The sequence below is a fragment of the Lissotriton helveticus genome, chromosome 6, assembly GCF_964261635.1.
Source record: "Lissotriton helveticus chromosome 6, aLisHel1.1, whole genome shotgun sequence".
Classification (NCBI taxonomy): domain Eukaryota; kingdom Metazoa; phylum Chordata; class Amphibia; order Caudata; family Salamandridae; genus Lissotriton; species Lissotriton helveticus.
The window spans coordinates 318,994,991-319,283,348 of record NC_136067.1 but is presented as its reverse complement, the minus strand read 5'-3'; positions in this window follow the sequence as shown (position 1 = coordinate 319,283,348).

The following is a 288,358-nucleotide window of genomic DNA, read 5'->3' as shown; positions in this document are numbered from 1 at the left end:
TCTCGGGCAGGTGGCAAAACCTTTGAGGTTTGTGCTTCCCAGTGCTGGAACAAACTCCCTTTAGCCATACGCACCTGTCAGACAGAATCAGTCTTCCGTAGATCCCTGAAAACACACCTATTCCCATCTTAAACCTGGATATCTGCCCCTCTGACCTGCCCTCTTGTTTTCAGAGTTTCAGCGCCGGGACGCCCCGTTGGGGCCGCTGCGCACTCTATAAAATTCTCAAATAAATAAATAAGATTTAGTGGATGTTAGGAAAGTCAAAAAGGCAATGTTGTATTTGGTCAAAAACAATGAGTACTACAAACATGTATGTGTTGGAGCAGAGGAAACAGTTGCAGAAGAAGACAGTGATTGTTCAGCCGGCCAAATTGAAAAAGTTGCTGTGTCTAGAAGTGAAGAAATATATGAACATTATACTGTTCATCCTTTGCATTCCAAAGAAGTAATGGGGAATGCAATTGACTTGTTTCAAATGAAAGCAGCAAAAGGAAGTCCCATTAGTGTATGGGAAGAAAGTTTGGAAGCTCGTTGTTTTCCACAGTTATTTCCAACAGGTCAAGGTGGACGATATGACGATCGACCACTTCAAATTCCTGCATCTGAATAAAGGACTTTAAGATTATATGCTGAAGATCCAAGGTTTCGTCAATGCATTCCGTATTTGTTTCATCTACTGTATGAAAGTGACTTGTCTGGGCTTTCTTATGCAGTGAACCATATACTGAAAAGTGGACCACATCTGCAAAATGTTTCGGCGAGTGACTTTATGGAGAATGTCAATCTGCAAGATAGTATTTTGGAATCTCAGCTAATCAATCTCATGGCATGTCAACGTGGTACAAACGAGTATTGGTTCCGTCGTCATGGGGAATTGAAATGTATGCTAAGACACTTAGGAACTCCTACATGGTTCAACACTCTTAGCTGTGCTGAGTATGCATGGGACGACTTACTTCAATTTCTACAAGAGGCAAACGCAACCATACAAAATATAGAATTCAAAACACCTGGAGAACTGTGTTCTTTGGATCCAGTGAATGTATGCAGATATTTCAATGATAGATTTTAAGCTATGATGTCTTTTATTACCAACAAAAAAAATCCTCCCCTTGCAGAGGTTTTTGGATTTCTTTTGGAGAAAGGAGTATCAAGCGAGAGGTGCTCCTCACATACATATGTTGTTGTGGATTAAAGATGCAGCCAAATTTGGAACAAATTCGGATGAGACAGTGATGAGCTTCATTGAAGAGTATTCAACATGTGCTGTTCGAAAACTACCAGAGAAAACAGTTTAAGGCAACAAAATTTACGCTTTCAATCCCATCGTTGTGGAAAGTACTGTCGTCGAAAATTCAGAAACAAGGACAAGTTCTACACAAAATGTCGTTTTGGGTTTCCACGACCAGTGATTTCTAAAGGAAGAGTAAATAATTTGATGTCTTCTCTGCGACATACTGTGACAAGGAAATCACCAAAAAATACATACAATTTAAAAAGAAAGGAAGAGTCCAAGTACATCAACGACTACAACCCAGTGATTTTGTCCATGTGGAATGCTAACATGGATATTCAGTTCGTTGCTGACAACTCTATTGCTGTGGCTCGATATGTGACGTCTTACATCACAAAAAAAGAAAAGACAGAACTGAAGGAAATGTGGGAGGACATTTCACATGAAAAGAGTATAAGTAAAAAATTATACAGTTTCAGTCTGAAGATGTTGTCGCATCGAGAAATTGGAGCATATGAATGTTCTGATCGGTTATCATCAGCAAGTCTCTATGCCAAATCTCGAACAATCATTTGGGCGAGTCTAGGTCTTGCTGCAACATGAAACCGAGTTTTGAAATCTGTACAAGAAATTGAGTATTTGGCGGAGAAAGTACCAGACAGTACAGATATTTTGAAGACAAACATGTTGGATACATACTATCCAAATAGAAGTAGTCATCTTGAGAACAGTTGTTTGTATGAAGTGCTGCAAAACTATAGTTATAAGAGGAACATCACAGAAGATATCAATAATGGAATATATGCTGTCATTGGGTGTGAAGGATGTCTAGTGAAGCAGAGAAAAGGCCATTTGATTATTCATCGAAAATTGAGTTGCGAATCTCCAGACAAAAGGGAATTTTACTATTTAGCTCTTTTGCAACTCTTTAAGCCATGGCGTACAGAAGAGGAACTACTTGGAGATTTTCTCTGTTACGAAGATTCTTTTAATGCAACCAAGGATACCATAGAATGTCCTGTTTTTCCAAATTATCTGCAAATGTTGAACGAAGAAATAGAGCAAGAAGCCACAATTGCTGTAGAGATTGCTAGAGACAGTTCTCAAGACAGTCAGAGTTCTACTTCATTGAGTCAGGATCCACTAGGAGGACCAATTATCCAAAATGAAGCTGCCACTGCCATGGATGAGGTGGAAAGAGCTATGGAACAAGCTCAAATGGATGTAGTTAATTTAGAAGATTTGGTGAAACAACTAAACGTTGAGCAGAAACAGATATATGACGAAGTCACAGAACAGGTTGAACATGGATTCAGTCATGAGAAAAAAGAGTGCTCATGTACATCATTTAAGCCTGTCCGACTGTACGTGAGTGGAGAAGCGGGAACTGGAAAAAGTTTTCTGATTAAAGCAATTGCAACTTATCTGCAGAAAAGGACTGAATCACCGCTGTCTTGTGTTGTTACCGCTCCAACTGTGCTGGCAGCACATAACATTAAAGGGATTACTTTACATCGTTTACTGATGCTACCAGTTGAGCATGATAATAAATTGCAATACCACAAGCTATCTGGAGATGCTTGTTCTGAAGTTTCCAGAGTCCTGAAGAAAATGAAACTTCTTATCATTGATGAAGTAAGCATGGTCTCAAATCTAATGCTTGCTTTTGTGCATTTGAGAATGCAAGAAATCCTTAGAACAGAGTATGATGTGTTATTTGGAGGGAAACACATTATTGTTTTTGGAGATCTACTGCAGTTGACTCCAGTGAAAGGACAACCAGTGTTTAAAATGCTCACGCATGAAGATACCAGGAAGTGCCTAGGAAGCATTGGAAACATTAATATATGGTTAAATTTCAAATATGCAGAACTACTTCAAAATATGCGACAGGCAAAGGATGAAGATTATTAAAATATTCTACAAGGTGTAGGAATCGGAAAAGTAAGTGAGCATGGGAAAGAAGCATTACATGCACGATTAATTTCAAATTTGTATCCAAATGAAAACATTCTTCCAGAGAATATTTTTAAGAAAATTACTGAGAACAAATCTGGGATATGTTTGATGCCAATTCTGCAAGAATGTTCTATCTTCAACAACAAAATGTTAAAGTTAGAAAATGAAGAGATTGTGAAACTGGAAGCTATAGATAAAATAGAGCATATGGGAGCAACAATTATTTTGTCAGAAAATTTGAAATCAAAATTGGATTCATTAGAGAAGAGTATATCTAAAACTGCTGGTTTTGAAAAGACTCTGAATGTGTGTTTAAATTGTCGTATCATTTTGAGAAGGAATTTAAATGTTGATAGAGGTCTGGTAAATGGATCAATGGGTCATGTTGTTGAATTTCTGAATTACAGAAATAGAGATGGAATTGAATTTTTAAAAATTAAATTTGATGGCATCGAGGATGTACAACAAATCAGTCGTTGTTCTGCTAGATTTTTGCTTGTAAAAGACTTATATGTTTGCCGAAAACAGTTTCCTGTTTGTTTGGCATATGCGGTGACAATTCATAAATCTCAAGGTTTAAGTGTAGATAGTGCTTTGGTGAACATTGGAAGTTCTGTGTTTAAAGAGGGTATGGCATATGTGGCATTATCACGAGTCAGAACTTTATCAGGATTGTACTTGGTTGAGTGTGATGAGACAAAGATTTGTGCAGATCTAGATTGTGTTAAAGAATACAATAGGTTAAGGAGAGAGTATGCTCCACATTTGCCTCAATATCCTCTGTTTGAAAAACGTGTGGTAGGCCGAAAAAGAAGAAATGAGAATAATTGCAGTGAGGTAGTAGCAAAAAGACAAAAAGTAGATGAAACTGTAATTGTAAGCAGAAAGAAAAAGGATTCTGTTGAAGACGTTGTTGGATTTCAGTTTGAAAAAAGTTCTGGTGTCAACTGCTATGCTAATGTAGTGGTTAATGTTGTTTTTTTTCTTCAAAATGTACAAGAACAGATTGTTGAAAATCGGGATCAAACATTCTGCTGTTTATTGAATTCTGTGTTTGAGAAATGTAGCAGTGATAGAGCAAAAATAGAAAGTGTTTCAGAAATTCGAAATCTTTTAGACATATGTTCTGATCAAAATAAATGTTCACAGAATATTCAGCAGGATTGTCAGGAATTTTTAATGTATATGTTTGGTGTATTGGAAGATGAAGGTGTAGATGTAGAAAATCTTTTTGGCCTTTCTTGTCAATGGCAGCATGACTGTGACAATTGTAGTTTATCAAGTAGTACTAGAATAGACACTGAAAGATTTATATATTTGACTTTACCAGACTGCAAATCAGTGTCTTTTAATAATCCAGTTAAAGCAGCTGATCACAATATGGTGTGTACCCAATGTAAGTGTGCAATGCTGTCCACATTATTTATACAAACTTATGGTCAGTATGTCATTTTAATGTTCCAACGATGTAGACCTGATGAAACTAAATTGACAACTTCTATTAAAAAATGTGTGGCTTCTCAGTTATCAATTTCAGGAAGAACCTTTGCAACTATAGCTATTATTTATCATGATGGTCCTTCAACAACATCAGGGCATTACACATGCTATTTAAAATGTCAAAAAGGGTGGCAGCTGTGTAATGATACTCGTTTGACTTTCAAACAACGTTTGCCTTTTGACTTAAAAAATTCATACCTAGTGTTTTTAGAACCAACATTTAAGTAAAGGTAATTGGCCTATGAAGACGGGAGCAGTTAATAAAAGTTAGTTTACTGTTTAAAATTATATTCAGAGTTAAAGTGATCAAGATAATATAAAAAATTGAGTTGTCATATAGGTACTGTAAGTGGATCTCATAGTAAGTGACATCAGTCTTATAGGAAATGTTGAATATGAGTGAGCCAGAGATGGAAATATGAATATTTAAACATTGTGAAAATGTTCTATGAGCTTTTCTTTCAGAACGTCGGGAAAACGGTAATTTCAGAGTTTGTTTTGAGTAATTTGAAAACATACTGATACATCTGACACTATTTGGCCTTAAGGAAAATTGAAGGATTGAGCAAAGAGTCATGACTGAACACAAGGAGGAAATGAAAACATTGAAAAATATTTCAGATGTTCTTGGAGCTTTTCTTATAGAAAGTCGATGAAATGGAAGTTTTAGAGTACAGCAGAGTACTTTCCAACGAAAAGGACCTTCATGAGGTACTATTTGGCCTAAAGGAAAAGTAAGTAAATCAAAGATTAGTGTACATATGTGATTTGTAAGTTTATATGTTTTTTTTAAACACAATCTTTTAGGTTATGTGTTTTTTCCTGCTGTTATATGATGAATAGTTTGAACTCACTGTTTTAGTGAAATTCAATATGTTCTGAGAACAGCAAAAATAAACTATCTAACATGTTGTACAAATTATTCTATAGTTTGTATTGTGTAATTTATATTGTATTCCCATTGTCTTACACTCACTTTCCTTTTTCCACTCTCTTTTAGCTCTCTTTACTTACTCACACTGCCTTTCTCTCACTCTGTTTCACCCCCATTCGTTTACTCCACTTCTTTCACAAACCCTCATTTCCATTTCAACTATCTGCATCCCCTCTCTCCCTTGCACCACTTTTCAGCTTTCAGTCTCTCTGCTTTACTTCCCTTTTCCGTCTTTTCCTCCTTTGCTCTTTTAGTAATTCCTCTTTACTCACTCACCTCTTTTGTCGCACTCTGTCACTATAACTCTCCCTCACTTATCTTTCTTTGCTCCTTTCTTTTGACCTCTTCTCTCTATTTTCCATTCACTACCTCTATGTCCTCAGTCCCTCACTCTCCTTGTGTTATGCTCACTTGTGTTGATCTACCTTCTATCATTTCTCTTACAACAACTTCACTGCTCCTCTCTCATCGTTCTTCACCCCATTTCTTTTAGTCCGGTTCCATTACTACCCCTCATTTCCTATCTTTCAGTGTCCTTTTCTTTACTTTCATCACCGAATCACATTCTCTCAGTACCACTGCCTTAGTCCTCTACCCCTATCTTTCCTTCTTTTGCTCCCTTACTCATTTTCCTTTCCTCACTCATTGTACTCCACTTCACTCAGTCCTTCCCTTAGTCCCTCTGTCTACTAACTTCCTCACTCATTTTCCCTCAATCCTTCTATATTATCCTCTCTCCCTTCATCCCTTCACTCTGTGACTCCCCTTCACTCACTCTCAGTCATCTTCCAATCCTCATTCTTGTAAATGCATCGTCAATCAGACTCCTTTCCCTCTCAGTCATTCCTTTTTTACTTACTCCTCTTTCCTGATTTAGTTTTGCTAACTCACATTCTTTCAGTATCTTTCTTACCTTCAGTTCATTTCTCTCTTCTTCTCTTCCTCTCTGTCACTGAATGTATCTGCCTTACTCTTAGTATTTTGCTCTCCTTCTATTTCTTTTTCCCTCTTTTTGCCCTTCTACATTAGTTTATTTCCCTTTCTGTGTCCTTCACGCTTACTTTATTTCTTAGTACACTTTTATTTATTTATTTATTTATTTATTTCGGCCAATTTTGGCCATAAAAGACACATATACACATTTAAAAAGTAATAGATCATAACAACATACATACAATAACATTTCAAGTCAGTAAATTTAAAATGTATCAAGTCAGTAAATTTTAAGATATATTACAAAAATAAATTTTACCACCTCAGTTTAAGACATATTTCATTTTGGCTACAAACTTTTATAAACATATGCAGAAGTCCTACTCAGAGTACCTGACCATGTTTCCAGCGAGTAATGTAAACAGAGTAGAGGAACCTGCTTATGCTAAATACAATGAACTGGGTTGTATTGCTTTTTATGATCCTATAAGCTATAGAACAGGATCTGGTTCCTAGAAGGGTGCACATGGGTTTTAACCATTTCTTTCGAGCCTTCATGTAGGCACTACATATAAACAACATATGAACATCATTCTCCATACAGGGGTTTAAACACATGGGGCAACACCCGCTTTGGACATTCAAATCTCCCAGTCTTTTCTGTGACCATCGTTCTGTATTATAGTTCAGCATAAGGATCCCATATCTGAACTTCAGAAAAAGGGATTTTGCAATAGGTGGCTCTATTTCATCCAAAAATGGTTCGAAGCGAAATTCATCCTTAAAGGATAGAAAATCTTGAATTGCGGACCCAACTCTACTTCCATGTACGAGCTTGTCGCTCATGTGAGACCAAAAGGCCCGCTTAACTATTAATTTAGAAGAGGCCGGTAAATTATCAGGAGTCTCCCACATTGAGTACAGGCCCAAGAGCGTAAACCATTTTTTGATATGTACAAGCCACTGGATGGAATTAAAAGAATCAAGGTTCATTAGTTCCTGTAGACCATTTCTGTACTCTACCAATTCTGGAGTGGTCCATAGCCTAACCCAAAACATTAATGGTCTTAAAATAGCGTAATAATCTGTACGTTTAAAGTTCAAGTCAAGCTGGAGGGGTATTAAAGGTGTACTATTTGGGACCCTTACAATGGCTCGCATGAATTTGTTATCCAAGCCCTGGAAGCTCTCTCTAGCCCAAGGTCCCCATATCTCGGCTCCATACAACACAGCAGATTGGATTTTAAATTTAAAAAGTTCCAAAACAGGTGTTACACTCTTGCTTGTGCTAGCGTTCAGTCTGCATATGATTGGCTTTAAGTTGTGGGCATATGATATCTTACTCTTCTCAATTTGGGCTTTCCAACTTAGCTTTGAATCAAGTGCAACACCCAAATAAGAAAAGTTTTCCACAATTCCTAGTTTCTGGCTATTCAAGGTCAAAAACCCTCTGTCTGGTTTGCTGGGATTTAATGCCATGCATTTCGTTTTATCTGCATTAATTTCCAGACCCTTAGTGATGCAGTATCGGCTAAAGGAGTTTAGGAGTGCCTGGAGTCCCTTCTTGGTCTGAGATATGAGAATGGTATCATCCGCGAAGAGCAACGCGGGCACCCTTTCTCCATTGAGCTGCGGGGAATCATTAATACAACCATTTAAATAATCTGGAGCATCATTAACAAACAGAGAAAACAAGGTGGGGGCCAAAACGCACCCTTGGCGAACCCCACATTCAATAGGAATATTACGCGTCAGCTCACCATTTGGACCCCACCTAATGTTTGCAAAGTTTCCAGCATGCAGCTCAACTATTTGTGATAAAAGGCACCCTGGCAAGCCTACTTCGCTTAAGGTTTTCCAGAGCAAGCTGCGAGGGACAAGATCGAATGCAGCTCTCAGGTCAACAAAGGCTACATACAAATGGCCTTTCCTAATATGCACATACTTCCAAATCAAACAACATAATCTAAATATTTGATCTATGGTGCTGGTCTTACTCCTAAACCCAGCTTGAAATTTAGAGATTATTTTGGAGTCCTCCAGCCAGTCATTGATCCGAAGTAATAAGTGTTTGGCATATAGTTTTTGCAGGGTGTCCATAAGACTAGTTGGTCTATAATTAGAAGGTATCAGTCTGTTCCCCTTTTTGAAGATCAACACAACTTCCGCAGCACGCCAACTATCCGGAAAATGACAATTTGTGGACAGAATATTAAACAGACGGTTCACATAAGGAGCCCATACCCCAATGTCATGTTTATATAGGTCCCCAGGTATTTTATCAGGGCCTGGTGCTTTAGTGTTTTTTAATTCATTAATCGCCCTTACTGTTTCCTCCAGTGTAAAATCAAGGGGTTCAATAGGAGGAGGAGACCATGGAATCATGTTGATATCACCATCATATTGTTTGTAAAGGGATGTAAAATGGGTCACCCATGTCATTTCGTCCAGAAACATGTCTTTCACAGCTCTGCCTGCGTGTCCCTCGTTTGCCACCAGCCTCCAAAAGCCAACATTGTCATTAATTTTTGCAGCAGCTAGCATTTCAGCCCAAATCGACTCCTCCCATAATTTTTTTGCTGTTTTTTGGGCACGTTTATATACCTCCCTTGCAAGTTTAACTTCATCTTTTGATTTATTTTTTATAGCAAGCAGTAGGTTTCTCTTAGCCGTCCTGCATGAGTGGTCGTACCATAATTTTCCGTGACTTCCCACTCTTATGTTTTGTTGTTTTTTCTTTGGCATTTTTGACAAATAGGTTTTTAGTTCACTAAAAAATGCATTGTGGAGTTTGACAAAGTGTTTAAAGTGTACAGGTAAAAAGGGTTGTCCAACTATATGTTCAAATGTTTTCTCAAAAAGAGAATACACCGACGCCAGAGCCTTGCCATCCGCCAAAATATAGGACCATTTTACTGCACGTCTATTGTTAGTTATGTGTACATCCTCACACATTTTTCCGTTGGTGTTCTCAGTTGGTGAGGTAGCTGAGTTGGCGAGAGTGTCACTAAACATTTGCACATCAATGTAAAGTTCCAAAGGATAGTGATCACTTTCCCCCCTACTTGCCACTTTTAAGTCAATCAAGTAATGCCAAATACTAAGTGAAACAAGTATGAAGTCTAGATTGCTATTGGCTTTCACAAAGGTTGGTTGTTTTTTCAGATCCGAGGGAAGTCGGCCGTTACATGCTCTAAGGCCATGATCTGCAGTGAGCCGTAGCAATTGGCTGGCCAAGGTCGAATACTTAACAAATTTTGAGGTTTCAAGCTGGGGAATTTGGTACACTTGGTCCTCATCCTCAAAAACATCATTGATGCCAGAAACAGGTTCAAAATTGCAGTTCAAATCACCTCCCAAAATAACCGGGGTATCTCCAACAACATTTTTCAAAAACAGATCCAGTGTTTCCAAAGTAGGTGAGACCTTGGAATGACCAATTGGTCTATTGTAGACATTGATGATGTAACATTCGTTTCCATTTGGGGGTACAACCTTTAAAGCCAGAATGTCAGGAGTACCTGTGTCAATTGATTCAACCCTCATGGCCAAAGTGATTTTAAGCCATATGATCAGACCCCCTGATGGTCTCCCTCTGTCAGACTGGACTGCCTCATTCCCATAGGTTTTATATCCGACCCTGTGTGGTACTTCAATCGCCCAAGTTTCTTGCAGCAAACAAAAGTCACTGGTGTCAACATAGTCAGCCCATTCAGGATCTTTTACATTTTTGCTAACACCGGCGATATTCCATGACAGAACAAGCATACGTGGTGTTAAGCTCTGTTCATCAAGGGCTGGCATGGATACCGGCTGGTGAGGTGCACTACGTAGCTGTGAATCAGCATTTTCTTTCTCTGACTCTTTAGCCATATCTCTAGCTACAGTATTGGTTCCCCCATCCAAACAACCCATATCCAGGCTATGACATACTTTATCAGCTGATAGGGACAGTTCTTTATTCTGATGGTTCCCCATACTACTACACTTCCTATCTACAACACCCTTACTATCTGCGATCATACGTTTGTCTGTTCTGGGATAAAAATTATCATTACCAAGGGTGCAGTAGGTATCATACAGCTTGGGTATACATTCTGGCATAGTTCCAAGTCAGTCGACGGCATCTAAACAACTGTACCTATTGAAGGTGGGAATACCAGACCACATATCTCGATCAACCAGTCTAGCCAAATTGGGTGCATAACCGTGATACTGGTTAACAGTATTCCAGTTAGGCCCATATTGTATAGGCCTGTGTGGAGGGTAAAAAAACGATAGGGGCCTAGCTTCAATTGGTGATGTATCACCATATGATTTCCATTTGGAAATCTGTTCGGCACTATGGGGTTCCTCAAAAGAAATGACTATGCAGTCACCCATAATTGATTTGGCCAAGGGTCCCACCCACGGCACCCTACGAACCATGAGTATTTTGCTTTTCATGTGGTTCGGAATGGGTTTGTTTGAGTTTAACCAATATATCACTTTGTTCTTCAGAGATTGAAAATTCTCTTCATATTGGCTTTCTAATTCAGGCACCCCTGTAAGAACGGCTACAAATGGGCTGGCATCAGGTGGCAGATCTATATACCCTCCTTTAAAGTTATTATACGCATAACCAGATTGATAATTTGACTTGCTAACAGTATTGGCAAAGGTTTTGTCAGACAGGGGTTTGCTACTTGCGGGGATAATATGAGAGTGGGTTGGAGGATTAGGTAGGGGTTTCTGTGGAGCCAGTGCATTTGGAATAAGAGAGTGAGTGATGGCAGTATTTGGCATTTGAGACGTTTTATTTTTGACATAACCTTTCTGCAGGGGTTTACTAGTGGTATTTACAGATGATGAAGTTGAGGGTACTGGGTTTGATTTATCAGTGGTGTTAGTTAATGATTTAGTATTTATGTTTTTAACTGTTCCCTCTTTTTGCTGCTGTACGCTAGTTGAGTTTTTATTCGAAGGTAACACAGGAGCAGTGGCTGGAGCTTGCTTAGGGACTATGGATACATCGGTACAGTTAAGGCTTAGGCTAGTTAATGTGATGACACTTTTCTCTACCTCAAGCAACTGGTTCTCGATGCCCGTTAACCGGATTTCTAGCGGCCTAAGTAATCTCTTAAGCGTCTCCCACACCAGTTTAAGAAACTCTTCCCCTCCCCCTTCTTGTTCTGTCATATTCAAAGAGTCTCTCTGGCCCTCATGAACAGAATGGTCAGCCATTACAATCGAATTTTGCTCATCTGTGCTGTCATTAACACTTACTGCAACTAAAGGTGCTTGGTCAGATATGTTGTTATCAATAGTTACACTAGGTGTGTGTGGGGCACCCCCTATAATCTTTTGGCTAAGGGCTACTTTTGCCTTTTTCCTAGCATATGCAGTTAAATGTTTGCGTTTTCTCTTGTGTTTTAGTGATATCTTAGCAGGCACCTGGCTTTTGTTCGACTCTATTTCCACCAGTGCCTTTTTCTTCTCTCCATTTTTGGTGCCCTCGGTATTCCCTATCAGAGGATCCGAGGGTGGAAGACTTTCGGATTCAACACTGACAGAAGGCCCAGTGGGCGCGAGGTCATGATTGGTAAAGGGGGTTGTTTCCTCGACAATAGAGTGAACCTCGGCCAGGCTGATAATTGGAGTGGGACCAGTCGTGCGCTCAGGAGTTTTTGAGGTAGCAATACTACCTAAAGAGGATTTTTTCTTTAGCGCTAACTCGATAGAGAGCCTCCTAGCAGACTCTAACTCTAGGGATACTCTGTGCTGGAATTTGGTTATCTCATTGTCAATTGAAAGATTAGTCCTAGTGATGAAATCATCTAGGGTGCCTGTAGCCTTTTTCGAGGTCTTAATAGACTTACTCCTAGTTTCACGGACAGACATTATGTGGACAGTAAGTGAATTAAAACAAAGCAAGGAACCCAACTAAATAACACAATTAAAACCAAAAGAGATGGCCCGGTCCAGTCTATAACGGCCTAAAACGGCCCTGTCTTTGCCCAGTCTTCGCCCGGGCTGCGTCCCGCGCTGCGGGAGTATGATGTTGTTATGTAGGGGGCGGAAAGGGCGGGGGGCGGGCCAGCAGGGAGAGCGGACCGGAAGCTATCCGTCGGTCTTGCAGGGACTTCTGGGAAATGAAGTCCCCGCACGCTCGCAGCCCCGCTGGTTCCACGCGCCCCTTACCGCCTTGCCGCCTAAGTCCTGAGATGCTCCTCCAAAATGCTGCCTCCACCAGCGCCCACCGACGAAGCGGCACCCGCTGGTGTACCGGTGCGCTGCTGGGATGATGGGCTGGTGCGTCAGTGAAGCCAGGAACCTCCGTTTGTGAAAGTAAGTGTCCCACTTTTACGTTTTTTAAACTCTTGACCTGTCTCTTCTTTTTTAAAATATATATTTTACTAATTATAACTTATTTTTTCTTCTCTCTTTCACAGATACAAAGTGTAGTAAAAACATGTAATTAAATTTACATTAATTATATGGTAAGTGTGACTAAAAAAATGTAGTTTGTCATCACCCTTTGCTTTAACCTCACTACTATTCTCTCACCCTACCTCACTCCTGTTTCCTTACTCTGCTTCCCTCACTTATTCTTATCCTACATGTTTACTCCTCTTTCCTTCACTCTCCTACCACATTCAACTTCTTTCAGTCCCCCTGCTTTACTTCCCTTACCCTCTGTTCCCTTCCTTCGCTCCCTCACTCATTCCCTTTCCCTTACTCACTTACTCCACTCCTCTCACTCCTTCTCTCAGTCCGTCTCTCCTCACAGTTCCTCACTCCCGTTCCCTCACTCTGTCTCTCTTACCCTCACTGTCTCTGTCCCCTCACTCTGTCACTACTCTTTCGTCATTCTCACTCCCTACAACTCACCCACACTCCCTCACTTACCTTTTTTTGCTGCTTCACTCAGTCCCTTTAGGTCACTCCTTCCTTTACTCTCTCTGTCCTTTCTCTCTGTCACTCCCCATGTCTTACCCTTAATCACTTTTATCCACCCTCTTTCACCCCGCTTTACTTACACTCACTGCTCTTTTCTCACCCTCCCTCACCGCTGTTCCTTTACTCCAGTTCCATCACTACCCCTCATTCCCCATCCTTTACTGTCCTTCCCTTTAGTTTCAACAGCCACTCACATTCTCCCAGTACCTCTACTTTAGTCTTCTTCCTCTCTCTTGCCTTATTTCGCTCCCTTGTTCATTTTCCTTTTCTCACTTACACCCTATTACACCTTCTCTCTGTCTTACTATGTAATACACAGTCCCTCTGTGTTGCTCCCTCTAGCTCTCTTTCTCTTAACATCACTCTCTCTGTGTCCTTCCCTCATGCTCACTCCTTCTTTATTTTTTATAATTTATTTTTTTGGGTACGCGCCCCGGTACGCGTACCGGTGCGCGTACCCTGGAGAAAAAAGAATGACAGAGTTTTTTAAAAATTTTGGTTTTTTTTATAAATTGGAGGTAGTTCTAAAAAGAACTGTTTTTTTATTCTTTTTGTTGTTTTATTTTTTTTATTGTTTTTTTGAACATTTTGTACTTTTTTTGGCTTTTATGAACAATTTTATATTTTTTTTGTATTTTTTATGGGGAGAAACAAAAAACAGGGAATTGTAAACGGCTCAACTGGAGCAAAAAAAAATTAAGAAAAATGTAAGGTTTCTTTGGGCACTTGTGGTTATCACCAGCATGGTTGATGAGTGTAATACTTTGCTCACCATAGGTAATTGTTTTTCCACAAAATATACAAACGATTTTGTATCCACCAAACTTGGTTTGGATGTTTGGGACCATCTCCCTTGTCTCTGGACCCGATGGAGTGGGTTCTTTGCTTGTTGAGGTTCCGGAAGAAGATTGGGGAAGGTTTCTGGACAGTTCTCTCACCTCTGCCGCAGAATAGTTGTTAGGATGCCTGCGTTGCATGTGGCGAATCATGGTGTAATTACCAAAAGAATATTTTTTGGTAGGGTTCCCCCTGGAAAGTTCAGTGCCACAGATCAGACAAGTCACTTTTGCTGCATTGACTTTCTTCTGGCTTCTTGGGAATTTAAAAAACTCCCACACAACGTGCTCTCTCGGTTTGTAAGGGGTATTGTCTTCAGGCAGGAAAGTCCTCCTCTCCTCCTCCTCCTCCTCCTCCTCTTCTTCACCACCAATGTGGTGTTGTGGTGGTCCTTATGGTGGTGGTGGTGCAGATGCACCTGCTGCTGCTGCTACTGTAGCCATTTCTTAATGAATGAAAATAGGTCTTCCTCACTCAAAGAACAAAGTGAGAATGAGGAAAAAAGGTAGGGGCTTTCATCATTTGGAAAACAAAACTGTTCTGAGCCAATGAAAAGTGTTATTTTCAGGTCACATGACCCGGTCTTTCATCATTTGGAAACCAAAAGTGTTCTGAACCAATGAAAAGTGTTATTTTCAGGTCACATGACCCGACGCGCTTACGCTATGCGCCCCGGTGCACACCCGGGGGCCCGCCCGGCGGCGCTTACGTTGCACGATCGTATGCACTCGGGCGCTTCCGGGTGCGCTTACGCCGTGCGTCATAAGACGCATCACGCGGCTATGCGATACGTCACGATGATGTTTTCGTTCGCGGCAATAGCGCTAACGGGACGCTCACCAGTACGCGCACCGGGGCGCGCCATAACACTGCGCTTACCTGTGCGCTCACCGGTACGTGCACCGGGAGTGCACCAAGGCAAAAAAAATTTTTGAAAAAGGGAAAAATATACATAAAAAAAATAGTATTACATAAATATACAACATAAAATTTGTTAGAAAAAATATTACATTTCATACCTATAGAGATTTGCTATTAAAAAACCTTTGAAATTCACTGAAAAAAACATAGGTTTGAGGCCCTATATATAGTTAGGAATTAGCATTTACAAAACCTATGAAATTCACTGAAAAAACCATAGGTTTCACACCAGTTATAGTTAGGAATTAGCATTTAAAAAACCTATGAAATTCACTGAAAAAACCATAGGTTTCACACCAGTTATAGTTAGGAATTAGCATTTAAAAAACCTATGAAATTCACTGAAAAAACCATAGGTTTCACACCAGTTATAGTTAGGAATTAGCATTTAAAAAACCTATTAAATTCACAGAAAAAAACATAGGTTTCACACCAGTTATAGTTAGCTGGAAATTTTACTCGCATAAAACCATTGAAATTCCCATGTTATAGTTAGTTGGACTCACTATAACTTGCGCGTGCAATGCACTGCTGATGACGTTACATATTACATCACTCATGACATGGTCAGTGACATCACTCATGACATCACTGATGACACCATCCTTGTGACAGAGTGACAGACGTCCTTTCACTGTAATGTAACCCTTGAAACACATATTGAAAAATAGAAACTAAAATTTTCAAAAAAATGGAGATACCCATACCAGTTACAACAACCAATTCAATAATTCCACCATCTATATACACATCCACTCATTCACCAACAGTTCTATATAGTCACTCATACATATACTCACTCATCATATGTAGTGATACACCTATACATCCTGTTACACACCGACAGTCATCCAAAAGATACTCTCACACATACTCACACATGCAAATAAACTATTAAACATCCATTTATTTGCATATACAGCTATACACACACTATCACTTTACTTCGAAGGAAACTTACACATACTTACTCTCTTAAACAATCACTTATAGAAACACATACTAATTTAAACAGGAACTCTTACAATCTCTTACTCTCACATATACTCACTTATATACATCAATATTCACATATATTAGATTAAAACATATGTAGTTACTGATAAAGACACTCGTGAGACAGTCATTCAGTCACTAACACACACATATATACACTCATCCACCCATACAGTCCTGCACATATGCTGTCTTCAAAACACATACAAAAAGAGAGTCAGTCACTCATGCGTCTATGTGCTAAGTAATACCCCCACCAAACCATACAAACACTCATACTGATACTAAGAAAAACATCTAATAACCCATATACCTACACATGTAGCTACTCACCAACCCATGCAGCCACTTATACACAAAGTGAAACACTAATCCATATATTTAAATATTTAAACATTACTCACTAATATATGTATTCACTAAGATACACTTAATAAGCGAGTTAACCAATCAAATTTTTTTTTTAAAACATCCATGTAAACACTTATTTAAACATTTATTCTTCCATCAACTTTTACATATACATATATAACACATAATTATTTTTAAAAAATACACACATTCACTGGATGGTGTCATCAGTGATATCATGAGTGATGTCACTGACCATGTCATGAGTGATGTGATATGTGACGTCATCAGCAGTGCATTGCACGCGCAAATTATAGTGAGTCCAACTAACTATAACGTGGGAATTTCAATGGTTTTATGCGAGTAAAATTTCCAGCTAACTATAACTGGTGTCAAACCTATGGTTTTTTCAGTGAATATATATATATGTGTGTTCTGAGCAAAGCGTCCTTGTATAATGTATGATATATATATAAAAACATATCTACATATATATATATCTATATATATATATATATATATATATAGATATATATATCTATATCTATATTACCTACTGGCGGTCGCCAGTAGGTATATATAGTTAGGATTTTTTCTCTATGGGATTTTTGAAAATTCTATGTCTAATAACTTTGGCGTTTGTGGACGGAATTGGCTGAAATTTGCAGGAAAATGGAACATTTTGTTTCTGAGCAGCCACTGAAAATTTGGGGGGGGGGGTTTGTCAAGGGGGGGCTGAGAAAAAAGGGGGTCCCAAAACGTGTTTTTAACATTGAGTTTTCCATAGGGCGGTTGGCCTCACTTTTAGCCCGAACGGCTGAATGGATTTGCACGAAACTTGGCAAAATTGTAGGGACTGGTAGCCCGATGTGCCTTTGCTAGGTCTCAATATATGTGCTGCAGTGGATTTTGAGAAATTAACGTTCAAAAAAAGATATATATCTGTAACAGCGGACCGGGCAGCGCTCCAGTTCGCGTACTTTTTGCGTTACGGAGCTTTGTGAAGCGAAGCTGATTGGTTCTCCGGCGTCTGTAAACATTCCAAACAGTCCGTAGCGGCCGCCATCTTGTCTCTCGGTAGGATCTAGAGACAAGAGGAGGCCAAAGCGAAGGGGCAAATGACCATAAGGGGGCATAGTAGATCCTCCCTGACCCCCTAGGTTTGATGTGGAGGTTTTAAAAGGGCCCCGCGGGGGAAAAAAATAAAAAAAATAATAATAATCGAACGGCTGAATGGATTTGCACGAAACTTGGCAAAATATTAGGGACTGGTAGCCCGATGTGCCTTTGCTAGGTCTCAATATATGTGCTCCAGTGGATTTTGAGAAATTAACGTTAAAAAAAAGATATATATCTGTAACAGCGCTCCGCTTCGCGTACTTTTCGCGTTACGGAGCTTTGCGAAGCTGATTGGTTCTCCGGCGTCTGTAAACATTCCAAACAGTCCGTAGCGGCCGCCATCTTGTCTCTCGGTAGGATCGAGAGACAAGAGGAGGCCAAAGCGAAGGGGCAAATGACCATAAGGGGGCATAGTAGATTCTCCCTGACCTCTTAGGTTTGATGTACCATTTTGCCAAGTTTGGTGTAATTCCGTTCAGCCATTCAGGCTGTAGACGTATCTAAATGTCCTATGGAAAATTGCATGGGGAAAACACATTTGAAAGTGTTGAAATTTAGAACCAATTAAAATGTTACTTTGGTTTTGTATTTGTGTGTGATGAAAGTTAATTGGTTATGTATATATCTAAAATGAGAGGAAACCACAGCCATTTTGTGATACTACTGTCTGAGGTACATTTGTGAGGAATTTTTGGTGCTCAATTTCTGGTGTTTGATTTACACAGTACTAACACTTCTCCTACTTTTAAAAAGGTGAGTTGTTAATTTGTAAGGGGAACTGTGTTGTACACTTTAAGATAATTTGAAAAATGTTTTCTGTTATTTATTTACAGTCCTTCTGTTATACTAAATACTTAATAAAGTTAGTTTTATATTATGTATTACTAAAAACGATAAATGAAAGTGATTATTTTTTTCTGCAATTTACAGCAAGCAATTTCAAAATAAAATGGCTCACAATGAAGAGACCGTGGCAATTTCTTTTGAATTATCCACTACATTTATTGAAATTGACAGCACCAATAATGAAATATTCTCACAAGGAGGAGATGACTTGAATGATTTTTTTGATCAATCTCTTGATGGCGAATTTATCGAATGTTTGGAGACCATAGAGTTACAAGAATCATCATTGCAGAATTTTCATGAGGAGATTCCTGATGAGTTGATTGACGAGGAAATTCCTGATGAGGACATGTTACTAGTTCTTTCAAATTTTGAAAATTCAGAAGAATAAATTTATATTTAGAAATCAAAAATTGTTTGAGACATTATTCATTTTTATTTTTAATTTATGAGGTTGTAGCGAAGTGATTGTAGTATAAAATGAGACTCATAGTATAGAGTGCAACATTTTTATGTTACATGGTAAGTTTACTCATATTTACTTTCCTTCTCCCACTATATTATCTCCAATGTGTATTTGACATCTCTTCTTCATCTCCGGCCTCCTTTCTCTCACCGTCTGTGTCTGATGCATCTTATCGCTGCCATTTTGTGTAATTACAGAAGAGAGTAAAATAAAATAGTTCGGAACGTGAAAAGGGGGCAAAGTAGAGTACCCCTCACCCCCTAGGCCTTCTCAGGCGGTCCCAAAAGGATCAGTTTCTGTTTTCCTGAGAGATTATGGTATGAGTTCCATATACCACAATAACTTGCATTACAACATGCAAGATATCTATCTCCTATTACCAACTTTTGGAGATATTCGCGCTAAGCGCGAATATCTCCAAAAACTAACACCTGCCCTGAGCAGTTCTTAGCCATGTTATCCAATGGGAGGTGGATAACATGGCTAAGAGCATTAGCTCGGTAATGCATGAATATCGATGACTTTTTAGCGATATTCATGCATTGCGGCCGTTTTTTATCGCATTTGCGATAAACCTTGATAATATCAAGGTTTATCTGCGATAATTTCTGACGATGCTTAGCGGTAAAAAATTCGTTGCTAAGCATCGTTAGCGATAAATATCGCTTAACTTTGGTAATATGCACCAACGTCTGTTAACGTTCGATTCAAAGGAAATGAGGAAGTGTTGAAAAACATTGTCTGCGCCATCTTGCCTTTTTTGAAATGCCACACTTTTGTCGTGCACGGCAGCCATTTTAGATGCCTTGACCAGACCCACTCTCTGCACGCTGTTGATCCGTAGCATGGCTGCCCACACTCACAAGCATCTTCCCCAGGCACTGGTCACCCCCGCTCTCTGTCTTATGCATCGGCAATAAACCTCCCCCCATCTGCGCTGCTCTTCCCTGAGAATCACACTCTGTGCCCGCCCGACACCTCCCTTTCGCCCTATTCACTACCGCACCCTCTGACACTCCTCTTCCTCTGTGTCCGATTGTCCAGGCTATCAGCTAGCCCTGCAGATGTAGTTTATGGCCCCAGCTGTAAAGAATCACCCCTCTTCAAAGGAGTTATAGTAGATCAAGGCCCACACCCGATGAGATCCGTCAAACCACTCGCGTTCCTACTATCTGAAAACCATCCTGTATTGTGATTGGGGAGGGGACCGAGCCTGAAGCGGAAGATTCCAGGGATGACTCTTTGTACATCAAAGTTTTTACAATTATGTGTCACATTAAAAATATATAGCACTCCAACAAAGTAGTAGGAATATAAAACTTTAATAACTTATAAATATATACAACAAAACAAAAACAGTAAAAACATTTAAACAATGAAGAGACCGTGGCAATTTCTTTTGAATTATCCACTACATTTAATGAAATTGACAGCACCAATAATGAAATATTCTCACAAGGAGGAGATGACTTGAATGATTTTTTTGATCAATCTCTTGATGGCGAATTTATCGAATGTTTGGAGACCATAGAGTTACAAGAATCATCATTGCAGACTTTTCATGAGGAGATTCCTGATGAGATGATTGAAGAGGAAATTCCTGATGAGGACATGTTACTAGTTCTTTCAAATTATGAAAATTCAGAAGATGTTGCCTGGGTGCCGCACTGATTTGGGTATCCGGCGTGGGGCGTCCCGGGGAGTGGGTTGTCAGTAGCGGTCTGTTGTGCGAATAGTTCCAAGGCAGCAGAACACGCTGAAATCTGGATGGCACGAAGGTGATGTCTAGTAAGTTGCCGCCCAGCAAATAACGGCGTGGGGTGCCGCGGGGGGGGGGGGGAGGCAGTCCAAAGTTCCGTTAAAAGGGCAAAGGAAAGGATCGGTGGTTTGAACCATCAGTCAAAAAGGGGAGGGGGTGCAACAATTTTTCCTACCGGGTCACACTGTGCTTTCACCGGAACTGAGGTCTGCAGGATTCTAGTCATTCAAACTGAGGCTGGCGCCAGCATGGGAGCGCCGATGTCCCGCGGCTACAGTTTCGTCACTCCACGGGCGATCATGGCAGTCATTCCCCATCGGGGGTGTCTGCGGGGGTCGGGGACTCCCGCGGCTCCTCTAGAATCTTCAAGGTCGTGGAGGCCTACGGTGGTGGAGTCAACCAGTGACCGGGCCATTTCTTTATGCTGGGCCCGCTCTTGCCAGGTCGACCGCCATTTTGAGAGTTCGGTAGCTACGGGCGATCGCGGGGTCAAATGAGCGGATGGGCTCCACCCTGCCGGGCGAGACGTTGCAGCATCGCCACAGTGGAAGAACCCTTTTCCGGGCGCCTGGAGCGCTGAGGGTGCAGCTGGGAAGCCTCCACCTGGGGAGGCGGGAGAGGCCTGTTCGCACCGTCTCTCCCACCCAGTGCACCCCACGGCGTCTCGCTTGACATTTGTTATGGCCGGACCAGGCGATGAGGACGAGGGGGGGGGGTCGGAGGCATTTGCAAGACATCCCCCTCCAGTGTTGTCGCAGCCATTATAAAAGAAAGAAGAAATGTCCCGTCCGTCTTTGGGCCGGACCTCCGGTGGATGGCGGCCGGACGTCCTTTGCTCTGGCCCCATGAACGGGTTCCTTGGCTCATCCGGTGGGGCAGGCCTTGGCGTGTGGTGCCTCTCCTGGGCCTTTCGTGCAGTGGCCTCTCCACTCCCAGGCCCTCCATGGATGCTGGCCCAGACTGGGAGAGAGAGGGTCTAACCTGCAATTCTCCAGGGTTACCGCCACAGCGGCCGGATCCCGTCGGCCTCGGCCTCTGGTTGATGGTGGCCGGACTGGGAGAGAGAGGGGAGGGTCGAGGACACGGACATTCCCCCCCCTGCAACTCTCCAGTGTTGTCAATCCCCCTGGCCGGGTCCCGCTGGCCTCGGCCTCTCCTCCGGCTACACCCTACGTGATGATCTCCTGGCCGACGGTTGGCAGCAGGACCCGCCTTATATGTGTTGCTTCCGGTTGGGCGTAGCCGCAAACCTGTTGCACTTTGGAAGTTTCCAGAATGGGGCGGATGTCTGCTGACTTGTATCTTTCCCAGTTTGCCGTTATTTGGGCGTGGCAGGCGGTGGGACAGACACGTTTTGGGGCAGTGAGGGGCGATGAAGCCTCGTTGCCTTGTGGCCGTTGCAATGTCACACTTGGTTTCTCTTACTGTTTTCAGGTTTCTTATTACGGGCTTACTTCTAACGTTTCTTGTTTCTAGGACAATAATAGGTTTTATCATTACGTATTGTTATCGTTTCTTTGTTTGTTATTTAATAAAAAGTTCATCGGTGGCCTACTGATTTTCGTTTTCCTATTCCTTTCTTTACAGGTTGTTTCATGCTAAAGTTTCTGTTAACAGGATACAGTGATCACTTTGTTATTATTGCATATGTCCTTTTCACTAGGGGTGCTCTCTGGTCGGGCCAGATGACCTATCTCTAGTAAATGGTCCGGGTGAAACAGGTGCATCAATCAGTGGGGAGTAGATAGGCATGACAGATTACAACGGGGGACAAAGGTCCGCATTACCTACCCTTTCACTACTTGCAAAGATTTTCCTACGTTTATTTGCAAACAGGGAATACCTCCAAAAAGAACCAATTCCCAAACAGTCAATGTTCGGGCAAACAATCAATCAATGAGGAACGAAATAGGCATGACGTGTTAAAGGTTTGCGTTACCTACCCTTCACTATCTGCAAAGGGAGAAAGAATATTCCTATTCTTCCTCGTTTGCAGGCAGAGAAGATCCTTAAGAGAACTAACTTCGAACAATTCAATGCTCGATTCAAACAATCAACAAGGGGTACTGTGAACACAAATGAACGCCGCTTATGTACATACACATTGCTATTTTCAACAGGTTGTTCCTAATGTTTCTATTTTAGCCAGGTCAAAAAGAGATCCCATTAGTGGCCTACTGATTTTGCTCGATTCCTTTTGTTTTTTTACACGATTTTTCGCTATCTGCAAAGACTAAACAGAGTATTGCGAGTCTGTGCTTGTTTGTAAATAGAGAATGAACCAAAGAGAACAATCAATCAAATGGAGAGAGAAGCAGGCACGACGGATTACAACGGGGGCAAAGGCCTGCGTTAACTACCCTTCACTATCTGCAAAGAGAGAGTACTCCTAATAGAAATGAGGGGGGGGGCAGCATTCAAAGCAGATCAGTGTGCATAAACACGAAAATGTTTTTACTTACCACGTACTTGACATTCGACAGCTTATGATATTTGCTATTAAAAAACCATTGAAATTCACTGAAAAAACCATAGGTTATAGACCATATATAGTTAGGAATTAGCATTTACAAAACCTTGAAAATTCACTGAAAAAACCATAGGTTATAGACCATATATAGTTAGGAATTAGCATTTAAAAAACCTTATTTTACTAACACAAAGCCATTGAAATTCCATATATAGTTAGTTGTACTAACTATATATCGCGCACCCGCAATCCACTGCTGATCATGTCACATATTACATCATTCATGACATGGTCAGTGACATCACTGATGACATCACTGATGACATCTCAAATGACATCACTGATGACATCACTGATGACATCTCAAATGACATCACTGATGACATCACTGATGACATCTCAAATGACATCACTGATGACATCTCATTTGACATTACTGATCACATCACTGATGACATCATTCATGTGATAATACGATGAACCTCTTCAGACTCTAATATAACCTTAGATACACTCAGTGTAAACACAGACTCACAGATTGTCATTCATCCACGAAGTTACACACACACCTAGTCAGTCATGCAAACAATCAATCACACCTCCATTTTCCCAACTATACAGTTATACACACCTTACTTATTCAAACATATACTAAAACATATTTATTCTCTTATACAATCCTGGATACAAGTTCACAATGATGCATACAGCCACTCACACATTCACTGGCTCTTATGCACAGTTATTTATATATGTCAAGTCTCACATGTACTGTGTTTTACATATGTACTTACTTTGACATGTAGCACTGAGATATCCATTCACTCACCAATACACTGATGCACACAGTCAACCGCCCATACAGCTGTTTCCACATGCACTTTTGAACCCATACATCTAGTGCATCAACTGCTTACACATCTATGCACAGAGTCATACACCTCCCAGCCACCCACACACACACTCAGTCTCCCATACAAATACTTGGGCAACCAATCAATAACCCATATAGTTACTCATATAGCTACTGAACAACACATGCAGCAGTTTTCAGAACAACAGACATAATGATGCACAAATTAAGACAGTTTAGTCACTAACCCATGCGCTCAGTGAGACACATTTAATCACTCACTCATACAGTCAGTCATGCACCTACTAAATCCTTCATCCAGACACTTATACATCCACTCAAGACATATTTTAACTTTACAGAAAAATACAGTCACTGGATGTTGTCATCAGTGATGTCATCAGTGATGTCATCAGTGATGTCATTTGAGATGTCATCAGTGATGTCACTGACCATGTCATGAATGATGTAATATGTGACATGATCAGCAGTGGATTGCGGGTGCGCGATATATAGTTAGTACAACTAACTATATATGGAATTTCAATGGTTTTGTGTGAGTAAAATAAGGTTTTTTAAATGCTAATTCCTAACTATATATGGTCTATAACCTATGGTTTTTTCAGTGAATTTTCAAGGTTTTGTAAATGCTAATTCCTAACTATATATGGTCTATAACCTATGGTTTTTTCAGTGAATATATATATAGATATATATATATATATATATATATCTATATATATATATATAGATATTACCTACTGGCGGTCGCCAGTAGGTATATATAGTTAGGATTTTTTCCCTATGGGATTTTTGAAAATTCTATGTCTAATAACTTTGGCGTTTGTGGACGGAATTGGCTGAAATTTTCTGGAAAATGGAACATTTTGTTTCTGAGCAGCCCTTGGAAATTTGGGGGGGGTTTGTCAAGGGGGGGCCGAGAAAAAAGGGGGGTCCCAAAACGTGTTTTTAACATTGAGTTTTCCATAGGGCGGTTGGCCTCACTTTTAGCCCGAACGGCTGAATGGATTTGCATGAAACTTGGCAAAATTGTAGGGACTGGTAGCCCGATGTGCCTTTTCTAGGTCTCAATATATGTGCTCCAGTGGATTTTGAGAAATTAACGTTTAAAAAAAGATATATATCTGTAAGCGCGCTCTGGGCAGCGCTCCGGTCCGCGGACCTTAAGCGTACCGGAACTTCGCGTAGCTAAGCTGATTGGCTCTCCGGTGTCTGTCAACATTCTAAACAGTCCGGAGCGGCCGCCATCTTGTCTCTCGGTAGGATTGAGAGACAAGAGGAGGCCAAAACAAAGGCGAAAATGACCATAAGGGGGCATACTAGATCCTCCCTGACCCCCTAGGTTTAATGTGGAGGTTTTAAAAGGGCCCCGCGGGGCAAAAAAACCCCAAAAAATTTTTGGGTTTTTTTGCGTGGGGAGCGCCCGGTCCGCGAACCGGGAAGCGTTCTGGGCAGCGTACTGCAATGAAAAATGAATGATAGACTTTTCAAATGCTGTATGTTAATTGATTGTTGTTTTTGTTGATTATTTTTTATTTTCTTTATTTTTTAAGCATTTTTTTTTATTGTGATTGTGTTTCATAATTTATTAAACTTTCTAACATTTCATTGTCAGAAATTTCATAATTATCATGGAATATACATTGTAGTCTCTGAGGGTGTAAAATGTCCTCATTTTCAAGGAGGTTATCTACTGCTTGTACACATTGCAGTAGTTCATTGTCCCAAGTTTCATCGAAAAATTCAATATCATTTTCATCATTGATTTCTTGGCTGCTCTCTTGCAGGACAATTTGAAATTCAACTTTCTGTTCGCCTTCCATTTTGCCTGAAATTTAGATTAAAAAAATATATATTAGTAGAGATAGGGCACTGTTGGGATTAATTTTGGGCAGTGTATAGTATCAGAGTGGAAGTAGGAATATAAAAAAGTGTATGTGATTTAACGTAAGTAAATTCATAATTATACAAGAGAAGCCTAACTCCATCCATAACTATAACAGAGAAGTCTATCTAAATCTATAACTACTACAGAGGGATAGTATATAACTATCAGAAAAAGTTTACCATATTAACTTATAGTGCACAATATACTTCAGTTTTAAAAATAAAAACTTACCTTTAGATAGAAGTTGAAGGAATTAGTGAAAATCCTATTGAAATGTACACCAAGAAGTAGTAGTCAAAATGGCTGTGTTTTCTTCTCTTCCTTTATATATATTCAGGTATATAACCAATCAAATGTCAGGTAAAAAAAGTAGAAAATGAAAGTAACATTTTAATTGGTTGTCAATTCCAACACTTCAGATGTGTTTTGTGAAGTAATTTACCTCACGGTATTTAGAGAGGTCTACAGGCTAAATGGCTAAATGGAATTCCAATCAAATTTGTGAAAATGGTAGGGATTGGTATGTAGTATGAGCTAGTCTATATTTGGTGAAATTGTCTCCAGTGGCTTTTCTGTGAACTACTTTCCCACCTTTTTTGATGGTGCGCTTCCCAGGGAGCGACCCGGTACGCGAACCGTTGAGCGCCCCGGTTCGCGAACCTTAAGCGTAACGGGAGTCCACCATTTTGTGTTTCGGTCGAATTAAGATACAAGATGGAGGGCAAATAATGTTCAGAATGGGTAGAAGGGGGCACGGTAGACTTATCTTGACCCCCTAGGTTTTGTGAGGGTGGCTGAGGAGGCCCATATGTGCGAAAAAAAAAACATTTTTTTTTTAAATTTCGCGAGGTTAGCTCCCGGTTCGCGTACCGGGTAGCGCCCCAGGGAGCGTACTTTGTTGAAAATTAGTGAAAAATGTTAGAGTAAAATAATAATTGTGAGTGATCAGATGTAGGGTAGCTCTGAGAAGAGCTTTTGGGTTTATGGTACATTTAGGTACTTATAAGTAGGTACCAATGCACATTCTTAAATTCAGAGTGAAAATTCTGTTGCCCTCATCTGAGAAGTGAACTCCATCTCCTCTGTAGATATCTTGCATGTAGTAACGCAAGTTATTGTTGTACAGGGAGCCCATTCCATGGTCTCTCATGTAAGCTGAAACAGATTTGTTTACATGCTTCCTCGACTTCTCAATTTGTGGATAAAATTGGTTTGACCACCTCCATTTCTGTCTTTGGCATATATTTGAATATACCAAGGCAGTCTGAGGAAAAAGTGCCATTAATTGCTCAAAGGTGTCCTTTAAAAGCATTTCCAGACCTACACCAGTCAAAGTGCCCAAGTCATTACCTCCACAGTGCACAATTAACAGGTCAGGTTTGGGCAAATGCATAAAGGTTTTCACCAATGGTATCAATTGGTGACATTTTAATCCTCTGTGGCCAAACCACTTAATTTCCACATCTTGTAAATTGAGGTTAGGTAAATTCCTGTTTTCAGTGTACCTTTGAGCCCAGTGAATATAACTATGTCCAACAATCCAGACAGAAAACATGGTGAGAGAAGGTTCTCCTGCAGTCAGATGAAGTGTGGCAATGAAATGGCAGTTGAAAAAATGAGAGTTTAAAATGAAAAAAACTGTGGAGTTTCTGTGTTCATGAAGCAGTAACAGTGATTGGTGGATTTTGATTGCTGAAAACAGAAAGTTAGGGTGCACGGATGAGTTATTTGAAAGATGTATTTTGAATGGTCAATAAAAAATCATTAAATGAAAGAATGCACTGGATATGCAGGTGCACTGAGAGTTCAGAGTTCAATTGCAACATTGTTGTGTGAACTTGCAAACACCAGAAGTCTTCCAAGAGGTGGTTGCTATGCAGAAAAGGCATGAAATGGCAGAGGGGGGAAGGGTTTTCATTTGAAAAAAAGTGAGGGAAGAGTTTTGATTGGGTGACATGAGAGATATGTGTGAAGAATTACAGCATTTCTGTGCTTTTGATAGCTGCAGACTCTGGAGTGCATACCTTTTGCTCTGCTGAAGACAAATTGGTGTGTTTCTGAGACTGTTTTCAAACTCAAAGTATTTGCTAAGGTGAGAAAATATTTCTTTAATTTAGATAGAGAATAGTGTGCTTTAAGGAGAAAATTATGAATTATGTGGCGCAAATTGCTTGTAAATATGCTCCCACCTGTGCAAGGAAAATTTAGATTTTTAATATTTGTGTTACATAGCCATGTTAAAAGTGATACAAACATGCTGCAAAGGCAATTAAAAAACGCTTTTATGTGTCTTAAGGACATTTTAAGTAATTTTCCCATGTGCAGTGTTTTGAAATTATGATTTGAAAATCGTTTTTGGGGAAAAGGAATTGTTTTTAAATTTATGACAAGGACATAATGGTGTATGCTTCTTTATAAGGCAATTGACTGTCCCTGATGTTATTTTTCCCATTTTAATGTAAGACCTTTCTCTGTGGCGCAAATTGCTTGTAAATATGCTCCCACCTGTGCATGGCAAATTTAGATTTTAAATGTTTGTGTTACATAGCCATGTTAAAAGTGACCCAACCATGCTGGAAAGGCAATAAAAAAACACTTTCATGTGTCTTAAGGACATTTTAAGTAATTTCCCTGTGGGCAGTGTTTTCAAATTATGAATTGAAAATCGTTTTTGAGGTAAAGGAATGTTGTTAAAATTTATGTGCGCCATATGCCCCCAAATTTCTTTTTCAGGGGTGCGGCAGGGTGTTATTGAGACACCCCTACACCTTTGGAAAAATTCCTAATTTGCGATGAGCTAATTGCTAATTGCAAATTGCACCTTCTTTCATATGGGCATCCTGGCGCATGGAAATGAATGGGTAATTTGCAATTAGCAATTTGCTCATCGCAAATTTGGAATGGTAAAGAATCGCTATTTATTCCTTAAAATTCGCTATTTTGGAAATGCAAAATAGTTATATGATACATATGGCGGTTGATGTCTAACAAGATAAGAAGCTTAGGGATAGATTTATGATGACTGGCGCAATGAAGTGGACATCACTTACTTCATTGGTAGAGCTTTACATGTATTATGTCCTCTGTATTCTTCATCAAGCGTAACTTTAATCTGCAATCCTGAGTAGGCCTCACCTTAAACAAACCTCTGGATAGGCCACATCTTATCGTCATCCTGAATTAATCATTTAAAATGCTAGGGACATATTTATGATAGGTGTATGCCTCTTTTGCGCCACTTACAAAACACTGTCCATGGGGAAATGACTTAAAATGTCCTTAAGACACATGAATGTGTTTTTTTAAAGCGTTTGCAATTTTTTTGGGTCACTTTTAACATGGCTATATGACTCAAACAGTCAAAATCTAAATTCACCATGCACAGGTGGGAGCATATTTACAAGGAATGTGCTCCATGGGGAAAGGTCTTATAATGTAATATGGGAAAAATGACATCAGAGACACTGAAATGCCTTATAGAGAAGCATACACCATTATGTCCTTGTCATAAATTTGCAAACCATTACTTTTCCCCAAAAACGATTTTCAAATCATAATTTGAAAACACTGCACATGTGGAAATGACTTAAAATGTCCTTAATTCAAAATTTGCTATTCCTTATTTTGCGATTGCACTGAAGGATTTGCAAATTTTGCGATTCCTTAAATGCAATGTATCAAACAAAAAATATGTAAAAAATTACATTAAGGATTTGGAAACTACCACCAACTTCTAGTTGGTGGTAATTTGCGAATTCTTTTCAAAAAGCATTTTTTTCCAAAAAACAAAAGGTGCCATATGACGCCCATACATGCCCTTAGGGCATGTATGTGCGCCATATGCCCCCAAATTTCTTTTTCAGGGGTGCAGCAGGGTGTTCTTGAGATACCCCTGCACCCTTGAAAAAATTCCTATTTTGTGATGAGCTAATTGCTAATCGCAAATTGCACCTTCATTCCTATGAGCCTCCTAGCCCATGGAAATGAATGGGTAATTTGCAATTAGCAAATTGCTCATTGCAAATTAGGAATGGTAAAGAATTGCTATTTATTCCTTAAAATTCGCTATTTAGGAAATGCAAAATAGTTTGATGGTACATATGGTGGTTCATCTGTAACAAGATAAGAAGCTTAGGGATACATTTATGATGACTGGCGAAATAAAGTGCAAATCACTTACTTCATTGGTAGGCCTTTACATGTATTATCTCTTCTGTATTCTTCATCAAGCGTAACTTTAATCTGCAATCCTGAGTAGGGCTCACCTTAAACAAACCTTTGGATAGGCCACACCTTATTGTCATCCTGGATTAATCATTTAAAATGCTAGGGACAGATTTATGATAGGTGTATGCCTCTTTTGTGCCACTGTGCGTCACTTTTATGATGCAGCGGCGGTGCTAATTTGCAATTAGCAATTTGCTCATTGCAAATTAGGAATGGTAAAGAATTGCTATTTATTCCTTAAAATTTGCTATTTAGGAAATGCAAAATAGTTTGATGGTACATATGGTGGTTCATCTGTAACAAGATAAGAAGCTTAGGGATACATTTATGATGACTGGCGCAATAAAGTGCACATTACTTACTTCATTGGTAGGCCTTTACATGTATTATCTCCTCTGTATTCTTCATCAAGCGTAACTTTAATCTGCAATCCTGAGTAGGCCTCACCTTAAACAAACCTCTGGATAGGCCACACCTTATCGTCATCCTGGATTAATCATTTAAAATGCTAGGGACAGATTTATGATAGGTGTATGCTTCTTTTGTGCCACTGTGCGTCACTTTTATGATGCAGCAGCGGTGCAAAAGATTTGCTATGAGGCGACAAAATTACAAATTGATGCATTTAGGCAGATATGTCATGGTGTAAAAAAAACGTACCACATGAAACTGATGCAGCAGTGATGCAAAAGATGCACCATGTCGCAAGACAGGCCTCACTTGGGGCCATATGTATCAAGCTAATTAGTATTCGCAAAGATCAAAATTCTACGAATTTCGGCCTTTGCGAATGTTAATTAGACAAATGGTATGTATCAAACAAGTTTGATGCAAAATAAGGAGTAGCAAAATTTGCTATTCCTTATTTTGCAATTGCACTGAAGGATTTGCAAAATTTGTGATTACTTAAATGCAATGTATCAAACAAAAAATATGTAAAAAAATGACATTAAGGATTTGGAAACTACCACCAACTTCTAGTTGGTGGTAATTTGTGAATTCTTTTCAAAAAGCTTTTTTTCCAAAAAACAAAAGGTCCCATATGACGCCCATACATGCCCTTAGGGCATGTATGTGCGCCATATGCCCCCAAATTTCTTTTTCAGGGGGTGCAGCAGGGTGTTCTTGAGACACCCCTGCACCCTTGGAAAAATTCCTAATTTGCGATGAGCAAATTGCTAATCGCAAATTGCAGCTTCATTCCTATGGGCCTCCTGCTGCATGGAAATGAATGGGTAATTTGTAATTAGCAAATAGGTCATCGCAAACTAGGAATGGTAATGAATCGCTATTTATTCCTTAAAGTTCGCTATTTAGGAAATGGAAAAAACTTTGATGATACATATGGCGGTTCATCTCCAACAAGATAAGAAGCTTAGGGATAGATTTATGATGACTGGTGCATCACCAGGGATGTGTCAGTCATCCTGCGCCGCTGTTCCGCCATCCATGGTGTGCTGCATTTACAATGCGGGGCATCATGGGGCAAAAATGGCACAGATGCGTGACGTATCTGTGCTGTAAAGGTAGTGATTGCTGGAGTTGTATCGCAAGTGCGATGCAGCTCAAGCAAGGCTCAGGGGTGCCCCATCTCCACAATGTTGCGTCAAGACCTATGCCTGCTTAAAGCAGGCGCAGGGTTTTGACGAAGCTTTCTCCTATCTAATTGTAAATACGGCACAACATGGGTGGCAGAGTAGTGGTGCACGTTAACTGGTGCATGCCTGGGGATGTGCCATTTAACATAAATCTGCCCCTTTACATTTAAGTATGTGCAGGACACACAGAGTCGGTGAGGCTTATCCAAGGTTAAGAAGAGATGAGTCCTGTTCACTGAAAATTTAGACATAGTCTTCACCTGCTCAGCATTGCTGGACATGGCTAAATAATAGCTGCAAAATATTACTCTTGTTAAACAATTTTACTATTATAATCTCTGAGATTTGTCTCTTACTCTGCAACATCTCATTGTTGTTATCTTTCTTTAAAGATAAAGACAACATCAACATGAGCGACAATCTGCAATCAGTTGATTTTGACCTCATCATTGAACTTGTAATTGAAACATCAGTGGATGTTGATCCTTTGGATGATTTAAATCCTGAGGATGAAGAAGAGCGTGATGAGGATGCAGATTTGTCCGAATTATATGACATAGGGTGGGAAGCTGACCTGCTTGAGCCTATGGAAATATAAACATTTATTTTTAAAATGTATAATTAATAAAAAGTAAAAATGTAAACCGTTTAATTTAAAAATAAAGACACCTTCAAAAACAGGTTATGTGTAGTGTCTTCAATAAAATATTAAAATATGCTCATAAAATTAGATCAGATTCACATATAAAATAGCACAGGTAACATAAATATAAATGTCATTTCTTTTCTGCTATTTCTGTATTGTAAATTTGCCAACGACTAAAAAATCTTCTAATTAAAATGTCAAGTAGTGTGTTAAGTTTTTGATCACTGTTATTGATTTACTGTTTGGTAATAATGGTTAATAACATTTTTTATTATATTTTACCACAGATTCAACTGCAGATCATTTCAAGATTTCACCATGCCAACAATAGAAAGACAGAGAAAGGCTGCAAAACGTCAAAGACAGCAGGTGAAAGAAAATAAGCAGCAGTCATCTAACAAAAAGATTTGTCAAGTCACGAAGAAAGCACCGGGTAAGAGCACAAAATATTTCATAAGAAATATGTGTAGTAAAAAAAATATTACTACAGAAAATGTTTCAGTCCATAAAACGAGAAGGAATTCAAATGGAAAGGAAAGGCCAATCAAAAATGTTACTGCTAGAGCAAGAGATAACTCTGTGCATGATAGTAGAAGGAAACAACAGTTTAGGGAGATTCGTAAACGAATGTTCCGCAACAGGATAATTGGCAATTTGTTAAAAAATATTAAGAAAGGTCAACAGAAACTGGTTTTTTATAAGAGAAAAAAAAAAGTTGAGAAAGTTATTGATCAGGCATTTGAAATTAAACGTAAGTTATTTATTTTGATAATCAATAGAATTAGGAAGCTAAACAAGGCAATTTATGATTTCAAAAGAAATAGTAGATGGAAGAGAATAGTTAATCGTAGTAATTTTTGTGAAGTTTTTTCTGGAGAATGGATGCATAGTTCAAGCTGTGAGGCATTTTTTAATGAGGAGAGTTATTTCCAGGATAATGATTTGGTGCATGCAGTTGACACCAGTGGTCGTGCTTATGAAGTGAAAGATGGTTGTCCAGTTGAAAAAGAAAAACTTGTGACAACAGAGACAGAAGAGGTGTTAGGTAATGAGGTTTTAGGAAGACGTGCTAAGGGTCCTGTCTACACCTGGAAGTGTAGTAGTATTTGTAGTGTGCGACAGGATTCCATCAATTTGCTTTGTGATTTTGTACGGTCATTTAATAAGAAAAGTTTGAAGCAGAAAATAAGGTTGTTGCAAGAATTAGATCCTTGCAGAGTGAGAGAAGTGACAGGTTTGCATGGTCATTCACTGGCTTGTCTTTCCAGGAGAGTATGCCAGAGTGTTTTTCATCATTTCAGGATGCTAGCAGTGCATCATAATAAAGTGAGGAAATTAGTTAGAATGTTGTATTATGCTAAGAGTCCAGCAATTATGCTTAAACAATTATGCGCTGCTCTTTTACATGGTTCTGAAGTAGATGTGATTAATATTTGTGAAGAAATTGAGTTTTGTTACTTTGGAAGTAAAGAGGAGAATGTTGAAATTGACCAAGAAGAAGAGGGTAATGTGGAAGATAGTGTACAGGTTTCCAGTACAGATAATTTCCAGAGGGAAATTGCCACGTTTGAGGTGAAATCAAGTGAGAGGCCAAATTTCACTTGTGTGTGTTGTCGACGCACTTATTATAAGAATCAGACTAAGTTAGTGGATTTATATGCAAAAAGTGAAAGGGAAAATAATAGTGAATGGAAGGATTTCGCAACATACTTGATGGTAGAAAATTGTTTTGATTTGGGATTGGATCAACGTGTGTGTACTTATTGTTGTTGCAAATTAAATCAAAACCAGATGCCTGCTAGAGCAGTTCATAATAATCTGGAATTGGTTGAGATTCCTTCTGAATTGAAGGATTTAAATACTTATGAATCTATTTTGATTCAAAGTATCCATCCCTTTCAGGCTATTGTAAGAATGGAGCCAAAGACAGGGAAATTGCCTCCATCAGATTTACAGAGAGGATTAAAGGGAAGAGTTGTTTATTTGCCTCTAGATTTGAAGAAAAACATTAACACAATTGGAGTAGAAAAAGTGGAAGAGGAACCTCTGGTTATCTTAGTTAATGGGGTTCCGACAAAGAATAAGAAAATATGGCAAGATTTAGTAGATGTTAGGAAAGTTAAAAAGGCAACATTGTATTTGAAAAAAAATAATAAATACAATAAGAATGTATATGTTGCAGAAGAGGAAGTAAGTGAGGAAGAGGATAGCGATTTGTGTGCTGGTCAAATTGAGAAAGTAGAACCCTCTACTAGTGAAGAAATATATGAACATTATAGTGTTCATCCTTTGCATTCCAAGGAAGTCATGGGGAATGCTATTGAGTTGTTTCAAATGAAACAAGCCAAAGGGAGTCCCATTAGTGTTTGGGAGGAAAGTTTGGAAGCTCGGTGTTTCCCACAGCTTTTTCCAACAGGTCAGGGAGGAAGATATGATGAGCGACCTCATCAAATTCCTGCTTCTGAATACCGGACTTTGCGATTGTATGCAGGAGATGCTAGGTTTCGACAATGCATTCCTTATTTGTTTCATCTCCTGTTTGAAAGCGATCTGTCTGGACTGTCATATGCAGTGAACCACATCTTGAAAAGTGGTATACACATGCAAAACATCTCGGCAAGTGACTTTATGGATAAAGTCAATGTCCAAGACAGTATTTTGGATTCTCACCTGATTAATCTCATGGCGTGTCAGCGTGGTACTAATGAGTACTGGTACCGTCGTCATGGTGATTTAAAATGTATGCTGGGGAACTTAGGTACTCCCACATGGTTCCTCACTCTGAGCTGTGCCGAGTATGGCTGGGAAGACTTACTTGAATTTCTACGAGAGGCAAATGCTAACGTAGATAACATCGAAATCAAGACACCCGGAGAACTGTGCTCTTTGGATCCAGTCAATGTATGTAGGTACTTCAATCATAGATTTGAAGCTATGATGTCTTTCATCATGAATAAGAAGAATCCACCTCTTGGAGAGGTGTTGGATTTCTTCTGGAGAAAGGAGTACCAAGCAAGAGGTGCTCCTCATATACATATGTTGCTGTGGATCAAGGATGCACCTAAATTTGGAACGGATCCAGAAGACTCAGTGATGAGTTTCATCCAACAGTATTCTACGTGTGCTGTTCCAAACGCAAAGGAGAAGAAAAGCCTAAGAGAAAAAGTTCTGCGTTTCCAAAGCCATCGATGTGGAAAGTACTGCCGTCGTAAATTCCGAAACAAGGACAAGTCCTACACCAAATGTCGTTTCGGCTTTCCACGACCGGTGATTTCTAAAGGAAGAGTAAACAGTTTGATGTCTTCGCTGCGACACAATGTCATGAAGAAATCACCTAAAAACACATACAATTTGAAGAGGAACGAAGAGTCCAAGTACATCAATGACTACAACCCGGTGATTTTGTCCATGTGGAATGCTAACATGGATATACAGTTTGTGGCTGATAATTGTATGGCTGTGGCTCGGTATGTGACGTCTTACATCACCAAAAAAGAGAAGACAGAATTGAAGGATATGTGGGAGGACATTTCCCATGAAAAGAGCCTCAGCAAGAAGTTGTACAGTTTCAGTCTGAAGATGTTGTCGCATCGAGAAATCGGAGCGTACGAATGTTCTGACCGGTTGTCTTCAGCAAGTCTCTATGCCAAGTCCAGGAGTATCGTTTGGGCGAGTCTTGGTCTTGCTGCAACGCGTAATCGAGTTCTCAAACCTGTCCGGGAAATTGAGTATTTGGCGGAAAAGGAGCCAAACAGTACCGACATTTTGAAGACCAACATGTTGGATACATATTATCCAAATCGAAGCATTCACCTTGAGAATGTTTGTCTGTATGAGGTTCTTCAAAATTACATATTCAAGAGGAACATCAAAGAAGATACTGAGAAAGGAGTGTATGCTGTAATAGGAAGTGAGGGATGTCTGGTCAAGCAAAGAAAATGCCACTTGGTAAACCATCGAAAATTGAGTGGCGAATCTCCTGAAAAAAAGGAGTTTTTCTATTTAGCACTTTTGCAACTTTTCAAGCCTTGGCGTGCAGAAGAGGAACTGCTTGGAGATTTTCTCTGTTACGAAGACTCTTTCAATGCCGCCAAGGAGACCATAGAATGTCCTGCTTTTCCCAAATATGTAGAAATGTTGAATGCGGAAATTGAGCAGGAAGCAACGATTGCAGCCGAGATTGCCAGAGACAGTTCTCAGGACAGTCAGAGTTCTGCTTCATTGAGTCAGGATCCACTAGGAGGACCTGTTATCGAAAATGAAGCTGCCACTGCTATGAATGAAGTGGAAAGAGCCATGGCACATGCTCAGGAGGATGCGGTTAACTTAGAAGAGTTGGAAAGACAACTCAACGTTGAGCAGAGGAAAATATATGACGAAGTTACCATGCAAATTGATCATGGATTAAGTCATGATAAGAAAGAGTGCTCATGTACGTCGTTGAAGCCTGTCCGACTGTACGTGAGTGGAGAAGCGGGAACTGGAAAAAGTTTCCTCATTAAAGCAATTTCATGCTATTTGCAGGAAAGGACAGAGTCATCGCTGTCTTGTGTTGTCACTGCTCCAACTGGACTGGCAGCACATAATATTAAAGGGATTACTTTACATCGTTTACAGATGCTGCCAGTGGAGCATGAAAACAAATTACAATATCACAAGCTATCTGGAGATGCTTGTTTTGAAGTTTCAAGAATCTTGAGAAAAATGAAACTTTTTATCATTGACGAAGTAAGCATGGTTTCCAATGTCATGCTTGCCTTTGTGCATTTGAGAATGCAAGAAGTTCTCAAAACAGAGTATGATGTGTTATTTGGTGGCAAACACATCATTGTTTTTGGAGATCTTCTGCAGCTGACACCAGTGAAAGGGCAACCTGTGTTCAAAATGCTCACGCATGAAGATACCAGGAAGTGCCTAGGCAGCATTGGCAACGTCAATATATGGTTAAACTTCAATTATGCTGAACTGCATGAAAATATGCGTCAGGCGAAGGATGAAGTTTACAAGACTATTCTACAAGATGTTAGAATTGGAAAAGTGACCGAGCATGGGAAAGAAGCTTTACATGCACGATTACTGTCAAATTTATATCCAGAACAAGATGTTGTGCCTGAGAATATTTTTCAGAAAATTACTGAGAAGAAATCTGGAATATGTTTGATGCCAACTCTTGCAGAATGTGCCAAATTTAACAACAAAATGTTGCATTTAGAAAAGCAAGAGATTGTGAAACTGGAAGCTATTGACAGAGTAGAGCATATGGGATCAACAATTATTTTGTCTGAGAATCTGAAAACAAAATTGGATTCATTAGAGAAGAGTATATCTAAAACTGCAGGTTTTGAAAAGACTCTGAATGTGTGCTTGAACTGCCGTATAATTTTAAGAAGGAATTTACATGTTGAAAGAGGTCTGGTAAATGGATCAATGGGTAATGTTGTTGATTTTGTGAAATACAGAAATAGAGATGGAATTGAATTTTTAAAAATTAAATTTGATGGCATTGAGGAAGTACAGCTAATTGCTCGTTGTTCTGCTAGATTTTTGCTTGTAAAAGACTTATATGTTCGCCGTAAGCAGTTTCCTGTTTGCTTGGCATATGCGGTGACAATCCATAAATCGCAAGGTTTAAGTGTAGACAGTGCATTGGTGAATATTGGCAGTTCTGTGTTCAAGGAGGGTATGGCATATGTGGCATTGTCACGAGTTAGAACTTTATCGGGATTGTACTTGATTGAGTGTGATGTCACAAACATTTGTGCTGATCTAGATTGTGTTAAGGAATACAATAGGTTAAGAAGAGAGTATGCGCCACATTTGCCTCAGTATCCTTTGTTTGAGAAACGTGTGGTAGGCCGGAAACAAAGAAATGTGACCAATACTGGGGAGGTTGTAGCAAAAAGACGAAAAGTCGATGAACCTAAAATTACAAGCAGAAACAAAAAGGATTCTGTTGAAGATGTTGTTGGTTTTCAATTTGAAAACAGTTCTGGTGTCAACTGCTATGCTAATGTAGTGGTTAATGTTTTGTTTTCTCTAGAAAATGCAAAAGAAGAGATTGTGGTCAATTCTGATCAAAGATTTTGCAGTTTGTTAAATTCTGTGTTAGAGAAATGTAGCACTGATAGAAGAAACATAGAAAGTGTGTCTGAAATTCGAAATCTGTTAGACAGATGTTCAGGCCAAACACAATTCTCTCAAAATATTCAGCAAGATTGTCAGGAGTTTTTAATGTATATGCTTGATGTATTACATGCTGAAGGTGTAGATGTAGATCAGCTGTTTGGGCTTTCTTATCAATGGCAGCATGACTGCGAGAACTGTATGGTATCAAGTACTACTAGTGTAGACTCAGAAAGATTTATATATTTAACTTTGCCAGACAGTAAATCAGTCTCCTTTAATAAGCTAGTAAAAGCAGCTGATCACAACATGGAGTGTAGCCAATGTAAATCTGAAATGATGTCCACATTATTTATACGAACATATGGCCAGTATGTCATTTTAATGTTCCAACGATGTAGGCCTGATGGAACAAAATTGACAACTTTAATTAAAAATTTTGTAGCTTCGCAGTTGTCAATATCAGGAAGGACTTTTGTAACTGCAGCAATTATATATCATGACGGCCCTTCAATAACATCAGGACATTACACAGCTTATTTAAAGTCTAGAAATGGCTGGTCATTCTGCAATGATTCTGTTTTAATTTTCAAAAAAAAATTGCCGTATGACCTTAAAAACTCTTACCTGGTGTTTTTAAAACCAAAATTTTAGGGAAATATTCTCGGGATGTGCTCTGTGGAATTTCAAGAAGTTCTAATGGCTCCTACACAATTTGGCCTTGAGGATAAGTGTAGTTCAGAGACATAACTTCTAACCATAGGACTGGACGTCATGGAGAAATACGTGCACTTTGAATGAGTTCAGAAAAACTGTTTCTTTTTATAAGCTAATTGAAGCAGCCAATCAAAACATGGAGTAGAGGGAATGTAAGTCTGCAATGCTGTCTACTGTTTTACATTGCTTTGTGATTAAAAGTGATGTAGAGAATTAAATAATTGTAGTAGTCATAGAGGTAGTGTAAGTCTGCTTCATAGTAAGCAGTATCAGTGTCATAGGAAATGTAGAACATGACTGAGCAGGAAGGGGAAGATATTACTATTCCAGGATTGTGAAAATGATCTTCAACATTTTAATTCTGAAAGTTGCGGAAATGCCAAATGACGGGATTGGCTTACAAGAAATCCAAGAGTTATAAATGGCTCTGACCAGATTTGGCCTTGTGGAAACTTGTGGTAGAGAGCAAGAAGTCATTTATTGCATGTAACGTGTTTTTAAAAACGATGGAGATTTTCTTTCAGAAAGTGGCGGGCTGAAAGTAATAACAGCACAAAAGAGTGTAAGCTGTTCATAGGACATCCTTGGACGTCATGGAAAGTAAGTTAACTTTAAGGAGTTCTGAATTTTGATTTCTTATGTTGTATGGGTTTTTTAAACACAATCATTTTGATTGTGTTTTTTTTTCCCCGCTGTTATATGATGAATACCTTCAAGTCACTGTTTTTAGTGAATTTTGATACATTCTGAGAACAGCAAAAATAAACCATTTAACATGTATAATTAATTCTGTACTGTTTGCATTTATGATGTATATGTAGAACTGTGTAGGAGGCATGGAGAAGGTGAGGCTTCTGTAAGTGTCAAAGTTGTTGCATGCAGTGCTGCACTTCTGCGTATTCTTTCATATGCTAGACTACATCTGCACAATGAGATACCTAAGCAAAGGAAACACAAGTGATGTGATTGTGAAATGAGCAAAATAAATTGCACCTATTTCAATTACATCACCTGTGTTTCCTATCATTACGAATCACATTGTGCAGATCAAGTTTAGGTCTGTCCAGGGAAACATAGGAGGTTTGGACTTTGTTGAAGAGTGCAGTGGACATGACTCACTTCATTGGTAGACCTTCACATGTATTATCTCCTCTGTACTCTTCAACAAGTGTAAATCTCATCTGCAACCCTGAGTAGGCCTCACCTCAAACAAACCTCTGGATAGTAGACATCTTATTGGCATCCTGAAGCAATTATTTAAAATTTTAGTGTCTTGCGACACTTTTCTGAAACAACAGCAATGCAAAAGATGCACCATGTTTTAAGATAGGCCTCACTTCATCTGCATCAAGATACTGTTAGTTTAAAATGTATATCTTTAGGACTGTGTAGGGGGCCTGGAGAAGCAGAAGCTTCTGTAAGTGTCAACGTTGTTGAAAAACTGTTTGTCCTTCAATCTTTTCCCTTGTCTTTTCTAATTTTTAAATACATGTTTTAATATTTTTCAAATGTTTGTTCTCTCTTTCACAGATTGAAAGTATAAAAACAAAAAGTGAGTAATTTAACGACAATTATAAGGTAAATATTTTGTACTCTTTTCGTTACATTTCTATCACATTTAACTACTATTAGTTCCACTGCTTCATTTCTTTAACCCTCAGTTTCCTGCCTTTGCTACTTCCCTCATTCCTTTCTCTATTACCTACTTACTCAACTCCTTCCACTCTTTTTCTCAGTCCCTCTCTTCTCATAGTTCCTCACTCTTGTTCACTCACTCCGTCTCTATTACTCTTAGTGTCTTTGACTGATCACTCTATCACTACTTGTTCATAATGCTTTCTCTGTGTAGTTGAAGCACACTAAGGGGAATATTATGAACACAGCCAATAAAATTATTGCTCTTTTTATTGGCAGAAAACTGGTGCAAAAGTGGTTTTAGCGGCAGTTTTCTGCCACAAAAGCAGCTTTAGCGACACATTTCTGCCAATAAAAGCTGCAAAACTTTTATTGCCTATGTTGATGATATGGCTCTATGTTACTTACATTTCTTTGCTGTTTCAATTAATCTTTTTCTGTTATTTTTTGTTTTCTGTTTTCTATTTTTTCTCTCTGTTATTACTCATGTTTTAATCTTATTTTGAACATTCACTCACATTCTCCAAGAAACTCTTCTTTGTTAATGTTATACTCTCTTTTTTTTTCTTTCACTTCGTTATCTATTTTGTTTTTCACAATTATACCCTCTTCTGTCTTTTCTTCGGTAAATAGATCTATTAAACAGTATCTCTTCTTTACTCCCTATAGCTGTCTTTCTTTTAACATCACTCTCTGTTTACTTTCCTTATACCGCGTACCGGGAAGCTAACCCGGGAGCGAACAAAAAGAAATAGAGCTTGCCAGAGTGCTAAACATTCTAGCAATTTTTTTGAAAGGGAAGGTAGTTCTGAAAAGAACTTTTTTTTTATATTTTTGTTGTTTTATATATTTTTTTTTTTTTTTGAACATTTTTTGTTTTTTTTTTATTTTTTGAACGATTTTATATTTTTTTTGTTTTTTTTGGGGGGGGAAACAACAAAAAACAGGCGTTGAAAAGGGCTCAACAGGAGCAAAAAAAAATTACTGGGGGCGGTTAGGGCAATCATGGTGTTCATACGCCAGGTTGAGTGCATTGATGCTCATGTTGCCACAAGCTAATAATGCACGACAGTGCATACATAAGTGAATCATGTGCCCAAAATTTTCTTGAATATTTGGCACAGTTTCCCGTGCCTCTTCTGGTGTTAGAGAAATCGGTATTGTTGGTCTGGCCACAGGAGTTGGTCTTGGATTGTCCTGCATATCCCTTATTTCCGCCCGGCTGTAATTTAGTGGATGCTTCCTTGTCATGTGCCTGTGCATTGTGTGATTTCCATAGCTATATTTTTTGTCCGTCCCTCTGGACAATTGTTCTTTGCATATGCGGCAGGTGACATACCTCGCATTGACTTTTTTTTGGCCAGGAGGGATCGAATAAAACTGCCAGATGAAACTGGCTTTCTTTCTGGAAACCCGGGGCAACTCTTCTAAGAACTGTGGTTCTTCTCCCTCCTCATCCATTTCTTCATCTTCCTCCTCAGTGTTGGTAATGACCTGGGGAGGTGGTCCTCTCTTCCCATGAGGAGGTGGAGGTGGTGGTGGGGGTGCACCAGCTGAAGCAACCAATGAAGCCATTTTCCAACAAGCAAAATAGGTCTTCCTCTCACAATGATGAAAGTCAGAGTGAGGAAAGAAGTAGGGGTTTTCATCATTTGGGAAAAACAATACTTCTCAACCAATGAAAAGTGTTATTTTTAGGTCACCTGACCTAGCCTTACATCATTATGAAACCAAAAGTGAAATGAACCAATGAAAAGTTTTATTAACAAGTCACATGACCTCTCACGCTCATGTTACGCGCTGCGGAACGCGCCCCGGTTAGCTTCCGGGTCGCTGAGCTTCGCGCCTCGGTCCGCGCCCCGGGACACTTCCGGGTGCGCTAACGCGGTACGTCACAAGACGCATTACGCGGCAACGCGATACGTCGCGCTTTCGCGACGCGCCCCGGTTAGCTTCCGGGTCGCTGAGCTTCGCGCCTCGGTCCGCGCCCCGGGGCACTTCCGGGTGCGCTAACGCAGTACGTCATAAGACGCATTACGCGGCAACGCGATACCGTCACTAAGTTGATTTTTTACCGGTTCGCGGACCGGGTCGCGGCATCAAATTGAGCTAACGGGAAGCTTCCCGGTTCGCGGACCGGGAGCGAAACAAAAAAAATATTAAAAAAAAATTATTAATAAACATATAAAATATATTTTTGGATTTAAATAAGAATACATTTTACAGCTATAGATATTTGCTATTAAAAAACCATTGAAATTCACTGAAAAAACCATAGGTTATAAACCATATATAGTTAGGAATTAGCATTTACAAAACCTTGAAAATTCACTGAAAAAACCATAGGTTATAGACCATATATAGTTAGGAATTAGCATTTAAAAAACCTTATTTTACTCACACAAAACCAATGAAATTCCATATATAGTTAGTTGTACTAACTATATATCACGCACCCGCAATCCACTGCTGATAATGTCACATATTACATCATTCATGACATGGTCAGTGACATCACTGATGACATCACTGATGACATCTCAAATGACATCACTGATGACATCACTGATGACATCTCAAATGACATCACTGATGACATCATTGATGACATCATACAGTGACTGTATTTTTCTGTAAAGTTAAAATATGTCTTACATATTTAAGAATGAGTGGATGTATAAGTGTCTGGATGAAGGATTTAGTAGGTGCATGACTGACTGTATGAGTGAGTGGTTAAATGTGTCTCACTGAGTGCATGGGTTAGTGACTAAACTGTCTTAATTTGTGCATCATTATGTCTGTTGTTCTGTAAACTGCTGCATGTGTTGATCAGTAGCTATATGAGTAACTATATGGGTTATTGATTGGTTGCCCAAGCATTTGTATGGGAGACTGAGTGTGTGTGTGGGTGGCTGGGAGGTGTATGACTCTGTGCATAGATGTATGGGTTCAAAAGTGCATGTGGAAACAGCTGTATGGGCGGTTGACTGTGTGCATGACTGTATTGGTGAGTGAATGGATATCTCAGTGCTACATGTCAAAGTAAGTACATATGTAAAATACAGTACATGTGAGAGTTGACATATATAAATAACTGTGCATAAGAGCCAGTGAATGTGTGAGTGTCTGTATGGATCATTGTGCTCTTGTATCCAGGATTGTATAAGTGAGTAAATATGTTTTAGTATATGTTTGAATAAGTAAGATGTGTATAACTGTATAGTTGTGAAAATGGAGGTGTGATTGATTCTTTGCATGACTGACTAGGTGTGTAAGTAACTCCATGGATGAGTGACAGTCTGTGAGTGTCTGTTTACACTGAGTGTATCTAAGGTTATATTAGAGTCTGAAGAGGTTCATCGTATTATCACATGAATGATGTCATCAGTGATGTGATCAGTAATGTCAAATGAGATGTCATCAGTGATGTCATCAGTGATGTCATTTGAGATGTCATCAGTGATGTCATCAGTGATGTCATTTGAGATGTCATCAGTGATGTCATCAGTGATGTCATTTGAGATGTCATCAGTGATGTCATCAGTGATGTCATTTGAGATGTCATCAGTGATGTCATCAGTGATGTCACTGACCATGTCATGAATGATGTAATATGTGACATTATCAGCAGTGGATTGCGGGTGCGTGATATATAGTTAGTACAACTAACTATATATGGAATTTCATTGGTTTTGTGTGAGTAAAATAAGGTTTTTTAAATGCTAATTCCTAACTATATATGGTCTATAACCTATGGTTTTTTCAGTGAATTTTCAAGGTTTTGTAAATGCTAATTCCTAACTATATATGGTTTATAACCTATGGTTTTTTCAGTGAATATATATATATATATATATATATATATATGCCAGGGGATGTCAAAAGCTTGGCGAAAACTTTGGAGAAACATCACCGAAGTGAATTGATTAAGTGGTGGGAGATTAAATCTCTAGAAAAATACCACGAAGCAGGGCGGGTGCCGCGAGGATTGCGCATTATGTTGGCGCCCAGCTTCAACAATCCCAAACCACTGCTATTGAAAGAATGGGCGGAAAATAATTTAGACGCTTCTATGCGCCTGGTCTGTTTATTAATCAGACATGCTAAAGTGGATCGTGAGGAGGATTTAACAGAAATTTCCAAGCTATCAGAGGAACTTGAGTCAATAACCACCCCGGAAAATAAAAATACAGTGGAAAAACTGTTGAAAGAAATTATGGACAGAAAAAATAAACTGGAGGATACCATCAAAACCAGAAAAATATGGAAGTTTGCCCGTGACAAGAACGACTATGAGAGAGGGCAAGTGTTTACATTTGCACGCAAGTATGACTCTGTAAAAAAACACAGGGCTCTCATGTGACCTAATCCACTATCATCATGCACTAATGAGTTGGACCAACCCCCAACTACAAGCAGGCAAGAACTAAGTTCGAACACTAGCCTAACAACAAGTGGTCAAGATTCAGATTCGGGAAGTATGTCCGGTATGCCCAGCTCCTAGATGACATCATTTGGGCCTGTGTCCTATGCGGATGAACTGGATTTTATAAGGGAACAAAGATTACAGTCCCTTCGTTCGAGGGGCACGCAACAACAACAAGGCAAGCCATGAACAAACGGCGGAAACAACGGCGCAAATGCTCAAAGCACAACCGGCAGAGGACGCCAGAAAAAGAATTGGCGGAAATGAATTCAGGTAACATTAACAAAACAATTGTAAATCTCACTGATATCACTTTAAACACTTTAAACACTGCCGAGCAACAACTGTTAACATTGGGCCTTAGTTTTTGCCCAGAGAGTAATTTTGGGTTTGTACGGACAAGGGTGGATGTCTATAAATTTATACGCAAATTGAAACTGCGAAAGTTCTTCATGTTAAAAAATCAGGGCGGTAATTCGAACAAAGACAATACCCTGAAACCTAGAGTAACAACAGGTCTTACAGCAGGCACTATTCCTACTCTAGCAACATTACACACTTTAATGGATGATGGTACTGGAACTCTGGGATCACAACAGGTCGCTCAGATTGAGGGGATAGATATTTCCCTACCAGGAAAAAGCCCGTTCAAACCACCATCCACTTTTGTGCCCATCATGCCAAGAGATGCTTTAGACATATTTCATGAAAGGATCACTGATGAATTGAAATCTCTATACCGGAATGTCTGTAGATCAAAACCTAAATACACTGGTCAATCTAAGGAGTATTTCCAACTTATGAAAAAATTGAAGGACAATAATAAGGTGGTTATTAACAATGCAGACAAAGGAGGCAATATTGTCCTGTGGGACAAAGAGTTATACAGGGCTGAAGCTTTCAGACAACTGGAAGATACAGAGTGTTATGAACGCAGTGATGGAATTTCAGTACGTAAGATCAATACTGATTACAAGAATGATCTATCCAAATGGTTAAGGGAAGGTTTAATTATTAAGGAGGAACACAAGTTTTTATGCAATGAGTACCCAGTGTTACCCTTATTCTACCTGATCCCTAAGGTTCACAAAGGACTGACCCCACTGCAAGGGAGACCCATTATCTCTGCTATTAATAGCTGTTTTGAAAACACTTCCAAATATGTTGACTATTATCTGCAGGACTTTGTCATAGCTTTACCTACATATCTAAAAGACTCCAGGGACTTTTTAAATAAACTGAATACTGTGAAGTGGACTGATGACATGATGTTTGTGACGTTGGATATAACAGCATTGTATACATGCATCAGGCATGAAGACGGATTGAGAGCAGTCAAATACTATCTCGATCAGAGGGATATAGGAATGTATCAACACAACAAAATGATTGTTGAAATGATTCGCACATGCTTGATGAACAATGTGTTTTTGTTTGATGCAAAAGTGTATAGACAGAAGAGAGGAGTGGCTATGCGGGAATGCTTCTCCCCCAGCTATGCATGTTTACATGTAGGCTGGTGGGAGGAGCATGTCCTCAGAAGAGACCATAAGGCAATATTTGATACCCATATTGCTCATATGTGGAGGTATATAGACAATGTTTTTATTGTGTGGAAAGGCGATTCTGATCAGGCGAAGGAATTTGTAGAAAGTATTAACAATAATGATCTTAATTTAGCCTTTACCAGTCACATAAATAGCACTCTTGCAAACTTTTTAGACATTGAGGTTGTAATTCAGAACAATGTCATTACAACTAGTCTGTACCAAAAACCCACAGCTGGCAACACGCTATTGCATGCATCTAGTTTTCACCCACGTCACACCATAGAAAGTCTCCTGTATAGAGAACTTCTCAGAATCAGGAGGGCTTGTAGTACTGATGAAGCATGGAAAAATTCACAGGAGATTGCTATAGCTAGACTATCAGCACGAGTTAATCACAGTTGCATGTACAGATAGGGCTAGCAAAATTGACAACTCTGAATGTAGGTTTATCACCACATACAGCAAGCAATCACAAGCCATAAGGAAAATCATAAACACCGAGTGGCCTATCGTCCTAACCGATGGGGTCTTAAAGGGAGTCTTGCCTGTAAAGCCTAGTATCACCTATCGCAAAGCATATTCTATGAGATCAGACTTGGTTAAAAATAGTCCAGAATTGCTCAATAAAGACAAATAGTTCTCCACTAAGAAGGGTTTCTATAAATGTAGCAGTTGCAGAGCTTGTAAATTCAGTTCTAACACAAAAACATATAAAACTGCCTTTTGTGATGAGTTGTTTGAGATCAAAGGAAATTTCAACTGTAAAACGGAATATGCAGTATATGTTTTAAACTGTGTATGTGGTCTCCGCTATGTGGGAAGCACAAAACTTCCAGTGCAAGCACGTATTTTACAACATCTGCGAGCCACAGTGAATTCAGATCAAACATATCCTGTTGCCAGACACGTCAAATCCGAACATGGAAATAATTTAAATGTACTTTCTTATTTTGTGATTGACAGTGTCCCCATCAATAAAAGAGGAGGCAACAGAGATAAAGCTCTGCGTCAACTGGAAACACACTATATTATAGAACTCGATACAAAGAGCCCTCAAGGTCTGAATATGTGTGAGGACATGTATCATTATCTCTGAGCGAACATGGACCAAGCGAGTATTTGGGGGAACTTTATGAGAACATTTCTGTATAATGAGGTATAATATTCAGTTGAATGTTTAAGGGAACTAAAGTAGCTGTTTTTATGTCTTTAATGCAATCAGTCGATAGTTATATGTACCATCATGGAATGTGTGGTTTTTTACTATTTATTGACGTTTGTTTTTGCACAGACATAATTTGCACTGATAAGAATTTCCCTTAATCAGCTATTCTATATTAAGTATGTCATTAATTTCTTTAAATTGACCGGTTATCTTTGCATTATTGTAAGAATAATATATTCAGCAAATGCTGATTCTCTCTCGAATGAAAGATATCAGATGTTCCCGGCTGGGAACATTTTAGAATTTATTACAAATGCACTTTATTCACGTTCTGCACTGTTTTAGCACATAAGCACTTTTTGAATATTATTGTTATAATGCATAAGTATCGCACATGTGGCCAAATAGCTGGACTACAAAAATTGCTTACATTAGATAAATCTGTTATGATATAAATATTAATGCATTTAAGCAGGTATTATATACTAGTATTCATTGCAATGGAATGTTATGTTTTTAACATTGAGCATAATAGTTATTGTTTTAGAAATTAACTTTTGGATTATTTTCTTAAAATCCAAAATATATTGCAATGTTTATTATCTACAGTGCACAAAATTTGGGTTTGTAGAGTGAATGCATTTAAGCAGATATTATCTACCACGTTGTGAGTATTTACTAACGGTGGGCGGCCAGCTACGCTCCGTGCACAGAGTGCACGTAGTGCCGTCTCCTACGCATTTTGCGTAGTGGGCGTAGCCAGGCGGCACTACGCGCGCTCCGCAGACGGTGCGTAGCCGGCCGCCACCCGCCTCCCTCCCGCCCTCCCTAAATACTTAAAAAAAAGGATAGAAAGCTTTTAAAAACACTTACCTTGTCCGCCGCGTCCCCGGGGCTCCCTCTCGCCGTCCCTGGATTCGCGCCGCCATTTCGGATACTAATGCGCATGCGCGGGCGGCCGCGCATGCGCATTTCTCATGAGGAATGCGCATGCGCGGGCGCCCGCGCATGCACATTAGTATCCGAATCGGTGGCGGCGCGAATCGCGGGACGGCGAGAGGGAGCCCCGGGGACGGGGCAGACAAGGTAAGTGTTTTTAAACGCTTTCTATCCTTTTATTTCAGTATTTAGGGAGGGCGGGAGGGAGGCGGGCAGCGCGGAGTGGGGCTACGCGGAGTGCGCGGGTGGGCGTAGTTTTGCGCCCACTTCGCGTAGCTCCGCGGAGCCCCACTCCGCACACTACGCCCAGGGTTAGTATTTACCAAGGTGAAATCAACCATGAGTAAGTCTGTCCTTCATATCCATTGCTATGCAAGATGGCCATGTGATCTATTACGAAAAGTGCGGTGATTGGTAATGGTTTATTTAAAATGTATGCACTGAGAAACGCTTTTATCTGGTGAGCAAGGCGACAGGATCGCCGAAACGCGTCGGATCACGGCACCTTTGAAACTGCAATGATTTAAAAATAAAAAGAAACTTTGCTGCACAGTTTACCGGATTGGTGTCCGTTTCTCTTCCTGGGAGTGCTGTTATATATATATATATAAATATAATGTACTGGCGGTCGCCAGTAAGTAGTTATAGTTAGGACCTAGTTTCCATGGGAAATCCGCAACATTCTATTGGGAATAACTTTGGCGTTGGTGGATGAATCTTTGTGAATTTCTCAAAGAAGATGGCCCGTTACGCTCCGCTCCTTCCCTGAAAGTGTCGGGGGGTTTCATGAAGCGGGGGCTGAGAAAAAAGGGGGTCCCAAAATGTGTTTTCCCCATGTTAATTTCCATAGGACGATTAGACACGGCTACAGCCCGAACCGCTGAACGGAATTACACCAAACTTGGCAAAATGGTAGGGACTGGTATGCAGTAGGGCCTTTTCCAAATTTGGTTAAAATCGCTCAGGTGGTTTTTATGAAAATTAACTTAAAAAAAATGTATATATCTATATGCGCGCTTCGAGCGCTTTGGGTATGCGTACCGGTAAGCGCACCCGGCGCGCCACGGAAGTGCTCAAGCGGAAAGTTGATTGACTCTTGGGTGTTTGTAAACATTCCAAATGGTCCGGAGAGTCCGCCATCTTGTGTCTCGGAAGTACCGAGCCACAAGAGGTGAAAAACAAAAGGGGACTACTTTAAAAGGGGGCAGGGTAGAGACCCCCTGACCCCCTAGGTTTTCTCAGGGGGGCCTAGGAGGACCCCAAAGGGCAACAAAACAATTTTTTTTGTTGTAAGATTTCACTGAGTATGCTCAGGGTGCGCGTACATGGGCGTTTACAGGTACGCGTACCCTGAGCGCACCACGGGGAAAAACAGTGAAAACAATTAGAGTAAAATAAGAATTTAGAGTGCTTAGAGGTAGGGTAGCTCTGAAAAGAGCTGTTGTTTTATGTGGGTGATTTAAGTACCTACAAGTAGGTACCGATGCACAGTCTAAAATTCAAGAGGAAGACTCTATTCCCCTCATCTGTAAAATGTACACCATCTCTCCTATAGATGCCTTGCATGTTGTAACCCAAGTTGTTGTGGTATATAGAACCAATACCATAGTCTCTGAGGAAAGCAGAAACAGATTTATTCACATGTTGCCTTGCTTTCTCAATCTGTGGACAAAATTGGTTGGACCAGGTCAATTTTTGCCTTTGGCATATATTAGAATATACCAAGGCAGTTTTTGGAAAAAGTGACATCACTTGCCCAAAGGTGTCCTTTAAAAGCATTTTCAGACCTACCCCAGTCAAAGTGTCCAGGTCATTGCCACCACAGTGCACAATTATGAGGTCAGGGTGTGGTAGATGCATAAAGGATTTTACCAATGGTATCAATTGGTGACATCTCAATCCTCTCTGGCCAATCCACATAATATCCACATTTTGTAAATCAAGGTTGGGAATACCTCTGTTTGCTGCATACTTTTCACTCCAGTGAACATAGCTATGTCCCACAAACCAGACTTTAGGCATCTTGAAGGTAGATGTGGTTGTACTCAGATGAGTTGTGGAAATGAAATGGCAGTTTGAAAGTAGGAGTTCTGAAAAAAAAGTGGTTGAGATCCAGTGCACTTGAAAAAGAAGAAATGATTGGTGGTTTCTAAAAATTCAACACTGAAAATTAGGGTGCATGCTTCTGTTTTTTTAAAGAAGTAATTCTAATGGTTGAGAAAAAGTCATTGAAAGAAACATTGCACAGGATAAGCTGGTATATTGAGAAGTCAAACACCCTTGCTGGGTTCATTTGCAACATAGTATGATGATCTTTTCACCTGTTTGCTCAGTTAGCTGATGTCTGGAGTGTTACCATGGTAACAGGCAGAAAGAGCAGTAGGGGGATGGGTGAATATTATTTGAGTTTCAAAGTGTTGAAATGTAGAACCAATTAAAATCTTAGTTTAGTTTTGAGTTTGTGTGGGAAGAAATTTGATTGGTTATGTACAGGAATATGGGTCTGAAATGAGAGGGAATCTGTGCCATTATTCTGAGGCTGCAGTGATAGAAGCATTATTCAGAGATTCTGCTTAAGAAAATCTGTTGTGTGTGTGACTGACACTGTTCTAAATCTTCAAAAGCATTTTTAAAGGTGAGTAATGATTCATGTAATATAGATAGAGTGCTGTATGGACTATGGGGAAGATTAACAAGCATATTGCGCTTCTTTATTCTTGCATTGTGTCTCATGTTTTTTTGTAAGGCTGGTAAAAAAATAATGGTGCATATTGGAAATGTATTTTGGAAATGAGTCAGGTTTCTGCACTGTAATGTAGTGCTTATTTATATGGACTGTGCTCTGTCTTTTAAATGATTTATTGTGGTACATGTTTTTAGGTAAAATGATTTTTTTTACCATTTTTAACTAGGATCACACTGAGTGTCTGTGTAAATTAAAGAATTATATTTGGACGTTTTTTTTCTAATGTCTCCTCACAATTTGCATCTGTTTGCTTATAGGGTACTGTTTCTTTTTGCATTGTGTCTCATGTTTGTATGTAATGCTGGCAAAAACGAATGGTGCATATTGGAAATGTATTTTGGAAAAGAGTCAGGTTTCTGCATTGTAAAGTAGTGGGCATTTATATGGGCTGTGCTCTGTGTCTCAAACGATTTACTATGCTAAATGTTTTTCTCATGGTTTTTTTGTAAGGCTGGCAAAAAAATAATGGTGCATATTGGAAATGTATTTTGGAAATGAGTCAGGTTTCTGCACTGTAATGTAGTGCTTATTTATATGGGCTGTGCTCTGTCTTTTAAATGATTTATTGTGGTACATGTTTTTAGGTAAAATGATTGTTTTTAACATTTTTAACTAGGATCACACTGAGTGTCTGTGTAAATTAAAGAATTATATTTGGACATTTATTTATAATGTCTCCTCACAATTTGCATTTGTTTGCTTATAGGGTACTCTTCTTTTTTGCATTGTGTCTCATGTTTGTATGTAATGCTGGCAAAAAACGAATGGTGCATATTGGAAATGTATTTTGGAAATGAGTCAGGTTTATGCATTGTAAAGTAGTGGTCATTTACATGGGCTGTGCTCTGTGTGTCATCTCACTGTCTGCCTGCTCCATCTCTCTCTTTGCGTGTGTAATCTCACTCTCTGCCTGCACCATCTCTCTCTTTGCCTGTGTCATCTCTCTCTTTGCGTGTGACATCTTACTCTCCGCCTGCACCATGTCTCTCTTTGTGTGTGTCATCTCACTCTCTGCCTGCGCCATCTCACCCTCTGCCTGCATCATGTCTCCCTCCACCTGCGTCATCTCTCTCTTTGCGTGTGTCATCTCCCCTCTGCCTGCATCATGTCTCCTTCCATCTCTCTCTTTGAAGGGAGATGACATTCATGCAAAGAGAGAGATGACACACGCAAAGAGAGAGATGATGCTGGTGGAGCGAGACATGATGCAGGCAAAGAGTGAGATGACACACGCAAAGAGAGAGATGGCGCAGGTGGAGGGAGACATGGTGCAGGCAGAGAGTGAGATGACACACGCAAAGAGAGAGATGACGCAGGTAGAGAGTGAGATGATATACGCAAAGAGAGAGATGGTGCTGGTGGAGCGAGACATGATGCAGGCAAAGAGTGAGATGACACACGCAAAGAGAGAGATGGCGCAGGTGGAGGGAGACATGGTGCAGGCAGAGAGTGAGATGACACACGCAAAGAGAGAGATGACGCAGGCAGAGAGTGAGGTGACATACGCAAAGAGAGAGATGACGCTGGTGGAGAGAGACATGATGCAGGCAGAGGGTGAGGTGGCGCAGGCAAAGAGTGAGATGACACACGCAAAGAGAGAGATGACGCTGGTGGAGAGAGACATGATGCAGGCAAAGAGTGAGATGACCCACTCAAAGAGAGAGATGGTGCAGGTGGAGGGAGACATGATGCAGGCACAGGGGAGATGACACACACAAAGAGTGAGATGGCGCTGGTGGAGGGAGACATGATGCAGGCAGAGGGGAGATGACACACGCAAAGAGAGAGATGACAGAGGTGGAGAGAGACATGATGCGAGAGAGACATGATGCAGGTAGAGGGTGAGATGGCGCAGGCAGAGAGTGAGATGACACACGCAAAGAGAGAGATGGTGCAGGCAGAGAGTGAGATGACACACGCAAAGAGAGAGATGACACACGCAAAGAGAGAGATGGTGCAGGCAGAGAGTGAGATGACACACGCAAAGAGAGAGATGACGCAGGTAGAGAGTGAGATGACACACGCAAAGAGAGAGATGACACACGCAAAGAGAGAGATGGTGTAGGCAGAGAGTGACATGACACACGCAAAGAGAGAGATGATGCTGGTGGAGAGTGAGATGATATACGCAAAGAGAGAGATGGCGCAGGTGGAGGGAGACATGATGCTGGCAGAGGGTGAGATGGCGCAGGCAAAGAGTGAGATGACACGCGCAAAGAGAGAGATGACGCAGGTGGAGGGAGACATGATGCAGGCAGAGGGTGAGATGATGCAGGCAGAGTGAGATGACACACGCAAAGAGAGAGATGGTGCAGGCAGAGCGTGAGATGTCACACGCAAAGAGAGAGATGACACATGCAAAGAGAGAGATGGTGCAGGTAGAGAGTGAGATGACACACGCAAAGAGAGTGATGACACGCGCAAAGAGAGAGATGGTGCAGGCAGAGAGTGAGATGACACACGCAAAGAGAGAAATGACGCAGGTAGAGAGTGAGATGACACACGCAAAAAGAGAGATGACGCAGGTGGAGGGAGACATGATGCAGGCAGAGGGTGAGATGATGTAGGCAGAGTGAGATGACACACGCAAAGAGAGGGATGGTGCAGGCAGAGAGTGAGATGTCACACGCAAAGAGAGAGATGACACATGCAAAGAGAGAGATGGCGCAGGTGGAGGGAGACATGGTGCAGGCAGAGAGTGAGATGACACACGCAAAGAGAGAGATGATGCTGGTGGAGCGAGACATGATGCAGGCAAAGAGTGAGATGACACACGCAAAGAGAGAGATGGCGCAGGTGGAGGGAGACATGGTGCAGGCAGAGAGTGAGATGACACACGCAAAGAGAGAGATGACGCAGGTAGAGAGTGAGATGATATACGCAAAGAGAGAGATGGTGCTGGTGGAGCGAGACATGATGCAGGCAAAGAGTGAGATGACACACGCAAAGAGAGAGATGGCGCAGGTGGAGGGAGACATGGTGCAGGCAGAGAGTGAGATGACACACGCAAAGAGAGAGATGACGCAGGCAGAGAGTGAGGTGACATACGCAAAGAGAGAGATGACGCTGGTGGAGAGAGACATGATGCAGGCAGAGGGTGAGGTGGCGCAGGCAAAGAGTGAGATGACACACGCAAAGAGAGAGATGACGCTGGTGGAGAGAGACATGATGCAGGCAAAGAGTGAGATGACCCACTCAAAGAGAGAGATGGTGCAGGTGGAGGGAGACATGATGCAGGCACAGGGGAGATGACACACACAAAGAGTGAGATGGCGCTGGTGGAGGGAGACATGATGCAGGCAGAGGGGAGATGACACACGCAAAGAGAGAGATGACAGAGGTGGAGAGAGACATGATGCGAGAGAGACATGATGCAGGTAGAGGGTGAGATGGCGCAGGCAGAGAGTGAGATGACACACGCAAAGAGAGAGATGGTGCAGGCAGAGAGTGAGATGACACACGCAAAGAGAGAGATGACACACGCAAAGAGAGAGATGGTGCAGGCAGAGAGTGAGATGACACACGCAAAGAGAGAGATGACGCAGGTAGAGAGTGAGATGACACACGCAAAGAGAGAGATGACACACGCAAAGAGAGAGATGGTGTAGGCAGAGAGTGACATGACACACGCAAAGAGAGAGATGATGCTGGTGGAGAGTGAGATGATATACGCAAAGAGAGAGATGGCGCAGGTGGAGGGAGACATGATGCTGGCAGAGGGTGAGATGGCGCAGGCAAAGAGTGAGATGACACGCGCAAAGAGAGAGATGACGCAGGTGGAGGGAGACATGATGCAGGCAGAGGGTGAGATGATGCAGGCAGAGTGAGATGACACACGCAAAGAGAGAGATGGTGCAGGCAGAGCGTGAGATGTCACACGCAAAGAGAGAGATGACACATGCAAAGAGAGAGATGGTGCAGGTAGAGAGTGAGATGACACACGCAAAGAGAGTGATGACACGCGCAAAGAGAGAGATGGTGCAGGCAGAGAGTGAGATGACACACGCAAAGAGAGAAATGACGCAGGTAGAGAGTGAGATGACACACGCAAAAAGAGAGATGACGCAGGTGGAGGGAGACATGATGCAGGCAGAGGGTGAGATGATGTAGGCAGAGTGAGATGACACACGCAAAGAGAGGGATGGTGCAGGCAGAGAGTGAGATGTCACACGCAAAGAGAGAGATGACACATGCAAAGAGAGAGATGGTGCAGGCAGAGAGTGAGATGACACACACAAAGAGAGAGATGACACACGCAAAGAGAGAGATGGTGCAGGCAGAGAGTGAGATGACACACGCAAAGAGAGAGATGATGCTGGTGGAGAGTGAGATGATATATGCAAAGAGAGAGATGGCGCAGGCAGAGAGTGAGATGATACACGCAAAGAGAGAGATGGCGCAGGCAGAGAGTGAGATGACACACACAAAGAGAGAGATGGTGCAGGCAGAGAGTGAGATGACAAACACAAAGAGAGAGATGACACACGCAAAGAGAGAGATGGTGCAGGCAGAGAGTGAGATGACACACGCAAAGAGAGAGATGACGCTGGTGGAGAGTGAGATGATATATGCAAAGAGAGAGATGGTGCAGGCAGAGAGTGAGATGATAGACGCAAAGAGAGAGATGGCGCAGGCAGAGAGTGAGATGACACAAGCAAAGAAAGAGATGACGCAGGTAGAGAGTGAGATGACACACGCAAAGAGAGAGATGACGCAGGTGGAGGGAGACATGATGCAGGCAAAGAGTGAGATGACACACGCAAAGAGAGAGATGACGCTGGTGGAGAGACACATGATGCAGGCAAGGAGTGAGATGACGCACTCAAAGAGTGAGATGGCGCTGGTGGAGGGAGACATGATGCAGGCAGAGGGGAGATGACATACGCAAAGAGAGAGATGACGCTGGTGGAGAGACACATGATGCAGGCAGAGGGTGAGATGGCGCAGGCAGAGAGTGAGATGACACACGCAAAGAGAGAGATGACGCTGGTAGAGAGACACATGATGCAGGCAAAGAGTGAGATGACATACTCAAAGATTGAGATGGCGCTGGTGGAGGGAGACATGATGCAGGCAGAGGGGAGATGACATACGCAAAGAGAGAGATGACGCTGGTGGAGAGAGACATGATGCAGGCAAAGAGTGAGATGACACACTCAAAGAGAAAGATGGCGCAGGTGGAGAGAGACATGATGCAGGCAGAGGGGAGATGACACACGCAAAGAGAGAGATGACGCTGGTGGAGAGAGACATGATGCAGGCAAGAAGTGAGATGACACACGCAAAGAGAGAGATGACGCTGGTGGAGAGACTCATGATGCAGGCAAAGAGTGAGATGACACACTCAAAGAGTGAGATGGCGCTGGTGGAGGGAGACATGATGCAGGCAGAGGGGAGATGACACACGCAAAGAGAGAGATGACGGAGGTGGAGAGAGACATGATGCGAGAGAGACATGATGCAGGTAGAGGGTGAGATGGCGCAGGCAGAGAGTGAGATGACACATGCAAAGAGAGAGATGGTGCAGGCAGAGAGTGAGATGACACACGCAAAGAGAGAGATGACACACGCAAAGAGAGAGATGGTGCAGGCAGAGAGTGAGATGACACACGCAAAGAGAGAGATGACGCTGGTGGAGAGTGAGATGATATACGCAAAGAGAGAGATGGCGCAGGCAGAGAGTGAGATGACACACGCAAAGAGAGAGATGGCGCAGGTGGAGGGAGACATGCTGCTGGCAGAGGGTGAGATGATGCAGGCAGAGTGAGATGACACACGCAAAGAGAGAGATGGTGCAGGCAGAGAGTGAGATGTCACACGCAAAGAGAGAGATGACACACGCAAAGAGAGAGATGGTGCAGGTAGAGAGTAAGATTACACACGCAAAGAGAGAGATGACACACGCAAAGAGAGAGATGGTACAGGCAGAGAGTGAGATGACACACGCAAAGAGAGAGATGATGCAGGTGGAGGGAGACATGATGCAGGCAGAGGGTGAGATGATGTAGGCAGAGTGAGATGACACTCACAAAGAGAGGGATGGTGCAGGCAGTGAGTGAGATGTCACGCGCAAAGAGAGAGATGACACACGCAAAGAGAGAGATGGTGCAGGCAGAGAGTGAGATGACACACACAAAAAGAGAGATGACACACGCAAAGAGAGAGTTGGTGCAGGCAGAGAGTGAGATGACACACGCAAAGAGAGAGATGACGCTGCTGGAGAGTGAGATGATATATGCAAAGAGAGAGATGGTGCAGGCAGAGAGTGAGATGATACACGCAAAGAGAGAGATGGCGCTGGTGGAGAGAGATATGATGCAGGCAGAGGGTGAGATGATGCACGCAGAGAGTGAGATGGCGCAGGCAGAGAGTGAGATGACACATGCAAAGAGAGAGATGACACACGCAAAGAGAGAGATGGTGCAGGCAGAGAGTGAGATGACACACGCAAAGAAAGAGATGACGCAGGTAGAGAGTGAGATAACACACGCAAAGAGAGAGATGACGAAGGTGGAGGGAGACATGATGCAGGCAAAGAGTGAGATGACACACGCAAAGAGAGCGATGACGCTGGAGGAGAGACACATGATGCAGGCAAAGATTGAGATGACATACTCAAAGAGTGAGATGGTGCTGGTGGAGGGAGACATGATGCAGGCAGAGGGGAGATGACACACGCAAAGAGAGAGATGACGGAGGTGGAGAGAGACATGATGCGAGAGAGACATGATGCAGGTAGAGGGTGAGATGGCGCAGGCAGAGAGTGAGATGACACACGCAAAGAGAGAGTTGGTGCAGGCAGAGAGTGAGATGACACACGCAAAGAGAGAGATGATACACGCAAAGAGAGATATGGTGCAGGCAGAGAGTGAGATGACACACGCAAAGAGAGAGATGACGCTGGTAGTGAGTGAGATGGTATATGCAAAGGGAGAGATGGCGCAGGCAGAGAGTGACATGACACACGCAAAGAGAAAGATGACGCTGGTGGAAGGAGACTTGATGCTGGCAGAGGGTGAGATGGCGCAGACAAAGAGTGAGATGACACACGCAAAGAGAGAGATGACGCAGGTGAAGGGAGACATGATGCAGGCAGAGGGTGAGATGATGCAGGCAGAGTGAGATGACACACGAAAAGAGAGAGATGGTGCAGGCAAAGAGTGAGATGTCACACGCAAAGAGAGAGATGACACACGCAAAGAGAGAGATGGTGCAGGCAGAGAGTGAGATGACACACGCAAAGAGAGAAATGACGCAGGTAGAGAGTGAGATGACACTCGCAAAGAGAGAGATGACGCAGGTGGAGGGAGACATGATGCAGGCAGAGGGTGAGATGATGTAGGCAGAGTGAGATGACACACGCAAAGAGACTGATTGTGCAGGCAGAGAGTGAGATGTCACACGCAAAGAGAGAGATGACACACGCAAAGAGAGAGATGGTGCAGGCAGAGATTGAGATGACACACACAAAGAGAGAGATGGCGCTGGTGTAGCGTGAGATGATATACGCAAAGAGAGAGATGGTGCAGGCAGAGAGTGAGATGATACACGCAAAGAGGGAGATGACGCTGGTGGAGAGAGACACGATGCAGGCAGAGGGTGAGATGGCGCAGGCAGAGAGTGAAATGACACACGCAAAGAGAGAGATGACGCAGGTGGAGGGAGACATGATGCAGGCAGAGGGTGAGATGATGCAGGCAGAGAGTGAGATGGCGCAGGCAGAGAGTGAGATGACACACGCAAAGAGAGAGATGGTGCAGGCAGAGAGTGAGATGACACACGCAAAGAGAGAGATGACACACGCAAAGAGAGAGATGGTGCAGGCAGAGAGTGAGATGACACACGCAAAGAGAGAGATGACGCAGGTAGAGAGTGAGATGATATATGCAAAGAGAGAGAAGGCGCAGGCAGAGAGTGAGATGACACACGCAAAGAAAGAGATGACGGTAGTGGAGAGTGAGATGATATACGCAAAGAGAGAGATGGCGCAGGCAGAGAGTGAGATGACACACGCAAAGAGAGAGATGGCACAGGTTGAGGGAGACATGATGCAGGCAGAGGGTGAGATGGCGCAGGCAGAGAGTGAGATGACACACGCAAAGAGAGAGATGACACAGGGGGAGGGAGACATGATGCAGGCAGAGGGTGAGATGGCGCTGGCAGAGAGTGAGATGACACACGCAAAGAGAGAGATGGCAGAGGCAGAGAGTGAGATGACACACGCAAAGAGAGAGAGGGTGCAGGTGGAAGGAGACATGATGCAGGCAGAGGGTGAGATGGCGCGGGCAGAGAGTGAGATGACACACGCAAAGAGAGAGATGACGCACGAGGAGGGACACATGATGCAGGCAGAGGGTGAGATGATGCAAACAGAGTGAGATGACACACGCAAAGAGAGAGATGGTGCAGGCAGGGAGTGAGATGTCACACGCAAAGAGAGAGATGACACACGCAAAGAGAGAGATGGCGCAGGCAGAGAGTGAGATGACACACGCAAAGAGAGAGATGGCGCAGGTGGAGGGAGACATGCTGCTGGCAGAGGGTGAGATGATGCAGGCAGAGTGAGATGACACACGCAAAGAGAGAGATGGTGCAGGCAGAGAGTGAGATGTCACACGCAAAGAGAGAGATGACACACGCAAAGAGAGAGATGGTGCAGGTAGAGAGTAAGATTACACACGCAAAGAGAGAGATGACACACGCAAAGAGAGAGATGGTACAGGCAGAGAGTGAGATGACACACGCAAAGAGAGAGATGATGCAGGTGGAGGGAGACATGATGCAGGCAGAGGGTGAGATGATGTAGGCAGAGTGAGATGACACTCACAAAGAGAGGGATGGTGCAGGCAGTGAGTGAGATGTCACGCGCAAAGAGAGAGATGACACACGCAAAGAGAGAGATGGTGCAGGCAGAGAGTGAGATGACACACACAAAAAGAGAGATGACACACGCAAAGAGAGAGTTGGTGCAGGCAGAGAGTGAGATGACACACGCAAAGAGAGAGATGACGCTGCTGGAGAGTGAGATGATATATGCAAAGAGAGAGATGGTGCAGGCAGAGAGTGAGATGATACACGCAAAGAGAGAGATGGCGCTGGTGGAGAGAGATATGATGCAGGCAGAGGGTGAGATGATGCACGCAGAGAGTGAGATGGCGCAGGCAGAGAGTGAGATGACACATGCAAAGAGAGAGATGACACACGCAAAGAGAGAGATGGTGCAGGCAGAGAGTGAGATGACACACGCAAAGAAAGAGATGACGCAGGTAGAGAGTGAGATAACACACGCAAAGAGAGAGATGACGAAGGTGGAGGGAGACATGATGCAGGCAAAGAGTGAGATGACACACGCAAAGAGAGCGATGACGCTGGAGGAGAGACACATGATGCAGGCAAAGATTGAGATGACATACTCAAAGAGTGAGATGGTGCTGGTGGAGGGAGACATGATGCAGGCAGAGGGGAGATGACACACGCAAAGAGAGAGATGACGGAGGTGGAGAGAGACATGATGCGAGAGAGACATGATGCAGGTAGAGGGTGAGATGGCGCAGGCAGAGAGTGAGATGACACACGCAAAGAGAGAGTTGGTGCAGGCAGAGAGTGAGATGACACACGCAAAGAGAGAGATGATACACGCAAAGAGAGATATGGTGCAGGCAGAGAGTGAGATGACACACGCAAAGAGAGAGATGACGCTGGTAGTGAGTGAGATGGTATATGCAAAGGGAGAGATGGCGCAGGCAGAGAGTGACATGACACACGCAAAGAGAAAGATGACGCTGGTGGAAGGAGACTTGATGCTGGCAGAGGGTGAGATGGCGCAGACAAAGAGTGAGATGACACACGCAAAGAGAGAGATGACGCAGGTGAAGGGAGACATGATGCAGGCAGAGGGTGAGATGATGCAGGCAGAGTGAGATGACACACGAAAAGAGAGAGATGGTGCAGGCAAAGAGTGAGATGTCACACGCAAAGAGAGAGATGACACACGCAAAGAGAGAGATGGTGCAGGCAGAGAGTGAGATGACACACGCAAAGAGAGAAATGACGCAGGTAGAGAGTGAGATGACACTCGCAAAGAGAGAGATGACGCAGGTGGAGGGAGACATGATGCAGGCAGAGGGTGAGATGATGTAGGCAGAGTGAGATGACACACGCAAAGAGACTGATTGTGCAGGCAGAGAGTGAGATGTCACACGCAAAGAGAGAGATGACACACGCAAAGAGAGAGATGGTGCAGGCAGAGATTGAGATGACACACACAAAGAGAGAGATGGCGCTGGTGTAGCGTGAGATGATATACGCAAAGAGAGAGATGGTGCAGGCAGAGAGTGAGATGATACACGCAAAGAGGGAGATGACGCTGGTGGAGAGAGACACGATGCAGGCAGAGGGTGAGATGGCGCAGGCAGAGAGTGAAATGACACACGCAAAGAGAGAGATGACGCAGGTGGAGGGAGACATGATGCAGGCAGAGGGTGAGATGATGCAGGCAGAGAGTGAGATGGCGCAGGCAGAGAGTGAGATGACACACGCAAAGAGAGAGATGGTGCAGGCAGAGAGTGAGATGACACACGCAAAGAGAGAGATGACACACGCAAAGAGAGAGATGGTGCAGGCAGAGAGTGAGATGACACACGCAAAGAGAGAGATGACGCAGGTAGAGAGTGAGATGATATATGCAAAGAGAGAGAAGGCGCAGGCAGAGAGTGAGATGACACACGCAAAGAAAGAGATGACGGTAGTGGAGAGTGAGATGATATACGCAAAGAGAGAGATGGCGCAGGCAGAGAGTGAGATGACACACGCAAAGAGAGAGATGGCACAGGTTGAGGGAGACATGATGCAGGCAGAGGGTGAGATGGCGCAGGCAGAGAGTGAGATGACACACGCAAAGAGAGAGATGACACAGGGGGAGGGAGACATGATGCAGGCAGAGGGTGAGATGGCGCTGGCAGAGAGTGAGATGACACACGCAAAGAGAGAGATGGCAGAGGCAGAGAGTGAGATGACACACGCAAAGAGAGAGAGGGTGCAGGTGGAAGGAGACATGATGCAGGCAGAGGGTGAGATGGCGCGGGCAGAGAGTGAGATGACACACGCAAAGAGAGAGATGACGCACGAGGAGGGACACATGATGCAGGCAGAGGGTGAGATGATGCAAACAGAGTGAGATGACACACGCAAAGAGAGAGATGGTGCAGGCAGGGAGTGAGATGTCACACGCAAAGAGAGAGATGACACACGCAAAGAGAGAGATGGCGCAGGCAGAGAGTGAGATGACACACGCAAAGAGAGAGATGGCGCAGGTGGAGGGAGACATGCTGCTGGCAGAGGGTGAGATGATGCAGGCAGAGTGAGATGACACACGCAAAGAGAGAGATGGTGCAGGCAGAGAGTGAGATGTCACACGCAAAGAGAGAGATGACACACGCAAAGAGAGAGATGGTGCAGGTAGAGAGTAAGATTACACACGCAAAGAGAGAGATGACACACGCAAAGAGAGAGATGGTACAGGCAGAGAGTGAGATGACACACGCAAAGAGAGAGATGATGCAGGTGGAGGGAGACATGATGCAGGCAGAGGGTGAGATGATGTAGGCAGAGTGAGATGACACTCACAAAGAGAGGGATGGTGCAGGCAGTGAGTGAGATGTCACGCGCAAAGAGAGAGATGACACACGCAAAGAGAGAGATGGTGCAGGCAGAGAGTGAGATGACACACACAAAAAGAGAGATGACACACGCAAAGAGAGAGTTGGTGCAGGCAGAGAGTGAGATGACACACGCAAAGAGAGAGATGACGCTGCTGGAGAGTGAGATGATATATGCAAAGAGAGAGATGGTGCAGGCAGAGAGTGAGATGATACACGCAAAGAGAGAGATGGCGCTGGTGGAGAGAGATATGATGCAGGCAGAGGGTGAGATGATGCACGCAGAGAGTGAGATGGCGCAGGCAGAGAGTGAGATGACACATGCAAAGAGAGAGATGACACACGCAAAGAGAGAGATGGTGCAGGCAGAGAGTGAGATGACACACGCAAAGAAAGAGATGACGCAGGTAGAGAGTGAGATAACACACGCAAAGAGAGAGATGACGAAGGTGGAGGGAGACATGATGCAGGCAAAGAGTGAGATGACACACGCAAAGAGAGCGATGACGCTGGAGGAGAGACACATGATGCAGGCAAAGATTGAGATGACATACTCAAAGAGTGAGATGGTGCTGGTGGAGGGAGACATGATGCAGGCAGAGGGGAGATGACACACGCAAAGAGAGAGATGACGGAGGTGGAGAGAGACATGATGCGAGAGAGACATGATGCAGGTAGAGGGTGAGATGGCGCAGGCAGAGAGTGAGATGACACACGCAAAGAGAGAGTTGGTGCAGGCAGAGAGTGAGATGACACACGCAAAGAGAGAGATGATACACGCAAAGAGAGATATGGTGCAGGCAGAGAGTGAGATGACACACGCAAAGAGAGAGATGACGCTGGTAGTGAGTGAGATGGTATATGCAAAGGGAGAGATGGCGCAGGCAGAGAGTGACATGACACACGCAAAGAGAAAGATGACGCTGGTGGAAGGAGACTTGATGCTGGCAGAGGGTGAGATGGCGCAGACAAAGAGTGAGATGACACACGCAAAGAGAGAGATGACGCAGGTGAAGGGAGACATGATGCAGGCAGAGGGTGAGATGATGCAGGCAGAGTGAGATGACACACGAAAAGAGAGAGATGGTGCAGGCAAAGAGTGAGATGTCACACGCAAAGAGAGAGATGACACACGCAAAGAGAGAGATGGTGCAGGCAGAGAGTGAGATGACACACGCAAAGAGAGAAATGACGCAGGTAGAGAGTGAGATGACACTCGCAAAGAGAGAGATGACGCAGGTGGAGGGAGACATGATGCAGGCAGAGGGTGAGATGATGTAGGCAGAGTGAGATGACACACGCAAAGAGACTGATTGTGCAGGCAGAGAGTGAGATGTCACACGCAAAGAGAGAGATGACACACGCAAAGAGAGAGATGGTGCAGGCAGAGATTGAGATGACACACACAAAGAGAGAGATGGCGCTGGTGTAGCGTGAGATGATATACGCAAAGAGAGAGATGGTGCAGGCAGAGAGTGGGATGATACACGCAAAGAGGGAGATGACGCTGGTGGAGAGAGACACGATGCAGGCAGAGGGTGAGATGGCGCAGGCAGAGAGTGAAATGACACACGCAAAGAGAGAGATGACGCAGGTGGAGGGAGACATGATGCAGGCAGAGGGTGAGATGATGCAGGCAGAGAGTGAGATGGCGCAGGCAGAGAGTGAGATGACACACGCAAAGAGAGAGATGGTGCAGGCAGAGAGTGAGATGACACACGCAAAGAGAGAGATGACACACGCAAAGAGAGAGATGGTGCAGGCAGAGAGTGAGATGACACACGCAAAGAGAGAGATGACGCAGGTAGAGAGTGAGATGATATATGCAAAGAGAGAGAAGGCGCAGGCAGAGAGTGAGATGACACACGCAAAGAAAGAGATGACGGTAGTGGAGAGTGAGATGATATACGCAAAGAGAGAGATGGCGCAGGCAGAGAGTGAGATGACACACGCAAAGAGAGAGATGGCACAGGTTGAGGGAGACATGATGCAGGCAGAGGGTGAGATGGCGCAGGCAGAGAGTGAGATGACACACGCAAAGAGAGAGATGACACAGGGGGAGGGAGACATGATGCAGGCAGAGGGTGAGATGGCGCTGGCAGAGAGTGAGATGACACACGCAAAGAGAGAGATGGCAGAGGCAGAGAGTGAGATGACACACGCAAAGAGAGAGAGGGTGCAGGTGGAAGGAGACATGATGCAGGCAGAGGGTGAGATGGCGCGGGCAGAGAGTGAGATGACACACGCAAAGAGAGAGATGACGCACGAGGAGGGACACATGATGCAGGCAGAGGGTGAGATGATGCAAACAGAGTGAGATGACACACGCAAAGAGAGAGATGGTGCAGGCAGGGAGTGAGATGTCACACGCAAAGAGAGAGATGACACACGCAAAGAGAGAGATGACACAGGCAGAGAGTGAGATGATGCAAGTGGAGGGAGACATGATGCAGGTAGAGGGTGAGATGGCGCAGGCAGAGAGTGAGATGACACACGCAAAGAGAGAGATGGTTCAGCCAGAGAGTGACATTAATGTTCAAGCTGTTCTGCACTGCCATAAAGTGAGAAACAGCACTCACTGCATCATTTCCTACTCTGGTGAGACACAGTTGCTGTGCTATAAACTTACTATTGTTGTAAACTAGTGTTTATATCATTTAGATATTGTAATTGCTATGTAGTATGTTAGTAGTGGTCTATATTATGTTCTTTTTTCTTTACAACAGATTGTAATTATCTACAAAAAGAAGAAGCAATATGCCTACTAAATCTGTTCAAAGAAGAATATACAAAAAAATTACTTTTCCAAGAAAACGCAATTACAAGATGTATGTAAAAAAAAAAATACGTAGAAAAAGAATAATGCTCCTGGTAAGGCAACAAAGCATTTTATATGGAAATTAACTCAATGTAAAAAAAAAGTCAAGATAATGCACAAAAGAAAAAAAATGTTTCTGCAACTACAAAGAAAAAGCAAAATCCCAGCAAAAATGTATAAAAAGTTTATGGAGATGATATTGTTTTAATTAATAGACGTACAAATCAGTTCATTGATATTCGTAGGTGAATGTTTTATAACAGAATTGTTTTAAATTTATTAAAAAATGTTAAGAATTGTAAAAGGAGAACAGATTTTTACAAGAAAAAGAAAAGTATAGAGAGGATAGTTGATCAGGATTTTGAAATGAAAATAAAATTATATATTTTAGTAATCAATAGAATTTGTACACTAGACAAGGTAATCAATGTTTTGAAATCAAAAAGTAAGTGGAAAAGAGTAATTAATCGGACTAATTTTTGTGATTTCTTTATGGAGAATGGAAGCATAGTTCAAGTTGTGAGCCATTTTTTAATGAAGAGAGTCATTTTCAGGATAATGATTTGGTGCATGCAGTTGACACCAGTGGTCGAGGATATGAGGTGAAGGATGGTTGTCCAATTGATAAAGAAAAAATTGTGCCTAGAAATGCAGAAGAGGTGTTAGCTGATGAAGTTTTAGGGAGACATCCTAAGGCTCCAGTGTACACTTGGAATTCTAGTAGTATTTGTAGTGTGCGACAGGATTCAATTGATTTGTTTCGCAATTTCTTACGTACATATACTAAGAAAAGTCTAAAACAAAAAATTAAAATGTTGCAAGAGTTAGATCCTTGCAGAGTGAGAGAAAAAACAGGTTTGCATGGGCATTCACTGGCTTGTCTTTCTAGAAAAGTATGTCAGAGTGTTTTTCATCATTTTAGGATGTTAGCAGTACATCATACTAAAGTGAGGAAATTAGTGAGAAGGTTGTATTATGCAATAAGTCCAGCACTTAAGCTAAAACAGTTAAACAGTGCTCTTTTGCATGGATCTGTATTAGATGTGAACAACATTTGTGAAGAAATTGAGTTAAGTTACTTTGGTGAAAAAGAGGGCAGTGCAGAAAGTGATACAGTAATAGAAGGTAATGTGGAAGAGAATGTACAGAATTTAAGTACAGAAAATTTTGACCATGAAATTACAAAGTTTAAGGTCATTTCAAGTGAAAGGCCAAATTTTTCTTATGTGTGTTGTCGACGAACTCATTATAAGAATCAGACTAGGTTAGCTGATTTTTATGTAAAAAGTGAAAAGGAAAATAATAATGAGTGGAAGGATTTTGCAACATATTTGTTGGTAGAGAATTGTTGTGATTTGGGTTCTGATCTGCATATTTGTAAATATTGTTATAATAAATTAAATGAAAACAAAATGCCTGCTAGAGCTGTACATAATAATCTTGAGTTGGTAAACATTCCTTCTGAATTGATGGATTTAAAAGTCTATTCTGATTAAAGGTGTGCATCCATTTCAGGCTATTGTTCGCATGGAGCCTAATACAGGGAAATTGCCTCCTTCAGATTTACAGAGAGGATTAAAGGGAAGAGTTGTTTATTTGCCTCTAGATTTAAAGAAAAATATTGATACAATTGGTGTTGAAAAAGTGAAAGAGGAACCTCTGGTTATTCTAGTTAATGGCGTTCCTACAAAGAGTAAGAAAATCTTGCAAGAATTAGTAGATGTTAGGAAAGTCAAAAAGGCAACGTTGTATTTGGTAAAAAACAATCAGTACTACAAAAATGAATATGTAGGGGAAGAGGAAACAACTGTAGAAAAGGACAGTGATTTCTCAGCTGGGCAAATTGAAAAAGTAGATGTGTCTAGTAGTAAAGAAATTTATGAACATTATAGTGCTCATCCTCTGCAATCCAAAGAAGTAATGGGGAATGCTATTGAGGTATTCCAAATGAAAGAAGCAAAAGGAAGTCCCATTAGTGTATGGGAAGAAAGCTTGGAAGCTCGTTGTTTTCCTCAGTTATTTCCAACAGGTCAAGGAGGTCCATATGATGACCGATCTGTTCAAATTCCTGCATCTGAATACCAGACTTTAGGATTATATGCAGAAGATCCAAGGTTTCGCCAATGTATTCCATATTTGTTTAATCTTCTGTTTGAGAGTGACTTGTCTGGACTTTCTTATGCAGTGAACCATATACCTAAAAGTGGAGTACATCTGCAAAATGTTTCGGCAAGGGACTTTATGAATAAAGTCCAACAGCAAGACACTATTTTGGAGTGTCAGCTAATTAATCTCATGGCATGTCAGCGTGGTACCAACGAGTATTGGTACCGTCGTCATGGGGAACTGAAATGTATGCTAAGAAACTTAGGAACTCCTACATGGTTCCTTACTCTTAGCTGTGTTGAGTATGCTTGGGAAGTCTTACTTCAATTTCTTCGAGAGGCAAATGCAAACATAGAAAATATAGAATGCAAGACAACTGGAGAACTGTGCTCTTTGGATCCAATTAATGTATGCAGGTATTTCAATCATAGATTTGAAGCTATGATGTCTTTTATAACAAACAAAAAAAATCCTCCTCTTGGCGAGGTTCTGGATTTCTTCTGGAGAAAGGAGTATCAAGCAAGAGGTGCTCCTCACATACATATGCTGCTATGGATCAAAGATGCTCCCAAATTTGGAACAGATTCGGATGACACAGTGATGAGTTTTATTGAACAGTATTCTACATGTGTTGTTCCGAAAAGTACAGAAGAAAACAATTTAAGACATCAAGTCTTACGGTTTCAAACCCATCATTGTGGAAAATACTGTCGGCGAAAGTTCAAATCCAAGGACAAGTTCTACACAAAATGTCGTTTTGCATTTCCACGTCCAGTAACATCGAAGAGGAAGAGTGAACAATTTTACGACATCTTTACGACATACTGTGACAAGAAAATCACCAAAAAATGCATACAACTTAAAAAGAAATGAGGAGTCAAAATACATAAATGACTATAACCCAGTCATTTTGTCCATGTGGAATGCTAACATGGATATTCAATATGTTGCTGACGACTCTATTGCTGTGGCTCGATATGTAACGTCTTACATAACAAAATCAGAAAAGACAGAATTAAAGAAAATGTGGGAAGAAATTTCTCATGAAAAGAGCCTAAGTAAGAAATTGTACAGTTACAGTCTGAAGATGTTGTCGCATCGAGAAATTGGAGCATACGAATGTTCAAATCGGTTATCATCAGCAAGTCTATATGCCAAATCTAGAACAATCATTTGGGTGAGTCTAGGTCTTGCTGCAACACGAAGCCGAGTTTTGAAATTTGTACAAGAAATTGAGTATTTGGCAGACAAAGAACCAAACAGTACAGATATTTTGAAGACAAGCATGTTGGATACATACTATCCAAATAGAAGTACTCATCTTGACAATGTTTGTCTCTATGAAGTACTGCAAAGCTATACTTTTAAGAGGAATATTACAGAAGATATTAATAAAGGAGTATATGCTGTAATTGAATGTGAAGGATGTCTGGTGAAACAAAGAAAAGGACATTTGATTAATCATCGAAAATTGAGTTGCGAATCTCCTGACAAAAGGGAATTTTACTGTTTAGCTCTTTTGCAACTCTTTAAGCCATGGCGTACAGAAGAGGAACTACTTGGAGATTTTCTCATTTATGAAGATTCTTTCAATGCAAGCAAAAATACTTTAGAATGTCCTGCTTTTACTAATTATCTGCAAATGTTGAACGATGAAATACAGCAAGAAGCTACAATTGCAGCAGAGATTGCTAGAGACAGTTCTCAAGACAGTCAGAGTTCTGTTTCGTTGAGTCAGGATCCACTCGGAGGACCAATTATCCAAAATGAAGCTGCCACTGCTATGGATGAGGTGGAAAGAGCAATGGAACAAGCTCAGGAGGATGTAGTAAACTTAGAAGAATTGGAAAAACAACTAAACGTTGAGCAGAAACAAATATATGACGAAGTCACAGAATAGATTGAGCATGGTTTATTTCATGAGAAAAAAGAGTGCTCATGTACGTCATTTAAACCTGTCCGACTGTACGTGAGTGGAGAAGCAGGAACTGGAAAAAGTTTTCTAATTAAAGGAATTGCAACTTATCTACAGAAAAGAACTGAGTCATCGCACTCTTGTGTTGTTACCGCTCCAACTGGGTTGGCAGCACATAACATTAAAGGGATTACTTTACATCGTTTATTGATGCTGGCAGTAGAGCATGATAATAAATTACAATACCACAAGCTATCTGGAGAAGCTTGTTGTGAAGTTTCCAAAGTCCTGAAGAAAATGAAACTTCTTATCATTGATGAGGTAAGCATGGTATCAAATGTAATGCTTGCTTTTGTGCATTTAAGAATGCAACAAATTCTTAAAACAGAGTATGATGTGTTATTTGGAGGCAAACACATCATTGTTTTTGGAGATCTACTGCAGCTAACTCCTGTGAAAGGACAACCAGTGTTTGGAAATGTTAATATATGGTTATATTTTAAATATGCAGAACTGCTTAAAAATATGCAATAGGCAAAGGATAAAGATTATAAAAATATTCTTCAAGATATAAGAATTGGAAAAGTAAGTGAACATGGCAAAGAAGCTTTACAGGCAAGATTACTTTCAAATTTGTTTCCAAACGAAAATATTCTCCCAGAGAATATTTATAGGAAAATTGCTGAAAACAAATCTGTGATATGCTTGTTGCCAACTCTGCAAGAATGTTCAATCTTCAACAACAAAATGTTAAAGTTAGAAAATCAAGAGATTGTAAAACTGGAAGCTATTGATAAAATAGAGCATGAAGGAGCTACGATTATTTTGTTAGAAAAGTTGAAATCAAAATTGGATTCTTTAGAGAAGACAATATCTAAAACTGCTGGTTTTGAAAAGAGTCTATATACATGTTTAAATTGTCGTATAATTTTACTACGGAATTTACTTGTGGAAAGAGGTTTAGTAAATGGAGCAATGGGTCATGTTGTTGATTTTGTGAATTACCGAAATAGAGTTGAAATTGAATTTTTGAAAATTAAATTTCATGGAATTGAAGAAGTACAACAACTGAGTCGTTGTTCTGCTCGGTTTTTGCTTGTGAAAGATTTATATGTCCGCCTAAAACAGTTTCCTGTTTGTTTGGCATATGCGGTGACTATTCATAAATCTCAAGGTTTAAGTGTAGATAGTGCTTTGGTGAATATTGGAAGTTCTGTGTTCAAGGAGGGTATGGCATATGTTGCTTTATCTCGAGTCAGAACTTTATCTGGATTATACTCGATTGATTTTGATGAGACAAGGATTAGTGCAGATCTAAATTGTGTAAAAGAATATAATAGGTTAAGAAGAGAATATGCTCCAAATTTACCTCAATATCCTTTATTTGAAAAGCGTGTGGTAGGCCGAAAAAGAAGAAATGAGAAAAATTGTAGAGAGGTTGTAGCAAAAAGTAAAAAACTAGATGAACCAGTAATTGTAAGCAGAAAGGAAAAGGATTCTGTTGAAGATGTTGTTGGATTTCAGTTTGAAAACAGTTCTGGTGTCAACTGCTATGCTAATGTAGTGGTTAATGTTGTTTTTTATTTCCACACTTTACAAGAGCAGATTGGTGAAAATCGGGATCAAAGATTTTGTTGGCTGTTGAATACTGTGTTTGAGAAATGTAGCAGTGATAAAACAAAAATAGAAAGTGTTTCTGATATTCGAAATGTTTTAGACATAGGTTCTGGTCTAAATCAATTTTAACAGAATATTCAGCAAGATTGTCAGGAATTTCTAATGTATATGCTTGTTGTATTGCAAGATGAAGGTATAGATGTTGAAAATCTTTTTGGCCTTTCTTATAAATGGCAGCATGACTGCGACAATTGTTCCTTTTCAAGTAGTACAATAGACACTGAAAGATTTATATATTTGACTTTACCAGACTGCAAATCAGTGTATTTTAATAATCTCGTTAGAGAAGCAAATCAAAACATGGTCTGTACCATTGTAACTCTGCAATGCTATCAACATTATTTATACAAAGATATGGACAGTATGTAATTTTAATGTTCCAACAATGTAGACCTGATGGACCTAAATTGACAACTTTAATTAAAACATTTGTGGCTTCTCAATTATCAATTTCAGGAAGAACCTTTGTAACAACAGCAATTATTTTCCATGATGGTCCTTCTACAACATCAGGACATTACACACCTTATTTAAAACGTCAAAAAGGCTGGACCTATTGTAAAGATACTCAATTGACTTTTCAAACAACGTTTGCCTGTTGACTTACAAAATTCTTACCTAGAGTTCTTACAACCCAAATTTTAGGAAATGTAATTGGCCTAGGAAGATTAGAGCAGTTAATAAAAGTTAGTCTGCTGTACAAAATTGCTTAGTGAGTGAGAGTGATCAAGATAATAAAAAACTCGTAGTTCTCATAGAGGTAGTGTATGTATATCACATAGTGAGTGATATCAGTATTATAGGAAATGTTGATCATGAGTGAGCCAGAGGTGGAAATATAACTATTGTTAGATGATCGAATAGATGTTAGAGCTTTTCATTCAGAAAGTCGGGTAAATGGAAGTTTAAGAGTACTATTAGGTAATTTCCAAAAAAAGGACTTTTCATATACTATTTGGCCTCGTGGAAAAGTAAGTGAATCAAAAATGAGTATTTCGGGTAAATGTTGTTAATATATGTTTTTGTATTACTTTACTTTGAGAGTATAATAATGACATACTAATGTTTTATTAGTTTGTGATTGTTTGGAAAAAAACATTTAAGATATGTTTTTTTCAAAGTTTTACATTATTTATTGAAACGCTGTATGGGTTTTTTAAACACAATCTTTTTGATTGTGTTTTTTTTTGCCCGCTGTCATATGATGAGTATTATTGAACTCACTGTTTTTAGTGAAATTCAATATATTCTGAGAATAGCAAAATAAATAATATAACATATTGTACAAGTTATTTTGTATTATGAAATATATATTATAGTCCCCTTGTCTCACGCTCACTCGCCTATATCCACCCTCTATCACCCCTCTTTAATCACCCTCACTGCCGTAATCTCACCCTCCTTCACCCCTGTTCCCATACTCTGCTTCCCTCACTACCCCTCATTCCCCATTCCTTCACTCCCCTTCCGCTCTCTCCCCTCCCCAACCTTCCTGCTCTCAGTCTCTCTGCTTCACTCCCCTTCCCCTCTCTTACCCTCCTTTGCTCCCTCACTCATTTTCCTTCTCTCACTCACCTTATTCCACTTCACTTACTACTTCTCTCACTCCCTCTGTTCTCTCACATCCTCACTCCCCTTCCCTCACTCCCTCTCTCTTACCCTCACTCTCTCTATCCCCTCACTTTGTCACTCCCCCTTCCCTCATGCTCACTCCCTTTCACTCACCAACACTCCCTCACTTACCTTTCTTTGCTCCCTCACTCAGTCCCCTTCTCTCACTCCTTTTTTCACTCCCACTATCTCCTCACTCCCTCACTCCCCTTGTCTTATGCTCACTCCCTCAATCCCTTACTCCACTTCCCTCAGTTATCCTCATTCTCCATCCTTAACTCCCCTTCCCCTCACTCTCCTCCCCCACTCACCTTTTCCCAGTCTCTCTGCTTCACACACCTTCCCCTTCTTTCCTTCCTTTGTTCCCTCAGTAATTCCCCTTCCCTCACTCACCTTACTCCACTTTACTCACTCCTTCTCTCACTCCCCCTGTCTTCTCACTTCCTCACTCCTCTTCCCTCACTCCTTCTCTGTTACCCTAACTCCCTTTGTCCCCTCACTCTCTCACTCCCCTTCACTCGCCCTCACTCACCTTCCATCCCTCACTGTCGTGAACGCACCCTCACTCACTCCCCTTCCCTCTCACTCACTCCCCTTCCCTTACTCCCCTTTCCTCATTTAGTTTTGCTAACTCACATTCCTTAAGTCCCTTACTCACCTTCACTTCATATCTCTCTCCCTCTTTCCCTCTGTGTCACTCAATCTAACCACCTCATTATCCTCTCAGTCATTTGCTCTCCCTCTATTTCTCTTTCCCTCTCTCTGTCCTTCACCGTTCCTTTGTTTCCCTTTCTGTTTCCTTCACTCCTACTTTATCTCTTAGTACCCTTTTATAACTTTTAATCTCCTGCCTTGTATCTTGTATTTGGAAATATATATTATAAATATTATAACTTACTTTTTTTTCTCTTCCACAGATATTAAATTTAGTAAAAAAATTAATTAAGTTTACATTACTTATAAGGTAAGTTTACCAACAAAATGTAGTTTCTCATCACTCTTTTCCTCAACCTCACTGCTCTTCTCTCACCCTCCCTCACCCCCATTCGCTTACTCCGCTTCCCTCACTTATTCTCATTTCCCATGTTCACTACCCTTCCCCTCTCTCACCTCTTCCACACTCAACTTCTTTCAGTTCCCCTGCTTCACTTCCCTTGCCCTCTCTTCCCTTCCTTTGCTTTGTCACTCACTCTCCTTTCCTCTCTCACCGTACTCCACTTCACTCACTCCTTCTCTCACTCCCTCTGTCCTCTCACTTCCTCACTACTCTTCCCTCACTCCCTCTGTCTTACCCTCACTCCCTCCGTCCCCTCACTCTCTCACTTCCCTTCACTCACCCTCACTCACGATCCCTCACTCACGATCCATCCCTCACTGTCATCAATTCACCCTCACTCACTCCCCCTTCCTTCTCCCTCACTCCCCTTGCCTTACTCTCACTCCCATTACTTTATCCTCCCTCACCCTCCTTCCCTCAATATCAATCCCCTTTTTTCACCTTTACTCATTCCCTTCCCTCACTCCCTGTCACTCTCCTTCATTCACTCCACTTCGACTCACTCCCGTTCACAACTCACCTTCCCTCACTCCCCTTCTTTCATTTGTTCGCTCAGTCACTTTCTCCCCTTCATTCAGTCATTTTATCGATTCATTTATGCAGTACACATTCATTGAAAAAAGAATGACACAATATATAATGAATATAGCTCTTTTTGGAGAATTGGAGGTAGTTCTAAAAATAACTTTTTTTTTCTTCTTTTTTTGTTTTAAAATTTTTTTTCTACTTTTTAAGAACGATTTTATATTTTTGGGGGATTTTTTTCAGGACAAAAACAAAACCAGGGAATGCAAAACTGCTTAACAGGCGCAAAATAAAGGAGAAAAATTAGGGATGGGTGGAGCAGCGGTGTTCCTCCTTCCTTCGAACAGTTATTTCAATGCTCTGCTCCCCGTAGCAGAGCAGTTATCACACTGTTTGCATTTTATTTTCAAATCTGAAAATACCGGCTGTATGTTGGGGATTAAAGTTTGTGTTGTTCCTCTCCCAGACGATGAGATGCTCCGGTGGAGGTGGAGGCGCCATCTCTTGGGGGATTGCGTGCCAGGTAACTGGTGCTCTCCCAAGCGAAGTTGTTAGGATGCCTCCTTTCCACATGCCGGATCAAGGTGGCATTCCCAAAGTTGTACTTTCAGGTGGGATCCCCACGTGACAGAGTTGTGTCACATATCCGACAGGTCACTTTAGCTGCATTGCATTTTTCCCCCCTCTGGGAAAGTGAAGAACTTCCAGATGAAATGCTCTTTTACTTTTCTCTGGGGGGGGTCCTCAGGCAGGAATTCAAGATCAGAGTCTGAGGAGGAGTCCCTGGAAGCAGACATCTTTAAAAAAAAGAGGTAGTATTAAGAACAATGGACAAGAGGTGTTCTCTCAGCAATTGCAAAGAGGTAGTGAGGGAAATGCTTGGGGCTTTCCATAGTTGTGAAAAAAAACTGTTATTAACCAATCAAAAGTGTTGGTTTAAGGTCACATAGCTTGACGCGCGGCTTAAGCTGTGCGCTCCGGGGCGCTTCCGGGGGCGCTGACGTGGCGCGTATGAATGACGTTTTGCTCGATTTTCGGAAATGTGTTTAAAGTTAAAATATGGTTTTTAAAAAACAAAAATACTACTTTTATGAGTATGCCACTAAATGTCTTCCATTATTATTTACTTTAAATACATGAATATATTTGTTTTCACTCGCGGAAATTGCGCTCACGCTACGTATACGGCTGCGTTTACGGGTGCGCGCACCCTGAGCTCTCCAGGGTTTAAATATTTAAAAAAACAGGAAAAATACATTCAAAAATTAATATTACAAAAATATAGAATATTGGAATAATTAAAAAAAGTATATTTCATAGCTATAAAAATTTGCTATTAAAAAAACGTAATAATTCACTTAAAAAACCGTAGGTTTCAAACTCGTTATAGTTAGGAATTAGCATTTAAAAAACCTTTGAAATTCACTGAAATAACCATAGGTTTAACACTCGTTATAGTTAGGAATTAGCATTTAAAAAAACCTTTGAAATTCACTAAAAAAAACATAGGTTTCACACCAGTTATAGTTACCTGAACATTTTACTCATACAAAACCATTGAAATTTCCACTTTATAGTTAGTTGGACTCACTATAACTCGCGCGCCCGCAATCCACTGCTGATGATGTCACATATTACATCATTCATGACATGGTCAGTGACATCACTGATGACATCACTGATGACATCTCAATTGACATCACTGATTACATCACGGATGACTTCTCAATTGACATCACTGATCTCATCACTGATGACATCATTCATGTGATAATACGATGCACCTCCTCACACTCTAATATAACCTTTCATACACTCAGTGTTAAATACAGACTACCATTGTTGAAACCATTGACACACCAATATCAGTTACTACATACGCACTGACTGATTCCTAGGTCTACACACACATCCACTCATTCACCCATACAATCACTCATACATACAGTCACTCATCAATATAACACTATCATATGCACTCATACACCTATACAGACACTCACACAGTGCCACTCATCCAAAGAGTTACTCACACACCTAGTCAGTCATGCAAAGAATCAATCACACTCCCATTTCTTCATCTATACAGTTATACACACAAAACTTTACTTATTCAAACATATACTAACACATACTTACTCTCTTTTACAATCACTGATACAAGTACACATTGATCCACACAGCCACTCGTACAATCACTGGCTCTCATGTACAGTCATTTATATATGCCAACTCACACATGCACTGTGTTTTACATATGTACTAACTTGGACATGTAGCACTGAGATATCCATTCACTCACCAACACACCCATGCACACAGTCAACTGCCCATACAGCTGTTTCCACATGCAGTCTTGATCCCATACACCTAGTGAATCAACTGCTCACACATCTATGCACAGAGTCATACACCTCCCAGCCACCCACACACACACTTACTCTCCCATAAAATTACTTGGTCAACCAATCAATAACCCATATAGCCACTCATGTAGCTACTGATCAACACATGCAGCAGCTTACACAACAACAGACATACTGATGCACACATTCAGACAGTTTAGTCACTAACCCATGCATTCAGTAAGACACATTTAATCACTCACTCATACAGTCAGTCACACATCTACTAAATCCTTTATCCAGACACTTATATATCCACTCATTCTTCAATATGTAAAACATATTTAAACTTTACAAAAACACACAGTCACTGGATGATGTCATCAGTGATGTCATCAGTGATGTCACTGACCATGTCATGAATGATGTAATATGTGACATCATCAGCAGTGGATTGCGGGCATGCGAGTTATAGTGAGCCTAACTAACTATAACGTGGAAATTTCAATGGTTTTGTATGAGTATGCTAACTATAACTGGTGTGAAACCTATGTTTTTTTTAGTGAATATATATTTATATTTATATATATATATGTTACCTACATATTTTAGTTTCTATTTTTGAATATGTGTATCAAAGGTTATATTACGGTGAGAGGAGGTCTGTCACTCTTTCACAAGGATGATGTCATCAGTGATGTCATTTGAGATGTCATCAGTGATGTCTTGAGTGATGTCACTGACCATGTCATGAGTGATGTAATATTTGACATCATCAGCAGTGCATTGCGGGCGCGCGAGTTATAGTTAGCTGAACTAACTATAACGGGGGAATTTCAATGGTTTTGTATATGAGTGAAATGTCCAGCTAACTATAACATGTGTGAAACCTATGGTTTTTTCAGTGTGTATATATATATATATATATATATATATTAATAGTTATAGTTAGGACCTATTTTCCATAGGAAATCTGCAACATTCTATTTGGAATGAGTTTGGCGCCGGTTGTCAAATCTTCGTGAAATTTTTAAAACTGGTGGGGCGCTCCGTTCCGCTCCTATCCTGAAAGTCTCGGGTGGTTCGTCAAGCGGGACCAAGAAAAAAAGGGGGTCCCAAAACGGGTTTTCCCCATGCAATTTTCTATTGGAACCTTTAGTCGCAGCTACAGCCCCAACTGCTGAACGGAATTACACCAAATTTGGCAGAAAGGTAGTCCTTGGTTCACACTCGTGCCTTTTGGTTAAATGGTGTCAATATGTGCAGTAGTTTTTTTAGATATTAAAGGAAAAAAATACATATATATCTGGGCGGAGCCTAACAACACATCTCATTGTGAGATCTGATTGGCTGTCAGCACTTCATGCAAGAAGTGTTGGCAGCCATCTTGGGACCAATATACATGATAGCACCTCATTAAAAAGCATTGCAGTTAGTAGAAGGTTTTAAGACTTTATTTACATTATAAATCATTTGTTGATTGTACCATATTAATTTTAGGAATTGTGGTGTGTTCTAAGGTGATTTTACTATGCGAAAAAGCCTTCTGCTGGGATAATCATGTTTGAGAGAAAACTATGTTCTCATGCTTTTCCCACAGAGGTTTGGAAGGTGATCTATAAGCTAAACTGAGAGCATATTTTCTGTAAATTCACATTATCTTTCTCAGCCATGTGAAAATGATGTCTGACATTCTCAGTAAAACATGTACATCCAACATGGGCAGACCCTGCCAGTTGATTTCTTTGTGTTCTACTGCAGCTTCCCAGAGTGTTCTAAAGAACAACCAGAGTGCTACTAGCCTTACTTATGACAAAAGTATAGCACACCTGAAGCCATCTTGATTGGAATAAAGTGGTAACTCTTAAAACATTTAATTTTAAAAAAGGAACAAAATGAGGGGGTTAATTGTCGATAGGAAGTATGATTAGTGCTGCAGAAAGAAAAATGAGGGCACATTTGAAGTGACTTCTCAAATCCTCTTCTATTTCATTAAAAAGAATTCTGACATGCAGACTGAAACATGTACTTTCAATACCAGCAACAGACTTCCCTGGTGAGCAGTAGCGTTACTACAATGATCTAATGAGCAACTAAAGTGTAAAACACTGAAAGTATTTCCTACTGAGGAGACTGTAGTAAATTAGGAAACTTCATAACAAATAAGTCTCCCAAGATGGCTCTCCACACCACTGGAGTAAAGCTATCCAGGCTGATGAGGGCTGAGAGCCAGAAACCGGTCCTTGGATGCTTGATTCCGGTCTGGGAAAGACATGGCTTGGTAGTTCGGAGTGGACTGTTCCCATGAGGCACAGGGTCAGAGCTGATTTGCATATAGCCAGTGTCTAACCCAGGGTGGTGTGGAGTGCAAAAAAACGATGGATTTAGGCCCAGATCCTTGTACTGGGGTGAATGTATGACATTGTTCTACATTCTGTCCAGCAACTGTGTTTTTTGCAATTTTCACCCCGAGGGGGCTGGGTATGCTCAGACGTGAGTCCCAGGCTCTCCACACCACTGGAGTCAAGCTATCCAGGCTGATGAAGGCTGATAGCCAGAAACCGGTCCTTGGATGCTTGATTCCGGTCTGGGAAAGACATGGCTTGGTAGTTCGGACTGGACTGTTCCCATGAGGCACAGGGTCAGAGCTGATTTGTATATAGCCAGTGTCTAACCCAGGGTGGTGTGGAGTGCAAAACAACGATGGATTTAGGCCCAGATCCTTGTACTGGGGTGACTGTATGACATTGTTCCACATTCTGTCCATCAACTGTGTTTTTTGCAATTTTCACCCCGAGTGGGCTGGGTATGCTCAGACGTGAGTCCCAGGCTCTCCACACCACTGGAGTCAAGCTATCCAGGCTGATGAAGGCTGATAGCCAGAAACCGGTCCTTGGATGCTTGATTCCGGTCTGGGAAAGACATGGCTTGGTAGTTCGGACTGGACTGTTCCCATGAGGCACAGGGTCAGAGCTGATTTGCATATAGCCAGTGTCTAACCCAGGGTGGTGTGGAGTGCAAAAAAACGATGGATTTAGGCCCAGATCCTTGTGCTGGGGTGAATGTATGACATTGTTCTACATTCTGTCCATCAACTGTGTTTTTTGCAATTTTCACCCCGAGTGGGCTGGGTATGCTCAGACGTGAGTGCCAGGCTCTCCCCACCACTGGAGTCAAGCTATCCAGGCTGATGAAGGCTGATAGCCAGAAACCGGTCCTTGGATGCTTGATTCCGGTCTGGGAAAGACATGGCTTGGTAGTTCGGACTTGACTGTTCCCATGAGGCACAGGCTCAGAGCTGATTTGCATATAGCCAGTGTCTAACCCAGGGTGGTGTGGAGTGCAAAAAAACGATGGATTTAGGCCCAGATCCTTGTACTGGGGTGAATGTATGACATTGTTCTACATTCTGCCCATCAACTGTGTTTTTTGCAATTTTCACCCCGAGTGGGCTGGGTATGCTCAGACGTGAGTCCCAGGCTCTCCACACCACTGGAGTCAAGCTATCCAGGCTGATGAAGGCTGATAGCCAGAAACCGGTCCTTGGATGATTGATTCCGGTCTGGAAAAAACATGGCTTGGTAGTTCGGACTGGACTGTTCCCATGAGGCACAGGGTCAGAGCTGATTTGCATATAGCCAGTGTCTAACCCAGGGTGGTGTGGAGTGCAAAAAAACGATGGATTTAGGCCCAGATCCTTGTACTGGGGTGAATGTATGATATTGTTCTACGTTCTGTCCATCAACTGTGTTTTTTGCAATTTTCACCCCGAGTGGGCTGGGTATGCTCAGACGTGAGTCCCAGGCTCTCCACACCACTGGAGTCAAGCTATCCAGGCTGATGAAGGCTGATAGCCAGAAACCGGTCCTTGGATGCTTGATTCCGGTCTAGGAAAGACATGGCTTGGTAGTTCGGACTGGACTGTTCCCATGAGGCACAGGGTCAGAGCTGATTTGCATATAGCCAGTGTCTAACCCAGGGTGGTGTGGAGTGCAAAAAAACGATGGATTTAGGCCCAGATCCTTGTACTGGGGTGAATGTATGACATTGTTCTACATTCTGTCCATCAACTGTGTTTTTTGCAATTTTCACCCCGAGTGGGCTGGGTATGCTCAGACGTGAGTCCCAGGCTCTCCACACCACTGGAGTCAAGCTATCCAGGCTGATGAAGGCTGATAGCCAGAAACCGGTCCTTGGATGCTTGATTCCGGTCTGGGAAAGACATGGCTTGGTAGTTCGGACTGGACTGTTCCCATGAGGCACAGGGTCAGAGCTGATTTGCATATAGCCAGGGTGGTGTGGAGTGCAAAAAAACGATGGATTTAGGCCCAGATCCTTGTACTGGGGTGAATGTATGACATTGTTCAACATTCTGTCCATCAACTGTGTTTTTTGCAATTTTCACCCCGAGTGAGCTGGGTATGCTCAGACGTGAGTCCCAGGCTCTCCACACCACTGGAGTCAAGCTATCCAGGCTGATGAAGGCTGATAGCCAGAAACCGGTCCTTGGATGCTTGATTCCGGTCTGGGAAAGACATGGCTTGGTAGTTCGGACTGGACTGTTCCCATGAGGCACAGGGTCAGAGCTGATTTGCATATAGCCAGTGTCTAACCCAGGGTGGTGTGGAGTGCAAAAAAACGATGGATTTAGGCCCAGATCCTTGTACTGGGGTGAATGTATGACATTGTTCTACATTCTGTCCATCAACTGTGTTTTTTGAAAGAAAAATTAGGGCACATTTTAACTTCTCAAATCCTCTTCTATTTCATTAAAAAATTCTAACATGCAGACTGAAACATGCTCTTTGAATACCATCAGCATACTTCCCTGGTGAGGAGTCGATTTACTACAGTGATCTAATGAGCAAATAGAGTGCTAACATTCAGAATTCATGGCAAATGAGTAACACATCTGAATGCCCTCTTGATGGAACCAAAGTAAACAAGCATTGAAATGCAATAGGTCTCGCCCTCGTTTAAGTTAAAACAATTCTGTTTGTAATTGGGTGGCATTTTAGCTTTGCTTTTATTAGTGTTTTTTAAACTTTCATGTACATAACATGCATATGTATGCATATATGTATATGTATATGTATGCATGCATTTATATTTGCATTTATTTAGATATGTACAGTACATATATGTTTATATATGTATGTATATATATACACATACATATATATAAACACATATATATATGCATATATATATGTGCATATGCGTGCATGTACAGAGAGGCAGAGAGGCTAGAGGTGTAGAGGTAGAGGTGTAGAGGTAGAGAGGTAGAGGTAGAGAGGTAGAGAGAGGTAGAGAGTAGAGAGTGAGTAATAGAGAGTAGAGAGCGGAGACTGAGTAGTAGAGAGTAGTAGAGAGTTGTAGAGAGAGTAGCAGAGAGTGAGTAGTAGAGAGTAGTAGAGTGAGTAGTAGAGAGTGAGTAGTAGAGAGTGAGTAGTAGATAGTGAGTAGTCAAGAGTGAGTAGTAGAGAGTAGTAGAGAGCAGTAGAGAATGAGTAGTAGAGAGTGAGTAGCAGAGAGTGAGTGGAGTAGAGAGTAGTAGAGAGTGAGTAGTAGAGTGAGTAGTAGTGAGTAGTAGAGAGAGAGTAGAAAAAAGTAAGCAGTAGAGAGTAGTAGAGAGTGAGTAGTAGAGAGTGAGTAGTAGAGTGAGTAATAGAGAGAGAGTAGTAGAAAGTGAGTAGTAGAGAGTAGTAGAGAGTGAGTAGTAGAGAGTGGGTAGTAGAGTGAATAATAGAGACAGAGTAGTAGAGAGTGAGTAGTAGAGAGTAGTAGAGAGTGAGTAGTAGAGAGAAAGCAGTAGAGAGTGAGTAATAGAGAGTAGTAGAGAGTAAGTAGCGAAGAGTAGTAGAGAGTAGTAGAGTAGTAGAGAGTGAGTAGTAGAGAGTAGTGGAGTAGTAGAGAGTGAGTAGTAGAGAGTAGTAGAGAGTGAGTAGTAGAGTGACAAATCAGTAGTCATCCTAGTCGGTTATGCAGTGATGCTACTCACTCATGAAAAGAATCAATCACACGTACATTTACTCACCTACACAGTTGTACACACAACGCCTGATTTATACATAAACATAGTAAATCATAGTTACTATGTTAAAAAATCACTATTACAATTATACACTCATTCATTCAGGTACTCTCACAATCACTGACTCTTACGTATAATTATTTATATACACCAACTCTCAAATACAATGCCTTTTATTTTTCTGCTTTATTGGAGATGTACCACTGACACATATATTCACTTACCAACACACAAATAAACACACTCAGATACCCAAACAACTGTTTCCATAAACACTCCTAAACCCATATGCCTAGAAAATCAACCACTCACACATCTATGCATAGAGTTACAACTCCCCCACCCAACCAAAAATACACTCAGTCTCCCTTACAAATCCTCATCCAACTAATCAATAACTAATATAGACACTCATGTAGTTAGTGACCAATTGATGCAGCAGGTTATACAACAACAGAGACAGTGATACACACATTCACATAGTCACTGGAGCGCTGGGTAGCCTCCCGTCCGCTTCTTCTCTTCTTGCCTGTTCAGGTAACAGACAGGCGGGGTAGGCTCCCACCTGGAGTTTTTCGGTCTCGTTGTGGGGCATGTGCGGGGGTCCCACCAGCTCACGGGAGCCCCCGCTCGGGATGCAGCGATTTCCTGGTTCCGGTGTTGGCCGCTCCCACAGTCAGGTGGCACCCGCCTGACTTCCTTTTCGGCAGTGCTCCTTTTGTGACTGCTCATGCCAAGCTACCAAGGGGGTGAGCAGGGGTTATCTTGGCATGTAATTCCCTTGCCCTGACTAGAGTGGTGGTCTCTGCCTGGCCTTGGCACAAGCCTTAGCCAACCAAAGCTCACATTTCTACCACTGACCATGTTTTGAATGATGTAATATGTGACATCTTCAGCAGTGCATTGCGGGGCGCGAGTTATTGTTAGCTGAACTAACTATAACAGGGGAATTTTTATGATTTTGTATGAGTGAAATGTCCAACTAAGTATAGCATGTCTGAAACCTATGGTTTTTTCAGTGAATTTCTAAGGTTTTTAAAATGCTAATTTCTAACTATAACATGCCTCAAACCTATGTTTTTTTTAGTGAATATATATCTATATATATAGATATATACATTTTTTCTTCATATGTCTCTTTTCAATGGCTGTCCAGAAACATAAAGAACAGTACTTCACTTTAACACATACATAGTTAAAATAAAAATCTACCAGTGATCACATACACAGGCATAAGACCTTGGAACCACATATAATTTAAATGTCCAAAACAAGTTTTGTTCAGTGTATCCTTATATCTTCATCACATATTTCCAAGGATAGCTGACACAGGACATAACATAATGTCGTCTCATGTCAGTATTTAATGGTTAACGAATAACATTATTTACAATTACTTTGTCCGACAGAACTATTTGTAGCAGAATGTTTAATGAATAACATTATTTACAATTCCTTTACCCGACAGAACTGTTTGTAGCTCCAACTGTTTTTGAATATGATCACAATTGCACCTAATCATTCAACCTCTAAGACCTGTGACCTGCTCCATGTGCCGCAAAGTTTGTGCACACAGAGCTACAACCACATCTATGGGTTTCAGAGGTATGGTGTCTGCAGCTCGTGTTCTAACTTGAAATGTTACTGAATTAGCGCTTGTGGATCTAGAGAGTCCAGTTTAAAACAGGAGCCCACATCAATTCTGTCCCTGTAGCATCACAGTACATCACCTTAAATCAGATTTCCAATAAATGTATGAAAATAGTTTGTTGCAGTTAAAACCCAAGTACAAATGGTCTGATAAACTATTCATTTTAACACGTGAATAGGCTGCAGGGGGAAACATTGAAGGCTTTGCAAGGTACATTACAATTCATAATGCACTTCTGACTTCCTGTGATTTGCAAAGAAGGGGTATAAAATAAAAGTTACCTCTTTTTTGCTAACAGCAAGGATAAGTATAAAAGTTTTGCAACTGAAAGTGTGGTTATCCTTTCTCAAAGTAAATTTGTTCTATCAACAAATCAGATCATGAATATTTACAAACAATGGAAGCCTTGGGTCTTCAAGCATTAAATGGTCGAACCCAAGGAGATATTCCAATGAGTACCATAAGGAAAACTAATAAATCAAATTTATTTCTGTTTTATTCTTTTGTATCCCTTAATCTTTTTCCTAAAATCTCAGGTTTCAAAATCTGTGATAGGTGTGAAAGCGACCACTCGCCACAAACCTTCAGCATTATAAACTATAATACGAAGAGTCAAATTTATAAATCTATTCGCACACAATAGCCAGTCACAAACTGGAAATAAATCTGATGGAATGTGTTGGACTTTTGCGGGGTCATCCCTAAACCTTTTGCCTTTCTCCTAGCCTAAAGTGTGTGCCATTCCTGTGATCCCCACTTTTACTGCATGTCAGTCCCTCCTAAGGTAGGCCCTGGCTAGCCCTATGGGCAGGGTGCATTGTAGGTAAAATATAGGACATGTACCTTAAGTGGGTGACATGTCCTGATAGTGACAAACAGCCATTTTGGTTTCTCACTACTGTAGGGCTGCCCTCCCATAGGAATGCATTGGGGATTCCCTAATAAGTGTTTCAGTGGTAATTCGTGATATGAGAGGAGCAGAGTGGTCACGTTTAGTATATTTGGAATGGTTATAATAAATGCTGCACAATGGTGTGCACAGATTTATTTTAGATATTTTAGAAATGCCACTTTTAGAATTTGGCATTTCTGTGTGTAATGTGTCTGCCTGCCTGATGTGAATTGCATGTCTGGCTTTTGAGTGATAGGGGCTGGTGAGGTGTGTGTGGATTCAGGAGGAGCAGGGTGAGCCAGCACTAGGCTGAAGGGGACATTAACATTTGGAGTAGTGGGAAGAGTAGTCCCCTCACCCTGAATAAGATTATGCATGCCCTATACAATGCTGTCTCCACCCCCAGTGATGTGTCTGATAACCGAGCCCTCACCTGACAAAGGGGAAGAGGAGCCGGGTAAACAGACTGCTCCAATGCCCTCCTGAACCAGTTTTTGCTGGTTCCCCCAAGCCCTGTACTGCAGACAAGGCAATGGTTCATATAAATATAGGGGCTGTGACCCCATGAGTTGTGTTGTTCCTGTGCTTGGGGGCTTGCTGCTGCTGGGCCTCAGGAGGAACCACCACAAGGGACTGCCTCTCTGCTTGAGGGGCCCGTGTGCTGGCCTGCCTGGGCCCAGCTTTGTCCCCCTGCCACTCTAAGGACTTTTGGGGGACTATAGCGCCTTGGGAGCGCTCTGCTTTTATTCCTGAAAGAGAAGAGTGTGGGCTTCACAGCGTGGAGTTGCTGCCTTTTTTAGAGGGAATCCCAATGTGGGGATTCCCCCACATTTGCTGGTTCTATCAGTCGGAGCCCACCCCGCATTTTGCAAGCCGATCGGGTGCCCACCCCACTTTATGAGTATTTAAGAGGTGGGTGCCCACCCCTCATTTTTGTGCCTTTCCAGCGAGTGCCCATCCCGCTTTATGCGTTTATATTAGGGTGGGTGCCCAGCCTGCATTGCACCGCCAAAGGAAAGGAGCCACTGGCCGCCGCAATCGTGCAGCGACTCAGAAATCAGGCAGAGCTGCCTGACATTGGGCGGAGCAGGGAGAAGAACTCCTGCCCACCGTAGGAATCGCCTGGAGCCTGGCGGGTGCCCTAGGAGTGTGGGACCACTGCAGAGAGGAAAAGAGAGGTCCCGGTGAGCGCTGTCCTGCTGTGGCACATTGTACCTGGGACCCGTGCCTGAGCACCAGTGTGTTGGGCTGCAGGTTGGCACATTGTCAGTGCCTATTTTCTGAGCTGACTCGCCAGAGAGCGGGCTGCTCCAACGCAGGGGGCATTTTCTTTTTCATGGCACCCGGAGGAGCCTGGAGATTACAGCTCCCCCAAGCCCCATTAGTGCCAATGCTAAATTCATTTTTGGGGGCAATGTACGTGATAGGAGCCATGGAGTGGGGCCTCAAAGGCAACGCAGGTGTCAGACCTCTTTATTCCCTCAGTTGCGGCACTGTAGCGGGCAACTGCAACGTTTGGCTATATTTGTCGAGAGAGCCCCAGTGGGGGCCCAGGGGGCACGGCAAGTGCCAGCACCCACAGTTTCTTTACAGCTGCACTGCAATTAGCGGAAGCTGCAAAGTTTAGGTCAGAGTATATTGAGGAGTCCCAATGGTGTCCCATGAGGCACAGTGGTGCCAGCACAATTGCGCATTTGGATTCTGCTGCAGTGGCAGCCAGCCCTGAGATTTGGGACATAGGGCATTTGAGCCTTCTGAGAAGGCCAGAGGACCAGGGGGACAGTGTTAGGTTGATAGGGCATCAGGCCCTAATGGCATTTATGTGGTGCCTAGGATAAATGTGATGTATGCACCATGATTTATGCCTCTGATGTTTATGTTTAGGAGGTTATTCCCTAATCTGAGGTTTATGCTCATGAGGTTATGGGATAATGTGGTTTATGCTTATGAGGTTATTGCATACTGTGTTTATGCTGTTGAGGTTTATTGCTTAAAATGTTTATGCTGGTGGGGTTGGTGCATAATGTGTTTACGCCTAATGTGATGCTGATTGCATAATATGATTTATTTTGCAGGATATTATGCTGAGTACAGTGTTTTGCCAGTCATTACTGGTTGTGTTCTACATTTACTATTTGTGCTTTGTGATGGTTCTGACAGTGGCCCAATTGGCCCTGTCATGTGCATATAATCCCCTGTAAATATTGGCAAGTTCCAGTTGGCGCAGTGTATATTGTGTGATTACTATTCTAATGTGTTTTCGATAATACAAAGGCTATTATTATATATAACCTTGTGTGGAGTCTCTTTTGTGGTGTGCCTAGTGTGTTGCTGCTGTGTGTGTGTTGCACAAATGCTTGACACATTGCCTCTGGGATAAGCCTGACTGCTCGTGCCAAGCTACCAAGGGGGTGAGCTGGGGTTATCTTCAGCGTGTAACTCCTTTGCCCTGACTAGAGTGGTGGTTTCTGCCTGGCTTATGCGCAAGCCCCAGCCAACCAGAAATCCCATTTCTAACAGAATGCATTGTTATCTTTCCTGTATGAGTATTGGAAAAAGTCTGACTCAACCCTATCCTGGGATCTTAAAAATCCAATCCTGACCTGGAGCCAAACACAATAAGAACTCAAGGCCGCTCTGGCAACATCTAACAATACTACAGCTCCTTATCATCAGCATAAGTGCAACACCTGGTACGCCAGCTCACTTAGACATCAACGAATAACCTTGTACAGAGAAATGAAAGCTATCAATCACCAGTTAAATCCACATGGCCAAACAAAGCTTAGAGAACTACTAAAATCTTATAAAAAGGCAATTTGGAAAGCAAAGAGAGCAAAATCCAAGCAAGACTGGATTGATATAGTCTAAGCTTTCAAAACCAACTGAAAGTCACTATGGATAAAAATAAACCAATAATGTCACAGAAGAAGCTTGGAAATCTTATATATCTGCCCTATATGACAGGAAAGATAATCGGCCAATAAATTAAATGAACATTGTATGTAAAACAGCGTTAAAAATAACACAAAAAAATCCCAAAAATAATTGTAAAAGCTGAGGGAATTGTGCTCCTGGCCCAAATGGCATCATTGGGGGCACAAACAAAGAAGATCTGGCTTTTTGGAGCAGCCTTTTCCAAATTGTATTCAATTAATGTTTAACCACAGTAACTATCCTGGATACCTGGCACGCCTCTTACAGCCAATTTATAAGAAGGGTCCTTATGGTTCCCAGGAAAGGGTTAGAATGATAGCCCTATTAGACACTGATTCCAAAATACTTGCAGGACTGATTTTGACAGAACTCGAAAAATGGGCTGACAAGAAAAATGTCATTCCATATGATCAGACTGGCTTCCGATCAAAAGCTAGTCCTTTAGACAATCTGGTAGCCTAAAACATGATTGTTGACAAATGCGTGACAAAGAAACAACTACTATATACATGTTTTGTGGATCTCGCAAAAGCCTTTGATCATGTTAACTGCAATTTAGTATGGGAAAGCTGTGTAGTTGGGAAATTCCACCATAATTACTGCACACACTTCAACTTCTATACTCTGGACTTAGGTCAAACTCTGTCAAAACACCAATCTCACAGAAAGAATTGCTATAAAGAGAGGTCTGAAGCAAGGTTGCATCTTGGCGCCTGTACTTTTAAACCTGTTCTTGGCAGATTTTAGCACTTATTTGGTGACACCCAATTCTTATCCACCAAAACTGGCAACTAGGAATGTAGCATCACTACAATATGCAGATGATCTTGTTCTAATAACTTGGATGGGCCTACAGTCTACTCAACCAACTAAATATTTATCGCATCGAGAAGGAGATGGCTATTAACTTCACAAAACCACGGGTCATGATTTTTGGCAAATATTTTGGAGTATGGGTACAAGAATGGCAATCACACAACTTACATCAGAGTGCATTAAACCAAGAATTGCCTCCCTAATTTCAGCTTTCCAGTGAATTCACCAGAAATTACAAAGCCCAACATTGTAGCCATTATTATAGTAAGCTAAATAACGATGATGGATTCAACCCAGATCTGTGACTTGGGGTGAGTATCTGAAAAGTTTCAGCGCTCCATCCATCATCTTGTGTTTGCTTCGTTCGCCCTAAGTTGGCAGGCTGATGAGGGCTGTAAGTCCAAAACTGGTCCCAGAATGCTTGTTTCCGGTCCAGGGAAGACATGGCTTGGCAGTTCAGGCTGGACTGTTCCCATGAGGCACAGGGTCAAGACTGATTTGCATATAGCTGTGCCTGAACTGAGGTCGTAAAGTGAGCTAAAGAACAATGATGAATTCAACCCAGATCTGTGACTGGGGGTGAGTGTCTGAAAAGTTTCAGCACTCCGTCCATCATCTTGTGTTTGCTTTGTTCGCCATTATTAAGTGGAATACAATCTAAGTGTATTCCAACTCTTTGCCACTAAAGCTTTTCTCCGTGAACTTTGACCGTACCTCAATTCTGCACAAACCAAGGCCTTCAGTCTGTTATTCCAGCTACCTCAGAGTTCATCCCCCCCTCAGATCTGACTAGAATTCAGGCTAATAAACCATAATTTAGCACAAACAGGTGCATTAATTAAATGCACGTCATTAGTAAGATCCTCGGATGGAAACACACTATGAGCTTTGATATAGAATGAAATACAAAACTCCTTGCACCAAAATTCAAACGACTGGGCCCGAAAATTCATTGCAGCATTAACGACGCTGAGAGCCAAAGAGCTGTGGGATATGGCACTTCCACATAACTCCTTCAAAATAGTAATCAACAAACAAATGAAGAAGTTGTCATGGTTTGAAGATAAAGAAGAATTCAGGAAAAGAAGGCACGCGTGGACAGCGATTGACACTTACAGGGTGCCATACCCCCAGAAAAACTTCACTACATTACTTGGATCATTTTAAAAAAAACAGCTATTGCAGTTACATTTTGGACGATGCCAAACACTAGAATACATCCCTGTATGGCAATCACAACAATGGAACTCAAAGTGCAGACTTTGCTTACTTTATGAAGAAAGTTTGACCCATATTTTATCAATTGGCCCGATTTTATTAACAGACAGAACAATCTTACTGAAAATATTTTTTAATAGGTATAGTATTATACCATGTCGGCATGCACTACTATTTTGTATGAAAGAGGAATCTCCACAAATAACAGCGGTTTTCATAAAGTGCTATCTTAAAGCTGAACAATTATTGACGGCAAATAGTCAAACTAATGTAACGTAAGGATGGCTCCACAGTGACTTATATTTTAGTGATGCTCAAGGAAACTTTCAAAATCTGATTTTAATTTTAGTAGAATGTGTATAATATTTCATGGTTGTTATTAACTGAAATAAAAGGTATTAATCTATCTATCTATCTATCTATCTATCTATCTATCTATCTATCTATCTATCTATCTATCTTTCTATCAATCTCAAAGTAAATGCTGTCTGTGATGGAAAGCTTCAACTTTGTTTATTCCAAACAGTGGCATTATGGAAGCAGAGAGTGGCCCCATGGATTACTGCACCAGGCACAAAACCTCTCCATTATGGCCAGCAAACGCTTATATTGTTAGTTTTCCTAGCAGTCAATAACAAGCACTGGCAAAGCCAATAGGACTCTCTTGTGCGAGAGCTGTTGGCTTTTTCAATGTTTTTTAGCCATGTTCCACCGCAGTCTGCTGAGATACAATATGGCTGAAAGTAAACAAAATAAGTTGGCTGTGCTTCTGTCAATGCTAGCCACAACATAGCATTTTTTTTTAACTTTTAGTCCTGTTATATAGCAGCTGCTGTGCCACATGTTTAAAAAAGAGCTATGGTGCAATAGCAATTCGCAACAGAGCCTCAACATGCCTGAAAGTTTAACAAAATTATTCGGCCACTTTGACCATGTTTTTTTTTGTTTGCTTTCAGCCGTATTGCACAGCGGCTGCCTTGCTGTGCAACATGGCTAAGAAAAAACATGGACAAAGCTAGTCTTTGCCAATAGTTGTCTTTTTTGCTCTGCAAATGCTCAGCCATCCAGGGGTGGACTGACTCAGAAGGCCACTGGTGGCTAATATCAGAGACATTCTGATGACCCTCTTGCCTTGCACTGCTTTTAAATAGGTTGTTTACAAAACAGACAGATGTCCCTCAGTGTAAAACACTAAAAGAATCTCTACAGAAGTCACATTTTATCTGAAATATTCCAAATCACGTTGTGGTTTTTCGGTTGAAGTCCCTGCTCTCAACTTCTGTATATTTACACTAAAATATTCCACACTCACTTGTTCGCTGACTCACTCAATGACAATTGGAAGTGTTTCCAGCAAGTTACTTATTCTCCCAGTGACAACAAAAAACTATGAATGTGAACTTGTATAAAGTAACTGGTGCTCATCTAAAGCGCTACATTTGGGTCATGTCAAGTTCACGCAAATAAACTGTAGTAAGTATAAAAATGCTTACTTGGACCAGCTTGTAATATAGAAACAAGTTATTTATTATAGGTTGAATATCAGAGTAGAAATCTGTGGCTCTCCCTCTGGCCAGTCAACAGCAACTGCCAAGGAGTAGAACTATCAAACCTCATAGGAATGTTGAATGCACTAGGCACAGTGCTCCACACTCCATAAACAACATAGAAGATTACAACATATCCTCTTCCCTTAAACAAATAAAAGATATAAAGAAAAGTGAGCAAAACAATACTCCAACATGAGCTCAATTTGACTTGAAGAAATAGAACTGAAGAACACATTGAAGAAAAATACAAGAGTGAATACTAAGCAACTGCATAAAGAAAAATAAATTGACAATAATGAAATCCATACAATCAAAACATATCATTTACATATGTAATCTTTTAGGTAACCTGGAGGATAACGATTTCTGTAAAGTCTTACCTCTTGAGTAGATTGCATTACCCCTAGAAAAACTGAGGGAACAGGAGCTGGGGCAGCACCTCCTCCCTGTACAACCCTTTGAGAAGCAAAGTTCTCCTGAGAATTGTAAATGAAGTCATTGTCAGACATAGATAAAAACGTATTATCTAAAGAAGTGTCACAATGATTACCTTTGACTACAACTTCTGTACCCACCTTACCCTTCTGGTATAAAGCCACCCGTCTATAATTCAATTTTTCACCATTGTCCAGAACTACACAATATGGTAAGGTATGTTTAACTCTAAATGGTCCTAAAAACCTTTTGAATGGAATTCCAGGTCTGCCAGACCGTATCTTTACCCAATCGCCAAGGCAAATTCTCTTCTCTCATTTTTTGTTGCAGCTCACACTTCCTTGTGAAGAAACTGAAGGTGACTTGACAGGAATCACATCTTTTGTTACTATGTCTCTAATCCAAGTGGGAACCAATTTTGTGTTAGCTGGTCTTCCACGCAACATCTCAAACGGTGTTTTGTTGGTAACATTATGCTCACTGGAGCGATATGCCCAAATCATTTCTGATACCATAGAGTCAACTTCTTCATTACTAGAGATAGCCATTTGAATGACACCCTTGATTAAACGATTGGCTCTCTCAACAATTCCGTTCCCTTGTGGGTTGCATAAAGAGGTACGGCTATGCCTAATACCACAAGTGGATAAAATGTTTTTCACTTCAACAGATGTCAATTGAGTGCCATTGTCTGTTAAAAGTACAGAGGGTATCCCTTTTTCACTCCAAATGCTCCTCAAGGTGTTTATGGTAGTTGAAGTAGTAATGTCTCTAGTGAATTTGACTACTAACCATTTTGTATGAACATCTACAACAACCATACCAAAGCGTAAACTCTCTTTAAGTCCATTCATAGGACCAATGAAGTCCATACATATAGTGTGCCACGGTAGACCTGGATCAAAAATATGGCCATGAGGTGCTTGAACACCAACCTTTAAATGTTTGTCACTCTCTCTACAAATCTCACATTTTGTGACCCAAGTATCTACATCTAAATCCATCCCTGGCCACCACCAATTTGTTCTTAATCTTTTTTTCGTTCAAGTCTGCTCCAAATGCCCTTCATGGGCAATTTTTAACAAATTGTGCCTCAATGAAACTGGAGGAATAAATATATCCCCTCTCATAATTAGGATATCTTCATAAACAGAAAGTTCATCAAGAATTTTCACAAATGGCCTATTGGAGATGGAAACAGTGCTCTCCCTCCTACAACCTTGTTGAATTAATTTTAACATTGAATTGTCATTAGACATAGCATCAACCCACTCAATCCTAGTTAAGGCCTGAGGTTCACACACATTCAAGACGTCTTGCACCAAAGCAACAGCACCCTCATTCTGGTTTTTAAGAACGACATCTTTATCAACTGTCTCCCAATCAAGTGATAATCTTGATAAGCAGTCAGCTTGTATGTTTCTCCAACCTTGGATATACTATATGTTATAACAAAGCTCCTGAAGGCAAGAGGCCAACCTAGCCAATCTTGCTGAGCATTTTGCATCACCACCTGGTAGCAACACTCTTATGAGAGGCTTGTGATCTGTTTTTAATGTAAATTTAGACCCCCAATGGTAGGTCCTAAAGTATTCACACGCCCAGGCAGCAGCCAAGGTCTCTCGTTCTATGACAGAATAATTCTTCTCAGGAATGGTTAGTGTTCTAGATGCAAACGCTACTGTCTTTTCTTTACCACTATGAACCTGAGCTAAAACAGCTCCAAGTCCGGTAGCACTTGCATCGACTGTAAGTACAGATTGCAGTTTAGTGTCAAAAGGTGTAAGTATGTCTGCATTACAAATATCCTTCTTAATGCTATCAAAGCAAGACTGTTGGACATCCCCCCAACTAAAGCTGACTCCTTTATTTAAGAGAGATCTTGGATCTACAGTTTTTGTCGAGAAATCTCTAATAAACTTTAAATAGTATTCGATTAAGCCTAAGAATGATCACAATGTATCTTTATCTGACGGGACAGGAGCTAATCGAATGGCATCTAAAAGATCTTTATTAGGCTTCACACCAAGTTTTGTAATTTTGTAACCCAAGTAATTCACTCTATCCACTAAGAATTTACATTTATCTTGTCTAAGTGTTAAGCCAGATTCTCTCATTTTAAATAAGGCTTCACGAAGTGTATGGTTATGTTGATGAACTGTGTCTCCAAATATTAAAATATCGTCTTGAAAAAAGACAATATTCTTCATTCCCTTAAATAGTACATTCATCATCCTTTGAAATATGCTAGCCGCAGAGCATAGTCCAAAAGGCACTCTGATACATTGAAAAATACCTTCAGTGGTGATGAACGCTGTCAAAGGTTTTGAGTCTTCATGCAGCCTAATTTGGTGGTACGCATTTTTCAAATCAAGCTTTGAAAAGAATTTACCACCACTCAATGCTAAGATAAGTTCATTAATGTTAGGAAATGTGTCAACCACTACATTCTGGTTAAATGACCTAAGGTCAATGCAAAACCTAAACTTACCTTCAGATTTTTCGGTGATAACTACTGGCGAAACCCATGACGAGCTTTCAACTGATTCTATCAGCCCTGAATCAAGCATATCTTGAAACATTCCCTTGATCGCTTCCATAGCCACTAAAGGTGTTCTGCGTATTCTTTTTTTGAACTGGAATAGTATTAGGTTTTAAAGTTATCTTATGTACATATCCTTTAAAACGACCTAACTCATCTTTAAAGACATCCTTAGCTTCTTTCGAAATTTCTTCAATAGATGGATTGTCTATGACTAGTACTGGTGCTGGAGCTCTAGGATCAATGATAATAGACAGATCAAATTGATGCATCCATCCTAAAATAGGAGGTCCATCTCTTGCTAAGTACACCTTGCCTTCAACCAACCTCCCTTTAAATTCAATTACTGACTTCATATACCCAATAAGATCAATAGTTTTGCTTTGATACCCCCCTGGATTGATATCTTTGGGTTGTAATGTATTGTTAGGCCACAGTTTGTCATAGATGTATCTCGGAATAATGGTATACATTGATCCACAATCAACCATTAATTCTACTATTTCTCCATTGATCTTAAATTCATCCCTAGGTCTATTGTTCCTACCAATCTGATCACTGGGATCATCTACACATAGAATTCTATCGACCTGTAAAGGAACATCATTAGTAGTACCACTTAAGTTTACATTTTGAAGTAAAGAAGCATCACCATCATCTATCATGGCTACTCTTTGTTTGAAAGATTTCCTACACATATTTGAAAAATTGCCTTTTCGTCCACATTTTAAACAGTTTTTGTCAACCGCAGGGCATTTCCGATTGTCAGCATTGTGATTTGTGCTTCCACACCTGTAACAAGATCTAAATTGTTGTCTCCTCCTTTGAAAATATTTCACTCCTTTTGAAATTGTTGCAATGTCTGAGTCTCCACTAGATATTGACGAAACATTAGTAGGATTATCCTCTTCTTTCTTGTTCATTTCGCACATACAATACTGTGAGTGTTCTAGTACCTTTGCTATCTCAATAGCATCTTTCAAAGTGGGGTTCTTAGCTGCCCAAAGTCTCTCTAGTGTCTTCTTACACTTACATTGTACAATTAGTTGATCTCGAACCAATTCGTCTGTCATTGCCCCAAATTTGCATTTCAAAGATAGCTCCCTGAGTTATGATACAAAATCATCTATTGATTGATTTTCTCCTTGTCTGTGGGTATAGAATTGATATTGATTCATAACTATGTTAATTTCTTTTGCAAATCTTGTTTCTACGCATTTCTTAGTTTCCTCATACACATCCTCAATAGCATTGCCATTAGGTAAGGTTGCTACAGGTTAGTACTTGAAAATACGTTGTCCTTCTTTACCAAGGTTATTCAATAGTAAAGCTTTTTTCCTTGCAGCACTAAATTTCGATCCATCCATGGCATCTATGTAATTTTCAAACATTGGCAACCAATCCTCCCACTCTTTTGAAAGTGGTCCTGGAGAAGCTAGAAATATAGGAGGTGTGACTATTGTACTCTGGTTAGCCATTGTAATTAGGATAACACAGAGAAGAAAATAATATAAATAACTTTTTTTTAAGTTCACTCTGAATTGTAAATATGTACATTTTACAATAAGTAGTAATTTGCAAATAAATTATAATGATTTGACTATTCCTGTAAGTAGATGGTCAAGTTTTTTAAATAGGCAGACAGGTTGCTATGGAATAGGTAGTCAGGTTGCTATGGAAACACTAATTCAGCTTTTCTCAATAAATTTTAAAATAAGAGTATGGCACACAAGAATACTCTTTCCAAGTTGTCAATCTCCCACATGAAGTAGTAAAATAAACAAATAGTACCTTTTAATTTCCAAGTTTTTAATTTTTCCTTTTAAAAATTGCTGACTTTCAGTAAAACAAAACTGCTTCCTCACCGTAGCTTTTTTTCGCGAAATCTAAAATGGCCGCTACTTCGTTCAGACGTCTTTTCTATGCGAAGTTGGCCTTGTTCCTGTTACGCGCTGAGCGTGGTTACGGCAATGTTTTTATAGGCGATCAAGCACTTATGACGTTTCCTTTCGTCAGCTCGAGATCGCTCTCGCATAATAGCACCAGCTCGCGCCTCAGTTTGAACTTAACGGCTCCACTTCTAGGTGAATAAAATAATGAAATTTTTTCGAAGTAGGTACTCACAATGAGTTCTTTAAATGCTGCAGACACTCTGGATTTGTTTGCAGTCTTTTATTCCACCTGCGGCAATGATTTCTTTTTGGACACGCTGGAATCCGTCAGCCACTCCACTCTGAATAAATCACTTGGCCAGATCGTCGCCAAAATGTAGTAAGTATAAAAATGCTTACTTGGATCAGCTTGTAATATGGAAACAAGTTATTTATTATAAGTTGAATATCAGAGTAGAAATCTGTGGCTCTCCCACTGGCCAGTCAACAGCAACTGCCAAGGAGTAGAACCATCAAATCTCTGAGAAATGTGGAATGCACTAGGCACATAAACCTTTTAAAAAATAGAAGAAATAGTACCTCAATCGCAGTATTAGCTGGTGAATGACACTAATTAAGATCAATCAATCTGTATTTGGTCAATATGCCACAAAAAGAAAAGGAAGTGACACAGGAAGTGAAGCCTCGCACTTGCTGCTGAATTAGAAGGCAGCAAAGAAGAGGGACAATGAATAGCTGTTCAGGCGATTATTCATGGCCTATCAGTGGTGCCTAATCGGAAAGTTTAACATCTATTGGCTAAAATCCTCAATCTGTAGGCACTGAACCATGCGGCATTTGGTTGTGTGCTACCAAAAAAAGGAAGGGTGGGTGCAGCCGATGACTGCCAATTATATTCACATTGGAAGGGAATAAGGGGGAAATCCTACCTGCACAAACTGAAAAGAGGTCTGATCTTGTAACTGTGGAACTGTCCCATGTGAGTAGAATCACAAATCCCAACCAGCGAGGGCAGATTCACAGCAGGTCGGTTCTGTACCTAAGTCCATTTATTTATCTCCAGCTGCTTGCCATATGCCTTGTATTGGATTATGACCCACTCTTAACACAGATCGCAGATGAAACAACAGTGCAGTTGAAAAAAGTCACAAATTGACTTGGGAAAAAAAAACTAAGTTTAGCTTAAGAAATGCCAAGAATATTTTGATGGTGCTAAATCCGTAGCAGGAGAATGCATGATTGCAAACGTTGGAAACCCCCATCTTGCTTAAGAAATACTTTCCAAAATTCTACTGGCTTCACTTTGCATTAGGCCTCCACTACCTAGTTTTTTTCACAGGCAATAAAACCTCTTGAATCACCTCCAACAAGCAATTATAGACACCAGGCCTTGCCATAGTCAACATGATGAAGATATTCGCTCCTCCTCTACCTCTTTAGTTTTTTTTTTACCTTGGGGGCGATGGGGTAGTGATAGTGAAATAACTTTATTGTATGAATCATTGATTACAGTAAAACCTAAGTACAGAAGAAACTAATAAATGTGATATTTAACTTATTAAGTCAGTCCCTTTAATAATACAATTATAAAAAGAGCAAATGGTAATATCATGAGTTCTCATCAATAAATTGGTTAAAACTACAGTCACCATTTAACTTGTTTAAGATAGAAATAAGTTTGATCCAAAAATTTCAAAAGACTACCGACAAAGGAATTGCTGTGAGCATTAAAAAAATTTACAGCCTCGTTCATTGGTGTCATATAATATTCTCTGAAATGTTTCCATAAGTACTTCTGAATGTCCCAAAACTTCGGGCACAGACAGATTATATGACATATACCTGCATAGCCTACATTTCCGATGCTTTGGAGCAGGTGATATTCCATGGTCCTTAAAATAGGGAGAGTGGAGTATACGTTAATATAAATCTTAAACATTTCAACTTTTCATTGCCCTCCAAACTTGAAGTGATATTTGTTCTTGTATAGGAGTCTAAAACCAAATCTACATGTTTATCTTTCAGTGAAACCAAAAAGTCTTCCTTCTCACTACTATCCAGTAAAGAGTTCTTTATTTGTCTCTTCCGGTGACCTTTCTGCAGCCCAATGAAAATGTTTGGGTGGGATAGTTGTTGTGCCTCTAATAAGTTATTTAATGACAAAAGATGCAGACTCCCCTTCGTGTCATTGTTTGCATTTAGATTATCAAAAATAAGCCACTGAAGGGAGGCTGCTTTGATGTACTGCAATCACAGACATAATTTATTATTGCTGCATTATGAAGTGTTCATAATGAAGGAAAATTCAATTCAAGAAGTGAAGGAAGTAACCCGTTTAGGGTCACCCGGGTAACTAATGACCACCTCCCAGCCTTCAATACCAAAATAAGAGTTGGTCACACAGTAGAGAATACAAACCAATAACTGTTTATTCATATACACTCAGAGCGGAGCCCGGTCTGCCCAGTCATTAGGAGTGCTGCAGAGGGGACTGAAATCAACAAGCATAGAGATACATTATGTACATTTTGTGACTGGGCTAAAGCACGCCCACAAGGGAATTTTCCATGCAGGTGTAGCAGTGCAGTGAAATACAAAAAAACGGTTTCAGTGGTTCTTTAATTTACAAAGTATCTCATTCCAAGGTCGTCCATTCAGACCCATCACCAGACTAGTAGGAGAGGGCCTCTATCTAGTGAGAAAGGTGTGTGCTGATAGGAACAGTGTACTCATTATGAGAACAAGTCTAACATGGCAGAAACTAAACTTATAGTGGAGCATTTCTCAGAATCAAACTTAATCAGTTTCAAACAACCTAAAATGGCGCAGGATAAGGAAAATGGCACAGCGCATGCTAACTTACATAGAGCAATGAGCAAATGTGATAATTTCTAATCTATCAGAAGTAGCAAGTTTTGAGGACTTCCCTGCCGGAAGTTAAACAAAAATCATATCACTTGCATTTATATGATATTCAAGTTCGACATTGGTTTTGAATTAAAAATCGGAGATCCATACAGAAATTATGGTATTACTTTTGCATTAAATACTTTCATTGACTGATCAATTGTCCTTCCTCCATAGATTCTTGTGAACCTTTTCAGGGCGTTGATTACCACTACAACATTCTGCTTCTTTACTTGAATGTGCAGGCTCAATTTTAGTTGATCATCAATGTTCCTATCAAGATACTTATAATTCCCTACCTGGTCAATATGTGCTGTTGTGTTTCTTAAAACACATAACTTTTGTTTTCATTTGATTGACCAAGAGAGGAATCTTAATGTTAAATTCATAGAGGGTTAATAGTTGAATTTGAAGGCCTCATGCTGTGTGAGAGATTTTCAATTCATCCAGAGGCTAAATGTATTATTGATTTTTTCCCTAATTTTGGTAGCATACCATCCATAATTTCCAGTTAAGTATGAGATCGGAAATATAGAGGGAAAAAAAATGGGATCCAATATGCATTCTTGTTTTAGACCATTATGGGTATGGAATTTTGGTGAAAAAGAATTTCTAGCTTATAATTTGATCTATGACATGCATGTACATGAAAAGCCTTAATAAAGTGAACAAGAGCTTGGTTGATTCCCCAATTAAGAAGCTTAGACCAGAATAGAGGATGGTTTGGGTGATCAAAAAAGAGATTTCATCTTGGGTTATGTGTAAAGTTGAATTGAAATATGAATGATTGTCTGATGAGAGTATGGACTTGCCTTCAAAGAGAGATATAGTATGTGTTTCCCGTTTCTGGAAGGTATTAAAATAATCTTTTGCAGATGTGTATACATTCATTTTACTACAGACCATAGACCAAGATCATTGAGATTGGTTTGATTTAACTGCCTTAAATGTTTTATTACTTTTAAAATCTGATAGCAATGCAATAGTGCTTATTTAATCTGGACATCCTGTGCCAATGTACAAGGTTGCTGTAATAATTATTGTAATGCCTTGTGATGTACCTGCTTTACAATGCTGATCCTTTGGGTCAGAATATTACTAACACCATTCGTACTGAATTAATGATTTCTGGATCGGTTTTCTGAAAAAAGCTCTGAACATTCCCTCAAAAGCTATTCCAATCTTCTAGCCAATTCTCTGTCGCATAGTCCTTTTACTTCTGATTTTCTAAATGCTGGGTTAAAAACTTTTCGTGTTTCAGTTGAGATCATTTTAAAGTAATATTTCTCTTCTAGTGAATGATCCTGTTATGTATTATCGTTAAGTTGTTGTAGATTGAGTGGGATTGGGAAGAAAGTGGTTGCAACTTTGAGTTAAAGTAATTATCTGAGAATTATGATTGCTTTCATATCTGTGCATAATGTCATAACTCCTGCTAAAATGTAAAGATGAACAATGTAAGAAGGACTGGTTGTTTTCCAATGATCCATGTTGAAGGTTGGAAGAGCGGGACAATCACACGCTATCCTTTCATTTAATGCTCGATAACCCATGCTATCCAATCAAGCTAAAATTTCCTCCACATTGTCAAACAGGCATTGCTATTGTTCCTTATTATTGATGGTGGAAAATATATTTTATGATAAGGAGTCTATTCCCTTTTTTGTCCTCTAGTAGTACCAGTAGGATGCTGTTTTAGGTTGTCCTAAGTTTCAGCAGAAATGCAAGCTGGTGTTGACTAGGATACTTAAGCCACCAATCTGTCTACCACGCAAGCTTTTGGTTGACAGAATATCAAAGGCTGTAAATTGGGCAGATAGAATGTTGTGGTTGTCCATGATTCTTGCATGCAAATCACATAAAATGTCATAATAATAAATGATGCCAAAATATTGGAAAGATGTCTCTCAATTTGATAGATATTCCAAGAGCATATTGCAACACTATCTTAGTTTGAAAAACCTGGGTTAACCACTTCGATGCTAAGCATGAACTTGGACTTCAATGCAATTTCCATTGAAGTCAATGGAAACTCCATGACGAGCTGAGCTCGTCATGAGCGTCGAAGGAGTTAAATTGTTTATCATGAACAAAATGGCAATTCTAGTGCATTTTTATTTTGTATGACCGGGGTAGGTAGTCTTTGAACGCTATGATTATTTGTTCTGTGACCATTAAGGGTGATCATTAAATTTTCAAAATGATTCCGGTTAACTGAACATTTGAAATAACTTTTCTCGTTCAGTGTAGGCTAAAAAGCATCATGACAAAGGCTGCTACCAGATAGAAAATAGGGATACTTTGGCGTGGCTGCTTGCCTCATAGTTATTCTCAATGTCTCCAAATCCACTTACCAGGCAAATATTCTACAAGAGATTGAACCAGTTGCCCATGTTGATAGTATGTGCTATTCAGATCACCAGGGAGCGGCTAAAGAAACTGATCCCTGAGCAGAGAGCTGGAATCAACATAGTGTAATTAAGGAAAGTAGCCAAGTGGCCAAAGAATGCTTTAAAGATTCAGAATATCATGTATGCCCACTGTTTTGTACATGGGTATCAGGTCCAATTTCATGAGATTTAAAAAGTCTTCCAGAGGGTTGGAGGCAAGTCGAATGAATACTCTTTGGTAGCCTTTTCACTATTAGTATCATTCGTCGAATCATATCCAACATCTTTGTTTACTGGTTCAATAGTCAATTCAATATTGGGCATGGTAAAACCATTCTTTTTATGTTCGTCAGTTGGACTAGAATTCAGTCTGTCAGCACAATGAAAGTCTGTTTTGGTTAATATTGCTAGACAATCTGTGATATTCCTTATTATGCCAGATGAGCTGGGAGCGATACCATGTGAAAATGAGTTACATGAGCTTGCTTGGTCAATTAAATTGCCTGCTACCTTTGCCACAATTTCACAACACAATGCAGTTGATCCCAAAGGATTATTTTCAGTGTTGCCCACTGTTGTTTGATTAATTGCATCCCCAGTTCTGCAATGTCTGTTCTCTTTGGATACGGCTCCTGGAGTACCAGTGAGCAAAAATAGGAAATAGTTTTTGATATCCAAAGGTGTTAGGTGATTCAGTTGATAAGCCACATGTTGCGGTTTCCAGAAGACTGATTTATTAGTTTAATTTTCATAGTTTCTTTAAGCGCCTTTTACTGAGGTAAGGCTGAAACTCTGATGTAGGCTTATCAATGCCATTTGATGTTACTACCATGGTTGTTTGACTATTAGAGGTCTGAGGCCTTGCGTTATTGTTAGGCAATATTACATCAATCTGTATTTGTTTAGATGGAGTCGCAATCTGAGAAGATAATATTGAGATGTGCTTAGGATCTCCCTGAATATGCTCTTTCATAAGGTCAGTCCCAATTGCTTTTTCTTTTAGAAATTTGGCAGCATTATGAGTATTAAAGTGAGGAAGCAGTTTACCTGGCAATAACCAAATCAAATCAATGATATAATCAAAGTGAAAAAATTGGAGATGTTTGCCTCATAATTTTGTAATACTGACTTCATATTAGATTCACGTTTAGTGGTCATCTGCAGTGTTTTGAGATGTGTTTTAATGCTTCTTAATAGAGAAATCTGTTGAATAATCAATCAATGTATTGGGCATTTGTGTTAACGTGGTACTGATGGCACCCATTTCTGTTAGGACTGAATATATAGGAGGGATAACAACCTCTGTAGGAACATTTGAATGTGAATGTACTGGACCTATAGTATTTACTGGTAGGGATGATTTATATGAGTTATCAGATTGTTGAGACTAACCTGAAAGGCCTAACAGTTAACCTATCAGAGCAGAATCCTTGAGAAAGATGTCTATTTGTAGCACACTCATGCTCAAGGCTTCAAAATAAGCTTACTCTAGATGGATTTGTTTTCAGAGCTGAACTAAGATGAGTGATGGGACTCAGAAGAGGTATTTAGGGGGTGGGAATATTAGTATCCTGATCTTGTACTATGGCACCACCTGGGCCCCCCACCTTCTGTTCGGACATAAAATCCTTGCACAGGGTGCCCCCAAGACTCCATGAGGGCTGAGGCAATAAATAAATGTAGTGGTTATGAATTCTACAGACTCCTTGGGTAATAAGTTAGCTCCCTAAATTGACTTGGTTGTTTTCTCAAAGTTGTTGAAGTGCCAATGATACCCCAAAACGGACGACTGTATAAATACAGTTTCACTCAGATTTTTTATGCTGGCATATCCTTGCTTAATGTGGCCTGGAGTACCTTCAGATTGTCACTTAAGTGTAAGACTGATGTTTAGCACCTACAGAAGACAGATCTGGGGGTGAAACTGAAGAAAGAGTACAAATTGTCAGGATCCCCCTTTTTTCTGATAGGTATATAAGGATAATCTAGCCTTCGGAGAACTTGCATGAGACTTAGAATCTTTGTGACTATTAAAAACTCTGTTATTGGTCAGCTTTATTTTGTTTTTTTGTTTCTGGTTTTCATACAGTTGAAAGCCAGAAACACCTGGTAATTTAAATTATACTGGTGAGTAGCAAAATCCTGAAGTAGAGTCAGGATAGCTGATATCCAGCAATCAGTAAAATAAACCCAGGAAGAGGTGCTCGCTACACCCACAACAGCAGAAGTGCAATGCAGGAAAAAATACAGCAATCAAAATCCCTCATCTGGCAGTAGTCCCCACAGAATCTGCCTTACCAGCCCACCACAATAGGCCCAGTGACCACTTGCCACTAGCCTACTCCTTCTCTGCAGAGCACTTTCTCCCCTGAGAGCGTGCAGCATGACTAACATCTTGGCTACCCCGAACATAGAATCAGCCGCAGCAGCCTAGTCAAGAATTGCCTGGCTGCCCAAAGTCTGAGGCCAAAAACTGGGACGTGATCTTCAGTTGGCAACCACCGTGATTACCAGGGTAAAATACCAGGAGACCAGAAGGCAAACAAGCATAGAGGTCGGCTTTAGTGGGGACTACGGTTTCACAATTGCTGCAATGTCACAGGGCTTTGAGGGTGAGCATGGGGCAGGCATGGCCAAGGACTCACAATGTCCAATGTCCAGAGAAACAAAGGCTTTAGTTAGTTCTGTAACCATGGACAGTAAACTTGAGCAAGGGATAGTCAAGTAGGAGTATCATCAAGGTGGGTAATTGGAACATTGCAGCTGTCTCTGAATGATGATTCCTGGTGGGGTTTTATCCTTAATTGTTGCAGGAAACATGTATCGCTAAAGATATTTATCGTGATGATTATAGGTGGTACTCCAAATATGCAATTCCTTCTACCTTGGGCAGGGCAAAATCTGGATTGTCTGTTTGGTTTAGAGCCATCTTATGCTGCCCTATAACCCCCAAACCTGTGGAATGTTCCTTCATACAAGCCTTTTATTTAAAGTGGCCTGGAGTGTTATACTTAGTTTTGAATTAACTTTTGTAATGGTGACTTCTCCAATAAAGTTCACTGTAACCTCGTCTTGTTTGACAATTTGCCAAACCTTACTTTTAACCTAGGTAGGGGCTAAAACCAGTTAGTGGGAGGTGACTTTAAGCTAAGTTTGAGGAAGTTTCTTGCTTTCATCTGAGTATTTGTTTACCCGTGACAATCAGGAAGTGGTATTAAGTTCTAAGAATGCTTGAGGGACCTTTCTGTATAACTCCTTGAAGAGCTGTGTTCTTTGTAACTCCTTGGAATTTGTGAACCCCAGTGCTATTGCAGCTCCAACATTTGTAAGTCATGGCAGAAATTTTATTATTGATCACATTTTTGTCTCATGAAATTTGTTTAATTCCATCTTAGAGGCAGGCATCATACCCAGTATTTAAAGTGACCATAATTCATTATCTATTTCTCGCTCCACCCCCAAGGGGTATAAGATGGACAATGTCAGCAACTGTGGCAGATTGAGTTGAAGAAAAAGGTGAATGGCTAGCTTGGAAATTTGCTGACATGAATTATGATATTTAAACTGGTTGTATAATATCAATATCTTTTTGTTTGTTGCTTATCCTTGACTACAAAGTCAATTATGGTCATGGGGGCATTTGTTCTGTTAGGGGATTAAACCAGGGATCTATTTTTAACACCTACATAAAATATGCAACCCTAATCCTTGGTTTGATCATGCATGCTCCACTGCTGATAAAAGGCAGTGGCAGGCTCTATTAAGTGAGCCCAGAGACACTGCACTGATATTCGAGTGCAAGTAGTTTCATATGAAATCTCTTAAAAAAGGGAAAAATAATTGCAGTCAAAGGCCTAGGAATATGTGGTGCTTTTCTGCAAATCAAGAGACCCTAGTGCATTCTGGAAAATGGTTAATTCTCCAAAATATGCCATAAAAATCTTCCATCTGTGTTGCCTGTTTAAATTCCAACTGAGTGCGCAGTAAATGAGATGGCTAAAATGTACACCTCATTGGGAGAAGAGGATGTTGCGTATGGTGATGATCTTTTGAATGATCTTAATCACTAGTTTTTGACATTGCATAAATCCAAATAGCTCTCTTAAGAAGCCCCTTGAATAAAGTCCCAAATCCAGATGGGGTTCCAATGGACCTATACAAGAACTCTTTTGGGCTCTGTGCTCTTTACTTAGCAACACAATCAATTCTGCCTCTAAAACCAGGCTGCCATCCTCTTGGAGATCTGCCTCTATCTTCAAAGAGGGCAAATGTGATAACTCCCGTCATTACCACCCAATCTGGCTGTAGGATTCAGTAGTAAATACAATAGGAAGGGTTATCCTAGATAGAAACTCGACATGGATATCCAATCAAAACATTCAGTTGCCCATTATGGTTAGGACTGGCTGTGAGACACTTGAAAAGAGATTAAATTTACACCTCCTATTTAGAAAATACAAAGTAGCTATGTCATGTCCCTTATACTTGTCCTTTATGGATTCATCAACCGCTTTTGACTGCTTTACCAGATCCAAACTGTGATCAGTTTTGGTAAATAAAGGCCTGGATAAAGATCTGGTGGACTTCTTAAGGGTCGTACATTGAAACCTTTCTGCCACGATTAGACATGGGGAGAATGGCGAATGCACCAGTTCTCTTAGTGTAGCTTGTGATGTTCACTAAGAATGTGTTCTGGTGGTAATTTTGTTTCTCCTTTATATCAGTGATCTATAAGCACATCAAATGAAAAATGGACATGACATTTCGATGTTCAAGACTAAACATGTACCTGTGCTTTTCTATGCCGATAATGCTGTCTTAGTGGCGAAGATGGCCCATGTCCTAAATACCTTGATTATATCTTTTGTGAGTTTTATGATTGCCCTGAGCTTTTAATCTAATACAACAAGAACTTTCTATGTCTCTTGTGGGCAGAAAAACGTTACGACTCAAACCTTCCTTATCAATGGGCATTGGACAGGATTTGAGTGACCTATAGGGCAATCAGGCAGTGCCTGTGGGCGGATCTGACAGAATAGCGTGTCGGACGTCTTATTGGCTGTTTGTGGGCAGGATTTATGGTCTGTTGGGACATTTTTTACTATTCATATTAAAACAAACAGTGTCTGCAGCAAGCTCAAAATCCTGACACTTACTACTTTTGGTATTCACAGAAGGCATTTAGTAGTAGTAAAGTTAGGACTCCTAACTTTACTACTACTAAATGCCTTTTGTGAATACCAAAAGTCATAAAGATAGGATTTTGTCTCAGTTTAGTAGTGGTAAAGTTAGGAGTCCTAACTTTACTACTACTGAATGCCTTCTGTGAATACCAAAAGTAGTAAGTTTAGGATTTTCTCTCAGATTAGTTCTGTAAATCGGCCCCATGGTTTTTAAATTGTGTGTTTGAAAATGCCACTTTTAGAAAGTATATCCAAAGAAGGGGTTTGGCCCAACGAGATAAGGGAGGGAAGGTAGGGCCGATTAACAAGAACAAAAAATGAATGTACCCTCTCCTCCAATTTTTTGAGAAGTTATTTATGAGGAAATAAACGAAAGTGAATGCGTTTATCCTAGCCGTCAATTTTGGCTAATTAGTTTTAATTATTCTTCATGTTTCAAAAAAGAACACATAGTCTACTCAACAGACAATCCATTCTTGTGCTATCTTACTAACAATACACATAAGAATACAATTAACATTCTGTCAAATCAATTTCACAATACTGACAAGAAATATAATAACAATCAATCACAAAAAATAACAGAAAAAACAGTTGTGATATGTAAAATAGAATCACTTTTACACAGTTAAACGATACATTATGTTCCGAAAGTGCAATGTTGAATTTGTTCAGGGACTCCTATGGTCCAGGGATCAGACTATACTTAATATAGTGGCCGACGCGTTTCAAGTCCTAGTTTTTTGTATTGCCGGACTCTCATCAGGGCTGGATGAGTCTTTTCATAGAAAGCCAACTGTTTATAATAAAAAAACAAAAACTAATTTGTAATGCGCTTCCCAATTCGTCTTAAGCATGATAACGCATTCTTCTAGACAAAAACCTACATACCTGGCCTTTCACCAGCGAAATTTTAAGACCTTCTGGTGTGAGTTCATGCAGTGCTCGCCTGTATGTAACAAAGCAGCAAAGGCTAAGTCATCTTATTTTTAAAAACTAACAACATCTTATATTCTTATTTCTCAAGACGAAAGAATTACCTAAAAGGTGCTCCTCTAGGGCGTAATGGTCTCAAACCTTCAAATTCATTGATTGAGGTCGTGGCGCATGGGTTCATACAATCTAAAGGAGTGGAAGTGGTTCAGAAACAAACATCAGTCATTTGTCCCTCTGGTGTTACACGGACGCTACTGGCGCTCGCATGTGTTAGACTTACATTAGGTTGGTTTCAATTCAAGCAGGACGCCACGACTTAGAAATGTTCAGTTCAATGCCGATTTCAAATCTGAAAACGGAGAACCAAAGAAATGTTTGCAATCAGATACCCGACATGTTATAAAATTATGCATGTGCGCGAACCTCTTTGTAAAACACGGAGTCACGCTTACCTTTAAACAAAGCATCATGATCGTTTCCAGTGAATAACTCAAACTCGGTAGGAGCGAGGACGAGCCTCCATTCTCCCGTCTTCTTTGCCGAGTTGGAAAAGTCACGTGATCATGAAGGGGGCGGAGCTAACACCGCTATTGCATACAATGAATTGTGGGATTTGTATTTTGTTGAGCAGAATGGTTCCTAGCCCGTGAGCAATATCTGGGTTACGGGAAACTAGTGTTGACCCATGCTAACCCATGCTGATTAACCACATAATTATAAAAACATGGAGTTAATCGGTAGATTAAACTCTGTTAAGCTCACTCATGCAATTTAGTCCTCGATTTATGCTGTCAAATTTCATAATTAAATACGCTTCTTTGCGTAGTAAGGCACTTTCAACGCAAGGAGAGCGATGTTTTGAATCCATTGCGGACAAAACAGTCCATTTAAATTGATTCTCATTGTGATTTAGGGTTAAAAAGTGTTCGACCATGGGTGCAGATTGGACCTTTTTCTTAATTCTCGATCTGTGTTGGGTTATTCTTGTGTTTATTTGTTGACTTGTTTTGCCGATGTATACCTTATCACAAGGACAAAGCACTGCATAAACCACATTTTTCATTTTGCAATTTGTCAAATTTGTATGTTTCCACGAAATTCCATTGTGGTCAAAAACCTCACCCTCCAGCGTTGAAGGGCAGGCAATGCAATTACCACATCTGTGGTGTCCAGTGATCGGTGGTAAGTTCCATTGCGTTATCAAATTACTCTTTGGTTTTGGAATGTAACTGTCAGCACGTATTAGCTGCTGACCAACACTCAGGTTCTTTTTCATTGCGAAAATGGGTTTTGACATAGGGCAGTCAAGGTTTTCCAACAGATGCCAATTTTTTAAAACAATTTGTCTGAACTTGTTTGTGTGGGGCCCAAAGGTTGTCACACAGACAAGTTTTTCCAAATCAGACTTGATCTTTTTCTCTAATAGGGTCTCTCTGGGTGTGAACCTCGCTCTTTTTTTAGAGTGTTTTAGTAATTTTCTAGGGTATCCCCTCCCTTCCATTTCTTTACAGAAAGAATCAGCATGCATGTCAAAGTCCATTAACTCAGTGCAATTCCTCCTGATCCGTAATAGTTGTCCATACGGCAGGTTCTGTTTTAAACACTGTGGGTGCGAACTTTTATAATGCAAAATGGTGTTTCTGTCTGTCTCTTTTTTGTACAGTTACGTGACAAGTTGTTCGTCTTGACAACTGATTGAGACATCTAGGAATGTCATTTTGCTTTTACTAGATTGTATTGAAAATTTTATATCAGTATGTCGTGAATTAACCCAATTATGGAATAGGTCCAACTCGGTCTGGCTCCCCTGCCACAGGAGCCAGACGTCGTCTATGTACCTCCACCACTGCAGTATGTTGTCAGTAACAGGATTATTGTTGAAAATGAATTTCTCCTCATATTGAGCCATATACAGTACAGCCATTTCTGGCGCATAAGGACAGCCCATGGCCGTCCCCTTAACCTGTACAAAAAATTCGTTTTCAAACTTAAAGTAATTCATGCAGAGTGAAATTTCAGCCAATGATATTATGAAGGATGTGGGGACCCTGTGAGGTCTTTCCCTAGACTCCAGATATACTTCAATCACCTCAAGAGCTTTGTCCTGAGGGATTTGGGTATATAACGATGTTACATCCATTGTGGCCATAATCTGTGTCTCTTTGTTAAACTGAAAACCCTCCACCTTCGTGATAAAATCAGTTGTATCTCTGAGATAAGATGTTACATTATGGAGAAACGGTTTCAAGAAAAAATCAATATATTTAGATGCTGGTTCTAAAACTGAATCACAGCCCGAGACTATGGGTCTTCCGGGTGGTTCTAAGTTGTTCTTATGTATTTTTGGTAAAAAATACAAGACTGGTGTTCTCGGGTGTTTTTTATTTAAGAACTCAAATTCTTTAGGACCTAGATAGCCTTGTTCAAGAGCTTCTTTAGTCAGTTTGTCAATTTTACTCTGGATCTCATGGACAGGATCTTCCCTGACTGGTCGATACCATTCACGGTTCTCCACATGTGAATTCCCAACAGACAAATATATGGGCGGGGCCAAATTACTACTGCACCACCCTTGTCTGCTTGTTTAATGACAATTGAATTATCTGCTTTAAGATTCTGAATGGCAGCTGATTGTCCACTAGTGATGTTGCTTTTAACATAACATTTGGCTTTTTCCAACTTTGTTATGGACGAAAGTACAGCCTGCTCAAAGGCATAAATCTGTTTAGGTATGTTCATGGTGGGAGTGAATTTTGACTTAACTCTCAAGCCAGTTATTTCATGATTTTTGGCCACTTCTGAACCCGAAAAATAAGATTTTAGCCTAATCTTACGGCAGAATTCAAGTGCCTCTAGCTTCATCTTGGTGAAATCTGTACGACTACTAGGGACAAATTTAAGACCCAAGTTCAGGATACTTATTTCGTCCACTGTAAGTTGTTTGGCCGAGAGATTGACTATAGTAGATTGCTCTAATTGTTGTACTGCCTGTTCCTTGTCCGCATCTCCCAGGGTTGTTTGAAACGAACCCGATTTTGTTGTCCCCTGCCTAAAAAAGGCTGATTGGGATTCCCTTGTTTGTTTGGTTGCCCAGGTCGTGAGTCAGGGGAAGAATCAGAAGATGACGTATCAGAGAAACCAATAAATCGATTTCTTGAACGCCCTTGGAAGGAAGTCAATGCTCGTCTAGAGTCTGTTGTTGTGTAATAATCCTCCTTAAGGAACGGATAGACCTGCTCTATTTTAAATGCTTTCGAATCTCTCTCGAACTGTGTAGTTTTAACATTATTTGTATGATCTTTAAAGGTAATGATCTCTTTTTCCACCTTCTCAATTAATGCTTTTGCATCAGATATTGTTGGATTTTCAGCAATCGCTTTTAAGAGATCCTCTATCTCTTTATCCTCTTGACTACACAGTCTCTGTGCCGTTTCTATGGTATGCACCATCAGATCCCTACTACATTTTGTATTGATATAACTAAAGCCCTTTTTGTAATCTGGATCTTCTGTGAAGATAACAGGAATATTTTTTATCTGTAATCCCCAGGGGATGGTACCTGCCCGCAAGTGCTGGAGGAGAAAGTAACCATGAAGTTCAGTCCTAATATGTTTTTTGCGCAACCTTGTTAATTTGTCAACCTCATTCTGTTGTTTAGCTGAGGTGCTCAAAGATAAAGACGAAAAAGGGGAAGATGCAATTACATTTTGAATGTGACTCTCTGTAAAGGACAACGTGTCCTTCTCTGCCATATTCTGCAGTGGACAAGTCCACTGCTATCGATGTAATCGTGAAAAGGACACCTCGGTGTCCCACTACCCACTCGAGTAAAAACTCGCTCTACAAGTTTATCCAAAGAAGGGGTTTGGCCCAACGAGATAAGGGAGGGAAGGTAGGGCCGATTAACAAGAACAAAAAATGAATGTACCCTCTCCTCCAATTTTTTGAGAAGTTATTTATGAGGAAATAAACGAAAGTGAATGCGTTTATCCTAGCCGTCAATTTTGGCTAATTAGTTTTAATTATTCTTCATGTTTCAAAAAAGAACACATAGTCTACTCAACAGACAATCCATTCTTGTGCTATCTTACTAACAATACACATAAGAATACAATTAACATTCTGTCAAATCAATTTCACAATACTGACAAGAAATATAATAACAATAAATCACAAAAAATAACAGAAAAAACAGTTGTGATATGTAAAATAGAATCACTTTTACACAGTTAAACGATACATTATGTTCCGAAAGTGCAATGTTGAATTTGTACAGGGACTCCTATGGTCCAGGGATCAGACTATACTTAATATAGTGGCCGACGCGTTTCAAGTCCTGGTTTTTTGTATTGCCGGACTCTCATCAGGGCTGGATGAGTCTTTTCATAGAAAGCCAACTGTTTATAATAAAAAAACAAAAACTAATTTGTAATGCGCTTCCCAATTCGTCTTAAGCATGATAACGCATTCTTCTAGACAAAAACCTACATACCTGGCCTTTCACCAGCGAAATTTTAAGACCTTCTGGTGTGAGTTCATGCAGTGCTCGCCTGTATGTAACAAAGCAGCAAAGGCTAAGTCATCTTATTTATAAAAACTAACAACATCTTATATTCTTATTTCTCAAGACGAAAGAATTACCTAAAAGGTGCTCCTCTAGGGCGTTATGGTCTCAAACCTTCAAATTCATTGATTGAGGTCGTGGCGCATGGGTTCATACAATCTAAAGGAGTGGAAGTAGTTCAGAAACAAACATCAGTCATTTGTCCCTCTGGTGTTACACGGACGCTACTGGCGCTCGCATGTGTTAGACTTACATTAGGTTGGTTTCAATTCAAGCAGGATGCCACGACTTAGAAATGTTCAGTTCAATGCCGATTTCAAATCTGAAAACGGAGAACCAAAGAAATGTTTGCAATCAGATACCCGACATGTTATAAAATTATGCATGTGCGCGAACCTCTTTGTAAAACACGGAGTCACGCTTACCTTTAAACAAAGCATCATGATCGTTTCCAGTGAATAACACAAACTCGGTAGGAGCGAGGACGAGCCTCCATTCTCCCGTCTTCTTTGCCGAGTTGGAAAAGTCACGTGATCGTGAAGGGGGCGGAGCTAACACCGCTATTGCATACAATGAATTGTGGGATTTGTATTTTGTTGAGCAGAATGGTTCCTAGCCCGTGAGCAATATCTGGGTTACGGGAAACTAGTGTTGACCCATGCTAACCCATGCTGATTAACCACATAATTATAAAAACATGGAGTTAATCGGTAGATTAAACTCTGTTAAGCTCACTCATGCAATTTAGTCCTCGATTTATGCTGTCAAATTTCATAATTAAATACGCTTCTTTGCGTAGTAAGGCACTTTCAACGCAAGGAGAGCGATGTTTTGAATCAATTGCGGACAAAACAGTCCATTTAAATTGATTCTCATTGTGATTTAGGGTTAAAAAGTGTTCGACCATGGGTGCAGATTGGACCTTTTTCTTAATTCTCGATCTGTGTTGGGTTATTCTTGTGTTTATTTGTTGACTTGTTTTGCCGATGTATACCTTATCACAAGGAAAAAGCACTGCATAAACCACATTTTTCGTTTTGCAATTTGTAAAATTTGTATGTTTCCACGAAATTCCATTGTGGTCAAAAACCTCACCCTCCAGCGTTGAAGGGCAGGCAATGCAATTACCACATCTGTGGTGTCCAGTGATCGGTGGTAAGTTCCATTGCGTTATCAAATTACTTTTTGGTTTTGGAATGTAAATGTCAGCACGTATTAGCTGCTGACCAACACTCAGGTTCTTTTTCATTGCGAAAATGGGTTTTGACATAGGGCAGTCAAGGTTTTCCAACAGATGCCAATTTTTAAAAACAATTTGTCTGAACTTGTTTGTGTGGGGCCCAAAGGTTGTCACACAGACAAGTTTTTCCAAATCAGACTTGATCTTTTTCTCTAATAGGGTCTCTCTGGGTGTGAACCTCGCTCTTTTTTTAGAGTGTTTTAGTAATTTTCTAGGGTATCCCCTCCCTTCCATTTCTTTACAGAAAGAATCAGCATGCATGTCAAAGTCCATTAACTCAGTGCAATTCCTCCTGATCCATAATAGTTGTCCATACGGCAGGTTTTGTTTTAAACACTGTGGGTGCGAACTTTTATAATGCAAAATGGTGTTTCTGTCTGTCTCTTTTTTGTACAGTGACGTGACAAGTTGTTCATCTTGACAACTGATTAAGACATCTAGGAATGTCATTTTGCTTTTACTAGATTGTATTGAAAATTTTATATCAGTATGTCGTGAATTAACCCAATTATGGAATAGGTCCAACTCGGTCTGGCTCCCCTGCCACAGGAGCCAGACGTCGTCTATGTACCTCCACCACTGCAGTATGTTGTCAGAAAAAGGATTATTGTTGAAAATTAATTTCTCCTCATATTGAGCCATATACAGTACAGCCATTTCTGGCGCATAAGGACAGCCCATGGCCGTCCCCTTAACCTGTACAAAAAATTCGTTTTCAAACTTAAAGTAATTCATGCGGAGTGAAATTTCAGCCAATGATATTATGAAGGATGTGGGGACCCTGTGTGGTCTTTCCCTAGACTCCAGATATACTTCAATCACCTCAAGAGCTTCGTCCTGAGGGATTTGGGTATATAACGATGTTACATCCATTGTGGCCATAATCTGTGTCTCTTTGTTAAACTGAAAACCCTCCACCTTCGTGATAAAATCAGTTGTATCTCTGAGATAAGATGTTACATTATGGAGAAACGGTTTCAAGAAAAAATCAATATATTTAGATGCTGGTTCTAAAACTGAATCACAGCCCGAGACTATGGGTCTTCCGGGTGGTTCTAAGTTGTTCTTATGTATTTTTGGTAAGAAAGTAGGCATTTTATTATTTAACCATTCTGTGTGTCTCTGCTATTTGTTGTAATGACTGTGTGGTTTTGGAGTGGCAGGGGCTGGGGGTGTGCATTCACTGTGGACAGCCAAAGGGGGGGGGGGTGTCCTGCCTTTCCTAGGTGACTCACAGCTCAGCTTAGCTGAATAGACCTTGGCTGCATTTAGAGTGGTGGGAGGAGTTTCACTTGCACCTGAATCAGTAGTGTCTCCTTTGCACAATGCTGTCTCCACCTCCTGTGATCATGCTGCACCAGAGAGGACAGAACTGGTTTGGAATGGGCTTAGAGACCCTTGCCTCAAAGAGAACAAAGACACAATAAAGTATAAGTAGTGGACCTTAGACCACAGAGAATTAAATCACTTCTGGACTCAAGAGAAGCTTTGCGAAGGAGAAGAGCTGGATAACTTTAAGGAGGAGCACTGCCCCTTTGCTGTGTGTGCTTGTTGGGTTGGCCTGCAGTGGCTGCGTCTGTCAAGGCAAGAACAAAGACTGGAACTTTGCTGTGAACCTGCTTGAAGCGCAATCTCCAAGGGCTTGTGTATGCTGGCCTCCTGTTCTGAAGTCTCAGGGACACAAATATTTCACCACTAGCTCCCCTGAACTCCACTACTTGGAACACTGACCTGCCAGGAGGTCCCTGTTCCAGGTATGGGCCTCTGGAGGTTATTCCTGCACTTTGAAGTTGTTACTGTCACAACGTCAGAATAGCCCCAGGTTGAGCTATTTGTTTCCTACAAGCTTTCTTTTGGAATTAACAGTTTTTAAGTGCTATTTTGATCTATGTATGTTGGATTTGTGTCTTTTTTGGTTTAGACAAAGGTACTTCATTTTTCCTATACTGGTGTGGTGTCCACTTGTGTTGTTCTCACTGTGTTACTGTGTGTGTTTGAGTACTAATACTTTACATTTTTCCTTTGGGATAAGCTTGTCTGCACATGTCAGGCTACCAAGGGGTTGAGCAGGGGTTATCTGAAGTGTGTATCCCCCTTACCCTGATTAGAAGCAAGGGTACATACTTGGACAAAGGTACATACCTATGCCAACTAGAGACCCCCATTTCTAGCAATGAGGAATTAGGAAATAGGGTATGCTGCAGATCTTATAAAATTACCTCCCAGGTTAATATGGTGGTCCATATGTGATAATCAGCATGCTAACTTGAACCAAGATGTCATCCTTGATTGTTTTGCTTGTGATTGTGGTCAGGAGATTCTAGGTAAGTCTTATATCAGGAACGGCTTAGAAAAACTAGGGGCAGCGGAGGCTTCATCTGTTCACCAAACCCACGCATATTCAGAGCAAGGATACACTCTGGTGAAAACAGACTTTTTCTGAAGAAAGGACGCAGGCGAGTTTGGTGGTGTTTGAAATGTACTTAGGCCAGGCATTTAATATTTAATCCCAGGGAGCGCTCACTGTTTACCCGTTTTGGATTCAGTTCAATTATCTTGTGTACTTTAAAAGGTTTTTATTTCCAATGTTCAAGAATAATGGTATTAGGAAATGTAATTTAGCTTTACTATTCCTGAAAAAACTACAGTCCTCTGAAGTCTGTGCAAATGTGTGTTTGCTTTTGAAATATGCCATTTGTCATCGTAAGTCTTTGCTGTTATAATCAATGATCAAATGTACCAGAATTTGTTTATGATACATCGTTTTTATCTATGTTTTTATGGATTGGATGTTTGACAAACAATGTTTTTTTCTATATGAGTGTATTGTTCTTTTATGATTAGTTATTAGTAGTCAAATAAAGATGGATTGGTTGAATGATTGTGTAGTTTTTTGTAAGGCACAATAGATCGCTGGCGACAGCGCATGCACTATGTCTGCAAGTAGACCTAAAAAGGCATCATCCTCTAAGACCTAGATAAAAATTATTGAAATAAAAAATCATGCAGCTTTTTTCCGAGATGCAAATAACACTCATTATTACTGCTCACTGTATGCCAGTTCACTTACCGACCATGACAGAATGGAAATAGAGTGGTTCTGAGACATTATCCTGGTGTAAACATGTGTGGCTGCAGTTAATGTGCTTGATGGCTTCATGGTGCTATGACCGCTACTCATAATGGTTTCACTGGTTGTATTGGTAAATATGATTACTAATAAAACACAAACATGTGTTTTACTTTAGGGGACGTTTCTGAGCTTTCATTTGTATGAGATTACACTTTTTTTCTTTCTCTTGGCCCAGCATCTAATTACCATCTTCACAGGGGAAAAGCCAGTCTAAAAATAGATGCACCCTTGTGACAAAAGGAACGAAGCAGCTTTAAAAACAAAACATTGAGACAGCTAATTTACCAGCAGACTGGTTACTGTTTCTAAATGGCTAGAAGCTGTCTGTGTGAGACCAGAGCAGCGCACTGCTTTTTCCAATAATATGCTGTGCATTGCTGCTAAAGATCTGCAATGCAGTAGAATTCCCTTTTACTGCCCTGCAGTTGACTCATGATGTTTTCCTGTTCCTTTGCTGTTTGCGCACAACAAGGCCAGACTGGAGATCACAAGTAGCCCTGGAAAAAATGCCCGAACTTGCCTCGATCTGTTTCTTTCCTCTCACTATTTCCCTTTACATCCATCAATTCTTTGCCTCTCTCCTCCTTTATCTGTATTTTCTCCAGTCAGACCTGGCATCCTTGGTGAGGTTTCCCCTGACGTTTTGTCTTCTGACCTCCTTCTGTTTTGCTGGCTTTAGGAGGCTAAAAAGTGCTAAAGTGCATTTGCGCTGTAATCAAAACATGTTAGCAATTCCTTTACCACAGTTGGCATATTTCGTTTTGCAGCACTGGTTGTGCCACCCACTCAGTAGCCCTTTAAACATGGCCTGTGTGTGCAGCTTTAAACTGCCATTTCAAACTGGCAAGTTAATCTATTTGTGTGGCCCAAACCTTCTTTTTTATTACATGTACGTCACCCCCAAGTTAGGCCATAGGAAGACCCATGAGCAGGGTGCAGTGTATGTAAAAATCAGGACATATATGTTTGAGTTTTAAGTGACCTGATAGTGAAAAACTCCTAATTTACTATTTCACCACTGCAATGCCTATCCCTCCCATGGAATAAAATTGGGATTACTTATTACTTCTTTTCAGTGTAATTCCCAATTGTGGAGATAGAATTTCAAAGTGTGGTGCCACTGGACTCACAATTTAAAACCACAACATATTGTGAAGTTGGATTTTAAGTTACAGTTTGGTAAATACCAATTTTAGAAATTGGCATTTACTTTCTTTAGCCTTTTGGTGCCTGCTGCCTGTCTCTGTTCAGTCTGGGTTGGGTGACAGCTGGGCTTTGTGCATTCCATTGATAGCCACACACAAAGGGAGATGTTGGTGTCTTGATGGGCCATTCTGGGAGATGGGAGCGAGGAGCTGGGCACTACCTCACACTTATACCTGAGAAGGCTGTACCTGCCTACACTCAAACAACTGCATGCCTCCCTGTAGTGAGTCTGGAGCCAGTGCAGGAAGGTGAGACCTTTGTGCACTACAAAGCATTCTTTGAAGCCTCTCCCACTTCAAAGGCACAACATGGTATAAGTACTGGACCTCTGACACCATGATTCCCGTGTGCATCTCGACATGTGAATACTCTTCCAGGAAGAAGAGCAGCTGTGCTGCTAAAAGGACTGCCACTCAGTTGGACTCCAGCTTTGCTTGTGCCTGCTACGTTCTTGCCTGGGAGTGAGAAGGACTGGCCCTGCCTTTCTACAACCCAGAACCCAGAGTGATTTCAAGGGCCAGCTGACTGGTCTCCTGTTTTCTGAAGTTTCAGGGACACAAAAGACTTCCAACCAACCTACTCCTGAACCTGGACTCTGCTATCTGTTAGTCTGCCCTGCTAAGTGGTACCACCCCAGTCCTGGACCCTTGGAAGTTGGTCTAAAGTGTTCTGCCCTCTGTGGTCCTCATTGGAACCGCAGCAGAGTAGCATGAAGCCCTGTAAAGCCTTGCCGCGCAGCTATCAGTCTATTGAAATGATGTATAGATGCCAAGCCCTGCAAAGCCTTGCCGCACAACTCCCAGAAATTGACGCAAAGCCAAGCCAAGCCCCGCAAAGGCTCACCTCACAGATTCTTGGAACCAACGATGCAACAAAGCCTTTCAAAGCAATGCCGCACAGACCGATCACTAGGATTTAAGGTACTGTGTTCAGCGGGCCGAAGTGATTCCCTGTAGTCGGCCTGTGCTCCATCGTGATTAGTATGAACTTGTGTCTTTGTCCTGGTCTGAGGCGAACAGATACCCACAGTTGGCGGTTTGTGTTTTTTTGCACTAAATCTTTAGAATTGGATATCTCTGGATCTACTTATTGGATTTTTGTTGGTTTGGTCTTGAATTATTTATATAATTGAGCTCTGTTCTTCTAACTTGGTGTTGAGTGTCTTTGTGGTGTTTTCACTGTGTTACTGTTTGAAGTGTTGCACAAATACTTTACACATTGACTCTGTAGTTAAGCCTGACTGCTTTGAGCCAAGCTACCAGATGGTGAATATATGATTATTTAGAGTGTGTTGTGACTTACCCTGACTGGGATTGTGGTTCTTGCTTGGTCGGTGTGTATACCACTGATTACCACAAACTCAGTTTCTAACACGAAGGACGAAAATGCTTTCATAATTTCTTCTTCACCTTGAGGTGCATCCAATATGAAAACAGGAGGCCGTCATCCTCTGTAAGTATGATATTCTAAGCTTCTGATAAATGTGACCGGAATATAACTTTAATCTTGTGCAATATATCTCCTTCAATTTGTAGTTCTATATTATAAAACGTGTCTTGAGGGTTTACGTGTTCAAACAGTTACTCCATCTGGTCACTCAACCGGCACACATTCTTCAATTGGAATTAACACCAGATAATCTTTGAGAGTCTGATGAACTAATATCCCTACTGCTGCACTGTTCAGAAGTACTACTGGCCAAATCCTGTTCTGCAGAAGTATCTATTGGTTGTTGCCCATTCAATTATGCTAGACCAGCTACTTTATTTTTCTTAAAGTCAGTCTGAACATTGCTCTTCCTTCATTGTATTAAGTTTATCTTCATGCACTGGTTCACTTTTCTGCTTGGCATACTTGTCCTTTCTGCTCTCTACTTTCTATCTGTTTACTGTCTCAAGAGTCCAGTGAAAAACAACAGGAAAAACACTAATACCAATCTGACTTTCTAAATTTGTCACAATCTTCTGCTTCGGTGCAGCTTTCTCCTTATTGGAGTCCTCATTCTAATTTTTTCTTTGAGTTGCTATTTTATGGTCTGGGAAGCTAAAATATCACGCTCTAAAGAGGTGCAAACGTATGCAAAAATATGTGGCAGTCACTGTTCACAATCCTGAATGGGAACAGCTTTCAAATGGGGGCATACTGCCACAACTGTGGCTTCTCCTCAAACATTACTCACAACTATTGAGGAAACTGTCTCAAAATTACCTATCAATTTCATTCCTAACTTCAGAGCAGATGCAGCTCTAAGATCATTTAGTATTTTTTTTAAAAACTCAAGAAACACCGCTAATGAGGGTGTGCTGAGCTAGCAGTGTAAATAGCAGCATATTTTGTTCCAAGTAGTATACTCTTCTACAGGTGTTTCCTTACTGACTGAACATACATAGTGAACTTGTATAAACTTATATGAACTATGTTTATCCTGGATGCTTGTGTGAGAAATAAACTGCTTTTAGCTTGTTCATTTTGTAAGCAAATCCGCATACAGAATTGATACGGTAAGAGAGTGAACTCATCATCAAACAAGATACAACTACGTTTTGGGCTTAACAAAGATGCCAAAATGCACTTTGGCTTCAATAATTAAGTGGCAGATGCAACAAGCAAAATACCTCCCGGTAAAATTGTGATTCGGTAAAACAGGCAGATACCGAACGCAAAACGTGGAAATGCAATGCATCAACCCAAAACCCTTAAAAAATAAAGAATCGGTAAATACCTCCCGCGGTAAAATACCGAATCACATAATAGTGAATCGGTAATACCAAGAAAGAAACCAGCCTCCGGAAATTCCGGATCGCTAATAAAGAATCGCAACGAAATGCATCAAAACTCGCAAATACCGAAAATGCTCAAAATCGCTATTTTGCATGAGCAAAATAAGGGGAATCACAAACTGGAGGTAAAGTTATCGGAAGGTAGAAAAAATATATATATATTTCCAAAACAGGTGCAGCCAATCAGAAACCCTTCAAATATGCCTCTGGAGACCCTGTAGGTCTTCCAAAATGGCTGCCCCCTACGTGCTTGTTAGGAGGCGGAGAATCAACGCCCTTGCACAGCGCAGGAGGATGATCCAGGACAGAGTCTTCAGAAGCGCATCACATTGCTGGGCCAGACAGAGGAACAGATCTATGACAAGTACAGGCTCAACAGGGCCATGATCATGTGCCTCATTGCCGACCTTGAACCACTACTGCAGCACCAGACCCGTAGGACCAATGCCATCCCAGCCCATGTCCAGGTCCTATGCAGCCTGCACATGCTGGCATCAGGAAGCGTCCAGGGGGTCATAGCAGAAGCTGGAGGTGTGTCGCAATGCGCACTATCACGCTTCTTCCAGAATTTCCTAGATGCCATGCTGACATTGATACATCACCACATCACCTTCCCCACAACCCCACAGCAGTTGAACCGCACCAAACAGGAGTTCTACCAGGTGGCACAATTCCCCCATGTGGTAGGGTGCGTGGACTGCACCCATGTCCCCATCTGTCCCCCGTCAGCCAACGAATACATCTACCGCAACCGGAAGTCATACCATTCCATCAACGACCAGGTTGTGTGCAATGCCAAGCACATCATTACGGACATCGTATCACAATTCCCAGGAAGCACCCACGACACATACATATTCAGACACAGTGGCATCCACAGGCGCCTGATCAACAGGGAATTTGGAGAGGGACACCTACTCGGTACATACAAATGCCTCCAAATGAAAACCATCCTCACATATGTAAATGTATCCATGCAACTAACCCTTTGCTCCCCTCCCTGCAGGTGACAGTGCCTACGCCTTGCGTGATTATCTACTCACTCCCTACCTCAACCCTGCAACACCTCAGGAGCAGAGCTACAACGCAGCACATATCAGTACCAGGAATGTGGTAGAGCGAACCTTTGGCATCCTCAAGAGTCGCTTCCGGATACTACACAAGACAGGAAGTGCCTTGCAGTATGACCCAGTTACCTGCTTCCGGATAATAGCAGTCTGCGCCATACTGCACAACATTGCCACACGAAGGTGGATACCATAGAGGTGGACGGAGAGGACGACTTACAGGCACAGCAACCCCCCCCAAACACCAACAGGCACACGTGCCAAATACAGCTGAGGGACAAAGGAGGCGGACATACATCACAAGACATCACTTCTGAGACAGATATGAAAGAGCCAATACAACATGTTTATGTTTGCATTTGTTTAATGCACATGAGTACCTGTCAAGTGCATATGTATGAGACGCCAACATGATGCAGAATCAAATAAACGAATGAAAACATGTCCGTTGACATCACGGGTGTAACATGTTGATGTATAGTTGGTCCATGGTTACGTCACCATGGCCAGGGAGCCAATGGATCATGGCTATTTGCGCCTGCCCCGTACCCCCAGCCTCCTGTCCCCTGACTCGGCCACATCTCCGCGATGTGTTTCTGTGGCTGTGGTGCTGCGTGCACTGCTTCTCCTTTTCGCTGGCCTCCGGAACAGAGACGCTGCTCACGCTTGAGGCAGCCTCACTTCCCTCCTCCCCTCCCAAACTGCTGGCACTGAAAGTCCCAGACTGCAAGTGCTCCACTGCAGTGGTCACTCTCTCCAGGGACTTTGTGACATCCCCGCAATAATGGCCCAAATCGACCTGCAGGGACACAGATCTGCGCGACAGCACAGCTGTGCTGTTGCACAGCTTAGTGATGGCTCTATTGGTGGCATTAGTACAGACCATGTTCTGCCGATGCCTACGGCGCTCGCTCTGTTGGCCTGCAATTACAGCACGTGTGAGTTCCTGCAGGCACAGTTTGATGTCTCTGTTGCCCTCAGCAATGGCTGTTGTCATCTCGCGCATTGTGTCTGTCATGGTGCCAATTTTGTTTGTCAGTTTCACAATGTTGATGTTCATAGCACCCATGTGTCTCCCCTGCAGGCGCTGGACACGCAGCATCCATGTCTCCACCACTCCGTATCCGTGTGCTGGATCATCTGCTCTCTCAACAGCTCTACCTAGGAGCCTGGCCCGCTGCCTGACTCGGACACGTGCTGCTGCTTGGGTGGTTGGAGCAACGACTGTCTGTCGTGGGACAATTGTATCAGCTGGCCTCTGCTCTGACTCCATCACCTGCAGGGAGGGGACATTTGTCCTGCGGCTCTGTGTAGTTGGCCGTGGTGGTGGTGGTGATGTCCGCCGTGGTGGTGGTGGTGATGTCCGCCGTGTTGGTGGTGGTGGTGATGTCCGCCGTGGTGGTGGTGGTGGTGATGTCCGCCGTGGTGGTGGTGGTGGTGGTGATGTCCGCCGTGGTGGTGGTGGCGGTGATGGTGGTGTTGTGGGTTCAGGTCCCTGCGGGGTCTCAACATCTGTCACCACTGGTGTCTCTGAGATGACGAGGCGTCCGCTGTCATCTGAGTCGAGGGGTGATTCATCTGTATGTGAAACAGTGCATAGTTATTATTTTGCCATGATGTATCTGTGTTGCATAATTTAAACTACATAAAGGAGATTTAGCACTGACATATGGCCATGTGCAGCTGGTTTCATTTCTATTACATCAGGGGTCAGACATGCACTGATTCTGAGCTCCTCAGGGCACTGAATGAAGCATGGGCTGTGTTGCTTCCTGGTTGTGATTTCATCAGCCTGCTGCCGATGCGACTTTTTTTTTGCGGAATCGGTATTACCGAAATCGCAAATACCGATTCGGTATTTGCTACTTCGGTATTTGCTCATCTTTGAATTGGTGTCTCGCAAACGTGTTTACCGGATATTTAACGATTTTTTGCGATTCGGTATTAAATCGCGGTATGCGACTCCTTATTAGCGATTCCGTATTTTTCGCTAATAAGGACTCGTTTTACCGATTTTTAATGCATATACACATAAGACTATTATAACAAAATGTCCTTGCTTACCTCATAAGATGGTCATCAACATTAGACTCCTATTAACTATCTTTACATGACTAATCATCCACACATATAGAGAACCTTATCCATTAATTAAAAATGTTGCTTCTTATTACCCTTCTCTACAACAATATAAACCAACCATTAGGAATATACTTATACTCCCCCTCACACGGGTGCTAAACTGTTTTTCCTACTGTAGTAACAATGTTTTGTATATCAAAAATACTAACTGGAATTTCAGTTTTCAAAGAATCTCCTCCTATATTATGCTGCAGTCCTTAAATGTATCAGCTTAGTCTGCATTTTGGATATTGAATGATTCATGTGAACAAGGATTTACAATCATGCACCCCATTAATAGCTTTTCTGCTGATTCATTGACATAAATATATTTTGAATATCCAGGGCACAGTCAGAGCTGGCATTTTATGGGTGTAACCCAAATGAAACAGAGTATGTCTACATAGGTTGTCACACTTGGAGTAGGATAATTACATATTACCTGACCAACCATACCATAGTCTCACCAGTCCAAGATAGCCCACAATTTTTGTAGCAATAGAAATAAATAATTCAGGTAAAGGCCCTCCACAATCATTCATTTTAGTCAGTTCTGTGATTTTATCTCCAGCTTACCCTAATGTATAACAAATCTAGTCCTAACCCTCTGCATACACTGACTTGCCACACAACCCAGATAACCACTAGATATTGACTATCAATCTGCTCTATTTTACAACTCCTTATATAAGCTCCATGTGTGGTGTAGTCATTAGCTGATACCCCGGCTGAGGTAAACGCTACACTTGGCGATGAGATACGGGATACGTAAACTGAAGATCAACAATGCTCTCACAGAGAGATTGCTTTTTTAAGAGTTTTATATAGCTCAAACTAGACCCGAGACATCGCGTATCAGAGCGCTTCACATAGCACCAGTTTCGTTACATGAGGACACATTCATTTGTGTTAGGCACAGGGAGATTTAAGTGGTTTGCCCAGAATCACAGGATGTTGAGCGTCGTTGCCGAGACTTGAACCCGGTTCCCTAGCTTCAAGGTCGACCGCTCTAGCCATAAGGCTACATCCTCTACCCATGATCCAGCAAACAGCTTGTGCATGCATGTGTTCCTTAGTTCAAGTGCCGAATCGACGTCGGTGGAGTCAAAGCACATTTGAAGATAACAAAAACTTCAATGAGAAGTCTACATGTTGTTGGCCACGAACCTGCTGGGAAGGCAGTAAAATGAAGTACTGCACTATTATGCAACCTAAAGCTTTACATCACATGGAGTGTTAACGCTAAAGGCAGATACAACCAGGATTTGAAAGATAACGCTGAAAACAGAAGTGCTAAAAGGATCAACTAGGTGTCCGACAGTACAAAGAGACAATTACAAGCAAAGCTGTTTAAATAGAAGAAAAGGTAATCTGCTTACCAAGACTAATTAAAGAGAGTCATCAAACCACAGCATTGGGCAGATTAGCCCCAGAAGAAGTGCCCAGGGTAGTGTTTATGGAGCTGCCCATACCCGTTGCCATCAAAGCTAATGGATGGTGGCTCAGAACAACTCCAGAGGACTCCAGAAAAGTTAAGGGCTACCATGGGGATCAGGAGAGAGGTGACTCCGACTGTCCAAGACTTACCAAGACAACCCAGAGGCCATACCAGTGTAGGGCCTTGGAGATGGTATGAAGAAGGTCCTAGTGGACAGCAGACAGTGTCGGAGAGACCTCCACTCTCAGTGTCAGCCAATCACACAAATGGTTATAATGGCGCTACCTTCCTGAAACCACAAACACTTTTACTGCCAAAAAGTTGAACATTAGCGACCAATATTGACAAGACTCTTGCTGGTGAAGGTGTAAAAATAAGTCATAAAGAAAATGCCGCGGGTTGATGAAATTACATACCATGAAATCAAAGTAGCCTTGAATCTCAAGTTCAATCAAATGCCGAATGTAGATCAAGAAAGGTTTATTTTCTGTCAAGATCGAAAACAAGAAGATGACCAATTAAACACTGTAAGTACAATTAATTTATTAATTAGGAATCTATATGCCTCATAGTTAAGAAACCATCAACAAATTTGTGGAGAAATTGGATACACTAATTAAACACTAAGGGGCCCATTATGATGTCGAGTGGATTGCCTCCACCAGGCAGGCGGTAGCCACCGCTGGCCTGTCGGAGGCAATCCGTCCGACACCTATGCCCGGATTTCCCCCCGCTGTATTAGGATGGCGGGGGGAGTGCGGCGGACGGAAAGATCATCCGCTGCTTTACCGCCGCGGTCGCCTTGCTACCGCGGCGGTAATGGAAGAATATGGTGGCAGTGTCCAATGGACACCGCCAGCCATATTACAATGGCCACATATAGGTGCCTTTCCGCGGCGGCAATGCCGCCACGGAAAGGCAGGCGGTGTTTGCTGCCAGGTGATACCGGTGTAGGGGAGGACAGGGGAGGTACCCATGGTACCCCCCCACATTTGCATATGCAAAGCGCAGGCACCGCGCGGTGCCTGCCGCTTTGCACATGCAAATGCGTTCACGAGTGTTTTGCAGAGTGCACCGCCCGCCACAATGCAAAACATAGAGGACGTGCCCGCCACAGTGGCGGGCACATCCTAATTCCCTCTAAGGGTCCCCCGCCCTTATGGCGGGCGGTCCCGTTCTCCGTTAGGGTGGCGGCATCCTAATGAGCCCCTAAGTTCAGTGAAGTTAATGATGAGGAAGCTATATGCCTCAAAGTCATGAAACCATTGACAAATTTGTTGAGAGACTGAATATGCTCATTAAACACTGTAAATGCAATGGGTTAAATGATGAGGAATCTATCAGCCTGATTCATGAACCGAAATTGCGCTCGCAATAGCTACGAAAAAGCTATTGCGAGCGCAATAGTCAAAATCGCTATTCATGAAGGAAATAGTGAATTCGCTAGGCCAGAATAACGAATACGCAAAGATTTTCGCAGATTCCCGGCAGTTGCCCAATTGCGAATCGGAAATAGCGAGGAACCACGGAAATTGCGAAGATAATTTGCGAAACCGCAATATAATCGCTATCGCTATTCAAGAAAATTCGCTAATACCGAAAATCCCGTAAATCGCAATTAGCGAGGCGCATTTTAAGGACAACCCAAAGCAGGTGGTAACCATCAAAGCCCCTTAAATTTTTTTTTTTTAAACCGTTAGCCAATCAGGAACAGGTGCTGGCCTGACCAAACACACTTAAGGAGATGCTGCAGCAGCATTAGGAGTCTCACAATGCCAGGACTCTACATGGTGGTCAGGCGGCGAAGGCTACAGCGAGCAGCACGGGGGAGATGCAGAATCCAGGAGAGGATATTCCGCCAGCGGGTCACCCTGCTGGGCCAAACCAGAGAGCAAATATATGCAAAGTACCGCCTGAATGGGGCAATGATTATCAAGCTAATACAGGACCTTGACCCCCTGATGCAGAACCCAACAAGGAGGACCAATGCCGTGCCTACACATGTCCAGGTATTGTGTAGCCTGCACCTCCTGGCCTCCGGGAGCTTCCAGGGGATAGTTGCGGCTGCTGGGGGGATATCCCAGCCCACCATGTCCCGCTGCCTACGGAGTTTCCTTGACGCAATGCTGACCCAGCTACACCAGCACATCAGATTTCCCACCAGCCAACAGGATTTGGATGTGACCAAGCAGCAATTCTACAATGTTGCGCAGTTCCCACATGTGATAGGATGCATTGACTGTACTCACATCCACATCTGCCCACCAGCTGCAACGGAGTACATGTACCGCAATCGCAAGTCCTACCACTCAACATCCAGATGGTCTGCAATGCTAAGTCATACATCACAGACATTGTGGCACAGTACCCGGGGAGTACACATGACTCCTTCATATTCCGGCACAGCGGCCTCCACACACGACTGGCCAGGGGAGACTTTGGTGAAGGACACCTACTTGGTAAGTACACTTGCCCCACAATGTCACACTGTGATGTAGTATCTGCGCTGCACAGGCACTCACCCTCTGCTCCTCTCATGCAGGTGACAGTGGCTACGCCCTCCGTGAATACCTCCTCACCCCATACCTCAACCCTGCGACACCACAGCAACGGCGTTACAATGTAGCACACATACGCACAAGGAATTGCATTGAGCGGACATTTGGGCTACTGAAAAGCAGATTCCACATACTGCACAAGACTGGTGGGGCCATGTACTACAGTCCTGATGTGTGCTGCCGCATTGTGGCTGTGTGTGCAATACTACACAACATTGCTACCAAGCGCCGGATACCTGTAGAGATCTCTGGCAGTGAGTCGGAAGGGGACAACCGGCCACCTGCACATGTGCGTCATGCACTCGGGGAGAACCCAGCTGAAGGACACAGGCGCCGCAACCACATCACAATGAACAGTTTCTAGTGCACCCACTCCCCTCACCCAACAAATCACAATTGCATGCCAATGGAAATAATGACAGGAGGCCGATGTATGATGCAGGAATAAATATTATTGTTAAATGCACAATAATAATGTTATGTCTCCATTCATCAAATGCTAGCAGTATTGCGCCATACTGCTCCTAACAAAACACTGGACATGCTTGTATCAGCAGCATGTCCCAGCCAATGTACATGAAACTCAATTGCGCCTCCGGCGCGCAGCACCCAAACGCCTCTCGGGCTCATCCTCTGGGACGGCACGTGTCCCTGCAGTGGGCCTGGTGCTGCGGCGTAACTCGCCAACCAGTAAGGCAGACAGGCTGCTGACACTGGAGGTGCCCTCACTGGTGTCGTCCCCCCCCCATTGCCTGGCCCAGCAGGATGGAGTGCCAGCACGGCAGGGGTGACCTGCTCCAACACTCGTCCAACATCCTCAACGCATTGGATCAACTGCTGCTGCTGCGCCAGGGACCGTCGTGAGAGCTGGGAGGTGGCATTCCCGATTATATAGTTAGAGCGGGTGTAGGCTGACAGCCGCGTAAGAAGCTGCCGGTGGCGGCGGCGGGCGGAGTTGCGCTGCGATATGAGCGCAGCAGTGTTGGCCTCCATGGCTGTCGTCATGCGCTCAATCCTCACGCCCACATTGGCCACATTGCGGCCAATGTTGTTTAGCTGCAGTTGAATAGCCCCTTGCCGTCTTGCCTGCAGTTGGTGTATGCGTAGCATCTGGCGCTCAATGCTCAGGCCTGGCACGCGCACAGCCATCCCCCTCCTGCCGCTGCGTGCTGTGTTCTGCTGGCGATCCCTGCCATGCCTGCTCTGCTGGCTGTCCACAGTGGGTGTGCGCACTGTCACCACAGTAGCTGCACCAGATGTAGATGGTCCAGCTGGTGCTGGAGTTGTGGTTGTCAAAGGTGCTGCACCGGATGGTGCTGGCGCAGTAGTTCTTGCCCTGGCTGCGGGGATAGGTGCTTCGCCTGATGGTGCTGGCGCAGTTGGTCTTGCCCTGGCTGCGGGGAGAGGTGCTGCGCCTGATGGTGCTGGCGCAGTTGGTCTTGCCCTGGCTGCGGGGAGAGGTGCTGCGCCTGATGGTGCTGGCGCAGTTAGTGTTGCCCTGGCTGCGGGGAGAGGTGCTGCGCCTGATGGTGGTGGCACAGTTGGTGTTGCCCTGGCTGCGGGGAGAGGTGCTGTGCCTGATGGTGCAGGAAGTATCGGTGTTGGCACCTCCTCGGCATCCTCTCGTGCATCGTCAATGAACAGCCTGTCGCTGTCGCTGCTGTTGTCAGCGCCACCTGTGGGGGGAATTAGACGTACATTAATTGCATGTATCTGTCACACGTGCAGTTGCTACATGCATGCTGGATGACATTCCCTGCCTGGCTTTGGCATTGCGTACTTTGGGACATGTGAGGCTGCATTGGGGTTCTTGTACATTGTGGGCAGACTACATGTCCCACAATGCTTTTGGGCATGACCTAATGTGCATGGTTTGCATGACTTGGGATGAATATGGGAGGCTATAGGGACATGGCCATTGTTAGGGGACAGGGTCGCAGTCGCATGCCACCTACCTTGGCTGTCTTGGCTGGGTCGGGATGAGTCCAGATTGACGACCCCTATGCACGCCTCTGGCTCCAGATTGTCCTCCACGCGGTCCTCCATGAGGGTGTTGGGAGGGACTGTTGGATCTCCGCCCCCAGTAGCCTGGGTCTCGCCCAGCCTCTCTGCCACCCTCTCCTTGGCACGACCTCGGAGGTCGTACCACCACTTTTTCAGCTCATCCAGTGACCTGTGTGTCACGCCCACAGCGTTCACTTTAGCAGCTATCTCAAGCCAGATTCGACGTCTCTCCACCTCCGGCACCCTCCTGGAGTCCTTCCCAAATAGTTTGGAGTGGTTATCAACCACTCCCTCAATGAGGTGCTCCAACTCCTGCTCTGAGAACTTTAGCTTCCTCTTGCGCCAGCTGTCACTGGGCCCTGGTGCTGGCTCCTCTGACATTGCTGCAGTCACAAATGGGTTGGATTTGCTGGTTTGCAGGTGTCCTGGTAGGAGCTCTGTTCAGCTGCAGCCTCGAGATCAGCCTCACAGTTCTGAATGGGGGTGGGAACTGCCTGCTTCCTGGTTGTGATGTCATCACTGTGCTCGAAAAGCGACTTCCCGTTTTTGCGATCTCGCTACTTGCGAGATCGTATTTTTCGATCTCGCAATTAGCGATCTCGCTAATAGCAATATCGCTAATTCGACACGGATTTTGAGGGTAATAGCGATTTTTCTGCGATTTTAGTAATTCGCTAACGCTTTTTGCGACCGGGAGCGATTCGCTTTTTTTTCTCGCTAACTATGATGAATGCCGATCTGCGCTTTTCAAATTGCGATTCGCTGTTAATCGCTATTTGAGAATCGCAGATTCCCTTTTTCATGAATCAGGCTGTTAATGCCTAAGAATTATTGACTGATGCCTATCAGATTCATTCAGACGACGAACACTGAGAGAAACTCTTAGTTTGGAGCTGCTAACATGGAGGCTGGAGGTGCGTGGGTCCATCATGAATGTAAAAAGTAAGCGAAAGCACAAGGCAGAGGGACACAGAGTGATGTCTCAACAGAAGAAGTTGAGCTTCAGGTTTGGATTTTCATCTCCACATGAAGGTAAATGGCTCACCATTTGACAGGTTTGCAAAGGCTGCGGGAAGGAGAAACATTTTGTAAAGGTTTGCCAGGTGAAGGAGAAAATAAGTGCGCCACAGCACAAAGACAAAATGGCTGCCCAAATTCTTCAGGAGCAACGCTTGACTCAGGCCCCCAAGGCCAATCGACCACACCAATTAAGGCAAATCATTACCAAATAAAGTCAATCATCATCTAAATCATCGACAAAATGTTTTTCAGAATCTACATTAAGTGAAAGTGAGGATGATGGTTGTGCAATGCCGATGTTTACCTCAGGAAAACATGTGCATGTTAGAACTGCTTGTGAAGAAAAATACAGGTCCAAGAAAAGTCGACATGAAAAAGCACCAAAGTTCAAACATTGTCTGAAGATTGCACTAAAGGTAAACGGTTGCTCAATATCTTTTATTATCGAGAGTATTGTGTCGATAAACATAATGCCTGAGGAAAAATACAATTAACTATCTCCATTGCCACGACTTAAGCCATTGAAAACTAAAGTGTATATACGGGCTGCATAAACACCATTAAAAAGTCATTTGAACAAATGATAAAATATAAGATAATGAAAGTACAAACCCCATTCATGTACTGCAAGGGACGATGTCACACGCCTGTTTACTCAGTTTCAGCACCGCTGTTGACATGGGATTAATATCTGTGAACTATCTCATGGATGCTCATCATGAAATAGTAAGTCAGTTCCCTTCATTATTTCATGGGTTAGGAAAATTCAAGACTATGAAAGAACAATTACACATTATCGAGGACATCCATCCTATCACTTAAAAAACAAGATGAACCGCATTTCATTTACCGTAAACTGTCGTAATAGAATTTGAATCATTGCTCAAGCATGATATCACTGTGTGCATCTGTGTTGACATGAGTCAAATGAACATGGCAATTGAACGAGATTGACATTTAGGTCCACACATTGCCGACATGATAACCCCATTGACGGGTGTGAGGGTCTTCTCTTGCCTTGATTTCAATAAAGGATATCATCAGTTGGAACTCAAGGAGAGCTGCAGGTACATTACAACCTTTTCTACACATGTTGATGTGTTCCGATAAAAATGATTACGTTCCGGAGTGTCATCAGCTGCAGTGGTATTTCAAGATGTCATTCAACGTATCATACAGCCTGTCTTGAATGCAATTATTTATAGTAATGTATTGGTTTTCGGAGCTACACAGAAGGAGCATGATGAACCTGTAATGCAGGTGTGTTGTTTACTTGAAGATGCAGCTTTGAATTTAAATGCAGACAAATGTGAGTTCCATAAGACAAGCCAAAACGGCTTTGGCTACTTTTCTGATGGGGGCATGTCACCTGATCCAGGAAAAGTGTAAGTGTTGTCAACTCCCAGTCCCTCTCAAGATGTTTTCATGTTAAGATGTTTCCATGTTACGTTCATTCCTTCACATGGCCAGTCACTGGTCTAGATGTATATGAGACTTTGCCACCGTAAGTGCTTAGTTGATGGACATAACAAAAAAGAATGTTTCATTTAATTAGTCACATGATTGCAAGCAAAGCTTCAAGAAGATTAAGCAAGCAATTGAGAATGCTACTGAAATGGCATACTTTGCACAAAAACTTCATAAAAGATTGTTGTTGATGCTAGCCCTGTCAGATTAGGCGCAATCTTTGCACAGCACAGCAGACACACAAATATTGGAAGGAATACTGTGGCATATGCAGCAGAAGCATGTCCCAAACTGAACGTGCTTATTCACAACCTGAGAAAGAAAGTTTAGCTGTGGTGTGGGCTTGTGAACCTTCCCACATTTTCTTATATGGAACGCCCGATACACTTGCAACAGATCTTCAAATGTTTTTAACCATCTTTGGCAATCCAAAGGTAAAGATTCCTCATCACATTGAATGGTGGGGTCTATGATTAGAAGAAAACAACTACACAATTGCGCACATCCAGGGAAAAATATTCATCTATTTCATTCAGTTGATATCAACTGAATGAAACAACTGAAAGAAATAGATGAATATTTTTAAAAATAAAACATAATATTATTATTGAAAGGTGTTATTCTCTTTGTGGGACAATTCTGATGTAAATATGTTTTAAGAGGTTGATTGTTGTATATTTAGATGAGTCAAAATAGTAACATGTTAACACTCAACCTATTACCAGTGACAGTGAATACCAGAAGTTTAAAAATGCCAATTAAGATCTGTCTGTTACTCAAAAGGCATTATCCTGAGAGGTTCAAGAATTGTTATTCCAGAGAGTCTGTGTCATAGGATAATTGAAGATGGAATAGTAGCCACCACACAAGTGCTCAGAGACCGAATCTGGTTTTCACATCTCGATGAGAGAGTTGAAAGAGAAGAGAATGCCTGCCATCTATGCAGCTGCCTTTCATGGAAAACCACTCAGCACACCTGAAACATGTCAGGGTTACCAAAGCAAGCATGGGAAAGAATTGCTGTTAACTTCTTGAGTCCTCTTGACAATGGATTTCACCTGATGGTGATTGTAATAAATATTCCCACTTTGGTAGATCTTTCATTCACCACTCAGGAAATTGTCAACAAGAGATTTGACAGCTTCTTCACAACATGGGATGTTTCTGCAATCCTAAAATCTGACAATGGCCCACCTTTCAACAGTTGAGAATACAGGGGCTTTCTCAGTCATCTTAATGTGAAGCATCAGAAGAGCACACCTTTTAGGCCACAGGCAAACAGCCTTGTTGAAATTTTCATGAGTTCCCTTAAGAAAGCTGTTTATCGTATTGGTAAAGCTCGACCTCAAAACTGTCTTAAGTTCTACTTTTCAAGCTTACTGTTAAACCCCTCACACGTCCACAGATGAATACCCTGCAATGTTAATGTTCGATAGGGCCATGAGGACGAAGTACTGAGGAAGACATCCATATAAGAGACTTGTATAGTAAAAGAAAAATTCCTATGCAGACAAAAGCCAACATGTAACAGACATTATGTTAACTAGAGAAGATCGAGCGCTTGTGTATCAGCCTAGAAAATGGAAATCTGATGCTCCCTTTGATGAAGAGACATTTCAAGTTGTGACCAGTAAAGGACATATGGTGACTGCCCAATGTCCTGGGAAGTCTATTATACAGGATCCCTTGTTTTTCCAACATGTGGCTCATCGCTCATCAAGCACTGATGTTAGTGTAGGGTCTGGGTCTGGAAGGACATTTGGAGACCCCCGTCGGCTATTGTACCATCATTGGCAATGCAGATCACTGTTCCCTGTTTTCAAAGACACGGTCGGGATGTGTGATCAGAGAACCACACAGACTCATTGAAGAGTTATGAGTGTTATACATCTGTAAAAAAAACTATTTTTATTAAACACAAGGGGAGATGTAATGTTGGGTGAGTTAGCAACAATGGAACCCATTTGTCTCCTCATGGATTCCGTAGAACTGTGATATAAGTGTTAAAGCATAGTGAAGTGAATACAGGTTTAGAATGTTGAGTATGTGGTTAGACGCAGAAGAATAAAGACGTGTTATACTAAACTCCGTATGTGGCGTAGTCATTAGCGGGTACCATGGCCGGGAAGGGCGCTACATCATCCATGGTGGGCATCAAAGACACCCACTCTCTTCTTTTCTTTACCTTCTTACCTAGAATACAATAATCCACTCACAGACTACATAAAAAAGCCACTTGTTGAAATCCATCTGCATCAACTGGTACATAATTTTATAATGCTTAATCTTAGCTTTAAGTGTAACCGCTTGATGTTCTGAAAAACATACTGTACATCTAGTAAGGAAGAATGTCTACCTGCTCGCTATACACTTTGCAGTCTTTGACCCAATGAATCAACAGCACTAGCTTCCCACAACTCATTTGCACTGTCATTTCTTTTTGATTTCTTTTCACATTTGCTGTGCCTCACAGGGTGGAACTCACTACATGTTCAGAGTAGCAGTGACTACAGAATGGATTAACAAAGTTAACGAATCACAAACAGTGGCACATATTTGAGACTATACCTACATTACTATTGGCCACATGTATCATGCATTTTACCAGTCGCAAACAGCGTATCGGGCCGTATATGACCAGTAAAATGCACTTTGGTATGTATGAATTCAAACTTGCTATTTGGTAACATGTTACCGAATTGCAATTTATGATGCTTACAGATTCGGTATTAGGAAGATGTGTGTTTTCTAATACCAAATCACAGCGTTATGCAGGAATGTTTTGTGATCGAAATATCGTCACAAAACATTCTCATTTTGCCACCTACTTCAAATAGGCGGTAATACATTCACAAACAGGGACCCCTTCCCCTATGTGAATGTTCGTGAAAATGTTTTTTAACAACAGGAAGTGGTCCCATAGACCACTGCCTGCTCTTGAAAAATGAAACAAAAACGTTTAAATTGTCTTTTTTCAACGCAACCCATTTTCCTTTAAGGAAAACGGTCTGCATTTAAAAAAGGCAACTGCTTTATTTAAAAGCAATCACAGACATGGTGGTCTGCTGTCCTAAGCAGACCACCATCCCTGTAATTTTGGTGATTCCTAATGGGTTCCAAATTGCGACCTGCCTCATTATTATTAATGAGGTAGGTCAATTTGGGGCCCATTAGGAAACGCTAAATGAATCTCATGGAGTTTCATACATAAAATAGCGATTAACTAATTGTGAATTGCAGAGAATCACAATTAGATAATAGCTATTAGTAACAATAATATATGTGTCTCGAGATCCTTTCTTCAGCCTTGAAAAAACCCAGGCCTGCATGCTCACAATGGGGAAAAACACGTGTTGGCTGTACATCATAAGGAAAGAATTGGAACAACTCAGAATAAACAAGTTATATTCTCTCCACTTCTTGATTTTTGTTTTCCCTACAGTCATTCTTACAGTTTAATTACTTTTTAGGAATGTTTCTGTATTAACGTATGTATTTCCAAAATCTCATAAATAGTATTGACTTTTGGTGGGCTTGATGGCATTAATCATATTTTAGAACTGCATAAATATATACCAATTTGAATTGACCAAATAGAAGAACTACGGGTTCCAGGGGTCCTTGCAATACTAAATATAAAAGAATCTAGCCTTATTTAACGGGCACTTTGCCTATAATGACATTACTAGTCTATGGTCTAACTGTCTGCAGCGCAGGATGCACTTATTTTGCAGGACTGGGAACACATTTCTCCATATTATTCAACCGTATAACTTATTGTTAAAGTCACCTCTATATTGTCATTATCTGGTTTAGCAGGTGCCTTACTTCTGCAATTGTTAACTTTACTGTGTTGGGTTAAATTGTATACCGAGCAAATACAAGCCATGTTGCCCTCCATTACTCAAGGGACACATTCTAATATGTTGATCTGTATGGGGTAAGGTAACTGGCTGCCAACCCATGCTTGAGGCTCATGGCATCCTAAAGGGCCTTTAAGTCATGATAGGGCTAATAGCTGGGAACGCAGGAGTTCTGTATTTGTGAACATTTTCCATATTGGCATCTATAAAATCAAACTTCACTCATGAGTAGAATATTTCAAAAGGGTATGCAGCATGTGCATTTCCAACAAATATTACCCCACCCTCAGTGTTAGGGAAATGCCTAGCATAGACATGTGAGTAACTGGTGATCTGAAACTCTGAAATAGGTTGCACCATTTTCAAACATATTTTAAACATGATACTTATAATTTGAAATCAAAATGGGGAATACCTTTTTAAACGTCAAGCTCCTGAAAAGCATACAGCAGAATGGGATCTCCTATCTTTATGGAAGGAGATAACCAATATTACAATGGGAGTCTCCACTAATAGTTAGAGGTTAACATTGTGAGTGTGTCATACAGAATTGCTCAACGGTCTAAAATAATGTGCTCCCTTTTGGATGTCAACTGACACATATACTGGATATTTCACTGGGACTCAAGAAAAGTCTTTGCTGATCTCCTGGGTTTCAGAACTTTGTCAATGCTCCAGCTTGAGAAAAAAATCCAATTCTACTGCAACCACCATGCAACCCACTAAACGCAATATTTGAGTGCAATGCGTTTCAGATTATATATACCTTTTCTGAAGAATTAAGCCCATGGTCACTAAATTAGCATCGTATACTATTCTTCTTTGCAAAGGCAGACCTGTATGGCCTCTGTCTCATATAAACGTCCTCTTTGTCTTGTTAAGTCTTTTTTTTTAGCTAAAAAACATATCTGATCACAGTTAAACTTTTCAAAATAAAAATTAGTAGTAAAATCCTTGGCCACTTATCACATACCTACATTCTGAAGATACATTCCTGTTGTTTAAAAAATAAATATGAAAAATAAATGAGATCTTAAGTTATCAGTCTCCATGAAACCTTGTTCATCATTTTAAACAATCACCAGTACAGAGAATTTAATTCATATTAAGTAACAAGAATAGCTTGTATGATGGAACAGTGCATACCTTTACCATGCATGCCTTTGTAACTCGGTTTCTACAATGCACCTGACTGTACAACGCACGTCTTTATCATACATATGTTAAATGTTAAATGTCGTATACTTGTATAGCGCACAGCTGCCCCAGCAAAGGGGCGTCCCGGCGCTGTATACCGCTGGGGAACCCGTCCTGGCTTTCCCTGTGGGATGGTCCCTACTGGGATTCCCCAAGGTGGAGCCAGGCATCCCTGGCGTTGATGGGGCCGTTGTGAAGTTTAGTCAAGCTAATGCCCAGAGGGACGCCAGGTTAGAGTAGGCACCGAGGTGAGAATTGTCGAGTCCGCTGACCCTGGTCCACGACCCTGCCGCGTCGGGAATTGAACCCTGGTACCAGGCCGACTTCTGCTCCTGGGTCTGCCGCCTCTAACCAGTGAGCCACACCACTCCACTACCACAAATCTACATAGGTGTTCATTATAAGTACCTTTACCATACATACCAACACCATGCATACATTTACAACACATTTTTATAATATAGGAAAATATATAGGGTTACGTAAAGAAAATGTATGTATTCAAATGTTGTCAATTATGTAGAATGAGGCAGTGCAGTATTATTTTTCAAAAAACATATTTTGCATTAATACATTTATAAAATAATGCCACAGTACAACTAACACCTAAATATGCACATTTATTTAAATTGTTTTATTTGTACTGTCATTCATCTTTTATTTTAACCCTAACTGTGCAGCTTGGTCACAATCAAAATGGCTGTCGGTACATGTAACAATGGTCAAAAAAAGTATTTTCCACCAAACAAAATGTTGTCACATTCTAACCCACGTTAAAAATTACATCCCAAACATATTTTATTTTGAATTCTGAAATACCACAAGCAAAGTATAAATTCAGCCGTGAACTAATTTATGCTCAGTGGTACACTGACTACACTCATAACCACATTCTTGACAGAGGAGGAGACCAGTGACTGTTAGATGTTCACACAGTGCAATATATCTGATCTCGTAAGAACACCAATGGTTACATAAAGCACATTTAGTAATAACCAGATAATTTATAATAACATATATAAATTATTTTTTTCGAAATAAATGTAATAGATTACTTGCAGATTATCTGTAGACTTTACTTTGAGTGCATTGACTGGAGTCTTAACAATGTAAGTCAATTTCGAAACCATTGTTTACTGAAATCAAATTCAAAATGCATTTTGACCTTGTTAATATTTAATTTTTTTATTAAATTCCTTTTTTAAGACATGGTATGGAATAAATTACTGACCTCAGGGTAGGTACTGGACAGTGAGTGGGAGGCAAAATTACTATTCTATCTCTGCCGGGTGCTTATCCCAGGGCAGGTGCCAGACCATGAGTGGGGGGCAAACTTACTATTCTAACCCTGTCAGGTATTTACCTCAGGGCAGATGCTGGACAGAGATTGAGGGGGCAAATCACTAATTTTACAGCACAGTTTACTTACACTGTTTTCCATTCTACAGACTATAATTTGGAAAGTCTAAGAGGTCACACTAAACAACACAACCAGTGCCAGAAAAAACATAAACCTTTTCAGCCAAATATTCTGTAAAAAAAACTCAAAATAACCAAATAAACGCTTTTCTCTCAATTGGCCCCAAACCATACAACTAAAACATCTCTCTTTTTTTCAGTGATAGTAAAAATGTTTTTCTCCATAAACACAGAGTCTGAAATAGCCATTTCAAACCATTTTACCTTAACAGGTATACTGCTCACAACACATTACACCAGAGTTTAAAACATTTTCATACACAAAAGTTATTTTCTTTCAAAATATTTTACAGATCACACAGCAAAACTAGTCATTTCAACATTCCATCCACTTCAAAACCCATAGGAGAAAGAATTAGACTACCACAAACCAGATTACAGAAGAATAAGAACCATTTCCGGCAAAAGTTCAGGAAAAAGCAATGCATTTCGAACAGTGTCTAAACTAATTATGCAAAGCATATTCTCCTTTGCAGGTGGATCTTAAACTAGCCATTTGAAACACATTTTTTCAACATAACTTTTTACAAAAATTTGTTTTCTCTATGTTTTCTAGGGAACCCAAAGAATGGCTCAAACAGACAAGCAAAATATGTAAAGCCTAAGTGAAGCAATAGCCTTTTGAAGTATGGTGGCTACCTTGACGGTAAGGAGAGGTTAAATGAGCCCAAGAAGACTGGAGGTGCATGCAATATCTTTCATCCCATTGCAAAGGCAGAGCGGTTACTCTTCATGACTATGTTAAAAGTACTACAGAACATAAGCTCTCTGCCTCTGCAATGGAGACTGAAGTGAGAGAAACATTCAGCACATTAAAATGCTTGCTTACACCTCTAATGAGCTCTGTGGCTCAGTTTTGAGGGAGGTATCCCAAAAGATTCCCATGCATATCGCTAGTTTTAGGCCTAAAATACTCAATTTGAGGAGAATGGTACAGAGGCAAAAAAGGCAAGTCATCCCCAAAGAGTAGCACCCCAAACCTATTCTGATATTAGCATCCCCCAGAACTATCACTTTTTTACACTAGCTAACCTTTATTTTTCATGACAACGAAAACACTTTGAAAAGATTACTAATATTTAGCACAACCCATTGATAACCTTGAGACTAGTGAAATTAAGATGATAGCTGGAAAAAGTCCTAGGAAAATAATAATTGACTTTAAATTAACAATTATAAATACTATTACCAAACTTTACTCTGACATCAAAATTCAAGTATGTTTTTTTCCCTTTTCCCAAGCATACTGGCGAAAAATTCCAAAAACCTAATTAGCTATGGATTACATGTCAAACAGTAAACTGAAGTGTGAGTTAAAAAACACAGCATTGTGCTTTATACCTCCTGTGGGTGTAGATGAGTTCTACACACAATTACTAAATCAGACTACTTTACCCAAAGTTTAAAAACATTGGTCCCACAGCTAAATTACTTTGAAAACACATGGATAGGCCATCTAAGCCATATATGGAAGTTGGGTCACAGGAGAAAGCCAAGGTTTCCCACTGACTGATGGAACAGTTCCTCGGCCTTCTTAGAGGTAGGTGCAAAGACAAACAATGCCATAGAGGGATGCCACAACTCATTCAACAAATAATTTGGCAGACCTTACCCAAGCCTTTATAAATTCTTGGAAATTTTGAAAAAGCATCAAAGGGGCATATTATGATGCCGGTTAGACGGGATTCGGCTGCCCTGTCGGAGGCGGTCGGACCGCGGAAGGCCTTTTCGGAAGCGGTCAGCCATACTGCTGATTATGATGCATATATCGTGTACTCGGACTGACCGCTCAAAGAACGCCAACTCCGACAGCTTTTCGTGACCACCAAGATGGTGGTCAGAGACAAACTGCACCCATGGAGCAGTACAGGAATCGCCATCCGGATTATGATGTAGGTTTCCGATGACATGTCCGTGGCAGTTTGACCAGCTGCTTTGAGTTTCGGAAATGAAGGATTTGGGGTACATACTCAACCCCATCTGTTTCTCTACGGCATCCTCTACCATAAATCCTTTCCTCCAGGTACCCCCTACACCTCAGAAGCTGAATCCCAATGATAATGATCTTGTGGGTGCTGTAATACAGGTAAGACCTTCTGCTGTATGTATCCCCATTGCAAAAACAACAGTTGATGGACAGAATGCAGAACAATGTCATACATTCACCCCAGTACAGAGATCTGGGCCTAAATCCATCGTTTTTTTGCACTCCACACCACCCCAGTTCAGACATGGTAATATGCAAATCAGCCTTGACCCTGTGCCTCATGGGAACAGTCCAGCCCAAACTGCCAAGCCATGTCTTTCCTGGACCGGAATCAAGCATCCTAGGACCGGTTTCTGGCTATCAGCTGTCTTCAGCCAGGATAGCTTGATTCCAGTGGTGTGGAGAGCATGGGACTCACGTCTGAGCATACCCATCCCACTCGGGGTGACAAATGCAAAAACAACAGTTGATGGACAGAATGCGGAACAATGTCATACATTCACCCCAGTACAGAGATCTGGGCCTAAATCCATCGTTTTTTTGCACTCCACACCACCCCAGTTCAGACATGGTCATATGCAAATCAGCCTTGACCCTGTGCCTCATGGGAACAGTCCAGCCCGAACTGCCAAACCATGTTTTTCCTGGACCGGAATCAAGCATCCTAGGGCCGGTTTCTGGCTATCAGCCGTCTTCAGCCAGGATAGCTTGACTCCAGTGGTGTGGAGAGCATGGGACTCACGTCTGAGCATACCCATCCCACTCGGGGTGACAAATGCAAAAACAACAGTTGATGGACAGAATGCAGAACAATGTCATACATTCACCCCAGTACAGAGATCTGGGCCTAAATCCATCATTTTTTTGCAGTCCACACCACCCCAGTTCAGACATGGTCATATGCAAATCAGCCTTGACCCTGTGCCTCATGGGAACAGTCCAGCCCGAACTGCCAAACCATGTCTTTCCTGTCCCGGAATCAAGCATCCTAGGACCGGTTTCTGGCTATCAGCCGTCTTCAGCCAGGATAGCTTGACTCCAGTGGTGTGGAGAGCATGGGACTCATGTCTGAGCATACCCATCCCACTCGGGATGACAAATGCAAAAACAACAGTTGATGGACAGAATGCAGAACAATGTCATACATTCACCCCACTACAGAGATCTGGGCCTAAATCCATAGATTTTTTGCACTCCACACCACCCCAGTTCAGACATGGTCATATGTAAATCAGCCTTGACCCTGTGCCTCATGGGAACAGTCCAGCCCGAACTGCCAAGCCATGTCTTTCCTGTACTCAGACGTGAGTCCCATGCTCTCCACACCACTGGAGTCAAGCTATCCTGGCTGAAGAAGGCTGATAGCCAGAAACCGGTCTTAGGATGCTTGATTCCGGTCCAGGAAAGACATGGCCTTTGTACCGCTTTTGGCCGCCATAAGTGTGGCAGGGTATGCTCAGACGTGAGTCCCTTGCTCACTTTGCCACTGGATACAAGCAAGCCGGGCTGAAGACGGCTGGAATGCCAGAAACCGGTCCTCGGAAGCTTGTTTCCGGTCCAGGGAAGACATGGCTTGGCAGTTCAGGCTGGACTGTTCCCATGAGGCACAGGGTCAGACTGATTTGCATATAGCCATGTCTGAACAGGGGTGGCAGAGTGGGCTAAAGAACGGTGATGGATTAAACCCAGATCTTTTGACTGGGTGTGAGTGTTTGATTGATTCAGATGCTCCGTCCATCACCACCCCCTTTTGTACCGCTTTTGGCCGCCATAAGTGTGGCAGGGTATGCTCAGACGTGAGTCCCTTGCTCACTTTGCCACTGGATACAATCAAGCCGGGCTGAAGACGGCTGGAATGCCAGGAACCGGTCCTCGGAAGCTTGTTTCCGGTCCAGGGAAGACATGGCTTGGCAGTTCGGGCTGGACTGTTCCCATGAGGCACAGGGTCAGACTGATTTGCATATAGCCATGTCTGAACTGGGGTGGCAGAGTGGGCTAAAGAACGGTGATGGATTAAACCCAGATCTTTTGACTGGGTGTGAGTGTTTGATTGTTTCAGATGCTCTGTCCATCACACCCCCTTTTGTACCGCTTTTGGCCGCCATAAGTGTGGCAGGGTATGCTCAGACGTGAGTCCCTTACTCACTTTGCCACTGGATACAAGCAAGCCGGGCTGAAGACGGCTGGAATGCCAGAAACCGGTCCTCGGAAGCTTGTTTCCGGTCCAGGGAAGATATGGCTTGGCAGTTCGGGCTGGGCAGTTCCCATGAGGCACAGGGTCAGACTGATTTGCATATAGCCATGTCTGAACAGGGGTGGCAGAGTGGGCTAAAGAACGGTGATGGATTAAACCCAGATCTTTTGACTGGGTGTGAGTGTTTGATTGATTCAGATGCTCCGTCCATCACCACCCCCTTTTGTACCGCTTTTGGCCACCATAAGTGTGGCAGGGTATGCTCAGACGTGAGTCCCTTGCTCACTTTGCCACTGGATACAAGCAAGCCGGGCTGAAGACGGCTGGAATGCCAGAAACCGGTCCTCGGAAGCTTGTTTCTGGTCCAGGGAAGACATGGCTTGGCAGTTCGGGCTGGACTGTTCCCATGAGGCACAGGGTCAGACTGATTTGCATATAGCCATGTCTGAACTGGGGTGGCAGAGTGGGCTAAAGAACGGTGATCGATTAAACCCAGATCTTTTGACTGGGTGTGAGTGTTTGATTGATTCAGATGCTCCGTCCATCACCACCCCCTTTTGTACCGCTTTTGGCTGCCATAAGTGTGGCATGGTATGCTTATGTGAGTCCCTTGTTCACTTTGCCACTGGATACAAGCAAGCCGGGCTGAAGACGGCTGGAATGCCAGAAACCGGTCCTCGGAAGCTTGTTTCCGGTCCAGGGAAGACATGGCTTGGCAGTTCGGGCTGGACAGTTCCCATGAGGCACAGGGTCAGACTGATTTGCATATAGCCATGTCTGAACTGGGGTGGCAGAGAGGGCTAAAGAACGGTGATGGATTAAGCCCAGATCTTTTGACTGGGTGTGAGTGTTTGATTGATTCAGATGCTCCGTCCATCACCACCCCCTTTTGTACCGCTTTTGGCCGCCATAAGTGTGGCAGGGTATGCTCAGACGTGAGTCCCTTGCTCACTTTGCCACTGGATACAAGCAAGCCAGGCTGAAGACGGCTGGAATGCCAGAAACCGGTCCTCGGAAGCTTGTTTCTGGTCCAGGGAAGACATGGCTTGGCAGTTCGGGCTGGACTGTTCCCATGAGGCACAGGGTCAGACTGATTTGCATATAGCCATGTCTGAACTGGGGTGGCAGAGTGGGCTAAAGAACGGTGATGGATTAAACCCAGATCTTTTGACTGGGTGTGAGTGTTTGATTGATTCAGATGCTCCGTCCATCACCATCCCCTTTTGTACCGCTTTTGGCCCCCATAAGTGTGGCAGGGTATGCTCAGACGTGAGTCCCTTGCTCACTTTGCCACTGGATACAAGCAAGCCGGGCTGAAGACGGCTGGAATGCCAGAAACTGGTCCTCGGAAGCTTGTTTCCGGTCCAGGGAAGACATGGCTTGGGAGTTTGGGCTGGACTGTTCCCATGAGGCACAGGGTCAGACTGATTTGCATATAAACATGTCTGAACTGGGGTGGCAGAGTGGGCTAAAGAACGGTGATGCATTAAACCCAGATCTTTTGACTGGGTGTGAGTGTTTGATTGATTCAGATGCTCCGTCCATCACCACCCCCTTTTGTACCGCTTTCGGCCGCCATAAGTGTGGCAGGGTATGCTCAGACGTGAGTCCCTTGCTCACTTTGCCACTGGATACAATCAAGCCGGGCTGAAGACGGCTGGAATGCCAGGAACCGGTCCTCGGAAGCTTGTTTCCGGTCCAGGGAAGACATGGCTTGGCAGTTCGGGCTGGACTGTTCCCATGAGGCACAGGGTCAGACTGATTTGCATATAGCCATGTCTGAACTGGGGTGGCAGAGTGGGCTAAAGAACGGTGATGGATTAAACCCAGATCTTTTGACTGGGTGTGAGTGTTTGATTGTTTCAGATGCTCTGTCCATCACACCCCCTTTTGTACCGCTTTTGGCCGCCATAAGTGTGGCAGGGTATGCTCAGACGTGAGTCCCTTGCTCACTTTGCCACTGAATACAAGCAAGCCGGGCTGAAGACGGCTGGAATGCCAGAAACCGGTCCTCGGAAGCTTGTTTCCGGTCCAGGGAAGATATGGCTTGGCAGTTCGGGCTGGACAGTTCCCATGAGGCACAGGGTCAGACTGATTTGCATGTAGCCATGTCTGAACAGGGGTGGCAGAGTGGGCTAAAGAACGGTGATGGATTAAACCCAGATCTTTTGACTGGGTGTGAGTGTTTGATTGATTCAGATGCTCCGTCCATCACCACCCCCTTTTGTACCGCTTTTGGCCGCCATAAGTGTGGCAGGGTATGCTCAGACGTGAGTCCCTTGCTCACTTTGCCACTGGATACAAGCAAGCCGGGCTGAAGACGGCTGGAATGCCAGAAACCGGTCCTCGGAAGCTTGTTTCTGGTCCAGGGAAGACATGGCTTGGCAGTTCGGGCTGGACTGTTCCCATGAGGCACAGGGTCAGACTGATTTGCATATAGCCATGTCTGAACTGGGGTGGCAGAGTGGGCTAAAGAACGGTGATCGATTAAACCCAGATCTTTTGACTGGGTGTGAGTGTTTGATTGATTCAGATGCTCCGTCCATCACCACCCCCTTTTGTACCGCTTTTGGCCGCCATAAGTGTGGCATGGTATGCTTATGTGAGTCCCTTGTTCACTTTGCCACTGGATACAAGCAAGCCGGGCTGAAGACGGCTGGAATGCCAGAAACCGGTCCTCGGAAGCTTGTTTCCGGTCCAGGGAAGACATGGCTTGGCAGTTCGGGCTGGACAGTTCCCATGAGGCACAGGGTCAGACTGATTTGCATATAGCCATGTCTGAACTGGGGTGGCAGAGAGGGCTAAAGAACGGTGATGGATTAAGCCCAGTTCTTTTGACTGGGTGTGAGTGTTTGATTGATTCAGATGCTCCGTCCATCACCACCCCCTTTTGTACCGCTTTTGGCCGCCATAAGTGTGGCAGGGTATGCTCAGACGTGAGTCCCTTGCTCACTTTGCCACTGGATACAAGCAAGCCAGGCTGAAGACGGCTGGAATGCCAGAAACCGGTCCTCGGAAGCTTGTTTCCGGTCCAGGGAAGACATGGCTTGGCAGTTCGGGCTGGACTGTTCCCATGAGGCACAGGGTCAGACTGATTTGCATATAGCCATGTCTGAACTGGGGTGGCAGAGTGGGCTAAAGAACGGTGATGGATTAAACCCAGATCTTTTGACTGGGTGTGAGTGTTTGATTGATTCAGATGCTCCGTCCATCACCATCCCCTTTTGTACCGCTTTTGGCCCCCATAAGTGTGGCAGGGTATGCTCAGACGTGAGTCCCTTGCTCACTTTGCCACTGGATACAAGCAAGCCGGGCTGAAGACGGCTGGAATGCCAGAAACTGGTCCTCGGAAGCTTGTTTCCGGTCCAGGGAAGACATGGCTTGGGAGTTTGGGCTGGACTGTTCCCATGAGGCACAGGGTCAGACTGATTTGCATATAAACATGTCTGAACTGGGGTGGCAGAGTGGGCTAAAGAACGGTGATGGATTAAACCCAGATCTTTTGACTGGGTGTGAGTGTTTGATTGATTCAGATGCTCCGTCCATCACCACCCCCTTTTGTACCGCTTTTGGCCGCCATAAGTGTGGCAGGGTATGCTCAGACGTGAGTCCCTTGCTCACTTTGCCACTGGATACAAGCAAGCCGGGCTGAAGACGGCTGGAGTGCCAGAAACTGGTCCTCAGAAGCTTGTTTCCGGTCAAGGGGAGGCATAGCTTGGCAGTTCGGGCTGGACTGTTCCCATGAGGCACAGGGTCAGACTGATTTGCATATAGCCATGTCTGAACTGGGGTGGCAGAGTGGGCTAAAGAACGGTGATGGATTAAACCCAGATCTTTTGACTGGTTGTGAGTGTTTGATTGATTCAGATGCTCCGTCCATCACCACCCCCTTTTGTACCGCTTTTGGCAGCCATAAGTGTGGCAGGGTATGCTCAGACGTGAGTCCCTTGCTCACTTTGCCACTGGATACAAGCAAGCCGGGCTGAAGACGGCTGGAATGCCAGAAACCGGTCCTCTGAAGCTTGTTTCCGGTCCAGGGAAGACATGGCTTGGCAGTTCGGGCTGGACTGTTCCCATGAGGCACAGGGTCAGACTTATTTGCATATAGCCATGTCTGAACTGGGGTGGCAGAGTGGGCTAAAGAACGGTGATGGATTAAACCCAGATCTTTTGACTGGGTGTGAGTGTTTGATTGATTCAGATGCTCCGTCCATCACCACCCCCTTTTGTACCGCTTTTGGCCGCCATAAGTGTGGCAGGGTATGCTCAGACGTGAGTCCCTTGCTCACTTTGCCACTGGATACAAGCAAGCCGGGCTGAAGACGGCTGGAATGCCAGAAACCGGTCCTAGGAAGCTTGTTTCCGGTCCAGGGAAGACATGGCTTGGCAGTTCGGGCTGGACTGTTCCCATGAGGCACAGGGTCAGACTGATTTGCATATAGCCATGTCTGAACTGGGGTGGCAGAGTGGGCTAAAGAACGGTGATGGATTAAACCCAGATCTTTTGACTGGTTGTGAGTGTTTGATTGATTCAGATGCTCCGTCCATCACCACCCCCTTTTGTACCGCTTTTGGCAGCCATAAGTGTGGCAGGGTATGCTCAGACGTGAGTCCCTTGCTCACTTTGCCACTGGATACAAGCAAGCCGGGCTGAAGACGGCTGGAATGCCAGAAACCGGTCCTCTGAAGCTTGTTTCCGGTCCAGGGAAGACATGGCTTGGCAGTTCGGGCTGGACTGTTCCCATGAGGCACAGGGTCAGACTTATTTGCATATAGCCATGTCTGAACTGGGGTGGCAGAGTGGGCTAAAGAACGGTGATGGATTAAACCCAGATCTTTTGACTGGGTGTGAGTGTTTGATTGATTCAGATGCTCCGTCCATCACCACCCCCTTTTGTACCGCTTTTGGCCGCCATAAGTGTGGCAGGGTATGCTCAGACGTGAGTCCCTTGCTCACTTTGCCACTGGATACAAGCAAGCCGGGCTGAAGACGGCTGGAATGCCAGAAACCGGTCCTAGGAAGCTTGTTTCCGGTCCAGGGAAGACATGGCTTGGCAGTTCGGGCTGGACTGTTCCCATGAGGCACAGGGTCAGACTGATTTGCATATAGCCATGTCTGAACTGGGGTGGCAGAGTGGGCTAAAGAACGGTGATGGATTAAACCCAGATCTTTTGACTGGGTGTGAGTGTTTGATTGATTCCGATGCTCCGTTCATCACCACCCCCTTTTGTACCACTTTTGGCCGCCATAAGTGTGGCAGGGTATGCTCAGACGTGAGTCCCTTGCTCACTTTGCCACTGGATACAAGCAAGCCGGGCTGAAGACGGCTGGACTGCCAGAAACCGGTCCTCGGAAGCTTGTTTCCGGTCCAGGGAAGACATGGCTTGGCAGTTCGGGCTGGACTGTTCCCATGAGGCACAGGGTCAGACTGATTTGCATATAGCCATGTCTGAACTGGGGTGGCAGAGTGGGCTAAAGAACGGTGATGGATTAAACCCAGATCTTTTGACTGGGTGTGAGTGTTTGATTGATTCAGATGCTCCGTCCATCACCACCCCCTTTTGTACCGCTTTTGGCCGCCATAAGTGTGGCAGGGTATGCTCAGACGTGAGTCCCTTGCTCACTTTGCCACTGGATACAAGCAAGCCGGGCTGAAGACGGCTGGAATGCCAGAAACCGGTCCTCAGAAGCTTGTTTCCGGTCCAGGGAAGACATGGATTGGCAGTTCGGGCTGGACTGTTCCCATGAGGCACAGGGTCAGACTGATTTGCATATAGCCATGTCTGAACTGGGGTGGCAGAGTGGGCTAAAGAACGGTGATGGATTAAACCCAGATCTTTTGACTGGTTGTGAGTGTTTGATTGATTCAGATGCTCCATCCATCACCACCCCCTTTTGTACCGCTTTTGGCAGCCATAAGTGTGGCAGGGTATGCTCAGACGTGAGTCCCTTGCTCACTTTGCCACTGGATACAAGCAAGCCGGGCTGAAGACGGCTGGAATGCCAGAAACCGGTCCTCAGAAGCTTGTTTCCGGTCCAGGGAAGACATGGGTTGGCAGTTCGGGCTGGACTGTTCCCATGAGGCACAGGGTCAGACTGATTTGCATATAGCCATGTCTGAACTGGGGTGGCAGAGTGGGCTAAAGAACGGTGATGGATTAAACCCAGATCTTTTGACTGGGTGTTAGTGTTTGATTGATTCAGATGCTCCGTCCATCACCACCCCCTTTTGTATCGCTTTTGCCCGCCATAAGTGTGGCAGGGTATGCTCAGACGTGAGTCCCTTGCTCACTTTGCCACTGGATACAAGCAAGCCGGGCTGAAGACGGCTGGAATGCCAGAAACCGGTCCTCGGAAGCTTGTTTCCGGTCCAGGGAAGACATGGCTTGGCAGTTCGGGCTGGACTGTTCCCATGAGGCACAGGGTCAGACTGATTTTCATATAGCCATGTCTGAACTGGGGTGGCAGAGTGGGCTAAAGAACGGTGATGGATTAAACCCAGATCTTTTGACTGGGTGTTAGTGTTTGATTGATTCAGATGCTCTGTCCATCACCACCCCCTTTTGTATCGCTTTTGGCCGCCATAAGTGTGGCAGGGTATGCTCAGACGTGAGTCCCTTGCTCACTTTGCCACTGGATACAAGCAAGCCGGGCTGAAGACGGCTGGAATGCCAGAAACCGGTCCTCGGAAGCTTGTTTCTGGTCCAGGGAAGACATGGCTTGGCAGTTCGGGCTGGACTGTTCCCATGAGGCACAGGGTCAGACTGATTTGCATATAGCCATGTCTGAACTGGGGTGGCAGAGTGGGCTAAAGAACGGTGATCGATTAAACCCAGATCTTTTGACTGGGTGTGAGTGTTTGATTGATTCAGATGCTCCGTCCATCACCACCCCCTTTTGTACCGCTTTTGGCCGCCATAAGTGTGGCATGGTATGCTTATGTGAGTCCCTTGTTCACTTTGCCACTGGATACAAGCAAGCCGGGCTGAAGACGGCTGGAATGCCAGAAACCGGTCCTCGGAAGCTTGTTTCCGGTCCAGGGAAGACATGGCTTGGCAGTTCGGGCTGGACAGTTCCCATGAGGCACAGGGTCAGACTGATTTGCATATAGCCATGTCTGAACTGGGGTGGCAGAGAGGGCTAAAGAACGGTGATGGATTAAGCCCAGTTCTTTTGACTGGGTGTGAGTGTTTGATTGATTCAGATGCTCCGTCCATCACCACCCCCTTTTGTACCGCTTTTGGCCGCCATAAGTGTGGCAGGGTATGCTCAGACGTGAGTCCCTTGCTCACTTTGCCACTGGATACAAGCAAGCCAGGCTGAAGACGGCTGGAATGCCAGAAACCGGTCCTCGGAAGCTTGTTTCCGGTCCAGGGAAGACATGGCTTGGCAGTTCGGGCTGGACTGTTCCCATGAGGCACAGGGTCAGACTGATTTGCATATAGCCATGTCTGAACTGGGGTGGCAGAGTGGGCTAAAGAACGGTGATGGATTAAACCCAGATCTTTTGACTGGGTGTGAGTGTTTGATTGATTCAGATGCTCCGTCCATCACCATCCCCTTTTGTACCGCTTTTGGCCCCCATAAGTGTGGCAGGGTATGCTCAGACGTGAGTCCCTTGCTCACTTTGCCACTGGATACAAGCAAGCCGGGCTGAAGACGGCTGGAATGCCAGAAACTGGTCCTCGGAAGCTTGTTTCCGGTCCAGGGAAGACATGGCTTGGGAGTTTGGGCTGGACTGTTCCCATGAGGCACAGGGTCAGACTGATTTGCATATAAACATGTCTGAACTGGGGTGGCAGAGTGGGCTAAAGAACGGTGATGGATTAAACCCAGATCTTTTGACTGGGTGTGAGTGTTTGATTGATTCAGATGCTCCGTCCATCACCACCCCCTTTTGTACCGCTTTTGGCCGCCATAAGTGTGGCAGGGTATGCTCAGACGTGAGTCCCTTGCTCACTTTGCCACTGGATACAAGCAAGCCGGGCTGAAGACGGCTGGAGTGCCAGAAACTGGTCCTCAGAAGCTTGTTTCCGGTCAAGGGGAGGCATAGCTTGGCAGTTCGGGCTGGACTGTTCCCATGAGGCACAGGGTCAGACTGATTTGCATATAGCCATGTCTGAACTGGGGTGGCAGAGTGGGCTAAAGAACGGTGATGGATTAAACCCAGATCTTCTGACTGGTTGTGAGTGTTTGATTGATTCAGATGCTCCGTCCATCACCACCCCCTTTTGTACCGCTTTTGGCAGCCATAAGTGTGGCAGGGTATGCTCAGACGTGAGTCCCTTGCTCACTTTGCCACTGGATACAAGCAAGCCGGGCTGAAGACGGCTGGAATGCCAGAAACCGGTCCTCTGAAGCTTGTTTCCGGTCCAGGGAAGACATGGCTTGGCAGTTCGGGCTGGACTGTTCCCATGAGGCACAGGGTCAGACTTATTTGCATATAGCCATGTCTGAACTGGGGTGGCAGAGTGGGCTAAAGAACGGTGATGGATTAAACCCAGATCTTTTGACTGGGTGTGAGTGTTTTTTGATTCAGATGCTCCGTCCATCACCACCCCCTTTTGTACCGCTTTTGGCCGCCATAAGTGTGGCAGGGTATGCTCAGACGTGAGTCCCTTGCTCACTTTGCCACTGGATACAAGCAAGCCGGGCTGAAGACGGCTGGAATGCCAGAAACCGGTCCTAGGAAGCTTGTTTCCGGTCCAGGGAAGACATGGCTTGGCAGTTCGGGCTGGACTGTTCCCATGAGGCACAGGGTCAGACTGATTTGCATATAGCCATGTCTGAACTGGGGTGGCAGAGTGGGCTAAAGAACGGTGATGGATTAAACCCAGATCTTTTGACTGGTTGTGAGTGTTTGATTGATTCAGATGCTCCGTCCATCACCACCCCCTTTTGTACCGCTTTTGGCAGCCATAAGTGTGGCAGGGTATGCTCAGACGTGAGTCCCTTGCTCACTTTGCCACTGGATACAAGCAAGCCGGGCTGAAGACGGCTGGAATGCCAGAAACCGGTCCTCTGAAGCTTGTTTCCGGTCCAGGGAAGACATGGCTTGGCAGTTCGGGCTGGACTGTTCCCATGAGGCACAGGGTCAGACTTATTTGCATATAGCCATGTCTGAACTGGGGTGGCAGAGTGGGCTAAAGAACGGTGATGGATTAAACCCAGATCTTTTGACTGGGTGTGAGTGTTTGATTGATTCAGATGCTCCGTCCATCACCACCCCCTTTTGTACCGCTTTTGGCCGCCATAAGTGTGGCAGGGTATGCTCAGACGTGAGTCCCTTGCTCACTTTGCCACTGGATACAAGCAAGCCGGGCTGAAGACGGCTGGAATGCCAGAAACCGGTCCTAGGAAGCTTGTTTCCGGTCCAGGGAAGACATGGCTTGGCAGTTCGGGCTGGACTGTTCCCATGAGGCACAGGGTCAGACTGATTTGCATATAGCCATGTCTGAACTGGGGTGGCAGAGTGGGCTAAAGAACGGTGATGGATTAAACCCAGATCTTTTGACTGGGTGTGAGTGTTTGATTGATTCCGATGCTCCGTTCATCACCACCCCCTTTTGTACCACTTTTGGCCGCCATAAGTGTGGCAGGGTATGCTCAGACGTGAGTCCCTTGCTCACTTTGCCACTGGATACAAGCAAGCCGGGCTGAAGACGGCTGGACTGCCAGAAACCGGTCCTCGGAAGCTTGTTTCCGGTCCAGGGAAGACATGGCTTGGCAGTTCGGGCTGGACTGTTCCCATGAGGCACAGGGTCAGACTGATTTGCATATAGCCATGTCTGAACTGGGGTGGCAGAGTGGGCTAAAGAACGGTGATGGATTAAACCCAGATCTTTTGACTGGGTGTGAGTGTTTGATTGATTCAGATGCTCCGTCCATCACCACCCCCTTTTGTACCGCTTTTGGCCGCCATAAGTGTGGCAGGGTATGCTCAGACGTGAGTCCCTTGCTCACTTTGCCACTGGATACAAGCAAGCCGGGCTGAAGACGGCTGGAATGCCAGAAACCGGTCCTCAGAAGCTTGTTTCCGGTCCAGGGAAGACATGGATTGGCAGTTCGGGCTGGACTGTTCCCATGAGGCACAGGGTCAGACTGATTTGCATATAGCCATGTCTGAACTGGGGTGGCAAAGTGGGCTAAAGAACGGTGATGGATTAAACCCAGATCTTTTGACTGGTTGTGAGTGTTTGATTGATTCAGATGCTCCATTCATCACCACCCCCTTTTGTACCGCTTTTGGCAGCCATAAGTGTGGCAGGGTATGCTCAGACGTGAGTCCCTTGCTCACTTTGCCACTGGATACAAGCAAGCCGGGCTGAAGACGGCTGGAATGCCAGAAACCGGTCCTCAGAAGCTTGTTTCCGGTCCAGGGAAGACATGGGTTGGCAGTTCGGGCTGGACTGTTCCCATGAGGCACAGGGTCAGACTGATTTGCATATAGCCATGTCTGAACTGGGGTGGCAGAGTGGGCTAAAGAACGGTGATGGATTAAACCCAGATCTTTTGACTGGGTGTTAGTGTTTGATTGATTCAGATGCTCCGTCCATCACCACCCCCTTTTGTATCGCTTTTGCCCGCCATAAGTGTGGCAGGGTATGCTCAGACGTGAGTCCCTTGCTCACTTTGCCACTGGATACAAGCAAGCCGGGCTGAAGACGGCTGGAATGCCAGAAACCGGTCCTCGGAAGCTTGTTTCCGGTCCAGGGAAGACATGGCTTGGCAGTTCGGGCTGGACTGTTCCCATGAGGCACAGGGTCAGACTGATTTTCATATAGCCATGTCTGAACTGGGGTGGCAGAGTGGGCTAAAGAACGGTGATGGATTAAACCCAGATCTTTTGACTGGGTGTTAGTGTTTGATTGATTCAGATGCTCCGTCCATCACCACCCCCTTTTGTATCGCTTTTGCCCGCCATAAGTGTGGCAGGGTATGCTCAGACGTGAGTCCCTTGCTCACTTTGCCACTGGATACAAGCAAGCCGGGCTGAAGACGGCTGGAATGCCAGAAACCGGTCCTCGGAAGCTTGTTTCCGGTCCAGGGAAGACATGGCTTGGCAGTTCGGGCTGGACTGTTCCCATGAGGCACAGGGTCAGACTGATTTGCATATAGCCATGTCTGAACTGGGGTGGCAGAGTGGGCTAAAGAACGGTGATGGATTAAACCCAGATCTTTTGACTGGGTGTGAGTGTTTGATTGATTCAGATGCTCCGTCCATCACCACCCCCTTTTGTACCGCTTTTGGCCGCCATAAGTGTGGCAGGGTATGCTCAGACGTGAGTCCCTTGCTCACTTTGCCACTGGATACAAGCAAGCCGGGCTGAAGACGGCTGGAATGCCAGAAACCGGTCCTCAGAAGCTTGTTTCCGGTCCAGGGAAGACATGGATTGGCAGTTCGGGCTGGACTGTTCCCATGAGGCACAGGGTCAGACTGATTTGCATATAGCCATGTCTGAACTGGGGTGGCAGAGTGGGCTAAAGAACGGTGATGGATTAAACCCAGATCTTTTGACTGGTTGTGAGTGTTTGATTGATTCAGATGCTCCATCCATCACCACCCCCTTTTGTACCGCTTTTGGCAGCCATAAGTGTGGCAGGGTATGCTCAGACGTGAGTCCCTTGCTCACTTTGCCACTGGATACAAGCAAGCCGGGCTGAAGACGGCTGGAATGCCAGAAACCGGTCCTCAGAAGCTTGTTTCCGGTCCAGGGAAGACATGGGTTGGCAGTTCGGGCTGGACTGTTCCCATGAGGCACAGGGTCAGACTGATTTGCATATAGCCATGTCTGAACTGGGGTGGCAGAGTGGGCCAAAGAACGGTGATGGATTAAACCCAGATCTTTTGACTGGGTGTTAGTGTTTGATTGATTCAGATGCTCCGTCCATCACCACCCCCTTTTGTATCGCTTTTGCCCGCCATAAGTGTGGCAGGGTATGCTCAGACGTGAGTCCCTTGCTCACTTTGCCACTGGATACAAGCAAGCCGGGCTGAAGACGGCTGGAATGCCAGAAACCGGTCCTCGGAAGCTTGTTTCCGGTCCAGGGAAGACATGGCTTGGCAGTTCGGGCTGGACTGTTCCCATGAGGCACAGGGTCAGACTGATTTTCATATAGCCATGTCTGAACTGGGGTGGGAGAGTGGGCTAAAGAACGGTGATGGATTAAACCCAGATCTTTTGACTGGGTGTTAGTGTTTGATTGATTCAGATGCTCCGTCCATCACCACCCCCTTTTGTATCGCTTTTGCCCGCCATAAGTGTGGCAGTGTATGCTCAGACGTGAGTCCCTTGCTCACTTTGCCACTGGATACAAGCAAGCCGGGCTGAAGACGGCTGGAATGCCAGAAACCGGTCCTCGGAAGCTTGTTTCCGGTCCAGGGAAGACATGGCTTGGCAGTTCGGGCTGGACTGTTCCCATGAGGCACAGGGTCAGACTGATTTGCATATAGCCATGTCTGAACTGGGGTGGCAGAGTGGGCTAAAGAACGGTGATGGATAAAACCCAGATCTTTTGACTGGGTGTTAGTGTTTGATTGATTCAGATGCTCCGTCCATCACCACCCCCTTTTGTACCGCTTTTGGCCGCCATAAGTGTGGCAGGTTATGCTCAGACGTGAGTCCCTTGCTCACTTTGCCACTGGATACAAGCAAGCCGGGCTGAAGACGGCTGGAATGCCAGAAACCGGTCCTCGGAAGCTTGTTTCCGGTCCAGGGAAGACATGGCTTGGCAGTTCGGGCTGGACTGTTCCCATGAGGCACAGGGTCAGACTGATTTGCATATAGCCATGTCTGAACTGGGGTGGCAGAGTGGGCTAAAGATTGGTGATGGATTAAACCCAGATCTTTTGACTGGGTGTGAGTGTTTGATTGATTCAGATGCTCCGTCCATCACCACCCCCTTTTGTACCACTTTTGGCCGCCATAAGTGTGGCAGGGTATGCTCAGACGTGAGTCCCTTGCTCACTTTGCCACTGGATACAAGCAAGCTGGGCTGAAGACGGCTGGAATGCCAGAAACCGGTCCTCGGAAGCTTGTTTCCGGTCCAGGGAAGACATGGCTTGGCAGTTCGGGCTGGACTGTTCCCATGAGGCACAGGGTCAGACTGATTTTCATATAGCCATGTCTGAACTGGGGTGGCAGAGTGGGCTAAAGAACGGTGATGGATTAACCCCAGATCTTTTGACTGGGTGTTAGTGTTTGATTGATTCAGATGCTCCGTCCATCACCACCCCCTTTTGTATCGCTTTTGCCCGCCATAAGTGTGGCAGGGTATGCTCAGACGTGAGTCCCTTGCTCACTTTGCCACTGGATACAAGCAAGCCGGGCTGAAGACGGCTGGAATGCCAGAAACCGGTCCTCGGAAGCTTGTTTCCGGTCTAGGGAAGACATGGCTTGGCAGTTCCGGCTGGACTGTTCCCATGAGGCACAGGGTCAGACTGATTTGCATATAGCCATGTCTGAACTGGGGTGGCAGAGTGGGCTTAAGAACGGTGATGGATTAAACCCAGATCTTTTGACTGGGTGTTAGTGTTTGATTGATTCAGATTCTCCGTCCATCACCACCCCTTTTTGTACCGCTTTTGGCCGCCATAAGTGTGGCAGGGTATGCTCAGACGTGAGTCCCTTGCTCACTTTGCCACTGGATACAAGCAAGCCGGGCTGAAGACGGCTGGAATGCCAGAAACCGGTCCTCGGAAGCTTGTTTCCGGTCCAGGGAAGACATGGCTTAGCAGTTCAGGCTGAACTGTTCCCATGAGGCACAGAGTCAGACTGATTTGCATATAGCCATGTCTGAACTGGGGTGGCAGAGTGGGCTAAAGAACGGTGATGGATTAAACCCAGATCTTTTGACTGGGTGTGAGTGTTTGATTGATTCAGATGCTCCGTCCATCACCACCCCCTTTTGTACCACTTTTGGCCGCCATAAGTGTGGCAGGGTATGCTCAGACGTGAGTCCCTTGCTCACTTTGCCACTGGATACAAGCAAGCCGGGCTGAAGATGGCTGGAATGCCAGAAACCGGTCCTCGGAAGCTTGTTTCCGGTCTAGGGAAGACATGGCTTGGCAGTTCCGGCTGGACTGTTCCCATGAGGCACAGGGTCAGACTGATTTGCATATAGCCATGTCTGAACTGGGGTGGCAGAGTGGGCTAAAGAACGGTGATGGATTAAACCCAGATCTTTTGACTGGGTGTTAGTGTTTGATTGATTCAGATTCTCCGTCCATCACCACCCCTTTTTGTACCGCTTTTGGCCGCCATAAGTGTGGCAGGGTATGCTCAGACGTGAGTCCCTTGCTCACTTTGCCACTGGATACAAGCAAGCCGGGCTGAAGACGGCTGGAATGCCAGAAACCGGTCCTCTGAAGCTTGTTTCCGGTCCAGGGAAGACATGGCTTAGCAGTTCAGGCTGAACTGTTCCCATGAGGCACAGAGTCAGACTGATTTGCATATAGCCATGTCTGAACTGGGGTGGCAGAGTGGGCTAAAGAACGGTGATGGATTAAACCCAGATCTTTTGACTGGGTGTGAGTGTTTGATTGATTCAGATGCTCCGTCCATCACCACCCCCTTTTGTACCACTTTTGGCCGCCATAAGTGTGGCAGGGTATGCTCAGACGTGAGTCCCTTGCTCACTTTGCCACTGGATACAAGCAAGCCGGGCTGAAGATGGCTGGAATGCCAGAAACCGGTCCTCAGAAGCTTGTTTCCGGTCCAGGGAAGACATGGCTTGGCAGTTCCGTCTGGACTGTTCCCATGAGGCACAGGGTCAGACTGATTTGCATATAGCCATGTCTGAACTGGGGTGGCAGTGTGGGCTAAAGAACGGTGATGGATTAAACCCAGATCTTTTGACTGGGTGTGAGTGTTTGATTGATTCAGATGCTCCATCCATCACCACCCCCTTTTGTACCGCTTTTGGCCGCCATAAGTGTGGCAGGGTATGCTCAGACGTGAGTCCCTTGCTCACTTTGCCACTGGATACAAGCAAGCCGGGCTGAAGACGGCTGGAATGCCAGAAACCGGTCCTCAGAAGCTTGTTTCCGGTCCAGGGAAGACATGGCTTGGCATTTCGGGCTGGACTGTTCCCATGAGGCACAGGGTCAGACTGATTTGCATATAGCCATGTCTGAACTGGGGTGGCAGAGTGGGCTAAAGAACGGTGATGGATTAAACCCAGATCTTTTGACTGGGTGTGAGTGTTTGATTGATTCAGATGCTCCGTCCATCACCACCCCCTTTTGTACCGTATCTGATTATATTGGCATTTTTTTAATTCTACTTGACAAATTAAAGGAATTTCAGGGTTCCTACCTGTAGTTGTCTTCTTTCTTCAACTCTTGGTGGCTTTTGCACCAAGAGTCTTCAGTACTCCAATAATACAAACAAGAAAACCAACATGCAAAGAAAAGGCCAACTCCTGAAAAATTCGCAGCAGAGTGTACTTACCAGCTCCCGGGCCGCCGCTCCTCCCCGCATGTCGGGTGTGTGTCCCTTGCTCCTTCCTGCGCTCCCACCAGCATTGCCGCTCCTCCCCGCGCTGGGCACTCCAATGTTGTTTGTCGGTCTTGCGCCACCGCTCCTCCTCGCATGTCGTGTTTTGTTCCCTTGCTTCTTCCTGCGCTCCGGTCCGGACAGAGATCGTCGCGCTGACGTGACGTAACGCCCGCACGCCATTGCGCCTCTCGCAAGCGTTGTGACAACGCCGCGTGCAATCACTGTATCCATACGCCATACGGACTACTTTTCCCCTAAAGTCCCCCCGCCCCCTCATGTATATGGTGTGGTTTTCTATAGCCTATGTCCATCTCCTGGACCTCCCCTTTCCAACGCTGTATTGGGTGTTGTGATTGGTGGTGTACTTTTCGAGTTTACCTGGCTCAAAGGACACAGTTCTCTCTTTATAATAGTAGTATAGATTAGCCTTTTCTTTTTCAACTTTTTGATACCTACTTTGAAAAGATACCAACCATGCCAACTTGGGCATATGAACACAACCTGCATGGGAATGCAAAAGTGGTGAAAATAGCAAAAACATACATTTCTATACTGTCTAACACTGTCCTCCTGATGAGGAAGGAGAGCGGCCATGGCAAGCAGGAGGCAGCCACAGCAGGTAATGCCTGTTTTTTAAATTATAATTAATTAGGGAGGGTGAAGGGGCCAGCTAACTTTGCCACGCCACGCAGTCAGAGTTTTGCCTAAACTCCACATTCGCAATGAAGCGCAGAGTAGGCAAAACTCCGTAAACTTCACTGGCGGAGCGCAGTTACCTGCCCGGGGTTACCCAGAATCACGTAGGAAATCCTCACAGACTCACCGCTCAAGCAAGGGGATTTAAATGTACCAGATATGACACTCTACACGGTCTGTACTCAGGCCCAAAATTTACATTTTTAGTTATACCCTGCATGATTACAGCCGCATGTGGTAGTTAACCCGTTGACCGCGGCGCAAATTCTGCCACAGTATGGGCAATTTAATGAGTGGGCGGGGTTCAGACGGCCCCAGGCAGTCATCCGCACACACCCACTGTGTTGTCGGAAGGCCGAGGGCCACCCAATGTATGCAACGGGTTAAAGTGGGCATTGCCTCCCCGATAACCTTATCAACTGCGCTTTATCAACCTAACAAAGTCCACAAGCAGATGTTAAGACTGTGGAGTGTGTTCGCTGGGCATGGAATGGCCTTCGCCACTGTGCTCATCTACACTACCTCTATGCCTCCTCCATCCCCCTTAGCCCAGAATTCAGTACTGCCAACCCTACAAGATGACAGATTTAAAACACGGGCACATAGCAGGAAATTATTCATGTAGGGTAATTTGTACCCAGGCAGACAATTCCTCCTTCCGTTCGCACTGGAGGAAACTCCACACCCAATCATGCATGACACACTCCTCTATTACCTGTTCCGTGCTTCTTGTCGGGCGCAACACACTACATTTCCTAAACCTCCACCTGCACTACAGGCCCCACATATTGAGAAATGCTTCCCCTCTCAGATTAGTCACGCATCTGTACACCATCATGCAAGATAAGGCACCCACCTGCTGCCCCTCGGCTCGGGCTGAATGAGCAGTGAACATAGACCCGCCACCTACGGAGGAACAATGAACCTATTGCTAAAAACAACTAGGGGCCTGTTCGCCTTATTACAGTCTCAGACTTATCCATTTCAAATTCCTACGTAGGCTATATCACACACCTAAACAGATGTAGCGTAAGGGCCTCCTGGCTTAGCTGCGCTGTGTGCATTGCTTAACGCCTCAGGCTTCCTTACTACATTTGGCCTGGGATTGCCCCAAAAAAGCAGATTTCTAAAGTGAAATACACTACACTATTCAACAGATTACCGAACTCTCACTATCACCAACTCCAGTGATCAGTCTACTGTGCTATGTAACAAATGCCCCACCTAAACATCGGCACCTTACGGCTATGCTCTTGCTTCTAGTCAAACATCAAATAGCCAAGCATTGGGGAAGAAAACTTGAACCCAAGAGTGTGCCTTGGTTATGATATGTTGCCTGTTGTCAAGAGAAACTGGTCAAGTACTGGGAATTATTGCCACTGACCTCCCACCCTATAGAAATTTGGAGACATTCTTAACCTATCTAAGATAACAAGCTCCTTCCTCTTCATCGTCGTTGAGAAATATGAACGTAATGGCATCTGCATCATCCCTGACCATCTCTGTACACTTCTCCAAATGATAAGCTGCATCTAAATGGGATGATAGCATACCCCTTTCCAATCTCCCGGGGTTCCTAATAAGGTTGTGCCCTAGCTCCAATCTTATTTGCAATAGCATATGAACCTCTCACGGCCCGTCTGTGGCAGCATCATACACATCGGGGGCTCAATTTGATGAATCGATAAATTGTGATTTCCATGTATGCCGTCGACATTGCTCTCTACATCTGGGAACCCCACATGAACATGGACCCCAATATTTGGGAAGTTATTGGATTTGGGGGTCAGTCTGACATGCAGAAAAATTGGGCTAAATCCATTGCTTTTGCCCTCACTGATGCCGCACAGCGCTCTGACACAGAGTTTCCCTTGACGTGGGCGACTGAACCTGTGAGTTAACATGGAATCTGGCTCAGCCAAAACAGGGATGTGCTTTGGCATGTAAATTATGGTAGGGTGATATTCTGGCTGGGGGACAGAATCCCTGTCTTGTACCGCCTCCCCCTATCGCTGATGGGCCGACTGGCTATTGCCAAAATGGTGGCATTGCCCAAATTTCTATACCTTTTCTCAATATTCCCATACCGCTCCCTATACAGTTTCTTCGATGATTGCGATCTAACCTAAAGTCATTGACGTGGGCTGAGAAACAACCCACAATCGCATAGGAAATCCTCACACTACCGCTCAGACAAGGGGGTTTAAATGCACCAGATATGAAACTCTACATGTTCTGTGCTCAGGCCTAATATTTACATTTTTGGTTACACCCTTCATGATTACAGCTGCATGTGGCAGTTAAGGCGAGCATTCCCTCCTCGATCACTTTATCAACTGTGCATTATCAACCTTACAAACCTCCACTAGCAGAGGTTAATACTGTGAAGTGTGTTTGCTGGGCATGGGATGTCCTTTGCCACAGTGCTCATCTACACTGCCTCTATGCATCCCCTTAGCCCAGTATTCAGTGCTGCCAGCCCCACAGAATTACAGCACTAAATGGCAGCGACATAGCAGGAAATTATTCATGTAGGGTGATTTGTACCCCAACTGACAATTCATCCTTCCCTTCGTACTGGAGGAGACTCCACACCCCTCCATGCTCGACACACTCCAATATTACCCACTCTGTGCTACCTGCTGGACTCAACACACCACATTTCCTGAACATCTGCTTACATTACATGGCCCACATATTGATGAATGCTTCCCTTCGCAGACTAGTCACACATCTGTATGCCATCATGCAAGATAAGGCACCATCCTGCTACCCTTTGGCCCGGGCTAAATGTGTAGTGGGCATGGACCCCCCACTTATGGAGGTACAATGGACCAATTTCTGCAAACACTTACAGGCCCTTTCGCCTAATTAAAGACTCAGACGCATCCATTTCAAATTCCTACACATGCTAAAACACACACCTGAACAGATGCAGTGTATGGGCCTCCTGGCGTAGGTGTGCTGTGTGCGATGCTCAGTGCCTCAATCTTTTTTCCAACATTTGGCCTGGACACGCCCCAAAATAGCAAATTTCTAGAGCGAATTGCACCACACCATTCAACAGATGACTGGTCACCCACTATCACCAACACCAGTGATCAGTCTACTGGGCTATATACAAAATGTCCCATCTTAACATCAGCACTTCATGGCTATTCTCTTGCTTCTAGCCAAAAGTCAAATAGCCAAGCACTAGAGACCAAAACTTGCACCCAATGGTGCGTCTTGGTTACGAGACGTCGCCTGCTGTCGAGAGTAACTGGTCAACTACTGGCAATTTATGCCACCGACCTCCTGCCCTATCGATATTTTGGAGCCATTCTTAACATATCTTCGATCACAAGTTCCCTCTTCTTCTTAGTCGTTGAGAGATATGAACTTACTGGCAACTGCATGTTCCCTGACCATCAATGCCAGTTATCCCATCTAGCCAACATGATATGACTTAAAGCTGACAGTTACTCTTCTCTCTTTGAAATAGCCTGTTGGAGTGGGCCACTGTAATGAAATTTGCCATGTTAGTTAATGCCACAGTATTGTTTTCATACTGTGAATCTGTTCTCATTTGAAGTCGTTCTCTTTTGAATGATAAGATCTAAGGGATGATATTATGTCTCTATGACTATACAGAATTCTGCCTTTCTGTTGGTATTTATATAAAATGCAAACACATTTTTTTTTTAAAATAACTTTTGCCCAGGCATAATTTTATATTTGTTTTTTTATTACTTTATTGGTATACAGAGATATCACACAGACAACGTATGCCAGAAGGAGCCCATTTGTAGGGTTCCATCGTACCTCCCTCACTATCTCCACACATAATCCACATCATACTGCTTATTCAGAAACCACAGAGGTATGCAGGGAAGAGAGAAAAAGGGTGAAAACCATACCTGTTTCTCACATATACAATCTAGAGCATGCCTGCAGAGCCAGAAGAGCTTATACCAGATTCCAACTAAAATCTATATAAACAGGACAGAAAAGACTTTGCATTATCTACTGAGCTCCATGCTGATATGTAAAAATTCACTCCCCCCTAACCCCCTTCACCTGCCTTCAAGTTAGGCCAGTGTTAGACCTGGCATCATTGGCGCGGGGCTCCCTTCCTCTTTTCGCTTTCTATCTTTTATGCTCTTCCACCTTTCGCTTCCTATCTTTTATGTTGGCTGGATTTAGATGCTCTGGGCGCTGTGCCACTGCTAATCAGTGCCACAGCGTGAATACTCCCTGTGTAAAGAAGACTGTATGAATTGGGATGATCATAATTGGCTCGTTTGGTTTACCTGTCAGTCCCTAGTATAAGTGCACTGTGTGTGCCCAGGCTTGGTAAACCAAATACTGCTGGTGGGCCTTCAGTGCTGATTTGCGCTACCTACCGAAGCAGCTTTTAAGTACGTCTGTGTAGCATGGTCTAATAGCGAGTTACCCTCCATTTCACTGTTTACTATTGTGAGGCTATCCGTTCTCATAGGCCAGAATAGGCTGGCTGAGTATTACATTGCATAACCCTACCCGCCTCCAGGAACCTGATAGGAAATTCAAATTTGATATGTTTAAAATCAGGACATTGAGATACATCTTTTAGTAAGGATCATTTGCATATCCTGTGTTCGAAAATGCCTCTTCTAGAAACAAGGTATTTTCTTGCCTAAGCTTTCCTGTAGGCTTTGCTAATATGTGTATTGGCCATCTGGTTTTGGAGCAGCAGGGCCAGCTGGGTCAGACCTGGCTAGAGAGAGAGATTGGCATTCCAAGCATGGGGAGGGTGACTCTTTGATCTGAGCAGGCAAGGTAAATGATGGATCCACCTCCCATTGGGCATCTGATAGCAGACCCCCTGATTCTCAATGGGCAGGATGTTGCCTCGTAAACCAAGTGCTCCCTGACCCCATCAAACTGGTTCTGGCTAGATTCAGTGATTTGGGACTTTAGAGAACAAAGACTTTATAGGTATAAAATGCTGAGCTGAAACCTTTTGCGAGTGTGTTCCTTCTGGTTGTCAAGACGAAACTCTGTCCGAGTGAACAGAGGAAAAGATTTTGAAACTTTCACCAAGCTTGCTGAAGAAACTACCCGAGGGGCCCTGAATTGAGAGCGCCTCCTGCTGAAGTCTCAAGGACATTAGACTTTACCCCGTCAGCCATCTGAATTCCTGTATGAAGGATTCTACTTGCAGGTGAGGCCTCCGTCGAGTAATCCGAAGCCTCTAGTTCTACTGTAAGGAACGCGGACTGATAACCCTGGTTAACTCTGTGTGGGCCGCCGCAGCTAAGAGAGAGCTGCCACCACTGAGAGCCCGCCTTCATTTGAATATTCGGAACCTTCGCTGAATCTGTGTGGGCCGCCGCAGTTAAGAAAGGACTGTAGCCGCTGAGTGCCCACCGTTGTGCCAGCCTGACCGAGATCATCATTTGTCCTGTGGGCCGCAGCAGCTAAGAGACCTGCTGCCGCTGAGTGCCCGCACTTGTGTAAGCTGTGCATCATCGTGATTCGTCCTGTTGGCCGCCGCAGCTAAGAGAGAGCTGCTGCCGCTGAGTGCCCGCAGCTTTGCCGACCTTGCATCATCGTGATCTGTCCTGTGGGCCGCCGCAGCTAAGAGAGAGCTGCTGCCGCTGAGTGCCCGCACTTGTGCCAGCTCTGCATTATCATGATTTATCCTGTTAGCCGCCACAGCTAAGAGAGAGCTGCTGCTGCTGAGTGCCCACACCTTTGTCGACTTTGCATCAGCGTGATTTGTCCTGTGGTCCGCCGCAGCTAAGAGACACCTGCTGCCGCTGAGTGCCTGTACCTTTGCCAACTTGGATCATCGTGATTTGTCCTGTGGGCCGCCGCAGCTAAGAGAGAGCTGCTGCCGCTGAGTGCCCGCACCTTTGTTAACGTTGCATCATTGTGAGACATCCTGTGGGGGTAAACAACCTTTACAATGCAACTTTTACCACGCAGTGCCTTTACAACGCAACTTTTACAACGCAAACCATTACAACGCATTGCGCTGGGGGGCGCTCTAGGATAGGGAATAGGTTTAATGTACTATCCAACACCTTCCCTACTATCCACGGGGACTGGAGTTGGAATAGTAAATTAAACAATTCACTATCCAGCGCCTAAAAGCACTATGCGTTGTAAAGGTATTCGTTGTAAATACCGCGTTGTAAAGGCATGTGATGTAAAAGCATGCGTTGTAATGTCTAAGATCCTCCTGTGGGATGCCACAGCTAAGAGAGAGCTGCTGCCGCTGTGAGCCCATCACGGAACAGCACGATGAGAGTCATCGCCACCACCATCCCGGGCCGGTGCTGCTGCCTCTGAGAGTCCGCCTGTCCCTGAGTGCCCGAATCATTGTGAGTGCACGTTGCAGACCACTGCAGTCAAGAGTTGTGGCCGCTGGGAGTCCGCCTGTCACCATCTCCGCTTCTTCAAGAAGCTGCGTGCTGTGTCCCCGTCTAACAGCAGGTATCTGGTGGCCAACTGGTCACGTAGACCCAGGCCTTGAACCTACTTGAATTGTGTCCTTTTGTGGTGTCGTTACTGCCTTTTTGTGCATGATCATAAATGCTTCACACACTGCCTCTGAGATAGGCCTAACTGCTAGTGCTACCATTACTACAGGGTTGAGCAGGGGTTATCAACGGGGATAGCCCACTTGCCCTGACTTAGGAAGAAGGGTCCCTATTTGGACAGTGACGCCAGCCATGGCCAACTAGAGACCCCCATTTCTAACATTGGCGGCCAGCGGTGAGGATCAGGACTTGCATTTATGATCTACGTACAATAACTGGTAGACGCCACTAGTGAGTAAAGACTAAAGCGCAGCCACGCACGTTTTATTTTCCCGCTTCGAAATTTTATTTTGGGTTGGCTGTTTCAAGTATTGAATTGTTGATCACAGAATGAGCACTGTTAATATGGGAAGGCCAACATCCAATGCTTCGGAGAATCTCACCTTTGAGGAGGAAAGATTAGATACCTATACTGCCATACAGCTGAAGTCATTTTGTGAGCAATTTGCAGTCCCCGTGATAGGTCTCTCTAGGAAGGAGGAGTACCAGAAGGGGCTGAAGGCCTGGGGGGAAGCGAGAGAGTCCACTGGGGATGAGGAAGAGAATGCTAGAGGGCAGCAGGATGATGCAGTAGAGGAGGGGAGATAGAAAACCCTTCAATCCAGGTACTAGTGTATCCCAAAGGAGCCTGACCCCAGAAAAGCTGGAGGACAGGGAGAGAGATAGGAGGCATCGTTTGGAGATGGCTCAATTGGAAGGTCAGAAGGACCTTGCGAGTAAGAAGTTAGACATTGAGAAGGATCGATTGTCAATTGAACTTGAGAAAATGAGAATGGAGCATGAGAGAATGTTGAGGGAGATAGAGATCAGGGTGAGGAGTGTCCCGGTCTCCCCCTCTGGTGGCATCATACCTTTATTAACTCTTGAGAGTAGAGTTTATATTCCTAATGTTGTCATTAAGGATTTTCACAAGAGTGAGGATATTGGGCAATGGTTTGCCGCATATGAGATAGCAATGGTGTCCCACTGGGTCCCTGAGAAGGATTGGTGAGCGGGATTGTGGGGACGCTTTGTTAGTGAAGGTAGGGATACCCTGTTGGACCTGCCTGAGGAGAGCAGGATGGTGTATGCCCATATGAAAGAAGCTTTGATGATCCATTATGGTTTGACCCCAGAAATGTACAGGCAAAGGTTTAGAACCTGTAAGAAGTTAGAGGGTACTACTTGGGTTGAATATGCGTCTTTTTCTTCTGCAGAGCAATGGATCGCTAGGTAAAAGGTAGCAAAGTGGACATTTTTGAGCAATTGTATGATTTGTTTGCGTGGGAGCATTTGTCTAGTAACTGTTTTCCAGAGCTACACCAGCACCTGATTGATAGCAAGCTGACTAACCCTAGGAAGCTGGCTGAGGAAGCAGACCGCTGGGTGAACACCGGGGTCCGCAAAGGTTTTGTGGGAGACTTCGCCAGAGGGCCCCAAAGTAATTCCCAAGCAAACCAAGCAGTGGTGTCCCAGCCTCCCCCTGAGAAGAAGCCAGTATCCCCGACAGGTAGGCCTGTTCACAGGTGGCCACTCACTTGTTTCAAGTGTGGTCAAGTGGGCCACCGGTATTATGATCCCCAGTGTCCCCAGAGGGACCCAATACATCCCCTTGTGCACCACCCCGTGCACCATCCCATCAGATTGCCAGTGTAGCCCTGGGGTGGAGGAGGTAGAGTTCCAAGGTGGGTGGGATCCCATAGAGTTAAACCTTATCTCGCTAGGAGACTTTGAGAAGGTCCCTAACCCCACACTGCCTAATAACACTAAGAAGTACCGGCATTGGGTGACCATCAATGGCCATAGGGTGGAGGCTCTCAGGGACACCGGAGCTAGTGTGACTGCTGTCAGCTCCCGGTTGGTGTCCAAACAGCAGGTTGTCCCCCATGCATTCTGCCCCGTAGTGTCAGCAGACAACTCAGAGAGCCAGTGTGAGGTGGCTCAGGTTCCCTTTGAGTGGGAGGGTCTCAGGACCTCTTCAAGTGGCTGTAAGGCCGGCCATGCCTGTAGACTGTCTGTTGGGCAATGATCTGAGAACTCCCCGTGGGCTACGGTGGAGAGAAAGTCTCATTTGAAAATGTTGGGTCTGCCTGAGTGGGCATGTGTGACCACTCGGTCCATGAAAGTATGGCCCAAACCCCTGCCGTAAAGAGAAGGGGTTGGGGGTGTGGGAAACCGGCCGCCATGGTTCCCACGGACCCAGAGGGAGCAGACCTTGAGGGGGATGCCCTGGAACCTACCGGGGAACAAGTGGCTGAACTGAGGGATGTACCGGAGCTGACTCATTAGCAGCAGGAAGGGGGGCCCTCCAGGGAGGAATTTTGCGAGCAACAGAGAACCTGCCCTTCTCTTCAGGGGGTGCGACTACAGGCCGCCGCCCAGGCAGCAGGTGATCCGAGTGGGTCACATTGGATCTATTGGGAGAATGGCCGCCTTTACAGCGAGCCTAAGGTTGCTGAGCCTGGGTCAGCCTGTGTGCTGGTGGTACCCCAGCGCTTCAGGACCTTCCTAATGGGGTTGGCTCATGATGTGCCACGGGCCAGACATCCGGGGCAGACCAAGACCTTGGAGAGGCTGATCACCCACTTCTATTAGCCCCAGACGCGCAGGAGCTCAGATGCTCACTGAAGGACATGTGAGACTTGCCAGGCAAGTGGGAAGAGTGGGGGGAAGATTAAGGCCCCACTACAACCCTTTCCCATTGTGAGTACCCTATTCGAGAGAGTGGGCACTGATATTGTGGGGCCTCTGAATCTCAAGACAGCCATGGGCAACAGGTTCATCCTGGTCTTGGTGGACCATGCCACCAGGTACCCTGAGGCCATCCCACTCAAGACACTGATGGCCCCCGTTGTGGGACAGGCACTGATGGGGATTTTCTCATGTGTGGGATTCCCCCGAGAGGTGGTGTCCGATAGGGGAACTAACTTCCTCTCCAAGTACATGAAGTCTCTGTGGGAGGAGTGTGGGGTAATTTACAAGTTCACTACTCCTTACCACCCCCAGGGTAATGGGCTGGTTGAGAGATTCAACCGGACCCTTAAGGTCATGAATATGGGCATAGGTGAGCCCATGAGGTGTAAGTGGGATGTCCTCTTGCCATGCCTGTTGTTTGCTTACTGTGAGGTGCCACAGAAGTCCTTAGGGTTCAGTCCCCTTGAGCTGCTCTATGGTCACCCGGTAAGAGGGCCTCTGAGTCTGGTCAAGGAAGGCTGGGAGCAATCTCCCAGGAAACCTCCCCAGGATGTGTTTAGTCACATGCTGGCCTTCAGGAACCAGACTCTGCGTTTCAGAAAACTTGCTGAGGCAAACCTAGAATCCAGCCTGGAAGAGATGAAACACTGGCACAATCAGAATGCCACTCTGATAGAGTTTCAGCCTGGACAAAAGGTTTGGGTCATGGCCCTAGTGGAGCCCTGTGCGCTCCAGGATAGGTGGACTGGCCACTTTGTGGTGGTGGAGTGCGAGAGTCCTGTTACCTACGAAGTGGACTTGCAGTCTCCGAGAAACCACTTGCAGGTCCTGCATGTTAACCGCCTGTAGCCCCACTTTGAGAGGTCTGAAGTGGGCATGTTTCTGGCCACAGATGCTGGGATGGAGGAGGAGAGCGAGCCCCTTCCTGACCTCCTGTGTGCAGGGGAGCGAGATGGGTCAGTGGAGGGTGTGGTCCTCTCCACTACACTGACCCCTGAGCAGCAGGGTGATTGTCGCCAACTGTTGGCGCAATTCAGTGATCTGTTCTCCCTGGTGCCTAGTGTCACTGATTGGTGTGTCCATGACGTGGACACTGGGGACAGTCCTCCGATTAAGCACAAGGCTTACTGAGTGACTGACTGGGTAAGGGCCTACATTAAGGATGAGGTTACTAAAATGTTTGCCCTTGGGGTGATTGAGTCCTCTAGCAGCCCTTGGTCCAGCCCAGTTGTCCTGGTACCAAAAGCTGTAGCGCCTGGTACCACCCCAGAACTTCGGTTTTGCGTGGACTATTGGGGTCTCAATTCAGTCACGAAGATTGACGCGCACCCCATCCCCAGAGCTGATGAGCTCGTAGATCGATTGGGGGCTGCAAAATACCTCAGCACATTTGATTTGATGTCTTCACTGAGTGAGCAAAGAAGAGGTCAGCATTCTCCACACCCGATGCGCACTACCAGTTCTGGGTGACGACCTTTGGAATGAAGAATACCCCTGCCACCTTTCAGAGGTTGGCCAACAGGGTGTTTGTTATGCTGGAAGACTTCAGTGCCACCTACCTGGATGACATTGCGGTGTTTAGCTCCACTTGGGAGGACCACCTGCGCCACCTCTGGGAGGTATTAATGGCACTGTGGAAGGCAGGCCTCACAATCAAAGCCAGTAAGTGTCAGATTGGGCAGGGTTCTGTATTGTATTTGGGGCACCAGGTGGGGAGCGGCCAGGTGGCTCCCCTTCAGCTCAAAATTGAAACTATGCTGGCATGGGAACCCCCCACGACTCAGACGCAGGTGAGAGCCTTCTTAGGACTCACGGGGTACTACAGGAGGTTTGTCAAGGGATATGGCAACATTGTCGCACCCTTGACTGAGCTGACTTCTAAGAAGCAGCCAAAGAAGGTAAACTGGACTGACGCCTGTCAGAAAGATTTTGACGCCCTGAAGACTGCCATGTGCACTGCACCCGTGCTTCAGGCGCCCGACTTTTCAAAGGAATTTTTTGTCCAGACAGATGCCTCATAGCATGGTATAGGGACTGTTCTGTCACAGATCAATGAGGAGGGACTAGACCAACCGGTAGCTTTCCTGAGCAGGAGGTTACTTCCCCTGGAACAGAGGATGCAATTGAGCGTGAGGCATTTGCTGTGGTCTGGGCGCTGCAGAAGCTGAGACCATACCTGTTTGGAACTCACTTCCGGGTTCAGACAGACCAGAGGCCCCTTAGATGGTTGATGCCGATGAGGGGTGAGAATCCCAAGTTATTGAGGTGGTCCATTTCCCTACAGGGTATGGATTTCACGGTGGAACACCGCCCTGATACAGAACACGCCAATGCTGACGGTCTGTCGAGATTTTTCCGCCTTCGTGATAAGAACTCCCAAGGAGATGGTTAGTTCTCCCCACTTGTCAGCTGGAGGGGACAAGTGTTAGACCTGGCATCATTGGCCTGGGTCTCCCTTCCTGTTTTCGTTTCCTATCTTTTATGCCCTTCTTTTTTTTGCTTCCTATCTTTTATGTTGGCTGGATTTAGATGCTTTAGGCGCTGTGCCACTGCTAATCAGTGCCACAGCGCCATTGCTCCCTGTGTAAAGATGACTGTATTAATTGGGATAACCATAATTGGCTCGTTTGGTTTTCCTGTCAGTCCCTAGTATAAGTGCACTGTGTGTGCCCAGGGCTGGTAAACAAAAACTGCTGGTGGGCCTGCAGTGCTGATTTGCGCTACCCACCAAAGCAGCTTTAAAAGTACGTCTGTGTAGCATGTTCTCATTGCGAGTTACTCTCCATTTCACTGTTTATTATTGTGAGGCTATCCGTTCTCATAGGCCAGAATGGGCAGGCTGAGTATTACATTCCATAACCCTACCTGCCCCCCAGGAACCTGATAGGAAATTCACATTTGATGTGTTTAAGCTCAGGACATTGAGATACATCTTTTAGTAAGGATCATTTGCCTAACCCGTGTTCGAAAATGCTTCTTCCAGAAACAAGGTATTTTCTTGCCTAAGCTTTCCCTTTAGGCTTTGCTAGTATGTATATTGGCCATCTGGATTTGGAGCAGCAGGCCTGGCTGGGTCAGACCTGGCTAGAGAGAGAGATCCGCATTCCGAGCATTGGGAGGGGCGACGCTTTGATCTGAGCAGGGCCGTGCCTGGCAAGGTGAATGATGGCTCCACCTCCCACTGGCGTCTGATAGCAGACCCCCTGATTCTCAAAGGGCAGGATGTCGCCTCATAAACCAAGTGCTCCCCGACCCCACCAAACTGGTTCTGGCCGGATTCCATGATTTGTGACTTTAGAGAACAAAGACTTTTTAGGTATAAAACGCTGCGCTGAAACCTTTTGAGGGTGAGTTCCTTCTGGATTTCAAGACAAAACTCTGTCCGAGTTCAGCTTGCTGAAGAAACTACCCGAGGGCCTGAATTGAGAGCGCCTCCTGCAGAAGTCTCAGGGATATTAGACTTCAACCCGTCACCTGTCTGAATTCCTGTGCGAGGGATTCTACTTGCAGGTGAGACCTCCGTCGAGTAATCTGAAGCCTCAAGTAATACTGTAATGAACCCTTGTTAACTCTGCATGGGCTTCCCCAGCTAAGAGAGAGCTGCTGCAGCTGAAAGCCGGCTTAATTTGAACCTTCGGAACCCTCGCTGAATCTGTGTGTGCCGCCACAGGTAAGAGAGGACAGTATCCGCTGAAAGCCCGCAATTGTGCCAGCCTGGTCGAGATCATCCTTTGTCCTGTGGGCCGCCGCAGCTAAAAGAGAGCTGCTGCCGCTGAGTGCCCGCACCTTTGCCGACTTTGCATCATCTTGATCTGTCCTGTAGGCCGCTCACAGCTGAGAGAGCTGCTGCCGCTGAGAGCCCGCACTTGTGCCAGCTGCGCATCATCATTATTTGTCCTGTAGGCCGCCGCAGCAAAAGAGAGCTGCAACCGCTGAGTGCCCTCACCTTTGCCAACTTTGCATCAGCGTAATCTGTCCTGTGGGCTGCCACAGCTAAGAGAGAGTTGCTGCCGCTAAGTGCCCGCACCTTTGCCAACTTTGCATCATCGTGATTTGTCCTGTGGGGCGCGGCAGCTAAGAGAGAGCTGCTGCCACTGAGTCCCCGCACCTTTGCAACTTTGCATCATCGTGATTTCAACTGTGGGCCGCCCCAGCTAAGAGAGAGCTGCTGCCGCTGAGTGCCCCCACCTTTGCCAACTTTGCATCATCGTGATTTGTCCTGTGGGCTGCCGCAGCTAAGAGAGAGCTGCTGTCACTGAGTGCCCGCACCTTTGCTAAGTTTGCATCATCGTGAGTCGTCCTGTGGGCCACCGCAGCTAAGAGAGAGCTGCTGCCGCTGTGAGCCCACCACGGAGCTGCACGACGAGAGTCATCGCCACCACCAGCACGGGCCGCCGCAGCCGCGTGCTGCTGCCGCTCATGGCCCGCCTGTCCCAAAGTGCCTGAATCATTGCGAGTGCAGATTGCACACCACTGCAGTCAAGAGTTGTGGTCGCTGGGAGTCCGCCTGTCACCGTCTCTGCTTCTTTGAGAAGCTGAATGCTGTGTCCCCGTCCAATGGCAGGTATCTGGTGCGCAACGGGTCGCATAGACCCAGGCCTTGAACTCAGTCAGTACTATGTTCTGGTGAATACGTTATTGCCTTTTTAAGTCCCTACTGATTTATTTGCATTGTGGCTTGCTAAAACGATTTGAGAGTCTTGTGTTAAACCTTAGATAAAGATACTATTTTTCTATACCTACTTGAGTTGTGTCTTTTTGTGGTGTTGTTACTGCCTTATTGTGCATGGTCATAAATGCTTCACACACTGCCTCCGATATAGACCTACCTGCTACGTTACCACAGGGTTGAGCAGGGGTTATCAAAGGGGGTAGCCCACTTGCCCTGACTTAGGAAGAAGGGCCCCTATTTGGATATTGGCGCCAGCCATGCCCAACTAGAGACCCCAATTTCTAACAGCCAGCAAATCAAAGAAAGGAACAACATGTTTTGAATGCTTCCCTGTTATCCTTAGATTAGATTTTTAGAGCCATCTCCCCCCTCTATTTGTCCTGCATTTACACCTCTGGTGAGAGAGGGGCCAACCCCTCAGCTGTGCCTTAAGATGCAGGCAGTACTTGCAGAGCCTGCAACTCAGACAGCATACACGATCGGGTCATCTGGTCGTCTTCATATTCGTCATCCCTTGGTACATGCTGCATCAATTGCTCCTCCACAGCCAACCACTCACAAACATCCTGCAGCCCTGTCCTATTTGTGGGAGGCATAGGACCAAGCCATGTAATGACAATACGCCACTTCACCAGCAAGAACGTGACCCAGAAGGTCACATTTTCTACTGAATTTCTTTTTTTTCGGGGATTAGAGCAATCCAAGCAATACCTGTCAGATCTCCATCTGGACATCCCATCCTGAAGCCTCATTAAGGCGAGCAAGTATATCCTGCTAGTAGGAAGTCAGGGATGCACAAGTCCACATCATGTGATTAAAATCGGACCTTGGGGCCCTGCAAGGTATGTACTCCTCTGGGTGGGTATGATCGATAACATGTAGTATCCACGGAGTAAGGTTGGTCTGATGTCCAAAGTTATATTGCAGGAGTTTAAAGCACGCATTAGAGCTAATCATTAGGACTCCATCATAGAGCCTCACCCACTCCTCAGCTGACAAGTGTTCTCCCAACACGGTGTCCCACTTCGCTTGTATAGGAAGCCCCATTCTTAGCAGATCCTCTCTTAGTGCCCTGGGCAATGTATATCTTTCAACAATGGTCCTTAGGGAAGCAATATATACATTAACAAATGAAATATAGACCGTAATAGGTACTATATTTATGCAATGTCCAGCCGGACAAAGAATTTAATGTGCATGACAAGAATGTTAAATATGGTTTGAGCAAGGACAACAATAGAGCGGGACGCAATCCTGCATCCAGTACAGAAAGACAACAGACAGACAAAATAAGAACAAAAAGATTTTCAGGCAAAACCAAAAATGGCAGGTAGGTTAAATCAAAAAATGAACAAGCTATCCGCAATAGCGATCACACTCAATTGAACACAATGGGTATGCGTGGGGCTATTGAAGCGGTCGACGACGTTTCGAACCCACGCACAAAGGATAGTGGGATCATCATCAGGACTATTTGATTAATTGCCTGAATGTACACACAATGCCTGTATAGGAGGAAAAGGAGAGAAAAAGTTGGAAAGAACCTGTAATAAGCCGTGAGGAAGGTAGCTTAATTGCAGTCAGCCAACAGCACACCTAATTGAATAGGGTGTGACTAAGAGAAAAGAATGACACATGTGAGGCGCAAGGCACAAGGCAGCACTAAAAGGTCCGTGGTGCGGCTTGGGTGAGACCGGAGTGTGACTGGGAGTGATATAAAACAGCGGTCGGAAATCAAGATGGCACGTTGTAGTGAAAGGTGAATATACACCGGTGTTCCTTGATAGCACAGACATCTGTATTAAATGAATACAGCGACGCGGTAAAACTGGCATAAAAAATTAATTACCTGGTCTACGCAGAAGGCCAGGATCAATTGGAATAGAAGAGCGGGGCAGTATTGCTGGTGGTGCAGGTGGTTGCGGGCTAAAGACAGGAACGGTACAGTTGGGCTGTTTTCCTATCGGGTCTCTCTGGAAAGAAAGGATTAAACACGAGTCACGAGGTGCCCGCTAAAAAGGCCATTACGTTAATGAAGAGTAAGGGGCTGGCGTGGTGAGACTTACCAATGGAGCTGGCGGCAGGATGCAGCCATCGGTTCCAAGCGCAATGGCAGGAATTCTAACTATTCGTGCACGCGCAATGGGGTTATATTGTGTGACGTGCACATTGCTCGGCGGCCATGTTGGGTCAGTGTTACGAATGAAAAGTGAAGAAAGACTACAGGCATGGACAGTGTGATGGACGTGTTAAGTGATGAGAAGAAAAATTAGAGGAATAAAAGAAGAATAAAAAAGCATAAAGTAGTGAGCATGGAACAATTAAAAAAACACTATAATAAGGGCAAGAGTCCTAAGAGTTACAATTGCAGTAAATGGCATCTTCATTATAATACTTTTGCAGGTTTAGTAGTTTGTATAAATTATGCTAATTCAACAGTGGAAAATGTAAAAATAGTACATATAAAGACCATGGATTTGTAATACTAGATTAGTGGTGCGCGATTCTACACATAGATTACATTTAGAAACGAATTGCAGTCTGGTGAGTAGTTGAAGACTGACAAATCAAAACAAATTCTAGCAGAGTCTAAAGTACTGAAGTCCAATCTTGTGCTCTGTTGAGCCCATTCCTGATAATGTCCAGAAGGATTATCAACTTGAGTTCCTCCCTATTGAGGAGTAGGGCAATGTATAGCATGCCCATCAAAATATTAGTCTTAGCAGCCTCCTCTAGAAAAGACGGCCACACCTCCTGAGCAACACTTAAAATTTCATGTATTAGATGTTTTGCCCAGCATCCAAATCAAAGGAAGCCACCGCCTCCTGATCTACATATGGATCTCCCATTGGATTGCAATCTCTATCCCTCCATCCGACACAGACTCGGAAATGCAGGGGAAGGGCAGTACCGCCATATCCTTGCATAAGGAGCCCTTCGGACAGCCTGCTTGACAACACTCTCCTGCATGGTTGCCATATGTTGTATAATATAGGAGAGCGATGAGGGGATGCCAGAGCCAAACATCAGAAGGGCTGGCAAAAGTCTTCCCACAGGGGTGCCAGATCAAAGCCATTTCTCCCAATTGTCATCATCATCCAACCAAAGAACCAGATGTTGCAGCTGAGCTGCCATGTACTCCAGGGAACTCAAGTGCTCCCTGACTCCATGTTCTCAGTAAGTTGGCAAGTCCTACTCTTATGTGCTTGGAACCCCATAGGAGGTCCACTATTAAGCTGTCCAGCAGGAAAAATCATGCCCGGGGACCACATAAAAGGTGTGCTGCAGGGCATAGAGACAGCACAGTAATATTGTCATGTTCACTATGGCAATCCTGCCCATAAGGCATAGAGGTAGTTCCTTCCAGAACCTGATGGACGCCCATATTCCCTCCACCTCTCTCTCAATGTTAAGTTATAAGTATGTCAAAGCCGTGTGGGCCAGACGAATCCTTAGACAAAGAACATCACAGGCCACCCACGGAAGCTCCACTACAGACAGATCGTCCCTTGGCTCTCCCACCAACCTACCCTGGGGGAGCAGTTTAAATGTATCTAGGTTGTTGCAGAGGCCCGAGATGTCCCCAAATACCTGCGGAACCTTAAGTAGGATATGTGCCACATAAGCCGCCTGTCAAAGTTATACTACAGTGTTGTCTGCACAAAAGGAGACCCCCTGATTAGTCTCCCTGAGATATGTAGCCCACAGTTGCATCTTGCAATGCAGGGCCTTCGCCAATGGCTCCATGGCGACTGCGAACAAATGTGGTGACAGAGGGCACCCCGTTGGGTGCCCCTGTACAGTCGAAATGGATCAGAGACCACTCTCCCAGATCGCACTCGAGCATAAGGGGCAGAATAGAGCTAGGAAACCCATTTGATAAATATAGACCCCAACCTTAGATGTTGGAGCACCTGCCATATAGAAGACCAGTTTACAGAATCAAAAGATTGCTCTATATCTAAGAGCGCCAGAGCAAAGTCATCCATTAAGAGTTGTGTGGCGTGCCACACATGCACCAGTCGTGGCAAATTTTGAGCAGTACTGCACCATGGGATAAAACCTGGTTGGTCTGAGAGCATAAGGAGGGGCATGTGGGGGAGGAGACGCGCTGCCAGGACACTACTCAGAATTTTTACATCAAGATTCAGGAGGGATATCGGCCTGTATGATTCAGCAAATGAAGGGTCCTTGCCAGATTTCAGTATCATGACCACTAGGGTCTCACACATGGAGGCCGGAGGAGAACTGGCATACAGGGCCTCTTGTATACCTCCAGGAGTTGATCTGCCATTAGTGCAGCAAACTTAGTGGGGTAAGCACTCCCACTAACACACGTCTGTGAGAAAGTGCCATCTTTCTTGCATTGGTATGCCCCCACTTTTTTCTGAATTGCTGATGTGCTTTGACTGAGTGTGCCCTCGGCTCCTGCCAACCAGGTGCCCTGGGCCTGTGTTCCTTCCCTAAAACTGTGTTGAAACTAAAACCCAATTGGCATCTCAGGCCACCTGTCAGCCCCTAGTAAATAGTACCCTAGGTGCCCAGGGCATGGTGACCAGAGAAGACCCCTAAGGGCTGCAGCACTTATTGTGCCACGCTGAGGGGCCCTGTACCCTGAAACCCACACACTGCCTTTGCAGGCTGAGTGTCTAAGTGCAGAACTATACAGAGAGTCGACATGGCCCACATCCCTGTGTGCCATGCCCACAAGCTCACTGCCCTGACATCCATCAGTCACCCCTCTAGCTGGGTGCCCTATGCCAGTGGTGTGGGCACAGGTGCATGAGCCCTGTGCCCCTACAGTACACAGGGCCATTCCTGGGAACTGTAAGTGCAGTGCTGCCATTTAAGAGTATATGGTGCTGGGAGGTTGTCATTACGAACTCCACAGCACCATGATTGCTTCACTGAAGACTGAGAAGTTTGATATCAAACTTCTCAGCACATTAAACCTGCACTGATGCCATTGTGGGTTTTAATGTAAAATGCACGACAGAGGGCATCTTAGAGATTCCCCCTGAAATCTAACCCACTCCCAGTGTCCTGACTGTGTGGCTACCGAGGCTGCCACCACCAGACATGTTTCCGGACCCCTGGGGTTGTCGAAATCTAGACTGTGGCATAAACATCATCGGTGCCATCTTGTCCTTTTTACGTGCGCATAAGCAGCAGCCATTTTTGTTTGCCAGGGCCCCTCTGCCCACTACCGATAGCCAGCGCGTCTCCCCCTTCACTCCCCAGCCTTGCAAGCATCCCCCGCGCTCTGACAGCCCCCGATCTCTCCTGCCTGGGCCATAAAAACGCACCTCCAGCGCGACCCTGCCTCAGAGCCGCGTCCCGCACGGAACCCTCGCACTCCTTTCCTCTCTTTCACACGTACGGGCCTTTGATAACCTCTTCCCCCTCGTCCATTGTCCGAACCGTTCCCAGACCGCCACCTAGCCTTGCAGCTGTAGTTTATTGCCCCTACAGTAGGAACTCACCCCGCATCAAAGGAGCGGGGATTAATCAATTCCTTCGCACCCCTAGATCCGACTGATCGCCCACTTTTCCCGTTCCCAACGGAATGTCCAGCTGCGCGATAGCCATCACATGCTGAGATCGGGGTGGGAACTCTACTGTAGATGTGTGTGGGAACGGACATGAACCAGGGATTCCGAGGAGGTCTTCCTTTACTTCAAAGACACATTATTGATGCAATGTACGTAATAAAGTAATAAACTTGTGTATAAGAGGCGAGGCCTCAGAGATGCAGATAGAGCACCTCGAGAAGATACCCTGTTGTCTGATTTGACGTGTTCTGCTCCGTCGGAATAAACTCCTGTTTCCTGCCTTCTGTCCCCAGCGCCTGCCTCTTTGTTTGGTAATCTTGAATGGTATGAGAGGCGGCTAACGCCGGGCAAATACTGAAGGGTTCTTGGTCGTATTCGGCCCTACAATTCTACAATTGGCGTCCCAAACGTGGGGCCCATCAGCGACACGTGGATCCAGTGGAAGAGGTCCCAACGACAGAGTGAAGGACTGCAACGATCGGGAAGAGCTCCTGCCCGATAGACCCTCGTCTGGCAGCCGATCATCCGAACTTCGCCGGTTCTGAGCAGACCTCTCTCGAGTGATCTACGTTCCTGACTGGGAACCATCGTGAGAGAATTCACCTCCCCCTGGTCTAACACCTCGGACCAAAAACCATCTGGTACCTGGGCTACGGACCTTGCTGACTTCTTTACGAGCAAGATCCAACGCATCCAGGAGTCATTCCTGGTACCAGTGTCGGTGGGCCAGACTGAACTGGACATCATCACACCGCCACAGGTCGGGCCAGGGGTGACGCTGAGTGTGTTTCCTCCAATCTCTGCTCCGGACTCGCTGGCTCTAATGGGCAATTTAAAATCAGGTTCTCCCCTCGACCCATGCCCTGCTAAATTTTTAGCGAAAGTAGCGGAGGTGATTAACCCGCTGGCCAATCCGCTTTTGAATCTTTCGTTGAGGCTGGGTGTGGTCCCGCAAACCTGGAAACAGGCGATGGTGATTCCCTTGCTCAAAAAACCTGGCCTAGACCCGAAGGCCCCAGTTAATTATAGGCCCATCTCTCTGCTGCCGGCCCTCACGAAGATTCTGGAAAAGCACGTTCAAGGCGTGCTCTCCAATTTTCTTGAATCTAATGAGATCCTGCACGCCACCCAATCGGGCTTTCGTCCCCATCTTAGCACTGAGACAGCGCTCCTGGAGGTTTCGGAAACCATTAAAGGTGTTCTGGACTCTGGGGGCAAAGTCATGCTGGTGATGTTAGACCTGTCGGCGGCTTTCGACACCGTTCCCCATGTTGGTCTTCTCGCAAGACTTCGCGAGATAGGCATACGGGGGACGGTGTTCGACTGGTTTTCTTCCTTTCTTGCCGGCCGCCGGCAAACGATCTGGGCCCCGCCTGATTCCGCCGTGATGCCGCCTCTGGGAGTCGGGGTCCCTCAGGGCTCCATTTTGAGCCCGACCCTCTTTAACATCATTATGACCCCGTTGGCGGCGCTGGTGGAGTCGCATGGTGCCCAGATCGTATCCTACGCGGATGACACCCAGCTCATCTTCTCTTGTAAGAGAGGAGGTGACTTTGACGGGGACAGTATTCGGGATTGCCTTGGGGCTGTTTTTCACTGGTTCCATCTAAACAGCCTTAAGTGCAATTCCGACAAATCCGAAGTACTTTTCTTTGGGTGTGACACCGAGCCTGACTGGCAGACTTGGTGGCCACTGGATATGTTCCCTCCATCCTGCTCCTCTCAGGTTGCAAAGAATCTAGGGGTGAAGATGGATAACAGGTTATCCCTGAAATCTCAGATACTGGGGGTGTCGGGCATGTGCTTTGGCATCCTTAGGATGCTGCGGAGGTTCCTTCCTCTGTTATCCGTGGAGCATAGGACGCTGACAGTTCAGGCTCTGATTGGGTCCAGGTTGGATTATTCCAACATTCTTTACCTGGGCCTTCCAGAGTACTTGCTGCAGCGGCTTCAAGTGGTGCAGAACGCCGCGGCCAGGGCAATCTTCGGCCTTAGTAGGCGCTCCAGTGCCTCGGGCCTGTTGGCAACTTTACATTGGTTGCCCATCCGCAAGAGGATCGCCTTTAAGGCGCTGACTTTGGCCTATAAAGCTCTGCACAAGGGGGGAGCTAAGTACCTCCAAAAGAGACTGGTCTTTTACCATCCGACCAGATCTCTGAGGTCGGAATCCCTGCACCTGGCTGTTGTCCCTCGGGTAAAGAAAACGCGCCTTGGCGGCCGCTCTTTTGGATTGCTGGCATCTCAGCTATGGAACTCTTTGCCACTGGCCCTGCGGGGAGCCACTAGCTTGCTGGCTTTTAGGAAAGGCCTTAAAACGTGGCTGTTTACTCAGTAGCCGGTCTCTCTCGAATCCTTGGATCACTTCTCTTTTAGTCTTTTATTTTGGTGTTATGTTATTATGTTGCAGCTTTTCTTTCTCCAATAAAAGCGCCGGGACACTCTTTTTGAGTAGCCGCGCGCTATAAAAATGATTAATTAACATAACATAACATAACATAACATCAGGAGTGCCACAGCAATTACGGAGAATAGAGGACGATCGGGCGCTGGAAGCGGAAGACGAGAAACCGTCCATGCGGTCCGGGTAAGGTCGTGTAACGCGACGAATTGCGAATTGATTGTTTGATTGTTTGAAAATACTAGTATTACTCATTTGATTGTTTCTGAGAGATTCTCTATTTGCAAATAAGCACAGAGTCGCCATACTCTGTTTAGTCTTTGCAGATAGTGAAGGGTAGGTAACGCAGGCTTTTGCCCCCTTTGTAACCCGTCGTGCCTATTTTCCTCTCCATTTGATTGATTGTTATCCAAGCATTTACTGCTTCGGAATTGGTTCTCTTTGGATCACTCTCTATTTACAAATAAGCACAGAGTCGCAATACTCTGTTTAGTCCTTGTGAATAGTGAAGGATAGGTAACGCAGGCTTTTGCCCCCGTTGTAATCTGTCGTGCCTATTTTTATCCCTCATTTGATTGATTGTTTGACCGAACATTGATCGTTCGGAATTGGTTCTCTTTGGGTTATTCTCCATTCACAAATAAGCACAGAGGCGCCATACTCTGTTTAGTCTTTGCGGATAGTGAAGGATAGGTAGTGCAGACTTTTGTCCCCTTTGTAACCCGTCATGCCTATTTTTGCCCCGTTTGTTGGTAGTTGGTACAGCCCGGACCGCTTATTAGAGGTGAACCATCCGGCTCCACTGGAGGGCACCCCTAATAAGGACATGTTTACTAAATATGGACTAGTCGCCGTGGCTTACAGTAAGCTGTGGCATAAATACACGAGAAAGGATCAGGAAAGTCAGTGGCCACTGATATGATCCTTTGATAACGATAAAATAAACGCACTAGGAACAGCCCTCTATAACAATACGACAACACCCACTATGCTCGATAGCTTCGGCATGTGGCGCAAAGAAACAGAACAGGGGAAAAAGAGAAATGAAGTCAGATTAGAAAAGGAATTACGAAAAGCAGCTAACCTAGCCGCTAACAAACTAAAAGAAGAAATAAAAGAGAGAGAGGATACCAAGCTAAAACAAGATTCCGAATCATCGGGCCAGTGTCCCGTTAGGACACCCTCTACGCTCTACCCTGAGCTGCCTTCAAAACAGCGAACGAACGATGATTTGCTATTAGGTCCCCCGATCATCTACATGCCCCCTCCATATGCCCCGTCCCAACCCTTAGCGCAACACCCGCAACCCCCAGCGACAAGCGAGAATAGTGCAAAAGCTTCGGTCCTCATGGCCTCTGCGCCGACCGAACCCCTTGTACTCAGCGCAGCGCGAGCAGCGACTTCAGATGACCCCGACGCTGGGAGGAAAGACCCTGCTAGATCGAATAGATTAAGTAAGGATGAACGAGCTGGAATCGATAAGATTGTAAAGACACTAGTAGTGCGAAAGGAAAGTGAGGATTATATAACGGATATGTACAATACATATGCTAATAGCCACAGACGACACTTTGTCGTACGCCTTTGTTACCACACCCTTAATGCTTACGAAGACCGGTACCAAGACAAAGGTCCTGAAAACCTAACAATACTGTACAGAAAAGTTGACATTGGAGATGAAGGTGAGTGTGACGTGACGGACCTCTTCACGCGTACGCTTGAAGTTTTCCGCCACCTCACTGAACTGAAACCGAACACTACGACTCCTGTAGCGACTGAACCCCAAGTAGGAAAAATTGACACGATGATGCCCATAAAGGAGGCCGCCCCCTATTGGGTTCCCCCGAGAGGACAGGGAACACACGACGATATTAACCACCAAGATGCGAGAGGTAGGGTAGTTTACAACTGGGTTTACCAACCATGGGATCGGCAAGACATCCTGACCTTCCGAAAGTCCTTGCCTGATCTACGAAAGAACCCCACAGCCTTCTATACAGAATTAGCCACCGCTTTGGGTTCGACGATTATGACCCTCGCGGATATCGATTTGTTTTTCGGGTTATGTCTGCCAGCTGATGTGTGGAAGCAAATCCGGAAAGTCGACCACCTTGAGCTGTTCGGACATACCTGGACACAACTCGGTGACGTAGACAAGCAGCGAGAGCCCGGACAGAAACCTTTGAAAGCCATTTTAGACCTACACGATAAGATTGTGCAGAAATTAAAAACCCTAGTCCCAGAAAGAAAGGTGGACTGGTCGATAGTAACGGCCTGTCGCCAGAAACTCCAGGAAGACGTATCAGAATACTTCTCCCGGTTTGAAACGGTGTTCTCCGATTACAGCGGCCAGGACATGACCACTGCGACCGGACATCACTTGTTTGTCCAGAACTATGTAAAAGGCCTGACACCAGAAGTCTCGCAGAAACTACAGACTAGTGAGAGTAGTTGGGCAGCCTCCAAGCCCGCAGCTATCCTTCAGATGGCCCAATACTATGAACGTCAAAAGAACGAGAACGATCTAGCGACCGAGAAAAAGAAGAAGGACTTGAAAGAGAGAGTGATGATTGCTCAGTTGCAAGGGGTGACTATAGGAAGGGAACAGTATAGAGGGAACTACCAGTCGAATGCTCCTAGAAATCCACCCCCTAGAGACCACACACCGGCACCCGGCGCTCCACGAACGGACCTCGATGAGAACCAGTGTGCGTTTTGCAAAGGATTTGGCCATTGGAAATCTCAATGTCCAGTTCTGCAAGAAGCACTCAGAAATAAAAACACAAGAGACGTAGCAGGCGGGCCAAGAAATAGAGGACAGGGGCGAGGGCACACTAACGACATCAGCAATGACAAACCGAGCAGACCGAACACGTTTGACCATCCCCGACAGATTCAGTGCCAACAGTCTGACTACGACAATGCCCACGACTTTGCATAGGACTGCCAAGGGCAAGGGAGGGATCCAGTCGAGCTCTATGTTGACCAGCAAGGTCCTTATGTCAACCCTAAGGTCCTAGGTACGAAGTCTCCATTTCTGGTAGATACTGGTGCAACACGTAGTGCGTTGTCTAAACGATTGATTCCCAGGGCACCCTTGTCTGGCTCACATGTGACATCAATAGGTTTTGATGGAACGCCGTCCACTAATCCCTTGTCCACACCGATCTCCTTTAACTTGGACAATAACACCACTGACACGACGTTTTTGCTCTCCTCCAACACCCCCGACGCCATTATGGGACTTGACTTATTGAAACACTTTCGAGCTACTATTAGGTGTTCACAAGATGGAGTTCGAGTCATTCTGTACGACAACCCAACGCTACTCGGGTCCTGTCGCGCACAACGCATGTTTTCTATCACTAACGCTGACTTGTCCCTACTCGACACCCTACCCCTGTACCTATGGGCAAAGGCCGACTCAGACGTAGGACGCATGATGATAGACCCTGTGCACATAACCGTTCGACAGGACGCAGTGCTCCCAAAACTTCCACAGTATCGGATATCGCCCGAGGGCGAGAAGGCATTGGTAAAAATCATCCAGTCCCTGGTAGACGCAGGAGTGGTAGAAGAAGTAGTTAGCAATGTTTGCAACAGCCCTATCCTACCCATTGTGAAGAAGCAGGGTGAGGGAGATGAAAAAGCGTACCGCTTCATCATCGACCTACGAGAAGTCAACAAAGTGGTTGTACCCCAGTACCCTGTAGTCTCAGACATCACCACCATTCTGACCCTGATTCCTTCCACTGCCACCACCTTCACGGTAATCGACCTCAAGAACGCATTTTTCTCCATCCCCATTCACTCGGACAGCCGCTACCTTTTAGGCTTCACTTTGAAATCCCGCTCATACAGATTTTGCAGAGCACCCCAGGGCTACACTGAAAGTCCAAGCATCTACAGCCAGGCCCTCAAGAGACAGCTGGATGCAGTCCAATTGCCGGATGGAGTGGTGTTGATACAGTACGTCGATGATATCCTTTTGGCGGCCGACACGACCCCACTTGCAGTCGCAGCCACCATCCAACTCCTGCACTTCCTCGCGGAAAATGGCCACAAGGTCTCCAAGAAGAAGTTGCAATTCTGCCAACCTCAAGTCACTTACTTAGGCCACCTCTTGTCCAGAGATGGGAGAAAACTCACACCCGATCGAATTCAGGCAATTCTTGAGACCCCTATCCCTAAAACCCAGAAGCAAGTCCGCTCTTTGGTAGGTCTCACCTCCTTCTGTCGACAATGGTTGCCAAATTACAGCCTCATTGTGAAACCACTACTTTCCCTACTGGCTAAAGATGTTCCTTTCCCGCTCCCTTGGACCCCTGAATGCCAATCCTCCTTCAAGGAACTACGAGACGCCCTTTGTTCAGCACCAGTCCTAGGAACCCCTGATTATACAAAACCTTTCTCTCTCTACACTCACGAAAGGGAGGGATGCGCTTTGTCAGTCCTGACTCAAACCATTGGTCTCAAGCAACGCCCATGTGCCTAGTTCTCTGCCACTCTTGACCCTGTAGCAAGAGCTTTGCCTGCCTGCCTCCGAGCAGTAGCTGCTGCTGCTGTCTCTATCCGACAGAGTGAGGGGATCGTACTCTCGAATTCCCTCACGGTTCTAGTACCCCATGCTGTTGACACCCTCCTAAACCAGACTAAGACACAGCACCTTACTAGCGCACGACTGACTGGGTACGAGCTGACACTGCTTGCGCCCCACATCACGTTGAAACGATGCACCACACTGAACCCAGCCACCTTATTGCCCCTGCCTGAGAATGATCCCGATGTGTTCCCTATACATGACTGCGTGACCCTCACGGACGAACAGACTAGGAGTAGAGTTGACTTCCGAGACACTGCCTTCCCAAACCCTGACGGAGAACTATGGGTAGACGGCTCTTGCATTAAACTCCCCGACGGCACCACCTCGGCTGCCTATGCAGTTACCACAGCCCGAACTGTAGTTGAAACCGCCCGCATCACGCAACGATCCGCCCAGGCGGCAGAACTGATTGCCCTCACACGAGCATGTATCCTAGCAAAGGGGACGACAGCAAACATTTACACGGACAGCCAGTATGCCTTTGGGGTGGTTCATCATTTTGGGCTCTTATGGAAGGAGAGGGGATTTCTGACATCTCATGGCACGCCCATCTTGCACGGAGATCTAGTCTCCGCTCTGACTTAAGCGGTTCTCCTCCCCAAACGACTTGCCGTAATCAAATGCAATGCACACAAAAGGGTGACAGACATCATTGGACAGGGAAATGCACTGGCCGACATCACTGCCCGAACCACAGCAGAGAACAGGACAACGACTCGCATGTACGTGACTACGTCACAAGCAGAAAAATGGACGGACGCTAGGAAAACTATTAGGGACATCCAAACGGCCAGCTCACCACAAGAATTGACTGAATGGGCACGGGTGGGGTTAAAGGATGATGAAGGCTGCTGACGGACAAAAGACACGAACAAATGGTTGCTACCCAACTCGTACCTGATACAGACTCAGCCAAACGATTAGTTCAGCAATGTCTAGTCTGCCTGCAACACAACCCTGGGAAAGGAACTGTTGTACCCTGGGGAGGGTTTGGGGTCCCCAACCATCCATTTGAAGTCCTACAGATGGACTATATCCAGTTAGAGAGATGTCAAGGACTGAAGTATGTACTTGTTGTTGTGTGCGCTTTTAGCAAGTGGGTGGAAGCCTACCCGACGCGTGACAACACTGCTATCGCCACTGCAAAAGTACTACTGAAAGAGTTCTTCCCTCGCTACGGCCTTTGCCGTATTTTATGGAGTGACAATGGCCCCCATTTTGTAGCCGAGGTTATCCAGCTCATCCTGAAAGGACTGGGGGTACGACAGAAATTCCACGCAGTTTTTCACCCCCAATCTGCTGGACTGGTCGAGCGGCACAATGCCACATTGAAACTAAAACTGGCGAAAATAGTGGCTACCACAGGACTAAAATGGCCAGACGCTCTCCCCCTAGCATTGCTGTCAATGCGTTTCACCCCCACCAAACACCACTTGACCCCTTACGAGGTCGTTTTCGGCCGGCCCATGAGTATCTGGTCCGCACCCAAACCGACATCTATTCACGACGTCCCGGACGTCCTAATGTCTGACTACCTGTATAACCTAAATAAAACACTGTCTGTTATTCATCATCAGGTGCTGCAGGCCATCCCCGATGCTTCCAGGGGCCCCGGACATACCATCCAGCCTGGAGATTTCGTCCTGATTCGGAACTTCCAGCGGGAGAAGAGTCTGGAACCCCGCTGGACGGGCCCCTGGCAAGTCTTGATCACCACCCGAACAGCTCTTCGAGTGGAGGGGAAGCGAAATTGGCTGCACGCACATCATTGCAAGAAAATCTCTCCGGCCCTGACGTCGACCGAAGACGTGAGCACCCAGGAAGAGCTCCTGAACAAAGACCGACCATCCCTGAGCTGCTACCCTGAAACAGAGACACTCGAATTGGCAAAATTCCCTGATCCCACTGTACCATCCAGAGAATGGTATGACCTGCGATGAAAGGAGGGAGCTTCGGCTAAGCAGACCACTGACTAAGTTACGATTCTCAGAGCGGCGGCTCAACACTACGAAGGTTGCCAGGAGAGAAGCCAAACGAAGTCTGTGGTTCTGCCCACTACCGAGCACCTTGAAGATGATGGAAGCGCCCGATACGAAGATGGTGGAAGCAACCGGACCTCCGAAGACCTGCTACAGGAACCCGAAAACTGACAGGTTGCACAGCTCAAAGACTATTGCTCTTCTTATCACTCTTCTCTTTTGCCTCCTCCTCATGACTACCTTCTGGATCGTGGAAGAGAACGCACCGGCTCATAAGACATTTCTAACGACTGCACAGCCTACCACCATGAAAGAACACTACCTGGTCTCTCTTTCACCTCAAATCCAAGAAAGGCGTAAGGAGTTCTGGAACAACTCCTTCGTACAGTTACTGCACCAACACAACCTTGCTGCAAATGCCACGAATTGCTGGATCTGTGGGTTGATACCACATGCCACCGGACATTCCATCCCTTTCATCCCTTCCCCTTTCTCCATTCATGGTTCCTGTCTTGCTTGGCTGGTCCTCTTGCAAGAGAGTTACAGGGACAATTCCACTTCCGGCAAGACTATGTCTCACTTTTATCATGGGGTCTGGCTGAACAAAACAGGAAGAAATGCTGCTCCCTTTTGCCCTCTGACCTCCAACGACTCTATCCACATGGACATCCCCGCTAAAGAAATGGTGGAGATGCAAATATTCAACAATCCAGCCAGACCCACCTTCTCCTACCTCCGGAAACGAACGGCTGCCACCCTGACTGTGGCCCTATCTGTCGTCAATGTCTCAGGCCTCGTATGCATCACAGGCCATGGGACACAAATGGTGGGCCACAGCACTTGCCGCATCACCAACACCTTGTACTCAACCGACCCACCCTCCTTTGTCACCTCTCCAAACATGTACTTCGTCTGTGGTACAAAGGCCTACACCTGGCTCCAAAAGGGCTGGGGAGGTACCTGCTACATAGCCTTCATCCTTCCTCCAACCTATGTGGCCCCGGCAAACCATCACCGACAGAGACGAGCAAAGGACATCGAACAGGCCGACTCCACTGGAGCACAATTCCTGGATGCAATGAAAGGACTTGTTCCACTTTGGGGTCCGATGGCGAACAGTCGTGCCATCCGACATTTGACCCAGGCAGTTGAAACGACAATGAACATTACAGCTGGCATCCTCACGAACAACACGGCCGAGCTTCAGGCGGTCCGCCTGGTAGCCCTTCAGAACCGCCTTGTTCTAGACTTAGTTCTTGCAGATCGCGGAGGAGCATGCCGTATCATCGGGTCTAGTTGTTGCACCTACGTACCAGACAATTCACCCTCAGTCTACAAAGCCATTGAACACCTCCATAGACTTTCCTCAGAGGTTCATCAGGAACAAGAAGAATGGTCGTTGGGAAGTTGGTTCTGGAGTACTGTAAAGGACTGGGGGTGGAGGTTATTCATGATCATATTGATGCCGATTGTCGCAATATGTGGATTCTGCCTGGGTATTCAATGCTTGCCACCTCTGTGTTCACTTTTTGCTAACTGTATTTGCCCTAAGACTCTGGACTTTGAAACTGAGCACATGAAAGCTTTAAATGACATTGAAATACGAAATATAATGGGGATAGACGTAAATTGACAAGCTGGCTAGATATGTTGAAAAGGGAGGACTGTCGAAATCTAGACTGTGGCATAAACATCATCGGCGCCATCTTGTCCTTTTTACGTGCGCATAAGCAGCAGCCATTTTTGTTTGCCAGGGCCCCTCTGCCCACTACCGATAGCCAGCGCATCTCCCCCTTCACTCCCCGGCCTCGCAAGCATCCCCCGCGCTCTGACAGCCCCCGATCTCTCCTGCCTGGGCCATAAAAACGCACCTCCAGCGCGACCCTGCCTCAGAGCCGCGTCCCGCACGGAACCCTCGCACTCCTTTCCTCTCTTTCACACGTACGGGCCTTTGATAACCTCTTCCCCCTCGTCCATTGTCCGAACCGTTCCCAGACCGCCACCTAGCCTTGCAGCTGTAGTTTATTGCCCCTACAGTAGGAACTCACCCCACATCAAAGGAGCGGGGATTAATCAATTCCTTCGCACCCCTAGATCCGACTGATCGCCCACTTTTCCCGTTCCCAACGGAATGTCCAGCTGCGCGATAGCCATCACATGCTGAGATCGGGGTGGGAACTCTACTGTAGATGTGTGTGGGAACGGACATGAACCAGGTATTCCGAGGAGGTCTTCCTTTACTTCAAAGACACATTATTGATGCAATGTACGTAATAAAGTAATAAACTTGTGTATAAGAGGCGAGGCCTCAGAGATGCCGATAGAGCACCTCGAGAAGATACCCTGTTGTCTGATTTGACGTGTTCTGCTCCGTCGGAATAAACTCCTGTTTCCTGCCTTCTGTCTCCAGCGCCTGCCTCTTTGTTTGGTAATCTTGAATGGTATGAGAGGCGGCTAACGCCGGGCAAATACTGAAGGGTTCTTGGTCGAATTCGGCCCTACCATTCTACAGGGTGAGAGTCTGCCGCTCTTGGGGGCCTGGAACAAGGCACATCCTGGGACGAGGTGCCAAGCCTCCTCCCCCAGGATGGGCAGGGGAAGCTTCAAAGGCATACCACCTTTGTGAGCTTCTCCAGGCCACTTGCTGTCCTCAGCAACTGGCCCCCACCGGTTCTGACCCCCACTCTGGTGGGAAGAATGGCAGGAAAACCTAAGTGAGGAAAGGGCGTGTGTCAGCCTATGCTGACCCCACCCCTCAGGTGGGGAAACGAGGTGAAGCACGACTCCGGGCTCCGGTGATCTTGAAGATGGGAGCCCTGCCCAATCACAGCTAGGCCCCTGTCCCCCTCCCACAGGAGAGGAGCAGGCTAGGGGGTGTACCCACCCCAGGACAGGGACCCATGGGGACCTGCCCTTGCCCTACCTGTAACGCCCCTAAATTTAGTATTTAGGGGCACCCTGAATCTTCCTTCCTCAGATCCCGATTGCAACAACAAGAAGACCAAGAAACTAGAAGACCTGCAGCGCAGCTGCTAACAAAGGGACAACGCCCACTGACTTGGCCCAGGAACCCTACAGGCATGTTGATCCTTGAACCTGCTCCTGTGAAACTCCGGCGTCTCCTGCGGACAGCAACCTCGACAACCCCGGAGGACCTGCCTGCCTTGAACTTTCCAAAAGACTGGGACTCCCACGAGCAGTGGTTCTGCTCCAACAGCAATACCCCTGGTGCCAGCCAGGAACTGCGAATCCAGCCCACTCTGCACCCGCCAAGCCCGGCCTGTGCCTGAGTGACCCAAGACCAAGAGGACGTCCCCCCGGTGACTGGGACCCGAGGTCCAGTGCCCAAAGACCCTCCTCAACGAACCAGACAATGCCTGCAGCCTCAGAACCAGGGACCCCTCCAACCGCGACCAGCCGAGGATAAGATTTCTCGACACCCAAAGACACCCCTGCACCCGATGCCCTGCGGCTTCCTGTGCCCTCCTTTGGGGTACCTACCTCTTCTCCAATATCCCAACTTACCTCTCGAAGTGGTGGTGGCACCTGAAGAATCTCCGTCCCCGAGTCTGCAGCCTTTATTCACTTTTTTACTTTCCCTTTGGATAACATTGAGCTCCCGGCTGCTCAAAAGCACCCTGCACCCAGCCACCCGATTGTCGCTGGAGGTGCAACTACTATCCTACTCTTCTTCCCCACTTGCCCTGAGTAAGTGTCCAGGAGCTCAGCTCCCACAGCCGCGTGGCCTGCTTGCCACCAACCAAAGGCCCTCTACTCTTTATTGGATTGCATTGGGCCTACTCTCTCTGCACCCAGCTGCCCCTGTGCCACTGAGGGAGTAACTACTGTACCTTTCCAACCCTGGGGACCCCTGAGTCTATGCCCAGAACCTCAACTCACCCGTCGAGTACTTACCTAAAAGGGGATAACTCACTTTCCATCCATAGGCTAACATTGACTGGTTTTCACAGAAATTTCTTCAAAGTGTAGATTTTTGCAAACTATAAATGTTCTTTAAAAATCGTACCAAATACTAAAACGTAATTGCTTACCTTTCTTTGGTAGAGGTCCCAGTGCTGAACTTAGAAGTCCAGTACTGGATTACAAAAGTAACGAGAACCTACTTTACCTGGGACTTGAATTTCCTTCCATAGGATAACATTGCCAGTTTCTTTACTGAAAAGTTTCTGTGTCAACTTTGAAAATACATTTATATTCTTTAAAAATCACGACTGTAACCGAAACGCTTTTACTTAACTGTTTACAGTTTCGGTCCCGGGACTGAATCCAGGATCCAGTCATGTGGTTAGAAAAGTAATCCTTAAAGTAATCAACAAGTAGGAAAAACCCATTGAGCTCAATGTTAAATTGTGTTTAGAATTGTGTTGCCTATTGCAACCACTGTAGATATTGTACTTACAAAGTCTATTGCCTTTCTGCAAAGTATTTACCTAAAGTCACTCATATTGAGAAAAGTATATTTTGATACCTGTTGGTTCTAAAACAAAACAACTATATCTTTTGATATAAAAACAATTGGCCTAGAGTGCAGTTCTTGAGTGTATGAAACCTTTTGCTGACTGAATGTGTACAGCAAATGCTTTACACTGTCCTCTGATACTGCCTTACTGCTCGACCAAGCTACCACTTTAGAGAGTAAGGTCATATCTGACTTTAACCTCTGTCATTCCTCTGGAGATTGGGGACTCCATACTGTACCTTGCTTTGGTCCAGTATATATAGAGCCACTTTCTTACAACGTCACATAGCCATTATGTTATGTTATGTTATGTTATGTTAGCATCATTTATTACGCGCACAGATGCTCCAGCAAAGGAGCGTCCTGGCGCCCAACAAGGTAGCAACACAACACAACTGGGAAAGAGTAAGGATGAATCTAAGGGAACAAAAGAGTTTTAACGGCTCGGCGAAAAGAAAACAAATCCCTAAGAGCACGGATTTCCGGGGGGAGGGAATTCCACTAGACCGCAGCACGGACTGAAAATGAGCGGCCGCCAGCCCGGCAGCGCTTGAAACGGAGAACGACCGCAAGTTCTAGGTCCGAAGATCTTAAAGCGCGGACCGGAACATAGCGGGACAGGAGATTGGAAAGAATCAAGGCAGGGGAGCCCTTAAGAATCTTATAGGCTACACAAAGAACCTTGAACTGGAACCTTTGAGCAATCTGTAACCAATGCATGGGAAAGCAAGGTATTGGATGTGGAACAGAATCTAGGTAAGCCCACAACAGCTCTTGCCGCTGCGTTCTGTACCCGCTGCAGGCGGGTGATTTCGGCCCAATTTAGCCCAACTAAAAGGGAGCTGGCATAATCGAGCTGAGAGATCACCGTTGCCTGAACCACAAGTTGCCTGGTGGTGGCATCGAAGAATTTTAATACGGGGCGTAGTCCACGCAAGATGCCAAAGCAACAGGCCGCCGTGCGCTTTGTGTGGCAGACAAAGGTGAGAGTTGGGTCAAGCCACACCCCAAGGTTTTTTAACTCAGCGACCGGAGTTGGCGTAGGACCCAAATCAGAAGGCCACCACCTGTCTCCCCAGAGTTCCGTATGCTTGCCAAAGATCATAATTTCCGTCTTATTTGTGTTCAACTGGAGACAGTTGGAGGTCATCCAGCTGGCGACCGCCCGGAGTCCGTTCTGGAATGTGGGGGCATCCACATCCGCATCCCCGCTGATCGTAACCGCTAGCTGAGTGTCGTCGGCATATGACACCATGGTCATACCCCAGTGCTTGACAACCTCAGCCAGCGGTCTCACGTAAAGATTGAATAACGTGGGACTCAGCGAGGAGCCCTGCGGGACCCCAAGATCCAGAGGATGGAATTTGGACTGATGGGGCGGAACAGCCACGCAAAAAGATCGGTTGGCAAGGAAAGAACGGAACCACTGGAGTGCAGGGCCGGTGACTCCAGCTTCCTCCAAGCGTTGCAGAAGGATCGGGTGGGAAACGGTGTCAAAGGTGGCGCTCAGATCTAATAGCACCAGCGCCGCCGTTTGACCCGCATCAAGCACGGAGCGAAGATGCTCCACCATAAAGAGGAGGGCTGTCTCCGTGCTATGTCCCGCCCGAAAACCATTCTGCGTGCTGTCAAGGATGTTAGCTCGTAAAAGATGGTCCGAGAGGGCAGAATTAACATGCGCCTCCGCAACTTTGGCTGGCCACGGGAGAAGTGAGATTGGGCGGTAGTTCTCGGGTTTGCCAGCATCCAGAGTTGGTTTCTTTAGGATGGGCATAACCACCGCCTGTTTCCACTTCGCAGGGACCAGGCCGGATGCTAACGAGGTGTTAATCAGAGAGCATATCGGCGAGAGACCATGAGATGTTAGGTCTCTGAACAAAGCTAGCCGTAAAGGGTCAGCCGGAGACCCGGACTTGACCTGCTGAGCCAATTTCCCAAAGCTTTCCAGTGTTAAACTCGGAAAGGAATGTAAAACATCCAGTACTGGAGGCTTAGAAGGACTGCCAGCAGAAGGAGCGACCGTGGGAAAGGCTCTATAGATGGCAAGGACCTTTTCCAAAAAGAAGGCCGCCAAGGTTTCACAGTGCGCAGTGGAGCCCTGATTAATCGCTACCACCTTTTTAGCTATGAGATCTTTCAAAGCTTTAAAGATCGTTTTAGAGGGATTGGTACTCGTGCGAAACTGGAGGGCATAAAAAGCCGCACGAGTTCTACAAACCGCACGATGATAGAGTTTCACGGTGGCCAAATACAAAACTTTTTTATTGCTATCATAAGTTTTGCGCCATTCCCGCTCAGCATGCCTACAGGTGCTTTTGAGCACCCGCAGGGAGTCATCGTACCAAGGACTCGGGTCCTTTGATCCGCACTTACACGAGACTAGCGGAATAAGGGAATCAAGGGCCCTGGTTACCCACTCACAAAAACGGTCATAGCCCACATCCACGGTTTCAACTGGACCTAGTGGGTCAATAGTCAGCAGATGCTAAAAATCATCAAGTTTTAATTTGTTCCAACACCGTCTAGGGATAGAGCGAACCATGGGTTTGCGGGGAGGCTCGTGCAGTGAACACTGGATACGGACCAGATAGTGATCAGTCCAAGCCAACGGAGAAGGGGTTGAGGTACTAACTTCTACCAGATTTGTAAAAAAAGGGTCTAGAATGTGGCCCCCTACATGGGTGGGATGCGACACCAACTGAACTAGTTGAAGAGCCTCAAGATCAGCGACAAAACTGTTTACCGCAGGTAAGGCCAGATTGTCGTAATGGAGGTTTAAATCGCCAAGAATGGAAAAATTGGAGCAGCCTGCTGCCAACGTGCAAATAGCGTCCGGGAGGGCCTCCCTGAAGGCCACATCGCTACCAGGGGGACGATAAGTCAGTAGGCCCGAGAAGGCAAAATTGGGCGAAATTGATATCTTAAACAACGCACTTTCGCAGCCAGAAATTTTTTGCCCTTGCCAGTCGCACGAATAGCAGGATTTGACCGCAAGCGCTATCCCCCCTCCTCTAGAAGAGCGGTTAAGAGTATAGACCGAATACTCGGGCGGGAAGGCCAAGTTAATAGCGGCTGTGTCGGTCTCCTGTAGCCAAGTCTCCGTCAGACAGAAGACATCCGGCGACTCCTTGCTTATCAGGTCAGAGATATCTTGATGGTGTTTTACCAATGACCTGACATTCAGGTTCCATACTCTAAAATGGGTACGGGAACTATTTACAGCAGCTGCAGGGACGTTGCTCATGCATGTGGTGGGGACGGGATAATCCAAGATCCACCTCCCACAAGTACAAGAGTAAGGTCCACATAGCGGACTCACCCGTAAAGCATCGCAACTAGTAATACGTTGCCCAATGGCAAGTAAGGTATCCCTAGAGTAGTGCAGCATTGTAATCCCCGTAGAGTCCAATGTAGGGTCCAGGGTCCTGCCCTGCCCCACATTAGGGGAACCCTCCTTCCCAGCAAACATGCATATATATTCCAGCTACTTATTAGATGTGCACCGAGAGAGAGCATAGCAGACTACGTCATAGATATATAGATACAGTGTGCCTCACAGTGTGCCTCCCCACAAACCATCACTGAATCTGGTGCACCTCGGATTCAGAGTCAGCTAACCCAGCCCAGCCACTTCAAGCGTCCTCGGAGCCGAACCACAGATTGAGGTTGAAGAAATCTCTGTTCAGTCTTTATCTCCCCGCTGTTCCTGGAAGGTCACATCCAAATCAGGAACCACTTCTGTGACTTGCAAAGTACCAACTGGGCAAACCCGGATCTTCCCTGATCTCACACTAGCTTCTTGGTTCGAAAAGGAATTCTGCCATCTCCCGCCACAGCCAGAGCAGCCCTACGTTGAGAGCTGAGTCGACCATGTCAGGAATACCAGTCGATCACAGGAGCTTCATCTGGAATCCAACCATTCACTGGCCTCCTCTGCCGAGAAAAGAACAGAACGTTCTCTGGTATTCAACTCTCAGTTTAGCTGGGAGGAGGAGGCTGTGTTTAAAGTTAAGTTCACAAAGGCGGTTTTTCACAGAGCGGAATGCATTCCTTTGGCCTTGCATCCTTCGAGTGTAATCAGGATGGACGGATAGGGGATGTTCTTTAACCATCAAAGGCACCCGGGGTCGAAGGTCCTGCAGGATTGCATCTCTGCCCCTAAATTAAAAAGCTGAGCTATGATTGCTTGAGTCGGTCCGACAGGTCTAGGCAGAGGTGCAAGGGCCAAGTGCGCTCCCTCAATGTAAAGAATTTAGAGAGACTTTTTGGCACTAGAGTGGTGTTGGTCCAGACCTCCAAAAAGAGTTTGGCAGCCTGGCCTTCAGACCCCTCCCGGAACCCCACAAATAACTGATTATATGTACCTTCAGAGCCCTCCATATGATCGTCCAAACGGACTGCTCATTTTTGGAGACTGATAACAGTGTCACGGAGCGTTAGGACCTCCTCCTGCATGGCACTCACATTTTGTTCTGTAGTGGTCACACGTTTCCATACCTTACATAGATCAGCCCATGGCAAATTAACATCAATGGCGACAGAGTCAATCTTATGGACCATCTCGTATCGCAAGGTTTGAATTGTCACAAGCAAGTCAGCAAGGGATGGAGCCATCTTGCCGCCTGCTGTAGAGTTTCTCCATTTCCATCTTGGGCTACCTCCTGGGCCCCAGGTCCTGGAAGAACCGGTTGCACATAGTTATGAATTTTGTTGGTCTGGGGCGCTTGATTCCTTTCTCTTTCACCATCATTGAGCCCGGCAGATCAATAACCACCAGGCACCGAAAGCACGCAGGCAAGAGATGCCACAAGGATCTCTGTCAGGCTCTACACTACCACTGTGGTTTTCCAGGCACCAGCACTCAAACTATAAGCAGGGGTCCACCTACTTATCTTCTCTCATCTCTGCACACCCCACACTCTCTCTTGGTCATGGGCCATCCATCCCACAGAGCACCAGACCAAGTGCAGCTCAAGGGGCCCACACAAAGCACCATCCGGATGCCGCAGGAGAGTGCAGTGGCCATCACCATGAGGATGCCACAGGAGGAAGCAGCGTCCCTCGGATTAACGTCACTGTTCTTAGTGCACACCCAGAGGGTAGATACGTCACATCCACCATGTGACCGCATTATCCACTGTCTCTGCCTCTCTGAGGGATTTACATTGCCAGGGTCCATGGTGTTTTCATCAAGTCTTTCAGGCAGGCCCCACATCTCATACTATCGCTTCTCGAAAACCCACAATAATCTCCTCACCTCAGATGGGCCCATGCGGTACAGATGCCGTGCTCTTATGACTCCTTACATGGACTCAGCAGGCCTCCACCATGTATCTCAAGACTGCACTGACAAGGCCTCCACACTGCATGGCCTCATCAGCTCTTCTTCTTGCAGGATTCTTCAGGCAAGGGGCCGTCACAGCCTCACTCAAAAGCCTGTGGCCAGTGCTCCCCCACCACAGGTGAGAGGGCGTGTATCTGCAGTGGTGTCAGTGCACCTTGGCAGGCCCTTATACTGCTGACCTGCAGCATACCTCAGGAGCACAGCCCACCATGCCTCCAGCTCTCGCAGGACGTCTTCAAGGTGACACAGCCTTATCAGGGGGCTCAGCCGCCCCTCTGGACACTGTCAGGGCCGTTGCCATCGCTCCGAGGAGGCTCACTGAGTGGTTCATTCCCCTTAAGAAAATGGCCCAGGCCTGAAACATCAGGGCAGCGCCTACACCAGGAAGGGCATACTGGTCTGAGCAGCTTTATAGAGCCTCCCAGTACACACGAGGGGAAGGACGGTGTTGAGGGGGCAATCCAGGAAAAAACTCCAGTAGGATGTCGCAGGATAGAGGTGGAATACTGTCCAGCAGACACGTCTATTCGACCATCTTGCCGGGCCATGCCTCCTTTATAATTGTATATTGCCTTTAAAAATGGCTATTCTACCTGCACTTCAGATAGATATTTATTTCCCCTTCTCCTTTTTAAAGTTGATCTACAACAGTATTTGAGTGAGATTGTACCATTGTAGCTACCTGCAATTTGAGCAATTAGTTGGTTCATGATTTCTTCTTGTTGGTTTCTGTAAGAAATCAGAGCACTCAGGCTTAACTCAGAGGCATAGTGTAAAGTATTTCTGTAGCACTTCAAAGAGTAATAACGTGAAAACCTCACAAAAGAAGGATACCACGTCATATTAGAAGAATATAGTAGTTTTAGATAAAAATATGAAGACCAAAATGACAAACATCAAATCAGTAGAACAGGAGATGTGCAATTTTAAAGATGTCAGTGAATATATCGCCTAAAGTTTAAACTGTGGTTATTTGGTTGTGCTGTGTGATAAAGTCTCAAGTTCAGCTTGAGCACATTTGAGCGTGGGCCGGCTACAGGGACCCAGTTAGGTCAGCTAAACAGGAGTTCCTTAAATCCTGACTGTGAACAGTTGAGGAGTACCACGTAGATGAAGGGTTGTGCAGCTGAGGAGATGCGTAACACAGCATCACTTCCAATAAGCTGCAAGGCTGTGATGTGAGGTCCTGCATCATCATTGAGGAGGCCATCTATGAGGAAAGCTTGCAATGCAAAGCCCATCGTAGAGGTTGCGCCACACACCAGCTGGTCCGAATAGACTGTAGGGCTTGAGATGCGAAGTCCAGCGTCGTTGTCAAGGATGGTGTCATCAAAATGCTTGCAATTTAATGGCTCGTGCCAGGGATACATCACACAGCGACGGTTCCAGTAAGGCTGAGGGATAAGAGGTTGATGTGGAGTTCTTGCACTTGCTACTAGGGTTTCTGCTTCGCAGCAGAGGAGATGCATCAATTCTGCTGGATCTACAGATGGGCTGGCAGAGCACCTTCTTGCCCAGGTCAAAGGGTATGGTAGGGTAGAACTCACAGTTGCAGAGTTCAGGTGCTGCTTACAAGAGACTAATCTGGGAGTCACTTTGGTGGCCCTGTGTTCAGGTGGTAGGGCCAGTCCTTCTCACCAAGGTAAGAGGGCAAAAGGGCAGCAGTACTTCAGGTCAGAAGTCCAGTCCAGTTAAGTGGCAGTACGTTCGGCAACACTGCAGTCTTTCTTCCTTGCAGCATTTTCCACAGGTCCAGAAGTGTACTGAAGAGTTGGTGTCTAAAGTCCAATATGTTTACCTTTTGCCTCCTTTGAAGTGAGAGAAGCTTCTAGAGATTGCCCTTTAATGTGAAGATGTTTCCGGTCCACCCTGAACTGGCTTCAGACTAACCACAGGTGGTATACAATCCTTTGTGAAAAGGTAGGAAACACACTTCTTAGGTCAAAGTAGGGCTGTATTTAACTCGGCCTTTCCACACTGCCCATGATGGCCCCACCAGGCACACCTTCGCTCTCTATTGTGAGTGCCTGTCTAGGAGGAATCCTTTAAGACCAATTTCCAACTAAACCCATTCATTTGACCCAGAGACAGGTTTCAGGCACTGCAGTGTCTATTGATAACTTTCGAAAAGTGGAACTTTTAAAGTTGTAATTAAAGATCCAAATTTACCATGAAACTGGATTTTTCCTGACAATTTCAAAGACATCAAACATGAACTGTTTACCTGTTCCCATTTGGAAGATATCCTTATAAAAGGAAGGGTTTGGCCTGGCAAAATGTTTATTTTACCAGGCCGAAATGACAAGTTAAAACTCCACATACAGGCTGCAATGGCAGGCCTGAGACATTGTTCAAGCACTACCAAAGTGCACACAGTATTATGAGTGTGGCGGTCGGACCGCCACCGGACCTCTGTGACCACTGGGGATCAAGGATCCCACCATGGTTATGCATCATTCAGGGGGACTAATATGTTGATGGTGCACCAGCGGCACTGCCAAGCATATTAGACATTGCCTGTCCACTGCCCTTTTCATGGATGTGAACCTGCCATGAAAAGGGTGTCAGAGAAGCAACAAAGGCAGTCCCTTGCCGCTCCTGGTCCTGGGGGTGCATGTAGTGGCACCCTGGGTTTACACCCCCAGTTCCTGTACAGTGTGGCATGTATGCCACACCTTGCAGGAAGGTGCAGTCGGTGCTCTGAGAATGGCAGGCTGCATATCAGATTCTTCAATGATCCTGACAGACCGCTGCCTTAGACCACCGTAGCAAAAACAACAGTTGACGGACAGAACGCAGAACAATGTCATACATTCACCCCAGTACAGAGATCTGGGTCTAAATCCATTGTTTTTTTGTTCACCACACCACCCCAGTTCAGACATGGCCATATGCAAATCAGCCTTGACCCTGTGCCTCATGGGAACAGTCCAGCCCAAACTGCCAAGTCATGTCTTCCCTGGACCAGAATCAAGCATCCTAGGACCGGTTTCTGGCTATCAGCCATCTTCAGCCAGGATAGCTTGACTCCAGTGACGTGGAGAGCACGTGACTTCATTACAGTAAGTAAGTACATTTTATGAATTGTCTGATTAATAAAAATCATTACATTACAATGTACATAAAACATAAAACACACTGTGATGCATTGGTTGCAATTCGATTAGAAAGTCATGTCCAAGAACATTATTTATCACTGAGCAAATAATGGAATAAAAAAATTTAAAAAAACAACTACTAAGGTGTCTTCGATCAGTCAAGCGCTATAAATAATAGATATCTATCCTTGTTCAAAGTTTAGTAAATAGTATTGCTAAATAACATCAATAATAACATCCCTATTGAAACAGTGAACACTGATTAATACTTGCTTATTCCACCGAGAACCGCTTCTAGATAAAAGTGATTTTGCAATTAAGAAAATACTTAAGGTTGCTTTGACCCTATGTGGACCACAAAATCTGCAACTATTTGTTACAAATTGCAAACAAAAACAGGTTTTCTCAGAAATGTCTTCTAAGTCCAAAGGTAAGTGCTGTCCAGGTCCAAACCACTTTTTGTATCAAACTTGTGCACCATTGCGGTCTGCCATATTTTCGACTGTGACCCGGTCTTGCACAGCTAGATATCCACGACTGGCACTTTGATCTTTTAGGTGCTATTTGTCGTCAAATAATTATTCAAATACACTCTAGCTTTCTACATGAGTGTGGGATTTTTCTTGTGTTGTGTTTTCACTTTATTACTGTTTGTGTGCCTCTAAGGTAAGTCTGACTGCTCTTGCGTCAAGCTACCTGAGGGTTATGCACAGGTAACATTTGTGACATTTGTGATTCACCCTAACAGAGATTGTGGTTGTTGCTTGAACAGGGGTCACCCCATCCAACAAACAACCCAATTTCGCCCAGTCACAATTACATCCAAATAGCAGAGACTCATTTTCCTTCCAACCATATCACTACCATTTGGATACCCAGACCCATGAATTGTGATGTGTGGTGTGAGGGGTACTTTCACTGCCCACACGTTAGAAAGGATATTTTGCACCTCAATCCAAAATGCTTGAGTGATACTGCAGACCAATATGTTATGCAGGAAAATGTCTTATCCCTCATTACATTTTAAGCATCTACTGTCTAGCATTATTCATATTTTATGCAGCCTGCTTCTATTATAATAAGTGGTTTGGAGTGTTGCAGCTGCATAAGATGCAGTTTGGTTCTCAAGGCAACCTCCTTGAGGGTATATGATTATTATATTTATGGTTAATTTATAAAGCGCAACATTACCCTGAGGTGTCTTTAGGCTACCCTATAACACATGCAGAATTGACTAATGGGGTGGTTGAAATTATGCCTTAAAAAGGAAAATTGTTAGGCCTTTTCTCAACTTTAGTAGATTTGTCTCTTTCTTAAGAAAGTTTGGTAAAGAGTTCCACAGTTGTGCAGTTGTGGTGGTAAAACCCTTACCACCCCATCTGGCCTTTTTTACTCTAGGGACAATCAAGTTTCCAAGCTCGACTGACCTAAGAGATGCAAGGTTTTAGATGATTTGCTAGCTGAGTTAGGGCCAGATTATAAAGGGATTTAAAGCAATGCAGGGAGATTTAAACTGGATCTGCTGTGCTACCGGTAACCAATGGAGCTGAGACAAAGCTGTGGTTACAGGGTCAAATTTGGGGATTCCATGGAGTACCCTGGCTGCAGCATTCTGTAATGTCTGCAATTTTTCTATGCTGCGTGTTTTTACACTGGTGAGCAGATCATTGCAGTTGTCCAGTATTGAAGATATCAAAACAGATATCACAGATTTCCTTAATTCTGGTGGGATTGAAGATAATATTTTCCTAAGACTTTTAAGGACAAAGAAGCAGCCAGAGGTAGTGGAGTTGATCTGAGCTTCATAGGACAGTTTAGTGTCATAATGACTTCCAGGTTTTTAGCTTTTCACACTGGCGAGGGTAATGGGCCGAGCTGGGCAGGCCACCAGCGGTTAGTTCAGATGAGAGGATTATTGCCAAAAAGCAAGACCTACATTTTGGAGGAATTCAGTTTCAGACAATTGTCTCTCATCCAATTTCCTATATGGCTCATGCAGTCATGGAAATTGCTGGCTGTGGGACTGGGTGGGCCGCTCACTGCAACAATTATCTGTGTATCGTCTGCATACGATACAAGGGCAAAGCCATAGCTTTTTATTGGTTTGGCCAACTGGGTGACATAAAGATTAAAAAGTGTAGGGCTCAGGGAAGTTCCCTGAGGAACATCACATGATAGTGAGAAGGAAGGTGATACATAATCACCCAGCAAAACCCCCTGAGATCGCCCAGACAGAATGGAGCCTAGCAGGGAAAGCGCCTTATGCCTGATCCCGATGGAAGCTAGACGGTCCAGCAGCAGCCCATGATTGACAGTGTCAAAGGCTGCTGATAAATCTAGAAGGATCAGGGCAGCGCCACACATCCAGTGTCCATCTGATCTCCTTCGTAGACGTGATAAGTGCAAGCTCTATGCTATAATGTGCGCGAAAGCCAAACTGAGAAGGGAACTGAGAATGGTCCAGGATACCGTTTTGATTAATAAAAGAAGATAATTCTAAGGAAAGGGAAGTCTAGAGATAGGCCTGTAATTAAGGGGATCTTTGATGTCCAGAGTGTTTTTTTAGTAGAGGGAGTATAGAGGTTTTCTTCTACTCTGCTGGAAAACTCCTGGAAGTAAACATAGCATTGCAAATTGCTGTGAGAGGAATTGCTATAGGCTCGGGCGACAAGTGTAAACATTTTTTGGGGGGTGCAGTGATCTAATGGGGAGCCTGACTTAATTGCACAAACTATTCTGGACTTCTGTTTGGTGGTCAGGGCCGTGAATGAGGACAGGGTGGAGGATATTGCTCATGCGGCTGTATTATGTTTAATTGGGTCGGGGTCTGTGCCAGGCCATTGGTCTGATGTAAGAAGGTATCATATACAGCCTTGACCAAATGTTGAAAGGTATCTGCTAAGGCATTGCAGAAATCCTGACTAGCAGCTGTATCCTGCGGAGCTCGTAGTTTGGGCAGGCTTTTTAGTGTAGTGAATAGAGTTTTAGGGCATCCTTTGGCTGCTCTGATTTTCTCAGTAAAGAAGGCAGCCTTCTCTCTGAGGATGAGACTCTTATAAGCCTGAAGAGCAGGCCCGGACTGGCCGTTGCGGGTACCGGGCCATCCCCCGGTGCGCGGCAAGGGTGGGGGCCGGTTTTTGGCCATGGGGGCCGGTTTTGTTACAGGGCCGTTTTTGCAGCATAGCTGCAGAATCGGCCGAAAACCGACCCCGGCAAAGAGCTCGGTCGCACCCCCAGGGGGCCGGCCGAGCACTTTGCCAGGGCCAGTTTTTGTTCTCAGTCCGGCCCTGCTGAAGATTCTTTATATTAGTTTTTGGAGGTTGCATTGTCATCCAGTCTCTATTTCCTCTCGAGTCGACAACAGAGTTGTTTTTGCGTTCTCACCCAACTGATGCTTTTATAACCTCTTCCCACTTGAGCCTAAAGGTATAACTCCTCCCACTTGAGCCTAAGTTGCTCTGGCCATCGGGGATGCATTTGATAATGTTCTTTATACGGAAGATATGGCTTCATTCATCACTTTTTTAATCACAATTTTATTTTCTAGGTGGCTGGCCTCAGGTAATCCCATCCAGGCAAAAGAGTAGGTAGTTAAGCCATGATGAAGTTGTGCATTTTGATATTTCATTGCCTTGGACAGATTGTATTCCTCCTGCAGCGGTGCAACTATCTTCATGACCCACATCCTTGCTACGTCTCAAAACGTTACAAATACCATTGAGATCTGAGCTCATTAATCCATTCAGAAATGCAATGTAAATTTGAGTGGTTTATTTTATTATTCTCCCCTCTTTCTTTCTCCTTTCAAAGCTCTAATTGCTGACTTTTTTAACAGCGGGCAATAGGTCTTCTCCCTCCCCCCTATTGAGTAGTGCGCGTTGGCCTTTCCTCATAGCTATTCTATTTAACCTGATCAAATGATCAAGTGCCTCTACTTCAGAGAGTAAGCAAAGTCATGCATTACTAGGAGTAAGTGTACCAATAGTAATAGCAAAAGTTTGGAAGTCCTATGCCTCCATTATTGATCAACCTATCGAGAATAGCAGTGCAATGCAGGGCTTCCTTGAGAAGGTTCTCATCTTCCCTTTCAGTTTCTTGAAAACTGTTTCAGGAACAGAGTATGGGTATTTTCCCCAATGTAATTAGGTAGGGGTAAGGAAATCATTGTGAAACTAGCTGCCCTTATTAGGAGAGAGAGAGAGCAACCTTTTCTGCCATTGTTTTTCATTATCTTGTCCCATTGTCCATACCCTGTGTAAGGTGTGATCAAACTGTCAACTCAGGATATAGTTATTTTGATATCTTAACCCGGCTAGTTGTTTTGATACCCCTAAGTGTAACCTATTTTTGGTCCCAATTGTTTAGGACTAGAACAATAGATTTGCATCCACTGGCATAGAGTAATCTAGAGAAATCCAAACATTTACTACAAATCTGAAGAAGGGTGGGTATCATGTGTAGGGGTTTGCAGCATTAAAAACGATGCCGTCCAAGGAGAATTAGAAATCCCTCCCAAGTCCAAACTCCTGCCCACCTTGTGCTTTTTGATCCAAAAGGCCAGTGGTTCCATGGCCAGAGCAAACAGGAGCAGGTACAGTGAGCAAATTCCTCTGGATCTTCCACACTTATTTCCGACATTCAACACAATATGGCAAGTTGCTTTTGCTTTGGTATTTTATTGGCCTCGTCCGATTTAGGCCCCCACATTTTAATTACTCAGGAAATGGCATTTCATAGATCTTGTCATAAGAGGAAAACATTCATTCACACCTTCTCCGATTTCAGAATCCAGTTTTTCTTGGGTTGTTGTCTTGCAAGGTAATATCTATAGAAGAGGAGTCACTAGCAAAACCCTCTTTGCCAAAAGCATTCTGTTTCTCATTAACACTGAAATGGCCAGTGTACACAGGCATCTAACTGTTCAATTTCCCTTAGCTAGAATTAAGGATGCACCTGTCTTTCAACATCATTTGCCTAGGTTCAGAGACTTGGATACATTGTACAAGCTGCTGCTCACCAATCAGTGAAGGGAGGGAGTCCCCATAAGCGACCGGGCTTGTCTACTCTTGAAACTCTACGGGGCTGGACTCCCTACAACACCCAAACTAGATGCCACTGTTTTGCAAGACCCATAATTCTCCAAAATCAGGGACTCCACCCAGTGCATCCTGATGTTCTGCTGTCTAGAGAGAGCTTAGGTTTTCATGGCCTCACACCGAAGGGCTTCACATTCAGTTGTTATGTTATCCTCATCCACTTAACAATGACAGCATGGTTGCAGCCTCTGCAGGGGGGCCTGGACTCCCAAATGCCCCCCCCCCCAAAAACTCCCTCAATAAGTGCATGCAACTCATAAGGAAACCTTTCAGAATGCCCAAATACAGTCAGGCAAGGAGGAAAGCCCGTGCTCACCCATCCCTTAGGCTTGCACAGGTGGACTCAGATTTCATGTGTTCATTCACTGTGGAGCCCTCTTCAATGGATATGTGCCCTTCTGAGGGAAACTCATTGGGAGGCTCAAATACAATCAGACAGGTAGGAGAACACCATTTACCCATCCGCAGATCAGCATATGCATTCTTGTGTCTCTTAAGTTAATCATCGGCTGGTCTCTCCTCTCCAGCTTGGCTCCCCATGATGACTGCTCCCAGTATGGGACTCCCACCACAACTGTGTTTGTCCAGCAGACAGTCTCTTGACATACCTATGGGGCCCACCATTGGGCAAAAAGGCGGTGCACAAGCTGTTGACTTCCTGGGGCCTCATTTATGAGAAATGACGCATCCCTGCGTGAAAGCAGCGATGCGTCACTTCTCAGTGCGCACTCCTGATGCGTCATATTTAATGTATGACGCATCATGTCGCAAGGAGTTACAGATACGTCAGTATTTCTGACGTATCTGTAAGCGCAAAAGTGATGCATTGCTGGAGTGTGTCACAAAAGTGACGCAACTCCAGCAATGTGTCCTTTCACATGGGGCAAGCCCCATGTGAAAGGGCCTGCGTCAGTCTTACGCCTGCTGTGAGGCAGGCGCAAGATTTTGACACAACAGCGTCCTAGAAGTGACGTAGTGAAATCTCATAGATTTCACTGCGTTACTTCTACGAAGCTTTTTGCGGGGGAACACCCCCCCTGCATACATTATACCTGACGCAGGTATAATGTAGCGCAGGGGTTTACAAAGTGACGCATCGGCTTAGATGCCTCACTTTGTAAATAGTGCGCAACAGGAGGCATGTTTTACGCCGCCAATGCGTCACAAAAAGTGACGCATTGGAAGCGCAAAACTGACGCAAGGCCTCATAAATGAGGCCCCTAGTATTTTTACAGGACCCCCACTGCTACCATGATCTCCAACTCGTTCTCTGCACTCATCAAGTCCAATTTGAGAGAAGGAGCCACTTTTCTTCAGTTCCCGCTGGTTGAGGTGGGCACACTGTCTACTGCGGGCCCTACCCCAGCTAACTTCCAGTGAGCACCCGCTCTCCAGGCTCCATCTCACTGGCAGGCCAGTAGCCACACGTGGATGTGGGTTGGCTTCAGGAGACAGGGCCAGTCCCTGGTCCTTAGCAGAGCGGTACTCTGCAGGTACCAGGCGTCATTTTGTCTTCTAAATGGACAACTTGACTACTTTTCGGAGGCTCTTTGAGCCATCAAAAAGGCCCTGACCACCTCCACGCTGTAGTCAATGTCCATCACAGAGTCTGCTACAGCTCTTTGGAACTGCCCACCCGATGAAGCACGGCCTAAAGACCCAGTCAGTCCCTTTCTTCTTAAACAAGATACGCCTCAGGCAGGAGAGAGGCCTCCCAGTCCACAGGCAATCCGCCACAGAACACTGTTGGAAGCACCATGGAACGCTTCCCAGCATCGGGATTGCCTACGAGATCATTTTTGGATAGATTTCAGGAACCTCAGATAATCATCATGAGTTTGAAGGATTATAAGGATGACTAATGCAGGACCTTCACACATGCATGTCCTAAATATTGCTCCGTTAAAAAAAAGGTTTGACATGTTTAAAAGTCCTAAGAGTCTTGTGTATTTCCCAAACTATTCAAATTGGCATGAAAGTGCACACAATATTTTTCTTCATTGGATGGCGGAAGCACCCTTTTACTTATAGTACAAGCTTGCTTTTGAATAAAAGAGTATTTTCCATAATGCAGACCAAGAAAAAGTTACAACCAGCACCGACACACTGTTCTACTTATAAAAAAACGAATTCAGTTGTGAATGCAGATTTTTGTCAAATTAGCAGAAAGATAATTTTAAAACAAAATGGTGTGCTTCTGCCTGACAGCCTGGACAATAATAAATTCAGTTCTTTGTGGTTCTCTCTTCCTTCCAGAGGCAGTAATTAGCTCTTAGATCAGGCGTAACGCACTATTTCTGGGACAAGACCGTCGGTCTGGGTCTGCTGACTGCAAGGAGTAATTACTACCTACTTATCTTGGAATGAGAGCAAGGACAGAAACAGCTGACAGGCCTGAAAAAACTGTCTGGAACCTTCCAGGGTAGCATTTGTGTACTAAACAGTGCTCTACCGTCAAGCAGTTACATGATGCTTCTCACACCTCAGCAACATGGCTCTGCTGCCAGCAGAGGGCATATTTTACTCAGGAGGAATCTGGGGATTTTGATACTATGAGGAAAGACATGGCATCCTCCATCAGTTAATGTGGGAACATTGTGCATTAAATTCTCTGCTCATTACCAGGCTAGCCTAATGGAATAAACTGTGAGTCCTTGCATTATGCATAGTTATATTGGGAAGATAAAATTTGTGAACCTTAAATACCTCAGCTTCAATGCACTATTTATTGAATGCATGAAACTTGAAAAAGAAAAGTGTATGTGTTGGCATATATACACACTGACAAACACACACACACACACTACATATATATATATTCACTGAAAAACCACAGGTTTCGGGCTGTTAGAGTTAGCTGGACATTTCACTCGTACAAAACCATTGAAATTCCTTTGTTATAGTTAGTTCGGCTAACAATAACTCGTGCGCCCGCAATGCACCGCTGATGATGTCACATATTACATCTTTCATGACATGGTCAGTGCCATCACTGATGACATCTCTGATGACATCTCAAATGACATCACTGAGGACATCATCCAGTGTATGTGGTTTGGTTCTATATTTAAATATGTATTATATATATAACAATCTGCATTGAAGAATGAGTGGATGTATAAGTGTCTGAATGGAGGATTTAGTAGCAGTGTGATTGACTGTTTAAGTGACTAATTGAAAGTATCTCACTAAATGTATGGGTTAGTGACTAAACTGTGTGAATGTCTGTATCACTCTGTCTGTTGTTGTGTAAACTGCTGCATCAGTTGGTTACTAGCTACATGAAAGTCTATATTAGTTATTGATTAGTTAGCTGAGTATGTGTATGGTAGAGGGAATGTATGTGTAGTTGGGTGGGGGGTGTGACTGTGCAAAGATGTGTGAATAGTTGATTCAGTAGATGTATGACTTTAAGAGTGCATGTGGAAACAGTTATTTGGGTGAGTGTGTGTCTTTATGGGTATGGTGATGAGCAAATATATCTCTCAGTGGTACATGTCCTACAAAGTAGAAAAATAAAAGGCAGTGTATGTGAATAAGTGTGTATCTGAGTAAATGTAAGTATGATCGATTGTTTGCATAAATGAGTAGGATGACTGCATAAGTGAGTAGGATGTGTGCTGGTGTGTAATGTCGATATAGGTGTATAAATGCATTTGATAGTGTTCTATTGATCAGTGACAGCATGTGTGAGTGAATCTATAGGTAAGTGATTAGATGTGTGCGTAGATCTAGGAATCACTGAGTGAGTTTTTAGAAACTTGTATCGGTGTATCAGTGGTTTCAAAAATGGTAGTTTATATATTATAGTGAGTGATCAAAGGTTATACTACTGTGTGTAGAGGTATATCAGAGGTGTATCAGATTGTCACATGGATGATGTCATCAGTGATGTCATCAGTGATGTCATCAGTGACGTCACTGACCATGTCATGATTTATGTAATTTTTGACATCATCAGCAGTGCATTGCGGGTGCACGAGTTATAGTTAGCAGAACTAACTATAATGGAGCAGAACTAATTATAGTGGAGGAATTTCAATGGTTTTGTATACGTGAAATGTCCAGCTAACTATAACAGCCCTGAAACCTATGGTTTTTTCAGTGAATTTCAAAGGTTTTTTAAATGATAATTTTTAAATGTAATAATAATAGTATGTATTTTTTATACTGATTTTCTACAGTTATTAACTGTTTATTTTTACATATTTTATTTTTTAAATTACAATATATATTTTTAATATAAATGAATTTTTTTTTTTAAATATTGAAACCGAAATATTGTTTATTTTTTGTTTTATATTTTTATTTTAATATATTTATGTTATTATTTTTTCCAATTTTTTTGGTGGAGTCACGCACCCAAAGCATACCTTTCACGATCGGTGCGCAGATTCTAGCCACCATTTTAGAAATGTTGTGAAGGATCTGCGTACGGTGAGCGACCAGTGCGTATTTTCTGAGATGTGCGTGATTGCTATGCGACTGGTCCACGACTCCAGCTCTTGCACATTCGCAACACATGTGCATTACTGTATGCGACGCTTGCGTGGTGACGAGTTCCGTGTGATGTCATATATGTGTTGGGCACGGTGGGTGAGCGACTCCCGCAAATTTGTTTTATGTCTAAAATGATATATATATGTCTTTATTATACATATTAGGGCAAGACATTATCTAAGGTATTCATAAAAATAATATAATTTTACTTGTAATAAACTTATATTACTTTTAAATGCAATCTCGAGAAGTCGCATAGTGTGGGTGCTGGGTGTGCGCATTGTACACTGATCCCATGTGACCTGAAAAAAACAAGGTTCCATTGGTTTACAACATTTCCCATTGTAACTTTTGAAGGACCCCACCCATTTCAATCATTCTTCTGTGAGCATCTTTGGAGATTCATCTCTGTGCTTGGACATTCTCACAGCATATATTTTTTAAAGAACATCATTTAAAGTATATGGAAATTATAAAAAATTGTTCTTTAAATTATTATTTGAGTTCTTTGAAAATAAAATAAGAAACTTCTCTTAGAAAAAAGCATTTTATTTATATGTGTTTTCATTTCTTCTAATTTTTTCTCTTTCAATGTATGCTGCATTGCACAGCATACATTGAAAGAGGAGAATGCCTTTACTGATTATTTTTGTGCAAGAGGTGTCCCTTCCTGCACAAAAACAATTTCTCCACGACACAGACATATTATTTTTTTTACAAGACAACATAATTTTAACATTATATGAATTTTTTTGTTTGCCTATTTTGCTGTTCTCAGAATATATTGAATTTCACTACAAACAATAATTTCAATGTTACTCATCACATAACAGCGGGCCCAAAAATAAACCCAATCAATAAGATTGTTAAAAAAACAAATTTGTGTCAAAAATATTTTCAATATACTCAACTATTTCTCAACATTCCATAAAAATAACATCCTCAATAACATGCCATATAATACGAATCACATATAAATAAAATGCTTTTTTCTAAGAGAATTTTCTTACTTCAATTTCAAAGATCTGAAATAATATTTCAATGAATAATTCTTTATAATTGTCATAGACTTTAAATGATGTTCTTTAAAAATATATGCTGTGAGAATGTCCATGAAAAAGTCCTTAATTCAAATGTATATTTTCCTCTAGGCCAAATGGTATTCCTGAAATCCTTTATACTGAAATTGTCCAATAGTAATTGTATTAATACATTTTAACATATTCCTAATAGGCCGAATTATGTTCTTAAAACTTTGGCTTTAAAAATATTAGGTAGGAATTTGGTAATTCATTAGGCAAACATTGCTTAAAAACCAACTGAGCATCATTAAAATATGTCCATCCTTTATTGCATTTTAAATAGACAGTGTAATTCCCAGATGTTGTAGAAGGACCATTTTGGAAAATAATTGCTCCTGCTACATAGGTTCTTCCTGATATAGATAGCTGACTTGCTACAAAATGTTTAATTAAAGTCCCCAATTTTCTTCCATTAGCTCTACAACCTTGTATCATTAAAATTATATAGTGTCCAAATCTTTGTATATATAATGTTGATAACATTTCTGATTTGCATTGGCTACACTCTATGTTTTAATTTGCTGCTTTAACTAGTTTGTTGAAAGACACTCTGTTACAGGCTGGTAATGTCAAATATATAAATCTTTCGGTATGTATTTTAGTGATACATGTAAACATACAATTTTCACATTCATGTTCCCATTTATAACGAAGGCCAATACTGCAAGCATATACAGTAGAAATTCCTGAGCATCTTGTTGAATATTCTGCATAAATTTTGTAGAACCAGAACATGTAACCAAAAGATTATGAATATCAGAAACACTTTGTATTTTCCTTTTAACAATTCTCAATTTTTCATAAAGACAATGCAACAAGGAACAAAATCTTTTTTCACGATTCTCCATAATTTGCTGTTGCAAACTTTCTAGAAAAAAAACAACATTGACCACTACATTAGCATAGCAGTTGATACCTGAACTATTTTCTAACTGATAGCCAATAATATCTTCAATAGTGTCCTTTGTCTTTTTGCTTGCAATCTCAACATTATCTTGATTTTTTTTCTTCTATATAACTTCACTACAGATATTCTCATATCTTCTTTTTCGAACTACTACACACTTTTCAAATACAGGATATTCTCCTAAATTGGGAGCATATGCTCTTCTTAACCGATTATACTCTTTTACACAGTTTGCATCTGCACTAATCTTTCTCTCATCAAAATCAATCAAATACAATCCGGATAAATTTCTGATTTAAGACAAAGCAAAATATGCCATACCCTCTGTAAATACGGTACTTAATGTTAATCAAAGCACTGTCTACACTTTAACCTTGAGATTTATGAAGAGTCACTGCATATGCCAGAGAAAGAGGAAACAGTTTTCTACGAACATATACATCTTTAACAAGCAAAAAATTAACTGAACAACAACCAATTTGTTTTGCTTCTTCAATTTGATCAAATCTGATTTTTAAAAATTCAATTCCGTCTCTATTTTGATAATTAACAAAATCAACAACTTTACCCATTGCTCCTTTTGCTAAACCTTTTTCCACATCCACATTACATCGTAAATGTACCCGAAAATGTACACATATATATAAATTCTTTTTTAAACCAGCAGTTAAAGATATAGATTTTTCTAATGAATCCAATTTTGTTTTCAATTTTTCCGTCTAAATAATAGTGATTCCATCATGCTCTATTTTATCAATGGCTTCCATTTTTATTATTTGTTCATTTTCTAGCTTCAAAAGATGTTCATTGAATATAGAACACTCGCACAGTGTTGGCATTAAACAGATCATAGATTTATTTTCTACAATTTTCATATATATTTTTTCAGTAGTCGACTTTGCAAAGCTTGCTTGCCATGTTCTGTCAGTACTCCAATTCTTATATCTTGAAGAATAGTTCCATAATCAGCATCATTTGCCTGTCGCATATTTGTAATGAGTTCTTTGTATTCAAAATATGACCAAATGTTAACGTTTCCAACACTTCTCAAAGACTTTCTGGTGTCTCCATGCACAAGTGTTTTAAATACTGGTTGTTCTTTTACGGGAGTAAATTGCAGTAGATCTCCAAAAACTATTACATGTTTTTCTCCAAATAAGACATTGTACTCTGTTTTAAGAATTTTCTGCATTCTTAAATGCACAAAAGCAAGCATTAAGTTTGAGGCCATGCTTACCTCATCAATAATCAGAAGTTTCATTTTCTTTAGCACTCTTGAAACTTCATAGTAAGCTTCTCCAGATAGTTTATTATTTTCCAATTTGTTTTTATGCTCTCCAGGTAGCATTATGATGTAATGTAATTCCTTTAATGTTGTGTGCTGCCAATTCAGTTGGAGCAGTTACAACACAAGACTAATGTGAGTCAGTTGTTTTCTGTAGATAAGTGGTCAATACTTTAATTTAGACATTTTTTCCTATTCCAGCTTGACCACTGACATACATTCGGATAGGTTGAAATGATGCGCATGTCCATTCTTTCCTTTCATGAAGAAGTCTATGGTCAATTTGTTGTCTCACTTTCAGATATATTTCTTTCTGTTCGACATTTAGTTTTTCTTCCAAGTTTCCTAAGTCCATAATATCTTCTTGAGCTTGATGCATTGCTGTTTCCACTTCATTTATTGTGATTGCCGCTTTATTTTCAGGAATTGGTTGTCCTAGTGGATCTTGACTCAGTGGAGCAGAACTTTGACTTTCTTGAAAACTGTCTCTAGCAATCTCAGCTGCAATAGTAGCTTCTTGATCAATTTAATCGTAAAACAGTATATTCTATGGTATCTTTACAAGCATTGAAGGAATCTTCATAGCTCTGAAAATCTGCAAGTAATTCTAATTCTGTACGCCACGGTTTGAAGAGTTGCAAAAGTGCTAAATAGTAAAATTCCTTTTTATCAGGAGTATCACAACTCAGTTTTCTGTGATTAATTAAATTTCCTTTCCTTTGTTTCACCAAACAAACTTTGTAACCAATCACTGCATATTTTCCTTCATTTATGTTTTCTCTAGTATTCCGTTTAAAAAGTGTAATATTGCAGCACTACATAAAGACATATGTTCTCAAGACGATGACTTCTATTTGGATAATATATGTCCGACATGTTTGTTTTGACAATATCTGTACTTTCCGGTTCTTTTTCTGCTAAATATTTGTGTTGTTGTACAAATTTAAAGTACTCGATTTCGCGTGCAGCAAGACCTAGACTCACCCAAATGATTCTTCTAGATTTTGAGTTTAAACTTGCAGATGATAACCGATCTGAGCATTCTCATGCTTCAATTTCTAGATGGGAAAACATCTTTAAACTGAAACTGTACAATTTTTTACTAAGACTCCTCTCGTGAGAAATGTCTTCCCACATTTCTTTCAACTCTGTCTTTTCTGATTTTGTAATATAGGATGTCACATACCGGGCAACAGAAATGGAATTATCCGCAACATATTGAATATCCATATTAGCATTCCACATTGAGAGAATAACTGGATTATAATCATTGATATATTTTGATTCTTCACTTCTTCTCAAGTTGTATGTATTTTTTGGGAGATTTTCTAGTAATGGTATGTCTCACAGCTGACATAAAACTGTTTACTCTTCCTTTGGATATTACAGGACGTGGAAATCCAAAACGACATTTGTTATAAAACTTTTCCTTAGACTTGTACTTTCGTCGACAGTATTTTCCACATCGATGACTTTGGAATCGTAAGACTTGTTGCCTTAAAGTGTTTTTATCTGTTCTTTTTAATATAGCACATGTCGCATATTCTTCAATAAAAGACAAAACAGTGTCATCCGAATCAGTTCCGAATTTAGGTGCATCCTTGATCCACAACAGCATATGTATATGAGGATCACCTCTAGCTTGATACTCCTTTCTCCCATAAAAATCCACAACTTTTCCAAGAGGAGGATTCTTTTTATTACAGATAAAAGACATCATAGCTCCAAATCTATGATTGAAATACCTGCATACATTAACAGGATCCAAGGAGCACAATTCTCCAGGTATCTTGTATTCAATATTTTTGAGATTTGAATTTGCCTCGCGAAGAAATTCAAGTAAATCATTCCAAGCGTATTCAGCACAGCTTAGGGGTAAAAAACCATGTAGGAGTTCCTAAGTTCCTTAGCATACATTTAAGTTCTTCATGACGACGATACCAATACTCATTAGTACCACGCTGACATGCCATCAAATTAATCAGCTGAGATTCTAAATGATCATCTCACTGATGTACTTTATCCATACATTCCTTTGTAGAAACATTTGTAAGATGTACTGCTGTTTTTAATATGTGGTTAACTGCATATGAAAGTCCAGACAATTCACTCTCAAACAAAAGATGAAATATATATGGGATACATTGTCGAAATCTTGGATCTTCTGCATACTATCTTGTTGTCCGACATTCAGATGCAGGAATCTGTACTGATCGTTCATCATATCGTCCACCTTTTTTGAAAACAGCTGCGGAAAACAACAAGCTTCCAAACTTTTCTCCCATACACTCATTGGAGTACCCTTTGCTTTTTTCATTTGGAATAATTCAATAGTATTCTCCATCACTACTTTCGAATGAAGTGGATGTACACTTTTATGTTCATAGATTTCTTTACTTTTGGACATGTCCACTTGACATTTCAGTATCATCTCCTAAAAGTATTTCTTCTTCTTCCACATACACATTCTTGTAGTAATCATTGTTTTTTATCAGATATAATGTTGCCTTTTGTAGTTTCCTTACATCCACTAATTCTTGCAAGATTTTCCTACTCTTCGTAGGAACACTATTAACTAGAATAACTAGTGGTTCACTTTCTACATTCTCTACACCAATAGTTTCAATATTTTACTTTAAATCTAGAGGTAAATATACAACTCTTCCTTTTAATCCTCTCTGTAAATCTGTAGGAGGCAATTTACCTGTTTTAGGCTCCATACGAACAATAGCTTGAATTTAGTGCACACATTGAATGTTATGTTATGTTCTGTTAGACCGACTTGTATAGCGCAACAGCTGCCTCAGCAAACAGGTGTCCCGGCGAATCAGAATAGGCTCATACGTATTTAAATCTATCAGTTCTTTTTTTTTTTTTTTTAGTTTTTATTAGGAGATATGACATGCACAAGAAAGACAAAGAAATAATAAAACTTAACATACATCCATGTCATAAGTCCTTTTTTCCAGAGTTTATGCCCCCCCACTCCACTCCCCTCCCACCCCTGGTGGATCACTACAGGGCAGGTAAAGAAGGAATGCACGTTTCATATACATCAGGGTACCTTAAATCTTAATGTTCAGCATACAGCCACCTAGTTAAGGGAGCCCAGATCTGTTCACCCACCCTCCGAGCCCTAAATCCTCTTCTCTTAAACACAGAGAGTTCCCATTTATACACATTTAAGAATTTGCTGAACCATTCATGTGACGTTCGAGGGACGGGGTACAACCAAACAGTAGCTAAACTTAATCTCAGCACAGCCATGGCGATAAAAAGTAACTTTCTATCCGATTCAGCCATATTTTGGTTAGCAATACCCAAGATAATAACCTGGGGCGTTACTGATATCCAATACCCGAACACTTGTTCTAAATGTTGTTCTATTTTACATACCAAGGAAGCCAGAGAAGGGCAAGAAGCGAACATGTGAATACTATCAACCACCAGCTCCCCACAATGGGGACAGTTTACCCCCACTACCCCCCCATTGATGTAAACGGAGAGGGGTTATATACAAGTTATGCCAAGTCTTAAAACATTGGACCTGAAGATTAGCAGAAATAGTGGTAGTTTGCCTATAAAGTAAAGAATCCTCATAAAGACCTTGTTCCACAAGTAATCTGGCCTGCCACCGACTAAAATGCTTAACTAAATCATCTCTCCTCTTATCGTTAACCAGTTTGTATATAGAAGATATGGTTGATTTATTCCCATTGATAGATTCTACCAACGGGATACGAGCCCAGCTTACAGTTTTTTTAGAGAAGAAATTTCGAATCTGCAAAAATTTGAAAAATTGTCCATTCTGTATCCCAAATTTTTGCTTGATAGATTCAAAAGTCAGAAGCCCAGATTCCGAACAAATGTCCCCTATTATACTAACCCCTTGTACAGACCATTCTTTAAAATACCAATCCCGAAAAATTTCCGGAAACAAAGTATTCCCTGCAAAGGGAGAGTATCGGTGGATTCTCCCAATATTAAACATTTTCCGAACCGTCGTCCAAACCTTTAAAGCACCCAACAGAACTTTAAACCTCACCTGTTTGTAATAGGCGAAATCAATACGTCTGAACAACAATCCCCGAGCCTCTTCCCCATAAATTAAATGATAAATTGAAGTATCTGAATGATCTACATCTCCTACATCTAATAAATCAGCGATTTGTCTCAGCGTTATTGACCAGTAGTAGACCTGAAAGTTAGGTACCGTCCAGCCTCCCCTTTCCCTAGGGAGAGTCATATATTTCATAGGCCGTCTTGGGCGTTTACCGGCCCATAAGAACAAAGACATAATCCGATCTATCTTTTTAAACCAGATTTGATCATTTAACAGAGGAATGGCTCTAAGGAAATATAAAATCTTGGGCAAAAAAATCATTTTTATCACGTTACATCTGCCCATCAACGTTAACTGTAAATTATTTATTCGACGGGCATCAACCTCTAATTTACACAGCAAAGAGTTCAGGTTAATCTCAACCGTCTCTTCAGGTTTAGAACTGATCTCTGTCCCTAGATATTTAGATTTACTTACTACCCGCGGGTCAGCCAAAGTGATCTTATCATTGCAGATAATTTGAGTTTTTATATCATTTAAGTGATACCCAGATATCGCACCAAAGTGTGACGTGATTATTTGAATTTCTTGCAAAGCTACCCGTGGGGAGTCAGTCAAGATAGCTAAATCATCCGTATAGCCAAGAATTTTCGTGTCCCCGCCCTTAGCCTGGACCGGACGAATTAATACATCAGAAAAAATCTTCTTAATCAAAGGGTAAACTGCAAATAATAAAGGGGAGCAGGGACACCCCTGCCTTGTACCTCTCAGTATGTTTATTGAGTCAGACTGGATACCCATAACCTAGATTTGAGCAGTTGGGTGTATATACATACTCTTACTAATTATCACAAATATCTTCACTATACAGCTTTTGGTAAAATTTCTGGAATGCAAGAGCTATTGCACCTTCTTCAGTTACTAGTCCAACTTCGGGATCCATAATGCTCTCTATACGCATAGCAGATTCCTTTTCTCAAGTTCTGACCTCTAGCATATGTTCAGCTCTTTCAAAATTCTCAAACATTCTTGAGCGGCAAGCTAAAAATTTACTTGCGGCTTTCGCCTGTGAGATTTCTGTTATGGCTGATTTGGCAATTGAAATCTGAGTTTGAGCGGCGTCACCATCCCCACCCACCAAAACAACTCTGGCCAGATTAAGTATGGCCTCTTCAAGAGCTCTGTATAACTCCGCTCTGGCTCTTTCCTTTTTCTGGCTCTCCCATCCAATTTGAGTAGTCTCCCCCCTTATACTAGCGTTAAGTGTGTCCCAGACATTTTGTAATGTAGTACTACCTATATTTTTGTTTAGGAATCTTGTTATCCAAGGTGCCATATATTCAATATACTTGCTATCTCGTAGCAAGCCACGATTAAACGTACATATATCCAGTTTCCTAGCAGTAGGTTGTATATTAGCCTCAAGTACAAGCGGATTATGGTCCGACATTACGCTTGGATATCGGAAAATACTAGAACCTTGAGCCAGAATTGATGAAATAAAAAAGTATTCTAACCTAGAATGAGTTTTATGTGGTGCAGAAAAAAAGGTAAACCAAGAATCATCCCTTCTAAAAGAGGCCCATACATGAATTAACCCATGCATTTTTAGGAATCTTGTTATCCAAGGTGCCATACATTCAATATACTTGCTATCTCGTAGCAAGCCACGATTAAACGTCCATATATCCGGTTTCCTAGCAGTAGGTTGTATATTAGCCTCAAGTACAAGCGGATTATGGTCCGACATTACGCTTGGATATCGGAAAATACTAGAACCTTGAGCCTGAATTGATGAAATAAAAAAGTAATCTAACCTAGAATGAGTTTTATGTGGTGCAAAAAAACAGGTAAACCCAGAATCATACCTTCTAAAAGAGGCCCATACATCAATTAACCCATGCATTTTCATCATCTGGGACAGAGCCCTATAAGCTTTAGGTTTTCGACCGGCATGTGCTAAACCCGGTTGATTAGCAAGTTCACAGTTAATATTGATATTAAAATCGCCGCATAATATAAACGGGGCAGGCCACCCAACCAGCTCTAAATTTAACCAATTGTATAGTTCTGGATCGTCGAGTACTGGGCCATAAACTGAGCAGAGTGTGAAAGCTTTTTCTGAAATTTACCATAAATGATGACCCATCTGCCGTAAAGATCAGCAGAAGAGCGGATTATATTCCCCGTTCCCCACCGAGCGAGAATGGCCACCCCTTTGGTCTTGGCTTCCAATTTGGTCCATGAGATCAGCTGAAAACCCTCAAGCTCAAGGAGCTTATGCCGGTAAGCTTCGATGTGAGTCTCTTAAAGGCAGATGATATCTGCCCTCAGGAAACGCACATCCTCTCTGATCCGGCGCAGTTTAGCAGGATCATTTAGTCCGCAAATATTTATAGATGCTACCCTGATATTAGCCATGGCATTTTGAAAACTTTCCAACCATATATCCAATTGATAAATTGTGAACACCCTACCTGAACTAACCTATTCCCACAACCAATCCCTGATCCATACCTTCCCTTACCCTGTAGTTCCTCCCCACCCTGCCACCCCCCCTGGCTCCCCCATCCACCCCCAACCCACCAAATTGGCAAAAAAGGTCCTCAGACCCTTGTGATGCCACTCACTTACCAAGTGTCACCCGGTCACTCCCTGACCATATATCAACATGAGAAGAAAGAAAATGACAGTCTTGAGGGAATAAAAAGAAAAAAAGTATCCAACACAGGTTAGCTCCAAAAAAAAAAAGTTCTTGACTGAAAATACCACACATTAGCCCTCAGAAAGTTCCTTCAAATGATTTTCCGCTTGTACTTCCGAGGTAATTACCCATATCTTGCCTTGAAGAATAATCTTCAGCCATGCAGGGTTCATCAAGAAAACTTCACACCCTTTTTTCTGAAAAGGGGTAATCAGCTACCTCCGTTCCACTGTTGTGTGGCAAAAATCGTGTCTCACAAAAAAAGTATGACCCTCTGCAGATCTTCTTGCATCCGGGCGTGCTTTCCCAAAAATGGCTTCTCTCAACAGAAAGTTACCCAAAAAAATCTATATTGCCCGAGGTTTGGCTTCGGGCCAGATTTTTTTTTCAACATCAGGGGAAACCGATGCACTCTCTGTATCTCGGTTTCCCAACACCAGTGTGAGAGCTCTGGAATTGCAGTTTTAAAAAGTTTCAAAACAAACCCTCTTATGCCCTCACCCTCGGCTTTTTCCTCGATCCCTAAAAGTCTTAAGTTGTTCCAACAAAGTCGATTTTCTGAATCCTCCAGCTTCCACATTATATCAGAAAGCCTTTCATCATTAGCCGTGATTTTTGTTTCGGCATTCTGCAATCCAGCCTCAAGTCCAATGATTTTTTCCTCCATAGCAACTGTCCTGGCAATGACCTCTGAGCAAGCCTTAGTATTTTTCCGGATTGCCCCTTGTATTTTCATCGTGGCTAGCTGGGCTCTCTTATGCTGTTGGCGAGCTTCATTTTGGATGGACTTCAGCATGGAAAAAATCTGGGTATTCGTCGGAGGTAGGTTGGATTTGCCTCCGGGCCCACCTAGGTCTCCTTCTCGGGCACTGGGCCCTCCTGAGCCTGCCAGAGTAGTTGTAACTCCTGAATAATCCCATTGCAGATTGCCACTTGCCTCGGAGCCATCACTCTCACCTTTTCTCGAAGTAGGCGATGGTATCTTCCTAAGTTTATTATGGTGAGGTGTAATCCTTTTCAAGGTATCCGCTGTAGATGGGGGGCTCCCACTTTCCTCGCCCGAGATAAGCTCTTCATTTTCGGAGTCCGAGGTAGGATCTATATCCGACTCCTCTGCCACAGAAAAAAAGGCTATCTCCATCCTGGACATCAGGTATAATACCAGCACCGGATCCCGTATCCACACCGCCTCCAACGGGAGTTTGAAAAATAGAGGTATCGGTCAGATCAGTCTCTGACCCTTGGAGGGATTTTGAAGAGCCCCCTTCCGCTTCTTCAGCCCCTCCTGTGCTCGAATACACCGCCGATAATGGCTCAGGCGTTGTATTTAGCTTCTTTACCATTTTATCCCCACCAACTGTCCCGGGCTTCTCATTTAACATGATTCCATCTACTATCCCAGCACTGTCTTTTAAGAGAGCCTCAACATTATTAGGGGAGCCAGCAGCATCTGAACCACAAAAGGAAAATCGTGTCTGTATTTTAGTCTGTGAGGGCTTCCCTGCAAACATCCCTTCCCCCTCCCCCAGAGCCCTCCATCACCTGAGAGGGAGTCCCCGACACCCCCAGCTTCTTGCGGCTACTTACATCGCTCAGGGTAGGTAGGGGCTGGGTCTTTTCTGCAGCTTTCCCTTTTAACAGACTGGCCGTCTTTAAACTCACCGCAGTATATTTAGTACCGGGTGTTGCTGTCCGTTTTCGTGGATTTCTCCGATTTGTCAGCCTTCTCCTTCTCCTGAGCAGCCGGAGTCTTCCTGGTCCCTGAAGCTGCCGCATCTCCCGCAACTTTAACGCTCAAGACAGGTAAAATACCATTTCCATTTTTGCGAGGCAGCATGTTGCACGATAAGCCGCCGCTCACAGTCAATTCCCGCTGGAGGTTCCCTGGTAGCCACGCCCGCCAGGTCCACAGGTGTGCGCGGCTGCGAAGGATCATTGCTGCAAGCCGAGCAGACCGAAGCCAGAGCTTCTGATTTTCCTGGTAAGTAAACATATAATCCTTTTTCGAAAAAGTCGAGCTGCTGTTTAAAAGTGCTCCGATTTTTACCCCCTCATCCGAAAACTCTCCTTCTCTCTCGAAAAACCACCGCTAATGCAGCGCTGGTCAGGGAGCGACACCCACTCGGATCAAGCGGCCGCCATCTTGCCCCCGAATGTGAATAAATCTATCAGTTCTGGAGGAATAGTTACCAACTCTAGATTATTATACACAGCTCTAGCAGGCATTTTATTCTTGTCTAATTTGTTATAACAATATTTACAAATACGCTGATCAGAACTCAAATCAAAACAATTCTCTACCAACAAATAAGTTAAAAATTCCTTCCACTTATCATTATTTTCTCTTTCACTTTTTAAATACAGATCAACAGTCCTAGTCTGATTTTTATAGTGTGTTCGCCGGCAACAAATACAAGAATATTTTGGCCTTCCACCTGAAATCACCTTAAACTTTGTAATTTGTTCTTCAAAATGTTTTGTAGTAGTAGGTTGCACATTTTCTTCAACATTTTCTTCTATTAATGTGTCAGTTTCTGCACTCTCTTGTTCAGGACCAAAGTAACGAAACTCAATTTCATCACAAACCTTCTCCACATCTGATACTGACCCACGGAAAAGAACACTGTTTAACTCATTTAACATTAGTGCTGGACTTTTTGCGTAATACAATCTTCTGACTAACTTCTGCATTTGAGAATGATGTACTGCTAACACCCTGAAATGATGAAAAACACTTTGACATACTTTCCTAGAAAGACAAGCCAGGGAATGACCTTGCAAACCATTTTTTTTCTCACTCTGCAAGGATCTTCGGCTAGATGTAGGTAAATTAAATTTACCGATTCATAAATACCGAATTTTACCGATTCGGTATTTATGGTTCGGTAAATCCAATGTAGGTAAAAAATCGGTAAAAAATACAGAATCTGTAGGATTCGGTATTTACCGAATCAGTATTTACCGATTTGGGAATTGCCATTGATTCCTATGGGCCTTGAGGCCCATAGGAATCAATGTCAATTACCGAATCGGTAAATACCGATTTGGTAAAATTACCGATTTGTCAAGGGGGACTGGGTGTCACTTTCGCACCCTGTTGCACCCCTGATTCTGGCCTGTGTGCCATGTGACACACATACATGCCCACATGGCACAGGTGTACATGCACAGATGTGCATGTACACAGGAAATCGTTATTTACCATGTTAAAGTATTGCATGGTAAATAACGAATTCTTAAGAGCCTGTGGCACTATTTTAAGTGCCACCTACATCTAGATTTACCGATATGGTAATTTTACCGATTCTGTACGTTACCGACTCGGTACATTTACCGAATCTGTAAATTTACAGATTCGTTAAAATTTGGGCCCCCTACATCTCAGAAACCAAATACCGGTCGGTAACGGCCGAAATCAGCTGTTACCGACCGGTATTTGGCGACCTACATCTGGCCCTAAGTCCTTGCAACATCTTAATCTTTTGTTTAACGCTTTTTTTTACTATATTGTCATAAGAAATTGCATAAAATATCAATAGATTCCTGTTGCATTCTACAAATACTACTGCAATCCCAAGTATACACTGGGGCTTTATGACATCTCCATAGTACTTCATCAGCTATCAGTTCTTCTACATTTCTAGAATCCATCTTCTCTTTCTCAATAGGACAACCATTTTTAACCTCATAAGCTCGACTATTGGTATCAACTGCATGCAATAAATTATTGGTCTGAAAATGACTTTCTTCATTAAAGAAAGGCTCTGAACTTGAACTGTGTTTCCATTCACCCCAAAAAAATCACAAAAATGAGTTCTGTTAATTACTCTTTTGTTCTTACTTTTGGCCTTCATAATATGGATTGGTTTATCGATTGTTCGAATTCTGTTTAAAACTGAAATGAATAATTTCCTTTTTAATTCAAAAGCCTTTTTAACAATAATTTCAATGTGCTTATTCTTTTTCTAAAATAGTGTTCTTTTTCTATATTTTTCCCATCTTTAATCAAATTAAAAACAACTCTATTATAAACAAATCTTTTTTTCTGATTTGTTTATACTGACTCTGCCTTCTTTTACCATGCATTGTGTCTTTTGAATGTAATTTCCCATTTTTTGCATTGTTTTTATTCATATTCTTTTTTTTGGTCGAAGCATTCTTTGTACTTTCCACAATCTGCACTCTGTTTCTAGGCTTTGAAAGTTTTTTAATAAAATCTTTTGTTCTCTCACCAGAGGACTTATTCTTTTCCCCCACTTGTTGTTAGTTGAATCCAATAGTTGTTTTTGAATTTTCTTCAAATAATATCCCTTTTTCTGTTCTTTTCTGTTTTTTATAGGCATGATAAATTTATTTTAATGATGATAAACAATATCTGTAAAAAATAAATGTAATAAATGTATTTTAATAAATCTATAAAATATACTCTTCTATTACTAAACAAACACATAGTATAGAAAAAACATGTAAACACTTTCTTTTGTAACCACAATTATTTTACTGAAGTACACAGGTACTAATTGAATAATTATTACAAACAAAACGTTTTTTACAAATGTATGCACAATAAATGAGTACCTAGAGTAGTACTAGATCACAGCAAAGTATATCATTGCTTGTGTGAATGGTTGACTCGTTCTCCAAGTGCATATACAGCAATTGGGTTCTCATAGTGCTAATAGTTATCATCACCATAAGTATGTAAGCACTTATATGGCTGCAGAGAGATTAAATAAACACATGGTTCTGTCAGAATGATTCTAAGACTAGACACAGACTCACAGTGTGATTCTAGACAAGCAAGACTATTCCCTGGACTTTAGCAGAAGAGACTCACTAGTCTGGAAGGAGTTAAGTGACCGCATACATTCTACACATTTTACTACAGCACTGCTAGTGTGAATGCCTGAATCATTCTGCAAATGCATAAGCAGTGACTGGGTTCTAATACTACTAAACTTGACAACAGTATAGATTGTTAAGCAGTTATGTATCAGAAAGAGATGAAGTGACCACATGCTTCTGTCACAATGGTTGCACAAGTGGACACAGACACTCAGTGTGATTCCAGATAAGCAAGACTGTTCCCTGGACTTTAGCAGAAGAGACGCACTAGTCTGGAAGGAGTTAGGCGACTGCATACATTCTACACATTTCACTAAAGCACTGTTTGTGTGAATGCCTGAATCATTATGCGAATTCATACTCAGTGACTGCGTTTTAATACTACTAAAACTTGACAACAGGATAGGTTTTTAAGCAGTTATGTGTGAGGAATGAGATGAAGTAACCGCATGCTTCTGTCACAATGGTTGCACAATTGGACACAGACTCACAGTGTGATTCTAGACAAGCAAGACAATTCCCTGGACTTTAACAGAAGACACTCACTAGTATGGAAGGGGTTAGGTGACTGCATACATGCTACACATTTAACTACAGCACTGCTAATGTGAATGCCTGAATCATTCTGCAAGCCTATTCCCTACTTTAGCGTAAGAGACTCACTAGTCTGGAAGGGGTTAAGTGACAGCATACACTCTACACATTTCACTACAGTACTGCTAGTGTGAATGCCTAAATCATTCTGTGAATGCATAAGCAGTGACTGGGTTCTAATACTACTAAAACTTGACAACAGGATAGGTTTGTCAGCAGTTAAGTGTCAGGAATGAGATGAAGTAACCGCATGCTTCTGTCACAATGGTTGCATAATTGGACTTAGACTCACAGACTAATTAGATCTTTTGGGATGGAGTTAGTTTCCTATGCGGATGACACCCAGATCCTCGTCTCTCTCTCCCAGCCAGTTATTCCGACAGCCTCCAATTTTAGATCTTGTATGGAGGCTGTCGGACAGTGGATGATTCACAATTCGCTGAAACTGAACGGGGAGAAGACTGAGGTGATGGTGTTCGGAGGTAAGGAGGAGGTATGGTCAGCCGATTGGTGGCCAGACTCACTGGGAGCATGTCCTGTCCCTGCTGCATCTGCTAAAAATCTCGGGGTAGTGATCGATCCTACCCTCAGTATGTGCCAACAGGTAAACAGGACCATCTCTACCTGTTGGGGCATCCTTCGCATACTGAGGAAGATCAGGCACTATCTTTCGCAGCAAGCTAGGAAACAACTGGCAGTTGCTCTAGTGGGTTCTCGTCTGGACTACTGCAATGCGCTGTATGCGGGACTGAATAAAAGTCTGCTGCAGCGCTTGCAGGTAGTCCAGAACGCAGCGGCTAGGTTTGCTTTGGACCTACCTCGAGGCACCTCGGCCACCCTGGCCAGAAAACGGCTTCATTGGCTCCCCATGGAGGACCGTATCCTGTTTAAAACCTTGTGCCTGATCTACAAGGCTTTAGCAAAAAACAGCCTTATAGGAATTGGATCTATCTTTTCCTGTTATAGTCCTTGCAGGACCTTACGTTCCTCAAGCAAGTCTTTCCTATCAGTCTCTCGTATTCGAAAAGCTAGATGGGGTGGTAAAGCCTTTTCCGCCTTGGCACCCAAGTGGTGGAATGTTCTCCCGGTGGAATTGAGGTCTCTCCCCACCCTGCAGTTATTCAGAAAGGCTCTGAAGACCCGTCTCTTTGCGCACGCATACTTGTAGTTTGATTTACCATTTTTTTATTCATTTTGTTAGGCGCCTTGATACCTCAGGGTTTTAGTTGCGCGATATAAATTATTTTCAATCAATCAGTGTGATTCTAGACAAGCAAGACTATTCCCTGGACTTGAACAGAAGAGACTCACTAGTCTGGAAGGGGTTAGGTGACTACATACATTCTATGCAATTCTCTATAGCACGGCTAGTGTGAATGCCTGAATCATTCTGCGAATGCATAAGCAGTGACTGGGTTCTAATACTACTAAAACTTGACAACAGGATAGGTTTGTAAGCAGTTATGTGTCAGGAATGAGATGAAATAATCACATGCTTCTGTCAGAATTGTTGCAAAAGTGCACACAGACTCACAGTGTGATTCTAGCCAAGCACAACTATTCCCTGCTTTAGCAGAAGAGACTCACTAGTCTGGAAGGGGTTAGGTGACTGCATACATTCTACACATTTCTCTACAGCACGGCTAGTGTGAATGCCTGAATCATTTTGCAAATGCATTAGCAGTGTCTGGGTTCTAATACTACTACAACTTGACAACAGGATAGGTTTTTAAGCAGTTATGTGTGAGGAATAAGATGAAGTAACCACATGCTTCTGTTACAATGGTTGCACAATTGGACACAGACTCACAGTGTGATTCTAGACAAGCAAGACTATTCCCTAGACTTTAGCAGAAGACACTCACTAGTACGGAAGGGGTTAGGTGACTGCATACATGCTACACATTTCACTACAGCACTGCTAATGTGAATGCCTGTATCATTCTGCAAATGCATAAGCAGTGACCGGGTTCTAATACTACTAAAACTTGGCAACAGGATAGGTGTTTAAGCAGTTATGTGTCAGCAAAGAGATGAAGTAACCACATGCTTCTGTCAGAATTGTTGCAAAAGTGGACACAGACTCACAGTGTGATTCTAGAAAAGCAAGACTATTCCATGGACATTAGCAGAAGAGACTCACTAGTCTGGAAGGGGTTAGGTGACTGCATACATTCTACACATGTCACTACAGCACTGCTACTGTGAATGCCTGAATCATTATGCAAAGGCATAAGCAGAGACTTGGTTCTAATACTACTAAAACTTGACAACAGTATAGATTGTTAAGCAGTTATGTATCAGGAAAGAGATGAAGAAACCACATGCTTCTGTGACAATGGTTGCACAAGTGGACAAAGACTCATAGTGTGATTCCAGATAGGCAAGCCTATTCCCTGGACTTTAGCAGAAGAGACTCACTAGTCTGGAAGGGGTTAAGTGACAGCATACACTCTACACATTTCACTACAGTACTGCTAGTGTGAATGCCTAAATCATTCTGTGAATGCATAAGCACTGACTGGGTTCTAATACTACTAAAACTTAACAACAGGATAGGTTTGTAAGCAGTTATGTGTCAGGAATGAGATGAAGTAACCGCATGCTTCTGTCACAATGGTTGCACAATTGGACACAGACTCACAGTGTGATTCTAGACAAGCAAGACTATTCCCTGGACTTGAACAGAAGAGACTCACTAGTCTGGAAGGGGTTAGGTGACTACATACATTTTACACAATTCTCTACCGCACGGCTAGTGTGAATGCCTGAAACATTCTACGAGTGCATAAGCAGTGATTGGGTTCTAATACTACTAAAACTTGACAACAGGATAGGTTTGTAAGCAGTTATGTGTCAGGAATGAGATGAAGTAATCACATGCTTCTGTCAGAATTGTTGCAGAAGTGCACACAGACTCACAGTGTGATTCTAGACAAGCACGACTATTCCCTGGACTTTAACAAAAGAGACTCACTATTCTGGAAGGAGTTAGGTGACTACATACATTCTACACAATTCTCTGCAGCAGGGCTAGTGTGAATGCCTGAATCATTCTGCGAATGCATAAGCAGTGACTGGGTTCTAATACTACTAAAACTTGACAACAGGATAGGTTTTTAAGCAGTCATGTGTGAGGAAAGAGGTGAAGTCACCACATCCTTCTGTCAGAATGGTTGCACAAGAGGACACAGACTCACAGTGTGATTCTAGACAAGCAAGTCTATTCCCTGGACTTTAGCAGAAGACACTCACTAGTCTGGAAGGGGTTAGGTGACTGCATACATTCTACACATTTCCCTACAGCACTGCTACTGTGAATGCCTGAATCAATCTGCAAATACATAACCAGTGACTGTGTTCTAATGCTACTTAAACTTGACTACAGGATAGGTTTTTCAGCAGTTATGTGTCAGCAAAGAGATGAAGTAACCACATGCTTCTTTTAGAATTGTTGCGCAAGTGGACACAGACTCACAGTGTGATTCTAGACAAGCTAGACTATTCTCCGGACTTTAACAGAAGTGACTCGCTAGTCTGGAAGGGGGTTAGGTGACTGCATACATTCTGCACATTTCACTACAGCACGGCTAGTGTGAATGCCTGAATCATTCTGCAAATGCATAACCAGTGACTGGGTTCTAATACTACTAAAACTTGACAACAGTATAGATTGTTAAGCAGTTATGTATCTGAAAGAGATGAAGTAACCACATGCTTCTGTCACAATGGTTGCACAAGTGGACACAGACTCTCAGTGTGATTCCAGATAAGCAAGACTATTCCCTGGACTTTAGTAGAAGAGACGCACTAGTCTGGAAGGGGTTAGATGACAGGATACACTCTACACATTTCACTACAGCACTGCTAGTGTGAATGCCCGAATCATTCTGTGAATGCATAAGCAGTGACTGGGTTCTAATACTACTAAAACTTGACAGCAGGATAGGCTTTTAAGCAGTTATGTGTCAGGAATGAGATGAAGTAACCGCATGCTTCTGTCACAATGGTTGCACAATTGGATACAGACTCACAGTGTGATTCTAGAAAGGCAAGACTATTCCATGGACATTAGCAGAAGAGACTCACTAGTCTGGAAGGGGTTAGGTGACTGCATACAGTCTACACATTTCACTACAGAACTGCTACTGTGAATGCCTGAATCAATCTGCGAATACATAAACAGTGACTGTGTTCTAATACTACTAAAACTTGACTACAGGATAAGTTTTTCAGCAGTTATGTGTCAGCAAAGAGATGAAGTAACCACATGCTTCTTTTAGAATTGTTGCACAAGTGGACACAGACTCACAGTGTGATTCTAGACAAGCACGTCCATTCCCTGGACTTTAGCAGAAGAGACTCACTAGTCTGGAAGTGGTTAGGTGACTGCATACATTCTACACATTTCGTGTCGTGGAGTCGTGGACCCAACGCGTTCTGGAGTTGCGCACACAGCGCGTTCACACCAGGGGGCTGCGCTGGGAGTCGCGCACCCAACGCGTTCACACCAGAGGGCCGCGCTGGGAGTCGCGCAACCTACGCGTTCACACCAGGGGGTCGCACTGAGCGCCGCGCTGGAGTCACAACTTCAACATTTTCCGTAAAACAAAAAATGAGCTCCTATCACTAATTTATATTCTCCCCGGGGACCCCATCTCTTTTCAGAGCCACCCAAAATGTAAACATATAAGCTTGATGTATATTTAAAATATATATATAATTTTTGTTTGTTGTCGTGGACCCAACGCGTTCTGGAGTTGCGCACCCAATGCAATGCGCACCAAATGCATTCACACCTGGGAGTCATGCACCCAACGCGTTCACACCAGAGGGCCGCGCTGGGAGTCGCGCACCCAACATGTTCACACCAGGGGGCCGCGCTGGGAGTCGCGCACCCAATGTGTTCACACCAGAGTCACAACTCCAAACTTTTCCGTAAATAAAAATGAGCTACTATCACAAATGTATATTCTCTCCGGGGACCTCATCCCCTGGGGCTCATATACAACAATGAGGACCTTGGGGGGAGCCCCATGCTCCCAGTGTCCCACCGACTCCCCGCGTCCTTCGGGAGCTGGCATTCCTTTTCCACATGGAAGCTCCCCGTGTGGAAAAGAAATCTGCTTTGCATTTTGGAAATGAGAGCAGATTTCCTGCTCACTCTTCCAAAGGCCATAGCCATAGCAAATAGCAGTGTCCCGGGGGTGGGCAGCCCCTGCACCCACTGCAGGAGCCGGCCCTGGGGGGTGGTGGTCCCCATGGCCATCAAGGGCACCAGGAGGGGGGCCGCGTGGCCCCCCTCACTTTAAATACTAAGCCCTAGGGAGGTGGTGGTCCATGGTTCTCGGGGGTCCGTAACAAACCCCTGCATTTGCATTCTTAGTGCCCCAGGAAGGTGGCTGTCCCCGGGTGTGTGGGGGGCTCAAGCCACCCCCACACAGGTTATTTAAAAAAAAAAAAAAAAAGCCCCGGGGGTGGCTGTCCCCGGGGCTGCCGGGGGGTCTGTGTGCCCCCCGCAAAAATTAAAGAAAAGCCCGGGGGTGGCAGTCCCCGGGGCTTGGGGGGGCTTTGGAGACTCCCCCACTCATTAGAAAGAAATCCCCAGTGGTTGGCAGTCCCCAGGGCAGTGTGGGGGGCCACCTGGGGGCTTTATTTAAACAAAGCACAGGAGCCCGTGCTTAATTTTTTTAATTTTGAGGCTGGATCCGCACTCCCAGCACGCATCTCGGCATTTAAAAAAAAATTGTTTTTAGCTCTGGAAGTCCTTGTAGGACCGCCTAAGCAGGCCTACGAGGTCAGGGTGTTTCAACACTGCCCCCTCTTCTTGTTTTCCATCTTCATTTAATTACCATCTTGTGACTGGCTTCTACCGAGGCACAAAATGGCTGCCAACAGCTCCTGGTTTAGAGTGTTCACAGCCAATTACAATGCAGCTCGTGATCGGCAGGGTGCGCGGATCCTAATCTGCAGGGTGCACAGATCCTAATCTGTAGGGTGCGCGGATCCTCCGCTGCCATAGATATCGAAACTTTTTTAACTTTCATTTTCTCAGCAACTCCTGAATGGATCTACACCATTTAACAAAAAGGATTCTTTCTGAACCAAGGGCTATATTTTTGCCAAATTTGATGTTATTCCCGTTCAGCAGTTTAGGCTGTAGCCGTGTCTAAAGTTTCCTATGGAAATTTGCATGGGGAAAACATGTTTAGGGAACCCTCTTTTTTTTGGCTCCTGCTTGACGAATCCCCCCAAAACTTTTAAGATAGGAGCGAACAGGAGCGGGCCACGAATTTTGAAAGTTTCGCAAAGATTCGTCAATCGGCGCAAGAGTTATTGGGAATAGAATGTTGTGATTTTCCTATGGAAAGTAGGTCCTAACTATAACTACCTACTGGCGACCGCCAGGAAGTTATATAGATATATATATATATACACGGAACGGGAAGGTCCGTGTTGTTGGACAATGAAATAACAGTGTTTGCAGGGTCTTGGGCTCCTATCGACCCACTAGGGGTCCTCAATTAAAGGTTTTTAACCTCCCGTGAGTGGCATCTTCTCTTGGGGCAACCTAACTGTGTGGAGTTTAGCGGCCTGCTCGGTTGCGAAGACGCCCCCTGCTATCTGTGCAGATCCGGTGCACTGATTGACTACGCGCACATGGAACGGGAGGGTCCGTGTTGTTGGACAATGAAACAACAGTGTTTGCAGGGTCCGTAAAACAAAAAATGAGCTCCTATCACTAATTTATATTCTCCCCGGGGACCCCATCTCTTTTCAGAGCCACCCAAAATGTAAACATATAAGCTTGATGTATATTTAAAATATATATATAATTTTTGTTTGTAGTCGTGGACCCAACGCGTTCTGGAGTTGCGCACCCAATGCGCACCAAATGCATTCACACCTGGGAGTCATGCACCCAACGCGTTCACACCAGAGGGCCGCGCTGAGTGCAGCGCTGGAGTCACAACTCCAAAATTTTCCGTAAATAAAAATGAGCTCCTATCACAAATGTATATTCTCTCCGGGGACCTCATCCCCTGGGGCTCATATACAACGATGAGGACCTTAAGGGGAGCCCCATGCTCCCAGTGTCCCACCGACTCCCCGCGTCCTTCGGGAGCTGGCATTCCTTTTCCACATGGAAGCTCCCCGTGTGGAAAAGAAATCTGCTTTGCATTTTGGAAATGAGAGCAGGTTTCCTGCTCACTCTTCCAAAAGCCATAGCCATAGCAAATGGCAGTGTCCCGGGGGTGGGCACCCCGGGACACTGCAGGAGCCGGCCCTGGGGGTGGGGGTCCCCATGGCCATCAAGGGCTCCAGGAGGGGGTCCGCTTGGCCCCCCTCACTTTAAATACTAAGCCCTAGGGAGGTGGTGGTCCATGGTTCTCGGGGGTCCGTAACAAACCCCTGCATTTGCATTCTTAGTGCCCCAGGAAGGTGGCTGTCCCCGGGTGTGTGGGGGGCTCAAGCCACCCCCACACAGGTTATTTAAAAAAAAGCTTGGGGAGGCTTTGGAGACTCCCCCACTCATTAGAAAGAAATCCCCAGTGGTTGGCAGTCCCCAGGGCAGTGTGGGGGGCCACCTGGGGGCTTTATTTAAACAAAGCACAGGAGCCCGTGCTTCGTTTTTTTAATTTTGAGGCTGGATCCGCACACCCAGCGCGCATCTCGGCATTTAAAAAAAATCCTTTTTCAGCTCTGGAAGTCCTTGTAGGACCGCCTAAGCAGGCCTACAGGGTCAGGGTGTTTCAACACTGCCCCCTCTTCTTGTTTTCCATCTTCATTTAATTACCATCTTGTGACTGGCTTCTACCGAGGCACAAAATGGCTGCCAACAGCTCCTGGTTTAGAGTGTTCACAGCCAATTACAATGCAGCTCGTGATCGGCAGGGTGCGCGGATCCTAATCTGCAGGGTGCACAGATCCTAATCTGTAGGGTGCGCGGATCCTCCGCTGCCATAGATATCGAAACTTTTTTAACTTTCATTTTCTCAGCAACTCCTGAATGGATCTACACCATTTAACAAAAAGGATTTTTTCTGAACCAAGGGCTATATTTTTGCCAAATTTGGTGTTATTCCGTTTAGCAGTTTAGGCTGTAGCCGTGTCTAAAGTTTCCTATGGAAATTTGCATGGGGAAAACATGTTTAGGGACCCCTCTTTTTTTTTGGCTCCTGCTTGACGAATCCCCCCAAAACTTTAAAGATAAGAGCGAACAGGAGCGGGCCACGAATTTTGAAAGTTTCGCAAAGATTCGTCAATCGGCGCAAGAGTTATTGGGAATAGAATGTTGTGATTTTCCTATGGAAAGTAGGTCCTAACTATAACTACCTACTGGCGACCGCCAGGAAGTTATATAGATATATATATATATATATATATATACACGGAACGGGGAGGTCCGTGTTGTTGGACAATGAAATAACAGTGTTTGCAGGGTCTTGGGCTCCTATCGACCCACTAGGGGTCCACAATTAAAGGTTTTTAACCTCCCGTGAGTGGCATCTTCTCTTGGGGCAACCTAACTGTGTGGAGTTTAGCGGCCTGCTCGGTTGCGAAGACGCCCCCTGCTATCTGTGCAGATCCGGTGCACTGATTGACTACGCGCACATGGAACGGGAGGGTCCGTGTTGTTGGACAATGAAACAACAGTGTTTGCAGGGTCTTGGGCTCCTATCAACGCACTGGGGTAAGATGTGGAATAATTTCAGGGGCATGGCGGCACCCACTGGGAAAAACTGTGAGGAACTACAAGTACAAGCATGTAAAGTTGCACACGCCCACTGAGGCGGGACTTGGTTTTATATCAACAGGTGTTCCTCTTGATTGCTTTGCCTTCGCTCTTTTCCCTGTGCTTGTGAACAAGGACACTCTGTGTTTGAAACACGTTGGGCTGTTGATGGTGATTTGGAGGGAGACAAGGCTACACTGCAGTCCTCAATTAAAGGTTTTAACCTCCCGTGAGCGGCGTCTTCTCTTGGGGTAACGTAACTATGTGGATATATATATATATATGTATATATATTACCTACTGGCGGTCGCCAGTAGGTATATATAGTTAGGATTTTTTCTCTATGGGATTTTTGAAAATTCTATGTCTAATAACTTTGGCGTTTGTGGACGGAATTGGCTGAAATTTTCAGGAAAATGGAACATTTTGTTTCTGAGCAGCCACTGAAGATTTGGGGGGGGTTTGTCAAGGGGGGGGGCTGAGAAAAAAGGGGGATCCCAAAACGTGTTTTTAACATTGAGTTTTCCATAGGGCGGTTGACCTCATTTTTAGCCCGAACGGCTGAATGGATTTGCACGAAACTTGGCAAAATTGTAGGGACTGGTAGCCCGATGTGCCTTTGCTAGGTCTCAATATATGTGCTGCAGTGGATTTTGAGAAATTAACGTTCAAAAAAAGATATATATCTGTAACAGCGGACCGGGCAGCGCTCCAGTTCGCGTACTTTTCGCGTTATGGAGCTTTGTGAAGCGAAGCTGATTGGTTCTCCGGCGTCTGTAAACATTCCAAACAGTCCGTAGCGGCCGCCATCTTGTCTCTCGGTAGGATCGAGAGACAAGAGGAGGCCAAAGCGAAGGGGCAAATAACCATAAGGGGGCATAGTAGATCCTCCCTGACCCCCTAGGTTTGATGTAGAGGTTTTAAAAGGGCCCCGCGGGGCAAAAAAAATAAAAAATAATAATAATCGAACGGCTGAATGGATTTGCACGAAACTTGGCAAAATATTAGGGACTGGTAGCCCGATGTGCCTTTGCTAGGTCTCAATATATGTGCTCCAGTGGATTTTGAGAAATTAACGTTAAAAAAAAGATATATATCTGTAACAGCGCTCCGCTTCGCGTACTTTTCGCGTTACGGAGCTTTGCGAAGCTGATTGGTTCTCCGGCGTCTGTAAACATTCCAAACAGTCCGTAGCGGCCGCCATCTTGTCTCTCGGTAGGATCGAGAGACAAGAGGAGGCCAAAGCGAAGGGGCAAATGACCATAAGGGGGCATAGTAGATCCTCCCTGACCTCTTAGGTTTGATGTACCATTTTGCCAAGTTTGGTGTAATTCCGTTCAGCCATTCAGGCTGTAGACGTATCTAAATGTCCTATGGAAAATTGCATGGGGAAAACACATTTGAAAGTGTTGAAATTTAGAACCAATTAAAATGTTACTTTGGTTTTGTATTTGTGTGTGATGAAATTTAATTGGTTATGTATATATCTAAAATGAGAGGAAACCACAGCCATTTTGTGATACTACTGTCTGAGGTACATTTGTGAGGAATTTTTGGTGCTCAATTTCTGGTGTTTGATTTACACAGTACTAACACTTCTCCTACTTTTAAAAAGGTGAGTTGTTAATTTGTAAGGGGAACTATGTTGTACACTTTAAGATAATTTGAAAAATGTTTTCTGTTATTTATTTACAGTCCTTCTGTTATACTAAATACTTGATAAAGTTAGTTTTATATTATGTATTACTAAAAACGATAAATGAAAGTGATTATTTTTTTCTGCAATTTACAGCAAGCAATTTCAAAATAAAATGGCTCACAATGAAGAGACCGTGGCAATTTCTTTTGAATTATCCACTACATTTATTGAAATTGACAGCACCAATAATGAAATATTCTCACAAGGAGGAGATGACTTGAATGATTTTTTTGATCAATCTCTTGATGGCGAATTTATCGAATGTTTGGAGACCATAGAGTTACAAGAATCATCATTGCAGACTTTTCATGAGGAGATTCCTGATGAGATGATTGAAGAGGAAATTCCTGATGAGGACATGTTACTAGTTCTTTCAAATTTTGAAAATTCAGAAGAATAAATTTATATTTAGAAATCAAAAATTGTTTGAGACATTATTCATTTTTATTTTTAATTTATGAGGTTGTAGCGAAGTGATTGTAGTATAAAATGAGACTTATAGTATAGAGTGCAACATTTTTATGTTACATGGTAAGTTTACTCATATTTACTTTCCTTCTCCCACTACATTATCTCCAATGGGTATTTGACATCTCTTCTTCATCTCCGGCCTCCTTTCTCTCACTGTCTGTGTCTGATGCATCTTATCGCTGCCATTTTGTGTAATTACAGAAGAGAGTAAAATAAAATAGTTCGGAACGTGAAAAGGGGGCAAAGTAGAGTACCCCTCACCCCCTAGGCCTTCTCAGGCGGTCCCAAAAGGATCAGTTTCTGTTTTCCTGAGAGATTATGGTATGAGTTCCATATACCACAATAACTTGCATTACAACATGCAAGATATCTATCTCCTATTACCAACTTTTGGAGATATTCGCGCTAAGCGGGAATATCTCCAAAAACTAACACCTGCCCTGAGCAGTTCTTAGCCATGTTATCCAATGGGAGGTGGATAACATGGCTAAGAGCATTAGCTCGGTAATGCATGAATATCGCTGACTTTTTAGCGATATTCATGCATTGCGGGCGTTTTTTATCGCATTTGCGATAAACCTTGATAATAGCAAGGTTTATCTGCGATAATTTCTGATGATGCTTAGCGGTAAAAAATTCGTTGTAAGCATCGTTAGCGATAAATATCGCTTAACTTTGGTAATATGCACCAACGTCTGTTAACGTTCGATTCGAAGGAAATGAGGAAGTGTTGAAAAACATTGTCTGCGCCATCTTGCTTTTTTTGAAATGCCACACTTTTGTCGTGCACGGCAGCCATTTTAGATGCCTTGACCAGACCCACTCTCTGCACGCTGTTGATCCGTAGCATGGCTCCCCACCCTCGCAAGCATCTTCCCCAGGCACTGGTCACCCCCGCTCTCTGTCTTATGCATCGGCAATAAACCTCCCCCCATCTGCGCTGCTCTTCCCTGAGAATCACACTCTGTGCCCGCCCGACACCTCCCTTTCGCCCTATTCACTACCGCACCCTCTGACACTCCTCTTCCTCTGTGTCCGATTGTCCAGGCTATCAGCTAGCCCTGCAGATGTAGTTTATGGCCCCAGCTGTAAAGAATCACCCCTCTTCAAAGGAGTTATAGTAGATCAAGGCCCACACCCGATGAGATCCGTCAAACCACACGCGTTCCTACTATCTGAAAACCATCCTGTATTGTGATTGGGGAGGGGACCGAGTCTGAAGCGGAAGATTCCAGGGATGACTCTTTGTACATCAAAGTTTTTACAATTATGTGTCACATTAAAAATATATAGCACTCCAACAAAGTAGTAGGAATATAAAACTTTAATAACTTATAAATATATACAACAAAACAAAAACAGTAAAAACATTTAAACAATGAAGAGACCGTGGCAATTTCTTTTGAATTATCCACTACATTTAATGAAATTGACAGCACCAATAATGAAATATTCTCACAAGGAGGAGATGACTTGAATGATTTTTTTGATCAATCTCTTGATGGCGAATTTATCGAATGTTTGTAGACCATAGAGTTACAAGAATCATCATTGCAGACTTTTCATGAGGAGATTCCTGATGAGATGATTGAAGAGGAAATTCCTGATGAGGACATGTTACTAGTTCTTTCAAATTATGAAAATTCAGAAGATGTTGCCTGGGTGCCGCACTGATTTGGGTATCCGGCGTGGGGCGTCCCGGGGGGTGTCAGTAGCGGTCTGTTGTGCGAATAGTTCCAAGGCAGCAGAACACGCTGAAATCTGGATGGCACGAAGGTGATGTCTAGTAAGTTGCCGCCCAGCAAATAACGGCGTGGGGCGCCGCGGGGGGGTGGGAGGCAGTCCAAAGTTCCGTTAAAAGGGCAAAGGAAAGGATCGGTGGTTTGAACCATCAGTCAAAAAGGGGAGGGGGTGCAACAATTTTTCCTACCGGGTCACACTGTGCTTTCACCGGAACTGAGGTCTGCAGGATTCTAGTCATTCAAACTGAGGCTGGCGCCAGCATGGGAGCGCCAACGTCCCGCGGCTACAGTTTCGTCACTCCACGGGCGATCATGGCAGTCATTCCCCATCGGGGGTGTCTGCGGGGGTCGGGGACTCCCGCGGCTCCTCTAGAATCTTCAAGGTCGTGGAGGACTACGGTGGTGGAGTCAACCAGTGACCGGGCCATTTCTTCATGCTGGGCCCGCTCTTGCCAGGTCAACCGCCATTTTGAGAGTTCGGTAGCTACTGGCGATCGCGGGGTCAAATGAGCGGACGGGCTCCACCCTGCCGGGCGAGACGTTGCAGCATCGCCACAGTGGAAGAACCCTTTTCCGGGCGCCTGGAGCGCTGAGGGTGCAGCTGGGAAGCCTCCACCTGGGGAGGCGGGAGAGGCCTGTTCGCACCGTCTCTCCCACCCAGTGCACCCCACGGCGTCTCGCTTGACATTTGTTATGGCCGGACCAGGCGATGAGGACGAGGGGGGGGTCGGAGGCATGTGCAAGACATCCCCCCCAGTGTTGTCGCAGCCATTATAAAAGAAAGAAGAAATGTCCCGTCCATCTTTGGACCGGACCTCCGGTGGATGGCGGCCGGACGCCCTTTGCTCTGGCCCCATGAACGGGTTCCTTGGCTCATCCGGTGGGGCAGGCCTTGGCGTGTGGTGCCTCTCCTGGGCCTTTCGTGCAGTGGCCTCTCCACTCCCAGGCCCTCCATGGATGCTGGCCCAGACTGGGAGAGAGAGGGTCTAACCTGCAATTCTCCAGGGTTACCGCCACCGCGGCCGGATCCCGTCGGCCTCGGCCTCTGGTTGATGGTGGCCGGACTGGGAGAGAGAGAGGGGAGGGTCGAGGACACGGACATTCCCCCCCTGCAACTCTCCAGTGTTGTCAATCCCCCTGGCCGGGTCCCGCTGGCCTCGGCCTCTCCTCCGGCTACACCCTACGTGATGATCCCCTGGCCGACGGTTGGCAGCAGGACCCGCCTTATATGTGTTGCTTCCGGTTGGGCGTAGCCGCAAACCTGTTGCACTTTGGAAGTTTCCAGAATGGGGCGGATGTCTGCTGACTTGTATCTTTCCCAGTTTGCCGTTATTTGGGCGTGGCAGGCGGTGGGACAGACACGTTTTGGGGCAGTGAGGGGCGATGAAGCCTCGTTGCCTTGTGGCCGTTGCAATGTCACACTTGGTTTCTCTTACTGTTTTCAGGTTTCTTATTACGGGCTTACTTCTAACGTTTCTTGTTTCTAGGACAATAATAGGTTTTATCATTACGTATTGTTATCGTTTCTTTGTTTGTTATTTAATAAAAAGTTCATCAGTGGCCTACTGATTTTCGTTTTCCTATTCCTTTCTTTCCAGGTTGTTTCATGCTAAAGTTTCTGTTAACAGGATACAGTGATCACTTCGTTATTGCATATGTCCTTTTCACTAGGGGTGCTCTCTGGTCGGGCCAGATGACCTATCTCTAGTAAATGGTCCGGGTGAAACAGGTGCATCAATCAGTGGGGAGTAGATAGGCATGACAGATTACAACGGGGGACAAAGGTCCGCATTACCTACCCTTTCACTACTTGCAAAGATTTTCCTACGTTTATTTGCAAACAGGGAATACCTCCAAAAAGAACCAATTCCCAAACAGTCAATGTTCGGGCAAACAATCAATCAATGAGGAACGAAATAGGCACGACGTGTTAAAGGTTTGCGTTACCTACCCTTCACTATCTGCAAGGGGAGAGAGAATATTCCTATTCTTCCTCGTTTGCAGGCAGAGAAGATCCTTAAGAGAACCAACTTCGAACAATTCAATGCTCGATTCAAACAATCAACAAGGGGTACTGTGAACACAAATGAACGCCGCTTATGTACATACACATTGCTATTTTCAACAGGTTGTTCCTAATGTTTCTATTTTAGCCAGGTCAAAAAGAGATCCCATTAGTGGCCTACTGATTTTGCTCGATTCCTTTTGTTTTTTTACACGATTTTTCGCTATCTGCAAAGACTAAACAGTGTATTGCGACTCTGTGCTTGTTTGTAAATAGAGAATGAACCAAAGAGAACAATCAATCAAATGGAGAGAGAAGCAGGCACGACGGATTACAACGGGGGCAAAGGCCTGCGTTAACTACCCTTCACTATCTGCAAAGAGAGAGTACTCCTAATAGAAATGAGGGGGGGGGGCAGCATTCAAAGCAGATCAGTGTGCATAAACACGAAAATGTTTTTACTTACCACGTACTTGACATTCGACAGCTTATGATATTTGCTATTAAAAAACCATTGAAATTCACTGAAAAAACCATAGGTTATAGACCATATATAGTTAGGAATTAGCATTTACAAAACCTGTCTGTGTTTACACTGAGTGTATCTAAGGTTATATTAGAGTCTGAAGAGGTTCATCGTATTATCACATGAATGATGTCATCAGTGATGTGATCAGTAATGTCAAATGAGATGTCATCAGTGATGTCATCAGTGATGTCATTTGAGATGTCATCAGTGATGTCATCAGTGATGTCATTTGAGATGTCATCAGTGATGTCATCAGTGATGTCATTTGAGATGTCATCAGTGATGTCATCAGTAATGTCACTGACCATGTCATGAATGATGTAATATGTGACATGATCAGCAGTGGATTGCGGGTGCGCGATATATAGTTAGTACAACTAACTATATATGGAATTTCAATGGTTTTGTGTGAGTAAAATAAGGTTTTTTAAATGCTAATTCCTAACTATATATGGTCTATAACCTATGGTTTTTTCAGTGAATTTTCAAGGTTTTGTAAATGCTAATTCCTAACTATATATGGTCTATAACCTATGTTTTTTTCAGTGAATATATATATATATATATATATATATATATATATATATAGTGTGTGTGTGTGTATATACTGTATATATATATATATATAGATATATATATATATATATATATATTACCTACTGGCGGTCGCCAGTAGGTATATATAGTTAGGATTTTTTCCCTATGGGATTTTTGAAAATTCTATGTCTAATAACTTTGGCGTTTGTGGACGGAATTGGCTGAAATTTTCAGCAAAATGGAACATTTTGTTTCTGAGCAGCCACTGGAAATTTGGGGGGAGTTGGTCCAGGGGGGGCCGAGAAAAAAGGGGGGTCCCAAAACGTGTTTTTAACATTGAGTTTTCCATAGGGCGGTTAGCCTCATTTTTAGCCCGAACGGCTGAATGGATTTGCACGAAACTTGGCAAATTTGTAGGGACTGGTAGCCCGATGTGCCTTTTGTAGGTCTCAATGTATGTGCTCCAGTGGATTTTGAGAAATTAACGTTCAAAAAAAGATATATATCTAGATCCGCGCCTGGAGCGCTCCCGGATACGCGTACGGGAGAGCGCTCCAGGCGCGCCACGCGACTTGCGCACGGCAAGCTGATTGGTTCTCGGGTGTCTATAAACATTCGAAACAGTCCGCAGCGGCCGCCATCTTGTGTCTCGGTAGGATTGAGACACAAGAGGTGGCAAAAATCAAAGGGGGAAATGAGCAAGAGGGAGCAGGGTACACACCCCCTGACCCCCTAGGTTTCATGTGGGGGCCATAAAAGGCTCCCGCGGGTGAAAAAAATAAATAAAAAAAAAATCGATTTTCGCGGGGGTGAGCGCCCGGTACGCGCACCGGGGAGCGTACGGGGGAGCGTACCATGGAGATTAAAAATGACAGACTTTAAAAAAAATAAAGCTTCTTTTTAAAAATTGGAGGTAGTTCTGAAAAGAACTTTTTTTTTCATTTTGTTGTTTTATATATATTTTTTTTTTGTTTTTTTTGTTTTATATTTTTTTAGACTTTTTAAAACAATTTTATATTTTTTTTGTATTTTTTTCAAGGGAAAAACAAAAACAAGGATTGCAAAACTGCTCAACAGGAGCAAAAAAAATTGAAAATTTAGGGACTGGAAGAGCAGCGGTGTTGCTGTTTCTTTAGGGCAATCAGTTCAACACTCTGCTCCCCATAGCAGAGCAGTTCGTCACACTCTGCGCACAAAAATTTGATGCCCGCAAACACCGGCTGAATGTTAGGGATCATTCTTCCACGGGGTGGTCCCGAAGGTGTTGCTCCACCAGTGGAGGTGCTGCCGCCATCTGTTGGTACATTCCGTGCCAGCTCTCTGACACTCTCCCTGGCAAAGTTGTTAGGGTGTCTTCTTTTGACATGCCGGATCAAATTGGCATTGCCAAAACTATATTTTTTCAGAGGATTGCCTCTGGATAAACTACTCCCACATATTTTGCATGTTACTTTGGGAGCGTTCACTTTTTTCTGTCCTTCTGGGATGTCGTAAAATTTCCAAATGAAATGGGTTTTTTTCTTTTGCTGAGGAGGGTCCTCATCCAAAAATCCCTCTGAATCACTGCTGGATGACTCTCTTGCAGCCATTGCTGGAGATCAGAAAAGTAGGAGATAGAGTAGACACAACAGCTCTTGCTCTCTCCAAGTACAAAGCAATAGTGAGAGAAATGGGTGGGTTTCACACAATTTGGAAAAAAAAAAGTTCTGAACCAATGAAAAGTGTTATTTTAAAGTCACATGGTTTGACGCGCTTACGCTACGCGCCCGGGGCGCGTCCCGGGCGTGTATCGTAAGCGCATCTGGGCGCTTACGTTGCGCGATCGTATGCGCTTCCGGGTGCGCTTACGCGGTGCGTCATAAGACGCATCTCGCGGCTACGCGATACGTGTCTTATGACGCAAGGCGTGGCGGCTACGCGATACGTCACGATGTTGTTTTCGTTCTCGACAATAGCGCTTCCGGGACGCGCATTAGTACGCGCCTCGGGGCGCGCCGCCAGATTGCGCTTACCCGTGCGTTCACCTGTCCGCGCCCCGGGAGCGCACTAAAAATAATATTAAAAAAAAATAAAAAAATTATAAAATATAAAATTAGATTTAAAATGTATTATTTTTATAAAGATTTGCTATTAAAAAACCTATGAAATTCACTGAAAAAACCATAGGTTATAGACCATATATAGTTAGGAATTAGCATTTACAAAACCTTGAAAATTCACTGAAAAAACCATAGGTTATAGACCATATATAGTTAGGAATTAGCATTTAAAAAACCTTATTTTACTCACACAAAACCATTGAAATTCCATATATAGTTAGTTGCAGTAACTATATATCGCGCACCCGCAATCCACTGCTGATCATGTCACATATTACATCATTCATGACATGGTCAGTGACATCACTGATGACATCACTGATGACATCTCAAATGACATCACTGATGACATCACTGATGACATCTCAAATGACATCAGTGATGACATCATGACACACCAATACCAGTTACTACATACGCACTCACTGATTCCTACGTCTACACACACATTCACTCATTCACCCATACAATCACTCATAAATACAGTCACTCATTATTACAACACTATCATATGCACTCATACACCTAGTCAGTCCTGTGAAGAATCAATCACACTTCGATTTCCTCATCTATACAGTTAAACACAGAACACCATACTTTTCACACATAAACTAACACATACTTACTCTCTTATACAATCACTGATACAAGTACACATTGATATGCACAGTCACACACCTCCCAGCCAGCCACACACACACTCAGTCTTCCATACATCCACTCATTCTTCAATATGTAAAACATATTTAAACTTTACAAAAACACACAGACACTAGATGATGTCATCAGTGATGTCACTGACCATGTCATGAATGATGTAATATGTGACATGATCAGCAGTGGATTGCGGGTGCGCGATATATAGTTACTGCAACTAACTATATATGGAATTTCAATGGTTTTGTGTGAGTAAAATAAGGTTTTTTAAATGCTAATTCCTAACTATATATGGTCTATAACCTATGGTTTTTTCAGTGAATATATATATATCTATATATATATATATAAACAATAGTACCAGATTTCACTTGCCACTGCACGTACAAAAGTTGCCATGGCACTGGATTGCCCCCACAACACCAGATTAAACCCAAAACACTTGCCAAAGCACTAGCTGTAAACCCACATTACTTGCTTTGACACTGCAAGGCATCCACATGATTCACCAGATATATTACCACATCACCAGGTATAACCCCACAACACCAGATAATCATATATCCCCCATGGTGGCACAAGAAACATACCCACTGCTTTCTCCTGCTTTTGCCTTGTTTTTTACTGCTTTCAACTTCCGCTCTCCCATTTTTCTGAGTGCTTTCTCATGCTTTTGCCTCTTTTTTTTGCTTTCTCCTTCCGCTCTCCCCATTTTCCTGACTGCTTTATCTTGATTTTTTTTACTGCTTTTTCCTTCCTTCTTTGTCAACATATTAGATAAATGGGTTCTTCAGCAACTCTGCAATCACATCAAGCAATTCCAACTCCTCGACTAATGTCAATCTGGCTTTAGACCAGGGCACCGTACTGAAACTGCAAAGGTCCACATTGTCGACAAGGCACTACGGATACTCGATAAGAACAAATCCTGCTTACTAAACCTACTTCATCTATCTGCTGTGTTTAACATGCTCAAACACGAGATTCTCCCGAACCGCTTAGAATTAAGGATGGTCTCTCTGGTACTGTGTTAAAATGGTTCTCCTCTTTCCTACACAACAGATCTCAAAGAGATCAACCAAGCCCTATCCAACCAGATGCCATGATCGGCATACACCAAGGCTCAACTCTCTCAACTACCCTGTTAAACCTGTACCCCTTACTAAAATTCTCAAACTCTCTAACATCTCCGACCATATGTATGCTGATGATATGCAACTTTATTTGAAAATTGCGTCACCCGAAGACATCAGCACCCTCAATAACACTGTGACAAAAATACATCATTGTTTGACTTGTAACCATCTCAAACTTAAAGCAATCAAAACTTGATTTCTATTAATCTCTCCACCTAATACCACTTATAAAATTAAAGAATGGCTCCCACATCTTACAGCCTTGAATTGTACCCCACATATTATTGATTCCGAAAAATAAATAGGATTAAGTCTGGATAATAACCTCTCCGTGCAAAACCACATCAGCGCCTCTAGAGGGGTCTATCATCAACTCCACGCACTCTGTAAACTAAAACCTTTCCTTCCCACTGCAGATATCAAAACAATGATTCAAGCACTTGTGATCTCCAATCTAGACTTTGGGAGTGCTACCCTCATGGACCTACCAAAAATAAAACTAGCACCTCTAAATAGTACCTTGAATGCAGCTGCTAGGCTCGTCAAAAGCGTGAAAAAAACATTCATATCACCATTGTCCTCCATTCATCCAACTGGCTACCCTATGACGCAAGGATTCATCTCATAATTGCTTGCATGATGCACAAAGCACACAACACTCCAGGCTACATGGCCCCGAAACGAGCTCTGTCTGGTGGGAGTAGACCTGCTTGTAGTACAAGCTTCGTACTGCTGAAGCCCTAATATTTTAAGAAAAACAAAAACCACAGGTGAATCTTCTCTGGAATTGCCCAAAAATTTGAAACTCTCTTCCTCTAGAGACCAAGACAATCTTTTCAACAACCATCTTCAAAGAAGAAGTAAAACTGGTATTTTAGCTTGCTTCCTCACTGAGGAGACACCTCTCTTAACCTTACCTACTTTTTAAAAAAATTATTTTTGCAGAATACATGAGACAGTCGGGTTGAGTCACTGTAGTAAAAAAGCATTCATAGTGACTACATTCATATCATACAAAAAAATACTGGAATAAAAATAAAACAAGATTGATAATACTATGGCATCCATAATACCAGTAAAAGAAACTGAGAAAAACAGAATACAAGCAGTCATAGATCCTAGCATACATTGTGGAACGTTGAGAGTTAAACAATTGAATCATAAAAGATCCAATTCCACGCACAGGGCAGGGGTTCATATTTCAGGCTCGAGATACTGCGAAACTGCACCCCATATCTGTTCACCGAGCTTCTTCTTTCGAGGGCCGTTGAGAGCATACAAACTATACTCCATGTTATATACTGAAAAAAACCGTGCCCTCCATACATCGAAAGAAGGCGGCTCTTGTTGCAGCCAAAAAGAGGCTATACATAATCTATAAACCGCTGTCACTAAGAATATTAAATTAGCCTGTTGCGTTGTTATTCCTGTCCCCGCCAATCCCATTTCTACACCTAGAAGAATCTGTGAATTGAATTGCCCATAATCTCTGATATACATTTTTCAATCTGCGTCAGTAAACGTGCTAAAGCTGGGCACCCAAAAAAGATATCAGCATCATCTGCCGATGAAAATCCACAGCGGAAGCATTTCCCAATCAAATCCCCTGGCCATTTTGTAAGCTTGTCTGGTGTATAGTATAAATTGAAGAGAGATTTAAAATGCTGTACAGATAGTTTTGCACAGAGGAATAAAAAATTTTTAGCCATCCCCAAAGAAATTTCTATTTGTATATCCTGCCTACCCAATTTAATCCCCCATTTGGCATTTTGTTGTTCGATATCATTAACCCTAATACTTAGCATACGTCCATATAACATACCTATCCTTGCACCTTTCATATTATCTTCAATCAGGGGATTTGACTGGATGGTGACTCCACTATTAACCAAGTAGTTCCTAATCTGTAAGTACTTAACAAAATTCTCCCTAGGAAGGTGATACTGCTCCCGTAATTGTTCAAAAGATTTAAGACCACCATCAAAATAGAGGTCTCCCACCACCTTAATTCCCTTCGACCTCCAACTATACACCACACGATCCCACAGATCTACTGGCAGAAATATTGAGGATGCCAATGGTGTGTACCAGGAAATTTTCTTGATGCCAAACATACCCCTTAATATTCTCCAAACCTTAAATGCGGCTTCCAAAGTCTTAAACCTTGTGCGCTTGTAATAACTCCACTCTAGGTACAGGAACAGACAGTTTTTGGCTTTTACCCCCAGTAGCATCTGATATATGGATGGACATTCGGCAACATCCGTCGGACCTGCCCCTTTTAATAAGATGTTCATACCTTGAATCATACAGGCATAGTAATATAACAAAAAGTCTGGCACTGCCCAACCACCTAAGTTTCTTGGTAATGTCATGTATCTTCCTGCACGTCGGGCCTTACGCCCAGACCACATGAAGAGCATACAAATTGCTTGGAGCTGTGCCAAACTCGCCTTAGGAACTTCCAATGGGACACATCTAAAGAAATACAACATTTTCGGGAGTATCATCATTTTTAATAAACTGCATCGGCCTACCAGGGAGAGATGCAAACATTCCGCCCTATCTAACTGTTTCTTTACTCCCGACAGAAGAGACTCCCAATTTGATTTGACCAGGGCAGTTGTAGAGGCCCTGAGCTTAACCCCCAAATATGTAACCTCTTGACGAACCCTTGCGTCAGTGTACTTTGGTATCTTGACGCATAGCAGCTGTGTTTTAGCCGTATTCAATTTGTACACAGAAGCTAGATGTTCAATCGCCTCCATCGCTATAGCTGGCTTCGGGGGAACGACAGCCACATCGTCCGCGTAAGCAGGAACCTTAAACTGGTAAGCTTGTATAATCAATGGAGAGATCGTGGTATTGGATTCCAATATTCTTAAAAACGGTTCAACATATAATGAGAATAAAAGAGGAGAGCAGGGGCAACCTTGCCTGGTGCCCCTCTCTATTCGAACTGCCGCCGACTCGAGTCCCATGGTGCTAATCCGGGCTACCGGTTGGCTATACAATGTCTGCAGTGCTTTAATAAATTCAGGCCCAAAGCCCCGACGCTTCATGACATCCCATAAGAAGCACCATGAGACCCGGTCGAAAGCCTTCTCGGCATCTAATAAAATTAAACACAGTGGCTCCCTAGTTACATTAACATAATCAAAAAAAGTTACCACACGATTGACATGGTTCGCCGTACCGCACTGTGGAATTTACCCATGTTGTATAGTAGAAACAAGTCCAGAGATAACAGAGGACAGCCTGTTGGCCATGATCTTCGAATAGATCTTCCCATCCGCATTTAGGAGCGAGATGGGGCGATAGGAGCCGGGTAGATTCGCCGGTTTGTCTTTTTTATGGAAAACAACTATGCATGCTTCATTCCAAGTTTTAGGGGGAGCGCCTTTCTGAGCCATTCTCATTGTTGCTAGAAGATCTATCTTTAAAACGGGGAAAAAGGGTTTTATAAATTTCCAAGGGTAGCTTGTCTGGGCCTGCTGCCTTGCGCCTTGCCAGCCCATTCACAGCTAGTTCCAATTCCTCTAACGAAATAGGAACTTCCATCAGTTCGATCTCATCTGCAGGGAGATCTGGCGTACAGTATTGGCTGATGAGAGTAGCCGAGCCAACCTCATCATACTTTGGTATAATGCCTCATAAAATTGACGAAACACCTCCAGAATACCACTTTAATTTTCGACAGAATCCCCATTTGAGTCTAAAATTCTATCTATCCGTTGGGCTGCCTCCTTCAATCTTAATTTTTGGGCGAGACATCTGCCACATGCCTCGCCATATTCATCATGAATTTGTTATTTAATGAAGAATTTTTTTGCAGTTTCCTGGGCCCAAATCAGATTTAATCTTGCTTTGAGCCGAGCCACCGCCGTAATCAGATCAGTTATATCAATGCCAACCTGGATGCCCTGCGTACGTACTTCCTCTGCCTTTATCAACTCCCGATATACCTCCTGGGATTTAACTGTCTGTTTTTTTTGATTATATAAACCAAAGCTCAAAGCTTCCCCACGGAAGGCAGCCTTGAAACTATCCCAAACACAACCCACACTACTACTCCCTCGATTAATATCAAAAAAGAGGTAATCCATTGTTTTATGTGCTCTATGAATTGTTGCTCCAATAGTAATTTACGATTGAAAGAGAATCCCCTTGGCCTTGTGGCTACTGCTATGCCGGTTATAGAGATGACTACCGGCCCATGATCAGATGTGATTTTCGGGTACACCTGTATCACAGCCTGATTTAACAACAGTTGAGGAGTAAAAAAATAATCCAACCGGACTAACTTCCTGTGGGGAAAAGAAAAGAAAGTAAATCCTGGAGCCACCCCCCTTAAAAAAGCCCAAACATCCACCAACCCATGTGCGATCATTAGTGCCTGCAATGCTTTAAACACTCGCGGTTTTCTACCGCTATATCTCATCTGTTCATTACTTATTAGGTACTAGATTTATGTTAAAATCCCCGCACAGGATCAGTGGCGTGGGCCACATTGATAGCTCCACATTTAAAAATTCAAGAGTGGTAGCTTCATCTAGGTTTGCCCCATAGACTGCACAAATCGTAAATATTGTAGGGCCAACAACGCATTCTGCAATTGCCCACCTTCCTAATCCATCAGTTAGAATTCTGCCCGTGTTGACTATGTGTTTTTTCCTGAGAATTGCTACTCCTCTAGCCGTACCGGAGTATTTAGTACAGGCTATTAAATTAAATCCCAGCTCTTCAAGCAAGTGCCGCTTGGACCATACTATATGGGTCTCCGGAAGACACATTATATCGCAGCAGAGGGCTCGTAAGTCCTGCGCCACCTGCCGCCTTTTATCCACTGAGTTCAGTCCCCTCACATTCAATGTACCTATCCTGATACCCCTGCCCGCCATTGAACTATCTCTGGGTTCTTTCCCCTCGTCCACAAGTTACCTGAAAAGAAAACACTGACTGCCAAAAATAAACTCCTTTCCGTCCTGTACTCATGCATTATTTTCTTTTTCACCCCCACCTCACTCTGCCCTCCCCCATCCCCCAACCCCTCCCCTCCCCTCCAAACCCAACCACCCATTGTGATACTTAAGGACCATGTCCTCAGCGATGTTGAAGTGCTTTTCCCGTGCCACGATGTTTGATTCCCCTGCCCCCACCCTCTGTCTCTCTCTCCCCTCACAAAATAAAGTGGAACAGATTCCACCCCCTCTCTTCCTAACACTTCAAAAAAAGAAAAAAACAATAGTCCATAAACTCCATTGGACATAACTTCCATATATCCCCATAGCTCAGTGATCTAAATTGGCAAATTTCAGTGCGTCTTAAAGAACCATCATTCACCTGAGTTTTGGGAAAACAAGCTGGAAAAAAAAGGACCAAAATCAGAGAGAAAAGAAGTAGAAGGAGGAGAAGCTATGAGAGAGATGACCCCTATAGTCTAGAAACAAAATCATGAAAACAATTGCGCTTTCTGCCCCGTGCTAAATCCAAATATACACACAATTAACATGCTCATTAGTTAAATCAAATGTCCTTTAGCTTTTAAGGCTCGGACTTCTCAGACTCTTATCCATTTCCTTTAGATAGTCCTTTACAACCGTCCCGGATGTAAAATATCTGGTTTAGCCTCTGAACATGATCTTCAGATTGAATGGATTTAACAGAAATACCTGGGCCCCTTTTGCTTGAAGAGGTGCAATTAATTTCTGAAGTTGCCAGCGTTCATGCACCGTTGCAGGGCAAAAATCCGGGCGCACAAAAAACTCACACCACATGCCATTCCGTTTTTTCTCAGGACGCGCTAGATCATATAGCGCCTCTCGTAGTAGATAGTTATAAAAGTATATTAGAATTGCCCTAGGATATGAGTTATGATCTTTCCCACTCTGCCGTGCCACAAATGGGAACCTGTGCGACCTAATCACTTCCATTTCCCAGTTCCAAGTATTAAGTTCAGGGAAGGCTTGCTTGAAAAGCTGAATGATAAATTTCCGTGGATCAGCACATTCCTTCGCTTCGTCAATACCTAGCACACGCAGGTTGTTGCGTTGCGCACGGTTCTCTAAATCCGTGAGTTTCCAATCATTGTCTGACTTAGATTTTTGCAGAATCTCAATGGCTGCTTGCTGCTTCACTAAACAATCCTCTGCAGAGGAAACTCTCTCTTCCACCTCTACCACACGGGTGGTAACTTCTGCACAAGTTTTAACTAGGCGTCGCACTGTATTTTGGAGCTTCCTTACTGCCTCTTGTGTACGTAAGCCTTCCGCTTTGGTTTCGCTGCGGTGTGCCATTATACTCTTGTAAATTAAGCCAAGCGTAATAGAGTCCTCTACAAAATCCTCGTCCAAATTAAACTGAGCTAATGGGGGGCTCTGCTCATGCCCTGATGCTACACCCACCTCCACCGCCTTTCTTACTGTTTCATGGGACAGTGATAATTCGAAATCCTCGCCTTCTTCCTAATCCGGCACATCCCCCCAAACCCCTGGGTTGCTGGAACTATCCTGATCCTGTTCCTTGTCTGATGCGGTTGTTAGATCAGATATTGAGTAGAACTTGCCGTCTGATCCAGCATACTCCGATTCACTGCCTTTCTCAATTGCTACATCAGTGGATGGCCCTGTCATTGCACTACTATCTTCTGTTATGGCGGCTCCATAACTGCCATTCGCCGCTGAGGCCTCTATTAAAATCCTATGATCACTTTCTTGATCAGCTAGAGCCAGAGCCAGCGATGTTTCAGAAGAGACACTCACAGTTTCCTGTAGCGCTTCAAGTTGGGGTCCAGAACCTACTCGAGCTGTATGGGCTTCCCCAATCGCAGCCTCAGCCAATTTTGCCTTTATTCCTTGTTTTTTATTAAAGATTGCCGGTAGAGTCAATCGCTTTACTGGAGTATCCTGGATTGGCTGCGCTATCTTACTTTGGCTCAGACTGAGTTGGGTACCCTGCCTCTTTGAAGCCGCCAAATTCGCCTGTTGAATGCTGCTGTCTTCGGGCACCGGGACAATATTATCTGCGCTGTCTTTACCATTACCGCTGTTGTTAACATTAGAGCGAGTGCCTACGTGAATACCTGCCGTAATATTATTGTTGTTATTAGCGCTGTTAACAGCGCTATGCTGCACACTCACAGTGGCAGGTTCAGTCCCCCCTCCAGCGGGAGTGCTCGCAGGTGCGACCCCACGATTCCTTAGACCACCCCGGCCTTTCGGTTCCATTGCCTATGCCGGGCGTCCGCCAATATCCAATCCAAGTCACAAAAGTCACAAAAGCGAAGCTATGGCGTTATCGAGCTAGCTTGCAGCCTTGCAGAAAGGAAAACATAGCTTCACTTACTTCTCCGCAGCCTCACTATTTGCTATTTTCTGCCGGGTGGCCCAAGTCCAGGTCAAACCCGATGGAGAAATCTGGGGGGGAGGCAGAGGTAACAGCTAACAGCCTGCCTCGCTGAGCCCAGCGGTCCGAGTGAAGTGCATCGGCACCTCCCTACACGAAATCCGGTGCAGCTGTTGCCTGTCGAGGCGGCGTCCGGCAGTGCTGGAACGGTCAAATCAGTCAGAGCAGTCGGGGCAGGGCATCTACCTCAAGCACCAGGAACCTGCGAGAGCGGTAAGCCCCCTGCTTGTGCCCCCCCTCAGGCTGTTCCACCGATGTCGGAGAAGTGCTTCACAGCATTTCGGACAGGAGCACAATTGTAACGGGGGTAACGGGGAATCAAACGGAGCCTAGGAGAATGCACCTCACCCGGCCACAGTTGAGGCCGCCATCTTGCCCGCACTCTGCACCTTGCCTGCTAAAATCCATATGCTCCTGGCAACTCTTCTCTTTATTGCTTAGTTTAGACGCGCTCGACATGAGACACGAGTAACGACAGTCATGATGCAACATGAAGTGAAGTGTGGCACGTAGATCAGCCCAACTAAGCACATAAGGGTGCAGCCCAAGCATTTGATATCCTGAAAAGGATATGTTGACAACATCACAGCTTCTTGGTAGGCTGTACTCTTGGACAATCTGGGTACTCTTTGGACCAACTGGCATAAGTAATTCATCAATCAAATTCTTGCCTCAAGCTGTATATATTGCGTTCATCTCTCATCTGTGCACCCAAGGTACACCCCTTTGGGGGCAACCTAAAGTATTGAGCAAAGGTTTTTCTGATGATATCCCCTACCACATACCTAAAATTAGTCAAGTGGGTGATCCTGATGAAGGTGGATGTGAAGTGCTATTCCCACTGAAACATGCCTTGACCTGATTTTTTGGAAACTTTCAACCCACAACACAATTGTGGATACTCTTTGGATTGCTCTCATCATCATTTTCATCAGGTATACATTTATTTATTTATTTATTTATTTATGACATTTAATTAAGCGCGAACAATTGCCCTTGGGCATCTCGGCGCTGCGACTTCTGCAAAATTATCCACAGCTGGTTCATTAGGGTTTACTGATTAAACAGCCAAGTTTTTAGCTTTTTACGAAATGACCAGAGGGAGTGACTGGTCCTGATCGACTGAGGCAAGGTATTCCACAGTCTTGGTGCCGTGACCATGAACCGGCGGTCTCCCCAAGAGACGGTCCTGGTGCGAGGCACCACTAGTTTGTTGAGGGTAGTGGATCGAATTAATCTGGGGGGCAGTAGGGTGTCAACTGGTCTTTAAGGAACTGAGGTCCTTGCTTATGCAGAGCTTTGTATACGATACATAGAGTCTTGAACTTGATCTGGTTTCTGATTGGGAACCAGTGATTGTTTCTGATTGTATCAGCAATGGGCTTATGTTTGGGAATTCTGGAGAGGAGTCTTGCTGCCGCATTTTGTATGGTCTGCATTTTGTTGATTACACGGATCTGAGCATTGGCAAAAGGCCATTGCAGTAGTCCAGTGAGGATAACACCAGGGAACTTATCAGGGTTTTGCCGTCACTATCAGGTAGAAAGGGGATGATTTTCCTTACTAGACGCAGCTTATGGAAAGCTGTAGCCGCTATTTGGTTGGCATGGGCAACAAAATTAAGGTTTTCATCAAAGACAACTCCCAGGTTCCTTACTTTGGGAACAGGTTTAGGCAGGGTTCCGAAAGACGCGGGCCACCAAGTGGGCGACCAGCTTGGGGCTAGTTGTCCAAATATGACAACCTCCGTCTTTTCGGAATTGAGTTTTAGAAAATTGGAGGCTATCCAGTCTCCAATTGCCAGCATACATTTGCGTGGTTGGGCAGTTTAAGTCTGAGATATGAATGTGAGAGTGTACTGCTGTGAATGAGGTTAGAAGGGCTGTGTGTGGTTGATTACATAGGGGGCATATCTTATGTCACTATTGTCAATTGTTTTTTGTATATGTATAGTTCCTAAATGTGTATAAGCATGATAGGCACAACATTTGATGGATTGCAATGCAGAAGAATTGAACATTTGCATTAATGAATAAGCTGTGTTCTCACAAACATGTTTTTAACTTTGTATAATTATATTATTCTTTTGGTACTAATATGAATAAGTCTTGAAACCTTATTAAAAACTGAAAAATATAAATAAAGTATCAATACTATGGTGTTAATTCTCATGATCTAAACTTTTAATGAAGGACAACGCATAGAGCTCTAGTTATCCTTTAGAGAAGGAAATTTAGGTCGGTGGTAGTTTTTTCCAGTATCTTTTGTTGCTAACCTGTTTTACCATTATTTAGTTTTTTCGTATGCCCATACCAATTGTGTTCTTTGCCATTCTTCTTCTCATCACCACCTTATGTATACTACACCCAGTTATTAGATGTGCTTGATGCTTGTTTAGTTCTCATATCCACCTTATGTATGCTACATTTTAAAGTCCTGTTAATTATAAATGTTTCAGTTTTGTTGATCTCTCCCCAGAGAGCGTATGTGTTGCTCTTTGTTTATTTTATGCACAGCGGTTTGTAACCAGAAAATGGTTTTGTTTGCACTATATAAAACTTCCTAAAAAAAATGTACAAAATAAAATAGCATAGGCTGGTCCTCACTGTCTTAGCCTAGGGGTAACATCATCTCGATATCTGTATCCTCGATCCAAAGAAAGCATTGTGATCGGGATAATAAATGAAGCTGAAGGAAGAAACAAAACGAACAGCAAATTAATTAAGGTAAGAATTTGTTTTTCTTTAAAGTAATCCAAAGGAAACTGTGAAGACTGGATGGGGACCACTGGAAACGTGATTTTTTCATTTCAAGGAGAGCGGTGTGTGTTTTTATTTCCCGTACTTCTTGCACTCCGAGCGTTACTGAGAAATCAAAGTTGTCGATTTTCTTTTGCCAAAATGTTATTCTTCATGTACCACTGAAAAGAGAGAACCTATGACAAATTTAGTGTGGTGGCTGGACACCGTTGTTTTTTTTTAACCAACAGCCTCTTTTTTTCAGTTTAAAAGATAAGTTTATTAGACAACTTAGCATCAAACATCCACATTACAAAGTGCACTATGAATAGTGAGTAGGTATATAATCATATAGAAGGTTCAGATACATAATTAGACTTAGAAAAAGAAAGATTATACAAAGAGAGAAAAAAACAAGTACTGATCATAATAATTATGCATATAGAACAACAATGTATTATATTTGATGAAAAGTAGGAAAATATTAAAATTTTGAAATTTAGGGGGCTGTAAAACTTCCTGACTGCAAGGCACTGGAGCAAATGACTTTTTAGCACTTTCATCCAAAAACGATGTTATTGGAGACCATAAAAGTAGCATTTCATGGAAAAGGGAAAAAAAAGGTTGTATCAAGCCTGTGGTTGTGGCATACAGAGTACCACCAAGCTAAAAACTAGAGTTTAGAGGCATCTTTCCTGTTCTTTGTGATTTGCTGAAAAGCAGCGGCAATTAACAAGTCAATAATCTGTGTATGCGTTTTAGGTATGTGCCAGCCAGTAGAAAAACTACCAAGAAAAATGTTTGCAAAAGTAAGGGGAGTCTTAAAAATAGTGTTGATTTGGGTCCAGACTGAAAACCAGAATCTCAGGACATTAGGACATGAGAAAAGGAAATGGTAAGGATCTGCTTGTGGAGACGTGCAAGACCAGCAAGTATTAGAAGCATCGGGATGCATTTCTTTGCAAGGAAATTGGTGTTAATAGCAATCTATTGTAAATAAAAAAGAGAGTTTGTGTGGTGCTAGCTGCTCTCAAGGACTTCCTAATTTTCAACCAAATTTTATCCCAAATAGAGATGGTCCAATGTATGTCTGAATCAATTTCCCAGGAAATGTCATTCTTTGTTTTAGCTCTTGGTGTAAGTGGTGATAATAATATACAGTGATTAAGGGTAGAGGCCTTAGGTGATTTGTTTAGAAAATTTAACCATGCGTGATCAACTCATAGGGGGGAGTGGGGTAAAAATTGAAAATATGCATGAGCTCCTAATGTAGCGGAGTGTAGAACTGAAAAAGTATGTGAAAATGATGATGATAAATGAAAAAGGGAACAAGCGTTTTTTTCCGTAATACAAATATATTTATTGTGCCAAATAGTGGAATTAAGAAACTAATTTAGATCATGTGGTTCAATATGGAGAAGTTTATTTAAATTTTTGCATGAGTGTTTAATAATTGGTGTATGCAACTTTCTCGGTTTCCTCATAAAAAACAAATATTCTTGAAAAGAAAATGGATGAAGAAAGGAGGCTTCCAGGTCAATCCAAAGGGGTGAATCAGGAGAAGGTACTGACAACCACTTGGGAACATCTTTTAGTAAAAAAGCTTTATGATACTTGGGAAAGTCTGGAAAACGAACTCCATCTTCGGATTTCGGTTGTGTCAATTTTAATTAGGACATTCTAGGTTTTTTGTTTAACCAAAGAAAGGAAATAAGAATGGAATTAAGTTTATGATATCATTTCGCAGGAATGGAAAGTGTGATATTGGAGAGAATATATAGGATAATAGGCGTAAGCATCATTTCAATAGTGAGAATTGGGGGTGAGGTTCTAATTACAGCACACCTTACAGTAAAGAATTTCAGTCTTGGCTCAATTAATATGCCATCAGTAGAAAAGTCCAACTACTATACTAGCACCGATACAATTTGGCAAAAAATAGAGGAACAGGAATCCAAACAATCCACAATAATTTTAGAGAGAATCTTCTTCAGATTTCATCAGATCATTCTTTATTAGTGTTCATAATTTCTTAAAAAGATTTCTTAGCACGTAAGTCGCCAACACATGTTTCGTCTCACACAGAGACTTCATCAAGGCAAAAATTAGGTAGGCTGTTCTCTGTTATTCTGCAAAATGAGACCACGAGTAGTGACAGCGGACCGTGATTAGTTTGATCACGTCGAGATTAATTGGGACACCTCCAATATTTCAGATCAAAGCGTTTTAACCACAGCTACAGAAATGACTCTATAGTCTGTTCAATACTTGACATATTTAGGTAATACGCAAAGGAAATTCTTAAGAATATAAGGTCGTTGCACATTATGTCGAATTTCGTAATAAATGTATTAAAGTCCAAAAGTAGAGACCTGTCAGTAAGTGGCAACCATGATAAGTCGCGTTCTACAGAGCAACGAACAAGCTCGGTAACGCGCGGTTGAGCAATGTTGAGTATTGAACAGACTATAGAGTCATTTCTGTAGCTGTGGTTAAAACGCTTTGATCTGAAATATTGGAGGTGTCCCAATTAATCTCGACGTGATCAAACTAATCACGGTCCGCTGTCACTACTCGTGGTCTCATTTTGCAGAATAACAGAGAACAGCCTACCTAATTTTTGCCTTGATGAAGTCTCTGTGTGAGACGAAACATGTGTTGGCGACTTACGTGCCGGGAAATCTTTTTAAGAAATTATGAACACTAATAAAGAATGATCTGATGAAATCTGAAGAAGATTCTCTCTAAAATTATTGTGGATTGTTTGGATTCCTGTTCCTCTATTTTTTGCCAGATTGTATCGGTGCTAGTATAGTAGTTGGACTTCTGGCATATTAATTGAGCCAAGACAGAAATTTTATACTGTAAGGTGTGCTGTAATTAGAACCTCACCCCCAATTCTCATAGTTTGGTTTCACAGTTCTGTGTACCTATAGCACATTGAGGTAGTAGGTGCTTTGAGGCTCTTTAGCACCCAAAATGTATATGAATTTTTATAATATGTCACGCCCAACATTGTTTATAGAAGAATACTATTTGATTGAATAGTGCGGACGTTTCCTTTGTGAACACTACTGCCTAACTCTGCTATATCATTTCAATAGTGTCAAGCCGGCACCACCAGGAGTGATATAAGGGATGCCATTTGGTTGTGAGAGAACTAAGTTTCTCAAAGCATTTATTAAAATTCAGAGATATTGAGGATTTAATTGAGGGGGTAAACCATATATCGAGATATTTTATGTGAAGGGGATTCCAGGTAAAATTGGAAATTGAGAAATCTTCCTTGAAAGTATATTTAGTTAGTGGTAAAATTTCACATTTGTCATCATTTACCTTGTATCCCGAAACTAAAGAGTATAATTTAACCTCATTTAAGAAAGCCGGCAGAGAAGTATGAGTTTGGGAAAGGAATAAGAGAACATCGTCAGCATATGCAGCTAATTTGATTTGCAACGAGTTAGATGTGTAACCCGTTATGGATGGATTCTGTCTTAGTTTAGACAAGAAGGGTTCTAAGGCTAGATTAAAAAGAAAAGGAGATAAGGGACATCCCTGTCATACTCATCTTCAAAGGGAAAAATAAGAAGAGGTAAGACCGTTGGCAAAGATGGCAGCGTTAGGGCTTGAGTACAGGAGAGAAATCAGGGAAATAATGTTTGGACCAAAACCGAACCATTTTAAAGCCTGGAAAATAAAGGCCAATGTACCCCATCTAATGCCTTTTCAGGATCCAAGGCGATAGCAGCGAGGGGTTCTGAAAGAGTTGAGCATTAGGATATTAAATTAAAAAAATAAACGAGTATTATCATTAATATTACGTCCCTTAACGAAACCTCACTGTTCCTTACCTAAGAGATGGGGTAAGAAAGATTCAAACCTAGAGGCTAACGTCTTTGAAATTTTGTTATAATCTATATTAACTAAGGAGATGGGTCGATAATTTTTACAATAACGAAGATCTTTCGCTTCCTTTGGAATAAGACAGAGTAAAGCATCCATAAAAGTGCCTGAAAATTACCTGAAGAAAGGATAGAAGAAATTAGAGAGTGAAGCTTGGGTATTAAAATTTGAGCAAAATGTAAGAAGAATTCAACAGTGAAACCATTGGGTCCAGGGGCCTTGTCTTTTTTGAGGGATTTAAGAGCATTAAGTAGGACAGCTTGAGTCAAATCAGATTCAAGGAGATCAAAATGTTGAGTGAAAGATGCAGGTTTGTGTATTGAATAGTGTGAAATATCATCATTAGTGGGATAAGATTCAGGGGTATATAGATGTTCATAAAAATGAACAAATTCTTGTAATATATCAGCATCTTTGTGTTTAGAAGTGTTAGTATGCAATAAAATGGATTCAATATGAAGCATATTTTGTTTGTTTTTTAAATAATTGGCTAACAATTTACCTGAATTGTTCTGTCCACCGTACAATTTGGTGCTAGTTTTTAGGAGAAACAAAGAAGCAGCATCGGTTGGGTCTTTATTATATTGAATTTTGGCATTTATGAGGTCTTTTAAACAATGTTTTGACTTAGATGTATAATAAGTGTGTTCTAAAGTCTTTACTTTCAAGAGAAGTTCCTAATTTAATTCTCGGGCTGTTTTCCGTTTAACAGAGACATATCGGATAATAAAGTCTCAAGCTGAAGATTTAAAGGCGTCCCAAATGATATAAAATTGTATATTGTCTGTGTTATTAAAAAGGAAATATTCAGTACAAAATGACATAAATGAAGTGTTAAATTGAGAATCTATAAGCAGGGAATTGTTGAAGCACCATCTTTTGGGATAATCTGAATTAGGTAATAGGTCTAGTATAATGGAGTCAGGGTTATGATCGGAAATTAATATAGGACCTATGTCTGCAGAGAAAAGAGATTGAGTAATGTTGTGTAATGGGAAAAAATAATCAATTCTTGATTGGGTTTGATGAAGTGAAGAAAAAAAAGTATATTCTGGTAAAGACGGATTACATAATCTCCATGCATCAGATAAATGTAATCATTTTATAGTTTGTGTGAAAGTTTTATGTGCTTTTGAAGGGAAGAAAGGGGCTGTAGATTTCCGATCTAAAAAGGAGTCAAATACTTGATTACAATCTCCCGCTAAAATTACATTTCTGTCAAAGTGCTGAGACACCAAATGATTTAAATGAGACCAAAAAGGAGCATCACCAAAAGTGGGAGCATATATATTAAAGAGAGAGAGAGGAACGCCATTAATCGTCAATTTGCTATATAACCATCTACCTTCTTCATCTTTTTCTTGCAATAAAAGGAAGGTCTTCAGTGACTTGTGAATTAAAGTAATGACACCATTTTGTTTACCATCCCCAGGCGAGTAGAAGAGTTCACCAACCCAATTTTTCTTGAGCTTCAGAGATTCAGATTCAGTGAGGTGAGTTTCTTGCAACAAAACAAATTTCCCATCCAGTTTAGCGAGATAAGATTGTACTTTTTGTCTCTTAATAGGGGAATTTAGACCTTTAACATTACACGTAAATATCTTTAAAACCATAGGTCAAGGAAGAATGTTAAATATTAACTAGACAACCTTTGAATAAAACATCATGAATAAGCAGATGAAATGCAAAAAGATGTAAATATAATTTTAAACTTAAGGAGTTGTCAGACGAAAAAAGAAAAAAATAACCAACTTTAGCACAGATATCAATACACTGTAGAAGCAATGCATGTAAAAGCAAGTTATAACTGAAATTTAAGAAAGTGCAACAAGAGAAGAAAGAGAAAAGAAGAGAGAGAAATTTCAACAGATAGAGAAGAATATTATATTTAAATAAGAATGAAAAAAGCAAGGAAAAAGAGAGAGAAATACAAACACATAGAAGAAAAAAGATTACAAGGGAGAGGAACAACATACCTACAAAAACTTCAAGACAAATGAAAGGTGGGGGAGGAGGAGACCACATGGAAGGATGGAACATCCAGACTCTACAAGGGAAGACAGGGAGGCCGCAGAGCAATCAACAGACAACACTGATAGATTATATGGTGACACAAAGGCAAACCCTAGAAGGGAAGAAGAAATGATTAACATCAAGTTTTAAATCTTAATATGAGCAACAAAAACAATACCCATTATAGTGAAACAAGAAAAACTTGACAAATAAGAGCGAAACATTCTTTTTCAAAGAAAACAACAAAGTATACTTCTTAGAATGCAAAGAAGAGGTGGAAGTGTCCATATTCTCTGCGCCATGGAGATGAGGAAACTTTTCAGTCTAAGAGGATCTTCATAAGTATTGTTATTGTTATTGTAAGTCACCTTTAAAAGGCATGGGTGAAAAAGACCAAAACGGGCACCCATAGAATGAAGACGTGTTCGTAGAGCAAGGAACTCCTTACGCCTGTCAGCAGTAGATTTTGCTTAATCCTGCGAGAAGAATAATGTGTTGCCTGACCAAGAAATGCATCCAATGGATCTAACAGCCGCTAGAACCTTGAGTAGATCTGTATACTCTAGAAAGTATGGAATAACTCCTCTAGGTTTCCTTGTGCCAGAAGATGAAGCAGTGTCGATGGATGTTGAGAGGAGAGTCATCTGGTAATATCAGGAGTTTCAGAAGAAAAAACTTGAAGAAGGCAATAGGATCCAAGCCTTCTGATTTTTCTGGCAGGCCGTAAATCTGAGATTGTTACGCCTATTTCTATTTTCAAGATTTTTGACCTGCCTTTGTAGTGCTAAAACCTGAGAATGAAGAGCCATTACTTTTCCTGTGGAAAATTCCAGGGATTGAATAGATTGTTCCGCTATTGTGAGCCTTTCTTCAACTTGCGACCAGTTATCTGTTAAAATTAGAATTTTGGAATTAGTTTCCTCAACAAAGGGGCGAAGAGCCCTTATTTCATCTAGCAAGAGATCTAAGGATAACGATGAAGAGTGTTTGGGCGGGGAAGGAGGATCCTTCTTTAGTCGTTCACTAGGAGCCTTATTCGCATGGGAAGGCATATTGATAATGAAGAAGAGGAAGAAGATCCTTTAGGTGATAAATCTATTGACTCTGCCATTCGTTGCTGTATAAAACAGGAGTAACACTAGATGAGAGACTGTAGTACAAAAAATTAGGTCTGAAGATGTAAATATTATTGATGGTATTGTAAAATAAAAAAGTAAACTTCCTCCAAAAGAATTGTATGAAGAGCAGTCAAAAGCTCATAAATGCTCTGTGTTTAAAATCCTCAGAGTCAGCGCAGAGCCTCCGAAACAATAGTTACAAGAGTATTATTGCATCCAAAATGGCAGGCACCTCCTCAAAAGACAAGGAAAATGATGAACGCATTACTCACGGAGAGAAAGTACATCTGAAACCATTCCTTGAAATTAGCAAGGAAATGTACCTGCAACTATGTGCTTCTCATTATACAAAGACTTCCCAAACAGGAGAGATAATGTACATGACGCCGCCCCCGTCAGTCATTAATGCTGAGAGTATTAGGAGCGCAAACGGGTGGGTGTCGCATTTCCAGAGCCGCATGGTGACGAGAGAGAAAAATAATGATGTCCCAGACAGCAAGCGAGAGAAACGCTCACATCAGGACGCTCACCACTGCCGGCGGAGTCCGTGCTGGTCTTTTGGAGCCTCTACATCGCCTTTAAAGTATCGCTTGCGCCACAGAACCGTCCGCCGACCAGGGAAAATCAAAAGGGTGCCGCCATCTTCCGTGGGCGCTAGCCACACCCCAACCAACAGCCTCTTACTGTTGTGAAAAGTCATAAAAACGAGTTGATGGTTGTAGTATTGAGAATAGATGTGTACTTTTTTTTGCAAACTTCAATCTTGGAGGCTAAGCTGTTATTGCCCAGCTGTTAGGCATTGGTAAATTATTTGTGAAGGGCAATGTGGCTGTGAAGAGAGATTTTGCCACTGTACAAAAAATGCATACATGTGATAAAGAAAAGCTGATAAGTAGGGGTGGGAAGAAGTTGCATATTTCATGTAGCATAACCATGCACAATTACCTAATATTTCCACATGATTACATTTGAATTATTTGAGAACAGAATTCTGCATTTAGCACTTGCTATTGCTAAGAGTACAAATGCCCCCTTGTGTCCAAAATGAATGCAAGGATGCATTTTGCGCTAAGAAACAGTGCTAAATGCAGTAGAAAACAAATAGCAAGCGCAAGCAACCATCGCACTCAACAATGCAGACACTCACACAAACGTCACTCTCCAGTACAGCCACTTACACAGCAATTCACTTAACCAAACACCCCCTCAAACAGCCAGACACTCACCCATGCAACCAGTCATACACCCACTCATTCACTCATATAGCTACCCACCCACCCACAACCACTCAAACAGTCACTGAATCACAGATTCAACCACTCAGACATCCACTCATCCACCCATAGTACAACCCACACAGACACTCATCTACCTATACAGCCACTCACAAACCCACTTGCTCATCAATACAGCCACTCTCACAGCCACTAACTCACCCACACAGCTACTCACACACCCATGTATTCACCAATACAGTCACTCAGACACCCACTTACTTGTAGATACAAGCAGTCACACATCCAATTAGATACAAACAGTCACACATCCAATCACATAATACATGTTAGAAACAGTATCAATTATTATTAGTACACTTGGGGGTCGATTCCGATTCAGGGAAAAAAACGTCCGTACGATTTGTATCCGGAGCCCTCTCCGTACGAATCATACCCGTCCGTCCGAGTCGCGAAGTACGATCCGTATTCCGTGAATCCGTCTGAATCGTCACGATCCATACGTATTGCAAGGCTGAAACCGCGAACCGTATGACTTGTACACATACCGTATGACTCGTACACATGCCGTACGACCCAACGAGTACGATCCGGACTGGGGTATGAGGACGCGATTCGTACGGTCCACGTAATGGCGAGTCGTGTGGAAAAGCACACACACACATACACACCGTACGGTCCGTACCCCCCATGATCGCAGGGGTACGCACCGTACCCCTGCGATCATGGGGTGTATGAGCCATACCCCCATTGTACGATCGATGTACGAGCTGTACCCCCATTGTACGATCGGTGTATGAGCCATACCCCCATTGTACTATCGGTGTACGAGCCGTACCCCCATTGTACGATGGGTGTATGAGCCGTACCCCATGTACGATGGGTGTACGAGCCGTACCCCATGTACGATGGGTGTACGAGCCGTACCCCCATTGTACGATCGGTGTACGAGCAGTACCCCATATACGATGGGTGTACGAGCCGTACCCCCATCATACAATGGGGGTACGGCTCGTACACCCATCGTACATGGGGTACGGCTCGTACACCCATCGTACATGTGGTACGGCCCGTACACCCATCGTACAATGGGGGTACGGCTCGTATACCGATCGTACAATGGGGGTACGGCTCGTTGCATCTGGTTACCATCAAATCCTTATTACGAGATAAAAATAGCATTTTGGACCACAGTAAATGCATTTCATACGTTGGAAAATCACATTTTGCATTTCCCAACGGCCCGAAATAGCACTTCCGACCGTTAGGAAGTGCAAAATCCATCCGTACATATGGGCCTATGTGTCGAAAGCAGCAACTCACTTACCTATCTACATAAAATACTAATCTCCATAGTACACAAAGTGTTTTGCAGCAGACAGATTAACCCTCTATGGCACTTTGAGTTTAAACTGTGACTAAACAAAACACAGATCTTTCCAGCAGGGGCATGAAACACCATAGTTATCTCACAATTATTGTTATCCCTGGAAATTGGCAGTGCTCAACAAATCACTGCAGCAGGTACCTTAGCTACACAAGATATTTAAAAGTGAAACTTGATTGTTACCAACGTAGTATGTCAATCAACAACAAGATCCCTATACCTGGGGCGATTATTACATTTCAAAGACATGAGTACACATCACTCAGGTTGTATTCTTTGTTTACATACCGAGGTAGACCCCTGCTATCTATCGCAGTGCGGTATCACTCCTCTAATGTCTGATTGTCCCCACTCATTCTATTGTTCCGAAAAATTAAATACTACGGTCTCAATTCAAAAAGTGTCCAGCGTGATGTCCAACAAATGTCTGCCTTCTATACTGACAGTACATCTATCCACACTTCACCACATGTGTACACACCTTAGGAGGGAAAAATGTGTGGTGGAGAGGAAGGCACCTCACGGGCGAACACCCTCGGGGATGTTGGCAGATGTTACCAACTCAATGCCCCTTTCTCATCATCGGTTGCCTTCCAATCCGGAAAGAAAACAGAATAGATACAACACATAAACTGAAATGCGTGTAAAGGTGCAACATAAAGAGTCTAACAACATTAACTCATAAAGGACAGAGTGACATAAAATCAACAGCCACACCCACTCAATCACTTTATTCTTCGTTTCAGTGTGAGCTGAAGAATTAAAACAAAGGTTGGTAGCTTAATGTCGCCTACCAGTACCTGATACCGACATGTTTCACTGCCCCATTAGTTTCGGCAGATTCATCAGGGTATTGAACACTCGGTCACTGCACCAATTTTTTGAACATCCTTTCTGGACACTATTGCATTGAGACACAAATAAAAACCAGAGACATGCCCTGTAGTCAATATAGATTCATAGGTTTCCACATCAGAGTAATGGTTGAAAGCATATGATTATACACTTTTAATTATAATTACCCCTGGCCAGCATGGGCAACTCATACCGGCTGACCGAATCACGCTTTGACTCGTTTAAAAACGATTGAAGTAGCAATGTATAGGGAATGAAAAAGGACATTATAGAGCTGCCACGCCTTATACACCGACAATGAACATCAGGGTCAATTTCTATCGTTTTGAGGGCATGAGAGTCGTAACGACCCTACTCGCGCATTTAGACAAATAAGCAATGGCGCGTTTCAACTTAGGACATTATAGAACTGCCAAGCCTTATACAACACAATTGCGCATCAGTGTCGATTTCTGTCGTTTTGAGGGTATGAGAGCCGTGACAACCCTACTCACGCATTTAAACAAATAGGCGAGGGCGCATTTCAACCCCCTGACCGCATATATCATGATGCCTGGTTCCCCGTTATCAATACGTGAGGCATTGGACATCCAAAACGTTATGTGCGTCGTTATGTCTAGTTGCCCCCAGCTGAGTAGTAGCGTGTTGCTCAAAGTGACTGCTCGTTAGTAATTACAGCTTAATGTGACTGCTCGTTAGTAATTACAGCTTAATGCAGCCGTCTACTAGCCCCCACTCCTCACCGTACGGTTAGGAACCAGGACCGTATCTCATCCCAGGAACGCCGCGCTCGAGCCGGCGTTTGTTTTTAAGCTTCCCGGCAGAGTCCGGTCAGGTGGTAGAACGCGCATGCGCATATGCAGGCGCTCCAGTGTGGGCCGGTGGCGCCATCTTAGAACGGCAAAATCCTATGCTTAATGCTTAAATTGAATTACCCTGGTGCCAATAACTACCTCCAAAAGGCCGGGAAATACTTATACACAATCACAGTACTGACTAACATATTTATACATATCGGAGATGTATTTTATATTTAATATTTTTTATTTTTTACTCTTTGCCAAAGATACCTCGAGGAGGTCGTCTGCGTGAGTAGGGTTGTCACGGCTCTCATACCCTCAAAACGACAGAAATCGACACTGATGCGCAATTGTGTTGTATAAGGCTTGGCAGTTCTATAATGTCCTAAGTTGAAACGCGCCATTGCTTATTTGTCTAAATGCGCGAGTAGGGTTGTTACGACTCTCATGCCCTCAAAACGATAGAAATTGACCCTGATGTTCATTGTCGGTGTATAAGGCGTGGCAGCTCTATAATGTCCTTTTTCATTCCCTATAGATTGCTACTTCAATCGTTTTTAAACGAGTCAAAGCGTGATTCGGTCAGCCGGTATGAGTTGCCCATGCTGGCCAGGGGTAATTATAATTAAAAGTGTATAATCATATGCTTTCAACCATTACTCTGATGTGGAAACCTATGAATCTATATTGACTACAGGGCATGTCTCTGGTTTTTATTTGTGTCTCAATGCAATAGTGTCCAGAAAGGATGTTCAAAAAATTGGTGCAGTGACCGAGTGTTCAATACCCTGATGAATCTGCCGAAACTAATGGGGCAGTGAAACATGTCGGTATCAGGTACTGGTAGGCGACATTAAGCTACCAACCTTTGTTTTAATTCTTCAGCTCACACTGAAACGAAGAATAAAGTGATTGAGTGGGTGTGGCTGTTGATTTTATGTCACTCTGTCCTTTATGAGTTAATGTTGTTATACTCTTTATGTTGCACCTTTACACGCATTTCAGTTTATGTGTTGTATCTATTCTGTTTTCTTTCCGGATTGGAAGGCAACCGATGATGAGAAAGGGGCATTGAGTTGGTAACATCTGCCAACATCCCCGAGGGTGTTCGCCCGTGAGGTGCCTTCCTCTCCACCACACATTTTTCCCTCGTAAGGTGTGTACACATGTGGTGAAGTGTGGATAGATGTACTGTCAGTATAGAAGGCAGACATTTGTTGGACATCACGCTGGACACTTTTTGAATTGAGACCGTAGTATTTAATTTTTTGGAACAATAGAATGAGTGGGGACAATCAGACATTAGAGGAGTGATACCGCACTGCGATAGATAGCAGGGGTCTACCTCGGTATGTAAACAAAGAATACAACCTGAGTGATGTGTACTCATGTCTTTGAAATGTAATAATCGCCCCAGGTATAGGGATCTTGTTGTTGATTGACATACTACGTTGGTAACAATCAAGTTTCACTTTTAAATATCTTGTGTAGCTAAGGTACCTGCTGCAGTGATTTTTTGAGCACTGCCAATTTCCAGGGATAACAATAATTGTGAGATAACTATGGTGTTTCATGCCCCTGCTGGAAAGATCTGCTGGAAAGATTTTATATTTTTTATTTTTTACTCTTTGCCAAAGATACCTCGAGGAGGTCGTCTGTGACAGACGACCTCCTCGAGGTATCTTTGGCAAAGAGTAAAAAATAAAAATTATAAAATATAAAATACATCTCCGATATGTATAAATATGTTAGTCAGTACTGTGATTGTGTATAAGTATTTCCCGGCCTTTTGGAGGTAGTTGTTGGCACCAGGGTAATTCAATTTAAGCATTAGGCATAGGATTTTGCCGTTCTAAGATGGCGCCACCGGCCCACACTGGAGCGCCTGCATATGCGCATGCGCGTTCTACCACCTGACCGGACTCTGCCGGGAAGCTTAAAAACAAACGCCGGCTCGAGCGCGGCGTTCCTGGGATGAGATACGGTCCTGGTTCCTAACCGTACGGTGAGGAGTGGGGGCTAGTAGACGGCTGCATTAAGCTGTAATTACTAACGAGCAGTCACATTAAGCTGTAATTACTAACGAGCAGTCACTTTGAGCAACACGCTACTACTCAGCTGGGGGCAACTAGACATAACGACGCACATAACGTTTTGGATGTCCAATGCCTCACGTATTGATAACGGGGAACCAGGCATCATGATATATGCGGTCGGGGGGTTGAAATGCGCCCTCGCCTATTTGTTTAAATGCGTGAGTAGGGTTGTCACGGCTCTCATACCCTCAAAACGACAGAAATCGACACTGATGCGCAATTGTGTTGTATAAGGCTTGGCAGTTCTATAATGTCCTAAGTTGAAACGCGCCATTGCTTATTTGTCTAAATGCGCGAGTAGGGTTGTTACGACTCTCATGCCCTCAAAACGATAGAAATTGACCCTGATGTTCATTGTCGGTGTATAAGGCGTGGCAGCTCTATAATGTCCTTTTTCATTCCCTATAGATTGCTACTTCAATCGTTTTTAAACGAGTCAAAGCGTGATTCGGTCAGCCGGTATGAGTTGCCCATGCTGGCCAGGGGTAATTATAATTAAAAGTGTATAATCATATGCTTTCAACCATTACTCTGATGTGGAAACCTATGAATCTATATTGACTACAGGGCATGTCTCTGGTTTTTATTTGTGTCTCAATGCAATAGTGTCCAGAAAGGATGTTCAAAAAATTGGTGCAGTGACCGAGTGTTCAATACCCTGATGAATCTGCCGAAACTAATGGGGCAGTGAAACATGTCGGTATCAGGTACTGGTAGGCGACATTAAGCTACCAACCTTTGTTTTAATTCTTCAGCTCACACTGAAACGAAGAATAAAGTGATTGAGTGGGTGTGGCTGTTGATTTTATGTCACTCTGTCCTTTATGAGTTAATGTTGTTATACTCTTTATGTTGCACCTTTACACGCATTTCAGTTTATGTGTTGTATCTATTCTGTTTTCTTTCCGGATTGGAAGGCAACCGATGATGAGAAAGGGGCATTGAGTTGGTAACATCTGCCAACATCCCCGAGGGTGTTCGCCCGTGAGGTGCCTTCCTCTCCACCACACATTTTTCCCTCCTAAGGTGTGTACACATGTGGTGAAGTGTGGATAGATGTACTGTCAGTATAGAAGGCAGACATTTGTTGGACATCACGCTGGACACTTTTTGAATTGAGACCGTAGTATTTAATTTTTTGGAACAATAGAATGAGTGGGGACAATCAGACATTAGAGGAGTGATACCGCACTGCGATAGATAGCAGGGGTCTACCTCGGTATGTAAACAAAGAATACAACCTGAGTGATGTGTACTCATGTCTTTGAAATGTAATAATCGCCCCAGGTATAGGGATCTTGTTGTTGATTGACATACTACGTTGGTAACAATCAAGTTTCACTTTTAAATATCTTGTGTAGCTAAGGTACCTGCTGCAGTGATTTTTTGAGCACTGCCAATTTCCAGGGATAACAATAATTGTGAGATAACTATGGTGTTTCATGCCCCTGCTGGAAAGATCTGCTGGAAAGATTTTATATTTTTTATTTTTTACTCTTTGCCAAAGATACCTCGAGGAGGTCGTCTGTGACAGACGACCTCCTCGAGGTATCTTTGGCAAAGAGTAAAAAATAAAAATTATAAAATATAAAATACATCTCCGATATGTATAAATATGTTAGTCAGTACTGTGATTGTGTACAAGTATTTCCCGGCCTTTTGGAGGTAGTTGTTGGCACCAGGGTAATTCAATTTAAGCATTAGGCATAGGATTTTGCCGTTCTAAGATGGCGCCACCGGCCCACACTGGAGCGCCTGCATATGCGCATGCGCGTCCTACCACCTGACCGGACTCTGCCGGGAAGCTTAAAAACAAACGCCGGCTCGAGCGCGGCGTTCCTGGGATGAGATACGGTCCTGGTTCCTAACCGTACGGTGAGGAGTGGGGGCTAGTAGACGGCTGCATTAAGCTGTAATTACTAACGAGCAGTCACATTAAGCTGTAATTACTAACGAGCAGTCACTTTGAGCAACACGCTACTACTCAGCTGGGGGCAACTAGACATAACGACGCACATAACGTTTTGGATGTCCAATGCCTCACGTATTGATAACGGGGAACCAGGCATCATGATATATGCGGTCGGGGGGTTGAAATGCGCCCTCGCCTATTTGTTTAAATGCGTGAGTAGGGTTGTCACGGCTCTCATACCCTCAAAACGACAGAAATCGACACTGATGCGCAATTGTGTTGTATAAGGCTTGGCAGTTCTATAATGTCCTAAGTTGAAAAGCGCCATTGCTTATTTGTCTAAATGCGCGAGTAGGGTTGTTACGACTCTCATGCCCTCAAAACGATAGAAATTGACCCTGATGTTCATTGTCGGTGTATAAGGCGTGGCAGCTCTATAATGTCCTTTTTCATTCCCTATAGATTGCTACTTCAATCATTTTTAAACGAGTCAAAGCGTGATTCGGTCAGCCGGTATGAGTTGCCCATGCTGGCCAGGGGTAATTATAATTAAAAGTGTATAATCATATGCTTTCAACCATTACTCTGATGTGGAAACCTATGAATCTATATTGACTACAGGGCATGTCTCTGGTTTTTATTTGTGTCTCAATGCAATAGTGTCCAGAAAGGATGTTCAAAAAATTGGTGCAGTGACCGAGTGTTCAATTCCCTGATGAATCTGCCGAAACTAATGGGGCAGTGAAACATGTCGGTATCAGGTACTGGTAGGCGACATTAAGCTACCAACCTTTGTTTTAATTCTTCAGCTCACACTGAAACGAAGAATAAAGTGATTGAGTGGGTGTGGCTGTTGATTTTATGTCACTCTGTCCTTTATGAGTTAATGTTGTTATACTCTTTATGTTGCACCTTTACACGCATTTCAGTTTATGTGTTGTATCTATTCTGTTTTCTTTCAGGATTGGAAGGCAACCGATGATGAGAAAGGGGCATTGAGTTGGTAACATCTGCCAACATCCCCGAGGGTGTTCGCCCGTGAGGTGCCTTCCTCTCCACCACACATTTTTCCCTCCTAAGGTGTGTACACATGTGGTGAAGTGTGGATAGATTTACTCTCAGTATAGAAGGCAGACATTTGTTGGACATCACGCTGGACACTTTTTGAATTGAGACCGTAGTATTTAATTTTTTTGGACAATAGAATGAGTGGGGACAATCAGACATTAGAGGAGTGATACCGCACTGCGATAGATAGCAGGGGTCTACCTCGGTATGTAAACAAAGAATACAACCTGAGTGATGTGTACTCATGTCTTTGAAATGTAATAATCGCCCCAGGTATAGGGATCTTATTGTTGATTGACTGTCTAGAGTGGAGGGCGATCCCTTATATACCTTTCCAGATCCCTCTTGGCTCCTTTTTGCTATTGCTTACCAACGTAGTATGGCCAAAATAGATTTGTTGTCATTTATGCCTTTGTTGTCAATTTCTTTGTGGCAAATTTTTTAAAATCTATAAACTGACTGCCAGACACTGCCTTTCAGGACTCCTACTCCTTTCCGCTGCCTCACCTAGAACTACAATATATGGGTTCCTGGAGTAAGTTTTTTTTACCAATTCAAGCCCAGTGTCTTCATAAATTCTGGCTATTTTACAAAGTTTTCTATTTTTTTCCCACTTGGTACTCCTAACAAACAACACTCATCCCCCCTTCACCTGTCTCTAAAGTCCACCCATTCCCTGCTTTTGGTATAATTCTATGCATTTGCCAATATCAAGACAATTTTACACTTATATTTAGGACATGCAGTCTATTTCGACAAACGAGCTGTCAACTTGATTTGTTTGAAAACTCTCCAGCTAGAAGCCCCATCATATCCTCCGCTTGCAAGAGGAGTATTTCTAATGAAGTTCTTGTTGTTAATATATGCAAACTGAAGTTGTGCTTTGTTTTGGAGACTTCTACCCATGTAAAAAGCATAAATAAAGCCTACTTACAAACCCTCATTTCATCTATCAAAACATTTGAGGCATCCACTAACAACTGAGTTTCCTGTCATGCTTTCTTAAAACAAATGCTGATTTTTCTGTATTTTGAGATGCCCAAGATGTACAACGCAAAGATCTGTAGAAAGGCCTCAAAGTTTTAAAGCCACGCAGGAAAAGTTCCAACAAGAATGCTTGATACAGATACTGGCACAGCATCAGAGATGCTCTCAGCAGCTGCTAAAAACAGCCTGAACCGTTGCACTCACTGAGAGCCTTAGGGCTCCATTGCACATAGTACATGACTTAAAAATGAGATGACACAGCCTTATTAGGAGAACTAAGAACTATTTTGGAAAACTGAGGCATTGCGCTGGCATTTAAAAAGCCATTCAGAGTTCACCACTTTTTAGAAGAGCATATGGGAAGGAAATTGAGCTGAAGCAAATGATACAGAGTTTTCATTGAGTTTTCCAAATTTAATAACTGTAAAAAATAAATATTACTCTTAATGTTACTGTTCAGCAGTTTATAGCAACCTGTATATATCACAGTACTCCATTTTCTCAATTGTTTTATCTTGTGTTCCTGGGGATAAAAATATTGATGCATTTCTTGTTGCCACAACAGTTGCATTATTTAGAATTTCGTCGATTTTAAGTATACAAAATCATGGAGGCTCAAAACGTATTGGAAAGGTCAAAGGAGCAAAGCATTTCATTAATTATTTATAGGATAAAGCACCCACTACTGTACACTATAAATGGGATAAAGTACCCACTGCTGTACATTAATAAGAATATTGCAAGTCACTGAGGAATTCCATAAGCTTTAAGGAGATTAAACTGTCTATCCTCCCTCTATGGATTAAGGTCGAAAATGCCTCTCTCCTTCAAGGCACCATCCCTGATTGTCTAAAAGTAGAACATGTATCTCCATCCTAAAAAAAGACAACGGCAGACTGCGCAGACATAAAAAATTTCTGTCCAATCTCCAACATTCCCACTCTGGTGAAGCTTATCGAGAAATGTGCACAGATCCAACTCTGCAATCACATAGATCAGTACCAACTCCTAGACCAATACCAGTCTGGTTTTTTTCTCCACGATCACAGCACAGAAACAGCACTCACACACATACTGGATGACGTCCTTTCAATGCTGGATCAATATGAAGCATGTCTTCTCATCCTCCTTGACATATCCTCAGCATTTGACACTGTACAACATGTCAACCTTCTAAATCTACTTGAAAGAAGGATGGGTTTATCCAGGACTGTCCTCCAATGGTTTACTTCATTCCTCTGTAACAGAACCCAAAGAATCAAGGTCAACCATTCTCTGTGAAAGCCATCTATGGTCACCTTGGAAGTCCCACCGGGATTTGCCCTCTCTCCCATTCTCTTCAACTTCTTCATGGAACTTTTAGCAGACTCATTAGCATCCTCCAACATTTATGTGACACACAACTGTACCTGAAAATCTCCTCTCCTGATGACTTCAATACCCTCAACCTTATTCTACAGAATACTCAGAACTGGCTTGTGCTCAACCATCTCAAACTTAACGCCATCAACACGGAATTTCTCCTCATTACCCCACCCAAACACAATTTTAAGATCGACTTTTGGATGAAATATCTAACTGCTCTCAATAGTACTCCTCTCTCTGTAGACTCTACGTGACAATTGGGAATTACACTAGACAAACATATGCATATGCAGAACCACATCAGTAATGCCACCAAAGGAGTGAATTACCAGATGAGCATTCTAAGGACGTTAAAACCCTTCCTTCCCCAGGATAATCTTAAATAAGTGGTCCAAGCCCTGGACATCAACAGGCTTGATTATGGAAGTGCCACTCTCAGTGGCCTCCCCAGATACAAACTGGCCCCTTTATGGGCCTCCCATAATGCTGCGACCAGACCCATCACTGAAACAAAAAGAAACAATCACATCTCCCCTGACTTGAAATCCCTAAACGGGCTCCTGTATGAAGCACAAATTCATCTAAAAATCGTTTGCATGAACCATAAAGCCATACATTTCAACATCCCCAGATATCTAGCACAAAAGTTGGAACTATCTGGCAGATGTAGATCATCGGGAAGTTACCGCTCCATGCTGCTGAAACCACAGATTTCCCGCAAGAAGAAAACGTGCAAAAGAGCTTTTTTAGGCATCACACAAAAAGATTTGGAATTCTCTTCCGAAGGAAATCCGTCTGATTCACTATACCGCCTCTTTCAAATTAGAAGTGAAATCATTCCTGATGAATAAATGATTAGTTTAAAAGTCGTCATCATACTGTATATCAATCGACCTTACCTGTTGAACACCTATTTTGTTGATCACGACTACCTCTTTCTGATCTCTTGAAGAGATCCCAATCTTAGATTTCATGTTCTCCTATTTATGTTGTAAATGCACTTTATTACTGTCTTTTACTGATGTATCACCCCCCCGTATGCGATTTGATACATTCATGGGTCATGTTCGCGATATACAAAACTTTATAAATAAATTAAATAAATAAATAAGCCTATGGAGCTATAATGACGAAGGCCAAGTTCCTTCATAAAGTTAGGGAAATAAGTGACTTGCAATATCGCCTCATGTATGCCAGGAGGTAATTTAGCCCATATAATACATTGACACACCATCAGCTTTCACACGAACCACAAACCTTCTATATGAAAGAGCAAGCATGGTTACAAACATGAATAATAAAAAGTGCAAAATTAAATACTTCAAAATCCTGTTAGCTATTTGTTGCAACCAGATATTAGAAACAGTTGGCACAGAGCCAGCTAAGTGACAATGACTAATGCCTTTATCACACCATAGCTTCATACTTGGCAGTGCCTTCCTCCTATTAAATGTGTGGCAGGCCCAATCTAATATGTTGCATTAGTACAGTTGAATGTGGGCAGGGACAATTATCTTACTAGTGGTTCCTGACGCTCGGCCACCCTGTTACGTTGTGACGGGGAAGTATGCCAGCAACCTCACGGCCCTCTGGGATTCATTTCCTTGATTACCTAAATCTGGAAATTATAGAATCTGGGAGGTGGACAGTTCTAAGACTCAACCTGATTTGGGGGTTGGAGTGGGAGGTGGGTGGAGGGGACTGTTTGAAGTTGTTTGGGGTTCATTGCAAAGTGCTTCATTTTTTAGTTCTGTACAAATTCTTAATAGACAAGGCACACACCGCTTTAGAGGCCTTCTACAACATTGGGGAACATCACAAACCATGACCACACCGTCTATAACCAGGGATACATCTTCTTCAATATACTTATGTCGACTTTAACTTGTCTAACATGTAACGGACGTGGTCTAAACAACCATAGAAAGACACGTCTAACACAGTCCCATCTTCTGCGGCACTCGGCTGCAACATGTCTCCTCCAGGAGACACACCTCACAGCAATTACCTGTACTAGGCTGCGACCTCACAGGTGGAGTGAAATATTTACCTCATGCTACTCCAACTACTCCTGTGGAGTGGCGACGTTAATTAAAAGAGGTACCCCATGGACAAACCAGAAATTGGTTAGTGACACAGAGGGCGATAAGTGCTGGACTTGGGAATGCTGTTTCATAGGCAGATTCTAATTGCCAATGTATACGGGCCAAATGTGGATGAGCCCTCCTTCTATCAAAAGCGGTGGCATGCCATACAGTCTATGGGAAATGCAGCGTTGCTCTGGGGAGGGGACTTTAACACGGTAATGTCCATTGAGTGTGGTAGAGTAAGAGCCTCATGCACATACCACCCACTAGGAGCTGCAGTTTTACAACAACTGGTAGATGACTATGGAGTAGTGGACACATGGCAAAGTGCGGGAGGGAACTTGTATAACATACCACCAAAATGTCTGGTTAAGGCTGGACTTCTGGCTCACTTCCCCAGAACTACACTCCTGGGTGTTGGATGCCTCCCATCATGCCCGCACGCTGTTTGACCACTCCCCAGTTACTCTGACCCTACAGATACCCTAGCCGTATGAACAGCCCTTTGCCTGGTGCCTGCCCCCTAACGTGCTATTAGATACAGCATTCAAAGAGGAACTGCACACACACACATCAAAGAATATTTTGATAAAAACACTGGCTCTGTAGATTTGGTCGGAACACTGTGGGAGGCCTTCTAAGATGTTGTGCATGGATATTGCACAGCGGGGCAAAATAGGGTGCTCAGGGACATCAGAGATAGCCTAAATTGCCTAGAATCAGAGTTGCACATGCTTGAAACACAATACTACACAACACCATATGCGGGACTACTAGGGCAGATTCGCAGGAAATTGATGGCATATCAGGAAGAGGCGGACAGGGAGGTGAAGTTCTACAAATACGTGATTGCGAGGCAATATGGTGAAGGTGACAAGCCGGGAAAAACACTTGCAAACCTACTAAAACCACCTTGGGGAGCCACTTTCATTTCCACACTCATTACCACTGCCAATGAAACAGTACACTCTCCCCCTGACATTTAAAACACTATGCACGATTTTTATTTACAATTGTACAGCTCGCAAGCACCTACGACCTCAGCATTAGAGGATTACTTGGAGTCTATAGGGCTGGTATGGTTTAACACTCTATACCAAAATATCTTTACATACCATTCATGGTGGAAGATGTGCAGCGAGTGACTGGCGAAATGAGAGCGGACAGAGTGCCAGGGACAGATCGTCTAACCACGCAATTTTATAAAGAATACACTGAGCAACTTGCCCCACCTACTAGAGGTGTATCAGGAGGCATTGGAGAGCGGTATTCTCCCTGCATCGATGAGAGAGGAGATAATTATCGCCTTCCTCAAACCTGATAAGGATCCCCAGTGTTGCGACTCTTACCGTCCTCTTTCATTGATTAACCTGGACCCCAAGATCTTTGTGAAGCTTTTGGCTCCTAGACTCCAACCACTGCTCCCAACTATAGTCTTGTCGGCTCCAATCCGCCTTCGTACCGGGCAGATCAACTTCGCATAATATCAGAACCTAATTCGGAAAGCTGCACTACTTAGCGCCAAACCTACCTGCTGCTGCTGCGTTGCTCAATGCCTCGAAGGCATTTGATTAATTGGAATGGGGTTCCTCTTTCCCCTGCTCAATAGAATAGGTCTAAGCCTGACCTTTATAAAACAGATTCAACTCCTTTACACACAGCCCACAGCTCGATTAAGGATAAATGGGTTGATTTCTGAGCCGATCGCGATAACCCGTGGCACTAGGCAGGGGTGCCCTATGTCACCCCTGCTGTTTGCGATTGTGACCGAGCCCCTAGCTGCGTGCCTACAACAACACCACGCCAACAGGGGAATTGGTTTCACTACCAGGGCCCTTACTGTATTCATTTACGCAGATGACATCACGCTGTTCATGGTGCGCCCCGAAGACAACCTGGCCCCCATGATAAGGGAGGTGATCCGTTATGGTGGGCTATCAGGAGTACACATCAATTGGAGTAAGTCTGTGATACTCCCCCTCACATCTGGCACACAAGAATTCAACACTGAATATTCGGTGCAGTGGGCTTCAGAACCAGTCCGATACTTGGGAGTATGGCTATCCTCTGACATGCAGGAAATCTGGACTGCAAAATATGGGAAGGTGGTTGCCTGGATTGAAGAGAGGATCAAAAGATGGAAGACACTTCCATTATCACTAGCGGGCCGCATAGCAATAGCAAAAATTATCATATTGCCCAAATTATTATATATTTTCGTGAATCTGCCGCTCCCGCTCCCACTGCACTTATTTAGAAGATTATGGTCACTCATGATCGAACTGGTATGGGCTGGGGGCCCACCTCGTATCGCATGGGAAGTGTTAACACTACAGCAGGAAAAGGGTGGGAAGGCAGCCTCGGATTTTACCTTATGCGCTTACAGCGCACAGGCACAATTCCTGGATTTCTAGGCACACCCAAAGCCATACCAGCCACACGTAGCAATGGAAATTGACCACACTGCTCCCTTACCAATCTCTACAGCTCTTTATCAACCATATGGGAAATAGACACTATACAAGTAATGAGATGGGGAGGTATCTGCAAAAGAGCTCACTTAGAGATATTATACGCACCTTCTGTACCACTTTTTAATAATCCCTTGTTTCCTATTACTGGAGAGAAAAGCTCAAAAACGCGCTAGCACAGACAACTTAGCAATGGGCGGTGTCCTACACCCTAATGACACATTTATAACACTTCAACAAATATGCTCCACAGTGAAACCGGCGGCACTCGACGCGCTATTGTATTACCAGCTCTGCGCGTCCTGTAGACGTAAGCTCCCCTCATTTCCGGAACCTCCGCCCACCCTGCCGGCGCTAGAAATGTATTGGTGGTGAAATCGGGACGGAAACTTATATCACGTATTTATAAACACATGCAAAAAGTCTGCCTAATAATTGTTACCCCTCCTGTGCTGCTTGGGATGCGGAAGTGGATGACCCCTTCACAGACATAAAATGAAAGCTGAGTTGCCAGCAGCTAGAACACCTGTCGCCCAATTATCGCCTCCGGCTTATACACGTTAAATTCTTGCATCGTCTGTACCACACCCCTTTACACCTCTACAAAATGTGATTGCGGGAGGACAATTGTTGTTGGAGATGTGGCTCCCCCCTCGCCAACTTTACACACTTAGCCTGGTACTGCAGGCCCATGGCGCGGTTCTGGTTGGAGGTTTACGAACACATTAAGGACATAACTGGCCAGGACATCCCCCTCACGCTGCTTATGTCACTGCTTGCGGTGTTGGAGACTGAGCCTCCCAAGTTGCGCAAACTGCCCTCCATGCTCCTACTGATGGCAAAAAGGCAGGTGGCTTTACATTGGGGTGCAACGGGATCCCCGTTAGCCAAAGACTGGATAGCACATGTCACTTACTGCAGCACACAACTTTCCACATATTGGGAGCTCCAGCAACTCAGATCCCGACCCAAGGATTTCTGGGAACCATACGTCACCTGGCTGAACTGTAGAAATGTAGATGTGTAATGTAACGTATGCATGCCAGGTGTACCCAATGAGACCACTCCACAATGGAATTGTGAAGAGTTGGTGCGGTGTAAAGATGCCGAAATGTCTGTTTGTTTCTTTGTGTCTACTGATGTTTATTATTGTAGATGGGACTTTGGAAACCCCAGGTTTTATGAGATAATGCAAAATCCAGCCATGTTGGCTCAATTCTTATAGTACCGTACTGCAATGTGGTTATATCCTTGTTTGTTGTTTCTATGATGAAAATGCTAATAAAAAACAATTAAAAGAAAAAGATATTAGAAACAGTTCAATAGAATTCAGTTAAAAAAAAAGAAGCTGCACTAGCTCCGAATGTTTAAAAGCATGGAGAAAGATTCTAGCTTTTCTCTATCTAAGGAGTGCAAACACATGTTCCCTTCAACTGTCATTGCAAGCTAAAAAGAAAGAAAAGCAATGTTCCATTTTTATTACTTTAAACTGCTGCTTCTATTGAATAGACTAAATAGTCAATTCAAATAGACTACATTTAAAAACAAGAATTTGCAATGCAATCAATCTCACCTTTGGGACCCTATATATTTAGCTATGCAGCACATTAGCCTGGGTGCTGAAACATCCACTGTTCTTTAACATGGAGAGAAAGTAAGCTCCAAACTGTGTAACACACCAGGTATGGAACACATGGAGAGAAATAATGCCTTTCACAGGAAATGATGAGGTGAAGGTGGTGGTGAAGTGCTTCTTGCGAGCACTAATTAATAATGAAAAACTCCCTAGATCATTCCTGACTACTTTCTCACAGACTTTCCACTTTAATTTTTAGCATTTATTTTCTCAGTTCCTGCAAACCATCCCAGAGTCCACCAACCAAACCGGCTTCAGTCGTTCTCTATTGCAGGAGCTCTTTCAATTTTTCTGGCCATTCCCCTATGGATTTAAGCTGCCCTCCCACCCTCTCTGCCAGTGCTTGAACTGATTTTCTTTCTTGCTGGTGTAAGAGTCAGAAAGTATATGAAGGCTTTGGGAATCAGTTGTTGCAGTTCCTGATAGCCCAAAATGGCAAGCCCACAGGAAGAGATTTGAGTGGTGCATTTAATTTGACAGATGGTCTCATTCCTCCCCCAGATGTATCATCTTTTCTAAATTACCACTTAATGACACCTCCCCAGTCTTTCTACGCTAGAGGTCAACCTTTGCATTCAAGTAGGTGGGTCGTTAACAAGTCAGCCAAAGATGTGTATTCAGTCATTGGATCAAGGGTGATGGACAAACCAGTTCTAACCTAGTTTAAGGTAGCACAAAGTACATTTTCCTAAAATCAATTTTCACCAGTGCAAAACATTTGTAACCTCTCTGATTTTCCGAAACTTAGATAATAAAGAGTATTTTATTAATCAATAGACGTGTTCCTGGCAAAGGTTAGCTATAGCTGCATAGTAAAAACAGTTTTTTGTAATTGCCAAAGTGTGGTAAGCACCTTTTTTATATTTTAAGCTGCCACCACTGGGGGCCTACAAGGCATACTTTAGGGATGACTTTGCTAATATGTTTATTACATGCCAAAAGCACTTTCTTGCCATGTGTCACTGCAGTGCTTTTAAACTGCATTCTAACCATAGCACGGCGGTACTCTCTGTAGCCATAGATTTTTCTCATGTATGATGGTTGTATAAATACACACTGCAGCCCACATATAATATTTAACCTCGACACCACAGGAGTGTTTCTTGCACCATGTATCATGTCCTCACTGGAAAGTTAAATTAATGCACAGTACATGCTTTGAGGAAACACACATGCATCGTCGGATTGTTTAGCAGTGACAAAGCATACAGAGTTTTGATACCAATAAAATCAGACACAACAAAATCAGAACAAACAGTGATGTCCTGTCTACAAATTTAATTTGAAATGAACACAATGGCATTGCCAGATGGCATCAACATGTCATGATACACTAACGTTACAATCCTGACCAAATGTGAGGTGTGTATGCTGCTCCGCTTCTCTGAACCCACTACCTACCTCACACTGAAATTATTGAATGTATGATGTTACAACACAAACAAATACAACGCATGCTTTTACATCGAACGTTTTTGCAACTCTTACCATTACAACGCAAATGTAGTATACTACGTTGAATAATCCATTGCAACGCATACTGCAATAACTCACACATTTACAACGCAAGATATAAATGTTTTTGTATAATAAACTACTGGAGCGGGATGCAGGGAAAACAGGGGTTTTGGGTGGGGAAGTGTATTAAAACATAAAAATTACAATTAATACTCGCGTATTACAATTTATACTCACACTAATATTAATAATTTAAACAATTAAACTTGTATCAATTTGTTAAAATAATTAATACAACACATACTATTTTAAAACACATTGTGTAATGAAATTACCCAATAGCCCTAAAAATATACCCGGGTAACACAATTCATACTTGGGTACTTGTTTCATAAATATTTATTGTTTACTTCATAATTTAAATAAATATTTCCAAAATGCATAATACACATATAAATTAAACAAAAAAACTTAAATTAATCTAAACTAACTTATTTACAACTTTTTAACATAACATACATTTAATCAACATTTTCAAAATGTTATTAAGTAAACACCAAAAAAATACACAAACATGAAAAAATACATAACATAAATTAAACTACTATTAAGAATACACAACTAATAACAAGAAGAAAAAGTTATCTTTTAAATATACGAAAAAAAAGTCCTACATCTCTCTCAATGAAATTACTTTGACCTGGAAATAGTCAAAACGGATGTTAAAACCCACTAAAATAAAATGATACGAAAACTAACATAGCAAAATAATTATTTATATTGTCACACACCATTAAAAACACAAAGAAAAATTAAACCGAAAACATATTTTACTTTCAAATAATGTTCCAGACAATAAAACGTATAAAAGGAGCAATCCACCATTTTTGAAATTGTAGTTACCTGATTACCAGAGACTGCACGTAAGATTACACTTTGCAAATTCTATGCATCGAAGAAAGCCAGCTAAAACTCGAAGTAAGTACAAACTATAGATATATATAGCTACTTAACAATTTTTAGAAACGCAAATTAGCTAAATACCAACATATTATTTTTTTTCAGTTTGTTTGAAAACTATACAACCTCCAGCCAACTTTACTAAATAGACTATTTGGGACAATATATATCAAAAGTAAGCCACAACATATTTTTTTTTCTCGTTTAAAACAAAATGTAAAATAGTTGATTTATAATAAATATTGCTAAATATAATGACACTAATACTAACACAAGGGGGTCGGAGGGAAAGTTTAGCGACCACAATGCTACGTCCCTCAAAACTATTGTAAACCAACTGATAGGTAGCATTAAGTCAAAACCTCAGAATGAGGGATAGATGAATGTGCGTGGACTGATGGCGAAATCGTTCATGGGGCACCTTAAAATTATTAGTAGTGTTCCCATCAGAGTTCCATCCTGTACCGCCCTACATCATTTGGGAATGTCACTGGTAGTACACAAGGGATGACCCGATGTACGATTTGGCACAACGTTGCCCTGTAGGAATTCAATAACCCAATGTAGTTATTTATTAGGTAGGTATTAGGAGGTAACTGGTAAGCAGTGCTAAATAGTGTAGAAAAACAAAAAAAATTCAAAAAAGTGGTGTAGTTTAAAAAGGGGTAGAGGAAGGAAAATGTGTTTAATAGAAACCTTCCGCTCCCACTATTTAAAAACAGTGCGAAAGGTAGTGTCAACAAATAACTACCTTGACAGTTTTAATGGTCATGGTCGACATGTTTCTGCAGTTTTACCTGGGCCCATGGGTCACCTACTGCTTCATCAGGACCTGCAATGCTACTGCTTAATTATGTGCATAAACAAAAAAAGGGGAAGTGAAAATTAAATATCACCTTAAGTTCTCCTGGTTAGAGGACCGTTGGATTTCACAATACAGCACACACATCAAAACATGAAAAGAAAAAGAAGAACAAGCTCATTAGCTAGTGCCTCACACGCAGCTAAGGTCATACAATGTACCTCACTGTGGCTGCTAATTCATTAATTATATTTATCACTAGTCTTGTTCCCATAAAGAGTCACAAGAGAGCAGAAATACCGTTCGTATAAAACACTCACCCACTGTTTAGGAGAATGTTGCCCCACCTCACCCTGCATTAGCACAGGTACAACGGAGCCCCGCTCTGTGTAAACAATACAAGAACAAACAGACAGAATAACTGGGTTAAAGGAAGTACAACTAGGCTGAGACAAGCCACTAGGTACTTAGTTCATGTCTTACGCAATATATTTCTTAACCAAAGCCACAAAGATTGGCTGCTGATGTATTGCTAAGTATGTTTCTATATCGTGGTCTATTGCTCATACATGTCGCGTAGCATGCGCGAATACACTTTTAGACACGCTATGGGGTTGTAAGAGACAAACTCCAATGTGCTAACGAATTGCTCATGACTCTTACCGGTCACAAACCAACGCGTATGGGTAGGTGAGACGATCTATGTTAGACCGTTAATTAAACGCGCTAGCAGTTTACACACAACTCACATCTCCGTCGGTACTCCAGACGTCCATCTGGGCTGTCTGTGGGAGGTACCGACGGGGTGGGTCAGCCCGCTTTTGCAAGTTCCGGTGTGTCTCCCGAGAGGTAGGCGCGGCGCTATGACGTAATTGCGCCGCGCATTGACTCACGGATACTGTAGTTCCTATGCGCCTGATTATGCCCGCAATAGAAAACTCATTGTTAATGTATTACTACAATGAAGACTCTCTTAGTCTCTAGGCTAGATAGCCTCTATCTGATTGTAAACGGTAAGGAACATTCTAGAGGGTTAAAAGGGGCGTCTGTATATTAACGCACCAAACCACTCGCTCATGGAGCGTATGAATCCTATTAGGTGGTAGGAGTCCCATCTCATTCTGGACCTGTAGGGACATGTGAGGAGAACTGTCCGGAAGTTTGAGTTTGGCGTCAGAGTGTTATCGCGCCAAACCCTTCGCTCCCTGAGCCATGTCGTCCTGTTGGTGTTATTATTACTGGGCCATTCATAATGGTCCTATCTCACTTAGGACATGTAGAAACGATCCTTTATTTCATAATTGCTGTTGATATACATCGCTTAGGGCATTGACCAAACTGTCGCTAAATCTTTATTTTAACACAGAGTGTGGATTTCATATGACACTATAGCGACATCCAAGGAATATCTTCGTTCAATCCTTGTTTATCTGTCCCAAGTTTGTACACCCATTTCTGTTCGCGCCGAAACAAGAAGCTTTTGATGTCAGTGATATGGGTAGGTATCATAGGTTGCTCTAACACAGTCCAATGGAGATCAGACGGTGTATGTTTTGTCTGTAAAAAATGATTCATGAGTCTGGTTGATTGCCTAGAGCACCTAATCGAACTCTTATGTTCTAAAATGCGTGTCTTAATCTTGCGGGTTGTCATGCCCACGTATCTCTTGTTACATGGGCAAGTGATTAAGTACACTAAGTTGGAGCTATTGCAATTAGTAAATCTCCGCTGTTCCCAGGGGCGACCAGTCCCTATGTCAATCATCTGTGATCTAGTGGTATTCGGACACGCTGCACAATTTCCACAGGGATGGTGTCCTGTGGCCGCAGGCATGTCCCACAGTGTGCCCAATGCTCGTGGTAGTTCTCCTTTAGGGCGAGTGTGGACTAGTTTGTCCTTTAGGTTCTGACCTCTTTTGAAGGCGAACAGTGGAGCTGGAATGGAATCACTTCCAGTATTGAGAATGCTCCAGTGCTTCTTCACTATTCTCTGAATTTGATTAGACTGTGTGGTAAACGTGCTCACACAGGTAACCCGATCTTGTTGGGGTTTCGGTGGCATAATCTCTAACAACCCTTCCCGGTTGTTATTGGAGGCTCTCTTTTTTGATCTACGAACTAGATGTTTCGGATATTCTTTTTGTAAGAGATCCTTTTCTAGACATCCTGCATGGTATTCAAACGGGTTTCTGGTGGAACAGTTTCGTTGAATGCGCAAAAATTGCCCATAGGGCAGGTTGTCACGAAGAGATATAATGACACTCCATCCCAAAAAATAATTATTATTCACTTTACAAAACATATTCACAGTTAAAATAATATTTCATCTAAACATTTTTGTACACTTGATTATAAAAATGCACAGGAAAATAATGTATTAGAATTACTAGTCTTACTACAAAGGGTGCTTGCCTGTGGGAAAATGCTGGATAGAGTTTAAATTAAATTAACTATTCCAACTCCAAAAGGTGTTTGATTCAGAAAATGTGCGAAAAGGGTGCTTACCTATAAGAAAAGGCTAGATAATGTTCACGTTAAAAAAACTATCCCAACTACACAATGTGCTTGATTCTGAACATGTGCATGATAATAATGTATCAAAATTACTATTCTTACTCCAAAAGCTTATACCCTATAATAGAACTGAGTGAAAATGTTTAAATTGAAATAACAATTCCAACTACAAAATGTGCTTGATTCATAAAATATGCAGAATAGTAGTATATTTAAATTCCTATTCCTACTCCAAAGGTTGTTTGCCTGACAGAAAATGCTGGATAGGGTTTAGGTTGAAATTACTATTCCTACTCCATAAGATGCTTGCCTAAGAGAAAGTGCTGACAGTGTTTAATTTAACATAACAATTCCAACTCCAAAACGTGCTTGCCTGAGAGATAATGCTGGATAGTGTTTAGGTTAAAATAACTATTCCAACTCTAAAAATAACTTGCCACATAGAAAGTGCTGGAAACTGTTCATGTTAAAATAACTATTCCTACTCCAAAATATACTTGCCTAAGAAAAAGTGCTGGATAGTGCTTAGGTTAAAATTACTATTCCAACTCTAAAAGGTGCTTGATTCTGAAAACATGCAGGATAGTAGTATGTTAACATTACTATTCCTACTCCAAAGGATGCTTATATCTCAGAAAATGCTGTATAGTGTTTAGGTTAAAATAAATATTCCAACTCCAAAAAATGCTTGCCTGAGAGAAAATGCTGGATAGTGTTTAGGTTAAAATTATTTTTCCAACTCCAAAAGGTGCTTGATTCAGAAAACGTGCAGGATAGTAGTTTGTTAAAATTACTATTCCTACTCGAAAGGGTGTGTGCCCCACGGAAAATTCTGGATAGTATTGATGCTAAAATAACTATTCCTACTGCAAAAGATACTTGCCTAAGAGAAAGTGTTGGATAGTGTTTAGGTTAAAATAACTATTCCAACTCCAAATGATGCTTGGCTGAGAGAAAATGCTGGATAGTGTTTAGGTTAAAATAACTTTTCCAACTCCAAAAGGTGTTTGATTCACAAAATCTGCATGATACTAGTATATTTATATTACTATACCTACTCTAAAAGAAGATTAACTCTAAGAAA